Genomic DNA, 288,358 nt, shown 5'->3' on the forward strand with positions numbered 1-288,358 from the left:
TTTTTGCTCAACTATGCTTTCGTCATCGTTTAAGTACAAAATGCTGTCTCTCATTTCTGAATTTCATTTCTTTCAGATGATTTGTCGTGGAGTTATGGCAAAAAGAACACGTGTTGCTTAAGTTTTGCACAGCAGTCTATTATTTGTATTATTATATTCCTTATTTTTTCCATATCTAGATATTATGTGTTATTGCATTGGTCTATTGTTCTATTATATCTCCTGTGTATTGTTGAGTAGTTTACTTGCTTCTGTAAGTCTTGTGGCATATTTTGTAAATATTTTTTTCACGAGGTGTTATTGATCAATAATGACTATGAACAGTTTATAAACAAATGAATTCTAAAATTTAATTTTCTTCAACAGTTATTCGCACGGATGGAAGTAGAAGAACGGAGTAGGTTGACATACGAAGTAAAGCTGATCTTTTCTGCGTGCTTCGTTTTTACACTTACTTTCACGTTTCAGAAATATTTTGAGAAATTTGATATAGTTTCTACGACAAGATGTGAAGAATTTTTTTTTTTTCAAGTTGTTTCAAATTTTATCAATTATGTGATATTGATAACTTCAGCTACAAAATTGTTGTACGTCATATTTTTTCTTTTCTCACAGTATAAGCCTACCCCATTATATAATTTTAAAATTCCTATTAATTTTTTTTTCAATATATGAAACTATTCAAAGCTTTCAGATTACAAATTGTAAGAATGGTTAAGTTATTTGAATATGGCAAAGCACAAGAGGGACATCTGCCTAGGGATATGGATGCCTTCATGGAAGACCTTTGAGGAAAACTGGCTGATACTCACGTTCAACATGCGAAGTTTGTCTGACTTTAATTAAATATCTTCTCATACAAACACATGTATACGTAGATATAGTGTTTTTTGCTCAATAGCGGGCCCTCAGCCGATTTCGGCTTGGCCACTACTAAGGCCAAAAGTGGTGGTCACTTTATTATGGACGCACCTAATAGGTGGGCCACATTTGCCTCCTATGAAAGGACGGACAATTACAGCCATGCCTTCTCTATGATTCGAACCCGGGCCCTTTGGTATCGCAGTCGGCTACCCTAACCACTATATTGTTATATATAGTTCCATCTTAAGAAGATATGATTGGCAAGCAATTTCAGAAAGTTTGTACTAACTAACACATGGATAACTAGGGTTGCGAAAAAGCATTTGGCAGTAGCATGTCATAATAATAAAAAAACGCGAAAGAAAATAAAAAGACTTACAGGCTTTTCAAATTCATATGTTAATTTGATATTCTGCCTAATCACGCGAAAGGCTTTTTAGAACGATTAAACAGTAATACCAATCCTTGAAGTCCTTTCAGAGTGGAGGAGTTATTGATTTTTATAATCTCGATTTATCATAAAGAGAAACAATGTTTCGTATTCCTAGAAAGACAAACGCTGTTCAGAGAATATGGTTGTAAAATATGCTACTTCAGACATAAGTTCTCCCCCAAAACGGTCTGTCATTTCATTATTCACAATAAAAAGAAAGAATCCTGTTTTTTCCAGAGCGATATTAAGCAAGAGATTTGCCATTAAACTGCATCTAGCAACAAAATGACATACGCGGCACAGTAATTATTACTTGTAACTAAACAAAACAAATCTAAAGCTAATCAAAACAAATTGAATGTTTTTTGAAAATTGAAGCACTTGATAACGCTGTTTATCGACGAATTCTATTTTAAACATCTATTCAAAAACAGTAATAGTTGAGTTACGTTCCCGTTTTAATGAAAGAAAAGCATCCAATCTTAGAATTACTAGCACGTGAATCAACCATTGGTCTTCATACTTTGGAATGTTATTTCGTATAGAATTCGACAGGATTGCAAACGATTTCAAAAAGGATTGATAACTCTCTAGAGGTACGTTTTAGAGGCTTGATAAGCAGTGGTATTACTATTCGGTAAACAGTCTTCTGGGTTATAAAGTGACTGTGACTGAAACTACTTCGAAGTGCCGTATAGAATCTTATCCAACTAGAAGTGTTTCTTAATGAGATACGGCTGCATGTTCTCCTCAGCCCCCCACCGACCCCCTTGAAAAAAAAAAGGTTACAAGTACAAGTTGAAGCAACGCCGGGATCATCTAGGCTTTACGTTCCCAATTTTTACATACATTGCATCCCTAAAAATTTTCTTAAATGCTCTCGCACCTCTTAAATCACTTTCTATGGATGAGGTAAGGAAACAAAGCTGTTTAATCAAATCTTAATAATAAACAAAAATTAAACATGGAAATAAAAAAAAAATACAAATGTTAACATTTGCAAAAATATTTAAAAATTAAAGACATTTTTGTTCCTATTTTTATTGGATAAGAGCTTTTCAAATCGTGGCACTTTGTAGCTAACAGCAATTTGCATGTGCATCTAATCGATTTCTGAATTTTGTTTCGATTGACAAAAGGACACTAAAACGAGATTCTCATAATTATGTCCTTACAAATATGATGAGCACAGTTAGTGCCTTTTCACTAAGTTTTGAAAACATACTCATTGCCGAACAAGAATATCAATTCAAATCTTGACAAATCAAAACAAGAATTCAAAATCTTGCTTTCAAATTACATTTCAAGAACATGGTATTTGCGAAGATTTAAAAGAATTTCCATCAATTCTTCATCATCCAATTATTCAAACTGAAATTGAAAGATTATAGGTTGAAAGATCAATTCTTCATCATCCAATTATCCAAATTGAAATTGAAAGATCATGGGTTGAAAGATCATAATCATGGGTTGAAAGATCATAATTGAAAGATCATGGTGTTATCCAAATTGAAAGATCATGGTGTTATCCAAATTGAAAGATCATGGGTTCATGGGTTTCTGAAGTTCTCAGTTCTCCTTTAAAGTACCTAGACCTAGAGAGTCTAAGCATTTTGAAGAAGATTCTAGATCTACCTAGAAACCTCTGGTTGGGAACCCGTGATCTAGACATATTAGGTATCACCGAGCCTTGTTGGGGAAGGGGAGAAGGAACAAAAGAATTCTGCATAGGCATTCATAAGATATTCACTTGCGTAACATAGATCAGTGATGACGAACCTATGAAATGTGTATTATAAGTGGCATGCATCACACTTTATAAGAGCCATCGGCGAAGACAAAAAAATTGCATAATATTAAAAGATTTTGTTTCTTGCCAACGCCCTCGTTATTGTCAATATATGCTGCGCTTACCTCAGGTGCGTTCGAGTGAATGCTTGGCGGAGCCACGACACAGATGATAGACAGAAGATTCTATATGTGACAGATTACCAGAGTTAAGTGAGGGTTTTCCCGAATTTTGACATTCCGAACTCTAAAGGTTCGCCGTCACTGACATAAACAGTCATGCAACCTATCGACTCATGAACAGTTTGACCTGGACCAAAATGGCGTCATTCACTTTGGCCTTCATTTTGCCTCAAATGATATCTATTGTCCTTAAAGTGAAAAGACGAATATTTTCAACTCTTAGGCAACAGACTTTCATCCTCGAAGTAAGAACTAAGAGTGTGTTTTGCCTAACAACGATGGCAACGAAGTTTTGGTTGTGCGGTATATTATAATTACGCAATACTTCCTAAAATGCTTCCTGAAGAACAAACATGTTTAAACATTTAGAATGCTCAAAACGATTAAAATGTATAGCAAAATGACTTGCTACTTTTATCATTTTATTTACCATTACTAGACAATTCATGCATATTAAAATGTACCTTCAACAAAAACTTTAATTTTAAATTAAAGTTTAATTAAAATTTTAAAAACCGACATAAATATTACTTATAGAATAAAAGGTTTCCCTTAAAAATAAGAATGAATGCATATCCGTGTTTCTTAGTTTTTTTTTAATGTTTTTTTGTCTGGCAATTTTTTCATTCAAAACGATTTTATTTTTCTTTTTTGTTCGAGCTGTTTTCGAGGTTTTTATTCTCAGGTAGTCGACGGAAGAAATAATCCCTTCTGCCAGAATGACTATTAACACTGTATTTTCCCAATTGAATAACAGAGTAAGTGTTATTTAATTGAGAAAATAAATAAAATAAGCAAAAAAAAAAAAATGATGTAATAATACAATGATTAAACGCTTGATGAAGCTAGCCAAGATTTAGAAAGGAAGAGAAGAAATACAATTTAGATGAGTTTAAAAAAAAAAAAAAAAAAAAAAACTTTATATCAGCTAACTACAATTCGAAGGTTTAGAAATTTAGTTCTTTGTATGTTTTGATTTAGGCAAGGAATTAGTTTTGACTCTTTGAAGTTAGGTTAATGAAGCAAAACTAGTTTGAAAATTGGCTCAATTTTTCAGATAGGTGAAATATGTATATACTTAGCATAAGTTTTGTTTATAAAAACAGGCTTAGTGTTATTTAGAGCAATCACTAGGCTGATGCATTACGAAAGTCTTCTTGTTTTATAAAAGGAAATTATTCTCACAAAATCTTATTGAATCAGCGTTTACTTTTTTCCCGGACAATGACCAACTCCTCAGGTGGCAATCGTTTGGGTTCAGTGGTCACTCATGGATTTGTCCGCACATAAAGGGCACAACAATCCCTTCGATTTCTAGTAAAAAGTAATCATAAAAACATTAAACTTGTTACGAATCTCAAAGAGGTTTTTGATGGGTTAAAATTTCTACCACTTGAACAGCTGACAGTTCCAACAAAAAATTAGTGGATGGCTATTGGATAGAGTACAATATTTGCATTTAGGAAAAAAAAAAAAAAAATTGCGGTAGCACTGCTTCAGTAGTTTTTTGAGTGCTTCAGTTGGGCCAAACATCAACAGCTTTCCTCTTGGCTTTTCATTCCTTGATTTTATTCTTCATTTTCTTTATTTGTTTACTATGGGTCATTTTTTTTAACCCACCTTCGTCAGCTTTCAATTTTCCAGGAAGGGATGTTAGTACTCAGAAAGCGAATAGCCCGATAGTGAGAAAAAAGATGAAATGAGATTTTTGACGCGTGGAGACTTTTATTTACAAAGAGGCCGACTTCTACTGGACCATGAAGGCGAGATGCAATAATTTTTAAGTCACCTGAAGGTCATTTAAATATGAAACAGATTTCATTATTATTACATAAAAATAACGTTTGAAAAAGAATAGTGATTTTGCAAGTCATAAGTTTAAAACGCAGTTTCTTTCTCCCCCTCCTGAATTTCTCAAATATACCGAATTTATTCACGCATTTATCCTCATAGCTTTTTAGCGCAAAGTTCTGTTCTTTTTTAAGTATGCATGCAATTTTCTCCTTTCTCAAAGCGCCCAAAAAGCGAACTTCCTGAAATTTTAAAATAGAATTGTCCACGTACCATTTGTTTTAATCTTGCTAATTTATTTACTTGTGAATTTTGGATGCGTGAACTCAGAGTGATGGAGCAATAAGTATGAAAAGTTTCAAGATAAGGGGGTTATCTAATGCTCTTGATGGTTCTGAAGGTCATTGAAAGTGGGAAGACAAACTGAATGGTGACAAAGACAATGACAACGGTGACGATACTGACGACTTGCGAGCTGTAGCAAACGATACCGACAGCAGTTCCAACAAGCATTAAGTGATTTAAGGCCTAAGAAGTAGCAGTGGACAGCAATAAGAGCTGGGAAATTCAAGATGCTCGAAATGGAAATGAAGCTATTTTATTATATACTGATAATGCTAATACTGGAATACAAGTTTCTTTTAATTAAATAATATTGTGACATGATTAATTAAATAATATATGAGCGCCGCCTGAGATAACCACTGACCTTGTTGAGAAATTAGATTATTCGGAAGCAGGAGATGTGAAAAATGAGCAATGCCCTCGCCGGGACTCGAACCATGGCTCTCTTGAATTTGCGTCGAGTGTGCTGACCACTACACCACGAAGGTATGCTAAGAAGGCGGGAGATTAACCTGATTTTATTGTAAAAGTCTTACAGTATTAATAGTCATTCTTGCAGAAGGAATTATTTCTTCCGTATAAAAATATAAATATTACATGGGCATACAAGGCCTGTGTATAAGCATAGATATGTTAAGTACAGACATTGTCTTGTACAACTTTATAAGGATTTTAAGTTTTACAAACGTTTATTTTATTTAAAAACTTTGCTATCTTGTACGATTTTTATGTTAATGAGTTTGCAAACTGTATAGGCATTTAAGAAGTGGCTTCTAGCCAAGAGAAAAGAAGAGCCTTCCAACTGCCCTGCCACACGCGTTCTTTTCAGTCAGTTCATGTCTGCCTTTAAGACCAGAACTTAGCTCCTGCTGCTATTATTAAGACGTATTGTAGTATTTGCATTTCGCTCGCTACATACGTAGTGTCAAAAGGCCAATCTTTGCCTTAATAGTCTCTGTAAAGCATTTAGGTTTAGTTCTTATTTAGTTAAGTTAGTTTATTTCTCATTTTCTACGTTTTAGACCAAAAGTGTTGGTCTCTGTATCCAAAAGTGCGGAAGCGCCTATGCGCTGTGTGAAATAAAGAATAAAATTAATCCTTCTCATTTGTGCTGTTTCTTCCACGCACACGCGAACATAGCTTGAGTAAGCTCCCTGTTCCCGTTCAGGATTACTAGGTTTTTCCGAGGCAATTAGAAGGAATAGCAGTCCTGACAAGTTATATGTGATAGTTAGATATTATCATGACAATTATGTGCACATTTAAAACATGTGACAGTTACTGGTAGTTTATTCTATGAATATTTTCATTATGTTCTTACTTCAAAGGATGAGGATCCTTTGGAAATCAAATTACTCGCATAATTTTCCCTTCCCGACTTTAATGCGATAAAATTATATATATATATAAAAAAAAAGAGGTTAAAAATACGCGAATAAATTACGGTATTTGTGATTTCAGTATTTCTTATTACATTATTGATTTTTAAGTTCTATGAGCGTATATATAGCAATTTTAGTTTTTATAATACAGAAACAAAGTTTAGAACTTTGTGGTTTCGCTCATTAATTTTATCGCTTCTTTAATCTGAGAGATTTTTTGGTAATACCATTCCAGGAGATTTCAAAATTAATTTTCATATAAATTATCAAAGTTTTCTGTTTCACAAGGTACAAAATATTAATTCTGTTCCTAGTGTGGTAATGTTATGGATTCTGAAAATAAGACATTTGCATTAAGAATGCTTTCTAACGGGAAAAAAAAAAAAAAAAAAAAAAAAGAAAAAAAAAAGAAAAAAGAAAAGAAAAGAGGCATTTTAAGTTGAATTGGAATGTTTTGTGTAAATGGTAAGTAGATAAAATTGCAGGATGGTTGTGTTTATTTACATTTTGAAGAACTGAGAAGGGTTTTGTAATGCGTAGTAAAATCTGCAGAAAATGCACAGTATTTTCGTTCCGAAACCTAAGATTACAGATAAAAGTAAAGCTTACGAATGATCGTCATCATAAAATTCATAAAGACTGGAATAGCTAAAGTGATTGTTGTACCTTTTATAAAAACACCTATAGAGAACTTGAGCAATATCATTAAATTCAAACGCATGTAAAAAACGTCAATAAAAACTCTTTTCTTTTTTTGTATTATAATGTTTGTATATTCTGGTTTACATACAATTAAATTCCAGGCTATTTTGGATAAAAACATTTCCTAAATATTGTATTTCGAATACTGAATAATCTTGCTTCTTCGAAGGCCCAGCGGAAAAAGAGATTTTCCCAGGTGTTCTTCAACGACTTAAGTGTAGGCATTTTCAACCGGATTATAAAATTACTCAGATTTTGACCGGTCATGGGAATTTACTTACTTCATTTCAATACTGTTACTAGTGGGCTCTGTGCTTGCGGCGATGCTGTGGAAGATGTGGAACATATTTTATTGCATTGTAGGTTGCATACGACTGCCAGAAGTGCTTTTGAAGTGAGTTTAGGGCAGCTCTCTATTTGCTGGCCTCCTGTTTTCTATGATCTTGTTAGGAGTTCCGAGGCCTTTGGAGGCTTGCGCAACTTTATTTGTTGTTTGAACTTTTACTATTATTATTTATATGACTGGATTTTTTTATCTTTTATGTGTCGTTGTATTATTTTGCGTATTTTCTATGTATGATTAAGTTATTTATTGATGCTTTGTACTGTTGAAGTGTAATTTTTCCTTTGTATCAGTATTATTTTACGTATTATTTCATTTTTATTATTATTGTATTATTTTAAGTTGGTTTATTTTCTTTTATAGGAGTATTAATTATTCATGGTATATTTAAGTATTTTTATTGTAATAGTATTTGTATTTTATATTTTTTCCTTTGTTCTCTCCAGGCCTAGATATAATGTTTTTATTGTTGAATTGTATTTCCTATGAGTTATTTACTTACATCTGTAAGCCTCGTGGAATACTTCGTGGAACACGAGGAGTTTTGTATTTGGTTTTCTAAATTAAAAGAAAACAATACCATATTTTCCATCTGGTGCATTTTAACTTCAGATTCTGAAAATTTTAAAAATATTCGCGTAATATCCGTGCTTTCAAAGAACGAGTTAGCTTAAATTTTAAAATGGTTTCTTCCACATACTGATTGTTTTAATCTTACTAACATTATTTACATCACTATTGAAAATCGAATGTAAAGAATGCACCAGAAAATTTATAAATAGAGCTAATCAATTTACAGTGTAATAAATCTTATTCAAAGATTTGAACATGCAGATTTTATTAACATTTATCAGTACGTGTCAAAAAATAAATAAGCTCAGTTATGAAATTTTGCGCTAAGAATCACCTTGTATGAGAGAGCTGTTTGAGACAGCTGTTAACAGCTTTTTCTCGCAGTTGAAAATTAAAGTGAAAAAAAGCCCGATTGCCAGATGAGCATCGACAATCCTTCCAAGTCTCAAGTGTCGAAACGTCATCAGTTGTCAAGCCGTTGTAAGAAATAAAGTAGTTTATAATTGTTTACGTACTATTATACGTATTTTTATTTATGAGAAGGAAAGTTTAATAAATAAGAGAAATAGATTAAGTTTACTGAGTTAGACTGATTTAGCCCCAAATGTTGCTCCACTTAGAAAATGTTCTCTGAAGTTAGAAAACTTTAATAGTTTCTTTATTTTTAGTTTAAATTAAAGTAAGTTATTTAATAATTAGATAATTGTTAGAATTATTTGAAATGAATATCAGTCTGAAAATTTAAAATTTAGCTCTCAGTATATTTAAATTACAAAGTGTAATCAACGAAAATATCTTGCAGGTACCAAACTTAAGATTTTCATAGGGAAAATATTTATAAGTTTGAATTTTTCCTATGCGATATTATTATTATTATTGTTTGTTGTTTACGGCTTTAATCCCAGAAGACGCTGTACAAATCAAGACGTTGTATACTTGTCTTAGGCATGGAGACGACTTTTATGACGTAACATTTGTTACGCCGCTTTCTAGAAACAAATATATATTTATGCTTAGCATCATATTTAAAGAAAATTTAAATCGTATTTTAATTGAGTTGAACAGTTAGGTTTATAATGATACTGCGCGACATATTGTTTTATTATAAATCTACTTTTTTGTGTGTTATGTGCTGTTGTTCACATTTAACATAACGAAATAGCTCTCAAAAATACAGTATTGAGATTTACTAAATGGTTGAAAATACTGAACAAATGATTTAAAATTTAGAATTGTAACTGTTCAAAACAAAGAAAAAAATCCTTTGGCTGAAAGAATTCTTTAAAGAATGTATCTGATGCGCCGTGCTTCGACAATATATTAGGAAAGTTGAATTTTGATTTTTTTGACCAGTTTGAGCGAAAGAGTAAAAAAAAAAAAAAAAAAAAAAAAAAAAAATGTGATTAAGTGAAGAAAATGTTGATTACAAGGTCATATAAATGTTCGATTTGTAAAAATGAATATGACACTGGTAGAGCGAAAGAGCTATATACAGATGGTTTTGAGTAGATGTTTTGAGTTAGGCGAGGCGAGTTAAGAATAATTAAAAAGACTGTAACAGATTTGTTGAAGCCATGTATGTCGAGGCAGTTTTAGAAATAATTAAAGAAAATGTTTTGCCCCGATCATTTAGGATTTTCACCTGATGGAAAGCATTCAGCAGCCTGGAGGCCGAAGGCTACAAGCATTATCATTTGAAAGTGAAAAAGAGTTTGCACTTCGAAGATCCAGACACAGTAATATTCGGGGCTGAAGGTAAGTTTTATTTATTAGTATTGGTTAAAGTAAAATATCGGATGTACACTAAATTTAGTAATTTTTCTATTAGTTAAATACATTATTATGGTAGTTTAGTCATTTTTCTGGAAACGTTAGTATTTTTAGAACTTGAATTAGTGGAGTGGTGTGATATTTCTCTCTCGGTCATTTGTTCTGTGTTTATGACTGCCATCTATTATTTTTAAAACTGCCTATTTTTAAAAAGTTAAAAATAGGAACCCTCTTTTATTTTCATTATATTAAAAGTATATTGAAGTTGCAACTGTTCTAGGGGGATCGTGATCATGGGTAGCGAAGCTGAGTGCAATGCCGAGTTTGTGGTATTCTCTGATTCTTTTTAAGAGAAAATAATTGCTGTGAACATGGTGTGGAATGTATCATTTTGCATATTTAATTTCTGCTATTGTATTAACTATAAATTGTATTTTTAATTGTCATTTTTGTGTTTTAAATTGGATTCTTTTTGCTTTTCTTTTTTGATACTTTGATAAGATTTCACGACTTACGATAAGTATCGATAGTTTGACGATCTTTAAACCAAAAGTCGAATCGCGAAAATCGTAAACGATCAATAGGTAACTTCTGCATTATTAAAATAATAATGCAAAAGTTACTTATCGAGTGCAATTTCTGTAGCAAATACTGTGTATTAGAATAATTTCATAGTGTTTGCTACTGTAATTGCACTTAATTTTATATTTTCTATTTGAAATACTGCGTATTATAATAAATTCGTGGTTTTTATTTTCGTATCTTATTTTCCTTATTGTGAGAAATTAGATACTTGTCAGTTATTGATGTATGGTATACTAAAATACGAAAAGACACAGTATAATATTTAAGTATCATTAATATATTTAAGTATGTAAGAAAATAGTGAAATGAAAGCTATGTACGATTTTTATTTGCTGTAAAAATTTATTATTTTTTTTTATTAATGCATTTATTTCTTAAATCTTTTTATGTGATAATAAATATTCTCGACGTTATAGTATATAAGGAATTTTGTGTAGCAATAAAATCATTTGTGAAAATGAGAGCATTAAAGGGCTCTACAATGTAAATCTAACTTTAAGAAAATGTTCTTATTTGTATTAATTACAACGCTTAAAATCTTTGAAAATATTCAAACTGTCTGAAACACAAGTATGATAAAAGCTTGTTTTATACCGTTTTAATAAATAATAGGACTGAAAACTGAATACTATCATGTTAATTTAAAATAAACAAACAATTTATGATATATATTTTCAGCAAAATAATGCTTAATTATTAGAAATGTAAATTAAAAATAAATAATTCAATATTAATTTACAGTAATAAACAGTTGATTCTTGTTATTTACAGTAGAAAATAGTAAGTACACGTTGTATAAATGCAAGAATACATTTTGACGTCACAAACTTAATCTCACCCATTTGCTGATGTCAATTAGCTCCACCTTTGCAATTTTGTTTATGCAGCGTATTCTGAACTTCTACCTTGCTTACGTATGTTTTGATAAATATTTAGTAAACGAAATTAAAGTTTTTTTAAATACATTTTTGTTAATAAGCAATTTTTATGTATTTAAAAAAATTCTGGCCATTATCTGTTTTCAGGATGTGTATTCAGCCTGCATGTAATTTAAGTTTAAGGTTACTGCTTTATAAAGGGCTTAAAAGTTTTTACTAATCATACGTTGCTTATCTTTTATTCGAAGAGGCATAAGCAATAAATATTATTGCTTGACAACGAAATTTATTTAAAATAAGATATATTTTACTCTGGTCAGGGATATATCAGCTACAAGATAAAAGTAACTTAATTACAATCTTGGATTTGAAATCGTTTTTGGTCATTGGTCAGCTGAATGACACACACAACTGAGAGTGAAAATAATATTCCTTCAGTTTAATTGTAAAAAACATATTATGGTAACATCTATTTTTTCATTTTATGTAATAGAAGGCAAAAAATAAAATAAAATAACAAAACAGAAAATTTTGAAAGGATTTTAAAGTCCATATTCAATTTTAATTCTAGAAATCGTACTAGAAATAAGTTGTGTGTAGTGCTGCCATCTACATGAAACAATACGAAACATACATAAAGTTTACTGCTGCCATCTCTTGGCAGATAACTTAACAAAACACACACACAAGTTCTCGTCAACAAAATACTATTTAGAAGTGAAACCCTAATAGTTAAAAAGAAAATTTACTTTAAACGTAATTTTTAAAAATTTATTCAAATTAATTTATGTATATTTTTTATTCTATTTCTATACGTAAGAAACACATTAAATGATAACACGATCTTTATGTCTATAATCTCTCTTCTTAAAAAGTTAATTAAGCTTAAAAAGTTTAATTTTGAAACATACGTTTACGTCTCAGAGACTGTATTTCTGTAAAATTAAGTATTGCTTCAAGCATTAGTTTGCAACGCAGAGATCTATACTTTTACATTTATGGGCGAAATGCCTGATTGTTTAATTTTTATTATTGATTGCTTGAAAGACAACTAATTTTTGTCAGGTTATTATATTATATTGTATTAATAAAGATTTTCTTAAAAAACAATTGCTGAAGAATGTATTCTTCTCGACCCCTGTTTCACGTTCTATTATATTTTTGATTTCGCTCTTTCGTACACATAACAGTAATAGGGTTATCACAACCGACGACACATAAGTTTCGAGAAAAATCTTTTGAAAAACGACCTTGCCTGTCTCCTACTACTAGAAAGTTTTAAGCGAAACATGTTTCGTTGGAACCTGTCACCCGGCTAACTATGCGAAATTTTTTTAAACTGAACTGAAAATGTTTCACTTGAAGTTTAGTCCCTTTTACGATTTTCTAAAAAGAAAGGTTTCCCCTCCCCCATAAGTCAACTAATCAGATATTATTTTTGGGTGGGGGGGGGAATTGGTAAATGCTTCTTTCCACCTGCTGTTAAGAAACAGCTTGTAGCTGTGATACCATTTTGACAACGACTGAACGTAGAATCGCTCGAGTCTAGAAGCCTAGGAAAAATGTATTTTTCCACGTTTTACATTTCTTTTTTTTTTAATGAAGAAACATAATCATGAGGAATTAAAGGATAATTTAAACGCTTCCTTATTTTGGACCCTAAACTTGGGTTTTGTGGATAGGTGGAAGTTAATCCTAAGGTAAAGTGTTGCTAGACGTGAGAATATGTTATTATTATATTTTGAACTTCGTTTCCTTTAAGAAGAAAAGAGTTTAAAAAGTGTACTTTTTTAAAAAATGACGTTGACTATATTTGGTAACTAAATTATCAGAACTGTTTATTATATTTGATTTACCTTTTGATTACTTCTTTTTGTCAGTGCTATACAAAAAATATACCTGCATAGTACTTGCACACATTAATAAACATTTACGCACTAGTAAAAGTATACCTATCTTATAACTGTGCTCATATACCTGTATTATACACGTAATTATATACTTGTATTATACCTATAATTATATTATAAATATACATGTATATACCTGTATTATACGTGCAATTATATTATAAATATACCTCTGTATATACCTGTATTATACGTGTAATTATATTATAAATATACCTCTATATATACCTGTAACTTTACATACTAATATATACCTATTTAAAATATAAATATATACAAATAATAAAAATATACCTTGTATATGCTTATATTGGAGTTTTCTTGGAGCCACAGCTTTTGGTAACTTTTTGGCGAGCTTACTAAAATTTATCTTCTCATTTCCTTAATTTTGCAGCACAATGCGCAAAACGTTTTGATTAAAATTGGTCTTTTAAGTATTGTTCTTACAACTTTTCTTATAATAAGATTTAGAACTGTAAGTATACCTGCACGCAAAAACTGCACCTGTTAAAACTAGTGTGAATTGTAAAAATGGCAATATTTCCTTTGATTGATAATTAAACTACAGTTTATTTGGTTTAAAGTAAGTCCCCAGAGAACAGAGAGAAAGGGGGAAAAAAATACTCCAGGCAACTGCAGTTGATCTTTTCTTTGATTTTTGAGGATAGAAAGATAGATTTGAGGATATTGATAATTTTGTTATTAGTTATGTTCCATGCCAAAAATTATGTTGCGTTTATTTAGTTACATAGTTTTTTCACCTTCAGGCAAAGGGTTGAATAAAATGAAAGGAATTAAAAATATTAGCTCTTAAATAACTCATAGTATTTGTAAAATAAAAGATGTCTTTCATTGACAATATTTAGCATGTAGTTGTTTTAAAATTTCAAACTCATTATAACATTAAATTTTAATTTTTAATTTAAAAGACTTAATGAGCTTTTTTTAACAACATATAAAATCATATTACGTACAAAGTTTTCGCGGGAACCATGAGGCATTAAAATAAAAATGAGACCTGTAATCTCTCTGCACTGATATGTTCACTTATTTTATAATATCAAACTGAAGGAAAATAAGCAACTTCAAGTTTTCTTTCTTCTGAAAAATAATTAGCTCAAAAGGGCAATATGCCCAGAAAGGCTACTCAAATTTTGTGTTGATGCTCTATAAACGGTGAATCACTTTTTAAATTGTTGCCACCAAATATCAGAGCCCATGTATTATATTTAAGGAAATTAACTAATGAAGAATCTGCATAAATGTATATATATTTCTCGCATTGTGGTAAAACAACGGTAACTAGAGCCATCAAATTTTAAATAATATACGTCTCCACCCGAATATGGGCAAGGAAATTATGACCAGAATATGGGCTGGAAGCCCAAATTTGGAATTTGTTTTATTATCAATTTCCTATTTTGTAAAGCATTTATGAGTTTTTGATTAAGAAACTCAACGATTTAGATTTAAAAGCGGGCAATGGCAACACTGTACGGGAAAAAAAAAAAAAAAAAAAAAAAAAATCTCCAGCGCCCAAGATTATGTATCGGAAATTCTAAAGATATGCTCTTTTGAATATTTTGCGATATTGTTGTTGGATTGAATTATGGTTCAAGTGCGAGTAACATGATATTTAATAAATAAATGTAACCCACAAAACGTTAAAGAAAAAGGTCTCTGTGAGCGTAATATAAAATCGGAAAGTTTTCAGATTTTTTTTTATTTTATATTTTTTATTAATACTCCAATACTTAAATGCATTCAAACAGAAAAAGAATCCATGACTTATTTAAGAAAATTAACACGTCAGTTACATGCGGTGCATAGAAACAAACTTGTAGAAATATCTGTCCTTGTTATATTTTTATCATCTTAGAAGCTAACATTAATTACTTTTCCTATTAAATATCTTATTTGGAGCATATTTTCTTAAGAATTTTTTTTAACGTTTAAACTGAGAATATTTAAACATGACTTACGAAAATAGGAACATTCTTGGACGGAAGTGATCTTTTCAACCTAAATAGTGGCGTCATCTATTGCTTAAATTGTGTGTTCAAACATTTTAGTTCAATAGTTCCCCATCAGATGGCAGCATCGAAACATTTGGTTCTGAAGCTCTAAATATATGATTCTTAATCTTTTTTTTGCCCCATGCCTTTTCACCATTTCTAAATCATCACCCCCTTCCCTTTCCAAAGTTTGAAAAAAGACAAAAAAAGACATTTATATTTATTTAAATTATTTTTTAATGTGTTTTATAAATTGAACAAGAAACTTTAGAATCTACAGAAAACTATAGAAACTGTCGATAAACACTAAAATTTGAATAAAAATAGTTTTTTATATTCATAAACTAAAAGTAAGTACTTAACAAGTAAACAAAACACTGGTCTCATTCCCTCTCTGAAATTATGAAATCTCTGCTCCAGGCGGAAATTGCCTCCTGCTGAGAACTGCTGCTCTAAATAAATTTGCATTATTATCAAATTGCAATTACCGTCTCTTTGATATGCGTAAGCTCAGCTCAAAATGCGGTCAGCTAACAGCATTCATAACAATAATGAGTTTTTAATAAACTTATTGCATTACTTAACTTCCCCCTTCTCGTATTTGTTGAGCAAACAAAAACTTTATTTGTGGAATTCTTTTATACAGTGTGTTAACTAAACAATTTTTAATTTTAAAATTTTATGACTTTTTTATTAATTTAGGCAATATATATCTTGCTTCGTTTTTGATAATATTTTAATACTAAATTCTCCAAATCTGCAAGCTGTGTGGTTTTTTTATTACACTTAATTATCTGTAAATTGATACGACTGTACTGGGTACTTACGTATCAACACTACCGCAGCTGCAGATTTATAGGTTTTTAAGTGCCTCCAATCTACACCTAAAATTTTTGCGACAAATCATAAATTAAAACACTTTATTTAAAATCAAAGTAGTCAATTGGATTTCGGTAGAAAATGGGCTGATATAGAGTTTAACGTAGATTCAAATCAGTCTCTATTTTCTTTGACCTGATGCTGTCGCCATATGAACTCTGCTAAATAAAATTCTAAATGATGTCTTGCTGTCCGTCTACGTCTCTTGTTCCTCCATTTAGCACTGCTCCACATTCTCTCAACTGTTTGTGTAGGAACTACTGTATCAGGATCAATAAAATTGTATTTATGATTAACTTTAGGAATCCTTCTTTTTCTATTCTATTTATTTGATAATATTTCTAACTGTCAGAATAAATTGTGCTACCATCTGCAATCTTTTCAATAATTTTATTAAGAAGGGTAGAGCCAGTTCTATTAGGAACAGTGACAACAAATGAATCTTTTGTTTCTCTACATATACCACCAAATACCCACTGTTCGGATAATACTCGACCACAATTATTTTTACGCTTAGTAAATAAACTTTCATCAATTTATACAATGCAGTCTGGTCCACCTACCTTCTTGTTTGGTTTATTTTCCCTATCCAAGACACATAATTCACGCATGTAATTATTCCAATCTATAACAGTTTTATCCGATAAATCAAGTTGCTTTTCACAAAATTTTATCGACGTCAACTCCTCGCACCAGCAGTATATGAATCTCAAAGTTGAACAAAATAGAATTCTGCTTCCTTTAAACCAGTTGTCTTTTCTAAGTCCCACTTGCTGATCACACTGTCTTAAATTACATTTCCAAAACGTACGTTTACCAAAATAAAGTTTCATATCATGCGAATTGGTATATTTTCCTTTTTTTGGTAAAATACTCGTATTTCGCTCCTGAAAAAATAAAATGGCATCTTCTTCTGTGTTTGGCAAATCCCAAAGACGTATTCGTAGCACTAAAAATGGCGGCAAAAATCAACAAACAACAAGGCAAAAAGAAATCCAAAAAATAACTGGGCGCGAACAACAGGACTGCTCTTTATTGGCGCATCAGCGCAACTTCAGCTGCGGTGGCGTTAATACGCAAGTGGGCTGGCGTTAATAAGTAAATATCCTGTACTGAATAATTCAAGCAAATCCAGTTTAATATTCTTGATTACTGCACAAAAAATCAATAAATGCAAAGTAAAAAACAGTTCGAAACATAATCTAACTGTACGCTGATAGTAGCAACATGTGGTGGTAATAATGCAAAACAAAATGAAAAATACTTTTAAAACTCATCTCATATTCAGGGGGAAAAACAGAAGTATGGTGGCAAACTACAAGAAATAGGGGAGCAAAATATGCCAAAATCAAAAAAGAAATTAGAAATATGAAATTTTCAGCTTTCGCCACATTAACACCAGGGGCTTGGTGCAACAAAAGAAGTAAATATATAAATAAATAAAAATCTGAAAAGTTTCAGATTTTAAATTACGTCCAAAGGGGCGTTTTTTTAAAGTTTTGTGTGTTGCCTGTATTTATTAAATATCATGTTCTTTGCACTTAAACCATAAAATTCACTTCAATAGCAATGTCGTAAAATAATTTTAAAATAAGCATATCTTTAGAATTTCCGATACACAGTTCCGCGCACTGGAGATAAAAAGGTCCTTTTTTCCCTCGCAGAGTGTTGCCATTGCTCGCTTTTAAATCGTCGAGTTTGTTACTCAAAAATTCGTTAAAGTTTTACAAAATATGAAATCGACAATAAAACGAATTCCAAATTTGAAATTTGGGCTTCCACATGTCCGTAATCGCAGTAGGATTACGTCATTCAAAATTCGATGGCTCTATGTATCGATGTTTTATCACAATGCGAGAAATATGCATACATTTATGCAGATTTTTCATTTTTAATTTCTTCAAATATAATGCAGGACTCTAACAGTTTGAAAAGTGAAACGGACATTTATAGTGATTCAACGCAAAATTGCTAAACGAAAACAATAGTCCTTCAGGGACAAAGCCCCTTTGGACTAATAAATACATGATGTACTTAAACGACGGAAAGTTTTCAACTTATGTTTATAGTACGTCTTTTGAAAGAAATTTGGTAACTGATTCTAAATGCTGTAAATTCTGTGGTAACCACTTAAAAAACTAATCATTATTTCTGAGAATAATTACAATATTAACATCCAATAAGACATCTGTTCTCTAAAATGAGAGATAGTATAAAATATTTATTAAGATCACCACTGCACAAATTAAAAACACTGATAAAGAGTTAAACTCTTAACTATTTTCTTAGCAAAATTACTTTTATTAGATATGGTAGTTAAGTATAATTTCTAAATCATTAATTTTATTATTACATAGCAAAATTAATAAGAATAGTGACGTATCCAGAGAATCTAAAAAGGGCTATATGCAAACCCCTTCCTTCCCCTCCCCCCCCGGAAAAAATTATTTTCTTGTCAAAATTTTGACAAAAAAAAAAAAAAAAAAAAAAAAAAAAAAAAAAAAAAGTTGACATTATTTATAATTTCCTGATTGAAGTAAAGGTTCTGACCGAAGATCTTTTTGGACTGTTTTATCACATAGTTCCTTTCGTATTGTAACAGGAGACTACATATGCTTATCTTGTTAATTTTTAAACGATTCATGCCATAAATATATATAAAAAAATAACATAAAGTAACTTAACTTACATAAAGTAATTCTTAACTTAATAATAGAACTAGTTAGAGACAAATTTTAAACCTTGAAATAAATTAAATTATTTAAACTTCTAAATCAGTAACCCACAACGATTACGCTGGTATAATTTATCGATTCAATATTAAATGTAGATTAGCCTGAAGCATAAAATTTTTCGCTGATGCAACCGAATACCGTGTCTCCCCCCTTTTTAAATTAATTTTATTGTTTGAAACTCGAGAGGGAATAATTATGTGAGTAATTTAATTTCGAAAGAAAGTGGTTACAGTACGAATGTAACAAATGAAAATAGTAATGGATAAGCTATTGATAAGTATCACAATGTTATATCTTTAAGAGAAACTTTCATTCGAATAAGAATACTTAGTAATATTAACATTATAATACATGATGGTAACTGAGGCGGGCACGTTGCGCAGATGAAACGTGTTCAGTTACCTTGTAAAGCCCTACGGGAACCTCACATAAACGAGACTTGACCACAGTTTCCAAGAAAGAGAAATGGGCGAACAAAAGACTCGTATTTCGAAAGATCGAATATATCGGCAGTAATCATTGACAGACATATTCTCAAAGGCGACCATCTCCAAAGAAAACAAAAATCATCTGGAACAATAGGTGGCTGAGGAATAGATTTATAGAAAGTTTTAACGATAATCGTGCTTTACATTATTCGTAAAAATATGCTTACATATTAAAGTTGTTATTCTTGCACTTTGTACTAAAAATAATGAATCAACTCTTTTTTAAAAAAATAGCAAACTGATTTAAACGCAAACAAGTCTTTTGCTCAAAGTTTAATGAATTTTACGAATATTCTAAATTAAGCTAAGAGGGGGAGGGGACAAAAGCATATATTCTTCAATTACACAACTGAACACTATTCACATATTGTGGCGTATATATAGCTGACTTCAAACGTTAAAGCAAAATATCATGCTTGTGCTTACATTACAGTATATTCAACAGCTGGATCACAAAAACAATAATTTAAATTTTAAATGTTTTAAATGTTCTACTGTAATATACGAATCGAACGTGAGATGGCGCCACTGATTCCATAAGAAGAACTGTTGGAAATCCCAGGCGAGTAAAATACTGAGGCTATTGGTTATTATGTATAAAAGTTTTACAGAAGAGCGAGAGGAGAAGAATTCGGAGGAAAAGAAAGAACCTTAAAATTTACAAAAGGCAGTTATATAAATATAAAAAATCTGATGTGTACATCACATGACTTCCTTGTACGGAATATTAAATTATACGCATTTTTTCTTGCATTTCATTTAAACTTATTGGATTGAATCAAATCTACTTCGCCGACAGCGCATAAACCACAATAGAATAAATGCATTCTTTAAAATTCACTCTAGTATTTGTTTATCATAGCGACACTCCGGCGCTAGATTCACTTAACAGTATTAATAATTATATAACAGTTAACTTATATAATAATTATATAACGGTAACTAAGTTAACTGTTATATAATCCAATAATTACATAAGAGTTAACTTATATATTTCGTTCATATTATAACTCATAATGCACAAAATTTATATCATTTAAAGATTAGAATTATCTAATCGTTGCCACATGTTCTATTCAAATACTATAATAAAGCTAGAATGATGTATAAAAGAAATTAAGCAAACAAAACAAAAAAGAAACAGTTTTTCACAGACGATTGAGTATTTCTCATTTAATTAATTCAGTTCTCACTTCGCGAGAAGGCAAAAATACATAAAAACTCAAAATATCTATATTAAAAATTACGAAGTAAATCTCAAACACTTATTTCTTCAAAAAAATTCCAGAAAGAATTAAGCATGATTTAATTGACAATAATAAATGAATGCGTTATCTTTGTTGTTGCGAAGCTAAGTTTCTCTAGATTGGCAACAAATCCACTAGTCTCCTGTTTCAAATGTAAACATCAATGGCAGCCATAAAAAAAAGGCTTAGCGGCACTTAGACAACTTTAAAATTGTTGATAATTCTAAAAATATTGCACACAGATTTACTAAAGGCATAAAAACCTTAACCAGAAGATAAAATCAACATAATACAATCATTTTTAAAGCAAAAAATGTACAATTTACAAACATATAAGGGTAAAGAAACTGAGATCACTGAGCCGGGTAACAGAGTGGATATATATATAAATATATTTATATACGTTTGGTGTGGCCGATTGCAACCAAAATACGAGGTGCACATCTACATGTTATAGCAGTTCTATATACAAAATTTCAACGTTCTGAGGCTACTCGTTTTTGAGTTATGCGAGATACGTACGTACGCACGTACGTACATACTTTCGTACAGAAGCCACGAAAAATTCTCTTCAGAATTAATTTTAAAGCAGTTTTATAAATTTTTTGAAGGAAAAGAGTATTTTATTCTGTCCTTACGTACAGATATCACGCAAAAACATCATTAAATTGCATTCGATAGCGGTCAAAATGGATATTTTCGTTGAAATATGCTGCCTGAAACTTTTCGCGATTGCAATACTTCCTTCGTACAAGGAAGTAAAAATTATCTAAGTCAGGAAGGGGGATATATGTGTTTTGCTTTAAGCGCTCGTTTAGGTTTCTAAAGCAAATTTCTTTGAAATAATATTTGGATTGTCCAGAACAATTCTGAATTTATCTACAGTTCCATTTTCAGGAAAACATACCGTAACGTGCGAATTTTGAGAGAAAATTCCATTTATTAAAAAGTTTTTAGGTTAATTTCTAAACGTGAAGAAAAAAAAAAAAAAAAAAAAAACGCAAGTCTATTTAAAAGAAATTAAGCCTATACAACAGTTTTGAATTTCAGAAGACGTGTGTCTTTCCTTCTAATTAATTTAACAGACACACTGACAGGTGCTAAATGAATTTTTGTTTGCTTTATTAAATCATACATATACTAACGTCTTATCAAAGTACATAAATTATGCATTTATAATCATAAGTTATCTTTTTACTCCTATAAGACATGTGGATCTACTTTTCATATAAACTAATATATTGTCTTTCTCATGTGCGTCTGATTACAAAATTGTGCACATGAGTCTGATTACAAGATTCGAACCAACATCATGAAATATAACTCAATTTTTTTTAGCATAGCAATAGCTTATACAATATTTTTCATTATAAAAATACCACTCCTTTATTTAGCCTTTCACTTTTTAGCCCAAAGGGACAATTTGCCGAGAAGGACTATTAATTTCGTCTTGGCATTTTGCGTTGGTTCACTTTTCAAGTTGTTGCCACCAAATATTAGTGCCCTGTGTTATATTTAAAGAAATTAAATAATGAAGAATATTCATAAATGCATATATTTCTCGCATTCTGATAAAACAACGGTACCTAGAGCCATCAAAGTCTAAATAACGTGCGTTTCCACCCGAGTATGGGTATCTGGAAGCCCGGATTTGGACTTTGTTTCATTATCTATTTCATATTTTGTAAAATTTTAACGCATTTTTGAGTAAGAAAGTCAACGACTTCAAAGCGAGCAATGTCAAAACTGTACGGGAAAAAAAAAAAAAAAAAAAAAAAAAAAAAATTAGTTCTACCGCTTGAAGACTGTGTATCGGAAATTCTAAAGATAGGCTCATTTTAAAATTATTTTGCGATATTGCTGTTGAATTGAATTTTATGTTTCAAATGCGAAGAACATGATATTTAATAAATAAATATAACATAAAAAACGTTAAAAACATGAACCTTTGGGTGTAATGTAAAATCTGAAAGCTTTCATATTATATATATATAGATAGATATTTTATTTACTAAAGTAATATTGATTATATTATGTCCTAATATAAAGTTAGTAGAATGTATCTGAATGAAGTAACCCAGAAGCATTGAAATTTAATACCGAAAATAATATTTTTAAAGGAACTTGAATTTAATTGATGACAAATAGAAATGGAAACTTTTAAAATGAAAATGAATAAACCAAGTAATTAACGTCATTGATTGGAATTTGGTTGACTTTTCAAGGGGAACAAACCAACCCCTTCAATTAACAATAATTAATAAATGCGAAGTTGTTTTGTCTTTTACTCAAGTAAGAAGTATGATGCCAAATTGGCAATTACTGTATAGCCAGCCCATGAGAAAATTAGATGCACACAGAAAAGTCTGGAGAAGTTACCGGTCATGAAACGTCTCCTTGTTTAGTAATCACACGACCAGGAACATTTACTAAAGCACAGTAATGAATTCTACCATTGCCGGGGATCTATAGTATGACAACTTACTTCTGGGACAAGGGAGTTCCACGGTATCTGAAAAATGTGCTAAAAAAGAAATTGTTAAAGAAAGAAATGATATTGGCATAAAGAAGAGCATTACAATACTGCCATTCTTCTCTTCCTAACAGTTCACTTTATTAATAATGGCACGGCATAGTCTATTTCTATGTGAAATAAATAAATATTTGAGTTATATTTCATGATGTGCCCTGCATGGTACTGTAATCTGTATAATGGTTTCCGATGCTGGTTGCCGTGTCGTTGAACTGATTCGAATCTATGAGAAGGTTTGGATATTTGTAATAGTCTCTGTTCAGCATGGGGACACTTAAAATGTTCTCGAAAGTCCTCTTCAGAGGTTTGGTGGTAGAGGAAAGGGATGGGGAACTTTTGGATCTGGCTCCGTTCGACTTCTTCTCCATGGAATTTGGGAAAGAGATTCTTCTCTCTCAGGGGTGTAATTCTGTCGCCCCTATAATGCACTTGGTGGCACTCGTTAGTGAGACCGATAGTGAACTTCAAATTCAAATAAATACCTGTGACTATGTAACTTATTTACATGCCATTTATTTAAAGCTTGATACAATCTGAATTTCTAGTTAAATTGTATTTGTTTTAAGATGTACCCTCTGAAGAAGGAACACTTCTATTTAAAGTACAGAATGTCTGGTCTGGGTGTCCTTTGTTAGAAGGTACTACTGTAGATCGACCCAGATTTCCTGACTACTGTTCATTTACGAAAGCGGAGACCAAGAACATGCATTCCGGAAATGTGCATGATACGCTGTTTTATGCACTCATATATCACTGTTTGAGCCACTTGTCTTTCTCATGTCGATTACAAATACTAACGCAAAGGCTCTTTTTCAGAGATAGGAAAAATTTCTCTATTCTTTTCTCAGGAATTAGTTAATTAGTTTAGATGGAATCACTTTTTTTCTTTGTGATGGAAAAAAAACTGAAGTATGAGGAGAAATGTGAGAAAATCTTTGGAAGGGGGGTCATATGCAATTTTGTACTTCCCTTGGGTACGTCATTACTCGATTGATAAAAAATATTATTAGTTATTTACTTTTTGTACTTGTTTCATCTTTAATTGAATGTTTAGAACTATGTGTGGATATCTGACAAGTGAAAAACAATGAAACGCATCTTTAATCAAATATTTTAACGCAATTAAATTGAATAAAATGTACAGGCATTATTTTCCATCATTTCAAATCATTTTATTATGATGTAAATTTCGCTTTCAAACATTTCATTAATGACTGAATTTTATTTAACGTTTCTTTTTTACTAATGGGTTTTTATTCTTGTGAAAGTTTATACCTATCAATATTTTTTTTAACTTGCATTAGACTTTATATGATTAAGTAGATGAAAAATTTTTTTAACGCTGAAAACGATGACTGGCGCAGTTTGAATATTGATTTTTTTTTTAACAAACGAGTTTTTTTCACGCAAAAGTTAAACCTTAAATTTTTTAATATGCATTAGAATTTATGAGATTAAGTAGATTAGAAATATTTTTAGGACTGAAGACATTGACTGATGTAATTTCAGCCTTTTAAGTTTTGAAAAGAAAAAGGACACACGTATTGGTCAAATTAAAATTTTCTCTTCTTGTCCCCATATCAATAACCTACAACTTGTGCACGCCATTGTAAACAAGCAATATGCAGTCATTTAGGTGTCTTTCACAGCTGGAAGATGAGAAGCTCGTGGGAACGAAGGGAAATATAATTCAGCCATGGATGGCCAAGCACTTGACATGAGGGCCCAGATTAAGGCATCTTGAAGCCTCTTAAGCACACAAACAAACGTATAAACTGTCGTATGGATTCCCTCGCTTGAGACCACGCATTATTATTTATTTATTTATCGTGTGTATTTTCACTGAGGGTGACTATCACAAAAGGCTGTATACTCTATTACCTGTCATCTATTTTTAAAAAATTCACTGAATTTTCAAAGCTCCAAGGGAACTAGTGAAACAAATGCTATGGCAATTTAACTATTACCTGTCATATTACACTACTCTTCAAACTGATTCGAATAAGTTGAAGTCATGCCTTACCTTCGTTATTTTTCTATTTGGATGAATTTGCTCAGTTCGTTGTTCCTTCGGACAACTTAGCCGTCTTGACTATCACATGGCAAACGTCATCAAGTAAATACAAATTGATAGAATCATGCTTCCCTTTTTGTTTATTAGAAAAATTAAATTGCTGAGAGTTCGCTGGTCCTTCAGTCGACTTTAATGACTTCAGACTCAATTCCTTTTCTAGGAAACTGACAACATCATGAATATTTGGATGAGCTGTTAAAAAATAGCTAAGTGATGGTGCCTTAGAATACATGCTTGTCAAGCAACAAAACCTTGTGCGATAGACCAGCGCCGAATTTAGCATTTTTCCTAAGGCGGGGCAAAAACTTAAAACTACCGCCCTCACCCATCTTCCTTTAAATTTATCTAACAAATTTTAATTTTTTAAATAAACCTTAGGTAGAGTTTGAGATAAAATGTAAAATCCATTTTAAAGTCGAAAATTCTTTATATGCCATTTTTGTTATAAAAGAAATATGCATGACAAATGGTTTAGTTTCTTTACTTATGGCAAAGCATGAGAGAGCTCCCTGCCTAAGAGGAGAGATGTCTTCGCTGAGAACTTTCTAAGAGTAATTCACTCTATGCAAGCTACGCATGAGTTGAAACGACGGAAACACCCATGTAGCCAGCTAATTCGCTTGATTCTAACCCCCGACGCAACTAACAGTGTTAAGTCTTTACCTCTCAGCAGCTGGTAGCCCGACGTACATATCAAAAGTTACATAATTAAAAACCCGTACGAACACTCCTAATGCAGTTGCTTCTCCGGTGCACTGAAATGATCAAATTTACATTTTCCCTGAAATAGGAATTTTTTTCAGTATTTGCAACAATACCTACTCATAATTGACACTAACAGAAAACGATTCAGTACTAAATACTAAAAATTCATTTCACAATAACGCCTTTATGTAGCCTACTCAAGAACTCTACTATCGTCCTCACAAAGCCCGTTAACATAAATATTTACATATTCACACAAAAGACTATTTTTGCACTGTAACGATCAAATTTACGTTTTCTCTGAAATATTCAGTTTTGCAGTATTTGCAACATTAACTAGCCATACTAATGGAAAGTAATTCAGTACTAAATTCTAAAGCAGTTCAGCATAGTACGAAAAATAGAAATTACTAACATTACTAATAATAGCTTAAATGAATATATACAAGTTACAAATCACTAATGCAATGAATAATTAAATTCCTTTTTTTCAAAAACATACTTAAATAAGTAAGTTCTGAAGTTAAATCAAATATGCAGTCGTAATAAGAATAATCTTTATATACAAACAATAGATTACATAAGTTGGGACAATAGATGAGCTGATTATTTACGTAACTAACTTTCATTAGCTATACATAACAACAACTACTGCTGAAAGGAAAAGATTAGTATTTGTACATTTTTTTATAAATCTTATTTCACTAATAATTTTAAGTTCTTACAGAACGCTCTTAAAATATTACGGGATTAAAATTTTACTCTGTGAGCCTTTTCTTCTGCAAATAAATCAATGGCATCGTCATAAATAACTTGATGTGCTGTTTGATTTTGATTGCTAGAACTGCGAGACTTGATAAACGCTCCTGGCTCATCGATGATCGCAGATAGTTTTTAATATGTTTTAATTTGCTAAAACTTCGCTTACAGCTTGTGAATGTAGTTGAAAGCATAGAGTAAGTCCGTAGGGCAATACAAATACTGTAAAAGTAAGTAAAATTGGCATAGAGTAAGTCCGTAGGGCAATACAAATACTGTAAAAGTAAGTAAAATTGGCATAGAGTAAGTACGTAGGGCAATACAAATACTGTAAAGGTAAGTAAAATTGGCATAGAGTAAGTCCGTAGGGCAATACAAATACTGTAAAAGTAAGTAAAATTGGCATAGAGTAAGTCCGTAGGGCAATACAAATACTGTAAAAGGCATCCTGAAAATCATAGGTGTAGATATGTTGCAAGAGATAAAACGCTCGAGCCTTTTTTATGTCGACGAATAACACTGGGGCCTTTTTCTCTAAAAACGGCAAGTTCCTAGCGGAACTCAAATGTGTTTAGATCTCGCTCATATTTTCGTGCAAGATCTGCTCCATTCTTTTGCAATTCTTCAGTTAACATATTCAATAGTTCACGACCACTGAGAAATTCGAAATTTAAATTTAATGTAGTAGCGCTGTTTGCCTTCGTTTTAATTTTTGATAAGATTCAATCAAATACAATTTTCATTGCACTAGAAAGTAGCTGAACAGGATGAAGTGTTCGTGATTCGTCCTCGCACAATTTATCAAATTGCTTTTTACGTTTTAGAATTCGTTTATTTGTCAGAATAGGTTCAACCTCAATTTTTTTCAGCTGCTGCTTTAGATTCTTCTACCAATATTCTATAGGAATTTTTCTCATTTTTTTTGCAATGTTCTGGTCAGGCCTACCATTAATGTGACGGAACGTGCAAGAATATCTTCCCTTTGAATTTCAATATTTATTCGATTGATTTCTAGAGGAATATTCGCTAATATTGTCAGTTTGATAATAAATTCAAAATTTTTAACAACATGTAGCAGATTTCCTGCCTCGTACTTTGATTACGCACTAAGTTAATTAATTTCTTTCAAGGATTTTACTACTTTTGGTAAATTTGTTAGAAGGGCTTTCACAACCACATATTTTGCCTACCATCTCGTCTGGCTGCTTCCTTTTAAGTTGGTTTTTGTACATCTTTTTTGTACTTAATATCCCATCGAATAGTGGGTTCGAAAAAAAAAAAAAGCTTAATACCTTCTGGTAATTCTAAATAAGTTAACAGCTTCGGGGCAAGATGAGGCAGAATGCACACCGACAGGATTAAAGAGGGAGCCAAACATCGCACATATCCGGCCAGCTTATTCATTTCTGTAATTCTGGCTTGTACTCCTTTATAAGTACCGGCCATATTAGATTCGGTATCGTCATATTGACCCCGACATTGTCCAAAACAAAACATCAAATGTCAGTTTTTCCGCAGTCTGTTGAGAAATACATTCTCCTGTCTTTCCTCCAACTTCTGTGAAATCAATAAAGCTCTCCTTTATTATCTGCTAATGTTCTGTGCCACAATGATTATGTCAAATATCTTCAATCACGTTCAGTGGATATAAGGTTTACGTTTTTTGGATGTTTGTCGGCTAATAATACAGCTTGATTGCTTGAAAGATCGTTGCTAATCGTTCATTTTTTCTGTGATTGGCCAACTACCTGGGTCCGACAAATCAAAAGTTTTTAAGTCTTCTTTTCTGCTGCCCACACGCTCCCAAATGACAAAATACTTTATATCTTAATTTCATGTCCTCTAGATGTTTGTTTGAGGTCGATGCAGAAGGTTGCTTTCAGTTGCTGAAATGTAGTCTGTGTGAGGATGATATATAAAGATTCTTCAGCTTGATCATGTAAATTGCAAGAAATATCAGTAACCTTTAGAATCTCGGCACCATTCGAAGTTGCGGCAGGGTATGACGGTTCGTCTTTTCCGTGAAACAATGTTTTCAGTTTAGCTGTAATTTGTTTTCTCTATTCGGTTCTATCTTTTGCTCTTTTTCTATATTCTGCCCCTGAGAGTTTTTTCTAGACGATCTCATCATTTATTTTACCCTAAATAATATACAGTATAACTTGGCCTAACGATAAAAATTGACGTAATTACACTCAGCAGTCTTAGGGCTAACTAATGGTTGCGTCTTGCTAAATATGGTAAGGAATACTGAAAGCAGGCATATTAAAAGAAAATAATAGAACCAAAAACCCTCCAAACACCAAACTAAAAATATAAAAATATAAATACACTCTTAGACAAGGAAAAAAAAAAAAAAAAAAAAAAAAAAAACGACGTACTAAGAAAAGAAAGTACCCGAATGGGACGAAAATCGGTAGAAGACATGTACAGAAAAACAAATGATTATAGTTTGAGAAAAATTGGATGATTTATTGAAATGATAGAGCTTCACAAAGTGAAAAAGTCAGTAACGCGTTTGTCCACCTCTGGCCCTTATGCAAGCAGTTATTCGGCTTGGCATCGATTGATAGAGGTTGCGGATGTCCTCCTGAGGGATATCGTGCCAAATTCTGTTTAACTGGCGCGTGAGATTGTTAACATCCCTAGGTGGTTGGAGGGCCCTGCCCATAATGCTCCAAACGTCTCAATAGGAGAGAGATCTGGCGACCTTGCTGGCCAAGGTAATGTTCGGCCAGCACTAAGGCAAGCAGTAGAAACATATGCAGTGTGGCGGCAAGCATTATCTTGCTGAAATGTAAGCCCAGCGAAGAGTGAGATGAAGGGCAACAGAACGGGCCTTAGGGCTTCGTCGACGTACTGCTGTGCTGTTACGACGGATGACAGCCAAAGAGGTCCTACTATGAAATGAAATGGCACCCCAGACCATCACTTCTGGTTGTCAGCCTGTTTGACGGAAGACAGTCAGGTTGGTATCACACCGCTGTCTGAGACGTCTCCAGACTCGCCTTCGCTGGTCATCGGGGCTCAGTTCAAAGCGGGACTCATCACTGAAGACTATTCTGCTTTAGTCAGTGACATACCAGTGCGAGTAGCCCAACACCATTGCAAACGGGCTTGACGTTGTACGGAGGTCAATGGTAGTCGGCGCAAGGGGCGCCGTGACCTCAGCCCCCTTTTTGTGAGTCGTCTATGAATGTTCCTTGCGGTCACTGAAGCACTAGCTACACGTACAATCGATGATAATGATGAATCTGGGGCTGTGAATGCCGCTCTGACGATTGCTTGGTCTTCACGTTCTGTCGTTCCTCTAGGCCTTACCGCTTCCTTCTTGACGCTGTGTGCGGCCGTGGTTCACCCATTCCTGCCAACATCGTCTAATAGTGGCATCACTCCTGCTCAAATGTCGAGCTATTCACCGATAAGACCAACCGGCTTCTTTGAGCCCAACTACACGACCTCTCTCAAATTCTGACATCTGCGCATATCGTTCGCGCACCTGTATGCGAGGCATAGCTACTGTCTACCAGAGTACACGGAATGAAATTCGTAAAGAATTTATGATGTGCAATCGTAATTTCTCCTTTTAAATATCCTACCAGTTGCGCAGATCAGATGCGCTGTAGCAACAACCGTAATTCATTGGCAGCCAAAATGTAAAATTTTGCATTTTCCGTCGAACCTGTATGCATAACAATTTGTGTCCAATTTGCTCTATATCTTCTCGGTGCGTCGTTTTTTTAGTCTAAGATTGTATAATAAATCCATTTTTAAAACCTGAGTTGCTGATTGGCTGCAAAACATAAAAATGCCTTACTTCATTTTTGTTGTATATGCTCGATGTACATTAATTTGAATTCTTTCATTGTTCCAAGGCTAATTTGTATGATTGTTAGTAAAGAGTTACAATTTACAATGCTTCTCCATTTATTTTGCAAGAGACGTCGGTATGAAAACAAGGCCCTCTATGCTATCGTTCTGTTTCTCTTGAATATCCCTGCCTAGAGAGAGTATGACAGAGGGACTCTAGGCGTCACTTGCTTGGACCAAAGACTAAGGCGTTTACAGAATACCTTTTAAATAAAATTACATGTTGAGTTGGCAGAGGGACAGGGTCGTCTGACCTTGTTAGTGATGCCTGGAGTCCCACTATTGTCCTCTCTTTGATCTTAACTTTAGAGTCGTATTCAGCTGTACTTAGCTTACTTTTAACTGTTTGTTCCATTAAAATGTTTCCAAGTAATTAATTATAAATATTCTTAAAAGAGGTTTTAAAACTGGCTTTAAAACTACTAATGTTATGTCAAAATTTGACAACATTCCAAATACAATCCAGCGCGACGCTTGAATTTGCCGCCCGCAGAAGTCGCCGCCCGGGGCACAGACCCCGGCTTGCCCCCCCCCCCCTAGATCCGAGATTGTTATAGTCTGAATGCTTTTAGATGTTCGTGCCGTAACTATGTATTTCTCATTTTGCACCTAAATGCTATTAGATACTTACTCTAGCATGAAACTACTCTAAGCAAAAATACATTTAAAAAAAGACGGAAAAGGAGGGACGATAACTTCTGATTGGTTTACTCAATGTTTTATTTATTGATAGCAATTTATTTATCTATAAATCGATTTTACGTCCTGTGCTGTGATATGCCTCTCCAGTCTGGATATATTCTTACAAAACAAATAGGAAAAAATTCCAGATTACCCAGAACTACATTTTGCAGCAAATTAGAAATTCTCCTTGGTATTATTGTAACAAGCGAATTCCCGGCGAATTAAATATTGTCCAGTTGTGGACATACTGCTATCAATTAGCCAAGGGTTTTACGATAACGTTAAAAAATACAAATTAAAAAAAAAAATCTGAAAGGTTTCAGATTTTAAATTACGTTTAAAGGGGCGTTTTTTAACACTTTGTGTGCTACCTATTTTTTATTGAATATCATGTTCTTCGCACCTAAAACACAAAATTCTGTTCAACAACAATATCAAAAAATAATTTTTAAATGAGCATATCTTAAAAATTTCCGATACACAGTCTTGCGCGCTGGAGATAATTCCCCGCCCCCGTACAGTGTTGCCATTGCTAGCTTTTAAATCGTTGAGTTTGTTAATAAAAAATTGTTAAAGTTTTACAAAATATGAAATAGTCATAGAACAAATTCCAAATTCTAAATTTGGGCTTCCAGATGCCCATATTCGGATGGAAACGTTCGTTATTCAAAATTTGATGGCTGTAGGTACCGTCGTTTTATCACAGTGAGAGAAACATACATACCTTTATGCAGATTATTCATTATTTAATTTCTTTAAATATAATACAGCGCTGTAATGTTTAGTGGCAACAGTTTGAAAAGTGAATCAACACAAAATTCCAAAACGAAATTAATAGCCTTTCTTTGCTAAAAAAGGAGAGAATACGCAAGAAAATACTTTTTATAGGTATTTAAACAACAGGGATCGGTGGTATCTGATTTATGAAATAATTTTTAGCCAGCGTATTATTTTTACTTCAATCGAACTATTTCCTTCTTTAATAGGTTCTCGAAACTTTCGGTTGTATCTCGTAAAAGAATTTTGAAAGAAATCTCAGTGCTGTAAGTGTGTTTAAGATAAAATTTCTCTCTTTGTTTTTATCACAATATCTGAATCGATTTACTGGAAAACCATATCGGAGATTTCAACGAAAGCATAATAGCGGAAAATTCGTTCATCCATTTCCGAGAGCGATCTCCAGCAGGTGAAAATCAAGCATGCACGAAATGATATAAAAAACAATCCGTAGACTTCATTAGCCGTCAGAAACAAGCTTTTCTTGTTGTGCAAAGCAATGATGTTAACGTCATGGGCGAAATTTATACTTACATCGTCAGTGAGCGTTAGGACTATGTTTGATGTAGTATCATCATGAAGGTGGGTGGGAAGAAGAAAAATGGAGGGGGTACGCAGATGATCTCTAGGGAAAAGAAACGCTTAGGCAGCTGAGCATAGAAGATGTCTCTGAGAGCTGAGCTTGTCGTTTCATTTTCATAACAGCGAATGCTGTTCAGTCTGCCGTTTTTATATTATTACCATATAGGTACATAAGGCTCTTAGGAGCTCCCTCCCTCCCGATCATAGGCTCGAGGCGGTCCGCTCCCTCTTGGTTCGCTCCTGCCAAAAGGCCTGTTATTTTCGAAACAAAATTTTGTATTGATTCAGTTTAAATACCGTTAATAGAAATGTGATTCATAAATGAATTTCGAACATAAAACGTAAAGAAAATATTTTAGATCAAAATGGATCAATATTCTTAAGCTAGACTGTGCATATACCACGTACATAGAAAAGACACCTACACACAAAACATTTAGTTCTTCGCGGTATTGCGAAAAGTGAAACTGAGAAACACAATGCGAAAGTAAAAAATTTATATTCCTAGAATTCTAACTCTAGATTACTAAACAACTCCAAATTCATTTTGAAAAGGAAAAGAAAATGTTCTAATTATTATCTTAATTACATTTTGAAATAAATACGAAATAAAGTTCTACCTTTGTATTGTGTTCATTTGTTGCTCTCAAATGATTTTTTAGTCCGAAGAGGTTATTGTCTCGAAACCTGATTTTGCGTTGTTTCAACCTTTTTATTTGAATCTGTTGCTATTTGGAAAAATGTAAAATATTATTTTCTCATAGTTAATCTTTTTGTTATGAATCTGTTATTAATTAAGTAACTAAAGTATTCAAAAGCAATAGATACAGTTCTTAACAATATTACTATTTTAACTTTTTATTAGACTGATTTAAATAAAAATGAATTTAATTCATGATATATTTAATTAAAAACATAATATTTTTATAGAATTGCATTGCGTATTTTTTCCTTTTTTAAATGTACAGAATATGTAACGTTCCTATATACTGCGCGTTGTTTCACTTTTCAATCAAGTCTGTTGCTATTAGGAAAAACGTAAGTTATTAACTTTTCTTCTTGAATTTTTCTGTTATTAATTAACAAATTAAGTTATTTAAAAGAGATAGATGCACTTTATAATAGTATGATTTTTTTACTTTTTAATCTGATTAATTTAAATAAAAATTCATTAAATTCTCGATATATTTATTTAATACATTAAATATTTTTATGGAATTATATGATATACTTTTTATTTTTTAAATATACAGAAATAATATAACGTTTTCATGTTAGACTAAATGCATATTCATCTAACATTCTATTTAATGTTCCACTATTTCATCTGGTCTCTACTGATAAACCTTATTAAACTTTAAAACAGGCCTTCAGATTGATCGTTAAAATCTGAACCCTTTCATATTTTGTTCCTTTTTTTTTTATTCGCAAATATTTTTATAGGATAATTACAAAAATGTCATCTTTTTTAGTCCAAAAGGGCTATTAGTCCGGTAACAGGATTTTGCGATGATTCACTTTATATGCCGTATACTGTAAATGCATTGTTTCCGTTTTCATTCGAGTCTGTTGTCATTTGGGAAAATGTAAGATAATCATCTTTTAAATTTAACCTGATTGTTACGTATTAACAAATTGAAACATTTAAAAGCAGTATATGCAGTTCTTAAGAATATTATTTTTTATTATAAGCTTTTACTCATTTCACTCACGGTATTTTCACTATGATCGGTTTACTGTCATCGATTTTTAAACTACTTTCTGATAAGTTACCTAATTCAAATTTTGTAGACATTTTCTTTGTCGATGGCACTACAATTTGGTGAAGCGATTTTTCCAAAATTTGATTAAGATTTTTTTTCTTTCCTATTTAATACTTAAACTATTTTGTTCAAATATCTTAGTTTTACAAACAAACTAAAACTCTTAGGATTTTACGGTTTGCATTACGGGATAGAGCGGGTAAAGACTTTTAAATATTTACACCAAATTTTTAGCGTCTTCTTTTATTTTTATCGACTTTTCGGAAACTTCTCTATTTTATCGATCATTTGACGCAAGAAAGTTGCTGAAAGAAAACAATGATTTTTCATTGTAGAAAAACGATTTATCAACTGAATAATTTAATTTAAAACTCATAAAATAATGAACTAAAAAGAAGAAAAACAATTTATCATGCAATTTCATGGGCACAAGAAATTAAATAATTGTTTTTACAAAATTCATCCTCAGTTTTATACCACGAAAATAAAATCTTAAGCACTCATAACAAAATAAAATAATCGAATTGCATTTTCCACAGTATGATTTATTATCTTTATAAATTTATATTTTTAATTCATTATCTTTAAAATTTTTTTGTGTGATATAAAATTTCAGAATAATTAATTTACATAATATTCAGAATGATAATATAAAATTTTGTAATTTTTTAATTCAGAATAATAATATAAAATTTTGTAAAGAAAATTATCTTTTGTTCCAGTGAAACTGCAGCACAAATTATTTTTATAGTTATTTATTATTTTACGAGTTTAAATAAAATCTTACTTCATAAAACATTTTTTACACTATTTTATTTGTGTTTTAATCTGATTAATTTAATTAAAAATGCATTGAATTCATGATGTATCTAATTAAAAAATTAAATATTTGTACAGAATTACGTTACACATTTTTCACTTTTCAAATATACAGAAGATATAGGATATTTCTCTGTTAGTCTAAATGTAATTCATCTAGTATCCTATGAAATATTTCGTAATTATGCCTGGGCTATCTCTACTGATAATCTCTACTGATAAATCATATTAATTTTAAAACAAGCTTTCTGAGCGATTGTTAAAATTTGAAATCTTTCAGAATTTTTTTAAAATAGCTTTTCTTTTCCTTTTGGCTGAAGGCTATGATTTGAAAAGAGAAATTATTTGCATTCGTTCTCAAGAATTCATCTCTATATAACTTATTTAAATATAACACATTAGCATGTTTTTAATTTCACTTTCATCACTTACAGAAACACGAACTGGTGGTCATTAGTTTCTACCTACACCTGGAAACAGCAGTTATAAAGGTTGTTTACCATACCATTGTAGTTATTTTCAAGTTTTGTATCAAAGGCTTCGGTATCAAAATACGTTCGTGCTTAGGAACACATGTATAAAATGGCCCGTTGGGTTGGCTTTGAAGTTTAGATTTTGAGATGAAAGCATTTACTCTCTCTTCAGAGTTTAGAGAATACTCCGTGCCTCAGCAGTGGTCGAGTGCTTAAAACCGCTGAGTACTGGTAGTTCGATTTAGCTTGAGTTCGCCTAACTTTTTTTTCCCGTTTTCTCTTTTTGTAACGTAAATAGAAACTTTCTTAGAAAAGCTTCCACGAAGGCATCCTTTCTCTTAGGCAGATATCCCTTATGACTTTGACATATTCAAGTAACCTTAGTTACTATTATTTACTAAATATAGAATTATTTTTAGTAATAATGTAGTCGGTAAAGTAGTCCGTAGTAGCATATTCTAGGAGTAGCCTAAGGAAGTCTGTCTTTTTTTTTAACATGTTTCCCGTTACCATTTTTTATCAGAGCTAATAGCTTTAACTCTGACAAACAGGCTTATCAGAGTAACTTTTACTCATCAGTAACTTTTACATTAAATAGGAAATCTCTCGCGCAACTCATATTTCACAACACATACAGGGTGTTCCTAAACTCATGGTACACGCATTAATGGTGATAGAGCACAACTGGACAAGCTCAAATCACCATACAATCCAGGATCGTATCCAGGAATTCTTCAATCCATGAATTCTCGTCTGCGCTTCCATAGCAGCCGTTACTAGATAATCTGCGAACGCAATAAAATGTTGTTGACAGGAGTAACCTTCATTTATGCTGTGAATACCGAAGAGATGGATGAGGACACGAATCAGGAGCAGGTCGAGATACATTATATTACGGGCTGTAGAGAGCAATGCAAGGAAGGACAGCTGCAAGATTGTACCAAGAGCGTTTTCCAACAAGATGAATCCCAAATACCCAAACCTTTTAATACTTGCATCAACAACTACGAAAAAGGGGATCCTTGTCAAGTTGCAGGGAGGATACTGTGAATGAAAGAAGCGCCCTCAACGTAGTCCGCGGGCCTTGTAGTCGCAAGTTGTTAATATGTCCTATCAGCCAAGATAGAGAGCACTTCGAGAGGAACGAATACCATGTACCATGTGCAAAGAGTTCAAGAGCTTTAAAATGAGGATTACGCAACACGGGGTTTTTGGCGAGAGACCGCTCTTGATCCAGATTTTTCCGCACGTTTTATTCACAGACGAATGCTCGTTCCAGCGACTTGGGATGTACAATATCTATAACTATCATGTCTGAGCAACTGATAACCCGTACACCACAAGCTCAAGGTCTTTCCATTGCGGTTTCTGAATTTGAGCCAAAATCTGACCATCTGAATGGTCCATAACCGCGCTCAAGTTGCCTAGAGAGATAGGTATAGCTTGAGTTTTTGCGAGAGATTCTCCACTAATTACTGAACCCTATTCCAGCACATATCAAAAGATGCCTGTTGTTTCAATACAATGGTGCTCCAACCTATTACGATGCGAATATACGGAACGCTTTGTCCACCACGTATTCCGAACGATAGATTAGTCAACTGGGTGGACTGCTCATCCGATCTATCATGTCTGTACTTATTCTTCTAGGGTCACCTGAAGAGTTTCATCTACGATGGATGTCAAATCGTTTTGGATGAAGTACTTGTCTGGATATCTGTAGCTGCTGGAATTATACGATGGATGCCTGATGTGTTCGCCAGTGTACTTCAGTCAGTCCATCGACGGCGTCAAGCTTGCGTTACTATTGATGGGAACCATTTTGAGCAGTTGCTGTGTTTGGGGATTTAGCTTGAGTTCCGAATAAAGACTGTATGATGATTTGGGCTTGCTTAGTTGTGTTCTAGCACACCAGCGTATGTACCGTGAGTTTAGGAAATCCTTGTGTAATGGAATTCACGAGCTCCGTTGCTTAGAAAAATTTCAGTTTTCGAAATTTTTTTCTCTTCCTATTAAAATGTAAAAAAAACTGCTACATTGATACATTGAACATATCTTTTCTTTCCTTTTTTCGTCCCTTTCTTTCTTTCCCCCCTTTTTTTAACTTTTCTCCCTTTTTTAGGATTTTACATTTGGAATTTTTTTATAATATTGCATTATAATTTTGATTATTAAACTTGATGCACGTTTTTAATATCTCTTCAAGAATGTTATTGTTGTGCGCTTATTTAACAAAAAAAGACTGAATTATTCAACATATAGCTCTACATTTATTTCAATGGATTGCTCTCGTGCGAGACTTGTAGGAAATGTATTTCTCTTAAGTAGCAATACTTTCTATTTTGACAGGACACGAAATATGTGAATTAAAAAAGGTAAACACCCATAAGATTGGTATCACAAATCCATTAGTTTCAGACGAATAACTGTTTCATTTTAATACCCGTAATAATAATTTTCCTACCTGTTTTACCACTAAAAGAAAGAAGCATGATTTTTTCCCCTTTCTTTCGCAAAAATCTGTAAGCCGTTCGTTTTCAACAGCCAATCAGTTATCAGCATCGAATCCCCTGCCATCAACCATCATTGTATTGAAAAATCAGTTTTCCCTTTACACGGTAACACCAAAGCGATCCGCGGTGATTGGCTGTTCCATATCATATGACAAAGCAGGAAAATTGTACTAAACAGTTGTTCTTTCGAAATGTTTTGATATGTTTGATACAACCTTAAGAGACGAACTTTTAGATTTTTCAAGAACTTCGAGATGTTTGACCATGAAGTTGATGTTTGACCATGAAGTTGTTGTTTGACAGACGTGTTTGTGAACCTTGATGATTTGGAATTTAAAGCTTGACTTGTAATATGTACATAGACTAAAGTGTTATCGATTTTTTCTAGCTTGCAAATTGCCTCATCTGTTTTTACAATCGATTTAGTTTTGACTTAGTTTCATTTATTGTTGTTATCTCACTTGTCTGAATTAATCAAAACAAGTCCACGAATTCTCTGTGACAAGGAGTGCAGCAAGACTGCGTCTGTCCTTTTAATAAGCCTTGAACACTATATAGGTGGATCGACTTTGTCCAGCTCCGCAAATTTTGAAGGAGAGCACCGCGGGAGGACGGATGCTAGGATTTCCCACTCCTCTTGCTTTGACTTTCGGCACGCTGTGTACTTTTCGTACCCCCATACGCATAACTTATATATATTTACATCCATGCCTTCGCCGAGATTCGAAACCGGAAAAGAAAGATAGAGCAGCCGAAGAGCACTAACCAGTATATGATTGAGGCCGCTGTCTTCAAGAGGATAGAAATTTCACTGTCAATATTGCTACTTTGTAATTAATTATTATTTCGTTTAATATTATTTTTTTCTATATATTCTCATGGATTTGAAATGAAGCTTTTGCTTTTATAAGTTTAAATTGGCTTCTTATTGTAATACCATATGTAAATTTCTTCAATAATAGAAACTAAATTTCATTTTTTCGAATTGGTCAAAAGGGATATTTTATGAACGTTTCGAAGGTTTACTGTTTAAATAAACAGATTTGTGTCCTGACAAAAGGAGAGGTACTGCCATTTGAGGGAAATATTTGCTGCAAGTCTTGTTAGCAAGCATTTGATTTATATAAAAGCACAGTTTTTAATAAATTTACCTATTTTTTGTTGTTGTTGAATAAGTGCATAAATCTTCATGTGGTATTAATTTATGACGAATTAGTACCATTCAATTTCCTCCCACCACCATCTGGCTTTGCTATTTTCAAAGATTTATTTAAAATATGATTTCATAATCCATGCCCTTAATTTCTGGGAGGGGGGGGCTGGTCCTTAAATTAGTAGACAGGTAACTACTTAGATTCGAAATTGTTTATAGCGTAAAACTGAAATCTGCTTAATGAAAGCAGATTGAAATTTCTTTTTATTCTTATGATTTTTATACATACATTTAAATTTTTACAATATTATTTTTTTACACTTGTGTTACAAATAAAATTTTATAATTTCAATAAACTGTTATTTTCCAGTTTAAAAGTGCGTTAAATCGCAGATATTTTCGTTTAAGATACATATTTCTAGTGTTCTATCTTAATTTTTCTGAAAAAGCTCTTACAAGTACTTAGAAGCAAATTATAGAGAAGAACAAAGAGTCCAACCAAGCAGAAATTCAAGATCGCACTTTGTAGTTTTGATTGACGTGTTACGACTACCTTCCACATCGACTGACCACTTGACTCAAGGAAATCAACAAAGAGGGGGTCGGGGAAAACGGCAAAGCGTTCACAAGCACCTTCGTCCAGCCACTGGAGTAATTGCCACCACACAGTCTCGACAACAATGCTTTCGGAGCTAGAGCGACAGCTTCAAATATTTGCTTTGCGCTTTCCTAAGCTAGTGAGTGAACTTTTTCCATTACCGTACGTTAGTTGCTTGGTAGGGGAAAAATTTGGCGAGAATTTGCCCATTTGGTGTTCCGTTTTACCTCCAAATTTTATACGAATTCATTACAAAGTAATATATATGTGTTCTCCCCGCGAGATATAATCAAAACAAATTATGAATGTTGTTTTTAACAATAGTCTGTTTGTATGCACAGTGAAACTTTAAAATCTAAACCAAGAGAAATTTTAACCATCAGTTATTTATAATTCGCATATTTTTTATAATGAAATCTGTGACTGGGTGTGTACTTGTTCTCAGATTAATAATCTAGATAGAAAATTGTTTTAACAATGTTTGAAATTTCTAGGAAGAATCAGTAGGAATATTTTTACTTGTAGAGTGAAAATAATTAACAGTTTAAAATTTTTATTCACGAAAGAAAATATATTTTAAACAGAGAAATATTGTTAATTTGATGTAAGAAACTAATTCGTGGAATGAGTCTCTTAAAGTAACAGTAAAACATTTTAGTTGCATAAAAATCTCGTGGGTTCAAAGTATTTTGTTTGATAATCTTTTAATTACAGCTGCTCTCTTGTCGAAAGATAAGTCCCCTAAAGTTGATTTTGGGAGAACGTAAAAGAAAAGATGATATCTATAATCTATAAATAAGTATAACCTGTAAGGCTCACGTTTGTGCTTTCTATCGCCAGAACCCCCCAAAAGAAAAAAATATTTGAATTTGCGTGGTAACAATAGTTTGTAGTTCACTTGTTGTCAGAAAAAAAAAAAATTTTGCCGATGTATATAGTCTTCGATTGTATTTTAATAAATGAATTCTAATCTACTTCATATCTAAATTGCATTATTATTTTAGAATTTACCGATCCCTAATATGACGCAGCCAGTATCTTTAAAAAATAAACTAAAATAGTTTAAATTCTTTCGCGAAAACTTCCAGTACGTCGAGTCGCCATTTCTTCGTTAACCTTTTCAGATAAACTTTGGTACAAAAACTTCTAATGAGTCTGATTACGAATATTTACGCAATTTTCATCTTTCCTTTACGCCTTACTCAGGTAGTATAGTTTTAGTAATAATTATAATATTTCCTTGTTCTAATATTCTTAAGTAGCGCTTCGTTGATAAATAATACTCTCTCGCTTTTCTTCTCGCTAAGAACGTCGCCAGACATAATTTCCCCTTTCTTTCCAACAGCATCTGTGAATAGACTAACAATACTCATCCCTAAACCTGCAGGACTATCTGCAATGCAACAAGTAAACTGGATGCGTTAATCGGAAAATCTATTGATGTATTTTGTTTCGATGGTGCTGGTAATATTGAATTATGTCCGTATATGAAGCTCAAAACAGAATTACAGTACGAAAAACGTATTAAATATCGACCATATCGATTTTTGGAGGAATCGGTAGCCCTTCCAGCTAGCTTTGTGTCGCTCCTATATTTATCGTATAACAGCTCTTTCATGAAAGCACCCCAAGACGAGTTATAATTTCCCCAACATGAGTCGTATATTTTTCATGCTCTTTTAATTACATCACACAGATTGATCCACATCCAGTCAATCTGATGGAGGATGTCATTAAATGCACCGCAAGCACTACAGTTCAAAAAATGGATGTAAAATCTGCACTAAAGAGATTGGCACTATTTGCCTATCAATTCAGAAAACACATTCGTAATTATGCTGTTATAACTAAACAACTCACAAAAGTTCTGAAAGGCTTGGAAAAGAAGACCAGCAATGCTGCATTTGTTTCAATACACGACCAGTAGCGGATATTCGAGACTTTATGACAGCCCTTATTCTTGCGTATTTTAAACAAGGAATACCAACTTTTGTAAAACTGCCGCATCTAGACTAGGTGTGGTTTTAAAATCTGCTGCATCTTATTCTGAACTAGGTGCAGTTTTATCTCAAGATCAGAATGGAAAACATTGCATCATTGAATACGCATCACGCACTTGAAAAGATGCTAAAACACGCAACCATAGCAATGAGCTGAAGTGTACTGCCGTACACTGAGCCTTCACTGAAAAATTCCTCGTATGACTTTTTAGTCACAAGTTTCAACTTATCACAGATAATTACACAACCGCCTATATTGCCGCAAAATGCACAGATTTGAGCGGTGTTAGGTATATTATTTGGCTAACAGAAATATTTAATATATATATATATATAAAATCCTTCTATACACGCATTTAATATTATATATATATATATAATGTTCCTACCTACTACTATTCTTTCAAATCTTTTTGCAGCATTATGCGCAAAAGTTTTTGAGACCAGATAGGTCTTACGTCTAATTACCAGTTAGCTTTACATTTTCTTTTTCAATTATATATATATATATATATATATAATTTATTTCCTAAACAGTATTGATTAATTGATTATATTATCTCCTAAGTTTAATTTATATAAATATTTAGTATATTGCTAACAGAAACATCATCAACTGACATCAGCCCAAATTACAACGAAATTCCCTGCAGCTAAAGTAACTCGACTATTCAGACATACCAGTAGTGACAGGTTGCATAAAAGAGAGGGGCATGCAATGAAACAGATGATTTGCATTCCAACTAACTCTATCTGCGAAATTTGTCTTGTTGTAGTAGTGCAGAGAATATCTTGACTGGAGTACCTCGGACTAGAAGAGTTTCCTTTACTAATGAATCTCGTTTTCATTTGAAGAGCGATTCCAGAGATGCTGCAATTAGAAAAGAGTAAAATACACGCAATAAGTCTGAAAATCAGTTAAAAAAACGGTGAAACTACGGTATGGGCTAGTATAATATTGAATAGCTGCACTGACCTACACATTTTTACCAGTGCAGGAATGAATGCCGAAGTAAACAGACATGAGGTTTTCGTTTCTTATATCAAGATACTTAGGGGTGCAGTCGCAGACATAACAGCATGGGCAGGCGATATATTTAAAAACTTTCTTGCTCTCAGATGCATAAGAAAATGTGTACACATATCATTTTTATTTTCTATTTCCAACATGCTGGATTAAATTACTTCTTCCAAACAACCAGTAGCAATACCACTCTTGGGTTCTTTTCCGCTCTCTTGGAACTTGTTTTTCTAAATCTATCATTACTATTTAATCATTTACTGTGTAATATCTGTTAAGTTAAACTACTGTAATTTTGTTTTGCACTACTTAATGTAAGCAGTAATTAATATAATTTATCACTGCTTCTCTACCATTCTTTTTTCTTCCTTCCTTTCTTTTTTTCTTTTTTTTGTTAAATTCTACTTAAATTTCTGGATTTCTCTGCTGCGTTTTACTAAAGTGTCTTGTGTTGTGAAATCGAATTACATTGTACATTTGTTTATTATATTTCAGTAAGGGTCCTGTCTAACTCTTCTGTTAGTATCTTTGTAAATATAGTGTCTTCTATGTATTATCTGCCATGTTTGTTATGTAATTACTGCTGTGCTTTATTCTCCGAGTTCCTCTATTTTTTAGTTACTAGCAATACGACAGAACCACACTTCTGAAATTTTGTGAGTACTCTTCTGTTATCGGGATCGGATTCAGGAATGTAATCTGTATACACGTGTGTATGTGTCTATGTGCATATGTGTGTGGGTCTATACACGCACATACATACGTACATAGACGCACGCACGATACATGAACTCCTACATCCATACACAAATACATTGCTGAACCGGATCACCGTAACAGAGGAGTACCTTTTTATGTAACTACATTGTTGTATGTACACTTTCATTCACTTCACGTAACTTATTTTTATCTGCATATTTATTTATTTTATTTATGCATTTATTTCATTTTGTATTTGGTCATCTGTCCCTTCGCCTATTAATTGTTAGAAATTTGTTGCAATCTTGTTCAGTTGCCTGTTCTATCTCCGACAGTTGGAGTATATATGTATCCGGCAAAGACTCTGTTCTTATCATGTGCATTTTAGGTATTATGTTACATATAATTATAACAGTGGAGCTTCTCTGTGCAATATGCTAACGTGGCTAACGTCCTAGTGGATCTGTTCTTTGAGAAAAGAAAAGAGGTGCAATCAGTAATAACTTCCTTAAATTATTTTTTCTTTTTTAAGGATTGAATGATATGACATATTATTCGAATTTATTTCAAATGTGTAGGTGATTTTTATAGATTTTTCTTCAGTGAACATTTTATTGATAAATTTATTCTTTCAGAAGTCGCCAAATAGTCGCCAAATAGTAGCAATCATGCGTATAACAATTCTTCAGGTAACCATATCGATAACTTTAACTTTGAATAAGTTACGTCTCTATTTTCGTATATGCTGTTTTGTTTGTATTGTTGTTGTTGTTGCTTATGCTCATTTGTCTGATGTAGTCAGTCCAAGCCCACGAAATTCCTCGTGTCAAGGAGCACTAAATTATGTCTGCCGTTGGCAACAGCCTTGAGCATCATTCACATGGCAGTGCGATTTAGCTCCGTTTCGCTCCCAATTTTGATGGAGAGTACCTCGAGGGAGACGGGTTCGAGGATCTCCCACCACTCTACCATCCACCAAACCACACGAGAGGACTTTCGGCTGGCCGCATATTTAGAGTGCCGCCATGTCGCACTGACCCTATACATTTACATCCATGTCTTCTCCGGGATTCAAACCCAGGCCCTTCGGCATGGCAGTCATCGACGCTAACCACTATACCGGTTGGGGGGGGGCTTTGTTTGTATTAGAAACTCTAAATGGAATTTTTGGTCTGCAACTGCATTTTAAAACATGCGCTTGTGGTATTTTACCTGAAAACGAAGAAAGTTCTGTGAAATTTTTGCAGAAATATAATATTTTGCCACAAAGGCTTGAATGTACAGATTCGTCTTTGATGATGTTGTATTTCAGAAAGCAACCTGGTTGGAAATGCAACGTGAAAAGGTGTAACAAATACGTCGGCGATAGTTGGTTCGAGAAAAGTCGTCTGCCATCTTTTACAGCAGGCAGGTCTTATATACTGTTGGCGTAAAGAATTAACTAGTATTAAGTTTTGCAAGGAAGACTTTGAAATAGCCGGTAAGGCTGTTAGAAACTGGAATGATTACATGCGTGAGACACCATTTGTAAGTAATTATAAATTGGTTTCACGGATAAATATCGAATTGAAATTAAAATATGTACCGAATAACATGTATGATATGAAATAAATAACTTCCTAAATAACTTCGATTTGAAATTATCATTCATTTTCTTCTTAAAAAAAAATCGCCAAATTGCTTCAAGCTGGTCGCGATAATACCAAAGTACGTAATATCAGTATAAAATGTAAATTTGCATAATTGGTCTATGTCACTATATTCTGGTAATTTGATTACTCTGCTTGTTCAAGAAAACTGAAATTCGCTTTTCAAATCGCACATATTATGCTAAAGCATTTTACCAGTACTTAACTAACGCACTTCATTATTAAGGGCATGCCGTTCTATTCCCATTACATTTACGTCAAACTTTCTGTAAATTGGAAGTGATTCAAAACTTAAGAGCCAATAAAATTTAAAACTTTAATACCTAATGAAGAAACAGTGGTAATTTTAATATCTACTGCATTTAAATTTTCTTGGTATAGAAGAAACAGGAGCATAGAAGGGCAGTCCTTTTGTATTTTTGCAATTTATTCTGAAATAGGATTTCCAGAATAGAGTTTCAAATATTGAAATGTAAATTTTTCTAGTGTAGCGTTTTCTAAATAAAAATCACTTAAGAACTTATAAATATATATATTTTTCATTTAAGAAATTTTTATCTACTATCTGAATAACAGATAAAGCAAACAAATAGACCTCTACAATGTCGCTGATAGTTTGGTGAACGCAACAGTAAGCAAAATAATAGTATAATATTAAAATGTTGGAATTAAAATTTTTCCTTCAAAATTAAACGACGTACAGTTTTATTTCCCTGCACGTCGTTTTGACATTTTTTGTGGTTAATTCTGTTGTATATAAAGAGGGCGGCTAATTTAGCGACTGCCTCAGGCGGCAAACCAGGGACCACTCCGGGCGGCAAGACTTTTAGTTACACCACAGTAGATAGAAAATGGGGGTTCTGCGACAGGTGGATCAGTGGATCAGGGGGCGTGGTCAATGACATCACAGAGGGCGGGGCCAAAGGCAACGTCATCACACTAGGAGGCGTAGTTTCGAGTGGAGTTGAGTTGTTCGTAGACTACTGATTGAGTTGTAGACCTTCTGCTTTTCATTAAAAGTTAGTTTTTTTTTAATTTGGCAACGGAGTCATGGCGTCCTCTAGGGATGAAAAAAGAAAATAATGTATTTAGGAATTGCTTATGGCGTCCTCTAGGGACGAAAAAAGAAAATAATCTATTTTAGAAGTTTCTTTTTTTTAAATGTGCTATGATTCAAAATATAGGATTGAACCCTGAAACAAAATATCTGCTTTTCTGGAAAGGAATAACTGTTAAAAATATTGGAAAGAATAACATAATACTCATTAAAATTTCACACACACACACACACATGGGCTTTTATCGAAAGCCTCAGCTTTCTGACACCTGAGGGTCTCTTTTCACAGTTTCACAGTCATGGGGTTTTTTTGAATACCCAGGTGCCAGCCCCTTCCCATAACTCCACTGTGAAGTCATTGACCACATTAAAAATAATCCATTTTGTTTTCCATTAAACATTATTTATATTGATATGCCCATAGGCTAAGGAGTGTACTCCATCTTTTAAAATATATCTTTTATCATCAAAAGCTGAAAGTGCGATTTTATTTATAGCCATGGTAAAAAGATGATGGTTCTTACTCTGAATATTATATTGTAATTCTCTGGTGAAGATAGATTTCTCTAAACAATCTCTATAATTTTTATGTTTAAGTTTCCTTTTAATAACACTTCGTTTAACTCCTTTCGCGGTTTTCTTCTCACTTTCATCCAACAGTAAAGAGTACATTTTCGCCCTCAGTCCTATAAACTCCAGTATTGGTTCGGAATTCATTTCATCTTTGAAACATCCAATTTTCTTTTTATTATTGATATTGTATAAAGCATGAGTCTTCGGATAGTCTGACATATCGTACAGATGCGTATGAAAACTCATATCTCGATATACATCTTCTGTTAAAATTTCGTACGTGAGAGAGTCTGTGTCAGTAAAAAGTAGCTTGGCTCTTTCTCCATATTGTTTTTTGATATGATTGTAATGAAAATTGTACATATGATATTTACTAAGTTCTAGTATGACAAATCCTACATATATGGGCCTGTTTAAACTAACACAGTTTTTCAACCTTTGTACTCCAACCAAATCATTATCAAAAATTCTGAAATTATGAAAGGTTGGTGCAGCTACCAATTTTTTCGCTTTTTTTTCTGTATTGACTAATTGGACATCAACATGTTTCCTCACGTTTTCCATAGTTTTACCGTACACACTATTGTTCATTAGTTTAAAAAAGTCTTTCTCATATCCTGTCTGTGCATTTTTACGTTAATCTGTATTAAACTGTATATAAGGTTGTAACCAAGCTTTTTGTTTAAATTTTATAATTTTGTGAACATGCATTAATTTCATACCTAAAGAGAGATATAACTGTAAATTTTTATGATAGATGACATAATTAAATTTAGGATTTAAATTAGGAACTAATTTAGTATTCGAGATAAATTTATTATTTTTCAGTACACTGACTGCATAAGGTGAAAGATGTTTAGCTATTATTTTCATTTTTTCTGGAGCTAAGGGATAATCGTTATGAGCATTATGAAGTTCTTTGGGATATTCAAGGTGTCGCGCCACTATCGAACTTCATGAGAGGTAAGTTTCTCTGTTACGGAATGGCAACGAAAGAGATTGTTGTTCAAAAAGATGGATGATCGAACTGCGTTGTAACGATCATTTTTGTGGATGTTGCGTATTGTAAAATGAACCTATTACACTGTGCTGAATAGTATTAAAATGCTATATATTAAATGATCTTTCATCTGATCTAAATTTTAACAAACCGCTCATTATTTTCTCTTAAATTCACAATGATGTTCACGATATTTCTGGCGCCCCCGGGTGGGCGTGTTTGTTGGAAACATGTTGGATGAAAGAATAGATAGGGTAAGTTGATTACCTTATACTTCCGTTTTGAAGTTATTGATTATTGTTTTACTGAAGTTTAAAATACTTTTCTTGCCTAATTTTTATCTGAATATTTTAAACTTTTATGACAAAATGGAAGTGATGAAAAGAAACAAAACTGCGCAACGTTCAGCTTTTACTAAAGCATATAAAAGACTAGATGAACTTTTAAATGATGATAATGTTGATTATGAAGAAGCAGAAATGTGTTTTTATTTGTTCAAGAAAAAGGCAGAAACATTAGAATTGACGCACAGTGCTTATTTAGATACTATAACTGATGATAAAGAATTCGAAACAGAATTTGAAATAACAGAGGACTATCGAGAGAAGGCTGTTAGGATACAGTTAAAATCGGAACGATTTCTCGATAATATTAAGAGTAAATTAAACGAAATCCAAAATACATCGTCAGAGAGTAGTCAGAAATTAGTTACTGATGAAAATACATGTAAAACTTTGTGCCAACGCCTACCGAAAGTAGAACTTTATAAGTTCGCCGGTGATTTAAAAAATTGGCTTACGTTTTGGAATCAGTTTAAAAACATACATGAAAATAATAACTTAACGAATGCAGACAAATTCCATTATTTGATACAGTCAACAAAAATTAAATCAGAAGCTAGAGATATTGTAGAATCTTTTCCGGTGACGAACGAAAATTATCCTTTGGCTATAGAAAGCCTTACTGAGAGATATGGGCGTAAAGAACTTTTAATTGATTTTTATGTTCGAGAGTTAATAAAACTTGTTTTGGATAACGCAGCGAAAAGGAAGCAGGATTCTTTGAGTAGTTTGTATAACAAACTTTCAACACAACTTAGCCCTGAGCAGTCTTGGTGTAACGACTGATCAGTGTGGAACAATTTTATATCCTCTTGTGGAAAGTGCTATTCCTATTCACGTATTGCGATCGTTTGAAAGACAACGAAAAATTACTGAATCTGAACGAAACATTTCGAGTCTTGATGCAATAATTGAATTTCTGAAAAGCGAAGTTCAGTCAGAAGAAAAAATAAAATTAAGCAGAGCGGATATTTTTTCTAAGTCTGATCGTAAGCACTTGGCAACTAGCCAAAATATTCCTTCCGCGTCGGATTTGATGAATCATGAAGCAATACCATCTTGTTCGTTTTGTTTAAAAGATCATGAAACGCGTAATTGTAAAAAGGCGTTTTATATTCCGTTAGATGAAAAAATGTCTGCGGTAAAAAAGAAAGGTTTATGCAGAATATGCTTGGTTAAAGGTCACCTCAGTAACCAGTGTCGATCAAGTGTTAAGTGTCAGATTTGTTCAAAAAGGCATTTGAAATTTTTTTGTCCTAGTCTTGAATGTAATAAGTCTAGTGAAATGCATAACCAGGAAAATGATGAGAAAAAAGAGAAAACAATCGATTCTTTGCATTCGCGTGCTACGAATGAAGTTTTCCTTCAGACCCTAGTTGTGAACATAGAGGGTAAGAATAAAAGGCGTAAAGTTAGATTAATGATTGATACGGGTAGCTCAAAAAGTTATGTTTTAAAGTCTACTGCAGAAGAAATGGGTTTTGACTTGCAATGGGAGGAAGAATTTAGTCACTCTTTATTTGGTGGAAAGAAAACTGAAATTTATAAACATCAATGTTACAAGATTTATTTGAGTAGCCTTGATGGTAAATATTCGTGTAAATTAGATGCTGTAGACCATGATGTTATTTGTAATGATATTTCAAGCATAAGATACGGTTCTTGGATTCGCGAATTAGGAAATAAGGGAATACGCTTAACCGATACCCAAGGGAATCCAGGCCCTATTGAAGTACTGTTAGGGGCAGACGTTGCAGGGAAGTTATTTGCTGGCAGACGAGAAGAACTAAGAACAGGTTTAGTGGCTATAGAAACAAAATTGGGTTGGACTTTGATGGGTAAAGTACCTCAATCCGAACATCAGCACAATGTAAATATGACTATAGTTTCTATGTTATCTCAAGAAGACCTACCTATTTCATCGTTGTGGGACTTAGAATTATTGGGTATCCGAGATCCTGTTGAACAAAAAACTAAAGAAGAGTCAAGAAGAGCTATTATGGTTCATTTCCAGGAAACAGTTCGTCAATTAGAAAATGGTAGATACGAGGTTGATATGCCTTGGAAGGTTGAGCATGCAGTCTTACCTGACAATTATGACCTATCTTTGAAAAGACTCGAATCTACTACGAAGAAGTTGGAAAAAATCGGATATCGTGAAAGGTATCATGAAGTCTTTAATGAATGGCTGCAGGAAGGAGTGATTGAAGAAGTTCCCCAAAAGGAGTTGTCTTTACCCGTTGTTCATTACCTCCCACATCGTCCAGTCATTAAGGAAACGTCCTCACTATCTTCCATGAAAATTAGACCCGTTTTTGATGCTTCGGCAAAGCTTTCTAATCAGCCATCTCTAAATGATTGCTTAGAGACTGGAATTAATTTGATTGAAACTATTCCGTCTATTCTAGCAAGATTTCGCTTACATGAAATTGGTGTGATTTCAGACATCAGAAGAGCTTTTGTACAGATATCTCTAAATGAAAGAGATCGAGACTTTTTACGATTTCTTTGGTATGGTGATGATGGTAGAGTGAAGACATTTCGTCACACCCGTGTGGTATTTGGCATTACTTGTAGTCCATTTTTGCTGATGGCGGTTATTGACCATCATTTATCCAAAGAAACGTGGAAAGAAAAATATTCTGAAGAATTTCTTAAAAAATTACAAAATAGTTTTTATGTCGATAATTGCGTAACTAGTGTACAAAATAATGACGAACTAGAAATATTCATCGAATCTGCAACTAATGTAATGAAAGAAGGAATGTTTGATCTCAGAGGATGGGAAAGTTCTGGCATTCCTGCATTTTCAGAAAGTAAAACATCACCGGTATTAGGACTGGTTTGGGATAAAAATTTAGATACCTTGGAAATAGACACCGAATTTTTGAAATTTGATGAAAGAGAAAAAGTCACTAAAAGGAAAATGCTTTCACTAGTTAGTCGAGTATTTGATCCCATAGGTTTCCTTGCACCTGTTATGATTCAGCCTAAGATTTTGCTGCAGGTCGCTTGGAAGAGCAAAGAATCATGGGATGGTGAAGTGAATGATGAAATAAAGAAGAATTTTTTAAAATGGGCAAAACAACTGAAATACGTCAAAAATATAAAAATTCCAAGATGGTTAGGTGTGATGAAGGAATCCAATTTAAGTATCCATACTTTTGTCGATGCCAGCAAGACAGCTTATGCGGCATGCATTTTCCTAAGAAGTGAATCCAGTATGGGTTCAGTGACTGTTCAATTACTTCAAGCCAAATCACGAATAACTCCAACGAAGACTATTACTATACCACGACTTGAACTAATGGCTGCTACCATAGGAGCTAGGCTGTTTAGTTCTGTGAAGCAAGCTCTAAAACTTCCCAACATCAAGACTTACTTTTGGACAGATTCTTCCACAGTTCTTGTGTGGATAACTCGTCGAGAACAGTGGTCGGTATTCGTTACAAACAGAATAAGTGAAATTAGAAAATTGACAATTTCGGAAGATTGGTTCCATATTTCAACTGACCAGAATCCAGCAGACATTTTGTCAAGAGGTTGTGGACCTAGGCAACTTCAGAAACGCAAGTGGTGGCAAGGGCCAGCCTGGTTGAAGAATCCGAAGGAGCAGTGGCCAAAGTCAGCTGTAAATATTAACGAAAAAGAAGTAGAGATAGAGAAACGAAAGTCAGTCATCTCTGCTAGTAACACAGAGCTAGAGTCAATTCCATTACAGTTAGCCAGAAGATTCTCTAGATTTTCAAAGATGATTAGGGTTATGGCTTGGATACTGCGTTTTCAACCAAAGGCCAAGGACTTAAAATGTAAGGAACTTCAAAATGAAGAATTGTTAAATGCACAAAGGACTATTTTCCGTGTAATACAAAAGGAATGTTACTCCAATGAAGAAACACGAAAAAATTTGAAAGGTCTTCTAATATTTGAAGATGAAGAAGGAATTTTACGATTGAAGTCCAGATTGATAAATGAGGAAGAATCGAAAGATTTTATTTCTCCAATAATTCTACCATCGAAACACCTGGCAGTGAGAAGATTTATAGCCCAAGAACATATTGCTAACAAGCATGCTGGGACATTAACTCTACTGGCTATTTTACGGGAAAGATTTTGGATAGTGAAAGGGAAAAGAACTGTCCGGAGTGTTATCAAAGAATGCTTAACATGTAAAAGGCAAAAGGTAAAACATCTTGAGGTACCTTTTCCGCCTCTTCCAAAAGACCGAACAGAAGTAGCAGCAGTTTTTCAAGTATCAGGTGTAGATATAGCTGGACCTCTGTTGACTAAATCCAAACAAAAGGTGTGGATAGTACTTTTTACTTGCGCCGTATTTAGAGCTGTCCATCTTGAGCTAATACCTTCACTGAGTACCAACGACTTCATCCAAGCTATGCGTAGGTTTATAGCCAGAAGAGGACGAATTTCTGTGATGTATTCAGACAATGGTACTAATTTTACAGGACTAAATAATGCTCTGAAACAATTAGATTGGACTACAATTGAAAGTGAATTTAGAGTCAACGAAATTCGTTGGAAGTTTAACCCACCCTCCTCTCCATGGTGGGGAGGCTTCTGGGAACGCTTGATTGGGATTTTGAAAGATCTTTTGAGAAAAAATCTTGGACGCTCCTGTTTGTCTTACGAGGAGTTGCAGACTCTCGTCTGTGAATGCGAATCTATCATGAACAGCAGACCGTTAACTTACATATCCGAGGAACAAGATCTGAAGACCTTGACCCCCTCAATGTTTCTTCAGGACATTCCATTAAATGATGTTCCTGATTTGGATCAAATTGAAAAGACTAATATTGTTTTGAGATGGAGACATATTCAAAAGGTTCGTGAAAATCTAAAACGAAGGTTTAAAAGGGAGTATCTGGGTTTCCTTCGTTCTTCAGTTAACAAAAGAGAAGATAAAATAAATGTAGGTGACATAGTGTTAATTGGTACAGATGATAAAAAAAGGCTCCATTGGCTGCTAGGGAGGGTACTGGAACTCTTTCCAGGAAAAGATGGAATCATCAGACTTGTGAAACTGCGAACTGAAAAGGGAAACATATTAAGACCAATCCAACGACTGTATCCTTTGGAATTGACCCCAAATTACGAGCAAGTCGTATCGGAACCTCAGAAGGTTCCGGAAGTAGTAGCTGAAAATCCTGAGCTTAATACTGACTCTAATGAAACTGTTCGCGTGTCTCGCTCAGGACGAAAAATAAAACCAGTTAAAAGACTGGATTTATAAACTTCTAAACAAACTTTTGAACTTTCTGTGTTTGAACTCTAAAATATTGATTTCTATTTGCATTCTAATATTTTGAAATATTTCTATTATTATTATGTACGTTATTGTTATTTCAAAATTGTATGTATGTATTATCATTATATTACTGTTTTGAGTTTGTATCCCCAAACTCAAGGTGGGGAGAATGTCGCGCCACTATCGAACTCCATGAGAGGTAAGTTTCTCTGTTACGGAATGGCAACGAGAGAGATTGTTGTTCAAAAAGATGGATGATCGAACTGCGTTGTAACGATCATTTTTGTGGATGTTGCGTATTGTAAAATGAACCTATTACACTGTGCTGAATAGTATTAAAATGCTATATATTAAATGATCTTTCATCTGATCTAAATTTTAACAAACCGCTCATTATTTTCTCTTAAATTCACAATGATGTTCACGATACAAGGTCTACTTCCAAGATGTATCCATCCAAACTGTCTTCTGATAAAGTCAAAATCTTTTCTATGACATTCTTATGAGGTTCAACCCACTCAAAACTTCCATAGGGTAAGGGTTGACTCATAGCCCACCCGTAGAGATTGTTTTCATCAAGATATAAGATATATTTACTTTCTTTAGTTGAATAAAAATTTTTCAGATATTTATTATTTGCTACAGACTTACGCTGGGTAATCATGGACACACCTCCACGAATGCCCTGCTCTATAAATAAATGCATATTAACATCCGTTAATAATTCCAAAGCTTGATCAGTCATTTTTAAGCAGGCTTGCCAAGCTAATCCAGGTGCAGTCATCAAATGCGCACAATCTAAACTATAGTAAGTTTTACAAAGCTGTCTAAAATTTTCAAACACATCTGCTAATTGTAAAACATCACTTTTTACGTATAAATCATGATATTCACCTAAATTTTGAATATGAAAAGCTTGCCAAACAGTTTGAGCATGAATGTAATCATCCGAAGATATACTTTCACCAGTTAAAGTACTTCGAAAGTTCTCTATGGATGGTAACTGAGTATCTTTAAATTTATCAAAAGAGTTGATATATTCATATGGATATATTCCCTTCCGTAATAATAATTTTATGTTTTGATCATTGGGAAAATTTTCTTTTAAAATCTTAAATTTTTCTTCAGGCAAGTTAGATACAAGTTTTTCCAAAGACGCGTTCATAAACTGTAAACTATCAATAAAAATTAAAGATATTCTTAGATTATTCCATTTTCTTTTAATACGGAAAGAAATATATTTTTCCATATTATTAGGTATAACATGAAACTCCCTGTTTTGAATTTTGCCGATGCCTTGCATGATTAAATGTGCATCATAGTGTTTTAAATTATGAAATACGACAGGAATTTTCTTTTGAAGTTTAAATTTCAAATTGCACTTATTGTGCAGAGCTCCTCTATACTTTCCCGTAAGATGATCGTGATCTTTTACACGATCATTATTCAAATGTTTTTTGCATAAGTAGCAATGAGTTGCATTTTTAAAATTTTGTTCATCTTGAGATGTCATGGAAAGAGGTACAATACTATATAATTTTTCAGCTATTTCCTCTTCTTCACGTAAAATATTTTGTATAAAATGGTCTACTGCATTAGGACCTCTGTATACTGTTACAGGTTTAACGCTTTTCCCATTAGGTCCTACAATTATGTAAGCATATCCGCAAGCTTTATGATGATGTATTTTTTCTGTAAAAGACGCAGTAGCTACATCAGGTGTACAAGTGTCTATGTTTTCAATTAAAGCTTCAAAATCAGCATAAATAATGTACGGAATAGACTCTTCATATTGATAATTAGTATATTCTAATATTTTTTCTTCTTCTAAGGGCATTTTAATTCTCTGTATGTTTTGATGTTGACAGTATTTTGCATGTTCTTCTAACAGGTTTTCACGGGTGAATCTATGCAAGCATCTCATGCAATAGAACATATTTCCATCATGTTTTGTGAGATTACCTAATAACCGAGACATATTTCTTATTAAACAATAATGTTGTTTACTGTCATCACTGATTAAAAGTAAATTAATACAATCAGTTTCTTTTCTGTTTGAAATGTAGAGGGGAAAGACTTCTTTTTCTTCATATCCAAATACATTTATTCTAAGATTATTTAGTTTTTCAATAGATGGTATTTTTGTAATAGGAACAGGGCATTCAATATTTCCCAATTTTATTTCATGTTCATAGGGTTTATAATGATTTACTCGGTTTGCATTATTTTCTCTAGAAAGATCATATTTGTGTGCAAGTAAGCACCACACTAAACATTTTTGATCATCATTTTGAATGTTTAAAATAGCTTTTTTCATGGCAAGTTCTTTGGGAAGAGGTATATAACTACTAGCGGCTAAGGGATGATATCGAGCTGTGCAGAGTTCTAATTTTTCAATTTTATCTAATGTCCATCCCGAGCCATTTTGTAAAAATTCTTCAAATGATTTTTTTATCTTGTTATAGGCCTCATTCAATTGTACTTCAATATTCTCTATTGTTAAATTTGTGAGGCAGGTAGATGTAAAATGTGGTTTAATAACCTCTTCGTCCCCATCATGTCCTATTCTAGAGAACTGTGCTGTTACTATAATGTACCATTTTAAAGCCTTTTTCCCATTGATTTCTTCCTCGAGTTTCGACATAATATTTAATTTGATATTATTTAAAAATATTTCTAGATCTTGATTAATTTCTTTGGTGGCGATAATTGTAAAAGAACTGAAGACATTTAAGGCCGACGCTTCATTCGCTTGTTTAATGGATGGGGGTTATTACTTTTCCTTTTAATACTTTGAACAGTACCATGTTGAGTACGGTTATGTTTCATTAAATCATGTTTTCTGCTAAACACGTCGTTGCATTTTTCACATGAAAAGGTATTTTTTTTAACATGAATATTTTGTATGTGTCTTCGTAAATTATCTGCTCTCGTAAACTGAGCCTGACATTCTTCACAGTGAAAGATTTTTCCCTCATGTGTTTTCGAATGACGAACTAAATTACTCTTTTTACTAAAACTTTGACCACATATGTCGCAAACCTGTGAAAGATAGAAAAGCGGCTTTCAATATGCATGCTTTCCTCATTATAAAATTACGCATTTTTAATTATCCCTCACTAAAAAAAAATTTAGTTACATAAATCATTTTAGAAATCGTTTAGTATTAACTCTTTACGTTTAAAGAATTTTAGTTTAGTTTAAAAATCTCTCTCTCACTACTTTTTTTCCTAATAATCACACATTGTACAACAACGACTGAAGGGAAAGAGAACCATTGAATAAATAACTATATATATACAAGTGACTATTAAAAAGAAAAAAAAGTTACCTCTCTTGTACTTGGTTGAGGTTCCATTCTTTCAGAAGTTAGAGAGTTGAACTCTTCCTCCTGAAATCCAAAGTCGATAAACTAAGAAAAAAAAAAAAAAAAAAAAAAAAAAAAAAAAAAAAAAAAAAAAAAAGAGAGAAAAAACTGTGTTAATAAAAAATATTTTTTTTAGAATATTCAAAAATGATGACTGCTGTTTAAAAGTATTTGATACTTCATTCATTATCTTATAATAAATATACTTTTAAAATAAAGATTCAAAATAAAAGCATCTTTTCTCATAAAAAATAGTTCATTCATGCATTAAAAATATCATGCAACGATATACAAACTCGACTGATTTCCTTCAGACTCATACAAATGCTTTAAAAAAATTTTTTTTAAGCTCTAAACTATGTAAAAAGCAGGCTATTTAATTCAAATCATACTTGAAGCAAACATATAAATCATGTATTAAAAAAATAGATTGATTATAATTCATTTTAAAAAGTTCATCTAGTCTGAAAAAAAAATAATAATTAAAATAATATATAACAGTTCTAATACTTACATTGGAAGAAACAGATTGGTGATCTTGTTCAAAAGCCATTGCAAAAAAATATTAAGCTCTGTGAATCAAATCAGGAAGACTTGCTCTTTTCAAGGTTGAGAAGAGAACTGACTTTTTCCATTTCTGAAACACCTTTTATAGGGATTAAAGAATGTTCTCGAAACATTTCAGATTTGTATAATCTGAACCAGGACAACAACAACATTATGATAACCCTTTCTTTCGAATACGATTTCAACTTCCATTAACCCTTATCATAACGTGAAGTCTACAACGCTTATCAAGGATCTTCCTTCACTTCTGTATGTATTGTCAAACTTGGAATAGCAACAACAACCTTAAGATAATACATTCTTTCACATATGATTATCAGAGTTTTAGAAATTTTCCATTACTCTATCATGATAAGTGGATGATGCTTTTAAGATTACCCTTATGCATATATGTATAAGTAATGTCAAACTTAAGAATAACAACTCTTTCAAATAAGTTTTCAGTGATTATCAGAGTTTTCCATTAACCTATCTTACCATGATAACGCAATAATATAATGACGCCTTATAGACTGTCCTTCCCAAACAAGACAAGACAAGAATGTATTACGGTAAGTGTTGATGAATTATACTGGTGAAGATATATTTTTATGTATTAATTTTAAAAATATAAGAGATTCTTTAAGACAGAAAAAAATTGTTCATTTATTTTGTGATAGGTTTTTTGAATCGAAATGTTATGAAGATTATAAAAATGCATTAATATAAGTACAGCTATTCTATTTAAATTTCTGTGTTTGGTTGATGTTATGACTATTTTTTTTCCTTATGTTTTTAATAGAAATATATTGAAATTTTAGTTTTAATTTTAAAGCAAACGTGTATATCAAATGTCAGTAAATGGATATTGATGTTAATTTGATATTAACTAATGAAAGAAAATTCCAAGTATATTTTATGTATAATACAGAAATTTATTCTTTGAAAATAAATGTATTGAAAGGTAAAAGCTTCTTGGTGAAATGAATGTTTTTCATAACATTTAAAAACGATGTAAAACAAATATTGATTGTAGAGAGAAGAAAGAGTCTATATGTAAAAATAATAATTTTATTCATTTAATAAGGTTCCCATTTTCGTGGAGAACGTATATGTTTTACAGATTTAACATGCAATACTTTTTTTTTTCATATTAACATCATGATTCTGTAAATTTTCATTTTTGATATAGTCCATTGGCATGTTGATTTCAGTCAAGGCTTTTAAAAATTCGTTTTTAGCAGGAATATTAATCTTTTTCTTTTTGGTTGTAAAAAGGATGTTGAATAAGTCTATAATATTTGAATGCTTAATTTTTTCCTTATGATAAAGTACTTCGCCTTTATCATTCCACTTAAGAATATCAGGATGTTGCTTTAAAATAGCTAATGCATTTTGTGCTTTTCTTCTCATTCGTAAAGGTACACTGTCTAAGATAACAGTAGAATAATCAGTTACAGTCATCTGTTTGTCGCCGTCTGTCACAGATGAGGGGGCTTCTTCTTCCTCTTTCACTTTCTTCATCTCAGCTGAATCGTCTAAAGAATTTTGTGAGTCGTCTTTAGGAGGTTTAAAGGGTGAATTGTATTCCTTTAAGTTCAATTTCTTTTGTAAAAGTTCATAATAACGCACTAATTTCTCACGATCGTCATCTGAACTGTTTAAAATATGCATCATGGCTTTATCCAATTCACTTAACTGTTTATCAGAAATGGTATGCTTTGTCATCATCTCTTCTGGAACTAACACATATTTCTTAGTGAACTCCATTGATTAGTCCTGTAAGAACACTGAGAGCAGCAGGAATCAAAACGTTTAGAAAACCTCCTTTTTGTAAAATTAATTTTCGTTTCTTCACAAGAGAAATCTTACGATTTCCTAATTTTCGTAAAGTTGTTTTATGCTTACAGAGAGACTTCTTTTGTTGCTCTGACAATGGAACATTTCCTTTGAGTATGTTTAAACTACATTCGCATATAGCTTTTATGCAATTGATATTAATTTTCTTTAATAGCTGTTTCCGTAACTTTAACGGACAAATGTTTAACAGCTGTAACTGTCTTAGCTGTTTCTTGACCAGCGTCATTTTATAAAATGATGATGCATTTTATAAAGCTGTTGTTTTTATTATTTTTTAGTAATGTTTCATTTGATAAACATACTGTACTTGGTTAGGTAAAATTTGGGTGCGTAAACGTAATTCTTCCGGAGTTTCACTGCGCAGATCAATGAATAAATAAGAAAAAGGTTTCTTGGTTGCATCTTCATATACTTCTTGAAAAAACTTTAAATGACGCGGAAAGAGCTGTTTTCCTAAATGTACGATTTGACTGACATCTCTTCTGTTTTTACACAAAATCAAATAGTGTGCATTTAAAGTCACTTCACGCATTTCTTTTCCCTTGTGAAAAAAGTTTTGTGTGATAAAAATAACGCTTAAATTTAAATGATGACTTCCTTTTGTAAATAAGTTAGTCAGACGTTTATCATTCCCACACTCGCTCATCAAATCGTCTATGATGAATAATGTGTTGGAACCTAAATATTCTTGATATTTAATTGGTAAACCTTCGACAAAAGTAACATTCGGTATATCATTATACAGAGGTTGGTAAATTCCATACCATACTACTTTATCGGGAATCGTTGAAAACATTTCCTCTTTATACTTTAACAGTTCTCGTACAAAATAGGTTTTCCCACATCCAGTGGGTCCCGAAATCACCATTGTGAAAGGATGTTGTAGCTTTGGAAATTCCATATTAAATGAGACAAGACACATAATGTATAAAGTTTAAATGTATTTATTGATAGAAAGAAGATCTTACATGAAATTTCTTGATTACAAAATTATATACTTTAATATCATTAGATATATCTTGAGGTATGAAAGATAACAATATATCATTGAGAGATTGTCCACGACATTTACAATGTAAATAGTATATGCAATATTGACCACATACTGCCGTTACATTAGTTTGGAGAGTCATCGAATTAAAGTCCATCTGTGGAAATCGTTCTGCATACTTGGCTATCGGTCCAGGAAAATAGGATGGGTCATGTCCATAGGAATCAAAAAATTCTAAATGCTGTGGGGATGAAATGTAAAAGGCTAACCAGTGACTACCGGATTCAGATGCACGATCTACATTAGCTATAAAGCAACTTGGATATTTCTTGATCTCGATAGGAAGTCGATCACTTGCAAAAACTCCCAGAAATGCTTTTCGTGTCTTTGCATTCTGAGAGAGTGCTCTGTTTATTTCAAGGCTGTCCATTGCTTAATTAGCAAAATCGCATAGTACATGACGAGATTTTGTTATTTCAATCACGTTTTGAAATTCTGCATAGACTAGCACCGAGAGAGTCACAGAGAGAGCTTTAGCAAATTTAATTTCTACTCGCAAATTGCCTTGATGCTGTAAGTTAAAATGAGATCCATCACACATATCTGGAGTTAAATCGAAAGCATATAACACATGTCCTTTCACAAATTCTTCTCGAGATAAATAGATGCCTTTGTCGCGATTAAATCCAGAAAATAAACTGTGGTAAGCACGCACATAATGATTAGATTCGAAATCAAGGTCCATTGGTTTACATGGAACGGGTTGTCCATCTACATAAATCGATATAAAGTTGACATGATGATGGGCAAACAGAAAAGGATTCATTGAATATTGTCCATTCATTGCTGCATTTTCTACACAAGTAATAATGACTCGCTTGGGCATCAATCCTAAAAATACATTATCTTGCATAAAAGACCAACTTCCCTTAGATACTGAATATGTTTTGCATAATACTCGATCTATAGGGTATTTAGCAGAACTTTTTTCCAACGCTTTTACATGTCCGAGAGAGACTCCAGGGTTTACTTTTACTTTTCTGATAAAGAAGCATGATCCAAGATCACTTTATAATCGGCATCTTTCTCAGTAGAAACTAGACAGAAAGCAGATTTACTACGCACCATTTTAATTTTCACATCAACTAAATTTAACATGAGTCGATTTTGTTGAAAAATGTCACAATGTAATTGTCCTATCAAATCCACACTTTGACTGTTTTTTATAAGTTCACCGCGAGCTTTTAGTCCAGCATCCGCATCTTGAGCTAAGACATCTATTTTATTAGGTGAAGTGTCTTGGAAAAATCCTTCGCAGGTGAGTAAACTGTTCTTTGCATCTTCCCCATAATTCAATAATGTTTCGATGAAGGCTCTATAAGGATAGGTATTTGTCGCAGATGAAATGTTTCTTTCATTTAAACTTACATCTACTTGCGAAAAGAGAGAATGTAAAAATAAATTTACAGGGGCAACCGGTTCTTTGTCTGTTAGATTGGATCCGTCTGCCTTAACTACTTTAACTTTCACGTGTATATAAGAAGCAGCTAGATCAATATAGTCTTCACCACTGCCAGAAATATTAAATTCGATAGGTCCTCCATCTCGTATATTTGCGAGAGGGTGATATTCCACAAACTGTCCTTTTTCTATAGCTGTTTGCGTAGGAGGAATGGTAAATAAATCTAATTCAGATTTGACGCAAACGGGAGAGTCTCGATGAATATACGAAGTCATACTTTTTTTTTAAGAGAAAATATCCTGTGCTTTCACCTTCTTTGATCGGTGAGAAATGGTACGCTTTTTCCTACGTTTCTGCTTTTTATTAACTCGTCCAGAACCAATCATGTTCTTCACTTTAGTAGCAGCTTTATCTGTTAATATATTTCCGGCTTCTTTCAGTCGACGCTTAGCAGCCTCTTTTACATCTTGTCCTTGTGATACATCATTTAACAAATTCAGTCCACTATGCCATACTTGTTTTCCAATTGCTTTGGCTCCTGATTTAATAAGAGGTACGGCAGCGCGAAAGAAGGATCTGAATAGACCCCCTAATCCGTATCCTCTCTGATAAAGATTACCTTGATAATAATTCAATCCATGTCCTGTTTGTTGTACATAATAATCTTCAAAAGATTTTTGACAACACTGATAAGGTCCATACATTATGACAAGTATTTTTGACGGAAATGAAGTTTCACGTATGACCTTCCTCGTTCAAATGGCGTAAATGCTCCCATATGCGTTCTTATATCGATTTCCAAAGTGTCTATCATTTTTCGATTCACAGGTAAATAATGAGGTCTATCAAATAGTGCACTCACCACTTCTCCATCGCTACCAGTTACTCTTACAATTCGAAGAAGAGGAGCTAAAACATCTCCTACGATTTGAGGTTCTACAATATCCGTATATATCATTAATACACGATAATGTGCACAGGGGTCGGCTGCAAAAGGACTTTCTACAACAGTTTCGGAACTATCATCTGTAGATGTAATTTCCATAGGTTCAAAACCTAACATTTGTGCTAACCCATCATGTAAAATCACTTTAGCGTTATTTTTCACTTTGATTTTCACTCGTTTTGTTACTGGGTTATAATTAAATATTATTTTGTTTTGATGTTCTTTAATATAAATAGCTTTTAAAATTTCAGGTACTGTTTCATAACATCCTGGAGGTAATCTACGACCTAACATTTCACCATCTTTCTCTAAAACAAATCCAATTAAGTTATTGTCTGCATTCACATTGTGCCATGTGTGCGGATATAGCAATTCAACCAAACAAACTTCCCACATACCTTTTAATTCAATGGGAACAGGTAAACGTGTTATAAAATGTGAAATTTTATAATTTTCGGGGAAATAATTCATAGAGCTATCGCTCGGAAGTGTTACGTAGAAACTCATTTTCATAAATGATTCGGATACAGTATTTTCTCACACTTTATATCGACAGTAAATTAGAAGCTGGAATCCATTGATTGAATTTGTCGGGATAACCGCGATATTTTACAAAGTATTCTGTCTGATTTTTATGTATACGTTTCTTTAAAATTTTTTCAATGCGATATTACTCTTTCAGTCTCACTTTCTGCAACTCTTGTGCATAAAACGTTCCTTTTACTGAGTCTCCAAGTAAATCTTTAATTCTATACACAGCTGGATGTCTTTTAACACACTCTGTCACCACAAATAGTTCTTCCGTCCAATTGGTTTCATAGCCTTTTTCGAAAGTAAGCTTTAGTTTGGAAACACGTACCACATCTCCTACAGCGAATATACATTTAGAAACGTTAGAAGGATGATTTTCATACAAGGTAAACCATACGTCACTCTCATTTTCTGAATTGACTTCTATGGGAGCTCGCATTATACTTGAATGAAAAGTAGCATTATAACTTTCTATTAATTTGTCCAAGATATCTACATATTTATATGTATTTCGAGTCGTAAAGTATTTCCACATTTTTGTTTTCAAAGTGCGATTAAACCTTTCCACCACGGATGCTTTAGTAGTATTGAATGTACTGAAAAGTTTAACTTGATTTCTTTTTAAAAATTTTATAAACACTTTATTTTTAAATTCGGTGCCCTGATCCGTTTGAAGGAATTTTGGTTTACGTTGACTCATTATTTTTTGAAACGCTTTCACAATATTTTCTCCCCTCTTTTGTTTCAGAGGAATAGCCCATGCATATTTGGATAATATGTCAATACAGGTTAATATATATCGATAACCATCATTATGATCACGTAAATGTGAAACATCCACTAAATCAGCTTGCCATTGTTGATCTATAGAATACACGATTACTCTATTCGTTGGAAATTTTCGGCGAATCGGCTTGTGAAGCGTGTACGCATCTATTCCCTCTAACCATGTTTGAATCTCTTTCCTGGAAACTTTACCTCCTGCAGCACGATGTAAAGCTTCAACACCACCAAAACTTGCAACATGAGCCGGATCCTGATACGATAAATTCATATTCATAACCTATTGAATTATTCTTCATATGGATAATGATAAGTTCCCACTGTCGTTAAGACGTAGCGTAAAATCAATAGGAATTTTATGAAATTCTGTAAAAATATAGATGGATGATAAAATAACACATAAAACAGTGTATAAACACACCGCAACGGTGGCTTCTCCTGGAGCAGGCATAATTGCAATTGATGAGCTGATTCAAATTCCATTTTCTTATATAGGCTTTTTTACCTAAATCTGAATGTATCCCGTCAGCTTAGTGGTTAAAATCTTCAAACTACTCAGCTGGTGAGATATTTTGTTTCAGGGTTCAATCCTATATTTTGAATCATAGAACATTTTTTTAATAAAAGAAACTTACAAAATATATTATTTTCTTTTTTCGTCCCTAGAGGACGCCATAAGCAATTCCTAAATACATTATTTTCTTTTTTCGTCCCTAGAGGACGCCATGACTCCGTTGCCAAATTAAAAAAAACTAACTTTTAATGAAAAGCAGGAGGTCTACAACTCAATCAGTAGTCTACGAACAACTCAACTCCACTCGAAACCACGCCTCCTAGTGTGATGACGTTGCCTTTGGCCCCGCCCTCTGTGATGTCATTGACCACGCCCCCTGATCCACTGATCCACCTGTCGCAGAACCCCCATTTTCTATCTACTCACCACTTTACCATCGCTCATTTTATTACAAGACATAATTTTTTATAAAACGTTTAGTTAGATTTTACATCTTAATGTATTTTTGAAGTTTTCTTAGAAGTGTCAAAATGAAAATTTTTTTGAAGTACAGAAAGGGGAAGTAAGTGAGTAAATACTGCATTTTATATTATGAAATCAAAATAAAGCATCATTTCTCGTATGTTGATTATTTCTTGTAAGCTGCTTGCTTAAAGAAACAAATATAATCAAAATTCCAAGTTGCTTAAAAAGGAGAACTGAGTGTATTTATCTAAAAAATGCATTCGTTTTTTTTCCGCTCCGGGGCTTCTTTTGTTGTTGTTGTCTTATCCATGTAATTTCATAAAAGAATGTTTGCCAGAGACTCAAGGAGGTTGGACTTCTACTTTCCACCCCAATTATGAGCGTGAGCCCCTCGGGGGTGGGGTGTGGTCCGGGGGGTCTCTCACCCCTCTTCCCTACCACCAAACCACACCACAGGACTTTCGGCTCGGCATATATTTAGAGTGCCCCCATGCCGCAAAGACACTATACATTTACAGACATCCATGTCTTCTCCGGGACTCGAACCTGGGCTCTTCGGTCGCAGTAGGCTCCCCTAATCACTACACCGTCTGGTTGGCGGGCCTTCGCTTTCGGTAATGAATAAAAGTATTGCGGCAGAAATAACAAGCTCATAAAAAGTCACATCGACAAGTCTGTAGTAACTATTAAGGAACCTTTATTTTTATGATTCTGAATGATTATTAGCTCAAAGGGCGTTACCCCAGAAGGGCTATTAATTTTGTTTTATCATTTTGCATTGGTTCACTATAAAACAGCGTTTCACTTTTCAAATTGTTGCCACCAAATATTAGAGCCCTGCATCACATTTAAAGAAATTAAATAATGAAGAATCTATATGAATGTATGTATGTTTCTCGCACTGTGAAGAAACAACGATACCTTCAAATTTTGAAATTTTGAGACATCAAATTTTGAATAACTTACTCCTGCACTCGAATATGGGCATCTGGAAGCCCAAATTTAGAATTTGTTTTATTATCTATTTCATATTTTGTACAACTTTAACGAATTTTTGATTAACAAACTCAACGATTTCAAAGCGTACCATTAACATTAAACATCGCATGCATCTTCAAGTACGGATATTTTATGCCCGAGGTTTCTTTACATTTCTTATTGGTATTATGTTGATAGCGTAGCAACGCAAAGACGTTACATTTTTTTGACCAAATTAGCGTTTCCAGAGTTTTTAATAAAGATCTAGTAAAAACCTGCAACAATCAAAAACTAGTATCTCGCACAACCCGTTACAATTAGTTCGTAAATAATTTTTTTTTGCCCATATTAGCGTTTTTAATAAGCTTACTATAACCCGCAGTAGTCAATAATTTATACCTCACGCAATCCCAACAACTACACTGGTGAAACAAATTAAGATAATTTTCATATTTGATCTAGATCTCCAGAACTACTGGACAAATTTTAATAAAATTTCGTGTGAACATAGGTTGATATAATACACACACACACACACACAAAAAAAAAAAAAAAAAAAAAAAAACATTCAACAGTTATAATAGATACACATGTGTTCGTGTGTAACACTCATGAGAGTCTGAAGGTCTGAAACAGCGGTTGCAAAAGAAATGGGTTAATAGGGGGTATGGTCCTCTCTTACAGCCATACAAACCTCGCAGCGTGATGTCACATATGATGTCACATAGCGTGATGGAAATAAGGCAGTTTATCAGTGCCTATGGCAATTGGTCCCCCTCATTCAATAACGCTGTTTCAGTTCCTGAATGGTTCTCGGAGGGGGGTTGGGAGTTGCAATTGCCCTCCTCAGGGCGTCCCAGACATGCTGTACAGGGTTGAGGTCTGGAGACCTGGCTGGCCAATCAATCCGGTGAATATCCTCACTCTCGAGAAATTCGTCGACCAGAAGAACAGTATGTGGCTTCGCGTTATCGTCCTATAAGATGAACTCGGGGCCCACTGCATCCCGAAAAAGGCGAACATAGAGCTCCAAGACCTCATCCCTATACCACACACCAGTCACAGAGCCTCTGTCAAAGACGTGGAGAGGTGTGCGGCCATCCAACAAAATACCTGCTCAGACCATTACACTACCACCGCTATAACTGTTGATTTCACGGACACTCAAGGGTAGGTAGTGGGTTCCTGGCTCTTTCCATATGAAAGTACGGCGAGTGTTTAGGCTAAAACGGGACTCGTCGGTGAACATAACGGTCGCCCATTGCTCCGTACTCCAATCACTATGCTGCCTTCATCATGCTAATCGGACTCTCCTGTCCGTAGACGTGAGTGAGATGTAAACAGCCGTCCTTCTGGCAAACAATACTCTCTCATTGTCTTTTAGAAACAGTCACCCTTGTTATACGAGTTCCTGTGGCTGCATACAGGTCCCGAGAGAGCTGAGAAGCTGTAGCTCCTCTGTTACGCCTCGCTAAAATGGACAAATAGCGACCTTCTCTGGCCGTCATGGCTCTTGGACGACCTTCTCCAGGCTTTCTCTCGATAGATCCAGCATCCTGGAACTATTTCCATAGGTTACACACGACGCTGGTCGTTAAATTAAACTCTCTGCATATCTGGACTTGCAGTTGGCATGCCTCTAGTCTCTCCACAATTCGCCACCTCACGTCATCATCTAAACGTTAATGGTTACTCATTTTTACTATTCCGATGTGAATTTAACTGATTACTGCAAGATAACACCAAGAAATTCGCCGAGGTGTGCTAGCGAAAGCAATTCGTCTTACTCTAAACGCGCTTATAAAGCCTGTTTTTCTGCTAGCTCCACCTACACACATCTGTACGCTTACGTATTTGCCGTACAAGACTTGCATTTTTATCTAGAAGTAGTGGTTTTCCCTTCAGTTCAGTTCTTTTCATGCAGTTCGATAAAACATGGAAATTCTCTTAATTTATTTCACCAGTGTAGTTTGTAAATAAATGTTTGGTTGCCAATATAACGTTTTCATAGTTTTTAATTAATACAGTAGACGTTCGTTTTTACGAACCTCTTTTTTACGAACACTCTCGATTTGACGAACTAGCGAATGGTCCCGAATACACTCCCATAGATGTAATGTAATTTTGCGCTCTTATTTACGAACTACAAATCAGGAAAATCTCTTTTTTGCGAACTCAGTTTTCATACTTCTGCGTGTTTCATTAGGACGAAGTGTGAAGGTCAAATAAAATCTCCAACTATTTTGAGGCAGCAAGTGCGAATTATTCGAAGAAGTACAGTAAGGAAGGAGGGAGCGGAGAAGAGGGGGAATTAGTACAAATTTATGGTGTTGTTTGTTGTGGGAGGCTCTCAGAAGAGCATCGGCCTGATGTTGTTGGGTGGGGGTGAGACCATTCGTGTTAATATGGTTTGGGTTGCTTCTAAAAGAGAGTTGTTGCTTTTTGTAATGTCATAGTCATTTGATCTGGACAACTCAATCAGTGAAGTCTCGTTAGTCGAGAGGGAGATTGGGCCAGTTTTTGTTAAGTAAGCTTCTTAGAACTATGTCGCAAATGAAGAAACGAATTTGTTTAGCGGTTGAAATAAAGAAGATTTTAAAAGAAGTTGACGAAAAAATATTAAGCAAGACACAAATTGCTCAGAAATATGGAATTCCTAAAAATAGTTTATCGACGATTTTAAAGGCAAGAGAGAAGATCTTTGGAGCTAAAAACGGAAACGATGAATGTGGACCCTCCTCTCGAAAATCTTTTCGAGAATCAAAACACCCAAATTTGGAAAGGGCTTTGTTTGTTTGGTTTCGAAAGATGAGAAGCTTAAACATTCCAATTGATGGAAATGTACTTAAAGAACAAGCACACTTTTTTGCTTCGAAATTAAACATCAAAGATTTTAAAGCATCGGATGGTTGGTTACAGAAATTTAAATTTCGGAATGGTTTGAGTTTCCGGAAAGTGTGTGGTGAAAGTGCAGCAGTAGACACGTCATCAGCAAATGAATAGAAAGAAGAAAAGTTGAAATTGCTTCTTTCTGAATACGCTGCAGATGACGTTTTTAATGCGGACGAAACGGCTTTGTTTTTTAAGATTTTGCCAGAATGAACATTAGCTTACAAAGGAGATAAATGTGTTGGAGGTAATAAAGCTAAAGAGAGACTTACAGTTTTGATTACAGCCAACATGACTGGGTCACAAAAATTGCCTCTGCTCTTTATTGGAAAATATCTGAAACCAAGGTGTTTCAAAAATGTTCAGAAGATTCCTGCTGCATATTATGCTAATAATAAGGCCTGGATGACTGGCAACATCTACGAAAAAGGGTTGAGAGATTTAGATAACCGTTTTTCAGCAGAGAAGAGCAAAGTTCTCCTAATCGTGGACAACTGTACTGCACACATGGAAGTCACTGAGCTTTAGGCAATCCGTGTGGAATATCTCCCACCAAATGCAACTGCAGTTTTACAGCCAATGGATCAGGGGATAATCAATAGTTTCAAGAGAAAATATAAGACAGTGCTCTTGCAAAGAGTAATCCTTGGCTTGGAAAGGGAACAACCTTATCAAATTGATATTCTTGGTGCAATGCATTTATCAATCAGTGCATGGAATGATGTTTTAGATGAAACAATTTCTAAAGCCTTTCGACATGCAAGTTTTATTAAAGAAACGGACGTAACTGAAGAAATCCATGACAAGAGATCTCACGACGAAGATGAGGCTCTCATGCATGAACTTCGCCGTAGAAATCCACAGTTGCCAGAACTTTCATTCGAGGATTTTTTAAATGTGGATTCTAATGTCATCTGCATGGAGGAAATATCGGATCACGATATTATTAGCAGCATAATCAACGAGATGAGAGACCTTCAGATCCAGAAGAAGAAGAAGAAAATGAAGTAACACCAAGACCGACTTTAAAACAAGCTGCTGAATACTTGTCAGAACTTAGACGATTTTTTGAGGCCAGTGATAATTGTGAAATGCTAACAAATATAGAGAAGATGGAGTCTTGCATTGTACAATCTGTTGTTTTAAAACAGACAAAGATAAGTGATTATTTTGTTGCTCAATAAAGGTACGTTTTACAAATATTTTATATTTCTTGTTTGTTTAATAGAATGGATATCATTTATTAAGTAGTAATACTATTAAAAATAATTCCTAATACATAAATAAAAGCATGGACTAGTATCACTAACCTGTCTCGAAAACATTAAAATGTGAAATACTAACAATTTCCGATGCCTTTCTAAATTACGAACTCTCGATTTAACGAACTGTTTTCGTAGTCCCTACAAGTTCGTAAAAACGAGCGTCTACTGTATCTCGGATTATTAAAATCGTACGAAGACGTGAATATTTGAAATAGCTTCCCACGAATTTTTGGAGTCCGGGAGTACCTCTCTCGAAACTCAACTCCCTGCCGTTCCGGAGGAGGTAATATTACAAACAAGCAAACAGACAAACGTACACAGATTTTAATAGTATAAATAATATTTTAAAGATTAATACAACTCAAATCAAGCACATACGATACGCTTAAGAATTTCTTTTGACTAACTAAATCTGTATAGTAAGGTTTTGTTGTAAGAGGAAGTTAAGATTTTGCTGTCTTAGTAGATTGACAGCAAGTTATCGCTACATCTTAAACAACTCACAAAATATTAAAGAAGATTATTGAACAGGGCAGACACAACTTGCGCTACAGTCGAAATCTCCACTACTTGTGTCTATTTGAATTAATATATTAGACATTTAAAATAAAACGTAGACAACATAGTTTAAGACTACACATGAAATAGGTTACTTAAGAAGGCTCAGAATTTACCTGTGCGTACTTTAAAGCATCGCCTAGCAAGATGCTGAAGCCGGAATATAACCTTAAGCAGGTCTGGCGAGAGTTAATAACAGTAAGACGCGGCTGCCAGAAGCGCTAACATAAACATTCAGAACTTTCGCCTTAAATAAACACAAACCTAATTTACATTTTGAGGAGGAATACAGAAAAGAGAAATTATAGTAAAGACTTAAATCATTATAACTGGTAACTGAAATAAAATGTCCTTTCAAACTGAATAAATAGTGGCTGAATCTTGCACTACTGATATTAAAGAGAGTTCTGGTTGTTATGCTACGCTGCATTTAGCAGCCCTCAAGAATGGTCAGCCAACTGAAATTGAAGTGCGATAAACATGTCACTTGAGATCCAAACATCGAATGGCGTTGACAGCATTCTCAGAATAACTCGTATAAGTCTGTGATCCGTGAAAAGTGTAGAGAACTTCTTAGCACTTTCTACCTGACCGAGATATCAAAACATGGAGATCAATCGAGCTGTCGAAGACAAATGTGGAAGTGTCACATTTTTCTGCTTGGACGACAATCAACAGATTCAGTTTCCATTCCAGCTTTGCTAGATTTCAGTTACAGACAAGTTCTTTTTTGGATAAGGATGAATTGTGTTCTTAGCATTTCATTTTACCTTTTCAGGTTCTGCTATCACTAATAAAGGTGGCAAAGCAAGTAAAATATCTTCATCTTAAGCAGGGAATTGTTTATTTGTTTTTCAAACAGTTCTTTTTCGGACATTGATTTAAAGCTGTTTGTTTTCTAGACAGGAAAAGAATTCTAATAATTGCTCTACACAAAAATAACTAAAAAATAGTTTTGTAATCTACTTAGATTCACTCTACTTTTAAATTAGAGCAGCCCACGACAAAACATAACTTGCGTTTAAAATGCATTTATTTAATTAATCGATTAAATATGTAAATTATCAATGCATTAAATACATTGATTCTTTTTAAAAAAAAAAAAAAAAAAAAAAAAAAAGAAGTAACTAGCATTAGGTGTGTGGTTTATTTGAAGTTTTGAAAGGAAGAGATGGAAGAAAAGAAAGGATAGGTACTTTTCTGCTACGGATGCTTTTATAGTCATAGGTCATACTCCACCGCAAATGTAATGACGTCATTTTCCATCACTTGCTCCCCCGCTAAAGCAATGACGTCATGCTCCACCGCTGAATTTTTTTATGTTCGAATACAATTCAAATTATAATTCCTATTTCTAAATTAAATAATTTATATAAATAATATTAATAATAATTAAAATTTATTTGCTTCAATGACACATATTATTTATTGAAATGTTTAATTATATCGCAAGAGTATTGTTCCAAAGCAAAATTTCATTAAGTCCTATTGTTACTATACACCAGAATTATAATTAACGAAATACATACGATGCCGATGTGATGTCATTTCCGGTATAGAAGCTATCGTAAAACAACTAAACTAGGAAATTAGTATGCTTTATGACGTCATTTCCGCTGAAATAGCCTGCAGAAAACAGCTCAACTCTAAGAAGGGGCATGCTTTCTGACGTCACTCGCGTCAAGAAGGAGGAACAAAGAACTCAACTGTTCCAGAACTCCCAAGCAGCAGGAGTAAAACAACTCAACTGTTCCAGAACCTGTAAAATTGTACTACTCTAATAAATAAAAACAATAACATTTTTTTAATTACAAAGTTACAGTAATGAACATTTATATTTATTTTTTAAAAATAAAAATTGTAACACAATTTCAAAGCGAAATCGATAAGTTTGCCAACTCTGATCCATAACCCATAATTCCCAAAACAGGATTTGCCATTTTGTCCGTATTGCTTTCATTTTATAAATGCAAACAAATATTTTCACACAAAAAATTTATTTTCAGTAAGAGCAGGAGCAGTTTAACTATCGAAAATTCAGATGTTTAAATTTGACTAAAGAAGACTAATTATAAGCTAGACTTGGCTAAACTCACGTCACAAATTCAGCGTCAGAGAAGCAATTGATATCGAAGAAAAGAATAAAGTCCACTCGTTTATATTTGTTTTTAAAATAATTAGAATTAGAATTTTAATTTTGTTTAGAGCGTATTGTAGCTATTTCTCAATAAAATTTATCTTATTATTCTCCAAGAAAAACTGTTCTCAAATGAAAAGCCACTGACCCGAAACGTCTTCTTAATAAACACATTTTGGTTGATTTCGACACGCTGCCAAAAATGGATGCCGACTCCTAACTCATAGTGTCCTAACTCATACTGAACTATGAGATATGGCAAACCGCCATATCTCAAATCTGATTCGCAACTGATTCACAGTTAAACTGCTTAGCTGTCCGACCTCTATTTATATTCTGGAATTTCTAGTGATTCTCAACCTTTTAACCATTAGGAGATCATTTACCCCTCCTCTTTTCCAAATCTTAAAAAAAAGGGGGGGGATAAAAAAGTCTGAAAGGTTTCAGATTTTAAATTGCGTCCAAAGGGGCGGGCTTTTTTTTTTTTTTTTTAACGTTTTGTGTGTTACCTTTATTTATTAAATATTATATTCTACGTACTCAAGCCATGAAATTCAGTTCAACAGCAATATCGCAAGATAATTTTAAAATGAGCGTATCTTTAGAATTTCTGATACAAAGTCTCGCGCGCTGGAGATAAAAAGGGTTTTTTTTTTTTTTCCGTACAGTGTTGCCATCGCTGGTTTTGAAATCGTTTAGATTTTCAATCAAAAATTCGTTGAAGTGTTACAAAATATGAAAAAGATAATGAAACAAATTTCAAATTCAGTTCTTCCACATGCTCATATTCTATGGAAGATTACGTTATTCAAATTTTGATGGTACTAGGTATCGTTGTTTTATGACAAGGCGAGAAACATACACACATTTATGCAGATTCTTCATTATTTATTTTCTTTAAATATAATACAAGGCGATAATATTTGGTGGCAGTAATTTGAAAAGTTATTCGCCGTTTATAGTTTTCAACGCAAAATGCGAAAACTATATTAATAGTCCTTCAGGGCAAATTGCCCCTTTGGACTAAAAAAGAGCATTTATTTAGATTTAGATTACTTTTAATGTGTTTCACAAATTAAACGATAAATATCAAAATTTAAATAAAAGGAATTTTTTATATTCATAAACTAGAACTAAATACTTTAAAGATAAATAAAGGCTGACCGCATTCCCTCTTGAAAATATAAAATCCCATCTAGGGAGAGGATTTCCATCTAGTTGAGAACACCTGTTCTAGAAGAATCAGTAGTATAGTAAAATTTTAATATCTTAATTTTATATATATATATTACTATTTACTTGGACAGATGGCTCTAGACTCATTTTTGCTTTAGGTATAAATACGGTCGTGATTTCACGACTGACGAACCTTTTCTGCAGAACGTTTTCGCTCCTGACGATGAAAGACATATAACTGATTGCCCTCGAAATCGATAAAATCTAAGGTAAACAAACACAAGGTCGTTGTTTTGCCTAATTTTAAGTTTTTTTTTGGCGCAATTCTTTCTCTCTTGAAGCAAATTACTTTTTTTATTATTTTTTTAAACATGAAAGAAATTAGTATTATTTTTCTGCAATTATAATTCATATGTGAAAAGCTTAAAAAGTAAGGTATTCTTATTGAAAACTTATGCGAATCAGATTTGAGCTTCATTGCTTTAAAATAACTTCCTTATTTTATTTAGACCACCAGCGGCCGAGCGGTAAAGTCGCTGAACACTTATAGTTCGGTCCGAGGTTCGAATCCCGCGAACGGGCTGGCTGCATGGGTGTTTTCGTGGTTTTCCCCATGTGTAACGTGTATACGAGCCAGTTTCCCTTAGAAATTCCTCCACGAAAGGCATCCCTTCCCTTAGGCAGATAGCCCTCGAGGCTTTGCCGTAATTGAATAACCTAACCTAACCTTATTTTATTTATGCCCGTATCTGCACCATGATTAAAATTAAGAAATCTTTAACTGCAGTTCAACTTGAATGTGCTCTTCCGAATTAATGTAAGATACTGTAGCACTGACATGCATACACATGTGTATATCTGAGAAAAAGTAGATTTCTGGATGAGGGATCTTAAATTCTTCAGAACCAAATTGGGTAAGGAAAGTTAGAAACCTGATAGAGATTATTTGCAGCTAAAGTTCCTCATTTCTATGAAGATGGGATTTGTTTGCTTAACAAAAACAGAACAACAAACAACAGAGTTTTGAAGAAGCAGTAGTTTTGGACAATAATGAGATTCGCTCTAGTCTTTTATACCCTTATCAGACATATTCAGTCCCATAAGATATTTTCGATATTCCAAACTGAAAGTCAAACAGAAAAAACACTTTCATAGTACAAGTGCCAAGTCAAGGTGAATCGAGAGGACCTAAACACATTTTAATTAGATGATTTACAAGAGGATTTACAAGGCTAAGTTCAGTCTTAGCGTAAGCACTGAACTCTGAGCATAAATGAAAAAAAAAAAAAAAAAAAAAAAAAAAAAAAAAAAAAAAAGGATAACTTTGAAGGGAATGGAAATTAAACTTCCTTTCGGTAAATTCTAAAAATTTGATTTACATCGATTCTTTTTGGTCCTCTAGCTAGCATAATAGATGCTATATTCTCTCCACTTTATAAAAAAAAAAAAAAAAAAAAAAAAAAAAAAAAAAAAAAAAAAACAGTAACATCTAATATATTCAGTATATCTTGTAGGAATATATAGTTATATATGGGAAACATTATACATGGGATATACATTCGAAGTTTGTTGGGAGAAATAACTTTTCTCCATTTGAACAATAGAACTCTTATAAACAAATCATAGGACTCACCTATTATCCTGTCGACCGTGAGAGTTGGCCACCATCGAAAGGTGAAAGTTAGTGGATATCTGACCAAATCTGAGCCAATCGTTTCTACGATATTCCGCTCTTTTTTTTTTTTTTTTTTTTTAAACAATCAGTATCTGCCCCGCTTTGTTTTTGCGCTTCCTGAAAAGATTTCCCTCGATTTCTATCATTTTGCTAGGCCCTCGATTTTTCCGGAAGATCTGTTTAGAAAGCTATACAAATTTCCCGAAAGTAATTTTTGCAATCTGATACTGCTTTGTAGGCTACAATCAGCTAATCGCATCGTGTCCAATAATACACACTCTTTTTTTATAGTAGGTCACATAACTTTGAAAATAATCCACTGTTTGGTATTTTGTAGAACGCACGCCCCAAATTTTAATCTTCCTTTCAAAATGCAAGGGGAAATGTATAGAAATAACAGTTAATTTATATCTTTGTTCATAAAACAAAAGATGGTTTATGGCGAATTGATCGAATTTACATCAAACAAAAGCATCAGATGTTATGAATATGTTGTTATGTTACGCTTATCCATAGCTGGCTCTAAATCGGGATAGATTCACGGTCGTTGGCATAATATGCAAGAACTCAAATTTAAAATTAAAAGACTTACAGACTATTGCAAAAACTATCCAAAAGCTAAATTAAATCAAAATTTAATATTAATGCTTCAAACTTAAACAAATGTTTAACATCAGTAATTTCATAAAAGTGACAGAAAAACAACAAAAATTGTAATGTTATTAATGAAAGTACTTACGCATTAATATAACCACCTTAGTATAAGTCGCGAAACTTTTAGAATTTGCCAAACTTTGACAACCATGCGCCTGTCTGTTTTTCTGGCAACCATGCTCATAACAATCTTTCAGTCAAGCAACGCCGCTATTTTCGTATGCGTTCTTTTTTGCTGTATTCCAAGTTCAACGGTTTTCATAAACAAATCGTGATATTTTTTGCTTTAAACTTAGTTTTAAAATATATGCTTGCGAAATTTGCCAGCAAAGGGAAGTAACTGCGCTAAAATTTCCGCAGAAATACAGAATTTTCCTGAAAATTATCTAAAGAAAACAATGAAGAAATGCGTGTTTCCTAGACAGCAGCTGCTGCCGAAGTCGAATCTCCCAATTCTCTGATATTTTTTAAAGCGAAAATAGATCTCTGTGTACTTCTGTGGGCGAAAAACAGAGCAAAATAATTATAGATTGAACAAAAATGTAAATATTTTGTTTTTTTAATGTATCACGTAATCCTTATTTAGCAATTCAAATTTGTATTTTAAATTGCTAAGTACGTTTTCTTTTCATATCGGAAGTTAGTAATGTTTACCTATTTATGATAAATATCGATGGTTTCGTAATCTTTCTAAAAAACATGCAGGTAAACAACCATTCTGCACCCCATAAGTAACTTTACCTTCTCATCTGTAAAACATTCCAAAATTGCTCCAAAGTGGTTGCGTTAATACGTAAGCAACGTAATGTTCTAAAGTTAAAAAAGACCTACGTTAAATACGATTCGTACTAGTTTGTATTAAATAAACATTTTTAATACAAAGCTTTCGGAGCGAGAGTTTATTATGAACTTTCATTTAATGCACTTGAGCAGAATTTTGTCACGGACTTTTAACCTATTTCCTGATAAGTTGTCTAGTTCAAATGTTGTACACACAATGTTGGTCGATGACAATGCAATGTGATGAAGCCGCTTTTTCAAAATTCGATTTAGTCTTTTTTTTTATAATGCTTAATTGATTTTTCGCACACATCGTCGTTTAATAAACAAACTAACAAGAATTTTACTGTTTGCACTATTGAATACGGCGGAAGAAATGTCATTGAAACTTGTAGGAAAATTGTTACTTTTGTTAATTTCTGAACTTTTGATCGATTTTTGTACTATTTAACGTTTATGATTTTAAAATATCAACATAAGAAAATGTATCGTATTAAAAGTTTTGAAAATTTCACAGATTATAAGCAACTATTTCGCGCTTTTAAACTGGCTTTAAAAAAAAAAAAATATGAACTGAGCGATTTTCTGCATATTTTTATAAAATGTGTTGCAGTTAAAAAAAGGGGGGAAATCGTTTTTCAGGCGCACTTAATGACGAATCACCGATATTCGTTTTTTTATAAGCCTGATTTTTTTTTAATTAAACTAAAAAAAAAAAAAAAAAAGAAAAAGAAAAAGAAAAAAGAGGTTACAGTAAAAAGAAGGGTTGTCTTGTTATTATCGCGAATTTGTTGTTTCATTTATGGTAGCCTGAGTAATTGAATGTTATGGGAACCCTACTATGATGTAATCGGTTGCATGATATTGCGGTAAATTCGTAAGGGCTTGTGTGTATGTTGGTTAGGAAGTATATTGCTTGTTTTGTAGTTTAGACGGTAAAATGGCCGAATGTGGTAAGATTAAGTTGAAGTTTCTATACGATTTGGAAAGAAAGGGCAAAAGACATTACTTGACTGTGCAATTGTCGTGTATAAATGAAAGTTTACTTAGTAGCCATTATCAAGTGTCCTGTTTGTAGGAAGGAAATGCGTATGGTCGAACGGCGCTACGGAGGGTATTTTTGACTCTTATTTTGTGAATTTATGTGGCGAAGCCAGTATACAGATTCATAGTTCAGATAATTTTAGAAGGTTTTTTGATGCTCTTAAGGAATTTTGTTTGACTGAAGACATGTTAATCCGTAAATAAGGTAAATGGATATCTCCTTTGTGTAGTGCAAAGATGAATTTCCTTTTTATGTTATTTCATTGCTTGATTTAAAATGTAGTTTATTGAGATTGTATATATATTTTTTGTTGGCTGCTCTTTTGGCTTTTTAAGTGAATATAGTTCGATGTGTACGTGGACAAAGTCAAGGGAGTGCGCAATTCTCTGATTTTTTTTTTTTTTTTAAGTGAAAATAGGTCGATGTGTACATGGATACCGAGTTTGTGCAATTCTTTGTCTTGTTATTTTGGGTTTGTGTAGCGGCGATTTTTGGCGATAAAACCCCCGCTACACAAGCCAAAATAACAAGTCAAAGAATTGCACAATCTCGGTATCTGTGTACCGCCAATTTTCGCCAAGGAGTACCCGTAAATATATTTTTACCAAAAAGCAGAAAATAAAATGTTCAATTTTTTTTATATATGTACAATAAACTTCCATTTAAAATGGACATGATAATTAATGCACTAAAAGGAGGAAAATAATTTATCATATAGTTTAATAAGACTAATAGCTTAAGTAATTCTATTTACCGAATTCATTTACTACAATTTTTTACCGCGAATAATAAAAGCGTGGAGCGTCTATCATAAATTAAAAAAGATAATACATTAGACTTAAAATTATACATTTAACAATGCAATTGAATTAAAAGATTTTGTTAATTACGAATTGCCCACTTTTATTATTCGCTATATAAAATTGTAGATGAATTCTGCAAATAGAGTTATTCAATCTATTATTTCCATCAAACTTTATATGATAAATTACTTTTCTCCTTTTACTGCATTAATTATAATACCTATTTTAAATAAAAACAATATTGTATAAAACCTTTTTTTGTAATTATATTTTATTTTTAATATTTCAGGCTTTGTTATTATAGTTAGCATTCGATTTCTAATAAATATTTATGCAAATATCATAAGTTATACAGTAACATTTTCCTTTCTAAATTTCTTTATTAATGGATAATTACGAAAACTTGCGAAAAATGGACATTTAAAGAGGGGAATTTCCCATATCTGCATTCAAGTTTCTCCAAATGTTAAAATTATAGCATTTTCCTTAAACATAAAAGATGAGCACTTCTTTGAGGCTTTCATAAAATCTATTTTCATGCTTAAACTTCCTTGGAAACTTCGAAGAAACCACTCCTTGATATCAATGGTAATTTTTTACAATTGCATACGAAATTGCTTTTCCAATATGGCTGTTAAGAAGATGGGAAAAACCTGCTTGAAATAAATATCTATAAACCTCATCCAACAGCTATTGGAGATAAGTAATTTAAACTCTTGTCACTGAGGTATAACGTGAAACAAAGAGACACTATATTACATTATCCTCTGATCTCGGGACATCCAAACCGTGGTATAAGAAATAATTTCGCGGCAACCCTGCGAAGTGAACAGGAAATCGCTATCGTGATTGTTTGCCGAGATATCACCAATTGTTTGTGGAGGTGCTATGCTGATACTATCATCGACTAAAAGACCTTGGGGTACTAGTTGATAGTTTACTGCATTTAAAGATAAGCCCGGGAAATAAAGAGGTACGTGACAACATGATGATTTTTACGCCAAGCCCCTATTTTTTTTATGGGTTTAAAACACTTAGGAGCTTCTGCATTTCAAGTAGTTTGCTCAGGAGTTTGTTTTTAGTTCTTTATCCTTTGCTTTTGTTTTTTCTTTCTGCGCCGTCAGAGAGACACTATTGTATCTTTCGGCTACTTTAGAAAAGATCTTATAATCTTAAGTATGAAATATGAAGCCTATTTTTATCTTGCAAATATTATATAGATATTATTATCTGACAATAAAACAATATAACTAAAAGAACATTCAATAGTCGTTTTGGATGCAAGATTGGTTTTGAAGCAATTTTGACTTTTCTTTCAAGGTAGAAATGTGAAATGCAAATTAAAGCATCAGGTGTTGTGCACTTTCCTTTTCAACATTATTATTGCTAGAAAGCCGGGCGGTTATACGAAATGACGGCTGTTCTAGATATTATAAATTGTAATTAAAATTATTTGTGCAAAGGTGTCTACTAATTCAAACTGAATTAGCCAGGGCAGGCGGCGAGGACGCCCCATTGCCATTCTACTTGCTTAATTGCTTAAAGTAGAATGCAATGAAGGAAACCACTGGCGGTACATTTCTTAAGACCCACCGCTAGCTCAATAAATAAAGGTGATTTAAATAATAAAATGTTAACTCACATGTCAAAGATCTCTTTGTACACAACTTTCTTGTGTAGATCTTTCAATCATTTTTAAGCTCGCCTTGCAGAAGACCATCCATTATTTTTAATTTTACGTCGTTCTTTCACGAACTCTTGAACAGGCAACATAAAGTTGACCGTGTCCAAATGCAGGCTTGGATAAAAAAAATCCCAACACGCTTAAGCGTTTGGCCCTGTGACTTATAGATGATCATAGGAAAGGCAAGTTTTACAGGAAATTGTCTACGTCTCAAATGAAACGGCAACCCTGTGCCGTGGCAACTTCACCCCATTGGCTAGTACAGTTACGCAAGCAACCAATAAACTATAGGTGACAAACACACACTTAAGCCGCATATATATATATATATATGGGGTGAAGTAACATCATCTCTTCCGAAACGGCTGGCTCCTGGGCTTAGCGAAGCATACCGTTGGATTCCGCAGGTCCGTGGCACGCCCTTTTGATCATTTGCGTCTTGGTGGGACTTTAATTAGCCGAGATATTAATTGAAAACTAATTTCCCCCCCTACGTTTTTCCTACATTTTACACTTTGTTTCTTGTGTTTTCCCTATTAGAGGGATTTGGCTAAGTGTGAAATTCTTTTTTCTCGAATATCTACGGAACGGCGTCGAGTTGAAATTCAAGACGCATATCCTCGGATTCCAAAAAAATCTCCGAATCCATTGATACCGTTCTCATCTTCGTACGACTTTAATCGGCCGAGATATTAATTAAAAACTGCGGAAACGTTAATTTCCGCGCTCATTTTTCCGAGTGGCAACAATAAACTATCGGCGACAAACACTTAAGCCGCTTAACTAGAACGCCCGGCGGTCATACGAAATGACCGTTGTTCTAGATATTATAAATTGTAATTAAAATGATTTGTGCAAGGTGTCTGCTAATTTAAACTGAATTACCCAGGCTAGGCGGCGAGGACGCCCCTTTGCTTACTGCCCCAATGGGTTTACCCCTTCTACTTGCTTAATTGCTTAAAGTACAGTGCAATGAAGGAAACCACTGACGGTACATTTCTTAAGAGCCACCGCTAGCTCAATCAATAAAGGTGATTTAAATAATGAAATGTTAATTCACATGTCAAAGATCTCTTTGTACAGAACATTTCTTGTGTAGATCTTTCAATCATTTTTAAGCTCGCCTTGCAGAGGACCATCCGTTATTTTTAATCTTACGTCCATTCTTTCACGAGCAGGCAACATAAAGTTGACCGTGTTCAAATGCAGACTCAGGTAAAAAAATACCAACACGCTTAAGCGTTTGGCCCTGAGACTTATGGATGGTCATAGGAAAGGCAAGTTTTACAGGAAATTGTCTACGTCTCAATTGAAATGGCAACCCTGTGCCGTGGCAACTTCACCTATTGGCTAGTAAAGTTACGCAAGCAACCAATAAACTATCGGCGACAAACAGACACTTAAGCCGCATGTATATATGGGGTGAACTAACGTCATCTCCTCCGAAACGGCGTTCTCCCGGCTTTAGCGAAGCTCAGCGTTGTTTCCGCAGGTCCGTGGCATGCCATTTTGACCATTTGCTTCTTCTTGGGACTTTAATTAGCCGAGGTATTAATTGAAAACTAATTTTCCCCCTACGTTTTTCCTACATTTTCCACTTTGTTTCTTGTGTTTTCTCTATTAGAAGGATTTGGCTATGTGTCAAATTCTTTTTCTCGAATATCTACGGAACGGCGCCGAATTGAAATTCGAGACGCATATCCTCGGATTCCAAAAAATTCTCCGAATCCGTTGATACCGTTCTCATCTTCGTACGACTTTAATCGGCCGAGATATTAATTAAAAACTGCAGAAACGTTAATTTCCGCGCTCATGTTTTCGAATGGCAACAATAAACTATCGGCGACACACACTTTAGCCGCTTATATATTTAAAGATATATAAAGATTATCTAATACGCTGTTCATAGCGTCTTTTTTATTATGCTTTTTTCTTAAATTCATAAATATTAGGATTTTATTTAATAAATTATAAAATCTCCAGTTAAAAATTTTCCAAATTTTACAACTATATCACTGACGTTAATTTTTATCGTTCTCTTTATACAAATAATGCTTTCGATATCAGTGAAAGATTTTGCGTTTTCAGAAATAAAAATTAAAAGTATAAACAGTATAGTTTTTAGAATAGAAAGATTGAGCTCTTCTGAAAAATCCAACTCTAAATCTAAATACAAAATTTGGTTAAACATGTTTAATGCCTAACTTTAAGAAAATGTTTAATTAATTTTCGTATTAATGTATACTGGCTCTTTTATTGTTTAATTGACTGGATTTTGGAAATGATTCAGACTGAAAGTTATAACAGCATCAATTAAATTTTCATGAAAATCCGTGTTTCATCATGAAATTTTCAGTAGGTAGCCGTAATATTCTTAATAAAAATCTTGGAAAAGATACCAGGAAATGCTGCCATATAAAATTGAAATTAAAACTTTTCACAAATCGTCAAAACGTTCCACAAATCGTCTAAATCTTTTCTGCAACATTTTGCCTCATATGTGTAGTTCGGAAAGCCTCTATAGAATTCTACTTACCCAGCAGGTTTCATAGCAAATCGGACTCTGAATTTTCACCTGTTTTGCAACGATTAAGGATATGCCAGTGTAGTTGGCTTGTCGATTATTATTAATTATGACAAAGTCTTTGAAGACTGATTACTCAGATAGGCTGTACTGGTGGATATTTTTATTGGAATAAGTCTCGTGAAACATTAGGATGATTGCGAAACCCCTAGTAGTTAGTCAGTCCTACACCTTCAAAGCTGAGACAAAAAAGCTAAAGAAAATTTAACAAAGAAAAAGTATTGCAATAAGAATAATTTTTGTATAAATCTTTTTTTTTATTTTTATTCATTCATTTATTTATTTTTTATTTATATTTACGTTTATTTATTTGCATATATTTATTCATTTTATTTATATTACTTTTTCTGCATTTATTTTATTTTTTATTTTTATTTTTTCCCTTAATTTTTTTTTATTATATTAAGTATTTGTAAAATTTATTCAGCAACTTTCTTTTTATTATATTAAGTACCAACTTATAACCCTTAATTATATGTAGCATGTGAATGCAAGTTGTCTTTTTGAAATTTGTCACACGTTTTTGAAATACTGCCACTGTTTGTACTGTCTGATTTTGTTAAAAAATATGTACAGCCCTACCCTAATAGTGGCGACTGTTAGATTGTACTTGATCTCCTGTTGAGCAGGTACGAGTCTGCTTGGTATACACCTTAGGTCAGAAGCCTGCTCAGTGGTGATAAATAAATAAATAAATAAATAAATAAATAAGAATAATTATGTTTATACTTAAAAAAAAAAAAAAATCCTCAAGTCTCTTAAATAAGAAAAATTACAAAAATTATACATTTTAAAGAAAATTAACGGTACTGAAAATGTTTAAAAAATTCATTTAAATGCTTCGAAGGATTAGGTTAAGTTATTTAAATACTTCAAAGTCCCGAAAGCTATCTGTATAAAGGGGGGATCCTTTCATGGAGGACTTTCTGAGGGAAACTGACTTCTATTCACTTTACACATGGTTAAAACCAGCCATCCTATTCGGTTCGAACCCTAAACCAGCTCAATTTTACGATCAGATATTATCGTAACAAATATTTTCTTATCATTTGGTTTTGGCATTTTGAAAAGTTCATTTTAAATGAAAGAGAACAGGTTCTATATAGTTTTAATTAATTTAGTTAATTAGTCTCCCTACTAGGAAGATTAATTCTTAATCTAATACGAACATCATAACTGACCAACTTAAAACTGTTGTACTTATTCTGAAAACTGAAATGTGCACGCTAAGAACAGATTTAAATTTCTTTTTACTATGTTTTTTGCATTCTTAACTTTTACTTTTTTTTTTTAAAGGTTCATCGATAAACAGTTCGAGATATTAGGCTGTAATCTGAAGTTTACACATTTCAATTATACATATTTTCAAGATGTATGTATGAGCTCTAACATACGATTTTCGTTTCAATTAAAGAAGGAATATTTATTTATTATGTATTGTGCCATTAGGCACTACACTGAGAGGGACGATTGCCCCTTGGAGGATTTTTTAAGAAAAACTGGCTCGTATCCACATTACACCTGGAGAAAACCACGAAAACGCCCATGAAGCCAGCCCGCTCGTAGGGATATAAAGAGGAAATAAAGAATAAAAGCCCCACAATTTAATTGCTTTTCCTCTCTTTAATTTCATAATGCTCTCGAATACGAAAATCTGTATAAAATCAAAGATCTTTTACAGTCCGCAATTTTTAATGGATGCTTTCTGTCATTATTCATATCATTAGCCTTCAAATATTTACTAATAGTGATTAAAGTTAACATTATGAAATGGAATACGGTCTCTCTCTCTCTCTCTCTCTTTTTTTTTTTTTAACAGAAAAACTTTGTTTTGTACATTTGCAGCAAGCACTTTTTTTTTCATTCTATTTCTGTTTATATCATGATAATTATTACTTTTTCTTTTCATATGAACAGACTCATCAGCGGTAGTGATAAAGTCGCTGAACAGTAGTAGTTTGGTTTGGCTTGTTTCAATTACGAAAAAGCAAGTTACGACAATCTGCCTAAGAGAAAGGTTACCTTCATGGAGAACTTCATGGAGAGGGAAACTGGCTCATACCCACGTTACACATGAAGGAAACCAAAAAAAAGGGGGGCCGTACAGCCAGCCCTTTCGCCAAAATTTACACCTTGGTCCAGCTATCAGTGTTCAGCGACTTGAGGTCGATGATGAGCCCAGCGGTCTAACTCGGATTTAAATCTCAGCGAATGTGCTGGCTGGGTGGAAATTTTCCTGACTTTTCTCTATGTATATATGGGTACGAGCCAGTTTCTCTTAAAAAGACTTTCACGAAGGCATTCCTCTGTACAGCTCTCGAGTTGCTTTGCCTTACTCAATTAATCTAACCTTTCTTATCAAGAACTAATAAACGTAAAAGACGTATCATGTGAAGCCAAGGAATTCCATTTAACACTTATGAGGGGGGCCTTTTGATTGTTAAAGCTTCAGCATTTTAGTGTTCAGAAATTCTTAGCCTTTTTTATTTTTGAAACCTCAATAAATGAAGCTGCAGATAAATGAGCAATGTCATACTGATGCATTATCTTCAAAATTATTGCATACTATGAGGGAAGTTAAGAAATATGTGCTGGATTCTTTAAATTAGAAATAATAAAACAGTACAGAGTGAAAATTAATTTCATGCCAAGATAGAGCACCACCGGATACTTCAAAATTATGCCTCTGAAACGATTTATTAATCCTTTATTGTTTGAAAGCTTGTGTATTGTAAAATCGCAAGTTTTCAGGTATCTTCTCTAATTTTTCAGCTGAAGATGAGTATGGAAGAAGATAAAGCAAAATATATCTTCGTCAGATAAATGTTACTTTTTCTATGGGATATTCACAAATACTTGATACAACTGAATGTATTAAGCGTTATTACTTAATACATTCAATCACTGTTCTCATTTCTTACAGAAGCTGAGCGGATAGCCGCCCTTGCGTGAGCGACACACCTATCATCTATGGAAGATGCATTATCTTGAAAAGAAATGGAGATCAAATAAGAATGAAACGATATAGCCATGTCTGAACGGTATCAAAGATGTCCAGAAACGCGTGTCCGTATGTCCTTCGTACCTTGACGCCCAAGACAATGACACCTGTATCACTTGCGTGCTGAGAGAGGGATCATGGAAAGTTAGCGATATATCCACCTCGTGAGCTGAGAAACTCATCAGTTAGACTTAAAAGCATTGCAATATTTGGCGACCTATCGCCTTTCATACATACAGGAATATAGTTTTTCAACTTTTATTTATTTCTCTGGCTTCTTATGTAGAAATTTTAGTGCCTCGATGTAAATTCATTTTGCGTCCCATGATGTATTATGCCGATCCAGTTTGGGCGTATTCTTGTAAAACAAATAGAAAAAAACTGCAAACTGCCCATAACTGAGCTTTGTGGCAAATAGCAAAGTCTCCTTCGTATGTACGTAGCAAGAGACTATACAAAAAATTAAAAATGGTTCAATGACGGATATACTACTATCACTTAGCCAAGAATTTTCCCCATAACTAAGGCAAAATTACCAGCTCAGAAATTAGAATTTGTGGCAACGACTACAACAATTCTGCAAACAGCAAGAGACCGAAGGCCATTCTTAATCTGCAAACAATTGTTTATACCTCATCATGTTCTACATTCGTATTATTATTTTGTGTTTGTAATCTATTATATTTTAATTACATGCGAGAACCATTTGATCGCACTATACCGATATTCTGTATAATATTTTGTGTTTCTACTTTTCGGCATTTGCTAAGCACTGATCACCAGTTCAACTAGCATCTGCTGAAAAGATTGTTATGAACTTTATGCAACCATCGGAAAACGCAACTCATTGCTTCCAAACTATGTAAATTATTCATAGGTAAAAATTCGCAAGTCCGACTGTGTTTAATTGCGGGTAGCTCTCTTGCCCAAGCACCCAAATATTTTATGTAATTTTTACCATTTACGTAAAGTCACTTAAAAATCTTCTATTCGAAAATACTTTCCGCTTTAAAAGGTTATATTGGGTTCAGACATAAGTAATGGCAGTTTTTAAAATTTTTATTTTAACAAAACAAAAAACAATAAATTAGTCAATAATATCCGCGTTTTTGGACTTTCCTCATAGACCCAAGATATCGAACTACGGTCATTTGGCTACAACCCATTCGTTCGGCTAATTCTCGAATGATTTGACGAGCGTCTTCGTGCATAAAAGTTGATTCAAACGCTCTGCATCAAACTCATTTGGTCGTTCGGAACGAGCAGCGTCTTCGAGATCAAAATTTCCGTTTTTGAATTTGGTAAACCAATTTCTTGCTGTTCGTTCAGGCATCGCACCTTTTCCATATACCTCACAAAGCTCGCGAGCAGCTTCTGCAGCATTGACGTCTGGATTAAATGCAAAAAGAAGAAGGTGTCGAAAATGTTTATTTTTTTCGACTTGACACTCCATTTTAATGATCTGGAAAAAAAACAAAAAAAAAAAAAAAAAAAAAAAAATCTTGAAGACGGAATGATTCTTTTTCGAATAACATTATATATATATATTTTTTTTACCGCTTAATTTTAAACACAACATAAACGGCCATTACTTATGTTTCAACCCAATAGTTTATAGGTATCGTGGCTATATTTACCGACTACTTTTCTTTTTAGCGAATCAAATAAATGCTGGTTTTATCACGTCTTTGTGTTAAAAAAATAAAAAATGTAAGGAATTAATAATGATGAATGATTTTAGGGACATTTTTCATTCATAATGTTAGTTATCAGTAGTCAGTTAATACAGAGACAGTAATCTTTAGAAAGATTCCTTCATCTGAAGAGAGAGAAGTCTTCTGAAATGAGACAGAGCTGAGTTCAGATTCCTTAGCTTATGCATAAACTGGGTTTTACGGGGAAGTTTTAGAGGCCTCACTCAAATTTACGTTATTTTGGGTAAAAATTGCATTTACGCAGCAATTGCAATTACGGTTTAGTTTGGTTTATTTAATTATGGCAAACCACTTGAAGGCTATCTGCCTGAGGGAAGGATGCCTTCTTGGAGTCTTTCTAAGGAAAACTGGTTTGTATACACATCACACATGGGGAAAGGAACGCCCACGCAACGAACCCTTTAGCCGTGATTATAACCCTAGATCGAACTATCAGTGTTCAGCTACTTTACCGCTCAATCGCCATTATGAAAACAAAAAAATTAATGTGTTAATTTTGTATTATCTACGGTAGACATGTAATTGTGGCAAAACTATATAGGAGAAGATATGAGCTGTAATACTGGCAAAACTTAAACAATGAAGTTTTGAGATAAACGTAAAGTTTTCTTTGGCTTTGAGGCCCACCAGCAGCCAAGTAGCTCAATCGCTCAACATTAATGCTCGGTCCGGGGTTCGAATCCCAGCGAATGGGCTGCATGCTGAGCGTTATTGAACCTTGGGATTTTCCCCATGTGTATCGTGTATACAAGCTAGTTCCCAGTTTCCCTAAAGTTCTCCACGAAGACATCTCTCCCCTAAGATAGCCCTAGAGTGCTTTGTCATAATTAAATAAACCAAACAAAACCTTGCTTTTGAAATGTAGGAATCACAGGCTTAATTGGTGATTAAGGAGTAGTATTACTGAAAGACTTCATAGGGGCTCTATAAATAATAACAATCAAAATGCTATGAAATTTACTTTATTTAATAATAAATTTTATAAAATGATGTTATTGTTGTCCCTCTTCTCGCTCTTCCCCCTTATATACTTGAGAAGCCAAAAACTGCAGCAGAGACACTACTGCCATACCTTAATGCGGTACTGAATTAAAATATGAGCTAGGGTTGCTGCACCAAAGAAAACGATTTTACAATATTGGGAACAATCATAACTCAAAATTCATATTTTTCGAGTTTTGTCAGTATCGCAGCCCATGAGCGATATAATTGAACGCGATGTAATTGTCTTTCGCGTCAAGGAGCTTTCAATAACAAACTATTTTAATGCATCTTTTTACGGAAGATACGAAGGCAATTACATGTCTTCTACGAGAAATGTGATGTATAGTTTGTATTCATAGAAAAGTACTTACGGAATGATTAGTTTCTTTGAAATTAAAAATTTGCTGCATGTTTATGTAGTATATTATGAAAATATAATTTTGGCATATCTGAACCGTTCTTTCTTTTTTAAATTATTCCGAAAGTGATTATTTATAAAATACTTTATATCACAAAGACTGAGTTTCTATAGAAAAAAAAAGCATTAGTTTTAGATAAAATTTTTCATCTTTACACGTTGTAGAAAATTTTCATGAATTGATTGAAAGGTACTTGTTTAAAAGAAAATAAATAAATAAATAAAGGTTTTGATATTTTTTCTCGTTTCTATCACTGGTTTGAAGATTATTATATATTTGATTGCTAGTAATAATATTGTAAGAAATTATGTAGAAACTTTAAAGTTCCGAGAGCAACTTTCCAAGTTTTACATGGTCTTGAAATTTGAAGTAACATCAACTGAGTAAACTTTAAATTCTTGGCGATATTTTGGTAACTTAAAGCGACGTTTCTTCCGCCAAGCCATGCATTCAGCGATCTGATAAGGATTAATGTCGTGGTAATCACTGGTCTTCGCTTGGCGATGTGATACAGACGAGCGGAAATTGTATCCGTGAGACGGACCCGGGTCGACATACGTTGCTACCCGTGTATCCGGAGGTCGCCTTACTCACGCACGCCTCTTTTAGTTGTTATTTTTTGTAGTTTTAGTTTATCGGATAGCAAGTACAAGGTGTATAGTTATTGTCTTTTAGATAATTTCAGAGATATCTTCAGGCAGGTGTGGACCAAACGCTTGCGTGCCGGTGCAATACGAGGGTGGTGTGGGAAGAACAACTAAAATTGGGACTTAAAGATTCTGAGATCGCTAGAGCGTTTATTTTCTGAATTAATATGATTATGGTGAAGTATCAATAGTCCTTGAGAATGCTTCTACATTTACGCCGTCTGGAGCTGCAGTTCTTCCCCTTCCCCAAGTTTTACTTTTTTTTTTTTTTTACAAAATATGCGATAGCTAATTTCTTATTTTTTTGTATAAAAAATGTGTGTGTGTGTAATGGTAAAGCACACTAGGGCTATCCGCCTAAGGGGAGGGATGCCTTCGTGGAGGACTTTCTAAGGGAAACTGGCTCGTATACACGTTACACATGGGGAAAACCACGAAAACATCCATGCAGCCAGCCCGTTCGTGGGATTCGAACCTCGGACCGAACTACCAGTGTTCAGCGACTTTACCGCTTGGCCGCTGGTGGGCCGTATAAAAAATGAAAGTTTGTGAAGCACTTATATGTCTATAATGTAATTTATCTGTTTATTATTTTAAGAAAAAAGACTTTAAGTTTTTTTGACGGAATGGTATCTCCCCCCAATAACATTTAAAAATATTATGAAAATTTTTTAGGTATCATAAAGGTGATAAATAAATAAACAAATAAAATAACGGTGCTTACTTATTTTACCTCGTCAACCATGAAACTGGCGCCAAGCAGCCGTATTAGAGCCATCTATAACTAAACGGGACTTAACAGTTCATAATATCTGCTCTTTCGTTTGATGTAACTTAGATTGATTCTTGAAAAGCCACGTTTTATTTTTATGAATAAGGATACAAGTTAACTGTTACTGCTGTGTTTTTATTAAAATTTGTGATCTGTTTTCTATAAAAGAGAGAGCAAAAATAAAAGGATTATTTCCGAATTTATGGGATTCTACCATCAAAACACCCTGCAGTAATGGACATCATATTGAATTGAGAAAGGCTGACAAAATGGTAATAAATTGGGAACAGTTATTTGCGTGAAGTTTGTGCTCGTAGCATTCTAAACAGAGCTTTCAATCAAATAAGAAGCCCTAACAAAATAGCAGAAGTCGAAGAAAGTCTTTTTACGAAACGTGTTGAATACCTATTAATTACAAAATTGCGCTGAAATAACTGGCGCATCTTCGCAAGGACCTCTACTATCTCTTTCATTGTTCAATGGTAGCCAACTTTCACGGTCAACTCAATGATATTTAAGTACCAAAATAATCAAAAGCCTTGTATCCTTACAGAGAAAAATTTGCACTCGGCTGGGATTCGAACCATGAATCTTCCACTAGCTTGCTGAATTTGGTGACCATTTATACCACAAGAGCGCAGTCGAAGGAATGTGATAACTCGTTATAGCTCAAGAAGCCAATAAGTTGCGTATTCCTTATCTCACGGGCCCACCAGCGGCCGAGCGGTAAAGTCGCTGAACACTGGTAGTTCGGTCTGCATCATCGTAAACAATGTAGAACGTTTGAATTGATGATATTTCATATTTAAATAATTTGATTATAGCAGTTTTACAGCTCCTTTTTGGCTAAATTTCTGTCTGAGCTACTTTTTGACGAAAAGTATTAATTGCCTAAAACTGTTTTTTTTTTTTTATTATTTTAAAGCTCTTAATATAATTTATATACTCTCCTAAAACTTTCTAAAGTATTATTCTTATAATATTTTATCAAAACTCAAATATGATTTTGTAAAATTTAATGCTACATAAAATCACTGAGATTAATTAGAAAAAATAAATTCATTGAATATTTCGTCAAAAATCGTTCATATAATAAATAATGTCAAATATTGTTGTTTTCTGATACATTGCAATATTTTTGACGCATTAAAAAGGGATGACTTGCTCATAAGTTTCATTTTACATTCCAAAATGACTACGCTTCATTTTTAGAAAGCAAAGTTGTTCATACAAACGTTAGAAGTGAAAGTTAGAAACTGAAGATAAGGAAAGTCCTGGGAAAAATTCTGTACGCGAATTCAGGAAATCTGAACTTATGCGAGAACAATACGTGTGGTAAATATTGGTCCCAATGTAACATTTAAAATAATTATTTAGCAAATAAAGAAACTAGAAAATCAAAACGTTTTGCAAAATAAAGATCATAAAATTGATGACAGCTGCCGAATAAATTAAGTGATTAATGAATCATGGTTTAAGAGGAGCATTCCATTTTATAGAGATGAGGTCAAATAGACCCCACGTCTGTACTCGAGGGTTTTAAAGATCAGATGTGATCCTTAATAACAGCACCCGTTCTTCGATGAGCTATTATGATATTTATATAAAAGCTGACTTTTCGAAGCTACATGCAAAATAATTTTATGTATGAGTATCAAAAGTCTGTGTCTCTTTGAAATCTATGCCAGAGACGCGCAATTAAAATGATATCTTCAACATGCGACTTGGATCCAAGCCCAATGCTAAATAGTAGTTCTCTTCACAGAAGAACCAGGATTTGCTGTAGAATAAGAGAATAAATATAGCCATAATCTGAAGGGGGGTGGGAAAAACCAGCCATTTCTTTAAAATCTCTCAACACGACGTTTTTGTAATGGTTGTAGCTGACTAGATTTTCATTGCAATATCTTAACGATATTCCCGTTCTCACATGTGGTATTTTGACAAGAAATATCGTGCCTAAATAATTGAACTCTACGCTAAATCGTATGCTACAGCGGTAAATCTACACTAATTTCTCAAAATTGAGGGAAAATCGCAAAAAAAAAAAAAAAAAAAAAAAAAAAAAAAAAAAAAAAAAAAAAAACGACAACTCATTTAAAACTAAGCCAATCCGTATAAAATTAAAATTGTTGCCAAATAAGAGTTGCTGAGTAAAACTGCACTAGGCAAATTAGTGGCACTGTGGTCGAAGCACTTTATCCGAGAGGATAATAAAACTGTATGTTTGAGAGAAAGCCTGCAAATTTCGCTGTGATACTGAGATAAGAAATGTGGGAAAGCCAGTTTGTGATAATGACCTCCAGGCGACTGCCAGAAGAACTGCGAAGGAGAGCTCTTGGGAGACTAGAGCCAGTGCAGATTCAGACAAAAGTGGCCAGATGGCTAAATGTGAGTCCTTCTGTAGTTCATAGACCCAGCTCGGGAAGCCGCCGAAATCACGCTAGGGTCGAAAAGAAACGCAAGACTACCAGCTATTCTCCATCCCAGAAGCTCTTCGATCGAGACCTTCGTCTGCCTTGTGACCGCCTGTTTAGTCGCCCTACGGATGCGCCTTCATCGCCTGAGGAACACATCCAAGATGTCCAGGCCCGGTTTGAGGGGATGCACCGTTCTGCACGAAAGCGAGTCAACTTGGCGACAGAGAAAGTGAAGACCAGATACGACACAAGAGCTACTAGACATAGATCCAACAAAGGAGACAAGGTGTGGTTATGGAACCCGATTCAACGAAAAGGACTGAGTCCTAAATTACAGTCACCTTCGGATGGTCCATATACAGTGCTGAACACGAATGACGTCGTGGTTTGGATCCGTGAGTCTTAGAACTCTTACGACAGGTTAGCTCATTACTATGGCCATAGTACGTAATGTAAATAATTGTAAATAGTGTAAGACCATGGTCCTTTTTGTTTTTAAATGTGTATTTGATTTGATTTGTATTTAGTAATTGATTTGCATTTAGTATTTGATTTGTATTTAATAGCATTTGATTTGTTTTATTTATTGCATTTATTGTTCATGTTGTTTATTATTGTAATGTAATGCTTATTAATGCATTTATGCCACAGTTGTAAGTTTAGCTTCCTGTCCAGGGATTGTAGTGCCCGGGACGTGCAGTCCTTGGGAAGGGGGCAGTGTTACGAATTTGGTATTTAAAAAGCTAATGTTAGTTCAATTATAAATTAAATGGTTTTATTTCTCGCGCAGTGCAGCGCGTGACGAATATTAAAAGAAAGCTAAGCTGGAAAATTGAAAATACAAGAGCGCGTGCATTAAATAAATAAATATCTCTTTTTGATTTCGAGAAAGTACTAAAAAATTCTAGCGCGTGATTTTTAAAATCTTATAAAAAGAGGAAAACATCTCAGTTCGTAGTAGTTGCTTAGTTTGTTGTTGTTTAGAAAACTGCTCTTGTTGATTGTAGCGAATTCGCGGATTAGCTTTCTTTAGCTGTTTTGAATTACGTTCTATTGGACATTTGAGTAGTTAAAAGATAACTACTGTGAGATATTGTAATACTGCATGATAATTTGAGAAAATTTAAGCATTTTTTGTTGTGATAATAATAAATTTTTTGTTCATTTTTCATCGGACTTGTGCATTCATTTCGTAACGAACCCGTACGCACGCAACAATACCATAATTGTCTGATAATTTATTTTCCTGTTATTTCATACCTTACGGTGTGTTGTATATTGTGGTTCAGTTTCATTAAATTCTACACGTAACTTTTTGCGTAATCGTCATTTTTTGTGATTTTTCCTTAATTAATGATAAGCAGAGTATATTATTTTTTGGAAGATTTCAGTTCTTGTTCACCATGAAGCCATGTTCATAAAGGAGCAAACTGAGAGCAAGTATTTGAATAGAACTGAGGTCAATATATTCTTATAATCTTAATAAAGTCAATAAAGGTCTCTAAAATGACCTTCAAAAACTGTATATTCCAATTTCTTTAACTTCTAGGAGCTTTAAATTGCCTTTTACGAGCTTGACAATAAGTAGTGTCTGATATCTTGGATTGTCTTAAGTAAAGGACATCTATGCGAAACTCGCGAACAAATCAGAAAAAGACATATTCCATGTCTGTTTTTACTTTTAAAAGCTTGACAGGCACTGTTGTCTCATTCCTCTGTTACCTTATGTAGTATTTCTCCTGCTTTCTTAGCGTGCCTTCGTGGTGTAGTGGTCTGCATGCTCAGCGTGTAATTGAGAGGTCCGCGGTTCGATTCCCGGCGAAGGCGTTGTTAAATTTTCATCTTGCCTGCTTCCCAAAATACCTAATGTTTCTACAACCTGAAGTAAAGAACGTCGATAGGAATCTGCCGACACAGAATAAGTAGAAGCTGTATTCCATGTAAATTTTTATTTTTACATCCTGGACAGTAACTGATGTGTCATTCTTCAAATTACCTAAATTACAAAATCAAAACAACCACATTCTATATAATTTTGTTTATTCTTAATTACTCTTTTTTGATTTCGAATGTATACTAGAATGTATAATTTTGAATGCATACGAGTGGCGTAAATATTTAAAAATTGCAGGAATTCTGAATATCGGTATTATGTGTTATTTTATTGCAAAACTTATTAGCAATTAATCTGTTAAATTTGAAATGAATCCAAGCATAACTTTGCAAATTACATCTAATACATTGTTCGGCTTTTACTTTTTAGAGAACGGTGTAAATCTGACTGACAATAATTGAGATGCTATCAATTAACATGCTGGGTTTATCAATCACCACTCAAGTCTCAGTTAAAGATAAACACAGCTAAACGTATTCTTAAAGTGAAAGCATTTTGCTCTGTACACACCATTTTACGAAGTCATTCAGGTATTAGGTGAATTAAATTAGTAAGTTGCCTGAGAACATAAATTTCACTTAACTTATCAAATAGTATTGCATAAATAAAATCTTTATAAAAACTGTTGAAATAATAATGACGCACATTTTGCTCTCAACTATGGGTTAAATGGTTAGATAAAATTGTTTGCTCTATATTTTCTATATATCTAAAATAAATCAATTCCAAGAAGACAATTTGAGGGAGAAAAAACTGTTACTTTACTGTAGGAGTACAAATGTTTGTAGAAATGTATTTCGCAACAAAAAATTCCAAAATTCTCTACACCCCTTTCTGTACAAAGGAAAATCAAAACGCAGTTTACATAGTTAGTTATTATTATACATATATTTTGAGGTATAATAATTCTTTAACCATCCTTCCGTAATCAAGCGTTTATGAGTAAATTGATAATTAAAGGGCCCATACAGGAGAATGGAAGTAGGAATCAGATCCGTTATTAGTGTACATTAAGTCGCTAAGTGGCAGAAGCTATCATATGCATGTGCACAAAGAACGTATGCATAGGGCATTGAAATTAGGTTCACACTCTAGGATGTGTCGCATTAATGTGCATTGGTGTATTGTGCCTATATTTTAGTGTATCGTGTATTAGTGTTTAGTATATACGTGTATAGTATATTAGTGCGTCGCATCTATGCGCATTGGTGTATTGTATCTATCTTTTAGTGTATATTATATTAGTGTGAAACATTTATGTATATTGACGCATCGTGTCATTGGTTTATTGTGTCTATAAATATATTCTAGCATCATGTTGTCATGTTCAAGATCTAAGAACATACAGAGTAACACCTGTAGTAGTACTGTGTATTATTAATATTTACACAAAAGTGTATTTTAAAATGTATAGAATTTACGCAGTATCTATGTGTATCAATACTTAACTTTTTTACATATTGTAACTTAGCGTAAGTTTCTACCTATCTCAGTGTATTGTATCCACGTGTATGTTACAGTAGTATAATAGAATAATTGTATTATCTTACCTATGTATATTTTTGTGTATATGGTACTTATGTATTAGTGTCAATGTATACTAGTGTGTCGCATTTATGCGCACTGGTGTATTGTGTCTACCTTTTAGTGTATAGTATATTAGTGAATTATTGTATAGCATACTGGTGTATAGTATATTAGTGTACAGAATACTGGTGTATAGCGTATTAGTGTGTCACAATTATGTGTATTGGTGTATTGTGTCTATCTTTGAGTTTACAGTATCTTAGTGTGTTGCATTATGTACATTGACGCATTGTGCGGTTACACGATCAGGTCTATTTGTAAACTACTATATTTATGTCTATTTAAAGTTTCAGCTACAGATAGTTGCAGGGTCCGGACAGCACCCGAGTAGTCATTGTAAGCCGTCCGGGTGTCCGGCCCTGCTGTCACCTGTCACCTGTCGAAAAAAGACCTCCTCTTAAAATATTTTTTCCCAAACTCTTTAGATATCAGAAATTTGAAATTAAGGTAAAACAAAGGAATTTTCTAGTAAAGCAATGCAGATATTACGCATTCTTTGAAGCAATAATATTTTTTGAGTTATATATTCACATAAAAAGTTCAATAAATTTATTTCTCCATTTTTCTGCTCCTGTTGTTATTTAAAAACGATGTTCAAACTACAAAATTTCGCTCAACGACTTTTATTTTATTAGTCAAAGGGGCAATTTGCCCTGAAGGGCTATTAATTTCGTTTTGGCATTTTGCGTTGATTCACAATAAACGGAGATTCACTTTTCAAATTCTTGCCACCAAATATTATCGCCCTGTATTATATTTAAAGAAATTAAATAATGAAGAATCCGCATGAATGTATGTATGTTTCTCACATTGTGATAAAACAATGGTACCTAGAGCTATCAAAGTTTGAAAAACGTAATCTTCCATAGAATATGGACATGTGGAAGCCCTAATTTGAAACTGAAATTTGTTTTGTTATAGATTTCATATTTTGCAACACTTCAACGAATTTTTAAGTAAAAACAAAACGATTTCAAAGCGAGAAATGGCGACTTTGTACGAAAAAAAAATATTTTTATCTCCAGTACGCGAGACTCTGTATCGGAAATTCTAAAGATCATTTTTTTAAAATTATTTTATGATGCTGCTATTGAAGAGAATTTTATGGTTTTAGTACGTAGAACATGATATTTAATAAATAAAAGTAACACACAACACGTTAAAGAACGCCCCTTTGTACGTAATTTAAAATCTGAAACCTTTCAGAAATGTTGGATTTTTTTTATTAGTTTAATTAATCTCTCCAACCTGATAAATCTTGCATTGCAATCAGATTTTAAGAAAGATACATTTCATTTTGAAGTAATGCTTTATTAGCAGAAAAATTACAAAAATTATTATAATACATTATCTTTGCAAGAAGTTTACGAACTTCTGCTATAAATTCACTGGAAGCAACTTGAAGTAAAAATTGTCTACCACAATTTTTCACACCAAGCATCAAGTAACTAAATGAACATAAAAATAAAGCTGTCATTAGAAATAATTGCCTCATACAAATGAGAATTAAACTGAATAATAATTATGGGAATAAAAATTGCATATTATAATAAGCAATAACGTATCTGCATTCCTAAATATATACATAAATATGGTGTTAATAAAGTCACAGTAGATGTTAAATTTTCTTTTTTTTTTTTTTTTTTTCTGAATAGGATTACCTTATATCCTCGAGCATCCCCTCCTATTTTTATTAATTTTAACTTTCAAAAACCAAGAGAGGAAAATGACGGGAATAATTTCTGAAGAACGCGGTTACAGTTATAACATAACAAATGAAAAGTAGTCGTAGATAAACAGCACTTAACTATTGCAATATTAATTATTTAAAAGAAACATGCATTCCAATAAAAATACATAATCAGTAAAATATTAAATAAGATGTCTTCATTTCTCCTTTCCTGTGACTTGAGTTTCGCCCGTTCTTATTGTTGTCTCTGTTACTCCTTAGAACTGGAATCATCCATAAATAATTAGAGATGATGAATATACAGCTGATTCAGCGAAAATGTAGTTCGTGTTTGCGTCCCTGCGATGCGTCGATCCTTGTATTATACTGGCATAAAGTTTAACTCTTAAAAGTAAAATATTCAACGTGACATTCCCAAGTACTTTCAGAGAGTTTGCCTTTGTCAGTAAGATGAAAGCAATCCCTATGTATAAGAAGTCATTTTAAAATTTAGGTTTATTTTTATTAAAAATTACTCGAATAATTTTCAGAACCTGACACTAAAATGCTAAGGGAAAAATATGCGAGGGGCAGAAATACAGGAAAAAATCCGACATTTTTTTTGCTAAGATAGATATCTGAATCGAAAGCAATTTATCACCTCACTTGGAAATGAGAACAGCCGCACAAGATTATTCTTTCATCTCGAAAGGAATACTTTTATACTCTTAATATATCTGGTAGAGAGCCAACAGTTCTTCAAACACACTCGCATTTTTACTTTAATGTTGTGATGGATATGATATTTATTCAAACTTATCATAACGAACTGCATATTTTTATTTAATTAGTTTTTATACTTTTCAGTTAAAGATTTTTCTTCAGTCAGTTTTTCTTTTGGGCTTCATTGTGTTCTTTTGCTCACTAAAATCTAGAATTCATCTCAAATGAACCTACAGAGAAAACACATAAAAGAGTATTAAAGAGAGTAAATTAGAACGAAACAAGAACGAATCACTGAACTCGACCTAATTGATGACTTCTAGTCTAAAACGTATTAAAAAAGGATTATAAGTTTTAAATCAACATTCTTTACTACAGGAATTAAAGAACTAGGAAAAAAAAAACATGTTGTCATTTCACAACCGTCTGGATTATTTACTAATTCTGTGGAACGAGTATTCATAAATTACAGAAATTGTTGTTTGTTTCAAGATCTGGAAGAAATAGTTTTATTTTCTCAGTTTGATTTATATTGTTTAATTTCATATTTTTGTTTTGCGTTTGGTTTAAGGTATAATACATATCTTTGTTACTCTTTTAAATTTTACTCCGTTTTCGGAGAAGCACTCTTCTCCTCTATTACTTTAGCATCTTCAGTACTGAGGAAAAAATTCCTTATGATCTACTGATCTACACCAGGAGTTCTCAACTGGTGGTACTCAAAGAAAAGGTATTTTTAACTATTAAATTAAAAAAATCTCGTGAAGAAAAAGAAAAATTGATAGAAATTTCCTGTGATTGAACTCGAACTGAAGATTTAAAAAATAATACAGTTGTTAACTTTTGTCTGAGCCGAAAAATAACTATAAAGGCATTTCAAATACAGCTATTAAATTTTTATTACCTTTTTGCACAACCTATTTATTTGAACAAGGATTTTCTTCTAGGAACAAGGATTTAAAAATTAAAGGCAGAACAAAATTAAAAGTGGATCCTGATTTCCTGTTAAAACTAAGTGAAAAAAGACCAGACACAAAGAAATTTGACTCTCTTACAGGTCCAAATTTCGCACTAAATTTTAGAATTGAAGTATTATAACTTAAATTTTGATAATAAAAATGGAAACTCATTTTTATCTAAAATATTTTTTATGTGTGCATGTTTAATACAAATAGCCAATAGGTTGTGCAAATGGCAAAATATATTAATTTTTAATATTTCTATTGAGAAATTGAAAAATAACCATTGTAAAATGTAGCGGTGGTACTTAAGTTTTCAGTTTTTATTTAGATGGTACGCGTTAGTCGAAAGGCTGATCTACACTAAACAAAAAGTGTTATCTTTCAACAACTGGAAGTTAAAATAATTCACTAATTAGATATTCACTAGAATTTAAAATTAGATAAATTTTTAAAATGCTAAAATTTATTTTAGCGTAGTTTTAAAGTTTCATCGATGCTTGTCGTCTGTATAAGTGCTGCCATAGGTTTTTATCAAATTTAGCATTAACGCAAGATGGCCCAAGAGGAAGCGAACCGGACGTGGCACAGGAAGTATCACACAGCGATCTTGGAAACAATGTTCTTACCTTTCGCTCTAGATAGAACTGTCTCGGAGGATCTGTGACCATCATGGTCACTTAGTCAATCTAGTTGTTATATTTGTGGGGTAACTTGAAGAGCAATATTTACTACAATCCACGGACTCTTCTCTAATTGGAAGAGAATATACGCAATTCCGTCAGCAACATACAACAGGATGAGTCACAGCAAATAATAGAGAACGTGATTCTCAAGCCAAACTGTGCCTAGACATATATGAGAAACTGTGCAGTGCTAGGAGAATCATTTCCAATTAACCAAATACATAGACCTCTCTTCCAGCCATATGTCATCATCATGGTCGACAAAGTAAGTCAAGGTAAGACTACACTTTCTTTGGCTCTCATTCGAGTGGTTGTCCTAGCAGAGTACAGCATATTTATATGTTGCCTAGACCATGACAGTCACCATTACCAACAGTACCTGTAAAGACATAAGACATAGGAACCCACCACAACAAGGCGCTTTGTCTTTCATTATCTTTTTATAATATCGTCTTCCAGTTCATGTGTTCTTCACTTGCTTTGAGTTCGGTTTATCTTCGGCTACCCTGAAAAAATTATATATTAACGGAATCCTTTTATTATATAAATTAGCATTAAAAGTATTAAAAATCAAATGAATTCAAAAGTTATTTTAAATTTCTTTAATATTTTGTGAGTTGCTTAAAACGTAGCCCTAGCTCGCTATTAGGCTGGCAGGGTCTTCAAGACTTTCTCTTCTATTTACAGGGTAACCCTACATCATAACAATTTAATTTAGATTTAAAAGGAATGAAACATTGAGCATTACAAAGCAGTAGGAGCAATTGCTTAAGCATGATCCCAAATGAGCATTAAATACTTTAATTCTGTTTCTAAATTTAAATAAGTTTAAAAAAATCCTTGCATGCGGATAAGCGTCTTTAGTTTCTTAGGGTAACGGTATACCAAGGCGGCATGATCAATGGTAATAATGCTTGTTATTTAAACAGAAATACTAAAAAAATCTCCTTTAGGAGAGATCTCCCAATGATGCTTTCGTGAGTAAAATTCTGTTTGGGGAAGCAAGTATTTCACAATATTTCTCAAATGTTCGTGACAAGGAAATGGACGATGCAGGTACAGCTGTATCCCACGCTGGGTTTGGCATGCAAGAAGCCAAGTTAAAAGCATGCTAATAGCTTTGCAAATTGGTTATGCAGCTATTACTTTCCCGTATGAGGCTGAAATAATTCTTCTGCAAAGAATTCAATTCTCACGCCATCACCATGATCTAGCTATCTTCTATAAGGAAATAACCCGGATTCTAGACACTGAAAAATTTGAGACATATGATATTCCAGTTGTTTTTATGCATACCAGGATACGAACTTGTCAGAGACTGTCATTTTTCTATAGCGTGCTCGGTATGATTTCATTTGTTATGATTCTGTTTGTTTGGCTATCATTTATGCACAATCTAAGTACCCTCAATTTATTTACAATTGTTGTTGCGTGTTGGCTGTTAAAACTCTTCCCTGAGAAACAGGTAATGTATATCGCAGTTTGAGTTTATGCTCTGAAGATAAACCGCATAAAAGTAACCTGGACATTCTGAGAATACTGGATATTTTGGATGGACGTAAATTTCATTTTAATGAGTTGGCATTTAGTTTTTCAGACTTTTAAAGAAACAAAACTGACTTTTTCATTCATACAAAGCAATCGCAAAATTATGAAAGTTTAGAAAAACTAAAGTTTCGAATATCACATTTTAATGCATGTATACAATTAGATTACTGTGGAAATTGTTTTTGAATGATTTCTCAGAAGTTTTCAAGTGCACATTGAATTTCAGAATATATTACTAAGAATATGTGATAGTTCAGAATATATGCTTATTGTACATTAATTTTTTACATTACATAAGCAAATTTTAAAGAACTCTGTAGGCTTTTCTTTATTTTACATAACAAATTTATTTCAAGTTGATACCTTTATCTGAACTTCTCAACTTCCCCTCACATTCTCTCGCCAAGATGTAAATTTAAAGTTAAGTGAAGTGCGTATTTAAAAGGGTGAATTTCTGATTTTATTCAGAGTATGTTTACCCTAGCCAGCGCACGTTTCGTTGTTGTTTCGCTGTTGCGCTCGCAAGCCTCTTGGTATTTTCGGAATTCTCATCACGCCTGTTATGATTTTGTGAGACCACCTGTCAGGCGAAACTTACGTGCTATCCAGCACTACTTATTTTAGATTTTGAATTGAATTATATTCTACGTTTTTAGTTTCATCGCAAGTTTGACGGTGCCTTTGTAACGCACGAAGACCATGCCTTTCTGTTAAATTTTTTGAATTAATAAAGGGTTATTTTCACCTTTCTTCTGTGTGGTAGTTATTCATGCCTGTGCGAGAATTCGCCAGGTTCAGTGTAGGATCTAATTTAGTTTATGTAGAGAGAACGACCCTACAACTCTACTATTGATTAATGCTCACTTTAACTCCTTGATATCTTCCAATAATTAACTTGATGACTCATATAAATTATTTTTTTTGAAACTGGTATTTGTCAGTAATGCTGCTCAGATTCAAACTGCTGAGTATGTAGAGTCATTAGATTAATTGGAAGCAGAAAAGATGAAAAATATGAAACCGCCTTCGCCAGGAATCGAACCTCTGACCTCTGAAATACCGGCTCAGTGTGCAGAACCCCTACTCCACGAAGGCACGCTAGGGAAGTGGGAGAAATACCTTATAAGTACACTTTGAGCTCACTTTTTAAAGCATTAGATGAACGTTATAAAAATCATAGGCTACTTTTTAACATTTATGTTACTGAGCTTATAAGTCTAGAAAATATATCATGAATATGCTGTTGAATTTCGATTTCTAGCGAATAAAGTAATAAAAGATGAAAGAGTTTCTAAATATTTAGATTTAGAATTAGATGAGAATTAAGTGCTAATATTATTATGAATATTGCGCTTCAAAAGACTGATAAAGGATTAACAAAGCTTTTCGAAATGTCTTTCGAGACTTCAGAATTATATAAATGGGAACATTTAGTTGATTTTCTTAATGCTGTCAGTTCTTCGAAAATTTGGAAGGACACTTGTCCGGCTGCTTTTGAAAGGAATTGGAATGAATTCGCGTCTCAATTTCCAAGTTTTGAAATCACTGTCTAAGATATTTTCTCCATGATAATAGTGTAAATATTTATAAGTTTACGGATGCATCAAATTTAGTGCATAGTTCTGCAAGCTATAACCAGTAGACTTCATGTAATGATACTATTACTTCCTAACACTTTATTTGTAGTAGGTTTATTTTTATTAGTTCCTAACACTTTATTTTTAGTAAATCACGAATAGCTCGGGGATCCCATTAAGCTCTTACCGAGATTGGAGCTTTGTGTAGTCTTATTGCTCCAACAGTTCACTCAGAAAATCATCAAAGCTTTAGCAGTAAAGGATTGTAACGCCGTCCTATGGATGATACAGTCTTCGACTCGTTCTAGTCAAGGATCTATCGTCCTAATCAGATGCTTCACAGTATTTCTTGACTAGTTTCATCATCCTAGTCAAGAATTGCACCACCATTCAGACTCAGCTATTGTACTTACATGCTTGAAAAAATCTGCACATGAGTTGAAAACTTTTGTGAGTGATAGAATATCAACTATTTAAGAGATTACAAAGAACTTCCATTGAAAACATGTAACCTCGGATAATAATCATGTTGATCATATATCAGGAGTCTTGTTACTAGATCAGATTAAAGGCTAGGACTTATGGCGGACATATTCTTCGTTTCTTTTTGGATCCACGGATTTACAAAAGGACTGTGTTTTGGAACGTGTCATAGATGCTGGTAAATATACTTCATATTTTAAGCAAGAAACAGGCATAAGTTTGATCTCAGTTATGAATCATAATGCAGTGTTTTCACATTTTATATCTGCTACTAATAATTGTGTTAAATTAATTAGAATTCTAAGTTTTATTTGCAGATTTATTCATAATTCTATTATAAGATTTGTCAGGATGGTTAGTGGTACGTGGGGATTTCTTTTCATTCTGCAGGATGACTCTAGTTTTTTATAAATTCTTTTATTACCACACTAAATATTTACATATATTTACAATATAGTTCAGGAATATTCGTCACCTCGCTCACATTCTCTCGACTCCTCGATTCTCGATTACCATCGTGCGCCTGCTATCTACAATGCCATCTATCGATTGATTACAGTCGGCTATTCTGACTTGACAATCGTCCCGATTGATGTGAGTGCAAATTAATTTTCTAATTAATACATTTCTTTCTACTTCAACTCATATACCCATTATTTAACATACATGATTGATACACTAAGAAAAATACACATTATACTAAAATTTGATATAATTATAAACTTACTTAAATCCACATATATATTTTTAAAATACATTAGCATAATAATGGAAATTTTCTATAAATCATTACCAAATACATGATATATCTGAAATAACACTGAATTATTATCAGTCCTAAAACGATAAGTCCAAAAATGCACTAAGTCTTTCAGTTCAGAATCTCTGTCAACAAATATACGTAGATAAACATAAAAAAGAAAAGATCTCACTTTATTTGCAGGGAAGAACGTCAGAGAAAGACAGGAAAGATAAAGAACGCGGATTAGTGAGGGAAGAAAGACGAGGAGAGAAGAAAGATTCCTTCCTTTATATATTGTTCCATAATCGAATGCTCAGTCGAGTTTTACGCATGTTTTAGGACAAGTGAGGTTTGATAATGTAATTTGTTACAGAGTATGAATCGCAGTAAAATCTTGGCTATTGCCAACACCTTCAGAGAAAGAACGCAAGAGAGAGTGAGAAAGAAAAAGAGAGCAAGACAGAACCACTAGTTTGATAAGAGTCGAAATTTAGTTGTGCTTTTTCTGTGCGATCCAGTTAGACTTAAGCTTTGCGTACAAATTCTGGAGTTGTAACCCAGGAGTTGTAATACTTCTCGTCATCGAGATGACATCCGGCCGAAGGTGTCTAACGGATCAATGTCATTCCGACCAAAAAAAAAAAAAAAAAAAAAAAAAAAAGCTACCGGTAGACACACATTTTCTGATTCAAGCATTGCAGGTTACATACTGTTAAGTTACATAAAATATTACATGGAGCACAAGTACATGCTTTGTTAGATTATTACATTCATTATTCGCAGTGATAATTTCTAGCATTACAGATCACACACAATTATGTTATATACAACATTACATGGTGCACAAATTTGCGCTTCTTAGTCTTTTGCATTATTCACAATGGTTTTTTATGCTACGAATATTATAACATTTAATAATTGAAGGGAATATACATATATATATATACAGTGTGATTCTAAATTGTTTTTACAAATTAAGAGCGGTGATAGTACTCATCGAGATGAGCAACAATTACCACAGAACATAGGGTCGCATTCCACTCTCACAGGCAGAAACGAGGAATACTAGAATTTCAACCTGAACTTAAGCAGTGTCGGAAGAGCGAATGAACGAGACCAAAAGCTGCACAATCAATTTAGTGAAAACCTCACAAAAAGTCCACAAAAAGGATAAAACTGAAAACTTGGCGTTCGAGTGGCAATTCGGACTTTGATGTTCTCAGACTCTATGTTCTCAGACTTTGATTGCAAATACTCGAATGCACATCTTTGGTTGGCAAAGTCTCAACCTCGCAAACGATTGCAACAAGTCAATTATCTAATCAAGTGCTGAATATTATCAACTAACTCCAACTTCCGCTGTCTGCCGAGATTAGCATGAAAAGTTCATGCTGTGTTCCGGCTGTCAGAACTTCGTGTCCCATGAAACGGCGCTTCAAGTAGAATGAGCGCAGCATAGTAAGTCCGGGGAAGAAAATAGAAGATAGCAAAAAGGAAAAAACGGCTACCTTGATACTTGATATCAAGGTAGCAGTTCCCCCAGTAGATAATTTTCCCCTAATAATTTAGATAATTAACTTGTTGCAATCGTTTGCGAGGTTGAGACCTTGCCAAGCAAAGATGTGCATCTGACTGAGTGTTTGCCATCAAAGTTTGAGCTCGAATTAACACTCGAACACCAAGTTTTCGGTTTTATCTGTTTTGTGCACTCTCTGTGAGGTTTTCACTAAACTTATTGTGCAACTTTTGGGTCTCGTTCATTCGCTCTCCCGACACTGTTGTAAGTTAAGGTTGGAATTCTAGTATTCCTCGTTTCTGCCTGTGAGAGTAGAATGCGACCCTATGTTCTGTGGTAATTATTGCTTATCTGGATGAGTCTTTCACCGCTCTTAATTTGTAAAAACAATTTAGAATCATCTCGTATATATGCACATTTATATTAAAACAAAAAAGGGGGAAAGAAGAAGACGAAACAATTATGAAAAAGGAAGGGAAAGAGCTTGATTAAGTAATGTATTAAAAGTAAAAAGCAATAAAAATAGTGAGAAAACATATATATATAAAACGTTGAGAGGGAAGTCCTCAAATAAATTCCTTACATTTTAGTAGTCAACTAGTAGTATCTGTAATGAGCCAAGTCATGTGTCTATCATTGTTGCATCACTGAGATTTATTGCAGTTATTGTATGATTTACGGATTAGTATTTATTTGCTCGTTCTAAGTTAGATCTCTGTCTATAACTTGCAAGTAGCGAACATTATGCTGTTGTGACACCGCACGGTAACGCTCACGGCAGTGCATGAGGGTCTTTGCCACCTTGGCTAGTATAATTCTGTTTTCTAGAGTGGCACTAAGCCAGGCTGACCAATTTGCATCAGCTGGCTTATTGAGGTGAAATTCTTTAGTTTCCAAACATTCAAAGGTGCTACAGTGACATAGATCTGTTTCATTAATTTAAAAACGATGAAGATAGGTTAGAAAAGGACGATGTCCAGTGATGAATCGCGTTATCCAACTCGTTTTGCCCAGCAAATTCGTCAATACGTATGGAAGCATTTTGAAGATCAAAGCTTTTTCCCATCTAATTTGCCATTTCTGCATCAAAGATTGCCATGTAGAGGTTTTGATGTGCGATATCGGTAGTGGGACTTGTGTGTCTTGTGCAAATGTGGACATAACTGTTTCTTTCGTCAAATGGTCAGCAATTTCATTTCCCTGAATTCGCACGCTTGCGGGAACCCAGAAAAGTTGAGGACGATCTAAGGAAGGAAAATTTAGCAACTGTTTCTGTACCTTATCCAAACTGTTTCTGTTCTTACAGAGCGCAGTTAAGCCGTTAAATTACAGAGCGCCGTTAAGCCAGAGGCAGAATCTGAAAAAATTGAGACTGAATGTTTATTGACATATAAGGCTGCGGTTAGTCTTGCTGCCTTCTTCAGTGCAATTATTTTGGTTTGGTAAACTGAATTACCTGCTTCTCATCTTCTTCGCCATGAGTGTTTCAGGTGAGTATCTTTTATGAGGCAAAGCCCACTTCCCGTGCCATTTTTCATTTTAAAGCGATCCGTGAATTTAATCTTAAATTGGGAGTTCCAGTTGATTTGCTTTCGATGAACTGTATCCGGAATATTGAAAACTGTTGGATACCATAGGTATCTAGACAATGGTGTGTCATATTCTTCTGTAGAATATAAATGGTCCCACAGAAGTTACGATTTCTGGAGTCTCAAGTCATTGGAGATGACAGCTTCTCTTTCAACAAATAAGTCCAAGAGTGGTATTCAAGAGATTACTTATAAGGCTACAGTTGGGGAGGTACGATAAGCTCTTGTTAGGAGTAGTAGTTGCTGACATTCATTTGTACTGAGCAGTTTTCTTTCTTTTTGGGTAAGTTTTATCCCCCAGATTGAGGCTGCGTACAGGACGATTCTCTCTAAGACTGTTTTTATCCAGGTTTTAAGAAATTCTGCAAGGACTTCCCAGGTTGGTTGTGCAGCCATTATTATTGAGTTTTGCCCAGGAATTACACTGTAAGGTTTTAGCTGTCAGCTATGTCACCAGAGATGATAAATTGTTTCGTCAGATTATTTTAAGTTTAAATCTAACTAGCTGTGTCGAATAAACATTTATGTTAGCTTCTATATATTGTGTTGTGTCTTGTGTCCACAGTAAGAACTAAGGAAAGGTGATAACAAATAGAGGTAAGAACAGTTAATTACAAGTACTTAATTAAGTACTTGGACAACTTTAGTCCTTATAAGGTTTGGTGATCGAGATGACTGCTGATTGCAGAAAACTATTTATTTTCCACTCATCCTGTTCGTTATAAAATATAGCAACATACAATACTTAACATTTATTTCAGTGATTCCTAGTTTTTTCCTGCCCCATGCACCCCTTTCACAACCGACAGAAGATCATTTACCCTCTTGTAAAATACATATTTACAGTTATTTAGATTTAAGGTTTCCTAACGTGTTTTATATATTAAACAAAAATATAGAAAATGTTGGTAAATGCCAAAGGTTGAATAAAAGAATTATTTTTTCATTCATAAATAAAAACTTAGTACTTAACAGTTAAATAAAACGCTGACAGAATCGCCCCCTTAAATTATGAAGTTCCTCCTAAGGATAAGCCCCCAGATTGAAAACCCCCTGATCTATTCTAATCATCCCCTGATCTATGCGATGAAGGTCATGATGCATGAAAACAAAGCTGCCTGCGATTTCACTCCGTTGGAATTTTGATATCATTGATGTTTTTAATGGGAAATCATAAAATGGTGCGGTTAAGAGAATAGTGATACCTCGTTATACATCGGCTTTCAAATATGTCTAACTTGGTATGCTTTCTATCTGCACGCGAAAATATTTGTTTGTTATTTACTTTTAAAACGACTCAATTTCAGGAGAATCACGACTGCGCGCACTACACTTGTTTACATCTTTCGAGAAAATGTTACGAATGCTAATGAGCATCAGAAGGCTTGTTGCTACTGTTGAATAAACAACTCGTGCTATAACTCGGAATTTTCAAGCGATTTCGTATTTTTTCATGTAAATGTTTTGTAAATTCTTTAACAGTGAGTTTAAGGAAAGTAAAGAGAAGGGTCAAGCATCGAACGAGATTATTGGGTTCATAACGGAGATGAAAAATGAGATTTTTTTTAGTATTATGATATTGAATACCTTATGAATATATAATATTTGATACTAAATACCATTTAACGAATATGATTGTAACTAGTGTTGTGAAAGCAACGATGCTATTTAAAAGACTACTCTGAAGGGAGTGAAACCGATTATCAAACAAATATCAGAGATGTTACAGCATTTTTACTCTTCATCTGGATAGCAGAAAAGCATTTATGTAGGGTATCACGTGCAATGTTTCATTTAAGTATTTTTCCTTTATTTTTTTTTTATCAGAAAAGTTCGTTTGGTGTACCTCCAGTTAGGTATACATCCAAAGATCTGGATCGGATTAATGACGTACACCGAGGTACGACTATGTTACTACTATGAACTAACTGTTTGAATAAAATGGCTCAAGAATAGCAGGAGAATAAATTAACACAGAAAGATAATTTTTATGAATACTGAAAGATTTAAAAATGTAGAATATGCAAGACATAGAAATATTCGATTTCTATGTCTTGCATATTCTACATTTTTTTCTTTCATGTTCCATTGAGGTGAAAATAAGCCTTATTTCACTAAAAATCTGCCAAGGCCGAACATCACTCATTTCCATTTTGACAGGGAATTGCAAAATAAATCATTCCAGTGGCAGTAATTAATTTATTTTACAGCTGCTGGACACGGCTAATCCGTTAGAGGTATATAACAATTTTATGGCAACTTTATTGACATCACTAACTGACAAATCTTTTTAGTATGAAGCAGAAAGGCCTTTATAATTGCATTTGTATTTGGTATAGAATAATCACCGCCGACCGTGACTGATTTTTAAATGTTATATTTTTACTTCCTTATATTGCTATATACTTTATTCGCATGTGACATACGAAGTATTGTAATCGGAAAAATTAGGCTATCAGATTTCAACGGAAGTTGACAGCTTCCGGATACATTTGGCTAATTTTTGCGGGACATACGTACGGACAAAATAAAGGCCTCTTTACTCGAAAACGGATTGTAAAATGGATTTCTTCCTGACATCTGTACGTACGTATGTATCTAGCGTAACTCAAAAACGATTAGGCGCAGAACATTGAATTTTGTGTATGGAATTGCTGTAACATCTAGTCGTGCACCTCCCTATTTTGTTGTAATCGGAAATGCCGAAAATATATACACACACACACACACTTTTACCCTGCTTAAAAGTCTTACCGGTTTTTATTTTCGCAGTCATTAGTCGTAGTCATACAATACCATTCACTAATTAGTGCATTAAATGAATCAAATAAGTGTTTTAAATGAAGAACATGTTGATGTTTGGGCAATATCAAATTAAAAAAAAATAATTTTGGACAAATAACGAAATCTAGCTTTTAGTCTAATGTGCTTTTAATGTGTTCCTACCCTTATGTTTTAGAAACTCTTAATACTCGTTATAAAAAAGTAAAAATACAAGAAGTTTGACTCCCGATGACAAAAATTGACAGGGATATTTAATTTCAAAAATTTTTATGTCTTTTTAAACTTGCTTTGAGGGATCAGTTAATTAACTTCGAATAATTCGAAAAAATAAGTTTAAATGAAGTGCAGCAAAAGTGTGTAGGATTTAAGACGCCGTGCAAGGGTGTCATATAGTGTCCACATGAGATTTTTCATCCTAGTTTTGTACGGCCTTTCTTGTAACAGAAGCTTAAATGAATGTCTATCAGGCCCAGTTGATTGACAAGCGAGTTACATTTAGAGTCTGAAATCAAATGATAAAGTTTTTATTTATCTTTTTGTCAGATGAAACTCCGAAACTTGCGGGTATTTAAAATAACATAAAAATGAAATTCAAATTTAAGTAGTGTAGTCCGTGACTGCACAAAAAATAGTCTACTAAAGTTGACTCAAGTAATTAGCGAAGCGTATTTAAAGCCGGCTAGCAAAGTCGCTAAAGCCGGAATAAACTTTGGCAGAGTTGGCAGCAAAATGTGAATTGGAGAAGGAGCTGCCAGAAGCTCTGAATCTAAAACTTCAAACCTTCGTTTTAAATAATCTACAACTAATTTGCGTTTTGGTGAGGCCTACGTGAGGATTATTTTCAGATCACTGAATTTGTTAACCAAAAATTCATTTAACTTTTACAAAATCTGAAATAAATAATGAAAAAATAAATAACATCATTCTATTAAAACATTGAATACTTTTAATTAGATAAAGGATGAACTAAATGTATTTTTATTGTTTAAATCAATCTTATTCAAAAGTAAGAGATGAATGTCTTATTGAACTGCATCTTTTGCTTTCAAAAACTTAGTTTGTTAATCCACAATTGGCAGATCCAGTTTGAAAGATAAACATACTACATTTTGCTGAATGGCAACAAACCTGAATGGAAAGCGATACGACTTATTTCATAGTGATTCGACGCAAAATCTCTTTACGAAACTTGTAGAGTCCAGTATATAAAGTTCTTTATGAAAACTGGAGTAGCAGGAAACTACACAAGAGAAGGGTTAAAGTACCTTTTATTAAATCTTTGAAAATTTACAATGCGTCAACTCGACGCTAACAAACTTCGCCTCTGCTTGGTGGGTAATTGAAAATCAAGTAATGAAACTAAATATTTGAAGATATTAACAAACGATAGAACTAGGCTACAGGGCTCAGCGAGATCCCGTAACTTAAACCCCCTTCGAAGCTAGTGGCCGCAAATAAATGCAATTAAGCCACTTGAACCAGCAATGAGCAAACGTACGTACGGCAGAGGTGGCGGCTAGAGTCTAACTCTCTCCTTTCTCCTACCAAAACTCAGCTTTTAAATATTTTCTTCAAAGTAGAAATTTGCATTCCTTCACACGCGCTACAACATTTAACTATTCTGCCACTGACAATTAGGGGAATGAAGGCCTATAGAAAAGTTTTAACTTTAACTTGTTAGTTAAAACAAATATAAATTCCTACAGACTAATAGCACTTCTGAGCTAAAAAGGAAAAAGCTTAAAATTCGTAAGCTCAATTCCTGTTTAGCTACTGAGCTAAGCACCTACTATTAGCCTACTATTTCAAAAATAATGGGTGTCTTTCAGGAATTTCATAATAGAACATAAAATCATCTATTAAAAAAGAGTAATAATGCCAAATGATCGGAATAGATTTGATACATTATTATTTTTTCATAAATTATCGTAACATGAATATTTATGAGTTACCGTATTTGCCGGCGTATAAGACGCACCCCCTTTTTTATACGCATTTTTGAAGGACAAAACTTCATTACTGATCATTATAATGAATTTACGGTATTTTAAATATAAATATATAAATATATATATATATTTCCAACGGCAGATTGTAAACAGTTACAGTGTAACACAAGGCCAGATGTGGTGGTCTCTTTATTATGGAGTCACTTAATACGTGAGCCACCATCGCCTCCTATGTAGGGACGGACAGTTACAACCATGCCTTCTCCGGGATTCGAATCCAGGCCCTTCCGTATCGCGGTCAAGCTTCCCTAACCACTATACCGTATGGGCGGCGTATTTTAAATATAAAGTAATACAAATATAGAGTAATACTTTCTGCAAATACCCAGTCTATGAGTTGCTTTTTATAAATCCTCTTCCTGATTCCAAAAAGTTCTTGTCATTTTCTCAGTTGAGGGTGGCCCGAAATGCCTCTTCGCAGCCTTGTTTCCATGTTTTTTAGCATACGCAATCACATATACTATGTTATAGCAACGCCGAACCTGTTTTTGAGTCATAACATGCCAACAAATTTAAGAAAATTGAACAGTAGAAATTTCACACATTTAAAAGTCGTTCACAAAAATTGGAAAGTTTAAACGAACTCAGCTGTGATAGTCGATAATAGCTCTTGCGCATTCACTCTACTACGTATAAGAAACACCCAGTTTTTCAGACCTATTTTCAAAGAAAAAAAGTACGTCTTATACGCCGGCAAGTACGATAATTTAGTAAAGAGAGGACTTAATTATTCAAGATATAGCTTTATATGTATTTCACTTTTTTTAACTTGTACAAGAATTTTACCACAAATGTTCTTTTAAGTGATAAGAGTTTCTAGTATTTTGTCAGAACATGAAATCGACAAGTTGAAATCATTAAGGTGAATTTTTTTCCGAAGTGTTAAAAAGTTAAAAAAGGGAAGGAAAAGGAAAAAAAAAAAACTGCATTTCAAAAATTTTAGACCACAATTTACACCTTGAAGAGATGACCTCTAAAGTTTCACAAAGACTGTATTTAAGTAATTGAAAGTTATAAATAAAAAATAAAAATAAAATATGAAAGCTTTCAGATTTTATATTACTTCCAAATGTTTTTTTTTTTTTTTTCTTTCATTTACACACACATACAAGGTTCAAAAGCCGTTTCCACAGCATTTGAGAAAATATTTTTCAGCTATTCTAAAAGCATATCTTTAGAAGAATTTCCGATAGATAGTTTCGCGCGCTAGAGATAATTTTTTTTCCCCGTACAGTGTTGATACTGGCCGCTTTAAAATTGTTGAGATTTTTAATAGAAAATTCGTTAAAGTTTTACAAAATATGAAATAGATAACAAAACAAATTCGAAATTCAATTTCTTTTAATATAATGCAGGGTGATAATATTTGGGGGCAACAATCAGAAAAGTGTTTCAACGCTTTCAGTGATTCCACCCAAAATGTCGTTTCGAGACTTGCAGCCCTTCGGGGCTAAAAATGAAAAAAACTAAAAAGGAATTACAATGCAATCTCGATAAGCAAATTTTCTGTTAACCCCCGAAATAATATTGAACTAAGCCGTTACGATAAGGATTAATGCTCCCAGAATTAAATATCTTATATATAAAATATGAAAGGCGGAAAAAGTCCTAAATATTAAATCATTATAAATTCATATTACAGAAATATTAATTTCTATTATAATTCTATATTTAATTAATATTAATGCATTTATTTTTGTAAAGAAAAGGTTTAGTCATTCAAGAAATTAATGTCCATTTGTTTCTCTTGAACTCTTGCTCGAGAAGCAGGCAGCAAATATTTTCTCAATAGGCAATACTTTTTATTTTCCAGGGCAAGAAATCCGCTTACAGTAAACTTGCCGCTTCGAGGTGTTTCATAAATAGATAAAGAAATAAAGTAATGAAAAAAAACTTAATAATACTTGAATTATATATGTTCTTAAATGTACTTTAATCAATTAAATCTTCATAAAAAAGAATTAGTATTGTTATCTAAAATAAAACTTGTAAAAATTATTCCCCTGGAATAAATAATAATGCTTGTTTTCTATGTACATTCTGCTAAATAATTATGATATCTTTTTTAAAAAACCCGCCTTTTGTGAATTATTAAAATATAGTCTAGATAAGACTTTTCTTTGTATTTTATTTATGAAAATTATTTTTCATATAGCCGTTTACAATTACTTAATAATTTCCTACTAATTTTAGAGCTAATTTACTTCAATCGTCGTTTAAATAGATAAATGCTAAAAATGAGACGGGATTCAATTATAGTAATTTTCACATATTCTTCGGAGAAAAACACAGAGCATAGCATTTAAGGCAGAGAGTGATTTTTATAATTATTACATAACTTTTATTTTCAGTCATTAAGGATGCATATTAATTAGCGTGGTTAAACCAATGACAGTTCCTTGAAATTTAAAAAGTAAATGCATGCGCTGTGTACTTAACCTGAACATAATCCTTGTTAGAAAGATTTCTTTCTCAAAATCTTCCCGAAATTTTGGAAATGGGTAGTTTTATAATGATTTATGAAACGACAACTTGCCGGCCTTTTTGTTGAGAATACTTTAAGTAAACCCGCGAGAGTTATTTTACGAGAATTGCTCTATTATCTAAAAAATTTTGAGCTTTAGAATATCATTTTACAAATGAAAATTCGTTTTTCAAAAACTGTTCAGAGATTTGTTTGGAATTTATGAAATGAAAATATTTGAAAATACTTGAGTTACAATCATTTGCTCTTATTTTCGCTTTCTTTTAACAGTGCATGTATCCCTCCTCAGACTTGTCACCGTGTTTCAGCTACTACTTTGTTAAAATTGATGGCTTAATACTTAGCCTGTTCATGATTCCATGCATTTTAGAGTATGATTTAATGATATGATTCAAATAAGAAGGCATTAAGAATATGCTTTATTATGAACTGATAGATCCTACCGTTAGGTGGCGCTCCGAGTGCCCTGTCTCTGACAATATTATATAACTTAACTTTAGTTTGATGGAAGATCGAAGGAGTTAAGCATAATAATAATGAAGGCGTGTACCTAATAATAATGTTTGTCTTTGTATTATATATGTAAATAAATTTGTGCGTAATAATAACGAGCGGAATCATCACTTACCTCTGGATTTAGTAAAGAATGGTAACGTAATGATCCAAATGAATGATAATGAAAATAGTTACTACATACCTTGAACTAGAAACTGATGTAAGGGACTTACATACATAAAACTTATGTCCGAAAACAAGAAATTCGTGTATTTTACTTACCACGTGCTCTCTCAGTTCAATAATTAAATTTTGTTCCTAAGAGGCTATTCAAAAAGCATCTCCCATCAGTGAAACATATTTCGTAGAGTCTTTCATAATCATGAAACACCTTCAGCTTTATTGTATGATTCAAACTACGATCTTCACTAACTATCTTTCAGGCTATTACTTTTAATATTAACCAGTTTCTCTTTTTAATGGCTCGTCTATAGAGATGGACTATCCACTCCGGAATTAATTCAAAGAACTGATTTCAGAAAACGGAGTTTGAGCTCTTTTGCAGTTCACGCAAAGTTCTTGTTGAAAGCTTGCCAGAAGTCTGCAGTCTGATTGATCTTATCATTGCTTTCTTTACATCGATTAGCAGTAAAACTGCACATATTTTACAGAAATTCCGCTTTCGGGTCGTTTACTTTTCTATTAATAAAATTCACAGATCTAAACTTACAGATTCCATTCCAGGTATAAACTTTTAGGTATATACAGGATTCCTTGCCAATGTGGTTTAATTTGCATTGATCATATTAAGAAAGCCTTAAAACTTACAGATTCCATTCCGGATATAAACTTTTAGGTATATACAGGATTCCTTGCCAATGTGGTTTAATTTGCATTGATCATATTAAGAAAGCCTTAAAATTTCGTTGTAATAGACATGAAACATAGGTTAGGAAAAAGGAAAGACATAAATTCTCTTTTATCCAGCCCTGTTTCTCAGACAGCGACCGGAGAACCTCCCAGATCTGTTGATCAGAAAATTACCAGACAGGACTCCTCCGGAGAATTTATTCCATGATCGGTATTCTGCTAGGCATTCAAATCGACAATATAATTTATTCCTTGATTTCTAACTATTTTTCATTTTAAAATATAATGCAGAACATATAAATATAATTAAGAAAAATGAATTGAATGTGAAATGAAATTTTTCAACTTAAAATTATTTCAATTCTCAAGTTATAGTTTAAAATTTATTCTCACACTAGTTATATAAAGCTCAATAGATCACTTTTTGACGCAACTGCAGAGTGGACGAATTACACCGCTCTACTAATTCAGAAATTATTGCGTAGCATTGCATTAAAATTCAAAGAGATTGAAATTTCCCTGCGAATACTTTAATTCTCTTTAGTAATAATAATAATAAGAGAAAACATGCTTAGATCCTGAGGAAAAGGGGAACTTGTATATAGAGTAGAAACAATAAGCCAGACTGCTTGTTTTTGAAATTACTTCCTTTTTTTATCTTTTACGTTTCTTATGTCTGATAACTAATGCATTTCCTTGCGTATTCCTCCTAGCATTTTAGAGCTTGGTTTTGAAAATTTCGCATAATTGTTCCCTTCGAAAGCTAGTTTATTGGTAAACTGTATTCCTTGATTTTTATTCAATGTATTCAATTGGTATTTGCGTTTTTTGTATTAGTATTTCCTTCATTTTATTTTATCTTGCATTTATTATTTTAAAGTACATTTTGTGCAAATTCCTCGTTAGGCTACAAGTACGTGGCAGGTACTCTCACACTTAAGAAACTTTTCAAACATGCGATTTCACCTTACTTTTGTTATTAACGTTCTAGCTTATTAACAACTTAGCTACTGCTGAGGCGTTCGATATTTCGAAATTCGGATTTTTTTTTTTTTTTTTTTTTTTTTTTTTTTTTTTTGCCCCTTCGTTCCTCCGATGTTCCTCTTGGAAACTGCGATCAAGATTAATTCATATGCGCTGCCCCTAGGTCTTTATAAGGTAACTGAGCCGAGCAATTAGCGCTCTGCTTCAATTATCGTCATATATATTCAATTATCGTCATATATATTCAATTATCGTCATATAGATATCTGGTCAATATGCGTCATCAGATATTCTAATGTTAATGTTACTATGTATTCTGATTTGAATGTAATTTTCTTTTAAAGAAATAATGTTGGGATAATTATCCGTAATTTATCACTGACGACTTTTCATTATTGTGTTCTCACCGTAATCGCTTTCCTCAGAATTTAAATTACTCGCATACTTTTGATTTTCGTACGATATAACTACTTAAAAAAAAGAGGGGTAGGGGATAAGCGAAGGGCTAAGTTTTAATATTCTGTTAATTCTTTTATTAGTATATTTGAATTATCTTTACGTATCGCTGTTTGAGGGGCATCATTTGAGTGTTTATCGTACAAATATTCCTTAATATGATATGATATCCATAAATGTATATAACACACATATTACTTGCACATATTTTTTTAAAAATTAGCTTTCTTCACTCTCAAATTGTCACTTTAGGCATACATTATACTATATGACGTAAACGGACATGTATATAAAAAGTGCGTGTATATACACACACACATATATATATATATATATATGTATAATTATATAATAATAAATAATAATTATATAATAATAAATAATAATAATAATATATACATCCGGTAGAAATCTTTTCAGAATATTGATAAAATTTATATTATTATCAGTTATTAAATAAGAATCTTGTGGTTGGTTGTAACAACTGCAAATAATAATTTTCACAAATGGTAACCAACGTTGATTAAACAATTAAGGCATACCTAGATGTGTATTTTCCACTATACTTCACATATTATCTTGAAGACAGCTTCCGCTGTTTAAAAAGGGAGCAAAATGCTTTGAATATATCTCACGTTGTTTATTCATCCATGACATGGGGTACCAGTCTCAAGTGAAATATGAGCAGCGACTGCTGTTGAGAACAACTTCAGCCGGAGGACGTTTACAAAAGACTGAATTACATCGATCTTAAGACACAATAACACGCCGAATAAATATTAATTCAGAAGTCAAACAACAAAAATCAGCGTTATATTTACAAAATTTTCACAGGATTAGTTTCGATGGTTTTACCGAACCACCATCCTCAGCTGCAAAACCGCAAATGAATTAACTAGTCCTGTGGAAATTTTGTAAACATAACGCTGATTTTTGTTGTTTGACTTCTGAATTAGTACATCGATCTTACTTATACCGAATTCATAATTTTTTGTTGTTGACTTTCGACGTTCTTTTGAGGAATGGGATTTTTTTTTTCATTGCTCCTGTAAAATTTGGCTTTCGCCACATAGCCGTTTTTACATCTTCTGATTCAATCAACATAAATGATTTATAGGATATACAGAAATGTATATCCTATAAATCATTGTATGGAGTGTGCATATACAGAAATCCTACATACCAGGCTTAAGATTTTTTTTAATACCGATATTATATTTTACCATTATATACCAATAACAGTTCTGAAAACAAATGAGATTGAAATATTTATTTCTTAAAGCAAAATATTAAAAAATGAGTTACATTAATCAGTTTCTTGGAATACAATTTCACTTTGCATTTTTCTTCTGCAGATATTTATATTTATTTAAACGATGCAAACTAAGTTTAACTGATCAGTTTTTGAGGTATACATAAGAGTGTTCTCTGCACCTATACCGCTGATGATAAGTAAATTGTAATTTACTTCACTATTATAAATACGAAAATGAAAATGTAAACTTTACTAAGCGTATGAAAGCTTCAGTGAAATTATATTATTACAAAAGGGAAAAATAACACATATAAGAGTTAAAATAAAACGTTCTCGAAAATACATAAGAATAAATTAAATCAGTTTGACTTTAAGTACATGGTAAAACACGTGACATTTATTTGGCATTAAATTGAAATGTTAATTCCATTCGGTAGCGCTATCCCTTCTGTTTACAATTTGCTCAGAACAGTTTTGCCCATAATCTGTTTGATGCTTACAAAAGAAGTTGATACATCTATATATTTAAATTCTGATTTAATATTTACATTGTAAACATTGTGTGTTGTGTAAGTGATTTACCATTCAGTGGATGAAGCTGTCTTTATACAAGAATGAGAGAAAAAACCTTTCCCTCCCCCATATCTTTATACACATTTTATAAACATTTTAGTTACTAATATAGAGAGAACAAGATCACCATTGTGCAACATTATGCAGAATTCATTCATGCATCACGAAAGATTATATAGAAAGAGCCTTACGTAATTCGAAGGAGAATGGTATGAGTCTCTAAAAATGTTTACTTTTTTCTACAAAATAAGTATTTATCAGTATCTAAATAATCATCAATCAATATTTATCAATACTTTAATTTTATACTCTTGTATCCGTCTTATAAGATGACACAGTTTCTTACAATAGGCTTTCGATTGCAAGATAAGAAAATTGTGGAAATCCTTGTATTAGCACGGCAACACGGTCTCATTCTACCACGTTAATGAATATGCGTAAAACCTCATATATAACACTTTATGTATACTATTTATGTTCTGACAACACGAATTTGATTTTTAACATTTGCAAAACTACTATGCTATCCTGTGTAATAACAATAACTACCTATTTGTTTATACACAAAAAATAAAATAAATTCCTGGAATACCCGCATTTTCTCACATCGAAATTCTTTTGAAATTGAATCGCGCGTATCATTTACACTCTATATATCTTGTACTCCAAATGTTCTTTTGGTAGACTGCAGAAATTGCGTAATTGTGATTTGGGAAGAAACTTTAAAAAAAATATTTGGGTAATGTGGTTCTAATTTTCTTTTTTAGGAGTTATTATTGCGAAATCATATTTCAACCCCGAACTATGTCTGTAAGTAAAGCAACTTTTAAAACAAAATTTTACTTCTTTGGGGATGAAAATATAAATTCCGAATAGTTTGTTATAAGGAAAAAAGGGGTCTCACGTTGCAAAAAGTTTGAATTCAAATGAGACTGTAGAGACATTAGGTATTTTTGGAAAAGCCGGAGAGATAAAAAAATTAACAATGCCTTCGCCGGGAATCGAACCACGGACCTCTGGAATACTGGCCCAGCGTGCAGAACCACTACACCACGAAGACACGCTAGGAAAGCGGGAGATATACCTTATAAGACAACAGTGAGAACCATTAAAAATATTTTTTTTTAAATTCAGAATAGCTCGCTTCATTTTGTAATGGTTGTTAGTTTCCTATAACACGGTTTCACAGTGTTTTCTAGGAACCTATCTACTGTGTCATATAAGGGATACCTGTAATATGAATTTTAATCATTTCAAATGTTTTTTCTCTATTCTACCATATTTACATCAGCGAAGATACAAAATTCACAGAGATATATTAGAGATGTTATCCTAATTATAACAGAATTTTTCCGATGAATTATTCCGAAATGTCTTTGTCACGAGATTCTAAGCTAAAAAAACTCGCTTGAAACTTTACCGGCGATAAAAATCACTGAATTATGAAATCCATATTTATTTTCATAACGACACAGTTGAATAAAAATATACTTGCGAAAAGCAGTCTTCTGGAGAAAGTTTAACACTTCGTAAAGCTATAAAATGACTGTATTAAGCCAGTTTAATAGGGCTACACTTGCTTGTATTTCATATTCTGTTGTGTGATTTTAAAATAAAATGTAATAAAATGGTCTGAAATCTCCAGTAGTTTCCACGTTCAAGAAGATTTGAAAATTTTTATTAGCAACATAAAATTATCTTTTTTTTTTTTGTATATTATAACTGAATAAGTTTATTTCTATCTTTAGATAGGAGAAGATTTTATTGATTGATGTGTAAAGAAGCTTAGATCTGGATATGAAAAAAAAAAAAAAAAAAAAAAAAAGGTTTGACAATCGTGCGTGGAGTTGTGTGAGCGAGAAATATCTCCCTGAGAAAAGCTATCTCTGACGTTATTACTTGGATTATAGACTAAGGATCGTTCGCCAAGGGTTATCAACAGAGTGTATCGTGATATCCGATTATATGATTCTCTGTACTGGCCAACCGTGAAAGGAGTGTCGTGAAATTGTAATCCATGAACCATCATTGAGACATAAGGCATCTGTTTTTACTTACCAACGTCAAAGATTGCATCTTCTAAATGAACACATACACAGAATAATTTAATCCGAAAATTGTAATTGATATTAAATGCTAAATACATTTTATACTTATCTGAGCTAAATAGCATGTGGTGTAACGATTATTGGAGAATTTAAAGCAACAATAATGAGCGTAATTTTTATAAATTTGCAGTACTAGTTTGGAAGGGTGGAATATAAAATTTTCTTAGTCAGGTGCTGAAGGGCAAATGACGAAATAGAAAAGAAAGATATAAATCTTCTGTTTCCCAACACTGTTGAAATTTATTTTTCGGTAGCCAAAATCATATTTTTTACTTTACTGCAGCCAAAATTGTTCAAAAAACAAAATCCGTTGGCGAATTAGGTTTTCTAGAGGCGTTTCACTTTCACAATCTTTCAGTTCTAATTAACGATTCCAAATCCAATCTGCCTTTACGGTCTAAACAAATTATTTCATAGTTGCTTCCATTTTTGTCAATAGATGGTGCCAGTTGTTAGACTTCATTCCTCTCATTGCTATCGCCCGAGCACAGGCTTCTCTTTTAGAAGTTGAAGAAGAAATTTCTATATTTAAATACTCAAAACTAGTCCTACAAATTTCTTAATATTGCTTTCATTTTTGTTGCCTTAACTTCTCCAATAAACATTTTATAATTGTTTACCGAAATTTCATATTTAAGACTTCGGGCATCGACAGGAACTTACAAGAAAGTAAACATATTAATTAGAAAATTATAGAGCTTTTCATTCTGAGTTGTCAGATAAAATTAAAAAATTTCTTGAAATTACATATTAAAAATAATAATTTAAGAAAATGACAAGAATTCATACTCAGAGAAACATACGAAAACTCTAAAAGTAAAATATGGTAAAAAGAAAAAAAAAAAAAAAAAAAAAGTAATAAGAAAAAAAACTAGAACGTACCTAGAAGGTTTAAACGAAAAACTGGTTTTCCATTTGCTTAGCTTTTATTTTGAGCTTTCTTTTGATGATGAATGGGATTATGTCTAGCACACAGTTTTGAAATATTAGCGAGATATTCACTACGAGCTGCAAGTTCTTAGAATTTTAATATAGCTTAAAGTTCTACACGGGAAGCGTTAACTGCGAAATATTTTTTGTATCTTCCAGTGACCAACCATACTTTTAAGCTATTGAAAAGTAAAGAAAGCTTAAAATGCCCTTTTTTGGATTCCATTACATTTACAACAGCTATTATTTCTTCTAATCAAAGAAACAAATCTGAAAATAAAAGGAAAAATTAAAATTTTTGCCTTAGATGCCTCAAATATTCCTGGTTTTCAACACAGGAAACTTTTTCCTCATGCGATAAACTCATGATCAACGAGATAAACTCCTAGGTCATATTACAGCTGAACCTGGCTATAACGAAGTTAGACGGATCGGAGGCTCGATTCGTAATAACCGGCGGGACTCTGTATCTGATCCGATAGGAAAACTGGATTATGCAGAGAGACGTCTTAAATTAAATATTAAATCCAAACTAAATGAATAAAAATAAATAAAATCTGAAAGGATTCACATTCTAACGATCATTCAAAAGGGCTCTTTTAACGTTTAATGTGGTTTATCAATAGAGGCTATCGGCAGAGATTACTTAGGTGGTTTACTTGGTTTGGTTTATGTGATTACAGTAAAGCCTCGAAGTCTATCTGCGCAAGGTGAGGGATGCCTTCGTGGAGGACTTTTTAAGGGAAGCTGGCTCGTATACATGTTACACATGGCAAAAACCACAAAAACAGCTTTTTTGCTAGATGCGAACCTCAGGCCGAACTATCAGTGTTCAGCGATGTTCCCGCTCGGTCGCTGATGAGCGACCCAGATGGAATAGCGAAACATTTTACACGATACTAGATGAATATGCACTTAGTTAAACAAGGATACGTTTATATTTTCTGTATATTTAAAAATGAAAAAATATATATATATATATAATGTAATGCTATAAAAATATTTAATGTTTCTAAGTAGATATATCACGAATTAAATGCATTTTTATTTAAATCAATCATATTCAAAAGTAAAAACATAATATTCTTAAGAACGGCACCTATTGCTTTTAAATAGTTTAGTTTCTTATTTAATAACAGACAAATTAATAATTAATTTTGTTAATTAATAATAGAAAGAATAATATCTTACGTTTTTCCAAGTGACAGCAGTATTGAATGAAAAGTGGAGCACCGAGAAATCATGTTTCGAGAATAGTTGCCCTTTTGGGCTAATAAATCTAATTAAAAAAGCCAAATTATTATTTAACTACAATTATTATTACCCGCAGTTATTAAATTTGTAGATTGCTATTTCCTTCAGTTTCTTTGTATGTTAATAATTTTGTCTTAAAAAATACTTAGCATAAATATCATTGTTTTAATGCTTCTCTCGAAATACTTGTTTTTAAATACGAATACGAAACTTCTCGCATATTTTGCCCTTCGCTTAATCCCCCAGCTTTTTCTGCATATAATTTAGGAACTTCTGATTTAATGTAATAATGTAAAATATATGCACAAACAGAAAAGTATTTTCCATAAGTACAAAGAATATTATTGAAATCTATGAATCCTTTGAAATACATAATGTAATATTATTCAGTGAGTCTGTGTGTGTGTTTTTTTAATTAGTTTACTATTTTACTCATTTAAGGCGTCTCTTTAGAAATAGCGTACACCGTATGCTTTTCCCTTTCCGATTTTCAAGCGGTAAAATTACTAGGAAAGGGGGGGATACGAGAGTAAGTATGATAATTATTCTATTCATAATTATATTAAAACACCAAAAATGATTAACAAAAATAAGTGAAATTACCTTGAGCACAAAAATAATCACAAAAGTAGTACCTTGAGCCTTGTTCATGCTTTCTGCTGGCGTGATGCAGATTGCAGGAAAATTTTACTCATGGTTGCAAAGCAAAGACTTAACAACCTATATAAAAAATATCCTGTATCTTGCAAAAGACCTACAGAATGCAACACTCTTATTCGAAGGACTTAACCTGGACAGCATTTATACCCAAACAAAGCTTCAGAGCAAACAGCTGTCTGTCAGTTCAGTCCATTTGAACAGAATCAGTGAATCCATTTATATCCTTTCGTTCAGTGATGACTAACATCATATGATATCTAAAGATATGCTTACTACAGGACTTAGAAGCCATTTATTTATCCCTGTGCTTACTCTATGCCCAAGCTCCTAAAACTGGGCTCATACCTGTCATACACAGCTTTTGTTTAGAAAACAGAGAAAAGTAACATAAAAGAAAAATTAGGTAAAAGTTTTTACCTTTAACAGGTGGAATCTTCTAGACGTGGAGGATTTTAAGAGTTAGTATATTTTTCGTTTAAAACATCTTTGGTAACAAGAGAAAATCCGCCGACGCAGAAATCAGTTGTAAAGTTTTAAATACATCTGTAGCAACAATAAATAAAATAATAAGCCAAGCTTTACAAATTAAAACTGCTAAAAAATATGATGTTCACCAACTTTTGCCGAGGCATATGTCTCAACGCTGAACAATTTGTAGAACTAGAACGCTAGATGAAAACTGTTTAGCAGGAGATAAATGGAAATACATTTTAACGACCCTTGAGGAAGCTTGGGTTTACCTAAATGACTGCAATAAGAAAATATCTATTTATTGTCGAAAACGAAGAAGAAAGGATGTATAATCCTGGTTTCCTCAATGCAAAGAAAATTTAAGTAAGGGGCTCATGATTGTCACAGGATTCTCTTACAGTGAGAAATAAAAAATAAGAGAGGAAAAAAAATGTTAAAATCAACCCAATCTACTGCCATGAGAAAGCTTGACGTCCGATATTTACAGATGAAATTCCATTTCTTTAGCTCAGTGACTTTCAAAGTGTGAAACTTCCTCAAGAAAATACAACAAGTTAAGCTTCGAAAAAGTACCACTACATTACTCGAAAAAAAAAAATGAAGACAGGTATTGCATAAATACCTTTTTATCGTACCTCTAAGAAGTCCACTGACGTTTCACTTATGGACTGTTGGGCTTTTGGTCTCTTGAAAAGAGCTCTTTCTAAGCTCAAACAAACCACGATTGATGAACTCAGTTGATTAGTCGAAGAGGCGTGGACATCAGCATCCTTGTAAATTTTAGGAAACAATGACGCAGATTTATCGCTAAAAAAAGGCTATTAGGCCGAGCATTTAAAAAATGTTTTTAAACTTTAACATTTTATACTTCAATTAAACGCCCCCGAAATCATTATAAAAATGTGTAAACACCCTCTGTTCAAAAAGCACAATAGCTGATGCTTCAGATGTTATTGTTTATTTTATTTATCTTCCTTTTTCTTTAAGAAAAATATGAATTAATTAAGTTTAATTCGAAATGTTGCAAAATTATGATGCTTCAGAACATTTTAACACAAATAACAATTCTCTTGAAAATCTTATAAATGTGAATAAGAAGAAATGCGTAAAAACATCCCTTTTCAATCACGAGACTCAAAAATTTTCGAATGTTAGTCTGAGATTACTCTCTTCCACTGTAAAAATAAACATAACCTTTCTTTGAACTGTTGCCTCAACACATGAGCCTAGCTGGTATTTCAAAGAAACTCCCGGCTTCATTTCTGTCGTGCCCTGAAGAAAAAGAATCACGGAAAGAGCCAGTTTGTTTAAAACTGACAAATCCTTGCACATACTACTTATACACTGCTCTAATAAGCGCAGGAGTTCGCAGAAGCCTTGTTAATCCGAAACAGCCGGTTAGGAACTGAAAGTTGTCACCGATGATGCCAAGAGGTGACTTGATCCAGCTTTTTTAGGGAGTGCTCTTCTTGCACCCCCATGGTCTCAGCATCCGGAAAAATACTTTCTCTTTGTTTAAAGTTTAACTTTGAGGATCCCAACTGTTGAAGTTGAAAAAACAAACATGTCTGGAAGTAACAAGCTTGTTTTATTTTTCTGACCCGATTAGCTAAGAAAGAAATAAAAGCAATAGCTCCTCTCTCTTGGCTTGCTTTGAATAATCATTGGTCCAAGACAGATAAAGTACTTCACTGAAAGACGGCGGAAAAAAAAAAGAGAGAGAAAGAGGAAGAAAATGGAAATAGAATTTTTGAACTTTAAAATATTTCTGATGCAATCTTAAAATAACTACAATTTTTTTGTTTTTGGACTTATTTGAAACGAAGTTTTTGTTTTGGAACTTTTGTGCCAAAATCTGTTTCTTTAGAAACATCATTTCACTTTCATAAAAGACATTAATATAAATATTATAAGATCGCAGACTACCAAAAAAATCCTAACTGCAAAATTAAAGGCATAAAAACTTGTATTTCTGGACTAAAATATGAATGAAAAACTATTTACAGTCAAAATTATAAGAGAACATCTTTAACACACTGTCGTCTCACACAGCTGAATCAAAATTGTGCTACAAAATACACAGTTTACTATATCAGTATTCAAATTTACCACTTAAAAAATAACATAAAATATAGTTCACATAGGCATATAATATAAAAGTTCACAAAATAAAAAAAAAGGTACTATGCATTGAGATTTTAGATAAGAGACTTAACTTCTTATTCAATTAATATTGACATTCAATATCATTAACCATTAATACGAAATAGAATTCAAATTATTCACAAAAATTTGTCTTCTCTTCTCACTTAACTTAAATACAGATTTTTCTCTGCCTTACTAAATTAATATACTTTAGGATTTCATTGAAATTCTACAATCTTAACACACATATGTTATAGTTACTAGAACATTAGTACTCATTTACCAGCGCTTAGGTACACTCGGACACTGGTCAGGGATTCGTAACGACCTCTTATGGACTGTTGAAGACTGTTGGTTGGAGGATCAAATTCGAGAGCCCCAAAAACTAAAGGGGCAAGATCATTAACTAATAGTAACATAGGAAAATGTGGATGGAGTTAGGTGAAAGAAGACACGTTGTCGCTTCCCCGGAAGTCTCATTTCCTTGGTGTGACTTTTACTTAGGTGAAATTTAACGAATTAAATAAATTTCTTTTAAGTGAGTCCTTCGTTTACTGAAAATCAGGTACTATATCATTAATCAACAATGAACCTTTATCACAAATAGTGACTGAGCAAGTTTTACAATTTGATTCATATACAGATTCAATCCCAAGTTTAAACTCACTTCCTTTAAAAGAATTTTATCTTTTACTTTCTTTTAATTAACTCTCAAGATGGTTAAGATTAACGAGAGGTACTCAAGTGAGCCGTCTACCCACTTTGATGCAGGGATCTTCGCAGTCACTCCATCAGACACTTAAAAGCATAATTTAACTGATAATGATCTGGCCATCTTTCTGGTACTATCTTCAGTGTCAAATTCCTTTTTTACTGGTCGTATTCCTAGCGTTAATTTCTAACTGCTTTCTCGAAGCACTGGTACTCCTGTCAAATACAGAATTTTCATGAAGCGGCTTTGTCGAAGAGCTGGCATTGACTCTTCAGATGGTTAGCGAGACCTATCCCACCGTTGATACTACTTACATAAATCTGTAATATCACAAGCTATCACAAATATCAGTAAAAATCCTCAGAATTATAAAAACTATTTACAATAAAAATCATCAAAAGACCATCTTTAACACACTGTCGTCTCGCGCTGCTTGTCAAGAATTTGTTTCCACCAGGAGAACAGTTATCTCCATTGTTTGGTGCTCGCGCCCCATTCATGCTCGCTAGCTGTAAATGTGCACATCTGACTTTATCACATTAAAGCTTGGTTGGGAGAAACAGTCTTGGAGGTTTGTCATGTGGTTTGGCTTTTCGCGTGGGAAATTTAAGCCTAACTGCCCACATGAGTGTAGAACACATTAAAATTCGCTCTCTGTACAGTATGCATAATGTATCAATCTGAATATGAAGTTACAGTATTTTGCACAACTATAAACTATTCGTATTATATACATTTTTAATGTCATTTAATATTCTTGTGTTTCTTTTTCCTCGATCACCACTACCGCAAAAAATATATATTCTGATAAAGAATCTTGTTGAAAGAAGTCGAGTTATGAAATGCAATGTTAAAAATGAATTTTTTTATAATTTTAAATATTTGTTAAAGATGCTTCGAAAGTACGAAGTGTCTTCATAAATGTGTGAACTAGTTTTATTGTTATATTTGAAGCATAATATTCACCTGGACATGTAAGGTATTATTTTTTAATTAATTATTATGATTTAAGCCAGAATCCAAATTTGTTACATGTCTTTAAGCTGAGGGTTTTGAATGTTTAGATTAGAGCTTCTGGTAGTCGCGTCTTGCTGTTATTTACTCTCTCCAAGCTCTTCCTAAAATTACATTTCGGCTTTAGCGTCTTGCCTACCGGTGTTCTAAAATACATCTCGTAAACTTCAGACCCAGTCTATTTTATGTCTATTTTTATATCTATTATTTATTTATTACAGTCTATTTTATGTAAAATCTCCTACTACATTACCTGTATTTGAAATTTAACTTAACTGTTATATTAATTTAATTAACATTCGTATGCAGTGCAAGTTCATTGGAGCACAAGTCATGCCCTTTATGTTAAATTTAAGACTAATAAAAAGGTGATTGTAAACTTCGTCAGTAGTTGTGATTTGCTTAAGACTAAGCGACAACTCGCTAGTAGGGTCTGCATGATTTAAATACAAGTTTTTAGTTACAGTAGACTCCCTACTGCATTATGCTTCAAATATACACTTAGGCAAAAAGCAAGCTTAATTTAGATTAATTTATTTTTAATGGAATTCTAATCAGTTTCAAGGGCGCGATTCCCCTTCTTCAGCAGCAGCGTGATTCTCTTTTGATTTGATACAGTTTTGTTTCCAAGATTTTGTGGAAAATGCTTGTTCATAATTTACATTTGAAATATTAAAAATTATTATTCCGTCAGCTTAGAAATAACTTTCATTAGAACACACGCACTTGCTGTAGCGCTTCTGTCATTCACGGACATTACGTCATTTACTATCGTGGACATTATGCCATGGCCATTACTCTCATGGACTCTCATGGCCTTTTACTGTCCAGTTACAGCTGCTGCTCATTTACGTCAACGGACCTGCAATATGGAATTTTATAAAAAATCATAATTAAAAACCATGCGTCAGTTTAAGAACATATGCAATACAATCAACACTACTTCATCTATGGGGCAAGCTATTTGTCAAACAGAATGAAGACACCAGCGAAGCTCAGAAGTAACAATTACAACAGAACTAGGGCTAAAGAACTAGTCTAAGAACTTAAATCTGATTCTAAAAATTGACATGGACATTTAACTATTAAACAAAATGATTAAAATTTTACCTTTTATTATAATAATTATAGTATGTGCACTTTAAAATATAATTTAAATATTTGGATATAACTTTTTCATAAATATATGTGAAAGACCCTTTTGCACTGAAAACTTTAAAGGGATTTATGTACAGGTACTTAAGTCATTTGTTAATTTAGGTGATCGTAAATTTATAATTTGTATAATAGTTTTAATGTTTAATTTAATTCTGTTTTAAGTGTCCTATTTAGTTATATTGTTTTTTAGCTTATTTAGCTATGTTTTGAGTGTATATACATTTTACATGTATATTTATGTTATGTACTGTATACACAGTACTATGCACATCTTATTATCGTACGTGTAGTAATGGACATTACTCTGTAAACACAAGAAATTATTGTAGTATATGAGAAGAACCTCTGCCACTTCCATAATTATGTAGGAATCTGTTGTTAATATGCTCCCGACAGGGCGTCCTTAGGGACCTCATGGGAGATCCTGGTATCTCCAGATAGTGTAAGACGCAGGATAAATACCTACTTACTGTTAGACATGAGGTAACCCGTCTCTGTCACTTATCATCAATGGTAGAATTGTTCTTTTGATGTCTGCCACTGAAAAATCTTCGCTTTTCTTTTGAGCAGCTCGAAATACTTGAAAATATTCATACCGTAATCTTGATAATAAAACCAAAAGAGCGTTAGAAATCTAATAAGATAGTTATGACATGATAAGGGTATGTTTCTATTAAAAGAAACCGAAGCATCAAACATTACTTGGATTCCTAAATTTTATACTCTCAATGGATCTTGTTTATTTGTTACATTTTGTATTTATAAATAGAATTAAAACAAAAGACAGTAATTCTTTCTAAAATACTGTATCTAATTCCCATTTCAATAATTTATCTTCTTACGTAAGCGTAATAAGTAGCATAGCAAAACCTTCTTCTCTTTGTCAAAGTGATCCAATAGAACATTGGTAACGTAATGCGTGAAAACTTAGATTAAATTTGACATGGTAACACTACAAAGTTACATTAGAAGATCAATGTAATTTTCCAAAGCCATAGCTTTCTTGAAAAAGTTTGGAATCTCTGAACATTTTGCTAAGTTTTAAAGAAAGAGAGATACATTATGCAGCAGCGATTATTTCTTCCGATTTCTTCCGGTAGGTGTTAACGTTGTCCAGCAGACGTATCAGAAAGCACAAATATATATATTTTTAAAATTTTCTTATCTACTTCCTTTCACAGAAATGTAAAAGAAAAATGTTACCATCGTCTGAAACAATTTAAAAAAATCCTGAAAGGATTTAGGTTTTAGTTATCTCCCAAAATATTTGTTTTAAAGTTTAGTAAGGTTTACCAATAGGGATTATCAATTGGCATGGCCTAGGTGAGATAGAAATACTATTTATAGAATATTAGATTGAAGAATATACATTTAGATTAACATGGAAATGTTATTAAAGTAGTATATTTAAAAGCATATTTAAAAAGAAAAGAGTATGTAATGTAATTCTATAGAAATATTTAATGTTTTTACTTAGATATATAATGAATTAAATGCATCTGTATTTCAGTCAGTCAAATTAAAAATTAATAAATAATATTTTTTAAGAATTGCATCTATTGCTTTTAAATAGTTTAGTTTGTTAATTAATAATAGACAGATTAAATATGAAAGAATAATATCTTACGTTTTTTTTTTAAATAGCAACTGACTCGAATGAAAAGTGAAATGAAGCATTAAAGTAAGAAAGTCTATTTGAGAAGCGAAAGAATATAAAACATAATTCTGTAAAAACTTCTAACATTTTTAATTAGATATATCATGAGTTAAATGCACTTTTATTTAACCTCTTTAGGTTAGAAAATAAAAAATACTATTCTTAATAATTGCATCTAGTGCTTTTAAATAGCTTAGCTTGCTCATCAATAACAAATATTAAATTTTAAAGATAAATATCTTACATTTTGTCGAATGACAACAGACTCGAACGAAAAGTGGAGCAATGCAAAATCGCGTTTCGAGACTGATAGCCCTTCTGGTTAAAATGAATTAAGAAATTAAAAAGAATTTCCCCCTTAACTATTTCTAAATTTCCATTTAAAATATTTTTAAATCACAAGTGTGCTGTAAGTAAAGACTTTATAATAGACCTAGTTTCTGTTTCATATAATGCATTATTAAACTGAATGTTTCTAAAATAATAAATATTTTCTAAAATAAAATAAAAGAATATTCTGTTAAATAATCTGAAATGCAGAAAAGACTGAGCGAATTTTCATCACTAATTAAAAATGATAATTTTAAATATATAATTATCTAAATTACTGTTGTCTCTTATCACTTCAACTTGCAGAATTTCGTGACATGCGCTTTTAATTTGAAACAAAACCTTCTGCGGGCCCTACGAAATGAAGAGGCACTCAGAGACTGAGAACTCTCTTTGCTGTCATGATCGCAGCACTCAATCAATCAAGCAGGCAAATAGGATACACCCACTTCTTAAAGAAGCAGGAAGCAGTATTTCTGGCAAGATTGCGGACATAAGCAACAAGCCTAATACCACCAAGGTTCTACGTTTAGTTCGAGCAGCGGAGAGCTATTTCCTTTCCCGATTATTTTTTCTTCTTTCTTCCAACAGGATACATGAGGAGATTATATACCTTTTCCCTTTCGTCTTTCTCGCATCGCAAGCTTGTTCTTGGAATAAGAGAAAAGCGTCATCTGCGAGTTGTTGTTTTGAAGAGCTAAACGGTGGCGCGTCTGAGACGTGAGTGGAATTGAAAAAAAGCCGTAAGAGAGAGTAAAGTGATGCATTTGACTTCTGGAACTTGATGGATGCAAAGGCTGATTGAAAAAGATATCGTAATATGTGATCGGAATTGCTAATGAGCTGAGAGTATTTTAGGCAAATGGGTGGGCAGATAAGACGATCAATGCTATTACGATAATATGCGAGCTTGGAGAGCGATATATGCCTTTAGTTCAATAGCTTGTATATATTCTTTAGCCGAATGAAGCTATTACTGGCAAACCTTGCTTTTTTTTTTTTTTTTTTTTTCTGCTTTTAAATTTTGTATTGACTCTAGTAATATTTTCTTTTAAATCTTGTAATATTATTCCATTTCGATCATTATAGCTTTTAGTCTGATAACTTGTTACTTAAGAGATTTCTACTTTACATAGACAACCGAAAACTTTAACATTTTTTCTAATTGCATATATCATAAATTTTAATTTTTCCCCTTTTTTAATAAATTCCCAAAATCCAAAATTTTAAATAAATTTTCCCCCATTTTTAATAAAATGAAAATTTTTTATCAATAATATAAAAATTATTTTAAGTAAATTTTAAATTTCCTGTACTAAATATTTGTTAAAACATACATAAACAAAAATAATAACACAAAGGCAAACTCTCATATTTATATTCATTTGTTGTCTGAAATAAAAAGTTTTGTACCTGCAAAACATTTTTGTTGATTTTAACTCATCTAGACATTTTTGTTGATTTCAACAATTCAAATATGTTGACTGCTAATTGTGAACTGACAATATTGGTGATAATAAAAACTGATTAAGACACAATAACACGCCGAACAAATACTAATTCAGAAGTCAAACAACAAAAATCAGCGTTATATTTTCAAAATTTTCACTGGGCAAATTTTGAAAATATAACGCTGATTTTTGTTGTTTGACTTCTGAATTAATAAAAACTCATATTTATTTTAAATAATTATAATATATTTAATTAATCATTAAGTCACTTTCTTTAATGAATCTAAAACATAACGAATAATGAAAACTTTTTAAGTTGAACGAGACTTGAGAATAAATTATGACAACCTAGTCTATTTGTCTTGTTTATTAGATATTTCTTCGATACGTAAATTAAGAGATATATATTTATATGTAAATTATTATAAAATTTATATGCAAGTACAAAATCCTGCATCATTCAGTAGTTGGATCTGTGTAAGGACTTACGTTATTCTAACTAATCATTTTTAGTTTTCTTTCTTTCCCCCCCCCCCTGATTTCAGTTTCCTGCCGGAATGTAAATTTGTTATGACGTAGATGCAAATCTAAACGTTTTTCAAAAGCAGTATTTAAGCTGTATTTCATGAGTTCGTAAAGAGTAGTAGCGGACTAGCTCTGAGTTTATGCTGCATGTTTGAAATTAGTTCTCTAGTCGGTGTTAAACACCTTTCTACTGATATTTCTAGGATCGGCTTTGATATGAATAATTTCAAAGCTGCGTGCAGCGGATTTAGCGTTTAGTTAAGCTAAGAAACCAGCCTTAAGATATCTTAATTTATTTGTTATATTATTTTTTTTTCTGTTAAATTTACGTTAGTCATAAGTGATGGTGATTTGTGAGCACCAAGTGCGTGCACCTGTTTTAATTAAGTTTTAAATAAAAAGGTTATTTTAAACCTTCCTCTGCAGTTTTTTTCCTCAAAAGACATAGCGAGTATTCGCTACTTCGTCTTCTACATAGAGTCCAAGTTGTATGCTACCAAAAAGAAAAAGAGACTTTATACCTGATGACTTTTCGAAGATCTTAAGTTTGACACCCAGCAAAAGAACGGTCAATTTTTTGAAGATTTCTTGCCACCCACTCTTCCTTTTTTCATAATTGAAGCTTGAGATTGAATGTTTAAAACAAATGTATGGAATTTACCGTATTTGATTTGGAATTTTCAATAACATATTTCCATATAATGTGTGCATATATTGGTCTCACTTTTAATTTGAAAGACTTTTTTTTCTGCGTAAGTAGGTCTGCATCTTCCAAAACGATATATTTGAAAAAAAAAAAAAAAATCTTATAAAGAACTAAGTAAATATAATCTTTAAAATTTGTATGACTTCTAAAATTTTTTATAATTTCTCAGAATGGAATGTACTAATAATTCCCCGCAGCATCAATTTATTGTATATAATATCTAATAACACATATCAAATTTAGACCCGACCAATGGCCGAGTGGTTATGACCGCTGAATGCTGATAATTCGATCTGCTTTGAATTCGAACCCAGGCGAACGGATTGGCTTTCGCAGTTTACTGCATGTGCAAAGTGAATACCTCTTTACCTCAAATTCCTCCACTTAGGCATCCTTACTGTTAGGCAGACAGCCTCGTGTTTTTGCCATATTCAAATAACCTAACCTAAAAATATCAGATTTAGGATACATTCTAAAACCAATTTAAGAAAAAAAAAATAATTTACTGTTGCTGAAATATTAGTCTATGTTCTACTTATCAGTTATACAAGAATTATAATGAGTCAACTGAAAAATTTACTCATTTACACCTCAAAACATATTTTTAATTGCTAATCATCTAAAATAATAAACAATTTTCAATTACTTATTATTTTACATGCTTACATGAATAATGACAAAAAGCTAGAGAAAAATCGTAAACTATTTAGCAATTTAAAAAGTAATTAAGCTTCGTTTCCTAGAAGATTTACACAAACAATGTCCTTTTCATTTAGAGATGTTTCAAGTTATACGTGAAAGAACTTTACGAAGAAAGTTTGCAGAATCTCTTTTATTTTATCTAGTCATGCTATACTACCTCACATTTTAATAGATTTTATAAAATTTTGTGCCGTAGATAAGATGTTTAAAAAAATAGCATGATTATATAATTCTAAATAATTTGTTCACAGACAGAAATGATGTATTTCATCAAGTCATGAAAAGTCATAGCAGGTTTCTGTTACAGAAATGAGCCAAATAGTTAGAATAAAAGATAAATTTGAGCTCATGATATCATTTAGAATAGATGTAGAAAAATTAAATTTTTCCTGCAGTTAAAAAAAGGAGTAAATGGAAAAAAAGTTAATTAATTCAAGCGGTTTCTAATCATCAGAAAACCTTTGCATCTGAACCCTCTTTTCAGAGGTTACCGCTATTCATGCTGCGACAGTGTGAACCTAATTTCACTTACTTTCTCCGTCCCCCCCCCCAAAAAAAACTTGATTTCCATTTTGAGAGCATGAAGTTTATAGGAAGCTGATGCATTAGAATAATAAGCTACAGAAAACCTTTTGCAAACAAGCAAACATAACATCAAATACTCATAATTATTATAGATGCTAATGGCAATGCATTAGAGCCGGCATTCTATAGAACATCTTTACAGAATGTCAAAAACTGGTCTGCAATGTGTGAAAGGATTAACATTTCATACATTTCCTACGCATTCTATAAAATGCCAAGTAACAAACCGGCAAAGTATGAAATGCATCTCCGATTGATTTCGAATATCACATTGCAAAGGCTCAGAATTTGCGATTTTGCATTTTACACTTCGTGCAGGAGAGTCAAACTGTGCGATAGTAATACGTGAAATTATTCAACAAAAATTAGGTCTAAACTTTACCGCATGCAATTAGAACAACAAAGTGTAGTGTCAGAAAAGGAATCTATCGTCGATAGACATGCGACAGTGACTAAAATGCCCAAAGTTCGAGTTAACACTGAAAAAATGCGTTTTGTCCTTAACCAAAACCATTTACCATTAAGTGAATAAATAATGTAAAGTAGAAAATGCTAAACAGACTACTAAGAAGTAAACCTGGGATTAGTAGCTGCAGAATCGCTATGATGTGATGTTTGAGGAAAGCAAAAGTAGACTCATTTATCCTGTTAAAGAAGGTGTCAGTACTATACAGGACTACATTACGGACTCTGAGCTATTTCACAGTGTATTTAAAATAAAAGTCTTTTTAAAGCCATCTTTCCCTATTTTTTCATAATAACATTTATACTTTTGAGGAATGCAGGTCTTTCAAATAATAGCCTAATCATGACATTTTTCTTCATACTTCCACCATAGCTGTTGAAGATTTTGAATTCACTCAGCACAATACAATATGTATCAGGATAAGCCCCAAATTACTTCATTTCCTGAATTTATACGACAGGTTCATGCCCATAAAACCAAATCAAAGAACAAATTCCAATCAAAGAACGCATTTAGACCAAAATAAGTCTGAAGATTGAATTTGGACTCAGAAATAAGGTGTAATGTAAGAATACTGGAAAAAAAAAAAAAAAAAAAAAAAAAAAAAAAAGACTTCACGTAAGTCTTGTTTTCAATATTCTTACTTCATTTTAAAGAAATTTTACCGCAGTTTACGCTAAAATACTTAATATGTGAAATAGCTCAGAGTCCGTAATGTAGTACTCTATAGTATTGACGCCTTCTTTAACAGGATAAATGAGTTTTTACAGGTAGGACACTAAATGTTGGACATCCAGCATACAGACTAAGCTCCTGATAAATATTAAAACAAAGTTCAGCATTAGATACAGATTTTATAGAAAGGCTTTATGCATTTTGTGATATACACGTCATCTTCTTTTTAAGTAATTTTTTTTTTCACTGTGGACAGTATTTTATCTTAAGGTTGTTATTCCAGAGGCTGCTGGCCCCACCTGTGTCCAAGTGGTTAAGACCACTGAATACTGGTAGTTAGACCTGATATGGTTTCGATCCGAGACGAAATAGCGCATGGTTAGTACCTTGGTTAGTTTTCGTAGTTTTTCTCAATGTATAAGATGAAAATGAGTCAATTTCTCTCAAAAGGTTCTACACGGTGTATCTAAGCAGACGACACGAGACGGAGGATGGGGATACCTAGTGGCTAACAGAGGTAAGCAGGTATATATCCCACATCCTCTTCTGGCTATTGTTTTCTGCTTTTAACTGAATGCATTTGATATTTATTAAACATTTCTGGGTTTAGAAGTTTGTTGTAAATTATTTTCATAACAAACTGAAAACGGTTTTTTTCATTCCTGGCTATCAAAAATTCACTGCATTATGGATAAATAACAATCTTTTTTGTCTGCAGATTATCAGCTAGAGTGTAAATTTGTTATTGTAAATTTTTTTTTCTTGTACTTAAGTGAAAAAGCAGAATTTAATTTAATAAGTGTATTTGCAGATTTTCTTCAGAAGGGCGAAAAATTCTTTTTGCCTGCATTGATATCATTTTATGCATAATTATCATTAAGAAATAATTAGAATATCTGCAATATTATTATGAATCAAAATAGCATCAGAAATGTATTATGGACAGTTAAATTGCTCTTATGCGCCTGTCCAACTCCAGCAACAAATAATTGATTATTATTTACTGTGTTTGAACTCTTTTTAAACAACTTTGGATTTGGATTTGATCTGTGGATCATATTTTTTCACGACAATTCTTATCAGTTCCGAATAATATGTTGTATCCCCATTGTAAAATCATAAGAAATGGCGTTTTTCTTTTCCCATTGGATAAGAAGTTATTAATTTTGGTAAAGATACTTAGTTGCTATTCATCTATAATAGGGGTTTTCAATCAAAGGGAATTCCCCCAGAGAGGAATTTCAGACTTAAGGGAAAGAATGCGGTCAATATTTTATTTACCTGTTAAGTATTTAGTTTCTCTCATGAATATAAAAATCAGTATTTTTGTTCAAGGTTTGGAATTAATCAACATTTTTTATACTTTTTTGATTAATTTACAAAACAAAATAAAAATAATTTAAATAAATGTGTATATATATATATACATATATATTCTAGTTTAGAAAGGAGGAAAGAGAGAATTATTCTCTAGCAATAGTGAAGGTATTTAATAGGGCAAAACAACCTTCAGAGCCACCGATCTATAATTTTCCTTAAGCTAATTTTTGATTAAAGGATTTTCAAATACTTGTTACGTAAAAGACTTTTTCAGTGAATAAAAATTCTGAAGTGTAATATTTTTCTAGTTCCTTACCGCGTGCGTGCGAGATTTAACCGGAAAGCACACCCAATTAGTAATCGGAAGGTCCGGAATTCGAGTCTCGGCGAGGACACTGCTTATTTTTCACGTCTTCTGCTCCAGTGTAAAGTATCTAATGGTGGTATCTAATGGTGTATACAAGTGGCTTCGGAGCTAAATGGTGGGGATGATATTCTTTACTTGATGGCAATGCATTTGTGTTACCTGAAGAATAATACGTCTCCAGGAAGATTCGGCGATCTTCAGTCACCCTTTAATTGGGGAAGAATGTAAATTTTGCAATCTCTTTATCCCTTGCTTTCGTGTTGTAACTTGAAGTCATGCCCGGTTAGCAATTGAAAGCTCCGGAGTTCGAGTCCCAGAAAGGGCAGTGCATATTTTTCAAGTCTTCTTCAAGTCTGCTTCAAATTAAAATGGTTAATAATCTCTGTAAAAGATACCAACAGAGATATGAAATCTGATTAGCCATTAAATATTGTAGGGGAATAATGAAGTTCAGTTTCCTTAAAAATATACTTTGAAATTTCCTTAAAGCCCTTAAAGCAATACTTCAAGCTACGAAGATTTCTTCATATTTAAGAAATGAAAAATAATACAAAAAGCATTAAAGAAACGTAATCAAAATTAACAAATCTTATAGATGCATAGCTTTCGGCAATTATTTATCTGCAAATTGTCTGATTGCTTCAGTTTCCTCAATATAAGGCAAATCTTTGGGAAATATCATTTGCAGCTGTCTTCTTAAAACTTGAAGATATTTCTCTTCTGTGAGTTAAAGCAGACCATGGAATTGATGACATGGAAGTCGTATCTTGTCTGACATTCAATCAAGACAGTAAATGCAATAAAGTTCTATCTTTCATGTACCGGGAAAACAAAGCCTTCTTTTCACAGCTCTCTGATATGTTGGCACTCTAGCAGAACTAAGTGGACTCCCATTAAGAAGACAGCTTGTACGAATTTCTGATTCTCGTAGATGAATGAATCAGTGTATTGCATGTCTGAATCTGATTCCTTTGATAAGTGCAGATAGTATCCGGAGTATGGCATGAACGTTGTCGGTAGAATAACAATGATGAAGACCAGAGAGGAGCGTTTATCGCCCGCGTTGAAATGATGAGACGAACTAACTACTAGGGTGAAACGAGATAAGAAATTACTGTTGAAAATTGGTGTGAAGTGAGGCTTTGTTATGTACTAGAATTTTAAAAGAAATCTCTTCAGCATTATTTGGATTTCGAATGATTCGATAATATTTTTTCTAAATAAAAAGCCTTATGGCTCTAGAATTTAAATCGACGGTATAAGAAATTTAGAAAAGTTAACATAGCACAAGATTACATGCTCTGCATCTAGAACAAATAGGCTGAAATGCGAAGTAATCCCGGTATTCAACAATATGCAGGAATTATTTATTTATTTCGGATACAGATTTTGGACAAAGTTTGAATAATGTGCAGCTGCTTGTTGAATTTGAGTCTATATAAACATAATTTATCTTTATTTAATTCAGTTGTAATTAAAAAAAAGAGAGAGAGAGAGAGAGAAAGACATAAAGAAATCTATAAGGATTCAGATTTTTAGCGGTCGCACAGAAAGGGCTTTTTAACGCTTAATAATAAAGTTAAGAAATAATAATAAAATATATAAAGTTAAGAAATTATAATCAAATCAAAATTAGATCTAGGAAGGTAGGCAACCCTCTAACAGGAAATACACATATCAAAATTTAAACACAAATAAATTTAAATATTTAAGCATTTCAAAATTGAAATGAGAGCAGTTCGTTAAAATCTATAAAACTAATGTAAAATATCAGAAATTGTTAAAAATTCTTTGGTCTTTTTCAGGGAGCAGCCGAAGAATTTTCAGCAGAGTCACGTTTCTGAATTTTACCTACATAATTGCTAAAATGGTTTAAATTTGGTTAAAAATGAAAGGGTTAAGTGCAACAAAGTAAATTTTTAGAATTTTAAAATTTTAATTAATTATCAATTAACCTGCTTTGACGTAAGCTCAAAATAAAAATTATAAACAATTTAAATAGATAAAAAAAAGAAGTTTAAGTAAAAAAACAAAAATAAATCAAAAGTAATATGTTCGGAAATGGTTATTTTAACAAGCTTTAATGGTTCAATGGTCAAGTTTAACAATATTTCAAGTAGCGTGTTTTTTTTGAAATTTAATGACCTTGGTCAACCCGGACCAGCCTGTATCTAACCAAAAGTATAAATGTAAGTGTGAACCATGACATCCGCCATGAACAACAAATTAAAAAAATTACTGGAATTAAATCCAGTCCATTCTTAAATTGTTATACAGCTATCTGCACTTTTTTTATATTGTTGCGTTCTATGGGTTTATGGATTTGGAGTGATTCATGACAACACTTTGTACGGTTTATATTTATTTTAACTAACATTTATTTTAAGTTTAAACTATCTTTCCTGTCAAGCCTTACTTTCCCCTGGAATTGCCAATGCCAGAGTATGTAAATTTTAGTAGAACGCGCAAGGATTCAAATAATTCAGCGGAAGTATTCTGAGTTAAATAGAAAGGAAACGAGTTCGAAGGGTGCTTTTCTTGCTTCACGAGTGTGGAGGTGGCTAGTTAGAAATTGAAGAACCACGCGTTTCGGCTTGTGTGCTTGCCTCGGCAAATTGTTAACCTTTCAACGTAATATTCAGAGTTTGCTGAATTATCAGCGGTGAACGCGTAGACCACGCGGTAGAACGCGGTGAGGTTAGTTACGTTTAGAGAGCCTCGTAGTTAGTCACTTGTTAGTATCTCTTTTTAGTTTCTTATTTTTATTTTACCGCCGGTCGGCGTAGTTTGTGAGCGTCAAGAGCACGCATTTGTAATTTCTAAAGTTGAATAAAAAGGGACTTAAACCCTTCTCAAGACTCTGTCTAATTTCCAGTTTTCAGCAGTCACCACTTTGTTGCGTGCAGGTTGGAAACGCGCAACTTTACATTGGCACCCGAACACTTGTCGAACTGAAATGGCCGAAAATCGGATGGAAGCCGCGGGACAACAACAAGAAATGGCAAGCCAATTGGAAGGATTTGGATACCTGGTCCAGACTTTGAAAGCGTCAATCAAGCCAAACGTGAATTTCGACGGAAAACATTCGGTGGCGATATTTCTAGAAAGCCTCGACAATCACTTTCAGCTCTACCCTGTGCCTGAAAGACAAAAAGTTGCCATCGCCACATCTGCACTAAGAGTACAGGCCGCGCTATGGTGGAAGAATATTGGCCAATTTTTATTAGGGAAATTCGGAGGCCAGACATATACATTTGAAAATTTCAAAAAATCGTTATTAAAGGCCTTCCCTATAGTGAAAGATCGAGCAAGGCTAGAAGCCGAACTATATAGTTTCTATCAACGGAATATAGAAGAGTTGACGGACTTTATTCTGCGAAAAATTAAACTGACGGATATGCTGTATGGGAAGAAACCCGACGCGGAGATTATTGAAATAATTTTACCAAGATTACTACCTGCTGTTCAAGATTACTTTGAAATTAGAAACCCAAGCACATTGCAGGAGCTCTTCGAATTGGCGGTCAAGTTCCAAAATCGCACAATAGAGGAAAAAGCTAGAGGGGCATCGTACTCTCAAAGTATCCGAAGGCAATCTTCAAATGAGCAGACCAGAAATGCAAACCGCTCTTATGGGGGAAAGAGCTATCAAGCTAACTTATCGAACATCGAAGGTCAAGGCCCAAAAAGGAAATTTGAAAACAAACGTGCGGGTACCCAGAAGGCAGAAGCTGAAAGGAAAGCTTTAAACGAGTAGAGGGGCCTGTGAAAGCGAGGGTCCAGACCCCGGAAGTTTTAAAAAAACCCTCAAAAAACACTTAAATACGGTCATCGTAAAGAACTCACATCTACCAATTATACAAGTCCTGGTTGGCGATGTATCAGTAGAAGCCCTCATCGATACAGGGCAGAAGGTAATTTTATGAGTGATACATTTTTCAAGAAGAATTTTTATAGGTTACGATTATTTAAAAACAAACACACAGAAATTATAGCGGCGCAAGGAAAAACCTGCCAATGCATCGGGAAATTATCATTAAACATACAGGTAAAAGATGAAAGCCTCAAAGTAGATCAGATTTTTGTAGTAAAAAATCTGAAAAATCCACTTATTTTAGGTATGGAGTTTTTAAGGGCCGCGAGGGCCAAACTGAATTTTCAAGACAGTTCTATTGTGCTGGAGATGGACCGCAGGGTGGTGGAACCAGTGGAACAACTGCAAGTTGACCTTAGCCATTTGAATGACCATGAAAGTCAAGCCATCCAGCAAGTGACCGGCCTGGTAGCTGTCAAATAGTTACGCATCAGATACAGTTAACTGCCGAAAAACCCTGTAGAACTAAACCTTATCGCCATGATAAAGAGAAAGACCTAATTATAGAAGAACATATTCAGGAAATGTTAAAGAACAAAATAATAACGCCCATAAATAGTGAGTACGCGAGTCCAGTCGTACTGTGTAGGAAAAAGAACGAGTTTCCTCCTTCGGATAAAAGGGCTTGGAGGTTTTCTATCGATTACAGAAAACTGAATAGTATTACTAAATTCCCAGTTTACCCTTTGCCGGTTATAGAGGAAATTATTAGAAAGATTAAATCTACTAGATACATGACTACTTTGGACTTAACGTCTGGCTACTATCAAATAGCTATGAGACCCGAAGACACACATAAAACCGCGTTTATAACAAAATCGGGCACTTATGCATTTTTACGCATACCCTTTGGGTTGTGTGGGGCCCCATCAACATTGCAGAGAGCTATGGACATTGTTCTAAAGCCTGTCCTAGGAAAATCGACTTTAATCTATCTAGATGATATAATTATAACGAGTAGTACGTTGGAACAACATATTAAAGACCTAGAAGAAGTTTTTAAATTATTAAAAGAGGCCGGTCTTACAATTAACGCCTCAAAATGCAAGTTCGCAACTAAAGAACTTAAATATCTGGGTTATAAAATTTCGCAAAAGGGTATAGAAACTCAAGATTCAAAAATAAAAGCAATCAAGAATTTCCCACCTCCCAACACCGTCAAGAAACTTTCTTCTTTCCTTGGGTTATGTTCTTACTATCGGTCATTCATAAAAGATTTCGCTAATATTGTTGAACCCTTGTTAGTAATTAAAAGAAAGAAAAGTAAATTCACGTGGACAGCGGAAGCAAATACCGCTTTCGAAAGGTTAAAAGAAGCGCTTATCAATGCCCCTGTTTTGAAATTCCCGAAGGGGGACGAAAACCTGGAAATTGCAGCAGATGCGTCAGACTATGCGGTGGGTGCGGTTATTATGCAAAATAACCATCCGCTGGCATTTTTTAGTAAAACGTTGAATCAGACACAAAGGAATTATACAGCTACAGAGAGAGAAACATTAGCCGTATTAATGGCTGTACACAAATTTCTAGTTTATTTCGGCAAAGCGCCAGTAACAGTCTTTTCGGATCATGCGGCTGTTGGTAGACTTTACTCGGGGAAAAACCTAACGCCTAGGTTAATAAGATGGGATTAAAAACTCCAAGAATATAATCTAATAATAAAATATAAACCGGGTAAGGAAAACAATGTAGCTGACTCACTTTCTCTTATAAAACTGGACGATAAAGGTAATGAACTTAAATGCGCTGTGTTGACTTCAAAAATTTTAGATTCTAGAGATACAATTATTGCTGAATTGAAAGCTGATCCTGAATTTGGAAGTATCTATGCATATTTGAAAGACCCCGAAAGCTTTGAGCACACAGATATCGATGCGATAAGAAATAGAGCAGAAAACTATGAAATAATAGATAATTTATTATTTTATACGAAAACAACAAACGAAAATCTCGAGTACAAACCAATCATCCCAGCCTCGCTTCGATTAAGCATTTTGAAGGAATTACACGACGCGAAAACAGCAGGTCATTTAGGGGTCAGAAAGACTTTAAAAAGGGTACGCGAGGCAGTATATTTCCCACAATTATACAAAATAGTAACTGCGTATGTCAGGTCTTGCAATCAATGTCAGTTAATAAATGATATTAATTACAGCCCGGCCGGGTACTTAAATAGCATTTGCGCTACATTTCCGAATGAAATTTTAGGTATAGATCTTCTTGGTCCTTTCCCCCAGAGTGAGTTAAATAAAGATCGTTTTCTTTTAGTAATTGTAGATCATTTTTCAAAATGGACAGAAATTGTTCCACTTAAACGCGCGTCAGCCAAAACAGTCACAGATACATTTTAAAATACGGTGCACCGATAAAAGTCATTAGCGATAACGGTAAACAATTCATTAGTCAAATATTTGAAAACATATGCACTGGACTTGGCATACGCCATATCAGAATGGTTCCGTATAGACCACAGGCAAACATAGCAGAAAGAGTTAATAAAAACATTGTAAAAATAATTCGCAGTTACGTTAGCACACATCACAAACGCTGGGATGGCTACATAAATGAGTTAGCTTATGCTTTATGATCGGCAAATCACGATACTACGGGAAAAACCCCAGCAGAATTATTTTTAGGCCGAAAGTTAATTACGCCTTTAGATAAATTATTCTTTGTGCAACAAAGAGAGCAAGAATTTAAACAGAAAGACGTGCAAACGCTTATTGATCAGGCGATTAAAAGCTCGAATACGGCAAGAAATAGACAAAAAGTATTTTATGATAGAAAACGCCGTGAAGCAGATTTTAAAGTTGGGGATAAAGTGTTGAAGCGGAAATTTTCTTTATCAAGTGCCCCAGACAATTTTACTGCAAAGTTAGCTCCAAAATTTGAAGGCCCCTATGTAATTCAGGAAATCAAAGGAGTCGTATTGTACCTTAAGAACGAGAGAGGGGAAATCTGTAAAGCAAGTCCCGACCAGGTGAAAAAATACTATAATCAAAATGATTTTGAAATCCTTAAAAGTTTCTTGCAGGACTCAAGCGTAAAAGAAGTAGAAGGTCCAGAAGTAACGTCACCCGTTCCACCACCCAAGAAGCAGAGAACTGAAGAGAAACCTAGCCCTTCTACAACCCATGCGACGGTACCGAAAAGAAGAAACGAAAACTTTCAGACTCCAGCATTTAAGAAACACAAGAAAGCAAAGCCGCCGCGTAAAGAAACCTTGGTAAAGAGGAAAACACCACTTACAACGTTTCGCAGTAAAAATTATACATCAACGAGAACGCTTCCAGGCCATAGAGTCAGGTGCAAACAAGGCCGCCGTTCCATAAATATAAAAAGACAGCAGGAGGAACGAAAAGATCACCACCAACAGAAGAAATTCAAGCATGACTCCAGACCGGAGGACTCCAAGACCAGCCGTCCAGGGGAAAAACGGAAAAGACAGCAACCCGACGACTACCACTCCAAGGGGCCAGCATGCAGAGGGCGAAAAAGAAAAATTAACGTGGACGACACTCCGAGGTCATTAAGGAGAAGACTGACGTCCATGAAACCTATAACGTGGAAGCAGTTCTGCCAGAAAAGAATGACGGAATTCCAATCATCGAAAACTCAAAGATAAGTTAAAATCTTCTATAAACTTTTTTTCCTTTGTCCCGAAATGTTATGCGTAAATACGAAGTTCTATGTTTGACGGAAGTCAATGTGTCTCGGTTGAGACTTAGTTTTGTTTTACTTTATTTAGCTAAGGCAAAAGTATTATTTTCTTTAAGTATAAAATCTAAGAACAAGCTGTTTCTGTTGGTCGAAAGACTAATTCCGTTATGTTAAAGCCAAAATTTGGCCGAAGATAAAAATAACTTCGTATTCTTGTATTAATAAGAACTTTAGTTTCAGTGCCACCAGCTTGGCGAAGAATGAGTAAAGTAAAAAATTATTTTTCTCTTATTCATTTAATGGTAAATTGTAAAAATCATATGTATTAGAATTTTGTAAATATACGTAAATACTTGAAAGTTATGTAAAAGTCGAATTTAGTCTAGAAGCATAAAATTTTAGATGCTAAAAGTAAATGCTCAAAAGCAATGAATTCAAATTTAAGTATTAAACTGTAGATAAAATCATGCATGTCTAAAGATGAATGAGGGGGAAGTTTGAATGAATGTGTTTTGTAGGGTTCTCCACCTACACTTGAATTTTAAGAATGTTAATGTAGCTCATCGAGTTGTAGAATGTCGAGTAAGGTCTGTCTATTTGGTCGTTGAATTCTAACAAATCATTGTGGTTAGGGGAAGTGTCGCAATACTAAAACACGAATATTCCCGTTTGACACCACACATGGTGGAGAGCCAGGGTAAAGTTAAATTCATGTTTGAATACTTGAATGAATGTGAATTAAGCAGTAACTAAGGAAAACGAATCGTTTAAAAACAAAAACTTATTCAGTGTGAAGAAAGCGTAAATTGTAATGTATTTAGAAAGATACTGATACTTATTCCTTCCAGATGCTGGAAGGAAGAGATATTGATTGCTGAAGTCCAGGAAAAGTTGCTGTAAGAAGAGAGATTTAAATAAGTATACATAGAAATTTATTATACCTTTTGTGAGATAAGATTTTTTTTTATGTAAACGAGGCTCTTAAAATTTAGTTCAGAATTGTAGAAAATTTTCAACAGTTCGTTTGTAGGACCTGCTTCCAAGTTTTCCAAATTCTGGCAGCGGCAAATGTAGCGTTTATATTTATTTTAACTAACATTTATTTTAAGTTTAAACTATCTTTCCTGTCAAGCCTTACTTTCCCCTGGAATTGCCAATGCCAGAGTATGTAAATTTTAGTAGAACGCGCAAGGATTCAAATAATTCAGCGGAAGTATTCTGAGTTAAATAGAAAAGAAACGAGTTCGAAGGGTGCTTTTCTTGCTTCACGAGTGTGGAGGTGGCTAGTTAGAAATTGAAGAACCACGCGTTTCGGCTTGTGTGCTTGCCTCGGCAAATTGTTAACCTTTCAACGTAATATTCAGAGTTTGCTGAATTATCAGCGGTGAACGCGTAGACCACGAGGTAGAACGCGGTGAGGTTAGTTACGTTTAGAGAGCCTCGTAGTTAGTCACTTGTTAGTATCTCTTTTTAGTTTCTTATTTTTATTTTACCGCCGGGTCGGCGTAGTTTGTGAGCGTCAAGAGCACGCATTTGTAATTTCTAAAGTTGAATAAAAAGGGACTTGAACCCTTCTCAAGACTCTGTCTAATTTCCAGTTTTCAGCAGTCACCACTTTGTTGCGTGCAGGTTGGAAGCGCGCAACTTTACCACTTGATGAAGAATCAAAACACAAGTTATTTGCCAGCATTACACAGGAGAGTTCTAAAGACACGTTTCAATCGGTTACAGCCGAAAATATCGCAGACGAAAACGTCGCGGAGAAAACAACGCAAGGCGAAAACGTCGTGCTACAAAACATCGCTGGAGAAAACATCGCAAAGAGAAAACATCGCAATTCTAAAACATCGTGGTACAAAACATCGTCGTCCAAAATAAAGCGGCTCAAAAACTTCGCAGTTTAAAAACATCGTCGTCGAAAATATCGTGGTAAAAAATAAAGTATCTACAAATCATCGCATGACGATAACATCGCAGACATGCTTTAATAACTGTAAATGGATATTCCCATAATGATTTGTGAGCGCAAGATGGAATGAAGGATAATTTTTACTTCAATATTTTTTATTAATTAATAAATTTTTGCTGAGAAAATAAAAAGGAAACTTAAGCATAGAAAATTAATGCAACTTATAGCACTTAATAGAATTTTAAACCGACATTGTTAACTAACAAAGGCCATTAATAAATCATTTTTTATAAAGTTTTACTGGTAATTTTTCATGAAAAGTATAATCTATAAGTTGCATTTAATTTTCTATGCTTAAGTTTCCTTCTTACTTATTCAGCAAAAATTTATTAGTTAATAAAAAAATGTGAAATTAAAAATTATCCTTCTTTACACCTTGCGCTCACAAATCATTATGGGAATATCCATTTACAATTATTAAAACCTGAAAAAAAGTATATTTGCGATGTTATCGTCATGCGATGATTTGTAGATACTTTATTTTTTACCACGATATTTTCAAGGACGATGTTTTTAAACTGCGAAGTTTTTGAACCGCTTTATTTTCGAAGGCGATGTTTTGTACCACGATGTTTTCTCTTTGCGATGTTTTCTCTTACGATGTTTTGTAGCACGACGTTTTCGCCTTGCGTTGTTTTCTCCGCGACGTTTTCGTCCGCGATGTTTTTGCCGCGATGTTATCGGCGGACACCTTTCAATCTTCGATAAATGCGCTAAAACAATTAGCAACACAGTTTTCAGGCCAAAACGTTGAAGACAGCTTCTCGGCACTAAAGTACATCTTCCGACTCAGTTTAGTCGCTCTCAAGCTAATCTCTGAACTCAAAACACTGCTACTGAATTCAGCATACGCTAGATCAGGGTTCTCAACCATATGCCAGCGAGCACCATGGCGCCCGCCGATCGTCTAACGTGTGCCCGCTACTGTGCCATCACAATAAAAATGTTTTAGTTTTCAGTAAAATTCTGTGTAAAAAGTTTCTCAGTTTTAATGAGATATAAATTACGTCCAACACAGATACCAGCACAGAGCAAACGAAATGCGATCGATCTCTTTTTTTTATGTGCATGTATTATTAACTCCATCCAATCATAAATTCACTTTGAAAAGTAAATGGTGCCCGCCATCCAACAGATATTCTAGAATTTGCTCTTAGAGACAAAAGGTTGGGGGCCCTTGCTCTAGATATTCGCTCAAGATACATAAATTGCTACTCCGCGTACAAGGAGGGTATTTATAGCTTTTCACCTGCTTTCGACAACATTCTCGAGAAAACAGATAAGAATTCGTTCTCAATGTTCCGGCTCCGTCTATGGCATATCGCCAAATTTGTAGACAAATATCGCCCTAAATCTGGCAACCATGCCTTTCCTTATCATTTTTGGCAACCCTAAACAGCTTTGCGGGGAAGCTATCTTACCGCAGCTGGGGATTTCGCAACAATACACACTCATTTAAAAATAAAAACAAGCTCGGTGAAATAAAATGCTATTAATTTGTCAGACGAGATCATAAAAGAATCTTTTTGAATAATTTTCTAATATGAATTTTTTTAGTTTTATTGTCATTTACATTCTGAATTAAGTAATTATCATTACGAAAACGTTTTATTATTTTGAAAAGTCCAGAGTATTTTGGCTGTAAAACCTGAAGTTGTTGTAAAGCTGCTTCATCCTGAATATCGAATTTAGGCCTTTCTCAGTCTTTTACTTTTTATTTTATTTTATTTTTTTGAAGATTTTTCTTTTCATTACGTTTGACTAAATTTCTAGTAGCTTTAAGGTGTCCTATCTGACAAATAAAGTACTGTGCAGTTTTTCAATTACTAATGGTTTATTGTTTGTGTCCACAGGTTTATTTAGTTCTCTGCTAAAAAATAATTGGGCTGGAGTGAAAACTGTGACTATATGATTTGACTTATTTCAGTGCAGTTTAAAAAATGCTAAATTATCTGACTGCTCTTTAACCTTATTTGATAAAGGAGCTATACTTTCTTTCATCGTTCGATGAACTCGCTGTATGGCACCATTAAGCTGTGGATGAGAAATGGACTGTTTTTCTGTGCTCAGTATTTAGATCGTTCAGAAAATTTTAAAATCCACCGAACAAAAATTCGATCCATTATCAGATTGCATTATCTTGGATATATCAAATTTTGAAAAATACGAAAGTAGCAAGACAACATGAATTAGAGAGACCTTGTCAATTGAATTTTTTTAGTATTAGCTTTTAAGCATTCTTCTTATAAAATTTTGAAAAATATATCCATAACCCCTTATGGCTGTTCCTGAAGTGTTGTTGGTTACAGATATAGTCTCTAAATATCTGAAGATTTTTTATGATGATTTATCAATGATTTTTAAGAAATCATCATGTGATCGAGGAAATTTATGTGAATTGCCAAAATTTCTCCTAATTCAGATAATTTTTTATTGCTCGTGACTGTTCTTGAACGTTTGGGTTTATTTTCCAAACGGTGTTGACAACTTTCACAAAAGTTTTTGTATCTAAAAACATATCCTTCCAGAAATATTTCTTTTTTCACGAATTCGTACGTTTTGTTGGTTCCAAAATATTGTTACGCTTTTTTCTCTGACACCAGTTGTTACGTTTTTTTTTTTCTTCCTTCACGTTCGTACGGGGTTTGTGTGGATTTGGAGTGAATAACGACGACACTTGATGAAGTATCGAAACACACTTTATTTATCAATATTAATCAGGACAGCTCCAAAACACTTTTACAGTTGTCGAAGATCTACTATTAACACGCTGGAACAATCAGCGACACAGCCTTCACACTGTCAGGCAATAACGGTGAAGAAAGCTTCACGGCAAAGCACTAAAGTACAGCTCCCGACTCTGCTTGGTCGTTCTCGGAACTCCACGTACTCTCGAGGCTCTCCACACTACAACTCGCGATACACTCGAAAACACACAGAACACAGCTCCCGACTCTTCGGTTCAGTCGTTCCCGGAGCTCAGTACGCTCTCTCAACGATGACAGTCTAAGACAAAACTCGACGATGCACTAATTCGCGATACTAATTAAAAGAGTCTTTCGATGCACTCGACGACCAACTCGGCGCTAGACTTCGAGACACTCGTTCAATGACTGAGTATCAGCTCGCGAGACGAGACACACACTAACTGACTGCGGACCAGCAGGGTTTATATAGCTTTCGACTTCAAGAACATTCTGGGCAAATTAGGTATGAATTCGTTCTAGAAGGTTCTCCAACCGTCCATAGTATATCGCCAATTTTGTCGCCAAATAGGCGATTTCTCGCCAAACGTGACAACCATGCCTTGTTATTTTATGGCAACTCTAAATCTGCTTTGCGAGAAAGCTATCCCACCGCGCCTGTACATTTCGTAACAATATAAAGTATGAGTAATTTCTAGACGAAATCTTGGTAAGGGATTTAGAAGTAAAATTTTATTTTGTAAATGCTTTGTTTTTAAATGGTGTGCTGTGGGTGTGAACTTTCATTACAAGATCATTATGCTTATCAATAAAAATTTTTGCTGATTAGCTATACTTTGAATGTTTAATTCATTTTTCTTGGACGATGTTGATATTATTTACATTATGAGATTCTTCAGAAATGCTACAAAGAAAATCTGCGGAACTGGAGAAACCAGGAATATGTATACAGCAGGTGTCAAGCTGTTTATCGAGTTGTATATGAAAAGTAAGTGGTTTGGCATTAGTTAAAATTCTAAATTTTCTGCCGTATAAATGTTTATGAAAGTATTGTACAGAAGAGAAAAATGGCATAATGTTCACGCCCAATAGATATCTCGATTCAGCAGGATTGAGAAGTTTGGAATAAAATTCTACAGGAAAGAATTTGTCATCAATTTTTTTCAAAAGAATACTAAAATGGCGAATTTCGAAGCGTCTGTAATTAAATATATTTCTGGTGCTATTAGTAATTTTTAATCGTTGGTTTATTCAACATTAGTGATTGTATTTACAATTCCGCGCAAAGGGAATATTTCTTTTAGTTCATTTTACAGTGATCTCAGCATAATTGGGAAATAAATGTCTAAAATAATTCATCATTCCAAGGAAAGCCTAAACCTGATTCACATCTTTTGGAATAGAAAATTTAGAAACCTTTACAATATTTTCTTCTGAGGGTGAAAACCTTCTTTGTAGATATTAAAATACAAATAAGCTATTTCAGATTTGCAAAGTTGCAATTTTACTGGATTCAGAGGCAAATTAAAAGATTTTGAACCATCGAAGACTTTGTGAAGAATGATCTTCACAGCTGCAACAGTAGTATCATCAGGAAAGAACTGAACATTCCTACCTTTAGTGCTATTTAAACATTTTGAAATTAAAGTATGGAAATAAGAGGAACTATTAGATAGTCAACAGGGGGAAAAATTTTCAAGCTCAGGACAAAATGCCAATTTTTCCTCATCAGAATATAGTAATTTAATTTGGAAAAAAACCTGACTTCTAAGCCCAGAATACAGTTTCCTACCGGCAGTATTGGGTAAAATCTCCGAAATTTTTCATAAGCAAATCGTGTAAGGTTCTGCTACGCAATGTTAAAAAAAAAAAAAAAAAAAAAAAAAAAAAAAATCGTGTAAGGTTCTGCTCTACAATTGACGATAGTCTACAACCATGCAAAATTTTGGTTTATTTTTTTATCCCCACCAAGTAAATTCTTTTTTTCTGGGAAATATGTCTGGTAAACTGTAACTCGAAGACGGCTCGACTGTACCTGCTTCTAGTAATTTTGCAATGTATTGTTGAGTGTACTGTTTTGAAATTTTAGGAATGAGATACGTTCTAGTCTGTATTGGAAAATTGTGAAGGTGTTGAAGTTCTGGTACAAACTTATCAATTGACAGGTTGTAGGTGTTGTAGGACTTTGAAAATATAGCATAGTTATTCATTCATAATTCTATCATTTCACTTTTTCCTTGTTAGAATCTTCACTGATATGTTCGTAGCTGCTGCAGTTATATCTTCATGTTCCCTAATCGATTGATTACATTTTTCGATATATTAGAAAATTTTTGTTGCACTGCTTGGGAAAATTCAATTCTTAAAAATAATAATTTTTTTGTAAATTTTCTAAATTTTGGGTCATTAATGAAAAAAATCTTATTTCTACAATTTGTTTTTAATATTACTATTATCATCCGGCCATTTTTCTAATCTAGCTACGCTATTTATTTGGTCTATAAAGAATGCACATTTTCATAAATCTTTCCATTAAATGTAGGTAAAGGAGATGCTAAGGAAGGTGCTATAACTGTTGTTGATTTTACTTTTAAATTAGGAATTGACACTATAGTGTTTTAATTACTTTTTTTTAATCTTTTAGCTCATGGCTCATTGTTCTGAACATGCTGTTACACATATATGTAAATTATTAATACTAGAATTTTTAACATGATATTTAGAATTCATTTACCAATTATACATACAATATTCACAACTATTGCATGAAATAATAATTTTTGTCTGTATTTTAAAATAATTAAAACATAATAGTCATTCAATATATTTAAATAATGTCCGCATTGATCTAGCATGCATAATATTAGAATTTAACACATGTATTCTTTTGTGGTATTAATTATTAAGCTTCGCAGTTATTAAAATAATTAAATGTGATTAAATTGCTGAAATAACCACTGATTGTAATTATATCTTAAATCTTCATATATACAATATTTGGAAATAAATGTTTTCTTATTTTTTAAAACAGAATTATCATTTTATGACATTTACGATCAATAATTCATCAACAGTATACGTACAATTATTTGAATCACATATGCAGCAATCATGGCCATTAGACCCGCGTGTTAATTAAGTTCTCAACCTGAATTAATAACAATTTTTTTGGCAACGGCACCAAATGTTTTAAAAGTCTGTTAATAAGCCAAAATGAAGAGATAATTTTAATTTGATTCTGGCCGTGTTTGCATTGCAATAATTTTTATCATAAATAATTAGCAAATATTTTTTGTAAACTTTTCATTATTTCATAAAATAAAAGAACTTTGCTGTATTTTTATTAATTTATTTTGTAAGTTGTGAAGTACTATAGTTAACTAATTATTATGATTTAAGTCTTTACTATTACTTTTCCGTCAACGAACATTAAAATATTGAGCAGTTTAAGTAGATCAATTTGTGTGTAGTCTCCAACAACGATACCTTGAATTTGAAAATTGAACTCATGTTATTTTAAATACTCGAAAATGGTGGAGTATATTGGTATGCATGAGTTGTGCTTTGTTCATTTAAATAATTTTTTAAAAGGGTTATTTAAATTTTCGCTCTATCATAATATTTTAAACGGAGCGATAACTTTCTTGTCAGTCTAATAGGGTCAAAAGGACTTGCATTTAATTTCTACATAACCAGGAACCTAAAATTTTCGTCTACATTCCCTTACATAATTTAGCTAAAAATTTATGGAATAGTTTTATTTATGAATTAAGCAAGGAAGAAAATTTCAAGATGCTAATTGACTTGTATGTTTTATGAAGTAATAGTGCGACGACAACTAAATGTTAAAACTTTTTAAGTAAGAAATTCTTATTGCTTTGGCCTCGACACTTTCGCTTGTATTGCATAAGTTAAAAGCAAAACTAAATATTCCGGTTAGCATACTATTACAACTTCTGATGTTTCTTTCTCTCCTGTGATGAGCCCATGCATCATTTATACCTTGTCACGCAATTCGTCCATTCAACACCAAGCATTTCTGTATTATATATGAATGCAATTGCACCGCCAGCCGTGTACACAAAACGGTTGAAAAATGTCATTATTTGAGACGTGCCGCCCGAACCCCGTTTCAGGTCTTAATGAAACCCAACATTTTCTCGCTTTTGTCTTATTACGAGACACGCCCCTCAAATCTTCTCGAACACACAACCCTGTTGCGAGCAGCACGACGCGCAATCTCGAATTTTTGAAGATTTGGGAATTACGATTTATTTTCGCGAGTTTCGTGAGCATGGATTTTCCGGTGAGGGTTTAAGGACTGAAGCGAACTTCGATGAAAGCATATTTTTCGAATAAACTTCATTCAACGTATGGAAATGTTCACGAAATGAAGTGCTTTCCAAGAGAATAGAGTGAGATTTTGAAAGGGATTTGGGACTGTAAAAGGAGTCCTTTCAACGACTTCTTCATAAAAGCAGATTACACGTGAGAGAAATAGTTTACAATGTTTTCGCTGCAATAAATGCAAAGATTTCGGAAAATAAAATATGAGAACAGACCATCATCATTGGTATTGTAGTACGTTTTGAAAGAAAAACACATAGGATTTAATTTCAAATGCTTTTGATGTCTCTTCATGAGAATTATGCTGGCAAGAAAATTTATATGTAATACAAAGAATCCACCTAATTAAACCAGACTACACAAACTTAGACTGGCAAAATTCTTTTTGCCTTTCCTGATAAATTTTCCCTTCAGTAATCTTTAAATTACTACTTAAAAACATTTAAATTACTTTAAAGCAGGCATCGCACTATAGCATTCTTTTTTAATATTTTAATACACAATGACTTCACTTTCCAGAATTATATAGGGTTAAAAAATTTCCTTATGAATTAACCAATCAATCAAAGAAGCAGAAACGATGAATAAAAGTTTTTGTGAATTAAATGGCATAGCGATCACAATAAAAATAGTAAATTAAAGGGGGAACGTAGCTAGGAATTTGCTGTAATTTCAATCTTAGGACAGATACTCATAGATGTAATTGGCATCAGAAAAAGCAAAACATCTCTCAAGTCTAGTTCGCAGTTAGTGAATTAATTAAGTAATTTAAGATCATTTGTGGATGTAACCTTTATATATTGGTTCTTCTATTATTATGAGGAAGAAACTTATTTTTTTCTGCAGCACCGGAAATAAGATCCCGTTTCCTTAAAAATAACTTTCGGAGCCTGCTTTACTTTTTCTCCATAGTGTGATGGATCCCTTCACACTTACCTTTACAGACATGCAGGCAAAAAAAAGATAAAGGGAAAAAAATTTCTCAAAGCTTTCAGATTTTACATAACGTCTAAAGGGGCGTTTTTTTTTAAAAAAAAGTTTTATGTTTTATTATTATGTTTTACCTTTACTTATTAAATATCATGTTCTTTGCATTTAAACCACATAAAATTCAGTTCAACTGCAATATCACAAAATATTTAAAAACAGCATGTCTTTAGAATTTCCGATAGACAGTCTCCCGCGCTGGAAACAAAAAATGTTTGTTTTTCTGCACAGTGTTTCCAATGCCGGCTTTGAAATCATTGAGTTTGTTAGTCAAAAATTCGTTAAAGTTTTACAAAATATGAAACCTGTAATAAAACAAATTTCAAATCTGGATTTCCAGATGCCCATTTTCGAGTGGAGGACTATTATTCAAAATCTGATGTCTCCAGGTACCGTTGTCTTTTCACAATGCAAAAAACATACATACATTTATGCAGATTCTTATATAATTTCTTTAATATAATACAGGGTGATAATATTTGGTGGCAACAATTTAAAACGTGATAGGGCTTTCATAGTGAACCAATGCAAAATGCTGTTTCCAGACTAATATCCCTTCTGGGCTCACGCTCCTTTGGGCTAAAAGAAAAAGGAATCATTGATTGTAATTTTTCTTATTACTTTGGTTAATGATATGAATGAAACATTATTTTAAAGGTAACTGAGTCTGCTTTAGACTTCGTTTTGTTGTTGTTAAAATCAATCCGCAAACATGCGTTTCCTACAAACTTAAAAGTTATAAGTATTTCATTTATCACACACAATCACACAGCTGTTGTTGTTTCACATGGTCGGACACTTCCGCCGTAAGGCACTCGTCTTGAATGATCAGTAAACATCGGTCATTTAGCCATCTCATTTAGCCACCACAAGAGGCGACCAGTTTAATGGAGAACGATCCGAGACAGATCAGAGGACCTCTCACCCCTCTTTCCTTGCCACCAAACCACTCGAGAGGGCATTCGACTAACCAGTATTTTAAGCGCCCTCATTCCGTATAGATGCCGCATACTTAATTAAACAGCCAGACAGGGGGCTGTAGCAATGATCTCCACATACAGGTTACCGCAGCATACAAAAGTTTGGTATCCTCTAGTCTATATTCTAAATTATAATTGCTATAGAAATTACAGAAGATTTACATATTTCGGTGCAAAAAGTATCTAAGTATTGCAAGAATCTTGAAATATGAGTATCAATAAACATAGATTTTGATTTTTTTATTGATCTTACGAGCGCTTTATTTTCGTTTAAAAAAAACATATAAAGTATCTTAGATACTAAAGCTGGATGTGAATTCCTTCGAATTATATAAAAAGTCGATATTCGAATAAAACGTTTTTAGAACTGAAAATAGAAATAAAATATTTATAGTTTAGACTATTTTATCGCATGGTATTTTGTCGCTATTTTGTTATTTTGACGGGACACGGTTACAAAGAAGTTTAGGTTGTTTAGGAGGTTCGTAGGATATTTCAGGATGTCATGAGGATGTGCGCATATCCAGCGGGCAACATCCTCAGGATATCCCAAGGATGTTTTTTTGCTATGTGGATTTAGACTATTTTATCGCGGGCTATTTTGTCGCAGGGTATTTTGACGGGTCACGGTTACAAACGTAAGATTGTTCTAAAATTATGTGGGGCAGAAGCCCTGAAACCGATCTTGTTCCAGATATTTAAAAGGCTCTGATGGACAAGCACGTTAATTATACGTACTAAATATTTTTGACAGAAGCTGCTTTTATCTAGTATTATTTTAAGTAATATTCATGTAAAAATGCTAAAAACCTTACCGATGGAAAGTGATAAACATTTTGATAGTGCAAATTCTAGTGAGTTAAAATTTGCTTTGGGATACACTTTTCTTTTTAATATCGTGTGTATATTGATGTAGTAGGGGAGTTGAAGATGCTAAATAACAATCCCAACTTTGTTTTCCACACCAGATAACATTTAATAAAGATAATCAGAAAAGGTACAAATTAGATTAAATACAAGTGCCGTTTGATACAAAGAGGATTCTGTATAGCTTTTACCAGTTTTATCACATAACCGACTAGTGCCTACTCGCATTTGCTGATGTATTAAACAATCCAATTTACCACCTTCGCGTGGAAAATTACAGTTCCTTATTCTACACCTTCACGTGCAGACAGACATCTCACCACCTTCACGTGGGATAGCAGAAGAGTCTCTGTCATACTCCTCTTTCACCTCGCTGTTGGCGCATCGGTGAGGCCCTCTGGTGGTTGTGTCACACTTACAGATACTACAATTCGGCCTTCCTGACATTTTTTCGTCCTCGAAAACACTGATCAGCAACACTGGAACATCAAGACAGCACCTGAAAATAAATTAAAAAAAAAAAAAAAAAAAAAAAAGAAAAAAAAAAAAAAAGAAAGAAGTGTGGAAGAACCACACCTATATAGTAGAAGTCCATGGCTTCATGAGATCAGCTGCTGTAGTGGTACATCCAGGACCTTCATGGTGTCCCACTTTTTCCACCTGGTAACGATCTTTGCCTTTCCTCGCTGTTACACGATATGGACCGAAGAACTTTGGCCTTAACTTTAGACCACCTCCATACTGCGTTCTTTGTAAGGCAACTAAGTCGTTCAGATTGTATACTTGTGCCTCTTTCCTCTTTTTGTTGTATGTTTTTCTATTCTCTTCCTGAATTTTTAGAATGTTTTTTCTTGCTTCCTCTCTCATATCTTCTCGATCTTTCATCATAGTATTTCTTTCTTCTTCTTCAAGAATTTCCATAATCTTTAAGTCCTCTCGATTTCTCATTTTAACACCAGTGAGAAGCTCAAATGGAGAACTCTTTGTGCTTCTGCTCTTAGTGCTGTTTAAGATCCTTTGTACATCTCCAACATATTTGTACCACTTGGTTGGATCATCTATGGTTAATTTGGATAGGACTGGAATCAGAGTGAGATGAATCCTTTCCACTTGTCCATTTCCTCTAGGAACGCCTGTAGTTGTAAATATGTGCTGGATATTCTCTTGACTACAGTAATCTTCAAAGTCTTTAGAGGTAAACGCCGTACCTTTATCACTTATAATTCTCAAAGGACTACCGAAAGTTGATTGTTGCAGTTTCAGCTTCTGCAATGCCTCTTGAGCTGATGTAGACTTGACTGGATAGAGCCATACGAACTTTGTGAATGCATCAACCACGGTTAAGATGTGATTGTAGTTCTTATTTGTCGACGGTAATGGTTCTATAAAATCGATATGAAAAGTGCTCAAAGGAATACTATCTTTTGGTATGGGATTCAGCAATCCTTCGCTCTTACCTCGTTTTCTGTCGCACAAAATACATTCTACACAATTTGAAATAACTTGCTCAATTCGTTTTCTAAGATTAGGAATATAAAAGTCGTTTTTTAGCAGATCTTCTGTTTTAGACACTGCGAAATGTCCCTTGTTGTGGATACTACGTATGATTTCTAGCTCTAATACTTCGGGTGCCACAAGTAACTCATGACCTCTGTCAAACTTGTATAATACTCCATTTTTCACTAGAAATCTTTCTTTAGTCCTTGCTCGACTAAGGATTTTAGCAACTGAAAACGCTCATCACTTCTTTGCGCAGCTGCAATTTTGGCTGTAATTTCTCCCTGAGAACAAGTAACCATCATGACCGCGTTTCTACTTAAGGAATCCACATGCTTCATTTGTTGCCCAGATCTGTGAACAATTTCATAGTCAAATTCTTCTAGAAGTAACGCCCATCTCGTCACTTTAGGAGTTAAATCCTTCTTGAACATAGTCTTCTGGAAAGCATCGCAATACGTAACTATCCTGACCTTAGATCCTAAAAGGTAATTCCTGAATTTCTTTAGAGCTTCTACTATAGCTAAAACTTCAAGCTCATAACTAGATAGCTTCTCTTGTTGGAGACTCGTTTTTTTACTCATGAAGTAAATGGGGTGTAACTGTCCATCATCTGACTTTTGTAGCAATACAGCGCCGAAACCATGACTGCTTGCGTCTGTATGCAATTCTAATAATGGTGCTCCTTGTTTAAAAATATAAAGAACCGGACTTGTGGATACAAGTTCTTTCAATTTATTAAATGCATCTTTTTGCTCAGGCCCAAATTTGAATTCTGCTCCGTTACGAAGAAGATCACTTAGTGGTTTCGCTATTTTTGAATAGTTGGCAATAAATTTCCTAAAATACCCTGTAAGGCCCAAGAAACTTTGAATCTGCTTAAGGTTTTTGGGTTCCGGGAAATTTTGAACAGCCCTGGTTTTTTCAGTAGAGGGGCGAATTGATATTTCATCCTCAATAACATAGCTGAGAAATTCTATTTTTCTTTTCAAAAATTGGCATTTCTTAAAATTAATCTCCAAACCATATTCTTTGGCTACTTCTAAAACGCGTTTCAACTTTTCTAAACCTTCGTTCTCATTTCGTGCTGGAATAATAAAATCGTCCATGTAAGTAACAACAGTGTCATCCCGAATTAAATCTCTAAACACATTATAAATAAATCTTTGGAATACACTAGGTAACGTGCACAAACCAAAAGGTGCTTTTAGAAATTCGTACAAGCCTGCATGAGTAATAAATGCCAAATATTTAGTACAGTTTTCCTCCACTGGAACATGAAAAAAACCATTTTTTAAGTCTAATGTCGAAAAAACCTTTGCTTCACCCAAACGATCTAAAACCTCTTCTACTTGTGCCATAGGAAAAGAATCCTTAACTATTTTTTTTATTTAACTGCCTAAAGTCAACACAAATCCGTGTCTTCCCCGATTTTTTTCTACACAAAACAATTGGCGAAGCATATTCTGAACACGACGGCTTTATAATCCCATCCTTTAACCATTCATCTATTTGATTATCAACAATTTTTTGATCAGCAAAAGGAACGCTGAGAAACTGGAATCTTCTCGAACTCTGAGAAACTGGAATATCATCTTTTAATATTACTTTCATTTTTAAGTCTGTACTGCGCGGTTTATACTCATTAATAAACGGTTTATACTCATTAATAAGAGTGGAAACAGTATTGCGTAATCCTTCATCTTTAATATGCCATAAATCTGTTTCGCTGTCTGCCTCAATGGCTGCAGAAATAAAAGACAAAAAATTCCTTTCCGAAGAGACGGAATCATTTTCATATCGCGTATTCATCATTTGGTCACAACAGATCATTTTTAGACAGAAAGGGGGGAAAATACAGTCTGTTATCAATTCATCAACTATCGCTGCTTCAATCTCTTTTTGTTTTTTGCTTTCGCATAAAGAAAAAATAAACTTAGCCGTTTCCGCTTTAACCACGTGACCAAACGAACTTTTGAGCTCGATACATACACTTGATAATTTATTCGGAAAAAGGGATTTCTTTACAACTATCAATTCACTTCCAGAATCTATTAAACATTTTACTTTTTTACCATCAATCAACAGTTCAATAAATTCTAACTTATTTCTAGCTGCATTATCCGAGTCAAAATTCTAACTTATTTCTAGCTGCATTATCCGAGTCAATCTCTAACCCAGATACCTTTTTTGGAGACAAACTTTCCTCCTTTTCTAACCGTTTGGGACAATTTCTAGCAAAATGAAATAATTCCCCTTTACTCCCACAAACATAGCAAATACGTTCTGGTTTACTACTACCCTGATTTACAAACTTCCCTGATTCCTTGAAATTGCTCTGAGCTTTTCTAAGATTGTTTTTGGAAAAATTAAGCTTTTTATTTTCTGGAGTTTCGATTCGTGTGTTATTGGTATCAACTAAAGATTTACCCCTGGATGAATAAAATAAATTACATTCTCTTCCCAATTGATTAGGTGGGAACCAACTTTGACCCTCCCGAACTCTAATATGTTCCTTTGTTTTAGAATCAAGAGTTTCATACAACTTATCAGATACAATAAGATCACACAATTTCTTAAAGTCATCTACCTCTCTTAACTTGCAATAATAATTGAAAGTTGCACTGAGTCGAGACGCGAACTGAACATGCGATTCAGATGAATGTCTCTGCGCATTTTTAAAATTGTTCAAACACTCACGCGGCGTTGGCTGAAATTCTTTCAAGATTAGAGTTTTTAATTTATCCTAATCCGCGATTTCTTGTTCAGAAACATACTTTAGAACATTATTACATTTATCACCTAACAAATTAATCAACACTTCTGATTTTAACTCCACTGGTACACTTTTAGTAGTAAAAGCTTTCTCAAGTGACTGAAAAAACAAATGCATAGCTTCCGGTTTCTGAGGTACAGCTATAGTTAGTGTTTTGACGCTTTTAATGATATCTTCAACACTAGTCTGCACGTTTCTTCCATCACTTGATAATGATTGTGATTTTAAACTTTCTAATTCAATCTGCTTCTCAATTTGAGCTAATTTAAGACGTTCGATCTCTAACAGATAGTGTTCATTACTTGTTTTAGGCGTCCGATCCTCTGCGATCGACTTGACGACGCCACGAACAAATTCAACGTTCGTTTTGAAAACATCAGAATTTTTAATAATTTTTTTAATGTCAGCTTTTTTAGCATTTTCTGGACCAGTCTGTCCAATTTGTTCCGCAATTACTATTAAATCACTTTTCTTTAAATTATTTAGGAAACTCATTTTAAAATCGAAACAAAAGTATCACTATCTTCAAGAAAGAAATAAAGCAAAGTTTTCACAGTACCTTCTCTGAAGTATCCAAATATCCAAATATCCCGGACAGGCCCCCAGATTTTCTGTAGTAGGGGAGTTGAAGATGCTAAATAACAATCCCAACTTTGTTTTCCACACCAGATAACATTTAATAAAGATAATCAGAAAAGGTACAAATTAGATTAAATACAAGTGCCGTTTGATACAAAGAGGATTCTGTATAGCTTTTACCAGTCTTATCACATAACCGATTAGTGCCTACTCGCATTTGCAGATGTATTAAACAGTCAAATTTACCACCTTCGCGTGGAAAACTACAATTCCTTATTCTACACCTTCACGTGCAGACAGACATCTCACCACCTTCACGTGGGATAGCAGAAGAGTCTCTGTCATACTCCTCTTTCACCTCGCTGCTGGCTCATCGGTGAGGCCCTCTGGTGGTTGTGTCACCACACTTACAGATACTACATTGATTTAGTTTTATTTCATTCTTATACATTGAAAATCCTCCTAAGCAGTATGAGTAGGAATTCATGTCCTTCATTAAATGTTTTCAGAGATGAAAGCTTATTCTTTGAAACATCTATGTATATAAGTAAAGAAGATTGTCTATGTATTTGCCTTTCATACAAATTTACAGTTTTCTTCCGATCTTAATGAAATTCGGCACACTTGACCTTCAAAACAAGGGGATAGTACTGTCAAGGTAAGATTTTGTAAAAGCACCCCCACAGAGCTTACTCTTGGGACCTTTATATTAAAACGATGCACTTATGATACCCATCTTGCTACACTTTAAGCTTCAGTCACGCGGTTGTTTTAAAATCATTTATGGTCTAAGCCGAGCTTCGTTGATAGGCACTTGCAACTTGTCAGAAAATCTGGTTTAAGGATTTTGCCTAAATGTTCCAACTTCAAATTTATGCCACTTGGTATAAGTACCAACTAATCACAGCGAAGCAAAATCAGTCGATGGTTTCACTAAAGAATCTGAATTCTCCCGTTCATATTCTTTGATTTCACTCAGCTACATATTTACGCAGGCGCAACTTTTATGGAATTAATGACTTTTATGCCTTAAACAACAAAGCTTTATGATTACAAGCGGAGCACGCCTGAAAGAAACGCTACCCATCTTAGGTTCACATCGTCGTTGTTTCGTTCCCGTTTTCAGTTGAAGTCATACATGCTAAGCAAGGAATTCAATTTTTGTTTACAAAATATAATATAATAGTTTTAATTTTGAAGTCATGTCCCCATCTTAGATTCACTTCGTCATTGTTGCTTTCGCTATATCAGTTCTTACAAAAACCTTCAGATGACGCCATGATCGTTTATTTTTTAGAAGAATATAGAATTTTCTGGAAAAAATATTTAAAGCAAAATTTAAGTGCGCTCTGTTGCAGTTTTTCAGGAATATTTCGTAACGGTGAAAAAATTGACCGTTAGCTGGCGTAAAACCGTTAGCTGGCGCCATCTTAATTGTCTCTTTACAATAATGTAGAACCTTTAGAGCAGAATTTAAATGCACTCTGTATCAGCTTTTTCCGAATACTTCGGAAATGGATTTTGAAAAATGTGCCTCCATTCCTCTAAATGAAGTTTCTTCATTCTGCTTAAAGCCCGGGGAATGGCGAGTGCTTCATACAGTACAAGATAAATAAAAATATTTTATAGGAAAAGTGCTTTGCATTCGCTCTCTCCACGTGCAGATAGCTCTTTCATTTGATGAATTAGTGCAAATGACGTGTGAACAAAATAAACTAAATGACGTGTCATTTTGCGTGAATGACACTCATAATGTTGCTCCCTCATTAAGGAATAAATCAGGTCAGCTATGACAGGTTTTGTGGATGTTTTTCACACCTGTATCGTGCCTCACGCACCCTTCTTTTGTGTAGTATTGCTACAACTGGCAGTTCCTCCCCTGTGGTAATAGCTCCTCTCCCTTTTCCTTTATGACACTCGCATTAGGTTCGAAATATCATAAACAAATTTCGCAGTAATTTTATTTCAAAATTAATTGTTTTATTTTATTATGCAATGTTGATAAATCAGTTTCTTAAATTATACGCATTTAAGAAACCTAGCTAAAGATATAATGTCAAGACTCATTTTCAACAAGAGTTTAGAACGATGATTAAAAAAAAATATTCGCGTATGTCTTAAAACACTTAACCATTTATACACGGTTTTCAAAAGTAAACAGTATTTTATATTATCGTTTTAAAATAAAATTCGGTTTTGCTTAAGATTTTAACCAAATTTTGATGTAAAATTTCCCAGATTAGATATCAAAGGTAATCATTCACTTTAAGTAATATTAATTCTATTCTTTTTATTACAAAAGTTTCAATTAAAATTAGAAATTTGTTTTAATTTTTTTTTCCAAAGGTGGGAATTTATTGCCATAAGACAGCGTTTCTCAGTCTAAAGTCCACGAGCCACAATTGATTAAATGCTTAGCCAGATTTTGTCATCATCAGCAATGTTTGTCATCACCACATTATCATCGACCAACAGTGTGTGTACAAAATTTGATATCTTATCAAGAAGTATATTAAAAATCGATGACAAAATTCATCATGAGTGAACTAAATAAAAGCGTATAAAAGTGTGAAAAACACGAATGAAACTTGAGTACAAATACATTAGGAACGGTAATGATTGTAGCTTTCGGTAGATTTTTTTTTAATGTTTCCATTCCGAAGATTTGTTAACTATATTTATATTATTTTCTTTAAGACAATTTAATCTCTTTCGAAAACAGGTTTGTCTGTCTCCTTTAGCTGGTGATAAAAGTTTTTGGGCTTTGGCGAGGCCAGAGAACAAATATAATCAATTACTTGATAAATGAGAAATATTCGCAATTTTCAGTTTTTTCCCCATTTATTTCATTCAACGTTTTAATTTAAGAAAACTAAATTGACATCTGTTTAAATTGAAAAGTCTATCTTCGTTCGCTTACAACTCAATTGACAGTAACAGAATTGATGGCAGCCCCTCAGTACTTATAATAACAACCCCTTATCTTTTGAAAGGAAAGTAGAACTCAATTAGTCGCTTGTCACTCCCAGAGATAATGCAATGCACTACTATACGTATCCTTCAATTCGCGGCTGTTACAAAGATGTGAGTGCATATGAAATAGCACTGTCTTCATATGACGGATACCAGTTCATTGTGGTTAACTTCATTAGGCCCCATTTAGCAGAAACGAATTACAAAGAGGAAGTTCTAGATTTGCATTCGACAGCTAGATCTTTTGTCCACTTTCGTTTTCAAAAATATCCTTTCCAAAAATATTATGAAGGCATACAATGTATTAAATTGTTATTTCAAATGCATTCCGCAGAAGTCTGCATTTGAGGGAATTTACGTGCAATAAGCATTTAATGTATTGTAGTTTAAGTTGTAAAAAGTTACTTAACCACTTGATAAAAATAAATAATCATGTAAACTGTATGTTCCTAAAAATATTTATATGGTTTAATGTCTTTTATCATTGTAAAATAAAACTTAATTTTTTAATAGACTTTAAGAGACTTATCGCTTAATCTAAGAGAGTAAGTACAGAAACTTACGAAGGGTGTAAAAGGTCCTTTTATTATTATTATTATTATTGTTATTGTTATTATTCGAAGGGTGTAAAAATCCGTTAGACCCACCAGCCGTAAATCCGCCAGCACTTACGGCGAGAAACTCAAAGTAGAAATTCAAATGTGGAACTAAATTTAAATATCTAATAGCCAAAAACTACACAGAGAAATTTAATCGCGAAGCTGGCTTGACTTCACCGGCGTGAATTTAAACTATCGGCAAGAAGTAATGCAACTCTGAAGAAAGGAACACTTATCTGGAATAGCAGAACTAGTAATGTGGCCTTCAACTGGCAGAACACGGATTATGAAGTTGCATATGTGGCCAGAAGGAGCCTTAATAAGCTAGATAAGAAAATTAAGCCAATGAATTCACATGACTTTGATGAGCTTTCAGGTGAAACTCTAAGAATATTCAAGAAAGTGAAGTAAAAGTGGGAGACTATTGTCTCCTGTACTCTATATGTGCTCTAGTGGAAAACGACGAGAGATAGAAGTCACGCAGCGCAAGAAAACAAGTAAATGTTGGCATTCAAAGTTACGAAGCTGTGATCTCTAAGCTTGTGAGTAGCAAATGGTCTTATCAAATTATCTTCTGGAATTATTTGATGACTGAGAACTAAAAAATTTCCAGCATTTCAGCTAAGTCTAGTTTTGGAAAAAAAAAAAAAAAAAAAATTAGTAATGTGCTCTATTATAAGGTCGATTTTCAAGTCATCAGTCTTCAGGGATCAGTTTCCTTTAATCAAATAATGAGTATTTACAATTCTTCTCAGAATCTTATTTTGTACTACCTGAAGTTTGTGGAAGTCTATTTTTAAGGCTGACGCCCAGGCTTCAGATGTGTAGCATAGAATTGGCTTTATAATGCACAGATATATTCTTCTCCTTTTGTTGAGACAATCCAGAGTAATTTCCTAGGAGTACAGAGAGTTGGTTGGCGATAGCTTAAGCTTTTGCTATGAAGAGCTTAATATGACAAGTCTATGTGAGACTTTGGTTAATAATAACCCCTAGATAACTCATATTATTTACACGGTTCACGATTTTTCCAAAAACGTAGAGGCTGTTCAATGCTATGTTCCGAATCTTGCGCCTCCTTACCAATAGAATCTTAGAATTTGAACCATTTATACTGATTCTCCATTTCCTCTATCAGTCCTCAATATCTAAAACAAAGTCCCGAATTTTGGAGATAGCTATATTAGATTGGATAGACTTAACGTCTACCGCCGCATCGTCAGCATAGCAAGCTAACATAGAGTTATGATCCAGATTTCCTTTGGGAAAGTCGATTACGTAAAACAGGTAGAAAATAGGCGCAAGACAGGAAACAGGTAGAAAATAGGCGCAAGACACACACCTGCAGGGGATGTTTTTAAAGGCTGAATAGAAATTTCCTTGATTGACACTAAAAGTTCGGTCGGTAAGGAAGGAATTTAGAAGAGGAATAATTTCCTTGCATTTCTTATGGTGCACAGCTGCCTCAAAAGATTCAACTAGCCTGACTAGTTGCTTTGAAGTAAGCAGTTGCTTCCTGAATCCGTTTTGATGAGGGAAGTAGCTGAAGATATGGATTTGTCCTTTTAAAGATAATGCGTTTGTAAATTTTGCTGAGATTGGAAAGCAAACGTATAAAACGTAAGTGAAAATTCTCCACCTTGGTGCTGTCCTGTCTAGGTTTTGAGAGAACAAAGACATTGGCACTTTTTCAAGAATTGGGAAAATAAATTAGAATCAACAAATTCTTCGACTTATGTAATAAACTCTGGGTCCATTACTGTCACGTTAGGGGTGAATATCTGTTCTGTGTACTCAAGGAAAGCGTTTACTTTGTTAATATTTGAGTATGCACTAGAGTTTGTAGCAGTAATAGGCTGATTACACTTATGCACTTATCCATTATTTAGCTCTATATCTAGAACTTTTTCTCACTTTTCAGTATAGGATTTCTTAATTTATTTTTTAGTCGTCTTATTAATGCGATTCATTTATTAATGCGTTTTGATAGTCGGATCCCACGTAAATTGCCATGTCCTACATAAGCAGTGTCTTACAATAAGAAGTTGCTTAATGTTTTGGGAAAGTTTTCCTAAAAAATTCTTGCTTTTAGGCGGGTTTTTCTTGAGGATATGAAAAAGCAACCACTCTATACAGGCTTTGACCTTGGGCGATTTGATTTTTGAGATACCCACAGCAGCTGTGATCGGGATACGGCTCGAAGTGAGCGCTATCATAGTATTTATTATAATAGAGATGACAGAGTTATCGTCATGGACAACGTCTGGTGTTCTTCCTGGGTGAAATCGTCTGTATCTAGCTTCCTCAGGCGCATATATTGAGATGGTATTGTTGGCTATAAACTCGTGCGAGACGTTGCCGTTTAAATTAGCATCAGTATTAGTCTTAGTAATATTAATTAGCATTAGCATTACTCTTTCAACCAGTGTGCTTTCCATTTAGATATCTGCCGACAAAGATAGGCATGCTGTCGGTGATAATGGAGGAGAGGATACTTTCAGTAAGAGAGATACTTCCTGTTGTCTGGAAAGGTTGTACACTGCAGTGAAGAAAACATCTCCTTAACTTGGAATAGGGACTGAGACAAGCACAATCTTGTAACCTTTGCTGTTGTCCTGGGAGATTAAACAAGAGGAAAATTTACTTTTTACATAAATCAAAAATCCGTCACCTCTGTGCCGGAGTCTGCCACAACGATAGGAAAAATAGTTCATGATTTTTAATTTATCGTCAGCATAGCAAGCGTACCACACAAGGTGTAGTGTACCACGCAAATGTCAATGCCTTTATTCAGAATGAAATCACTTCTTAAAGTACTTGTGCTCCATACTGTCATTAAAATGAGTGAAGCACAATTTGGAGTATTATCCATAACGAAGTGGTAGTTGCTCAGCAGAATCCGTGTCTTTGAAACCAGGCCTTTTCTTGGAAGATTTTTACAAAACGCTAATTCCAGAGTTTTGGATATATTTTACAAGGCTTTTATATCTTCTAAAACTTTACTGGCGTCACTGACCAGGCTACTCGTAGGGGTGGCAAGGTCCTCGACGTAGCTTTTGTTGGATATTAAGCCGTCGGGGTAATTTCTACGACTGGTGTTTACGTTCCTGTGTTAGAATGGCGCCGACATGGATGACGCAGTTTCGTCCTTAAATATACTTAATAAATTCAACGACTCTTAGTCTATTTAAATAAAACTGAATACATTTAATAATATAACATTCACACGTAAACATTTAGTAATAATTCAGGAGTACAGATAAGCTTTAAAATAAGAATTACAACAGTTACAGGCCAGCTACGCTTTTAGCAACCGAATTCTACAAACGACAAATCTCAAAAGCGTGTTGCCAACGCAGGGCAACGAAAAGGTAGAAATTAATTCGATAAGCGTGGAAGTGAACATACTCTCACCCTATCAGGTTTAGTCCTGATACACAGACAAAGGTGAAAGTTTATTAATTGGTCTTTTGAAGACACCAGTTTTAGTTTTGACTGTAGCTACGCGAAATAAGCCGTCCTTGCCCGGATGGACATCGATGATCCGTCTACATGAAGCTAAAGGTGGAGATCCATCTTCGATGACAAGAATCACCGTGTCAACCTTTAGGTTGGGTCTGGTGTGCTGCTACTTGGATCTCTGCTGAAGAGAAGTCAAATATTCCCTTTTCCATCGATTACAGAATCCGCTACATAGCTTCTGTACAAGTTCCCACCTAGAACTTCTTGTGCGAACAGACTGATGGGTCTCTGGAAAGGAAGTCAAAGTATCACCTGTAATAAAATGAGAAGGGGTTAAAACATTAATAGAGTCAATATCAGTATCGTTCACGTAAGTAAGTGGACGTGAATTCAAAATAGCCTCGATCTGGGTAAGTAGCGTTGACAACTCTTCGTAGGTTAAAAGAGTCTCTTTCAATACTCTTCTTAGATGAAATTTCGCTGAGCGAATGCCGGCTTCCCATATTTCTCCGAAATGGGGTGAAGCAGGCGGTATAAAATGTCATTCAATAGATGACTTAGTTAGTTCTCGGGAAACCGATTCTGTGGTAAGAAATATGAAGTTCTTTCACTAGTAATTGGCTAAATTTATGTCGAGAAGGAAGTATGACAGGATGTTTGATGTTAAATGCTAAAGATGAATTTCGAAGACGTCCTCCCACCCGTAAGAGACCATCTTTATCTACGAATGGATATAGAGAACGTAGTTGGCTCTTCTTGGGTAAAGGTTTATCTCCCTTAATACATGCCAAATCATCTTCGAAATAATGATCCTGAATCCAACGAATAATGAAATTTTCTGCTAATCGAATCTCTAGAAATGTTAGCGGCATAAGGCAGCTGGAGTTAATGCCACTACGTGAAATGTTCTGAGTAACAAGATGCTTCTTGCAATTAGTAATAAATCTTTGGCAGTAAGCCAGAATACGAACAATTTTACAACGCGAAGAATAATGCTCGAACAAATTAGCTGATAAATCATTCGATTCACGTATATGAGAAATAAAAATAGGATCAGATCTTTGTTCGGCTTTTACTTCAGTATCGTCATCGGATTTTAATTCATATTTAGGCCATTTTTCCTCTTCCTGACGCAACCATGGTGAACCATTCCACCACAAAGTACAATTTGGTAGGAGTTGAGGTTCAATACCACGAGAAGCAATGTCTGCAGGATTCTGTTTAGAGGGAACATGATTCCAATGTTTAATAGGTATCACTTCTATGATTTGAGATGTTCTGTTTGCCACAAAAGTTTTCCACTTACGTGGATGAGCGGATAGCCAAGACAAGGAATCCGTCCACGCAAAGATTTCGAAATTAAACTTCTTTAAAATGTTCAAAAGAGATCGCATTAATCTGGTCAACAAATACGCAGCACAGAGTTCTAACCGAGGAATGGATACTTGCTTTATAGGCGCGACTTTAGTCTTTGATACCAAAAGATTAACCTTAACCGTACCATTGCATTTTTGGCGACAGTAAATGGCAGCTGCATAGGCCTGCGAAGATGCATCACGAAATTCATGTAGTTGGATAACACTGTCCGTTGTAAGTATGACACATCTCGTAATTTCACAATTATTGATTTGACTGAATGTCTCTTGAAATTTAAACCAATCATCTGAGATATGCTGGGGAACAACTGAATCCCAGTCGCCTTTGACTAACCATAGCTTTTGATAGAATATTTTAATCAATATAGTGCAAGGAGATAGGAGACCTAAAGGATCGAAAATGCGAGCAGATTCTGCTAATGTGCGTCTCTTTGTTATAGGTGCGTTGCTGTGCAGTGTAGCTTTAAAACTAAAGGTATCAGTAATTGAATTCCAAAAAAGTCCTAAGACTTTCGAACTCGAATTAAGAGATATCTCAAAATCAGAATTCAACGAACAATGTTCCTTAAATTCAGCTAAGAATTCTACAGAATTTGAATTCCACTTCCTCAAATCAAAACCAAGTGCATGTAAAATTGAAGATATTTTCTTGCAGACAGATACGGCATCATCAACTGTATTTGCAGCCGACAAAAAGTCGTCCATATACATATCCTCTTGCAATATACGAGATACATCTGATTCCTCTTTAGAATCTAAAGCTACCTGCTTCAGACATCGAGTTGCTAAAAATGAAGCAGAGGAAAGACCATACGTAACTGTTTTCAACTTGTACGTACGCATTTCATCACGGGAATTGTATCGCCAAAGTATCAATTGATAATTCTGATCTTCAGGGGCTACCATCACCTGACGATACATCTTCTCCACATCGGCTGTGAAAACAATTTTATCTCTTTGTAATTTCGGACCTACTCCTAAAAGAGAATTCAATGATATACCGGTTTCAGATTTACAGGATGCATCAAAAACTACTCTTAATTTCGTCGCTGTGCTAGAAGTTTTAATGACCGCATGATGAGGAAGATAAAACTTTTCTATATCCGATCTGTTAGATAAATCATCATTAATCACAGTCATATATCCTAACTGTCCATATTCATGTATGAAATCTTTATACTGTTTTTCAAATTCTAGATTATCTTTGAATTTTCGTTCCATAGAACGTAACCTAGAAATTGCTGCCGGTTTTGAATCACCCAACTTCAAATGCGATTTATAAAATGGAAGTTTTACAACAAATCGCCCATCTGAATTAACAGAATGAGTGTTTTGAAAATGTGATTCACAAAATTGTTCCTCAGGTGTCAGAAATTCCTTCTTCCCAACATCGACAATATCCTCTATTTCCCAGAAACGCTTAAGTTCGTAATCAATATTTATGTTATCTTCTAACTTTATGAAGTGTGAATTTGCTGTTTTTTGGCCTTCCATATTATTTCCGACCTTCCCAGCAATCACCCAACCGAAAATTGTATTTTGAGCTACCGGCTCAATTTTCGAACCATATATTTGGCCGCATCTTAAAACGGAGAAAAAATAATCAGCTCCTAAAATCAAATCAATTTCTTTGGGTTGAGCAAAATTCGGATCCGCTAACGGAATAGATTTAATGTGTTCTATATGCTTTACATTAATGACTTGTTCCGGCAATGGCAAAGTTAACCTATCCAAAATGTATGCGTTAACATCAATTATTCCATTATTTAACCTTGATTTAATTTTAAAATCAACAGAACCACGAGTTTTGGAAGCTGGCACTCCTCCAATTCCACGAAAAAGTAACCTTTGATTTGTTCTTTTTAATCCTAATCTTTGAACAGCTCGTTCAGAAATAAACGAACTTTCACTTCCGGAATCCAGTAATAATTTAATTTCGATAGTTTCGCCACTGGACGAAAATGCGAGTGCGAGAACTGTAGGCAAAATCGCCGAGTTGCAATTTTGAATCGTATTACTGACAACTACCTGACCTTGACCCTCGCATGATTCATTCGAAATTCTCTCTGGAGTGCCTTCGTTTTCATTTGGTGTTGTTAAAAGCTGTACGTTGTTAGCTTTAATATCTTCATGCAACAAACTATTATGTGTTTTTGAATTACACAAATTACACTTTAATTGTGAATTACAGTTTTTGATTAGATGTGAATTTAAACATAAAAACACAATCCTCGTTTTTTCACAAAGTTCTTTCTAGCAGTAACATCCAAATTCTTAAATTTAACGCATTTATATAACGCATGAAGTCCGTTACATTTCGAACATTTAGTATTACTAAATTTAGAATTCTGTAACGTTTTAGAACTAACATTACTATTTTTATGAACGACGTTAGCTTCTGCTTCTTTATTTATGATAATTTTGAGAGAACACCTTAAATTTAAAAAATCAAAAAATGATTCCAATGTAGGAAAATCATCTTCCGCTGTTTTCTGTGCCCATAACTTTCGAGTTTCTGAATCTACCTTTTGAAGCAACATGAATATTAACCATGGATCCCTAGAAGTTGCTTTGTCACCAAGAGCTTTCAAACCTCTGATAACTTCATCTGAAGTATCAGCTAATTGCCGTATGAAATACATTTTGATCCATAAATGTTTAAATTAACGATTGTACAATTTGCTTCTTTTTATCGTACCTAGCGAGCAGTTTTGCCCATGCTTCTTCATAAGAATTATTTGATAACGGAATATGTTTAATTATAGAAGTTGGTTCATCAGCAAGTGAACCGATTAAATACTGAAATTTCTGTATATTCGATAAAGAAGTATTATGCACTGTTGCAACAAACAAATCTTTAAAATTCATCCAGTCATTAAAGTTACCCGAAAAAATAGGAATATTCAACTTAGGTAACTTAAAGTTACTAATATTAGAATTTCCTGAAACATTTGGCACACTAGCCACATTCAATACATCTAATATATTTTGATACTGAAGTTTCAAACTAAAATACTTCGGTTCAAAATCTTCAATTTCTGACTGTTCTTCTGGTAATTGGGCCTCAAATTTATCAAAATCTAAATAAATCCTTTCCAAGCGCTCCAGATGCGAAATTATTTCATTTTTAGATAAATCGGAAGAAATAGTATTCTGAAGCCTTGTGAAGGCCGCTTTTGCCCTACCACGCAATCTAATGACAGTAGCTTGATCCATAATAAGTAATTGAAGTATTCAAGTTCAAAATCAAAATCAATACAAGATAGATATAAAACTTCAAGAATCAAATTCAGATGTAAATCGAAATAAAAAGCACTTATCTGTACTTGAACTGCTGACGAATTCTCTATCTCGCCGCCGTGCCTCCAGAAATTTGTTTACATTCCTGCGTTAGAATGGCGCAGACATGGATGACGCAGTTTCGGCCTTAAATATATTAATAAATTCAACGACTCTTAGTCTATTTAAATCAAACTGAATACATTTAATAATATAACATTCATACGTAAACATTTAGTAATAATTCAGGAGTTCAGATAAGCTTTAAAATAAGAATTACAACAGTTACAGGCCAGCTACGCTTTTAGCGACCGAATTCTACAAACGACAAATCTCAAAAGCGTGTTGCCAACGCAGGGCAACGAAAAGGTAGAAATTAATTCGATAGGCGTGGAAGTGAACAACTGGGTTTGTCAAAGTTAGTGAGTTTAGGAAATTGTCCACAACTGTAACGTAAGCAATCTTCCGAGAGGGAAAGTAATCAGTCCAGTGTCTTTTTAATATTTATTTTAAAACTTAAACAAAGTTTTCTTGGTTAAATAAAAAGTAAAACATAAGCACAATTACAGAAAGGAAAGACACAGCTTTCCCGTTGTGTGATGCGACTTACTACCACGGCATTTTCAGACAAAACCACTTTCTTTACCTTTTCGTTTTCGTTGCAAGGAAACTGAGCAAGGGGGCGGTTCTTAACGAGTGTTTCCCTTGATCACTTTCCGGCCATTTCGGCGGACCCCGTGGTTCTTTCTCAAGAGAACAGGAAGTCCTCTAATATAAACCTGATCTTTTATTAATTATGATTGCTACTACAACCACAATAATTTTCAGTGTGTTCTTGATGGCAGTTGGCATAGAGTGGTTTGTTCTCCTTTTTCTTGGAGCAACGCCTGGAGAAATGAGCTCCAGTACATTTTATACACCTGAGGCGTGTTTGTACGCAGTTTGAGTATGGTAGAAGGATTGGCAATGGTAGCACTGCAGGGAGCCACCGCGATTACGGTATGCCTCATTTTTCACTTCGAGGTATTGCAGGAATCTGAGACTGTAGATAGTTTTCGCTCTGTCACTTTTGAGAAGAGCAACCTGGAATAATGGTAGCTTTACGTTCTCACTTTCTTCTTCGATTCAGCTGCTCAGTCTTCAACGTATGGTACTCTAAGAAAATTATTTCTTGTTGGATATTCTCTGTTTTGGTATCTGTGGTAAGTAAATTACTTTAAGGTTACGTTCTTCAGACAAGATAAAGGAATGATATTTAACGTCCTTAGAGTAAAAACGGGCAGTCACCACTTTGTGACTCTAAGTGTTTCTCATAGACATTTTAAAGTGCGTGTCAGACATTTTATTTCGTTAAAAGTTCGTAATATTGGAGTCTTTGATCATTTTACGAAGTCCTTCCACTTATACGCGGAGTCCCGTACTGCAATAGGAGGTACTCTGGCTGTTCGTTTCGGATGTCGAAATTCTGTATTATCTGCAATACCATTTTCCAGATTTATATCCGTTGGAGAATATGAAACAAAACACTCTCATTAACATTGCATCTTCATTGAAATCATCTGGGGAGAGCATCATTCGTTTGTTCGACAAGAACGGAGGGGGGGCAGCAATCTCTCGAGCCAAGTGCAGTTTTCCACTTTTATGACCACGTAAATACAGTTATCTTTTTTCGGATTTTTTGCTTTAACTTCTTCATCTGGCAGAGTGCTTTCATACGAATTTGATACAGAAACGTTGTACTCAGGCGTCAGGCTTCTTGGTCGTTTACTATTGGAGCGCGTTGCATCATCTTCAGTATGTTATAGATTCGGCGCTTACCTTTTCATCATCGGATTCGGGAAGTGGTGAAAGTAGTGCCGGGAACTCAGCATGGGTTTATTCGTTGTAGGAAGGAACAGTCGTCTACTCAGTAGGTGTTCCAGGAATTATAGTAGATTCAAGATTTAGAAAGATCTAAATTCAAGATTTAGAAATCCTTTCATTTTAATCAGTATACCCCGCTCGGCAGATTCTTTTACACTTAGAGATCCGTTTTCCTCCTTTTGTTGCTGGAGTCATACACATGAGATAATATGCATTCTGCGGGAAAATAGAAAGAGAGAAGAGATAGTAAAGCTTCCAGACATAAAATAACTGTCATGTAAATTAAATAAACCTCACATATTCAAGCCTACTATAAAGACACCGTTTCTTGATTTCTATCTGAACAATTTTACAAAGTTATCCGACTGTATCTTATTTCTATATTTCATTTTGATGAAAAATCTTCTTTAAAGCAGATATTGTTATTACTGTATTAAGTTAAAAGGTACTGCATGTTTTACTAAATTTAATTAATTTTGGGGTATAAACATTGTGCAGGTATGTACGTGTATTATTGAAACAATTCTATTAAAACATTTTAACCACAAGATTACTTTATATCCATAACAATAGGATCTATTTAACATTAGGATTTATCATTAGGATCTAACTATTTAAGAAGTTTAATTACAAGCAATAACTTGAGTAAACGGCTCTGTGCCACATATTTGTTTATAGAATTCAGAACTAATTTCTGATAGTTATTCAGCTATTGCATAACTCTCGAGAACTACGTTCAAAGAGTAGGTATACCTGCGTGGTCGACTTACTGAGAGGTTATTCTTATAACATGCATGAGAGGAAACACACTATTTCCCGCATGATTACGAAAATAAAGCATTTTATTATTGAACAGAATGAGTATGGAACTAAAATTCTGTAGTCCTTTATTTTCTGTCGTGAAAGAAACTTTCAGTGCTTTTTAAGGGATTGGGATTGGGATTATTCAATTATGGCAAAGCACACAAGGGCTATCTGCCTAAAGGGAGGGATACCTTCGTGGAGTACTTTCTAAGGGAAACTGGCTCGTATACACGTTACACATGGGGAAAATCACGAAAACGCTCATGCAGCCAGCCCGTTCGCGGGATTCGAACCTCAGACCGAACTACCAGTGTTCAGCGTCTTTACCGCTCGGCCGCTGGTGGGCTCGCAGTGCTTTTTAAGAGTAAAGAAAAAACCTGAAAATTTTCCTTTTCACTTCAAATAGTATTGAAAGGAATACCTAAATTTTTATCTTAATCTATTGATTACAAAGGAGATTATAAAATATCCTAATTTTCAAGATTTATCTCTTTCCATTTGTCTGAAGCAAATGAATGGGAAAAATTAAAATTCTCGTTTTCACGCAGGTATTATAATAAACAAATGGAGCATCACAAAGTTTCTAAAACAGGAGTTCTGAACCAGAGGAGAATTCCCTCCTGGGATGAATTTCACAGTTTCAGGCGGATGAATGCAGTAAGCCTTTTATTTATCTGTTAAGTATTTAGTTTTAGTTTATGAATATAAAAAACTAGTTTTATTCAGGTTGATATTTATTAACATTTTCTATAACTTTTTTGTTTGTTTGATTTATAAAATACGTTAAAAATTAATCTATTCAAACCAACCTCTGAGCGGTAAAGTCACTAAATATTGGTAATTCAATCTGGGTTTCAAATGCGGCGAACGGACTGGCTGCATGGAAGTTTTCGGGGCTTTCTACATACGTAAATCAATTTTGCTTAGAATATCTTCCAGAAAGGCGTCACTCCCCTTATGCAGATAGCCCTCGAGTATTTTGCCATAAGCAAATAAAACAAATAACCTATGTTTAAATAAATGTATATGTATTTTTCGAGTCTGGGAAAGGAGGGGGGATGATTGTCTAGCAGCTGCGAAAAAGGTGCATGGAGCAAAAGAGATTGAGAACCACTGCCTAATTTATTAATACTTGAATATTGTCAAGTAAATATTTTAACATAGTAAGATAGATCTGAGTAAGATTCTTTACATTCAGTGTGCATTAATCACCAGGTTGCTCATTTTAAATTGCTTTGCACATCTTAAAATTCTCATCTTACGAAGAACTCGAAATGTTTTATAGAATATATTGCCAATTAAGTTTCAGTTTGTAATATGAATTTCAAAATAGTTGCGAACAAAAGTCGCAAGCAAATAAAACGTTGATTTTTTTTTATGAAAACTATTATATATATTATAGTAACTTCTCGTAATGAGTTATTGCTATTTTTTAAAAGAATGTTTTACGTTTCCTTTGTCTATCTATTTGTTTGTTTTTTGGTTAATTTTAGGTGATTACGGCAAAGCCTTGAGGGCTATCTGTCTAAGGGGAGGATTTTCTAAAAGAAAATTAACTCGTATACACGTTACACATAGCGAAAACTACGAAAACTCTCATGCATTCAGCCTGTTTGTGAAATTCGAACCTCGGACCGAACTACAAGTGTTCAGCGATTTGACCGCTCGACCGCTGGTGGACCAGTTTCCTTTTTTGATATTTATATTACAGGTGTCAGCATAAATTGGGCAATTTGTCTAGATGAGTTATTAATTTCGTTTTGGTATTTTGTGTTGGTTTACTATAAACGGCGAATCACTGTTTAAACTTGTTCCAGCAAATATTAGAGTCCTATATTATATTTGAAGAAATTAAATAACGAAGAATCTGCATAAATGTATGTATATTTCTCGCATTGTGATAAAACAACGGTACCTAAAGCCATCAAATTTTGAATAACGTACGTCTCCAACCGAATATGGGCATCTGGAAGCCCAAAACTGGAATTTGTTTTATTATCTATTTCATATTTTGTATAGCATTTATGAGTTTTTGATTAAGAAACTCAACGATTTCAAAGCGAGCAATGGCAACACTGTACGAAAAAAAAATTATCTCTAGCGCGCGAGACTATGTATCGGAAATTCTAAATATATGCTTATTTGAAAATTTTGCGATATTGCTGTTGAAATTTATGGTTTAAGTGCGAAAAACATGATTTAATAAATAAAGATAACACAGACAGAAAACGTTAAAAAAAAAAAAAAAAAACGCTCTTTATGGCGTAATGGGAAATCTGAAAGCTTTCAGATTTTTTTAGTTACATTTTATTTTGAAATAATTAAATAATTATTAAAGTGTAGAGCAGCGATGTGATTTGAATTACTTAATTAATGGATTTTAAAAATCACGTATACAATGATAGTAAAAATAACACATAAAATCTAAGAAACAAAGAAAAATTATATCTTTATGACAAAGTTCAAATAATGACAAAACAGACCTCTCCCCCCCCGAAAAAAAAGGAGAGAGAATCAGATGTAGCAAAAGTAAATACGTATCTTCCTGTTTTGAATAAATTATTAAACTTTTACGTACTATGTAACCAAGTATCATCAGACCGATACACATTTCGTTGTTGCATTAAATTGCTTGCTAGGAAACCGGAATGATAAAATTACATGTTTTTTTAGAAGTTAAACAATTCGATAGTTTAAACTTACAATCCATCCTTCCACTAGAGAAAATACTGATTTTATTTCTATTTGAGTGATTAGAGTAGGCTACAGTTATGACAGCACTTCAGCGTCTGAGTAAAGAGGAATGTACGTAAGGAGATCCTATTAAGAGTATTTTCGTTATTAAAAAATATAATTGCACTACTCCGACGATTATCAGAAGATGGAAATCCTTTTGTATGAATTTTGATTTCTTCAGTCTAGTAATCCCCAAAAGGTGTTCTCGTAAATGAAAATAATTAGAAATTTCACTTCTTAAAAGCTTTTAGAAAATAATAAATTAATACTAATCTAATGGAATATTTTGCATTATGTTACTAGAGGTTTAGGTAATAGCAAAGCTCAGTAACTGTTTTAAAAGGAAAGGATTAAGATGCAAAAAGCCCGATTTTTGTTAAAGAACTTAAAGCTTTGTGTTACCTCCATTTGTTAGCTTAATAAGACTAAGTTAATTCAGCCTGTATAACTAAATTACATTCATTAATCAAAATAATCGTGCATAATATACTCATTGTCAATCACGCTAACACGGCGTGACTATTAAGTCTTTGCAAAATATATTAACAACGGCAGTTCGCACAACCAAGTCCTTTTAAATAGAGCGACTTGAACGCTGTGCCTTGTTCGCATCAATTATGATGATTTCAATTACATTGGCATTAATCCTCTAATGCAGCCGACTTCTAAAAGTCTTGTTTTCGTCCCCTTGTTCTGCCATCCCCCTACCTGAGGGGGGAAGGGAAGCTTGGTCTTTGTAGAAGGGGGAGGGTAATGCTAAAGAATGGTCTCTGGGTACGGCGTGGGACGTGAAATTGGAGAAGATGCGGGAATTTAATCACGATGACAGTAGGCGCTTATTCTTTGGTATCCTCCGAGACTTAGGAGGCTTCCAAAGGGTTGCAATTTTTGGCGAATAAGCACACTTTTAAAAAATTCAGCATTTTTAGTTTAAAAACGGTAGCTTACACGCAGATCTTCAAATAAATAACCCATAATAAATTATTGCAATGATGACTCCAAACAATTATTGCACTGCTGACTGCAAAGCTGAAAGACTTCATTCGCAGTTGCTTTCAGTAATTTGAAATCGTATGACTGGAAAGTTTATTTTTATTATTTTTTAATTTTTAAAATTTTAAATAATGCTTTGTCTCTAATTATATTTTAAAAAGTATTTCAGGATTCCATATCTAAGCGGATTTAAAAAGAGTGGCTCAACTTGAAGTCAACTTTTTTTCCCTAGATTTGGTTTGTAAACATTGGGTTTCAAACATTCGAAATACAAAAAGCAACAAATAAATTTAAATCTAATGAAATATCATCGAAGAAAAGTGCGAGCATCGCATAAACTGAAAATATTGCTTAGAATTTTAATATACCTAGATAAGGATAAGCTAAGTATAAGTTCAACAGCCACCTAATTTTTACCCTCAGTAAATAGGTAAAGGCCCCTTATACTAGCTATCCATATTAACAATGCCCATGGTATCATTCCTGTGCTGCAGTTGCTGTTTGGGGCCACCGACACCACAAGCTCTGCCACTGGTAGAGCTTGTAGTGCTCCATTTTATATCCGGATCTACGCCTTTGTTTAAACATTTATGCTGCAGCATTCATATTTAATGGTTACGTAGCTGCTACATGATTCAAATTACACCATTGGCAGAGTTGACCAGATTAAACATTTGTGTACATGCCATTGGATAATTTAAGATTCTGAATATAGATTATGTAGACAACCATTCATACAACTGGTTCAGATGCACATGATATGAACTTAAAGGTTAGAGTGTGATTACACTTAGTTTATATTATTTCTACACTATGATCACCATATTATACTTAAATACTGACATTTTTGGACAGGTAATTTGTGAATTTGCGTTCAGTTATTGAATGTTCGACAAGTCTTCACAGGCAGTTCATGCATTTTGTCTATATATTCAGTTTATACATGGTTTTAATATACCTAGTAACACTAATACGAATAAAACTATTCTCTCTAACTATACGCAATTATCAATATATTATAAGACTAAATTTCATAGCTTCTGGAAGTCGAGGAGCGCTAAATAAATAGCCCTCATACCGAGTGTTGAATGCTGTCTTATCTCGTTTTAGAAATTCCGTGTTCTATCTCAATCCAGAAATTCCCATCGAAATCATTCATTAGAATCAAGTACGGGGGCTGAATACTTTACTTGGGTATTTACTATCTATTATTCCCTGTAAATCTTGTTGAGTTTTTACCATATTAAGGCACTGCCGACAAAGCTGTAATCAATACTACCCTTTATTGTAGAATATATGCTTTTGTCGCTTTTAGATGTATATGGCTCAGATGATCGCAATAAGCTAATATATGACTAGCATAATCATATGATGATATGATTATGAATAAGTTTGATTCAGAATCGTGACTGTCATATTTAATTTAAAAGCACAGTATACGATGCTTGTGTAATTCTGACTGTAGTATGAAAAATTCAGTTCTTGTTGAAACGCCGGCTGGTGAGTTCTTTACGAAGAACTGAGTTCCTGTGCTAAACCACGATACGCTGATTACGATTCTCAAGGAGAAGTTAAAAGACTTACTTAAGAGAATCTGCAGCTGGCTTACGTATCCCTACTGAGACTGTTTAAAACTGGAGTGGCACTATATTAAATGGGATTTATTAGTCGTAGACATAGGTAGTTTTTAAACTGACGTTTGGCTTATATCCCCTGAGAGAACAGACGCTTCGAAAAATTTTATTGGCTTTATCCTTCACTCAGAGAAGTGGCTTTTAATGAATCAGTTGCTCATCGACTGTAAATCCCAGACATGAGAACTAAAGTATAGTGTTTAATTTATAGGGATATCCGATGGCCGAACTTTTATATTATTACGACGAATTACTATTATGGTTCTTTTAATGCTATTATTAATTTTTAGCATTCTATGGTTAGCTTTAAAACATTTTTGAATAACAAAGTTGCCGTGTTTGCCTTGATTGACTTTTTCGATAGAGCCGTCATTTTACAAAATTTGCAGTCATTACGCTGTGTGAGCTTAAAAAAAAGTCATTATAAAGATTAAAATGTATTTCATTTTGATATATTCTTCAGGGAGCCATTTAGCGTCAAATAATTCAATTTAAATTTTTATCGTGAATTCTCTGTCGTATAAGCAGCTGTATAATATGTGCATTATTGCAAAAGGATATTTTCAAGCAATATTAATGGCCTGGTCTCCGGTAAAGGATAATAAGAATCTCATTCATTGTAGATAAAGGGTAAAGGATAATAAGAATCTCATTCAATTAACGACACCCGATTAAGCGAAGTTCTCCATTTAACACTTGTTTTCGTTGGTCCATCCCAAAATATATCAAACCAAATTATCTTTGATTTACTGCCACTCGATAATTAAAAGTATTGTAAAAATTAATGTGCCGCCCTGGATGGTATAATAAAGTAGCGAAAGTTGTCTACTAGCCCGAAATCAGTGCTTTGGGTTATAATATTCTGCATAAAGCTTGATTGTATAAGTATGTCCTTTCTCGTTTCTAACAGGTGTAATATCGTTCTACCATACAGTGTGCATTAATCAACGTCTTCGATGGTGAGATGGCTAAATGATTGATGGGTTCTGTCTTTTTTTTTAATATATATTCGCATATTTACACATCTTGATGATGAGTTGCTCATATTTTATCTAGGTGAGGGAAGCTCATTATTAAATATTTCTTCTTAACTTACATAAGCAAACATTTCCCCTATGTTTATAACTGAATAACCTAGATAATTAATGATTTCTACTTAATAAGTATGTATCCCTTTTGTTAAACATGGGAATGGGGAGATGAAAGATCAAGTTTTCCCAAAATATTTTTTAAAAGAAATGCTGTGGCATTTTTATGGTTATTCATATTATTTGCAATATTCCCGATTTAAATTTTACATTCATGAAATTTTATTAATTCATCGAATGACAGAAATTTATTCAATACTGCATTGTGATAATTTTTATGAAAATTAAATACTTTTTCTGATTGCTGCTTAAAAATGTTTTCCAAAGGGCGCTGCAATTATTTATATCTGTATCAATGGAGAAAATTATAAAATTTTCTTTTACAGTTTTCTGAGCATTTTGAAATTAATTGTCATGTTACTATTGGTATCTAAAATATACATTGTGTTTTTATAAGGTACCTGAAATTGTGGTTCTATTCCATAAATGTAATCAATCACATGGTAACCAATTTTTGGATGGAAGTGATATGTATTCATTTATGCTAGCTTTACTAATCCAGCTGTGATTTGATCCAAGCTTCATTAACTGTAGTAATTGCTAGGATTAAATTAAATTACCTCTGAGAAGTTTGAATCTGTATATTTACATTGTAAATGGTTTCATTTCCTTTTTAACTTTGATTAAACTGTTTTGTTTTTTAATGAAAACATACTACTTGGAATTATTAGAATCAGGCTTACAGAATTTTATTTTATACAGCTTGAATTCTGCTTTAATAGCATCAATTTAATACTTCTATTAAATTAATTACAAAAATTTATGTCTGAATTGAAATTTCAGAAACAAAATAACGTATGATTAATTAAAATTAGTCTGCTCGCGTTAATAACCATTTTCCAGTGCTTCAATATTTTTTGTCAGTTTTATGCAATTGCACAATATTGTTCTTATTTGACAGTTATTTTGGCTTCTCTTTTTTAAATATTTTACAATAATTTATTTGCTAAATATCACTTGTAAATTAATTTTACTTTGAGTCTTTAAATAAATATTTTTTTCCTTACCTGAGATATGTTTATAATTTTTCTTTCAATTTTTTCGTTCAACTAGTTTATCTCAATTTTAATTTATTTGCTGAATTTGATTATTATAATCATATTAATTCCGAATAAGGGGCTGCCATTAAATTAGATAGTGTCAAACTCTGCTAGTCTCGGCATCATATTTAGTTTATGTATTGCTATATTTTTATCAATAGCAACTTTTTGCTTGGTAAAAAAGACATCAATTAATAAATTTAATTTAATATTTATTTCCTTTTTTCCCTATGCATTGTGCATACCGCGTAGATTTACAAATATCAGTTTTCTTTTCTTTCATTTTTTTCCTTTATTTCTCTTTTAAGTAAGCTAATGACTGAACCATCTGTAAGGTTTAGAAATGTAAAAACGATTTGAAGCTAATAATGAAGTAATTTGGTGTAAAATATAATGAAGTGCTGAATAGTAATATCACTTATCAATAGAATAGGAATTTGTAAAAAAAAATATTAACAAATAATACGCAGTTTCAAGAAAACTATAATTTAATGAATAAAAAAAATTAGTCATTTAAAAAAATAGAAGCCCACCTTAAAAAAATTACTGGCCACGTTTGTTTTATTACAGGACTGGGAGGAAAGCAAGTCAATAGAAATAAAATGAAGCTGCCTTTCTAAAATTATAATGTTTCAGATGTAATTATAGCGTAGTTAGAAACTGCTAATTTTCAATTTTCAGTTATCAGAAGCTGGACAACATTGCCAAATTAAGCCCATTTACAGTAATTTTCTCTCATTTCCCCCCAAATTTTTAACATTTTATTATTATTATTTTTCATTGTTGTTGTAATATGTGATTGGAGCTGCTTCATCGATTTTTCTCTTTTTTAGGAGATAAAGGATTTTGCTTAGAGAGTTCTTGCAATCAAAATTAGCATCCACTTTCTTCTTTTATAAGAATTCTATTAATTCCGTGAGTTTCTCCTTAAACATAGTTTTTCTAGTCTTAAAATTTCAAAATATTCCTCGTTAAAATTTTGTCAAAACTTATTGCAGAACATCTGAATAATTTGTTTATCTCTCCTCTACATAATGTCACAAAACATTTTTGAGTTCATATTAAAACACTGTTTTGATTTCTTAGCTCAGAAAGCATAAATTTTATTTCTACTTTATTTACAAATTGACGTATTCATCCCGTTAACAGTATTCGTATCTATAACAAGTTTTGCAACTTGTAAATATTAGAGTTCGTTGCCCATACAATTTACATCAGTTTTAAAATCCAAATTATTTTATGTTATAATTTTCAACCATAAAAAATCTTTCCACAACAGACATCAGAATATTTATATGAGCCTATTGCCAACGAACAACGAAAGTTGTTAACCAATTTCTTCTTTTACTTTTTTTTTTTTGGAATATATCGTCGCTTTTATTCATAATTTATGAAAACATTTAAGTTTTGTTTTTAAAGAGTAAACTCGGTTATCTATTAACTCAAAACTGTTCTGTAAAGAATTTAATCGAGAACTCGACTAAAATTTTCTGTAATAGTATAAAAATTTCACCACTGTTTTCGAAGTCTTCATCATTTACTTCATCAGCTTTTTCAGAATCAAAATCTAATCTGAATTTAATATAAGACTCTGTATTGAGATATGGGATTCATTGCATCAGAAATAGCTTTGATTACTTATAATAATGCTGTGAATATTAAATTTACCTATCGGGGGTATCAAAAATGAAATGAATTTTGAATTTCACCAATTAAATATATGATTAAAAATTAAAATAAATATTTAAATTATAAAGAAGAGCTTTTATTACTTTTGCACCTCTCAATTCTATAAAACTTGAACGGAAATTAAAGGTCTTATATAGCGTCGAACACGACATACTGGAAAATGGATATTGGCAAAGCTACATGAAGCATAATTACAGGTATACCGTTTCGTGCCATGGCAACCCTTTTCAGACCATATGGATAATGCATGGTGTCGTTAAGTAACATACTCAACGTACCACCCCAAAAAACTTCGAAAAATTTGTGACGTCGAAAAATGAAGATGCATTCTTATATTTTAACTGTTTATTCTGAAATTTATTTTTATTTGCTCTCATACTCATTGTAGTTCAGTAAATAGAATTTCATATCTTCTCACAAGTCATATTTTTGTTAGGTAACTTATTTCAGGCATGTCATCAAACTTTCACTAAAAAAATTACCAATACGTGATTTTTTCATTTGGAAGCTTCTTTAACACGCTTACTGTTTAGCAGAAAATAATACTCTCTGTGACAATATTAATACTCTCAACGACAGAAATAAAAGTTAATTTATGACAGTATATGTTAAGCATCTAATTTCTTCTCTTTACTTTTCATTATTAATATTGAAGTTAAACATATTTCAGCAATAAAAGCCCTTCTTTAAGCAATTTAAAAATGTTCAAATTGGCTTTGAAATTTTAGTTTCTTGAACTTCTAAAGTGACGTAATACTTTCAAGATTACAAATACAGATTATGAACATACAAGACCAAAGATTTTACTTGATTCCATTGGAGCATAAATATATACGGGGTGGGCCAAATAAGACTTACCACTGTTAAACATAAATAACTTTTTTATTTTTTGATATAATACTTTTTTCTTTTTGTAGGTTATAATTAAATTCCTGGAAATTTGCTATGGAACCGTACAGTACAAAACAACGCGTTAAAATGATCGAGTTTTTCTATTCTTGTCAACGATCAATTGTTATGGTGCAGCGTAAATATCGGCAATATTTTAATTCAAGTGTACTGCTTGGTGCGGTGTTATGGCCAATAGAGTTATCGGCTCATACTTCTTCAAGAATAAGCATGGAACGCCGGAAACGATTTCCGAGCTTCTTACAGAAGAATGATTGAAGACTTTTTGCGGGCCAATGGCTGGGATATTTAAAAGACGAAGTGCATGTTAATAAACCACATACTATTATAAAGCTGAAGCAGAATATGCAGCTTAAGTTAGTGCTATGACAACCCATCCAGTGTAACTGTTTATTCTGAAATAAACAACCTCTCATTTGTCTGACCTGTACAAAGGTAAGCAGAAGTGGCGCTATGGATTTAGCCATCCACTGCAATCTGTGCTGCTTCTACATTCTGCTGGCCGGAGCAATCCTAAATTCTAAATATTCCCCTGCCCCCCTAAGTTTTGCTGTCCAGTACTTCCACTCAGCTCTAAAATTTTTCCTGCTTTTAAATTCTATCCCCCGGATAAGCCGCACCGATTGCACCGGCTCTGGCACCGATCCTGCTAGTGAGTGAATTCTGAATCGGTTAGCCCATAGCATATAAGTTGTAAATGTTAGAGTTGAGAATTTGAGTTTACTCTGAAGTGGATGGGACGCCAGAAATTCACCATTGTTCGAACAGGTATAACACAGTCGCACTAAGTGTGAAATTCCACCTCAATTTTGAAAGAGAACACCTCGAGAACGATCCGAGAACATACCACCTCTCTTCCTTTACCACAGACTTCTCGAGAGGACTTTCAGCTCTTCGTGTATTTTGAATGTACCCCTACCACACAGGTATTATAAGGTTACACTAAATCATGCCTTCTCCGGGATTCGAACCGGGCCCCGTTGGTATGGCAGTTAGCTTTACGATCCAGTGTACCAGCTTGATATTCGGATACTTAGTTTTTTCACTGACGTTCAGTTGCAATAACAGTACAGCTCTTTTCAATTATCTGATGAATTTTCCACATAAAGCCTAACAAGTAGAATAGTTCTCAGTTGATAGTTGATCTCCTTGGAAGAAATATGAAAAGAAATTCAATTTTCTACATACCGCTTTGAATATCAGAATTTCTAAAACACGCAATGAATGCTAGCTAGTATTTATTAACTTGTAGCTGTGCTAAAAGAACTGAAAGGTTTGTTAAAACTAATTGTTATAATTAACCTCTTGTGTTTGTATATTGTGAATTTTGACTTCGCAATAACTTCTTTGCGTATTCCTCAACAAAATGCAAATCTGCAGGTGATACTGACATTTTAAATTACTATACGGAATAAAAGTGAGGAAAAGGAATAATAATATTAAAAAAATACTATTGCACCTTCGTGGTGTAATGGCCATGGCCAGCCCTCTCGGCGCATATTCGATGGGTACGAGGTTCGAGTTCCGGAGAGGGCTTTGCTCATTTTTCACGTCTCCAGCTTGAAAAAATTTTGATGTCTCTACAACAATAACTGCAATAATCAAATAGAGCTCTACAGTTGCGTAATAATAGTATAATTTTAAAATGCTGGAATCAAAAGTTTTCTGCAAAAATGAATATAGAGTTTTAATTTATTTCTCTGCATGTCATTTTGAAATTTTTCTAGTTATTTATTTGTATATCAAAAGTGGGGACAAATTCAGGGACCTTTCCGAGCAGCTAAAACTCTAGCTACGCCATAGCAGCCGATGTTCTAAACACACGCCAGTAAAATTCTGAGCTAGCTTAATTAGTCTGTTTTATGTGGTTTCCGACTACTTTATCTACATTTGAAATTTTAACTTCCTGTCAACCTGAAATTTTATATTCTTTTGTTGGTTTAAATATTTGTAAGGTAGCTGAGGCTCACTGCAGCACTAGCTTTGTCCTTTTTGTTCAATTTAAGACTAGATAAAATTTTTATAATCTATTCGGTATTTGTGATTTGCTAAGACTAAGCCATAACTCCAGTAGAGTCCTCACCAGGACTTAAATATAAGTTTCCAGTTATAGTAGTGTCCTACGATGACTAAAGTTCACTTGAACTTGAACAATTGTTTGGAGATTAAGAATAAAGCTAGGCTTCTATAGAATGGATATAATCATAGCTGCAAATTCTAATTTATAGTAGTATGTCTGTGACTCGGCCATTTTTAATTTGTCGGGAATATTCTGTTTATGATCATACAATGGAGATTTTGCAAATTGCGCAAAACGAAATTCTGGGGTGTTTGAAACTATTTTCTATTTCTTTTGCAAGAATATTCTCAGATTGCGCTGCAGAGCAAATGACGCAGAATAAGTAACCTGACATCAATAGAAAACTGACTGAGAAGTCATGCAACAGAAACATTAGTACGTTAACATCTGAAACGAAACATATGTGACAGCTGATTCAGAACTCCTTCTTCTCCAGAGGGCGGCTTTTTTGGATGCTTGCTTGCTGAGAAAATATATAAAAAAAATATCTTACACAATCTATTGTTTTGGCTACATTTCTTTGGCGACAGTCATCTGAAATTCAGCAACCCTCTATCGTAAAAGCTCACATGGTACTATAAGTTGGGGGGAGAAGAGCAGCAGAGTCAGAAGATGCGGTGATAATGTATCAGCAACGGGGAAATGGGGGAATGAAGTGGAGAGGGATTGGTTTTATAGACACTTTCTGATGCCTCTGTGTCTCTTTTATTCTTGGGCCCGTGTAATCCCGGCCGTCTTTCCTCTAACACCTTCCACAATCACTGCTACATCGCTCACGGTGCTCTCATTAGAAGGGTTACTGCGATCAATTGAAAAGGTGAAGAGCGCCAAATGTTGAACCATGAAACAAATTGAAACTTTTGGCGAATATCCTCTTTTTGTTATTCTGAATAAAATGAGCTTTTATTAAGAAAAGCTAATTATGTTAAAATGATACAATATTATCGTACTAATAAAATAATAACTGAACTGCAAATAATTAAAGAACTAATGAAATTTTTTAAATGTTTATATTTTTCTACTTCAGTTGCCTCAACGGTATCCTGCAGGATTTTTTAAAAATATTTAAAACATTAACTTTGAAACAATGTGTATTAAATAATTAAATAGGAAATAATGAATATTAAATAATTAAATAGGAAATAATGAATATTAAATAATTAAATCGGAAATAATGAAAATTAAATAACAACATAATAATTAAATAATAACATAATAAATATTAAATTAGTATATACAGGGAAATTTTAAAACAGTCTATAAGCTTTCGTATGGTAGAAGATGGTCTACAAATTGAATTATAATTGAATATATATTGTAAGTTGTTTTATGTTTCATAACGAATAGCATATAAGGGGCAAGATAACAATTTACTCTATATCGCATTGCTTATATTTTAGATACCCAATACGCATCCGTACTAAGTTTCATTAACATTAAAGAAATGTTCGTATTTCTCATTGATAACGTAATTTGGCTCTTGTAATATGTAAAATACAAAAGGAGTGAAATAATGCTAATTTTGTAACTTTTTATGTACTATATGTCTTCAACAGAATAAATAAGAATCTAGACCTATATAAAATTGATTACTCATTTCCATGTTTTGTATCTGAAGTATCACTAACAGAATTTCATGACTGATGACTTAATAGGAAATGCAGCACATATTCTAACCAAAATTCTATGGAAATCCTTAAAAAAAGGTTGGTATAGAAAATAAAATTGTGTTTTCTACTTTGTGAGTAACCCGAAGGCAGATTTTTGGGGATGAGAATATAAGATAAATATAAACTTAAACCAGAAATGAGCAGAAAATCAATACGAATTGTGTGGTCAGTGCTGCAAAAGTACATTTTTTGACACAAGCAAAAATGAAATTTAATTTCTTTCGCTTTAGCAGTTTTTGAAGCAAAATAAAAGGAGACTTCTGAAAACTCCTTCGATGATTATCAGTCTTGTTTGAACGAAGCGTTCTTCAAATTTCCCAAGAAACTATTAACTTCTAAATTGACTAACTTCTAAATTGATTATGGCAGTCGAGGGGTGTTCGCCTGAGAGGAGAGATGTCTTTGGGGAGGACTTTCAAAGGAAAATTGGCTCGTATACTACGTTACAGACGGAGAAACCCAGGAAAACTCCCACAGAGGAAGATCATCGGTTTAGAATCCAACCTAGATCTAAGTGCTAGTATTCAGCAACTTCACCATTCGATGGAAGTAAAAAGAAGAGAATTATAAAAGTAATGATAAAAAATTGACAAATTTAACTGCATGATCTGAATTTAAAAATAGGTTTTTTCTAAAGAAAATTTGTTTTCTTAAAGAAATAAGAATAAAAATTGTAAAAAAAAAAGTAATATGTATAAATACTTATTTAATGGAAAATATTAAAATTTTTTATCGACAGTTTTTTTTTTTTTCCTTCAGGGTACTTTACAACCCTAATAATATTTGCTCTTAGTAATATATGTGAGTAAAAACGGAAGATTTTTTCCCCTCCAGTTCTTTAACCTAAGTAACAATACTCTTATTAACATAAAAGCAACTCTAGTCTGACGTACATGTTGACCGATCATTTAAATAGATAGAACATTCTATCAGTTTAGAGCGGAATCAAACACAGATCCTCTATTTTATCAGTTTGAGTACTCAGATTATTTTCTCATTGTCAGTCTAACGCGAGTTTTTATGTGCAGTTTTATTTAATACCTAATTTATTTGCTATCTAATAACGTATTTTGATGGAAAATGTGAATCTAAATTATTAATCCATTCCGATGACTAGTTTTTTTTTTTTTTTTTTTTTTTTAAACCAGATATTTGAATCAGCAAATAAATTTGAACAAAATTACAAAATTATACAAATAATTATAAAAACAATCTCATTCTATAATTTCTTTTTATTTGCTCACATTAAAGTAGGGCAATAGTTTGTATTACATATTTATACAAATAACGAAAAGTTACAGTTGCTAACAAAGTTCGCTCTATAGGGTCGCAAAGGATTACAAGTGTACAAACGTATATCTTAATCATAGAAATTCAATTTTAAAACACAGGAAAATCAAAAATTACTTTACTTATTTCTGATCGCATATCACACTATCATAACATATTGTAGATAAAATAAAAAAATAAGGTGAAAATTGAAAGTATTCACATATGAAAGCATATTTTAAAAAATATTAGGTTAGGTAAAAACTAAAGTTATAAAATAAAGGTAAAATTTATATGAAATTTCTAACTTAATGTATGAGTTTGAGAGATATTCGGGTGCACGCAGATAAACGCTTATATATTTGTCCTACGATATGTATGCATATATTCGCCAATGAACCAAAAAGAACATCTTTTCATTATAATGTTTTTCTTCAAGTGCAATAAAAACTGCTTTTGACTGGCAAAGATCCGACCAGACTTTTTAGGATTGCTTTGCTGAAGCAATTTAGCATTTGGATGAGCCTCTACAGGTCTAATTTTCTGTTCTTACTACTTTTCTGTGGCATGTTTGTTGATGTTCGATTGAATTAGTGTCTGAATTATGGTATATAGCATGTCACATAATCTCCCTCAGTCGGGTAACTAAACTGGTCTAGTTGGACAATCCCATACTCAGGCCGTTCCAATGACTGCGACACATTACTCTAATGAACACATTGATATGTTCAAAAGTTGAATTAATACGGACAAATTAATATGTTTATGATGTGTTTATAGTTGTTACAATTTTTTTCGTTGTGTAATAATATCTCATATGGGTGATTCAACCGTATTTTTTGTTTCGTTCAAACAGCATTAAAATCAAGTCAGTTATATAAACCAGCCAATTAAAGTTTGTTATATATTTACAGATTCAAACTGGGAAATCCTTCAGTGGTTGCAATAAAAAGCATTAATAAACATTCGTTTGAGGAAAAACTAATGGCAGATTCACTCGTCATTGATTTGAAAAGTTTTGCTGAAGAGATTTGAGGCTACAAAACGAAAGCCGAGGCTGTCGAACTTTTTCCTTTCATTCGACCTCACCGGAAGAGCGGTGTTTTGAGACACCAGGGTGCCTAAGCCAAGGCCCTACCCCTTGTAGAATATATTAGTGGCTTAGAAAGATGACAAGAGTTAACTAATCAATAAGAATATAAATCTTATTATAATTAATTTTTTTATAATTATTAAACATTAAAAATTAATAGAAGTTAAGCTGCTGTAAGTATAATTATTTCTACTTTGTAACTTAATAAAAGTAGTTAATGATATGTTAATATTTCAGATTAAGAAGCTGGGAAGCGAAAGCTGTGGATAATGTGAGGCACAAAATACAGTAGAGCTGGTAGACTGGGAGAGAATACATGGTAAGTAACAAGTACTAATAGTCTGAATCCGTAATAATGAAAATTCCTTTCATTCGTATGATTTAATCTAATCACATCCATAAAAATCTGTGCGAGAGAACGCAAAGAAAATAAATATATATAGTTTTCGATTTGTTTAACGGCACTTGGTAAGAAAAAGTACAGAAGCTCGACAAGCAAGTGCATCGCGAACACACTGATGAGAACAAAACATAGAGTTTGGAAGTGTACTCTTCTTTCTTAACAAGAAATGAAGAAGAAAGGCCTCTGCAATGAATTTTAACTATGGATGAAGCGCATATTTACGACACTCATATACTTTCGTCGCAATGGTTAGGAGGAAAAGATGCTTTAGAAATGACTCCAAAGGCACACTTGTATCAAAGAAGTTGCTATTTACTGTATGGTGATTTTCTAATGTTGCTCACTACTCATTCCTTTCCCGAGGTGAAGTGACAAATGCAACTCGATATTGTATAACTATGTGGAAATTGTATGAAAATTGTGCCTTAAAAGCAACCAGCACTTGTGAATAGACAAGCAAAGGATAGGTAAGCTTAAAGCTTCAGGGTAATGCCCGATAGCAAACGGAAATTTCAGCCATATTGACTAACTAATTTCAATACGTCTATCTCGATCAGCTAAGAATGCTGCGGAGGCGTTAAAATATATGCATCTCTTGCCGAAAAGTTGCCGAAACAAGCTAACTGATCGCACGCTAGAATCCCACAGCCTTTTACGCCCACTGGCTCACTGGACTGAGCTTGCCGTGTCTAAAGGATATGCTAACCTCGTCAACTGTATCAACTGGTCAACTATAATATACTTCATCATTTATTGAAGCCCAGTAATGCAACACTATTATAGTAGATGAGCTCTTTAAAGGGAAATTGTGTCCTATTCTTTATGCTCTCCTGCATTTCCCTAGAGATTACCATTTTTATGTTTTCAGTACTAAGTCCTTTTTCGTTTAAGAAATGCTTTGCCAAAAATACATAAATTTATTAAACACTGGTGATCTATTGAAATTTCATTGAGGCATTGATTTTTAGAAAAGCGTTATAAATAACCTTATCATATGTTAGCAACAGGTACAGGTAGAAGCTAGGCCAGCACCTCCGTAGTACCACAGGTAATTGAGGTATTGCTGAACCTAGCTAACTGTTAAACTTTCCACCCCAATTTTGAGGAAGAATACCCCGGGGGTGGTCCGAGGTACTCCCGCCCCTCTCTCTCTCTTTTTTTTTTTTTTTTTTAACCATCAACCACTTGAGAGGACATATGTTAGCAACAATGGATTTCTGTTGCTGGAAATTATTTTGAATAAACAAGTATACTTCTTTTTATTATCTTCTTTATTAATCATCCTTTAAATCGGCCAATTAATTTGCAAACATAACAATCAGATTCTTTTATATCTGCGTTTCTTTATCCTGCAATGTTTCTTTCTTTTAGACCATTTGAGCCAAATTATGTTAAAAATTCTGAAGTCTTTTATCCTACCAGATCGTCTTTTCGATTTTTAGTGGGAATATAAAAGAATGCTTTCGGGTAAGACCTTGCTGGAATTTAATTGAATATGGCAAAATACATAACAAATTATATTGTATTTCCTTACACATTGAGGAAACCATGAAATTCCTACTCAGCCAGTCCGTTTGTTGAGAACTCAATTCGAAATATGATTTTCCAAACAAGAACTTCGACTTTTAGTAAATTACATTCATTTGTTATATTGAAATGTGAAACATTTTTTATTTAAAACTGTAATAGCATTTTAAAAGAACGGAACCAATTTTTTTATTTATCTGGTAGAATGTGCGTTTAATTTATTTTAATTAGGGCATTACTTAAACTTTATATTAGGTTTATTTTATTATTATGTAACAATTACAATTACAATTACAATTCTGAGTTGTTACTTCAAGCACAAAATTTGAAATAAATACATGCTTTTAAAATCTCTATTTTTGAAAATTACTTTGAAACCAAGTTGTAGATAAGATTACAGATGAATGCAACAAAGGACTATTCTTAGCAATTATTTGGCGAGGGAAAATTAATTTTTCTCAAAATCATTCACTAATCGACAATCTGGCATCTGAAATTTAGATAAAAATGCTGTGAAACATGTATTTAAAATTTGAAGCGATTACTGTTTCACGAATTAAATGCATATGTAGGCAAGAGTTCATCTCAAAGATTTTGTATATACCTATCATAATTTTAAACTTTCTCCATGTTGAGAATAATCCAGCTTTTAGCTTAAAAACTTTCTGAAACTTTCTGACTTTCTGAAAGGTGTTTGTATGTATCTGTATTGCTTAGTTATTCGTTGAAAATTAAAATGAAATTTCTGATAAAATAATTGGGAAACATTTTCTGCTAGACGCTACTTGTTTCAGTTCTCTGGAGACAGCTATCATTTTTTTAACAAAGCATGTAATAATCCAGTTGCAAAATAATAATATTAAACAACAATTAAAGTTTTCTGGTTTGTAATTATGAATCATTTTTAAAGTTCAAGGAAATTTATTCTGAATTGGGGAAAATGTTTATTTAGATTTACATATGTAATTTATTCTTACTAAGATTTGATGAAAAAAGATAATGATTAGTCACGTTTTCATATTGCAAACAATTTAAAACGAGAATTTCCACCCTTTTTTCACTATTTTCCTTCTTCTCTTTTTTTTCTATTAAGGAATGGAACAGTACAGAATCTGAACTGGAGACCATAAATTACCAAGGCCCAGAGGAAAAATATTTAAAATTATTCCGAAAGTAATTTTAAGATACTATTAGAATAATTTGCAGAAGACCAATTACTTTGTAATATAACCTAAGAATTCTCCTGAATAATCTGAAATAAATGTGTAATGGTGCAACGGCCTCAATAAGAATCATACCATGTACCGTGGGGAAAAAGTGCAGTCCAAATAACATTAATATTGATTGCATAATTTTGCCATAAAGTATAAGAATAAAAAAAACTGAGCTCACACCTAGCCAGATAACAGGTTTGAAATATATATACATACATATATATTATATACGTTTGGTGTGGCCGATTGCAATGAAGGAAAAAAAAAAAAAATCCTTCAAATACATTCTAGAGAGGCCAAAATGGATAATTTCGTTGAAATATGGTACCCCAAATTTTTTGCCATTCGAAATTGAATTTTCGCCTTTACTTCGTACAAAGAAGTAAAAACTGCAGATTTTTTTAAATAATAAATGAGATTTTAGCTCAGCAATTCTCAACATTTTTAACTTCAAGGATTGCTTAAAGTAACTTCGGTTCTTAATGTATTCCTTCCTAACATTCCACATATCTCTTAAAATACTAACGGGGTTCTAACACACATTAATATCCCACAGTTTTCAATAACGTGTACCCCGGAATATTGTTTGGAATTTTTGTTAAGGAAAGGGTGAAGGAGATTTATTAATTCACTTTTCAAGGTCCTTCTTCAAAAATGACAAATTCAGTTTTTCCCACTTGATATTTTTACATTTAACATTTTCAGTGTGCAAAGTTCCTTCATACGAGATTCTAACGATGTTTGGAACATGAAAACGTACATTAATATTTTAAAAAATTTTTAATAGGAGAGAGAAACTCCTTTCTTAGAATCTTAATTTTTTTCGTCATTTAAAAAATTCGTATTATAAACACAGTGTTTTTCTGTTTAATAACTTATAAACCAAATTGGACTTTACGGCAGTTGGCTTGTTATAATTAATTATTTTTTGAATTACTATCTTGAGGATCTCCTAAGGATTTCTTTTAGAACACTCGAATCTATGGACATTGGCTAAAAAATACTGATCTAAAAATAAATTTCTGCTGCTTGATATCCAAGAAGAAGTTTAGAACATAAGATCAGTGAAACGTCAAGTGCTCTCATTTAATTTGTTGATTAAAAATTCGCAGCCAGTCCCTCAATGAGAAAAGAGATACCATTACTAATCACTAGTATCTATTTCCTAGCATTTTAATTCTATAATTTAATTAAATTCTTAAATAATTTTGAATTAAAATAATTAAATAATTCTTAAAACATATTTATTTCCTGAATTTTGTAAGGTCAAAATTTTCGCCAAAGATAGCGTCAAATCTTACTTTTATTGCAACCCTACCATTCATTATTGCTTATTTACTACACTGTTCAAAGAAGAATGATTCTATGCTGAAGATGAGGCCAACCTGAGGAACTGCGGAAGGCGAGGAGGAGGCGCATTGTACTTAGAAAAGGCGTTGATATTAAAGGATTATTACTAGGTTGTCTCGTCTCCGAATTCCCTCTTGGACCATCATCTCTCAGCGACAGAACTGAAATTACTTACCCTTAATTAAACTGAGATTAGAGTGGAGAAATGGAAAAGAGCAGTTTGGCTATTTTACTTCTCCTTCCTTTTCACGGGAATTGCAGTCTTCACACAATGGAATAATACTGAAGAATGCAGGTATTATGAAAGAAATAAAAGCAGCAAAATTTCGCTTACATTGTGCAAATAGGGATTATTTCCTGTTGGATGGATATTTGTTCAACACTTGTATCGTAGATGAACATCCACCTACGCAAACTTGAACTTAATCCTTCTACATTTGCTCATTATTTTACTCAAAGAATTCGTAGACATCACGTTTGTGATATTGAGGAGTCTGATAGGTCTTCAACGTACAAAGTCGAGCAACTGCAAATCTTTCTTACATAATTCTATAGACAGGTTTTCAGTGTCACCGTACCTATAACAAATTTAATCCACATCGGCGTTTAGTTAGTAACTTCTATGGATCTCATTCATCCTGGCACATTTTATTCATAGGCAATAATTCTTTGTTTCATGGTTTCAAGTTTTGATAGTTGAAATGTAGATTGATAAACAATAAAATAAATTAATTTTAAATTTTCAGAGACAAGCAAAATCATGATCTTCGATATATTTAATAAAATAAGATAGACAATAATTCTAAGTTATAAGGTATTTTATATAAATTAACCAATTATGATTTTAACCATTACTGCAAGTTCTTCTTCTCGTAGTTCTCACTAGAATGCAAATTAATTTTTGAGTATTTAAGCCGAGAGTTTTGAATCTTCTGTTGTTAGAACTTTTAGCAGCCTTACCTGCAGGTTACATCCTATCGTCAGCTCTGCCAGAAATTATTTCCGCTTTTGCTATTTTGCTAGCTGACGTTGAAAATGCACCATTAAAGTATTTGAGACTAGCTTAAGTAGACCATTTTACATAATCAACCGACTACGTTACTTCGAATTTGATTTTCAACTTAAATTAATTTACTTGCTTGCAAGTGGCTGTGTTTTATTTGCAGATACAATTAGTGTCTTTCTTTAAATTAAAAGATTTTTAAAAGAGTAATTTTAACCTTCTCAGTACTTTGTCATCTTAATTCAGAATCGAGCGACAACTCTCTTGTTAGTCTATAATATGGTCTGAAAAACACTGAATTTAAACTTTACACAACTAGAATCCTAAAGTACTTAACCGCATTTTGATAAAAATGGGTAAAAACATATATACAGAAATTATGTCCAATCTGGTTTATTCCCAAAAGAATCTGGTTGTAATAAATATATAAAAGTATTTAATCACTCTTCCGTTCTTATGGTGAAGGGAGTATTAAGGTAATGCAGAGGAAAGTCTTGAAATTATCTTAGTATTTTGGTAAGTATTGTATTTAGGAAGGAGGCAGAGAAAAGAATCCAACATAAAATTTTAATAATAATATTATCATTCGACTAATGTATTCCTTATATTATAATGATTCTTCGACTTCGAAAATGTACACCAACTGCTCACACAAAATATTTCATTGAGGAAAATATAAATCGATTAGAAGAAAATTGTTTGCAGTCAAAATATTATTTAGCATATATTTTTAAATGAGTTTTTAACAATTATATATTGAACATATTTTTAGATAATGGTGAAAGTTTGATCATTGAAAGAAGTTAAATAAAATAAACATTATTTTTTTTTTAAACCAAGAAATTGATTTCGGTCATAAAATGTTACGGTTTCTTTTGAGGGTAGCAGTAAAGCAGTTTTTGTTTCATTACTGGTGAAGCGAAATTACATTTGAGAAATATTTTTCTGTTAATTCTTTTTGCATATATTTTTATATTTTACATATATATTACCGAAGCATTCACACTACTGAAGAAGTGAAATTATATTTCAGAAATATTTTTCTAATTATTCTTTTTGTACATCTTTTTATACTTTTTATGTACCTTTTATATTCTTTTTATGTATCTGAAATGCATTGTATGTACCTAATCAACAAGATATTAAAAGAGAAATTAAAATTCACCTTAAATAATATGATTAACACTGTTGAAATATATACAACAGCAAAAATTAGTAATAAATCAAATCATAAGGTTTATTTTAATAAATACATTATTTATATACTATTTTCTGTACTTTCTACTTCTTTCATTGGCAGTCAACAGAATGAATTTCATTTTAGTTTAAACAGGAGCAAAGCTGTAAGTCAAAAAAATTCCTATGGTTATAACCCTGTAATTTGTCTCTGAGAAGAAGGCTCTATCCACGTAACACACCGAATAAACTGATGAGAGATGCTAGATATCTGCTAGGAACCCATTAGCTGGAGCCGAATCGTTAGATGAAAGTTAGACGTTGTGCTTTACTAATTTAAATATTTGAGTTTTTGAAATCTCGAAGGTCGTTGAGTTATGAGGTAGACTCATGTTGTAGAATTGTATAGTACACTAATTACATACATATAGCTGATAAGAAAATTTCCTTGCGCTTACAGTTGAACATTGCACATCAATGTTCAGCCGAAACTACTTTTGAAATAAAATGAATGAAATATGGTAAATGTATTGATCCTATAGTAGTATTAAATGACTTATCATTCTAAAAAATTTGGAAAAAGTGATTAAGATGAATTTCACTATCAATTACTGAAGGAAATATAAATTACAATGTAAATTTTTGAGTTTTTGTTAAAACGATTTTGGCATTCAGAATGAATTTAGAATTGGTAGTTCTCTTAAGTTCCTAAAGCCCTGTAAGTAGTAGGTAAATAGCAGTTTAAATTTAAATTGTACTGCAAATTATAGCTTTAATAAATATTAAGCTAAGTTAAGCTTTTATTTTTTGCTTCTACTACTGAAATTTATTTAAACTTCTGTTTAGCTGTGATGACAATAATTCGTTGAGGGTTAAGCTGGTGAATTTAGGTATTTAATTAGGTTCGGCCTTACTATTTAGAATAAACTATGATGTTTTGACATGCTTTTTCTTCAATTCATTTGCATTTTTTATTTAACTTTTTTATTGCTGGCAGTAAAATTTCTCAAACTTTTTTTGCTCGCTCGCTAAAGCATAAAATTGGCGTACTTAACGTAAATGTATTAAGAATTTTATTTAAGTACTTGATTTATCTATCTATACTTTTAAAGGAAACTGGCTCCCAATCACACTATGCATGTGAAAAACTATGAAAATTTTGAACTATGAACTATGAAAAACTATGAACTATGAACTATGAATTATGAAAACTATTTTGAACTATAAACTATGAAAAACATTAAAATTTTCATGACGCCAGCCCGTTCGCTGGTATAAAAATCCGGGCCAAACAACCATTATAGGCATTCACTGCATTCGAAATATTGCGTACAACAATGGGATTGGGGATTCTATTTAAAACAGTTTATATCAATTTATTTTATACGAGTTGCTATGCGGCCAGCCTTCTTCTGGCTTTTACATGTACCGAAAAAATGCCTGATGGGACCGATGGTTAAGTTCTTCCAACTTTTTTTCCTTTATTGAGATTCCACCTCCCTTGCATACGCACCTGATGTGTAAAGCAAACCAGAAAAACATATATATCTGAATTTTTAGCAAGTTGATTGTATGAGATGTGTATTAAACATTTGTTAAAACATAATTTATATTCCCCTTTTTAACCGCCCCCATAACTGCATAAAAAATTATATAAAAATTCTACAATAAAATAAATATAACTCCATGCCATTTCTGATAAGTCAAATTTTTTCAAACATTTTCTTACTCCACAGTTTAAATAGCTTTTTTTCCTAAAATTTTGAATTTTACAAATTAGAATTAGGAAAAAAATATATAGAAAAATCGTTACGTTTTAATAACGCCTAATATATGAGCATGTGTTCAAATGTTACAATGCTTTAAGTAATCTGAGAAAATGTATCTGTAGGCATACCACAGCCATTTAACTTGTAAAGCAAAGCCTTTGAGCTCCGTTTCAGACATAGGATGAATTTAAGCATGTAGTTTTCATAAACTGTTACAGTAAGTTAATTTATTGCTATTCTTGAAGGGCTTCTGGATACACAATATTAAGTGTTTTCCCATTTGGAACAAATATGTAAAGATTATACTTTTTTCCTACTCTAGAACAACCAACATATAATTGCCCGTGGGAAAAACATGGACTTTGCAGGTCAAGCCCAACAACCTTTAAAGACTACCCTTGTGCCTTGTTGATACTCATTGCAAAATGTAAAGATATTGGGAACTGAAGCCGTTTAAATTGAAATGGTGCTACGTCAGATGGTATAATGGTAATTCTTGGGATAAACATATTTTTTCCTCTTTCATGACCAGTCATAATGGTTGCTTCAATAACATTTTCCATGAGCTTCCTGACAGATAATCTTATGCCATTGCAGAGTGAAGGAGGATTCAAATTTCTCAACAGCATTATAGGAATACCAACTTACAGAATATACGAAGGTACTCCAGGCACCTCCAGAATATACGAAGAATATACCAGAATATACGAAGGTACTCCTCCAGAATATACTAAGGTACTCCAGGCATCTCCAAAGAATTTAAAAATTCATTTGGATAATTTACAGTTTTATCTGTAGAACACACAGTAACAACTGACTTGTAAATTTGAACACTGCCAGGCAACTGTGCTAAAAGTTGTTTATTAGTGGCTCTCACTGTATCATACTTTGGTGCAAAAATGGCTCTTTCACATAGCCAGCTATGATCGGTGAAGTGCTGTCTTAAATTGGGAAATACTGCAAATAACAGGTCTTGGTGGCTTTCCATAATGTTTCCAATACATTCCAGTGATATACATCCATCTTGGTTATCTGGTGTGAGGAATCCATTTCCGAGTTTCAGCAAATTGTCAGCAAATTCTTGAACTGTAGTACCTCCATTAACATAAACTCCATTAATATAGTTCTAAGATGAAGTCTCTGAATTTCATTCCAAATATATGATGATTTTAAGCATGCATGCATTTCATCAGCTCGTGTTCCCCGTGGAACAATGGGGAGTGTCTGTCAAAAATCTCTGGCAAGTCCCAATATAAATGCCTTCCATTCTTCGATTATCATGTCTCAGGTCTTTCAAAGTAACATCAGGGCTTCGAACGCAGCTTTGTGAAACATTGTGCATTCATCCCACACAATTAACTTGCACTCTTGTAGAATTTTTATTTTGCAGAAATTTTGGAAATATTACATATTAGTGTTTCGGTATTTCTGAAATTTAATGGCAATTTAAATGCTGAATGAACTGTTCTTCCTCCCGTTAGCAATGTAGCAGCAATTCCGGATGATGCAACAGCCAGTGCAATGTGTTTCTTAACTCTTAATTTTGCCAGTATAAGATTAATGAGAAATGTTTTTCCAATGCCACCTGGTGCATCAATAAAAACAAATACCACCATCTTGATTCGAAACTGCAGTCATAATTTTTTCAAATGCTTCCTTTCGACCTGGAAACAGTTTCTTTTCATGTTCTAAGTATTTTGTAAGTTCTTGCAAATTGAAACTCATTTCGTGGCCAATTTCACTAGGCATTGCCGGTTCAACATTTCTAATTGGTTCAGGTGACCAGAATGACTGCAAGTTTTGTCTACCTAAGAAGCGAATCTAATCTTGTCCTTAATCATGATAAGAACTCTGTTGAAGATGTCGTCATTATCTGCAAGATTCATATTATTCTACTTAAGTCTTGATTGATGCAGTAAGTCTTAAAGCAGACTATCCTTATGATTTGACCACAGTTGATGAGGATTTCACATGGCACATATCTGTAACATAACAGCAAACAGATTTCGCAGCATTCGTGGGGAGCGAGTCACAGCAACTTCTTCCAATGTTTTTTCTTAATTTTCCAAAAGCCCTCTAACTTGGCAAGCTTCTTTGAAAGTTTTGCACACTCTTCCTTCAACTGTTTGCAATTCTTGAAATCACTTGGGGATTCTTCTATGTGTAGGACTTTGGCACTTGATTATGCATTAATGTACGTGCAAACTCATCTTCAATGCAAAGGCGGAAGAAAGAGGTCAAAATTGTTTCTTGAGGAGCCTGGGCCTGTTCAGTTGAATTAGCAGAAGTGAAATATACTCGTTTTCCATTCTCAAGGTGGACACTTAAATGGATAACAGTAGGATAACGCTCGTGAATCGAATTCAGAATTCTCCACACATCCACATTGCTACTGACATATCTTCCCACTTCATATTGGTGAACTTCATTCCCTTGATTTCCAGAAGTCATTACGTCAAAAACAGCCATGTCAGATCCCTTGTTTACATATTTACAGACATACTTTATGGACTTCACTGAATTACAGTATTCAACGTTTATATGAACATTGAAAATTTTTTAGAGAATAGGACACTAGGAAACTATTCCTCTATTATCCACCAACACTTCACATCTTCGAACATTGATGTTTGATGTAACTCTCGTGTCTTCTGGCTGCCTCCGATAATAAAGTGGATATCCATCTTGCCTGTCTGGGTTTCTATCAGAAAATTACGTGAGTATCTTTTAGTACATTTTCCATCCATCATGCATGGAGAAGGAGGATTGATGATTTCACACGGGCCATGAAATATCTGTGTAGTTATACATTTAAAAAAATGTGGATCTTCATCTGGATTCGGTATTTCTGCACTAATGAATTCATCGACTCTCTGAGCGTGTATTTTTTCCTTGAGCTATACCAGAATGTTGGTATGATGAATCCCTCTTTTCTGCCATTCAATTGTGTACATGCGGCACTTAACGCTGCCAAAAATCTTTGCCTTGACAATGAGATTCATCGTGGTCTTTTGCTTTTCGTGAAAACCCTTGCAAGTAAATCATGGAGCTCTTGTGGCTTTTGTCCTGGAAAGAGTCCATTCTTGATTTCATCCCAAGCTGGATTACATGTGAAGGTAATAAAAAGATCAGGTTGACCATAAATGCGCACATTAAGTCATTGATTGAATCTTGAGTTCTTTCATGCATATATCTTGGACTTCCAGTGAAGATGGATGGCAAGATGATAGTTGACCGATGCCTGCGACGTTTCCATCAGTAACCATAGCAAGTAACATTAAATCGTATGTATCTTAACCTTTCCGACTGTATTTTTGTATACATATCGACTATAAATTGTTAGAAAAGGTGTTTTGCATCGCAATATTATATTGAAATTTGAAGATCACAATCCTAAACGCATAAAATCCACCGCAAACATCCTTTTTTTGTGATAATAATTCAGTAGTGGGTTAATTTTATACAGTTCGAAATGGTATCCATCCGCTCGCTTCCAAAATATTAAAGGGTATTGTAGATCATCTTAAGATTGGTGTGTATCTGCAATTTTCGCAATATTACTGTTTCACAATTCCAAAACTACGTATATCTCTCATTTTGTGCTGTTTCCCTGCCATGATAATTGCAACTTCTGACGTTGCTGGAAGATTGTATCTGCTCTGATGTTCACCAGGTATGGTTCTGTCGGCCAAAATTACCAACTTTTATTCATGTGTAATCTTTTCCAGGGCCATTTTGAAACTCGTGATATAAGTATTTTCCCGACGCAGCATTTCTTGTAGGAGTACTAGTTGCCTTCTTGCTTTGCGGAACATTTTTAAAATGGTCTTCTGCCTGCTTCCCTTCATCGCTTATAAAATAATTTTGCAAGAGTTTAGGCTGCTCGCTTGAAATAAATTTAAAAACTGCACAGAATTATCGCCCTCATTTTTCCGAGTGGTAACAGTGCTGATATCAGCAACAATGGAAACAATGATATATCAGTAACAATGGCTGCGTGCCATTGTTGCTGTTGAATTATAGATTTGATGCGATTTCATCAAAAAAGCATAAAATTAAAAAATTCATCGAATTGTGAAAAAATCGCTTCAAAGTACACTGGCTCTTGTCTACATGCACCTGTGTACCAAATTTCGTAGCCCTGGGTCTATTAGGTTATGCGCAGCACGAAAGAAAGACATACACAAATAGACGGTTTTTTTTTTTTTTTTTTAACTTTTTTTTTCGTGGAAAAAAATGTTTATTTACTTTTGTGTGTGTGTGTGTGAATTCGTTTGATGTCTTCTTTCCATGTAAAAGTAACGACTGACGGTTTTTCCCTTTCCAATTAATAATACTGTCTATTTTGCGATTAGAAATTTTAAAATCATGCATTTCACTTCCATTTCCTACCATTCATTTTAATACCATGTTTTTGAATTATGGAATAAGAATATTTCTCTTTGCAAAGCGTATATAGATACCCTTCCATGCACAGCTTGTTTATATGCAACATGTTGAAAGAAGAAAGAGTTTAAAAGAGCAGACGATATTTCTCATTTCAAATAATAAGTTGTTGCTAGAAATTTTTATTCCCTAACATCTGCTTCTTTTTAATTCTTCGAAATCCTTCTAAAAATATGTAAACACTCTCTGTATTTGCTGACTGCAAAATCTGTTGACAAGCTCCGTCTAACTGAATTTGTCTTGGAAGGTAAAATTTTCTTTTTAATCCTCCCCCTCAAAAAAAAAAAAAAAAAAAAGTATCTTGGGGCAAAATTCATTATAATCTCTAATCAAGCTCAACTATGTAGTTAATATTTGAGCATACCTTTTTCTGCAATTAAAGGAGATCAGAAAGATGGTTTTTCAAGAAAATGGATAAATATAATATCAATTAAATATTAATGATAGTGCATATCTATTGTAAACGAAACCTATAAAAGGCTGTTATTACTTAAGGAATGTAAATGTGTAACTGCAGAACGCTGAGTTACGTAAACTGATATGAATAGAGAGTTAAATAAACTGAGTTTTGTATGAGACAATAAGATAATATATGAATTTAATTTTCCTTCCTTGGATGGCAGGCTTGATTGGTTTCCATAAATATTCTTTCAATGATGATTTTCCGCGTCAATTAAAAATTCTAATTTTCTGCAATGTAAAATAATAATAATAATAAATAAAAATAAAAATATGAAAACTTTCAAATTTTATATCACGCTCCAAAAAGCGTTTTTTAACGCTTTGTGTGTTACCTTTACTTACTAAATATCATGTTCTTCGGGCTTAAACAATAAAATTCAGTTCAACAACAATATCACAAAATATTTAAATCAGCATATCTTTAGCATTTTCGGTACACAGTCTCGCGTCCTGGAGATAATTTTTTAAAAATTTTTTAATTTTATTTATTCATTTATTTATTTTTCCGTACAGTGTTGCTCGCTCTGAAATCGTCGAGTTTGGCAATAAAAAATTCTTTAATGTTCGACAAAATATGAAATCGATAACAAAGCAAATTCCAGATTAGGGCTTCGAGGTGCTCACATTCGAATGGAAGACTACGTTATTCAAAATTTGATGTCTCTAAGTACCGTTGTTTCTTCCCAGTGTGAGAAACAAACATACATTCATACAGATTCTTCATTATTTAGTTTCTTTAAATATAACACAGGGCTTTAATATTTGGTGGCAACAATTTGAAAAGTGAACAGATATTTATTGTGAACCGACGCTAAATGCCAGAATGAAATTAATAGCCCTTCTGGGAAAATTGCCCCTTTGGGTCCTTTGCATTTGATATCTAATATCTAATATCTAATATCTGATCTCTTTGATCCTTTGCATTTTTATTGGAATGTAGGTTTCTTTTAAAGAAATAATGTTTCGATAATTACCTTTGTCCATGACTACTTTTTATTTATTACGCTCTTACTATGCCCACGTCTTCCGAAAATTAAATCATTCAGAAAATTTTCCTTCCTCGATTTTTGGATGATAAAATTAGTAAAACAATAGTCCTTCAGGGACTAAAACAGACACTTTTAGACCTTTGGACTAAAAGAAAATCTGAAAGTTTTCCGATTTTATATTACGCTCAAAGGGGCTTTTTTTTAACGTTTTGTGTGTTAACTTTATTTATTAAATATCATGTTCTTCTCACTTAAACCATAAAATTAAATTAAACAGCAATACCGCAAAAAATTTAAAACAACATATCTTTAGAATTCCCAATACTCGCGCACTGCAGATAATAATGTTTTGTTTTTCGTGCAGTGTTGCCATTGCTCGCTTTGAAACCGCTGAGTTTGTTAATCAAAAGTTCATTAACGTTTTACAAAATAGGAAATTGATAATAAAACAAATTCCATATTCCAAGTTTGAGCTTCCATATGGCTATATTCGGGTGGAGACGTACTTTATTCAGAATTTGATGTCGCTAGGTACTGTTGTTTTATCACATAGCGAGAAACATATACAAATTTATACAGATTCTTCATTATTTAATTTCTTTAAATATAATACAGCGCTCTAAAATTTGGTGGCAACAATTTGAAAAGTGGAACTCCATTTATAGTGAAACGCCACAAAATGCCAAAATGAAATTAATCGCTTTTCTAGACTAACGCCATTTGGGATAAAAGTCAGAAATGCATAGTAATTAGAATTTAGTTTGATAATTAGATACTAAAAAATGCCAACGTTAACTTAAAATAATGAATAGAAGGTAAAGATAGTTATTGTAGATCATCAGTCTTTTTATCCATTCCAGATATAGCAAGCAGACGTAAGTATCCGTTTGAAGAGCAAAAAACTATCATTCCTTAGTAAAGTAGAAATTATACAACATTTGAGGATACAGTTAAATAACTTCGGAGTAGAATGATTTGTGTGCTTGGAGTAGAGGCGTGGATTCAGACTGCGGCCAGAGACCTATTTTTTTACATGACTCATGAAATAACGACCCAAACACCTGCAATTAAAAAAAAAGATTATTATTGTGATTGAAATGTATTATTAAAAGAAAATTATATTTTTTATTTTATTAAATTATCATGCGAATGAAGGTTTGATTGTGTAATTATAATGTATCAAATAGCTACTATTCTCTTACCATGTGAAACGTAAGTCTTTATTAAGATTTTTAAATAAAATCTGGTATGGTTGTTTTATAAATCGTATATAACGGGAAGCAGGAAAAAAATGGCAATCTCCGCCACATAAGATATATTAATATTTACTTTTCTTTTCGTAAATTATACAGATTGCAGCAAATATTAATTTTACTGACTCAGCGCAATTGAACATACAAAATACTGTTGGGAAAATTTCAAAAATTATATGAATTGAATTCAAATCATATAAATAAAATTTGTTTTTACATGCTTTATTAATACAGTTACAAATTAAAAATTTATTAATATTTCTACATGAATTATCTTTTAATTGCTCACGTATTTCCGAAATACTCGCCAGAGTATCAAAGCAGCGGCCAGACATAAACGAATAATTACAGCCACTCATGCATTGCGAATGACTGCAGATTACCAAACCTTTTTAGCCGTTCCAGGTATAGTAGACAAGGGTCAAAGGTCACTAATGTACGCCCTCCATTAAGCTAAGTAAGCGTCAATAGTGGAAAAGGGTCGGGAAACTGACAAGCATAAAAGCGCGAAAAGGCAAACACAACGTCAATAACAGTTTCCAAGAAATTTATTTTTAACATGCAAGTAATATGGTTAAACTAAGTAAATATATATTCATTCTGAATACAATACAGTGTACTGTCGGCTATCCGTGCTGCTGTCGAGGAAGCACGTTACGGATAACTGAAAAACACGGTTAATCCAAATTATCAATTTTCCTGCATATTGTATGGGGTTTTATAACTGAAAAAAAATCAGTCATTTTATTTTTGTTTTGGAGAAGGTGAAAATATTTTTCGAATGTCTTTACGTATTTTTTGAAGTGTCATTTTATTACTATATTAGAATCCCATTTGATAGAAAAAGTTCAATAGATTACATGAGTTGTATTTTCGATTCACCATATTCAAATCTTTCGGTTAATGTTAAACTTTTGTTTTAATGTAAGAACAACTTTCTTGAGCTTAGTTTTCTGCATAGCGTATTTTTTATTCCTTTTCTTAATTCCAAAAATTTAAATTAATTTTTAAAAGAATAAGAAGAATATATAATATGTAAGAAACATACAAACAAAAAACAAAAACAAAACAAAAATAAACATACAAAAAAATAAAATAAAAATAAAAATAGAAAAACGCTCATTGATCAACAAAGGATGAGCCTTCGACTACCACATGGAGAACGAATTGTGCAATGTAATTGTTAAAATTATACCTAAAGATACATACAATTCAGCGGTTTTTAGAGCATGTTTGGACTTCGGCGTTTTTATATTTTACACACTCTCGCACATAGTGTTGAGTGTGCTGTAACGTCTGAACACCCGTATTGGGTGACAGGAAAGAACAGTTGTCTTTTAAATATTTATTTAAAAAACTTAATAAGAATTTCTTGAATACTAATAAGTAAAATAATCAAAACATTACAGCCATAATACAAAACATGGCCGCTGGACGCGGCGACGACGCTGGTTGCGTCTTCTTTCAACTCGTTCACTGCATAAAAAGCTCTCACAAAAGGCCCTCTCTTTCGTTTTGTTAAACGTCTTGTCGGAAATAACTTGGAATGGGGTAATTTACGACGTTCCTTGTGTCCGGAAACCGCACTAGGGGATTTCCGCAACAGCTTTTCTCAAAGTTCTAACTGATAATTAGTCTCTTAGACAAACAGGAAGTTCTTCTCATTAAGCACATGTTTGACAGAAGTGTGCATACGGGGGCACCACCAATCGACATACCGGATAATATGCATCCGAATAATTGAGAGTACACTTTAAAACAATTTTTAGTTAGCGTATAATATGAGATAAATAGAAACACGTATAAACAGTCTGCATCACAAAATCCAAGCAGTGGATAATGACATATATTGCTATTAGTATTGACATATATTAATATTTAGTATTGATGTCGCAAGAAAAAGTAGAGTTTCTAGAAACAAACTAGAGATCTATAGAAATTCTGTGGTGACATCGATGCTGCATAGATTAACTTTTCTAATTATTTCTGTGAATTGATATGTAAATTTTGATCCTCTTAATTCAACACAATCTCCTATTTTAACGGAGAACTATTTTCTCCTCATTTCCTTTGCGTTAATATGTTATATTCTAGGCAATATTTCCTTTTCGTTAGTTTTTTATATTGCAGCACTTATTTATAAGTGCGTTTTTTATCGTAGGCAGTTCATTTGAAAATAAGTAAATAGTACAGAAATAAGTCAATAAAACCTAAATTATTTACAAGAATGTTACTAGCGGTTTGGGATACAGTCTCCCAAACAATCGAACAGCCGCCAATATCATTACTTAACTATTATTTTTTAAATTTTCTCCTAATCTTTAGAGGCAGTATGCCTTGCAATTTTAGGTAAATTAATAAAACTAATAATAATAAATTTAACCAAATAAAAAAGGTCATAATTTATGTAAAAATATAAGGAAAACTTTTATTTCAAATGTGCAAAAGTGTTTTAATAATTAAGTCACTGGTTGTTAGAATCCTAACAAATTACATATTTAGGGAATAGAAAATCAGTCCATGCATGCAATTCATAATATAGTTAACACCAAGACTATAATTTTAAAAATTAGGATTTATCTAAAAAAATGAACTCATGACACTCTTTAAAGATACTCCTAATGATCAACAAAGTTAGAACTAGAAGAGACAAACCTAAGGGAAATGAATTACCACCAATTACAGTTGTACAAAATAAACTGTTTTACAATCAATACTAAATCAACTAGTAAAAAAAGGTACTGGTAAAGAAGCTCAACTCGGCTAAACCGAAAAGGTTCTTGCATATCACTACATCCCTTACTCTGCTTAGAAGCTTTTACATAGTTAGTTAAACGTGAAAGAAAGATCAATCAAATATCTACTTTAAAAAGAATCGGTTTTAAGCCTGCATTTATTATCAACGCACACAGGATGCATTGCAAATATTACACGTAAAGTTTGGCTACAAATATACATACGCATTGCTTATTACTTTGATATGGTCAACAAATTGTTTTTAACAGACATACATACTCGACCACATTGTCTTTATACACTTAAACAACATACTTAAAAATAACAACACTTAGTACAAATCCCTATGCATTCGCATTCTAACAAATATTATTAACCTCGTTTAAAACACTTAAAAGATAATAGCTATCATTTCATAATCATAATTATCATAACCGTAATAAGCATTCCATCATGTGGAATAAGTCAAATTACAACGATGACCTTTATCCAATCGAATAACAATGTTATAAATTTATAAAATTTTCTGTAGGAAATGCATTAGATTTCAACTTTTCAAAGTGCATTTAACTGTTTTTCATGCCTTTCTATTTCTCGCAGTTCAAAACATACCAGTTTGAACACCAAAGCTATTCACGCAAGTTCATAAATTTATTGAAACTTAATTTTCATTAGGAAAAAGAGTAGGAACTTATGTTTAAACGCAAAATGTTTTGCATGAAATTTGCGGCTTCATATCTTTCCCCCAATAGAATCTTTTCATGCACGAGGTGCTTGTTAATTCTTCCTCCCAATATTTTGTCTTTATCGCGAAAGCAGTATTCAGGAAGCAGTTGAGTACAACTGATTCCAATACTCACGTTTTCCCCCATTCCAAATGAGTCCGAATTTCTTGTCGTTTTATTGGATAATACATGTCTGCCTTAACGCCCGTCCGGTCACGTATTATTCACGACTCGAGAAAACTTCCGAGGAGCGAACGGACACAAGTCAATTTCCTTCCGTCCACGGGCAGCAGCAAGTCTGTCCGAGAGGAATGATTGGTCCGCTTCGCGGAGCGGAGATTCAATCACGAGTGCACTGATGGACCAGATCGGAGCAACAATATATTTCTTATTTATCTCCTGCGTCAACATCTGCTGGATTATTTTATTCTATCTCCCAGAGAAATTTTTGGAATCAAGCGGTCGCGAAGTCGAACATAGAGCAGTACTCCCTGCATGCACAAATAAGCAGTCATTTACATACTGATTTGTCTAACTATAAATTGCATTCTTCATTTTAATATTTTTGTATAACAACAAGAAATATTAAAATAATATGCTGCAGTTTTCCTGCGATTGAAATTTTTAAACGTAAAACTGCGTATGTTATGTAAATAAATGTTAACTAAATTGATAAAATATTTCAGATCATACCTGCAAAATAAAACTTGCGGGACATTTCTAAAGATATGAAAGTTTTTGATCTATTAGGAAATCAATAGCAAGCCGTTATGTTTGTGTCATTTTACGAGTAAGTACTACAGAAAAATATCCATTTGGAACGCTATTTACCTCACAGTCAGTTCTATTCATCCTAAAATTAATGAGTTCTAATACTTTCTTCTTAATACACTTGCTTCGTAATAAATCAGTATGGCTGAAAAGAAGAAGTATCAAACTACATCGAGCATTTAAGCTGTTAAAAACATTTAAAACTTTTGTTCTGAATGATGGAACAGGATGGTTCCAAAAATACCTTCCAAGCTTAAATCTAATTTGTTTTATATCCAATGAGTATGTGACCATTTTTTATGCAAGATGGTGCTCTCTAAATCTCAAGGAATCCATTGTTAGTATTTTGAATAACATTTTTTTAAAATGAAAGTTATCGCTATTGGACGTAGAAGGCACTATGGAAATGGAATGACTCGCCAGAGTTTTCCTCAGGTCTCAAATTCGTACGATTTTATATGGGTATATATGGAAACTAGAATATATCGGAGAAATCTATGGAAACTAAAAGCTTGGAGAAGCTGAAATCCTCTGCTGGAAGTGAGGCATTTGCTGTTCCAATATATGTCCTCCAATATGCATCAGATTGTGGCCCGAGACTGCTGAAATATCTTTAAAGTTCGGAGAATACATAATGAGTATATTTTTGCACGCAGCAATAACATGAGATTGTAAATTTCAGTTACAATACCATTTTCAATTATACTGCCCAATATGAATCGCATTCGTGTGTCTTATCCAGTTTATACTTGTTAATTATATTTTAACATTTTGAGCTCTTTTTTTTTTTTTTTTTTTTTTTTTTTTAACCATTTGCACTTTTTATATGTTCACATAATTCGAAGAACAAGAATGCAAAAACATGTAAAATGCATTTAGGCTTCAGGTTATAACTTTCAGAAACATAATCTGAACAGAATGCTCATCACATCAGTACGAATGTATATATCAAATTGTGCCACTTCAGACCTCAAAGACTTCTTTAATACTTACATTCTTAAATATCACACATGCACTGTAATAACCAAAGTTTTGATTTAGGAAAAAAAAAAAAAAAATCTGTTTCAGAATCTGTTCTGTATGTTTCAGATTTTAAATTACGTCCAAAGGGGCGTTTTTTTAACGTTTTGAGTGTTACCTTTATTTATTAAATATCATGTTCTTTGCACTTAAACCATAAAATTCAGTTCAAGAGCAATATCGCAAAATAATGTTAAATTAAGCATATCTTTAGAATTTCCGATATACACAGTCTCGCGAGCTGGAGATAAAAGTATTTTTTTTCTATATAACGTTGCCATTTCTCGCTTTTAAAGCATTGAGTTTGTAAATCAAAAATTCGTTAAAGTTTTACAAAATATAAAATCTATAATAAAACAAATTCCAAATTTGGGATTTCAGATGCCCATATTCGCAGTAGGATTTCGTCATTCAAAATTCGATGGCTCTATGTACCATTGTTTTATCACAATGCGAGAAATAGACAATCATTTATGCAGATTTTTCATTATTTAATTTCTTCAAATATAATGCAGGACTCTAACATTTTGTGGCAACAGTTTGAAAAGTGAACCGACGTTTATGAGTCCGACGCAAAATCGCAAAACGAAAACAATAGTCCTTCAGGGACAAAGCCCCTTTGGACTAAAAAAAAGAGGCAGTCTAATTAGGCCTAGAGGAGTACACAAGTAAAATTTTGTGAAGATAGCACTTATCGTTTTAATTATGTGGGTGTGCCCAAAGTGGGCCCACTGATTAAATAGAGCTTCGAAAAGATTGCTGAAACGAGCATTGTTGTCAATGAACTGACCGATAACATGCAGAGAAACAAAGAATACAGACTCTCAGTTGTCCTAGATTATCGGTGAGCCCGGTCTGGACACACCTAGCGTTCGCCGTTTGATTTTAGGCAAGATTTCAATGTAAAAATTTAAAACTAATATAGAATAAGGAGATTAGCATACAGCCAAAAAATAACATATAAATTTCTTTTTAAACAATTCCTTTTATACCCTAAAAAGAATCTGGAAGATTTCTTTGAAGAATGATGGTCTTAAAAAACTAAACATGGCTAAAATATATGGACTGGTTTGTGTTGAGCTGCCATCTATTATAAATAAAGAAGGTTCAGGGTAACCTATAGTAACCTATAAATCCTTTTTCATTCAATTTTTCTGTGCGTACAGAAGGAAATTTTTAGGTTTGTCCGGACCGGACACACTGTGCCGCTAAGGGTTAAAAGGTCAGACCAGTAAAATGTACCACGAGTGTGATATTTCAAGATTATGTATAGTTATTCCAGTCTCATTGAATTACATTAACATTACGAACAATGTACATAATTTGTCTTTAGTTATATCTTGTATTTTCATAGCTACTTTTACTTTTAGCTATGTTTTCCCAGAAGTTTTATCTATTTTACTTCCATTGCTTTTTAATCGGTTAGTTTTTTTTTTTTTTTTTTTCCTAAATAAAACGCTGGATGATTTTTAATTGAAACTTTTAATGTTAATCTAGCTTACATACTAACCGATCCGTTCACTCATAAAACTTAAAACATTCTCTGATAGCAAAGAAGTATTAAAAAGAAAGCAAATTCACTTAGAAATCTGGATGGCTAAGACGGGAAAGGGGAACTTATGTCAGTTTCATATATAATCTGATAATTATTCTAACGTGCTTCAGGTAATAAATAATTATTTTAATAATAAACGGAATACCAAGCTGAAATTTTAATGACATTTTATAATAATTATTTTTACGACGCAGCTAAGCAATAATATCGTATAAAATAGTTTATTGTACTTTATGAGGTTAACGACCTTTACATTCGGTGCAAATTTTTATACCAGATTTAGCTTAGTTTATTAGTTTCAGTAACAGTTATTAAATTTAGCTTTTATAAACCAGTTATACACCATACAGAGGGTGTTTACACATTTTTCTATAAAGAACGGTTTCTATAAAGAATTTTTTTCTTAAAAAAGCAAATATTTTGGTAAAATTTTAGTAAGGGGTTTATGATTATCGCAGAATTCTCTTTATGGGAAATAAATAAAAAAAAGAAGAGTTGGTAAGTATAAGAAAACTTGATAGTATATGATTTCTCAATATACTATCAAGAAAAAGTTTTACTTCCGATATTTACAGAGGAAATTCTATTTCTTTATCCCAACGACTTTCAAAGAATGAAGCATCATCAAGATAATACAACAAGTCATACTTCGAAAAGTATCCCAGCAGTCCTTGAGAAAAGGTGTGTGGTGTGGTGTATTTAATTATGGCAAAGCACACTAGGGCTATCTGCCTAAGAGGAGGGATGCCTTTCGTGGAGGACTTTCTAAGGGAAACTGGCTCGTATACACGTTACACATGGGGAAAACCACGAAAACGCCCATGCAGCCAGCCCGTTCGCGGGATTCGAACCTCGGACCGAACTACCAGTGTTCAGCGACTTTACCGCTCGGCCGCTGGTGGGCACCCTTGAGAAAAGGAATGACTGCATTGCGTGCATACCTTTTCAATGTGAAGTCTCCTATACTTTTACGTACGGGCTATTTTATTTCTCAGGTCTTTTGAAAAGAGTTCTTTCTAAGCGAAAACCCCATCATGATTGATGGACTCTAGGAAACAGTGGAAGAGGAATGGGAATTAATACCCTGGAAATTTTATGAGAAACCCTTCTTTCACAGAAATGACAATGCAGACTTATAGTCCAGAAAATGAAGTCTATCAGATTCGAGCATTTTAAAAAAAAAAAAAAAAAAAAAAAAAAAACAGATTTTACATTTTTTAATATTAACTAAATGGCCTCAAAATCGTTCTAAAAATATGTAAACACACTCTCTCTCTCTTTCTTCCATTGTCTTGGGGGTGGTTCCTCTAATTTAAATATATTATCTCTAAACAGCGCGTGTAATGTACAACATTTGTTTCAATAATGTTTTCAGGGTGAATTAAATTCATCCTTAAGATAGATTATATGTATATTTTACCCGAAGCTGAGGAAATAACTGGAGATTTCGGAACTAAATTCCTAAATAAATTTCCCGAAATTAAGTAAACTTTTAACATTTGGAGATTTAATATAAAAATCTTTCAGTGCAAAAAAACTGTTCAGCGTGTTTTCTCGTGAAATATTTCTAAGAAGCCCTACTTATACCCTTAACGGGGAAACTGGGTTTCGGTCATGATATCCGTCATGTTAATAAATTATCTATTAAAGTTAGAAGTAGTAGAATCCCTTTGAACTAAACTAAGTTACTTCATTACTTTTCTTGCTTTGTTGCATGCCATCGGGAAAATGTTTAATGGTAACCTAGCAAAGATTTCTAAAATCCTCAATCTGGCTTATATTCAGTTTGCTCCTGATAATACTCAGCAGCAGTGAAACTCTACAAGCTCTTCCTTTAAACTGTGCCATCGCGCTTTGGAGAGTCAGATTTACTCACCAACTTTCAACCTTAATAAGCAGTGTCGCCTTTTTTCTCATTTCATTATCTCTCTTCTGGGGGGGGGGATGCTGCTGAACGGGAATCCTCTTCAGTCTCCAATCCTCAATCGAGGTTCTAGTCAAGCGGAGAACAATGTTCCATCTATCTAGCGTTCTCAATTAGGCAAAACTTTCCAGGCCCACCTAATTACACAAGAACTGTATTCTCTTTGTTCATTGACTGCTACAGAAATTCCCTCGAAAGCCCGAAAGCCGCGAAAAGTTTATCACTCAATTAAAATAACTCATTAGTATATATATGAGAAAAGCGTGCCGCTGGGAGGGCTAAATGCATTATATTTTAGCGATGCGTGCGTATATTAGTAGGTGGTGTGGGGAAGTGGTGTTCGAGAGGTTGAATAACAGGGGCAGCGCGCAGTCTCATTAATGGCGATGAGTGAGGGAGTGACAAATGTGTCGAGTGGAACAGCATTGTCGAAGGGTTGCCGCTCATTCAGAAGAGCGCTTTCTTGCCATTTGGCGAATATTGAGATACTTATAAAGAACTCCTAAATCGCCAAAGACACGATGATGTCTATGTTAAAGGTCGAGGCTAAACCTTTACTATAACAGCACCGTGTTACATCAAACAAATGCTTTGGAAATTTTTGGTGGGTTTGACATTAAGAAAACTCCAGTTTGTGTTTTAAAATCTCTCTTACAGACCAGATTGGATTTGTAAAATGGAAATTTGAGTTTTTATAATACATTTCAATTCGCCAAATTTCAACAAACAAACAAAAAACCACTTTTGTGAGAATGTGGAAAAAATTCAGCTGGGTATTTCACTTTTAAGCATAAATTTGGAAAATATAAGACAGATGGAAAACAGCACTCCCAAGAAACGCTTTCGCAACAATATTTCGTTTAAATACTATCTGACTTAAATGGGAAATATTTTGCTACCATATTAAAGGTACGCCAAGAAAGGAAATAATTTATTGCTTCATTAATGTTCTAAATGTAAAGCTGCTATTTTGAGACGTATTTCTATTCGACAAATGATGGGTATAGTATAGCGGCTCATAATCGCTGTTAGGAAATGTCAACTCACTCATTGCTTTGTGTAATACAGATTCCTCCTCAAACGGCAGGATTTTTTACGATGAAGCATTCGTAAGCAATAGCCGAACTTACCGACCATTGAGTCAACTTTACTATATTACATATATTACATATCCACGGTTACTCTATTACTACAAGATTTACTTTTCTTGACTACGGTCAACCAGTGTGGCAACATCAACGTCCTGCTCCAAAGGGGTTTTTCCTATTTCTGTGAAGCAGGAGCCCACCAGCGGCCGAGCGGTAAAGTCGCTGAACACTGGTAGTTCGGTCCGAGGTTCGAATCCCGCGAACGGGCTGGCTGCATGGGCGTTTTCGTGGTTTTCCCCATGTGTAACGTGTATACGAGCCAGTTTCCCTTAGAAAGTCCTCCATGAAGGCATCCCTCCTCTTAGGCAGATAGCCCTAGTGTGCTTTGCCATAATTAAATATACCATACCTAATATACCTATTTCTGTGAATAAAGTGACGTCTCTGAGTTAGATAAGGTACGCCACTACGTCGAACGTCAGGAAGAGAAAGATTTGACCTAGATAGAACAGAACCTTGTCTGTTTACTGACTTTGGTCTCATCCCCAAGAATGTTACCCCGCGGTCATCACAGGGGGATGACCGATTTTACGGCCACAGAAGGGAGGAATTTATGTGTCAGTTATGGTGAAGAATGCCCAAGCATACAGATCCGAGCGTCACTTCTCTTAAACTGCCACTGAATCTCTCGAACTCATTAGTATTGTAAGTACCCCCTGCTGCCTGACAATATACGCTACCAAACACCCAAGCCTTCTCCAAGAGACCAAAATATTTTCTCTCGGAATAGCAAGGCCTGGAAATATCTAATATACCTAGACAGATGCACTGTTACTGCCCTTGCTTCAAACTGTACCTGTGCTGATTCAATCCCTACCACAAAATCTTGCATACTTGCAAGAAGATGTCTCTTCAAAAGATATTAGCAACGGTATGATCTAATCACCATGACTGTGAATAGGATTAATTGATGAATTCTTTTACTGAAGCTAAGTATGCATCTTTATTAATCTCAATAATATTTAAAAGTTAAAATTTGTTTTACTGGCACCCAAATAATTGATACTTAAGGTGTTGAAATTTGGGCTCTTTCACAATGAAAAGGTTGTGAAGATAAATTTTACATCAAATCTTGTAAATTCAAAACCTGCATTAAGCATCGAACCTTTTTTTTTTTCCTTCTTGAAGCTAATTTTTAAACATTTAATATTTGCAGCGTGACCTTCATGTTTAAGATAATTTTTTCCTTAAAGGAAAAAAACAATATTTCATCCAGAACACTGAGCGTATCATTTCCACGCGATGAAAATTTGCAGCAATTTACTGCCAATATGTCAAATAAATAAATAAATAAGATTCGTGTTACCTACGTAGGTCCAAAATAAATGCGTCATAATGAAATGAGAAGGAAAGCTTTTCATAAACATTTCACTTGCGGACGAAAATAAAAGATACAAACGCTTTGATCACGCTTATGCATTCATTGAAAGGGAAGGCTATCAACGTGGAAAAAATTCTCATTCAGACACAAATCTCAAGTAAAGAAATCTTCGACTAATGTCACGTATTCTTAAGGTAAATACCATTATTTTTGTACGCTATGCTTCTTTCTTCAAATTCAGTTCTGTGAAAAACTATAGGGAAAAGACAGATCACGGAAATATGCCACATGCTGATTTTAAAAAACGGGGGAAAAATATTTGGCTAAAATAAAAAAAAATTGAAAGCTTTCAGATTTTACATTACGCCTAAAGGGGTGTTTCTTTAACGTTTTGTGATTTACCTTTATTTATTAAATATCATGTTCTTCGTACTTTAATCATAAAATTCAGTTCAAGAGCAATACAGCAAACTAATTTTAAAATGAGCATATCTTTAGAATTCCCGATACACAGTCTCACGCACTGGAAATAAGAATGCTTTTTTTTTTTTTTTTTTTCGTGCAGTGTTGCCATTGCTCGCTTTGAAACCGCTGAGTTTTTAATCAAAAATTCATTAACGTTTTACAAAATATGAAATAGATAATAAAACAAATTCCAGATTCCAAATTTGGCCTTCCAGATACCCATCTTCGGATGGTAGGGTACGTTATTCAAAATTGGATGGCTCTAGGTACCGTCGTTTTATCACAATGCGAGAAACATAATAGATTTATGCAGATTCTTCATTATTTAATTTTTTTAAATATAATACAGGGCTGTAATATTTGGTGGCAACAGTTTTAAAAGTGAACCGACATTTAAAGTTTTCAACGCGAAATGCCAAAACGAAATTAATAGCCCTTCTGGGCTGACGCCTTATGGGTTAAAAAAGAAGATGGGTTTGCATTTACCATTCATTTCACTCTGCATTGTATTTTAAGAAATCAAATAGTGAAAAATCTGCATGAATGTAAAAAACAACGGTACCTAAAGCATTCAAATATGGAATAAAGTAATACTCCTCCCTAGCATGGGCATCTGGAAGCGCGAATTTGTTTTATTATTTTTTCGTATTTTATAAAGCATTAATAAATTTTTGATTATGAAACTCAATGATTTCGAAACGAGCTGCGGCAACATTGCACGGAATAACACCTTTTCATCTCCATCGCGCGAGACTATTTATCGGAAATTCTAGAGATATGCTGTTTTAAATATTTTGTGATTTTGCAATTGCATCGAATTATATGTGACGTAAATATTAGTAAGAGTGAGTATAAGAACTGTCTGGCAAAGCGCGAGCTCAAAGTGAACATGAAAAAGGCCTTGATAAATCTTTTTGTGACCGTTAACGGGCCGCCCAGCCGGTGTAGTGGTTAGGGTTGCTGACTGCCATGCCGAAGAGCCCGGGTTAGAATCCCGGAGAAAGGCATGGGGGTTCTCCAAATATGTCGGTGACCGAAAGACCTCTCGAGAGGTTGGTTGTATGGAAGAAAGGGGTGGGAGACCTTCGGACCCGTCCCCCCGGCGTGCTGTCTATCACAATTTGGGGCAGAACTGAGCTAAGTCACACTGTCACCTGTAAGGTGCTCAAGGCTGTTACCAACGACAGGCGCAATCTTGCGCTCCTTGCCTCGAGGAATTTCGTGGGTTTTGGTAACTATAAGTCAGGCAAGTGAACATTAGTCAACAAATACAAACGGCGTATCACTTTTCAAATTGTTTCCACAAAATATTATTGCTCTGAATTATTTTTGAAGAAATTAAATAATGAAAAATCTACATGTGTGTAAAAAAAGGACGGTACCTAGAGCCATCAAATTTTGAATAATATAGTCCTTCAACGGACCATGGGCACCTGGAAGCCCGAATTTCGCATTTGTTTTGTTATTTTTTATTTCATATTCTGTATAATTTTAATGAATTTTTGATTAACATACTCAACGATTTGAAAACGAACAATGGCACCACTGTTAGAAATAAAAAATTTTTATCTCCAGCGCGTGGGCGAGACTGTTGCCATTCGGGAACATGTAAGATATATATTTTTCAATTTTAATTAATAAACTCGGCTCTATGTTAGCAATGTGTTGCCGTGTCCGAAAATAAAATTCTTTTATCGTCCACCGGTAATGAGTTACCGTTCAGTAAAGTCTAAGTTACTTTGAAATTTAATCTGCGAAGTTATTGAGTAATGAACTAAGCAATTTAAAAGTAATAAACACCTTTCTTAAGAATATTTTTTCTGCTTTTTAATGTGATTGTTTTAAATAAACATGCATTAAAATCCCGAGATGCCTAATTAGAAATATTTAATATTTTTATCAAATTACACTAGCTGAACTCATTAAAATTATCATATAGTTTTCTTTTCTACGATAACTGCTTTAAGAGGGTAGTTTTTAAAGAACTAATATAGCGAATATAAAAATATGTATGTCAACCTCTAACACTCTATCGGGAATTCTAAAGATATGATGTTTTTAAAGGTTTTGCTGTTGAATATAATGATATTCAATAAATAAAGTTAACACCTAAAATGTTACCAATGAAAAGCCAAATAATAATAATAATAATAATAATCACCTTACTAAGAAAATTGAATATTTATTTGATGAACTGAGACTAAAAAAAATATAAAAATTTATGCCAACACTTAATTCTACATCAGGAATTCTAAACATATGCTGCTGGAAAGATTTAAAAAACATTTTTGATTTTATTGTAGAATAAACTGTTGGAGCTTAAGTGCGAAGAAAACGATACCTAATAATAAAGCTTAAAAAGACCAAACTCACACACATACAGAAAAAAAGGAAAAAGAAAAAAAAAAAAAAAAAAAAAGGATTAACAACACAGTATACAAGTCTGCTCTTACACTCACTCGAGTGTAAGAGCAGACTTGTATACTGCAAGCTCAGTGAGAGCATAAAAAAACCTTAACAAACTCTTTTGGGCGACCGTGAAAATCTAAAACCTTTCAAGACTTTTTTTCGGGGGGGGGGTTGCAAGATGAATAAATAACAAATAAAATGTTATTTTAAATTTAGATTACCGATAAAATTAAATATTTTGGGGCTTTATTTGAATTTGATTTTATAATTTTTAATGAAAATGGTTTGCTTCAAGGATAAGAAAGAAAGAAGACAATATATTTGTTTTTACTATTTACCTCGTTTCCTGTTCACGAAAAAGTTGAGATATCTCACATTTGGTTACCATCGAAATATATAATGGCATGTAGCTTTTATATGCATGTTTATGCACTATATCAATGGTTAAGAAGAAAACAGTAGAAGTATTGATATATTTTCAATATAGGTACTCATTACGCTTCTGCTTAGTAATTAGCACACCTGTTGCAGATCACCAATATTATTTCACAATGAAATTTCTGACAATAATAATTTCCCGGCCCCTCCTGGACTCCGGGCCGGGATCAACCGAACTAATGAAAGTGCACAAAGCTAGTAAACAATAATATTTACATTTATTAAAACATAATTAGTACAGCGAAAATTCCTTTATATTTCTGTGATATAAAGCAGCCATTTCAGAGATTTCTCAGTGACTATAAATGATTAAAAGACATCTAACTTGGCGCGTACTACGTAATATTCTTTGCATCTGAAGAACCTGAGAAGATTAAATGAAATTGATTTCCTTCTGGATGTGAAAATTCGTTATGATGTTACCATCTTCAATTGATTTCTGTTACTGAAGACTTCTTCATCTTCTTCTTAGCATCTGTTTCAGTCTAACAGTGAGGAATTTCGGATGATGTATAGTAGTAGTTCAATAAATCGCTTGAAGAATTAAGATTCGAGGGAGAAAGAACATTTAACATTTTCAAATAAATGATCGAGTTATTCACAAACGATCAACGTTTGTGAATAACTCGATCATTTACTCTTAAAATGTATTCTTTTAAAATCATATTACTTGAATAAGGACAATTTCATGTAATGAGACTCGTGGTTAGCTTTTGAGAGGCTGATTATAGTAATATAAAACAATTAAGAGAAAAAGTTTTTAAAGCTTTAATTTAAAAATTTATTAAATGCTAAGGTTTCAAAATTTGTTTCAGCGGTGGCTCCATCCTTGGAAGCTACTTTCAACGCAGTTTTCGGCTTTAATATTTCCTGAAAGAAAACGAAATTTAAAAATCAGTCTCTTTTCTTTCATGCTAGACACTTCTATTTGACAAAAGGATTATTCAACATACTTGAAAAACTTAAATTGAGACTAGAAAAAGGAAAAGGTTCTTACAATGCAATACTAAATAATAATCGTATATACGATAATGTATAAAAAAATTATTTTTATTATTACGAGAAATTGTGTATAGTGTGTTAAAACAGTATATGTAATATTACATAAATTGCTTTTACAAGAGTGCTCTTGTAAAATTATGCACAATGACCTAGTTTCCATAAGATCTACCTCAGATTGGATAAAATAGTGCTTTCAGATATAAATAGAAACGAAGAATACAGTGAAAACGTTTAATAACAAATTATTAGACGTGAAACAAAAAACTTGAATAGATTACACGAGGAATATAAAAACATGTACTCTAAAATACTTACTAAACATGGTCTTATGTATCCTGATTACACTCAGGTAATGTAACATGGATTTACATACTATGTAATTATGTACGTATAATATATGATGTAAAAATATTTACGTTATGAAATATGTGACATATGTAATAACTAACGTGACTGTAAATATTATTGGAATTGAGATAAATACCATCTAGTCTATTAAGTCTTCCCTTGGAGGGGTCTAGCTAAGATTAGATGGTATCTGCCGGTATGACTAAACACTGAAAGAAGATTTTACGAGGAAAAATTATGTCAGTGGTCATCCTTGGGGGTGTCAAAGTCTAGAAGACTAATAATTGTACATGTTCATGAATATGTCAGGTTTACATGCTATGAAATGAACAAAATTTTTAAATGCTGTTTCGAAAAAGATTTCGAGGCTTCAAAGGAACCTTTGATAATTTTCCCTAAATTAAGGATCACCCAGAAAATCAAGTACGCAAAGTTTTTGATAAAATTTGATGAAAATATGAATTACACTGAGTTTTAAAATTGCATAAGATATGTTTCATGTGAGATATGTTCACTGCATATAGGTCGTCAAAATTCTTATATTTTATGAATTACATATCTTCTTTTGTATTTTTTGTATTAATTGATAGCTTATGTTCTTAAATTAACAGATTAAATATTTTTGCTTTTTTAAAATATGAGTATGCGATTAAAACACGTATGCACAGTCAAAAGGTTTTAGAGGTTTTATTTAATTAGGGCAAAGCACGCTAGGGATATCTGCCTCCGAGCATAGATAAAGAAAGGAGAAAAATAAACGCGAAAAACAACTCATGTAATAAAATAATTATAATCTACATTTATTTATTTTAAAAGTACAGAGGATGTTTACACACTTTTAAAACGATTTTGAAAAAAAAAAAAAAAAAAAAAAAAAAAAAAAAAAAAAAAAATTGTAATAAAAATTTCTGGCAACAGATTAGTATTTCAAATAGGAGATACCATTTGCTAATTTTCAAATTTATTCTTCTTTCAGAATGTCGCATGTAAGTAAGTTGTGACATGAATGATATGTTTTAACGCTTTCCGAAGAGAAATAGTCCTGTTCCATAATTTAAAAACATTGTAAAATTCATGGTATTATTATTTCTAAATGCAAAATAGGCAATATTATTCCTTGGAAAGGAAAAACTATCAATGATTACTTCTACATGGAAAGAAGACTCCAGGCAAATACACGGAAAATGTATATACTATGTTTCTCAAGTTGAATCGTTAGTAACAAGAGAAAATTCGCTGAAGCAGAAATCAATTTCAAAAATTTTAAATATATCTGCAATAACCATAAGTTAAATAATAAACCAATATTTACAACTTAAAAAAGGTAAAAAAACATAATCTCCACCGGTTTCGCTAAGGCATGTGGCTCAACGCAGAACAATTTGTATAACCATGTATGAAACTATAAATGGAAAGACATTGTAGCCCTTGATAAAGTATGGATATGCGGCAAAAAAAAAAAAAAAAAAAAAAAAAAAAAAAAAAGACGGGGGGGGGGAAGGTGGAATCTCTTTATTACCGAAAATGAAGGGAAAAAATATGTGCAAACCTAATTGTATCAATGCAAAGAAAGTTTCAGTAATGCATTTATGATTGTCGCAGGATTCTCTTACAATGGGAAATTGAAAAAAATGGAATTTTTTTTTTCTCTAATTAACTCTGCGTACAATCAAGAGAAAGTTTTAATTCCGATATTTGCAGAAGAAATTCCATTGCTTCATCGCAATGACTTTCGAAGAATGAAACTTTATGAACACAAAGCATCAAGTCATATTTCGAAAAGAATCACTGCACTATTTGACAAAATTAAGATTTATCAGATCAAACATTTAAAAAAATTAGTCTTTAGATTTTCAGCATTAATTAAAAGATCCTGAAATTTTTCTAAAAATTCAAAAACAACCTCTGTTACACCAACCAGTGATGAAATCAATCTTATATATTGTTATTGGTAACCGATCGCGAATTCTTTAGGAACATTTATTTAGAATTTTGTATCGTCAAAGATTCCAATAATTTGCTTATTTTTAACATTGTATACTTTAAGGCAAGTGGCGTGTAAAAGTTTAAGCAAAGGAAAACCTGGTGAAATGACACGCATCATCACAAACTTTCCACCTTCGCAATAACCGGCACGCTTCACACCGCCCAACTGGTTCGCGTGCGACAGCAGAGCGTGATGGTCGACAAATTGAGTTGCCGAGCCCCCTCACACCGTTCACAATCAACACTCAACATTACCACTCAACAAGGACCTGAAAGGGAAGGGAATGGTAGTGTTCTTCCCCTCACCGTCGCTCACCCATTAATAGCACATTTAGAGGCTTCACGCGGAAGGAGATCGCCTGATGACCATCACCTTGTTTAAAATGATGACGATCAGACTCACGTGATGAATTTTGATGAAGTTTTAAGCCCCAGGTCCAAAGTTTTCTCATTCGAATTAGAATTTCTGTTCCTGGGTTGATAGAGGTCAGTTTGATGATGTTGGTCATGACGACTGCAAGCTTGCGTGATTAAAGGTACTAAATGGACTACTATCTTTCGCTTGCTGTAAACTTGAGTGTTAACTATGCAATAATTTGTTGGAAATTGTGTTCAAAGATTTTTAGCTTGTTATGGTTTTTGCTCAAAACTTACTTCCTCAAGTTCATAAATAAAATTTAGCAGAAGAGACCATAGAATTTCTAATTTTTCACTATCCAAAAAAAAAAAAAAAAAAAAAAAAAAAAGTTAAATCTCTGCGTATTTTATGTAAATTTTAGTTCGATATTTTTTACTAACATTTATATAAAAGATGCTAAAAACGATATAAAATAAATTTTAAATAATTTAAACTCGTTTGTAAATTAATAAAATTCTGTCGAAAGATGCATAAATTAAGTAATGTCTGATCGTGATTAAATTTTGTTGCGAAAAAAGCCTATGATAGAAAATGCTTTGTCCGAACGTATATCCATAAGCAATTATGAATAACTAATTAGAAACAGAACTAAATGCCTCGCATGTATGTTATCATTAAAAAGCTTTTTGTTTTCCCCCTGTTTAAAAACATTGTCGTATCTTACAGATTAAATTTTCTCCATTCAGACTAAATTATTTGGTTTTGGTTTATTGAAATTACGGCAAATCATATTAGGGCTATCCGCCTAAGGGAAGGGATGCCTTCGTGGAGGACTTTGTAAGGGAAACTAGCTTTTATACACGTTACACGTGAAGGAAAACACGAAACGCCCATGCAACCAGCCCGCTCGTCTGGGTCGGACCCAGGTCGGAACTACGTAGTTCCAGTGTTCACTGGTACCTACCAGTGTTCAGTGATTTTACCGGTCGGTCGCTGGTGGGCGTAAATTATTTGGGAAGACGTCTTTTCGGTAAGACGCATTTATTGAATATTCTGCTGGAGCCATGTTGACAATATCTTTACCATCAAGATCGTTGTTGAATTTTCTTTCACTATATGCAGTTTCTCTGTTACTTCTGTAATTAATTTAGGTATTCTGATTGTAGTCTTAGGCATTAAAATAACAAAGTAACCGTATTCATAAGTTTAAAGATTTCTTCATAGTTCTGAAGAAACTGTAAATTATCCGAGCAATTAGTTCGTCTTCATTCGTACCACTGTTAGTTAATAATACTACGTTTCATTAAAAAAGCAAAGAAAGTTTAAAAAAAAATGGGACGTTTATTTAATTTTCTGCGTATAAAATGACATTCGCAAACAGCGTATTGGGATTAGGATTAGGTAATAATAAGATTGTAAAAAGAGAACTGATTTCTTAGTAATAGATAATGGCATACAGGAAGTTCTGTGATCGTTGTCACTTCTCATTCTGGTGTCCTAAAAGACAGGAAGCAGAAATTTAGTTATAGAATGAAAATTATAGAAATTATGAATTTAAGTCTTTGGAAACATGCGTACTAATGTCAAATCTTCAAATATTTACATAAAACTGTAACTTTTAGAACTTCCGTCCAGTAAACTCATTATAACAAAAAGGCCCACCAGCGGCCGAGCGGTAAAGTCGCTGAACACTGGTAGTTCGGTCCGAGGTTCGAATCCCGCGAACGGGCTGGCTGCATGGGTGTTTTCGTGGTTTTCCCCATGTGTAACGTGTATACGAGCCAGTTTCCCTTAGAAAGACCTCCACGAAAGGCATCCCTCCTCTTAGGCAGATAGCCCTAGTGTGCTTTGCCATAATTAAATACACCAACACCAACACCATTATAACAAAAAAGCTTATGATTGAAAAAATTATCCCATAAATTCTCAAAGATGAGTGGCTATTTAATTCTAAATGATGGTCACACCTTTCCAGTAATATAAGAATTTCTGAAAAGGGGTTCAAAAATCGGTTGAACTGAAATATTCAGAATTCATTTGAGATTTTTCTTTAAATACCCAATTATAATTACTTAGAGAACGTATTTTCAAATGTTAATTATATAGACAGCAAAATAAGTAATTTTTTTTTCATGAAATGGGAAATTTGAAATTATGCCAAATAATTATTTAAAAAAGTTATTGTTGTTGGTGTTGTTGTGATTAATCTCTTGTGTGATATCAGAGCAAGCCCACGAAATTCATCGTGGCAAGGAGGCAAGATTGCGCCTGTCGCTGGCAAGAGCCTTGGGCACCATACAGTTGACAGTACGACTTTGCTCAGTTCCGTCCCCCAATTTTGAAGGAGAGCATCTTGAGGGGTGCGGGTCCGAGAGTCTCCCACCTCTCTCCCCTTATCACCAACATCTCGAGAGAACTTCTTCGGCTCGCTGCATATTTAGAATGTAATAATATTTAGAATGTAATTAAAATATTAATGCAAAGAGCAACAACACAATTTCGGTCTCGAAAAGAAATAGACCGAGAAGGTATTACAAGATCTTATATCTTCACTGCGTGAAAAAGAAATCGCAAACTGTTCTCTTTCAAAAAAGCGACTCAGATGGAGGAAGGTATTTCAATTATTTATTTCGCCCGGACCAGAGATGAGATGCGAACAAAATTTCAAAGATTTCTAACAATTCACCCCCAGCAAGCATATCTCACTCCCTCAACTAGACTGCGTTTTATTTTATTCGACATCAGTCCAAAGCTGAAAGGAGCGGAAACTTCGATCCCTCGTCTCTCACAAAGCGCTTTACTCACTAGAGAAGAAAAAGTCTGCCTCGACAGATAAAAAGTACAATAGAATCGATTTGGCAGCATCGTAGTTTCTAGCCAATAGAGCCCCCAATTTGGCATGGGACCCGCATAGGGGGTGGATCGGCTTCTTTCATCCCGTATCTATCACTCCATTGGGTATCCTGCTTCTCCAATAACACTCTCTAGTAATGTCTTTCTTTTATTTATTTTTTTCACACGGGACATACCCATCCTGGCCACATGTCTGTCCGTCTGCTCTTGAAAGGAATGGATGAAATATGACTAGACAAGAATGACATTTGGTGAATAACATGCGACGAATCAAGTGAAATGTTTCGGAAAGAACATGTATACATTCAGACTAAAGTAAAACGCAGATAAAAGGAAATATACACATAATGTAAAGTTATATGCAGTTCTTGCATATCTTAAAATTTGATATTTGTAGAAGTTATATATTCAATTAATACACACTTCAGGAAGGGTATGTATCGTCCACTCGCATCTACAAAAAATGCATGGAGAATGGGCAAAGCGTAAAAGCTGTTGCAGAAATGCTTAATTTTGTGAATGCAGAAATAACAATAAAACACCCCCCCCCAAAAAAAAATATGAAAAGTATGATAATATCTTCTGAACTGCAAACTTGTAGAAGTTTAATCCCCCCCCTTTAGTGCCACAATACTATGAGTGCGTATTACTTAGAAGATCAGTGGTCATTAAGAAGGATTTACTTTTTCTTCAAAATTGTTACTTACACAAGCAGTTTGAATCATGGCAGTATTCAGAAGAAAAAATTCTTTTGTAGCATACGAAACGTTAAAATATGCAAGCCTTACAGTAAATTAAATGAATGTATTAAAATCATAATATCATTTAATAAGTATAATGAGAATAAACTCAGAAGGTAGGTAAAAAAAAGATAATTTAACATTTAAAATTCGTTTAAAGAAGACTATTTTTAATTACGAAAAACCAGAGGAAAAAAGTGATTGCTGTGAAGTAAGATTTAACGGACATAATGTTGATTGCTGCTGAAATGCACCACGAAAGGTGCGAAAGAGAATTGTTAGTGAATAAGTTTAATAAAATTCCTATATCTCAGCGTGGAAATAGAGATTATTATTATTATTATTTTTCAAATTTGTTCGGTCTGAGTTTGCTATCGAACTATCTAGAATTAATACTGTATTTCCTCGCGCAATTTTCCCTAGCTTTTTATCACCAAATTCTGAAAATAAAATTAAAAAAAAAAAAGAAAAGAAAAGAAAAGAAAAGAAAAGAGTATTCGTATAATTTTACACTTCCTCAGTGAGTTCAGAGAACGAGCTTCCCTAAATTTTAAAATGGATTCGTCCACGCAGTGATTGTTTTTATCTTATAGACAGAGAAAATTCTTCAAAATTACCTGCGAGGGTTACGCCGAACCTTTCTCTCCTAACTATTCCGCCAGCCTAATACAAGAAGTGACCCGTCACAAAAAAGTAAATGCTAGCTGACATTCAGTCTATCGATTTTGCCGAGTCACCTTCATATTCCCCTTCTGTAATTTTTTACAGATGATTTGAAGCTTAAGGTACTAGCACAGACAATAATAAGAACTGGCAAGATTCAAGTTACAAGAAAGAGGAAATCAAGGTATCTTATTAGATATCGTAATGTTAATATTACTGTGTATTTTTCTTGGAATGTCAAGGAAATAAAGACTGTACTTTAGCCCGGACTACTTATCCTATGTTAGGTTCTTACTGTAACCACATTCTCCTGCAAATTAAATTACTCGCATGATTTACCCCTCTCTCTATTTTCGGGTGACAAAATTAATAAAAAAAAAAAAAAAAAAAAAAAAAAAAAAAGGAGGGGAATACGCAAGGAAATGTGGTGTTTTATTTCTTTAAATTTACTTAGTCATTGTTGTTGCTGCTCATACGCTAATATCAGGGGTTCCCAAAAAAATAAATTAAAAAATAAGTAATAAGGAAATATATAATTTGTTAATTTACTGAATTTTAACGTAGTAAAATTGTTTAAGTAAAAAATTGTCACTTGTATTTGAAATGCTAAAAAGGTCGTCGAAATAAATGTGTAGCATTCTTAGTTTTTAAGCACTGTTTGATGTATTTTAAATAATTGAATCAAACTGTAAATTGAAAATATTCTTTATTTTGGTCAGGATATAAAATTATCTATTTCCAAACAATTTTCGTGAATTTTAATGCTTCTAATTTTTATAACATTACCTGTACAGAGCATTAAAATGTATCGATAAAATAAAAAGGCAGAAAAGAAAAATTACCCAGCTAGTATGCAGGGATTGTCAGACTCAAACAACATTCGATAAAATTCTAGCTTTGTATATCCTTTCATGTCCACCGTTAACAGCTTTTTTAATTATTGTCGGAAAAAAAATATAGTCTTAAAAAGTTTTAGGCAGCATTTTTCTCTTTTTCTTTTCATTCAAGACTATGCTTACTAACTTAATATTGAAGACAAATATTTTGCATATGGAATACTTAAGGAGATTCATATCACCTTAAAAATATAAACATCCTTACCTTTTCTTAAAAATATCATGAAGGGATAAATAGATAATAAAAGTATAACCACATTATTATAAGATTTTAATTAGCAATTTAAAGCTAATTTTCATGAATATAAATAATAAGCATAAATACGCATTTTCAGCTGAATATATTATTAAGGAATTGAATATAGCTGTGTCAGTTGCGAGGAAATATTTCAGAGTTTTACATTTTTCATTCTGAAAATATTCCTATTCGAATTTAATAATCTGTTTGATTTTTTTAAGTGAAAAAAATTGAATTTAACGGACTATTAACACATTTGACAGATTCTCAATATTTACAGTAAGAATTATAGACAACGATCTGTCATTCAGAGGAATGATAGATCGTCATCTATAATTCTTTTACTGAAGATGGTCCCGCCAGTGGCCGAGTGAGTCCATAGCTTGAATGGTGGGATTTCAATCTGGGTTTGATCCTAGGCAAATGGGTTGGCTACACTAAAGAACGTGGCTGGTTTGCATGGTTTTCCTTCATCTGCGACTCAAAAAGAGCCAATTTCCCTTAGCTTTCACTAAGCCATCCTTCTTCTTAGGCATCAGACCACTTGTGCTTTATTGCATTCAAACAACCTAACTGCTACTGAAGAATATAGAGTTTCTATTACTATACACGAGGTTTACAAGTTCCTGGTTGTCGTTTTGAGTCGGCTCAAAGCTTTCTACTCTTCATATCGTTCATAGCATGAATTGTATTTCTTTGAAACTACTTGTTAGTCGAACTGAGGAAGGTTATAAGATATCTTGCTTTAAAAAAAAAAAAAAAAAAAAAAAAAAAAAAGCCTTTGACATCTAAAGAAGGACCAGATAGAATAAAATACTCATGGAGCTGTAGAACCATTAAGTTTTTTTTTTTTTTTTTTTTTTTTTTTTTTTTTTTAAATAATAGACGTGAAAATGTGCATTGCAATTGCCGGAATTCGAGCCCTGGAACTTTTGAATACGCGTCGAGAATGCTTCCAGAGTTATACCATGAATGCATGCAGAAAAGAGGGAAAAAATACCTTATATGGCAAAAAGTAATAATCGTGTGATTAGATACTTTTATTCATTCCTACAATGCCGAAAGCTTTTGCGTATTATCATTTCATCTCCTCTCTCATATATGATGGAAAATCCCTAGGTTTCTGACTCAAATCAACCCATTGAAATCTATTATTGTAAGAACTGTCAAGATTGATTCTTTTTTCCCTCAGCTGAATTTTTAACCATAGCCGTTATCGTAACTGTTTTTTGCCTAGTTTAAATTATCAGCTTTATATATTTAGTTTTTTTTTTTTTTTTTTTTAGATGGTTTTGTTTCCATTTTTAAAGCCTGAATATAGCATTAAGTTCCAGTTGTCGCATGGGATATATAGATACATGGGCAGGGCAGAAGCAGGTTATTTCGTGGTGAACATTTACTTTTGCTAGGTGGAACAATGTTCTTGTGATTCTTTTTCTTTATCCTTAGCTGATTTTTCTTTCCACAATTAATTTGATAATTTCTTGATAATTTTATAATTAACATATTTTAATCTTATTGTATTTATAGTTATTTTTAGAGTCACTATGCATTTTATCAAAACTGGAAATATAAAAAATATGCAGTTCCCTTAAAGGGATTTAAATTTCGGACCTCTCGATTGCTAACTGGACGTGCTCCCAGTTACATAGCGAAAGCACGCGGTAAGGAGTTTGGAAATACCTTACATTCTCTTCCACTTAAATGGCGGCTGGGGAGGTGGGGACTCAACTGCTAAATCCTGGCTGTGACGAATTACCGTCCACTATATTATAGTTCAGACGGCACTTACAGTGTTTCAGTTAAAATTCCAAGCATTAAGAATTATTTGAAGCCAAGAAACCGATTACAGCAAATGCGTGCGGTAAGGAGAGAGAAAATGCATTATATATTAATTGAATTAATAGTATGTCCATAAAACTCTCTTTATTAACCTGAAATAAGATTTTGCTGATCCCTTTCCTGTAAGGTTTAGGCTGTCCATCGTTAATAAGAAAAGAAAGACTGCACTAATTTTGAGTGTGTGTGCAATGAGATGGTTAAATAAAATATCTCTGTGTGTTGTATAGAGAAAGCATTTAAGCGTGACAGAAGAAGTAAGCTATGAGATCTGTTTATTTTGAAATCATGTCATTCGTAAAAGATGAAATTCAATTTCATACACACACACTATATGAATTAAAAGCTTTAATCAGAAAAGGAACATATATTTTAATAAACAGAAAAAAATTAAGGCTTTAAATAATTATATTATGCACCATAATTGAGCTTTTGTCATGGCAGGAAGACTGAACTGGATTATTTTGATGAAAGCACATGACGATCATATTCCCAAGCCCATCCCCATTCCGACCGAGGATCTCCAGGAGGAATACTCTAAAATCAGCGACCTTCTATCAATGTTAATAATATTCATGAATTTTCTCAATTCGACCCTACAGTACATTATGAAAATAATGTATTTAGAATAGCAACTTTGAAATTCATGCCACGTAAAATGCATTTTTCAAGATCAGCATCAGTTGAAAATTAAGAGGTTGAAAATGAAATACAAGTGTTGTGTATAGAAAATTATTATTATTCCTTAAAAGCAAAATATTCAGGTTACACTGATGGAATTTTAAGTGAGTTTTTTTTGGGGGGGAGGGGTATATTAGTCCATTATGTTAAAGTTCATTATGTTAGATTTAAGTAATGTTTTATTAAAGTAAGTTGATAATGCATTATTAAGGTACGCAAACGAAAAATATGTCAAAACTTAGCAAAGAAAGAGACTATGGAGAAAAAAAGGAAATAAAGAAGAAAAGGAAACATTCTTTGAATTTACATAATTTATTGGCATTAAAATTAGCCCTTACCGAAAGTCAGGACAGTAAATAAGCAATAAAAAAACGTAATGCAAAAAAGGAAAAAAAAAAAAAAAAAATGATGCGCGATCGAACTCAACAAGTCCATAAAAAAATACATTAGCAGTTTTAGAATATTATGTTTGTTGAACCATTGAAACGATGCATATTACTTGCACATAAGAAAATGCATCGGCAATTAAACTTCGTAACTAGCGCAGTGAAACACCACTCCGATAATGGATTTTTAGTGAACGCATCTGCAAACAACGCCGGCTAATGCAATTACGTCAAACCGCAAATGGAACCCTTCACTACCCCAACAGCCCAAACAGGCTTCAGAGGGGGAAAAAAAGTTGGTAAGAAAGAGAGAATTTATGCAGAGTGTCACACACGCTGCTTGTTGGGGACAGAACTGCTATTTACGCATCCCGGGGCTGTCACAGGAGTCACATACAGACTTTCAAGCACACCAAGGCTTGTAAACAAAGGCTGCGGAGAGAAAATATTCTGACAAAGGCATCTCCGAGAGGTTTGTCAGCTGACAGGTAAGGGGGGTTTTACTATATGCATCTTTTGCTATCCCTCCCCTCTCCTTCTCAATGTTGACCACAAGAGTATGCTTCAACAATAAAAGGAGGTTGTCACAACTGGATGGGGAGCTGACAAATGGGGGGATAGGCGGTGGAATGGGAGGGGCCCCTAATGGGGCGACGTGCCAACATGTCATTCAGGCGGCTATTATGTGGCCCGGGCCCCCAACACATCATTATCAACACTAGAGAAGAACGAGCCAGCAGGCTGTCAACGCTTCTCGTTCTTCCCTAGGTACTCTTTCTTGTTGGGGTTGCCGTATTTGGTGAATAATCCCAATTTTTGTTAACTGTTTCTAAGTTTCTAGACAATTTTCGAGCTTTGAAAATACGCACTTGTTCATGTCATAAAATACGCCACTTGCACTTATTCATGTCCCCTGGCAATGTTTTTAATCTCGTGTTAACATTTCGTGGTAGCCAGCTCAAAAATATGCATGCGTTTAATAATCGTGCGTTTTAATAATTCCTTTCTCGACCATTCATACTTTCGGATATACTCGGAAGGTTTTTCTCTTTCATAAGCTAAGATTTTAAGACATTTGAATGTTTTGCCCATCTTAAAAATTTTCAAATTTCCGTGATGCATTCATTATGTTTGCCTAGCCAAGATTTCGAAACAACCAGTCGTCAGATACTTTCTGACTCAATTACTAGAAAAATAGAGGAACTGCATCATTTCTTTAAAAATGAATAAATAAATATGAATAAAAAATGAATAGAATAGAGCTTCTACAGCTTTTTCTAGATCTTATTCAAAAAAATATAATTTGTTATATTCGATTTTTTTTCTTTAAGTACAATTTTTTTGGGGGGGGGGGGTAACTGAGAAAACATATGCTGATTTTAACTATAAAAAATACCAGAATTAAATGCATTACAATCAATCATTAATTTTAAATATAATTCTTCCTTAAATATTTAGAACTTAATTTAAAAAAATTACCTTTTGACTCAAAAGGTATTTAAATACTTGCACGATTTTCCTCGAAATTCGGAATACCGAATAAAGCTGGCCTAAATTCTTCAACAGTTTTCAAAATTACTAAACTTTAGGCATCATAAATCATTTTAGGCATTTTTCCATCATATTATTCATTTGTGGATGCAAATAGAATTAAAAGGAAAAATTAAGATACGTTACTTAAAGCTCAGTACAATTTAATTCAAGTTCTGGATTGTTATATATATTAAGTTTAATTTGAAGGCATATTATAAATATTTATTAGAAAAAGAAAGTTTTATTGAAATTGTTTAATTCATTGGTATCAAGATTTTACTTAGCTGATGTTATTTTTGCTCCAAATTTATAATAAATTATCTTCTGTATATTATTAGAAATCTCCTATTTAAGTTTATCAAAGTTTTGATTTCTCATATAGATTAAAATGGGAAAATATTAATAATTCTAGAAGGAAATGAATGAATTCCTTTAAATCACCTTTGTTAATTTTGTTGCATATCTCTCCTGAACAAACAATTATGTGTTTTGCCCCTATAATCTAAATTTTACCTAGATCCAAATTGCAGTGCTTATTGCATAAACCTAATTGTTTATTTATAAGAAATGGAAGGTGATACTTGCACACATTTGCTTTGCTATTGTATCTTGATTTCTCTGAATGCTTGAAGGCCCACCAGCGGTAAAATCACTGAACTTTGGTAGTGCGTTCCGAGGCTCGAATCCCACGAACGGGCTGGCTGTATGGGCATTTTAGTGTTTTCCCCCATGTGTAACGTGTATAGAAGCCAGTTACCCTTAGAAAATCCTCCACGAAGGCATTCCTTCTCTTAGGTAGATAATCCTCGAGGCTCTGCCGTAATCACATAAAAAACAAACAACTTGAATGCTTGAAGGTTGATATTAAAAGTGTTTTTCTGCATCAAAATACTTAGTTCTGACGTTAGGACAACCAAATTCCGCAAATAATTTCGCAATTTCCTACTTTAAAACCAGCAGTTTTTAAAGATCTAAAAATTAAACTGAAGAAATGAATGAAAGAAAGAGAGAGGGATATAGAAAGAATTAAACATACGGAATATTTTCCGAAAAACATTCTTTAGATGGCAAAAGTTTTGTTTCTGAATTTTGTAAGTTAGTCAACGTTTTACAAATGTAATTTTGTTTTTCCGCTTTCTCTGCATATACGAATGCAAATAAATATACTATAGACAGATGATGAGTGTTCAACTGTTTTACCCCGAACCTGAATATTTTGCTCGTTAAAAGATGCTTATTTGTCAAGTTTCTGATGAAGTAGTGAATTGCATACGAGTGAAGACTTTCTTTTGAGCGTGTAAGCTTATTAATATATTTTCTATGTAATAAAATGTTTCATATTTTGGTATGTTGTAAATAAAATAACTTCATATTTTCATTAATTGTTTAGTTGGTTGAACATAAATTTTGGGTATTATGTAAGGTTCAAAAGCTGATTATGTCTATTCTAATTCTACAATACATATTCAAAAATGAGAAGAACCAGGTGCCTTAGTTCACTTTAGCCCTTAATCCTCCCTCCGCTAAATGTGAAAAAAAAAAAAAAATCTTACCCATACCTGCATCAGATGCATCTCTTGTAATTGGAGAGTTACTCGGAAGCAGTTTCCAATGCGCCTACATATATGCAGAATGGATAAGCTAACAAAATAAAGAAGAAAAGAAAAAAAAAAAAAAAAAAAAAATCCCTCCACCCAGTCATGCCTAAGCTTTTGTTCATTGATTTTCGGTTTCTTTTTCGCCTTCTTCTTCAGCACTTTCTTTCTTATTTATTTTTTCCTCCTGCTATTTTATTCGAGCCCTGCCTTTTTTGCTCTCCTTCTGCCTCCTTGAAGAAGTAAGAGAGACGAGAGAAAATAATAATTTTCGATCCACAGCTTCCGAAGCCGCGAGCATATAGTGTATAAAAATATTTTCGCCGTCTTAGTTTAGCATCCCAATTTTTCTGTAGGTTTTACATAGGATGGGGAATAAAAGGGAATATTTTCTTTGACTTTTCTTCGTTACTTGTGAAACTACATTTGATCACTTCCCACAGGACAAGCAGTTCAAAGAAAACTCAATTTATTTGCTGATAAGAAATAAAATGAGAAGAATGCCATAAATAAATGCCTCATTTGTTTTTGAAACAAACGAGAAAATCTTCCACAATGGAAGCAAAATAAATTAATAGTGTTTCATGATATTAAAAATATTACGAAAATTATTTAATGTTTGCAGAAACAAACATTAAATATCAATCATTTACAAATGGTGTTTAAAAATATTGTTTATTGACATAAATTCTAAAAAATTATTATTTATAAAAATTAACGGAAAATAATCGTAACTTTTGTTAATGGTAATTTTAAATTCTGTTTCTTATGTTCAGAAGGGTAAGGATAACCACGAAAACGAGAATGTTCAGTCTAAGAATTATTAAAACAAGCATTTCGCTTAATATTTCGTATATACCGCATTTACTCGTGTAATAATCGCACTTTTTTGCCAATTTTTCAATGTGAAATGTCCAGGTGTGACTATTACGCGAGGGCGACTATTAGCGAGTAAATACGATTCTTGCGTCGGTGAACTTTCCAAGTTCATTAAAAAAAAAAAAAAAAAAAAAAAAAAAAAAAATTGTCTTTCTAAATGTTAAAAAACTTCCTGCATTCAATACTCGTTTGCTTAAGAGGAATAGTACAATGTTGCTCGTTTAACTTCAACAACATTGCTCTGTTCGTTTATTCGATTTGGATAATATTTTTTGCTAGGTGTCAATATAAAGTATTTATGGTGTCAGTTGGAAATCTCAAAAACTAGAGACTCAAAACCATTTCAGGAGTAGAGGTTGATTGTTTATAAGGTATAGTCTGGAATACAAATCAAAATTTAATGAAAGCTTTTGGATTTTTAAATGATTAACTTATTGCTTTATGCTAGATGACGAACTTTTTCCCATTGCTCCCGCCTCAAATATTGGATGATGCAGAATTCCTTAAAAAATGTTTTGGTTCTCTACAATGAAACTTTGCATCTTAGTTTCAAAATTCTGCAGTATGTTTATGCGTGGTACAATCTGCAACTATTCGATTTAAATATTTCCGGTTATGGATCTAAAAAAGAGACCTTAATGACTGATGTAGTAGTGAAAAAAATACTACACATTACGTTATTAGCATTGTAGAGTTCCTACCTTTACTCTAACAACTAAGTGTGGAGGAACCTAGTGAACAGCTAAGCGAATAATCGCCTCAGTTACAGAAATGCAAAACTCCCGAAGGATTTTAATTACCCTTTATTGCTCAAATAATGATTAACAGGTGGTCCCTTTCTCAGCGCGTACAATAGAGCCTCCAATTGGGCTTAAAGTTATAAGAAATAATAACTTAACTAATAACTAACTAAAGAGATTTAGAAGAAGCTAACACAATTCTAAGTAGTTGGTCCCTAAATATCGAATTAGCTAGCGAAGTTATCAAGGATCCGTAATACGGTCGAGCGTAGTAACAGCTTAGAGAGTTGTGGCCAAAAGGCAAACGCGCGCTAGTCAGGAACTTTGATTCTTTCTCTCTCGAAGTCTGTGGAACTTCGACAGAACCGAAGACAAAAAAGTTACAAAAACTGTTCTCAAAGAGATGGCTTTCAGGAATTCAAACCAACTTTTGTTCAGTTAACAACTCCTCTCTGTAGCTATGGTAGAAAGGATTTTCTTTTTTTTAATTGACTTGTTCGCTTGATTCAAAAGTGTTTTTTTCCCCCTTATATATCGATATAAATGAAATTTAATGAATAATGAATATCTATATACGATACAATGAAATTTAACGAAATGAATCGATATAAATAAAAATGCTGTCGACGTTTTCGTAGTCAACAGGCTGATATATACCATAATGTTTCATCATACTTGAAATGTTATTTTCCTTTTTCTGTTTCATCAAGCAAATGATTTCTCAAACGAGCTACAGTTGTTACCTACTTCCCTGGCTTGTCTTCCATGAACTTAAAACTGTCATTATAAAGAGAATTTCCAAAAAAAGAAAGCACCTATTTCGATTTGTCGTTTGAATAGCATCAAGTCATCATAATACCATTCGTTTGTTATCCATAAGTATTGAAGCATTTGCGAGAAGATCTTGCTCACACGTTTGCTTACTAATAGCACTAGATATACACGAACAGCTGTACAATGATTCCAAATGAATTGCTATTAATGATTCTTTAAATGCAAGTCTCTAAACTAACTTTTTTATGCCAGATGTATGGTGCTTAGCAACTATAAAGTGTATAGAAAAGAATCTTGAAGCAAAAGATGAATACGTAAAGACATGAGTATATAATTCTTTTTATTTGTTTATGTTATAAAAAGATTTTTAAAAAAATTATACACAAATTTATGTAATAGATCCTCTAATAAATCAGTCAAAATGAGAGTGCTTATTTATACCTATTTCAATCCTTTCTTTGCAGTGGAAAAAAAAGGCAAATTCTTTTCGAAATATTCATTACGAAAACTGTTTTTTGCGTTACTTAAAATTTTTAAATAAACGAAATACAGTTATCTTCTATGTTAGTAAAAAAAAAAAAAAAAAAAAAAAAAAAAAAATGAAAATTTAAATATGTATGTAAGACAGGTAAATGCTAGTCATTTTTTAAAGCAACATAGTTATTTCTTTTTTTGTTAGTTTCTCGATTGGTGACTTTTTTGAGCCAATTTTTAAGCTACGAGGGTAAGAACTATAAAAACAACGCAAAAATTTGCAGTTACTTTCAGTAAACTCAAAAGATATATCCAACGGGGTAACAAAAATGAAAATGCGGTGCAAAATCGGTGCTGCACAGGGTCTTCAGCTTCTCTCCCAACGAATGATTGACATGATATCTGAGAAAATCGCTTCGATCCTATGCCAGTGTATTCGACGCCGGCGTCGATCGTATGCAAGTACTCTAAAAAGTAATAATTTAATCAAATTCTATATCTCTTGGTTATTTTTCCCTCTTAATTTAAATTCTTCTATTGTTAATTATTTGAGCTATACCAATAACTACAGCATACTGGTGTCGATTCTACTTGCATTATGTTGACCCTATGCCAGTATCGTATCCTATGCAGCTGTGGATCTTATTCCAATGTTTCTGTGATATCTAAGCAATGTCTGCCCTATGACAGTGTTGACTGTACGTCATGTCAATTGTATGCCGGTATCATCTTTATGTAGTACCGATCTTATCCAGGTGACAAATTTGCGCCTGTGTCAAATGTACATTTATCATTATGCTCAATATTCATAATCAAACTCTCTGTTTTATAATATAGATTTCACGCGTCTGTTATACTCTGATGTTGACCTGACACGATGCCAATCTAGTATTGTTTTGATCCCGCGCCGTGTCAATTTGTGAATGCAAGCCATAAAAGTTATTTTCATAGAAAAAAGTATTTATTTTTTGGAAATAAAAGTTGCAGAAGTTTGTAATGTTTATTTGTTGATATTTTGAAGTCATGATTTGGAGATGGATGTCACTGTATTAAACAAAATTTTTATTTTGAAGAATCTCAGATGACTATTTCTATCTGATCTTTTAGATATTGCGTAGACGAGTGCATTATCACATACGCCGGCCGTAATTTCGCATGACATTTTTGCAACTCCATCAAAGAATTTGCCGAGACAGATCCTCAACCCGTTCTCTCAAACCTTCGTGAATCCGATCCGTCGCTGTACGGGAAGGTGATTTAAATGAAGAGTGAAACGTTAAAAGCACCTTCTGAAGGAGATTTCAGTCTCCGCCATTAAAGGGCAGTCACAACTTATCGCTATTAAACTTTTAAAAGAAGATTTTTTGGCGACTCCTTAAGGGTTGCAGGGTACTTCAGATGAAAGCACTGGAAACAAGAATGCCGCCACTGGCATCGAGGTACCTTTAAGTGACGACTTATATAAAAACATATTCCGGAAAATTCAATTTTGAATCATTTCGCGGAAATCTAAAAGTGAAATGGAAGCATACATTTTAAAATGAGTCTTCAAAGGAAAATGTGCTTTTCAGCAAACATCAATTGAAGTTCGCATATTACCTTATTCTTTAATACTCAAAACTTATTTTAAATTTCGCGTAACTCTTGAGAACTCTTGAATTAAATCTTGTATTTGGTACGAAATCAAAAGCATATGTCAGTGACTTTCCTGTAAATGTTAAGGTTTCACGAATTATATGTCTGAGGAAAATTAAGTAAAATTACGAAAGGAAATTTTTGAAAGAAAAGAAAACTTTTAAAATATAATTTTATCATGGAAGTTAGTAGATATATCCTTAAAGTTTAAGTCTGAAAAAGTAAAACAAAAGTTATTCTCTTAAAGTTAATCATCTTTAAGTCAAACTATAACTGAAAGATGTAATTTTTTGGGAAAAAAATGTGTATTTCGCATAAATTTAAATTACGCTACGTGCAGTATCATTGACTAAAAAGACGGATAACAAAATACAGCTGAAAACAGGTACAGGTTGAAATGCAATAGGGCATCTAAAGCTTCTTATATGTAAATGGGCATATCCCTATTACACTTTCAAATTTATTAATTTTGAATATAATAAACTAATAAATATTTACAGTCGGTGCCTTTTCACTTACAAACTTTGGAATCATTTCCAGAATTTTGGTAGTACAAATTTTGTAATCGGAGGGAAATATAGCTATTTAGTAATAATTTGGTAGTATATACATAAATATATGAAACAATGTCTCATAGATTTTGATTAGTAGTACATAGTAGCATAGTATATAATGAATATATGTGATGATAGTGTAGTAATAATATATGGTATACAAAATATCTTAAAAGTTCTCTATATTTCATAATGTTTCATAATAATATAAGTTGACTAATTCATTTATTACAGTACACGATAGTTCGTAATAGTTCAAAATAAAGTTGTAATGGTTTGTAATAGTAAATGTACGTAACAGTTTTGGGGTGTTTTACGAACATTCATGTATTATTAAACATTCATGATAGATCATACGTAATAGTCCATTTGTCATTTGTAATGGTGTATTCATAAATACATTCACAATAGGTCATACAGCTGAAAGCAAAAAACTTCTTAATATTTAAAAAAAAAAAAAAAAAAAAAAAAAAATTAACTTTATTTAGAGTATGATTTTCCTTTTGCAAGTCAGGAATGAGCTTTTTGGATGCATTAACGTTTTTAGTAAGTTGTTAGGGCTTTCTTCTGCATCCTTCATACTTGAATAAAAAATGTTTTGGCTTAATGCATATGTTAAGATTTATCTCATGTAATCAGTTAACGAGCTTAATTAATTTTTTACTTAATCTCAAGCAAATTAGGAAATTTGTTGTTTTGACATGCTAATATTATATGAACAAGTGTGTAAAAAATGCAAGCAAATGTTTACAAAATACATAATATAAAAATATACAAAATATCATGATATAAAAATCATCAACTTTTTAAAATATCATTGCACATTTTTTTTCTAAAATCTTATTTATTCATTATTTTAAAAGGACTAAAAATTTGTTTGCCTCCTTAAGAAGTTTCTGCTTAGTATTTAATTTTTTTTTTTTTTTTTTTTTTGCTTTAACTTTCATTAAAATACATTACTTTATTTATTTATTTATTTTCATTACTTGATTATACATCGTCATGAGCTATGGATTTTCTGTTCCATTCTGGTAGCTTAAAGAGAAACTGCTTAGTTTTCTTATTGCTAGACTAATTCTGATGTACAAAATAATAGTAATAATAATAATAAAGAGAATCTGAAAGGTTTCAGATTTTAAATTACGTCCAAAGGGGCGTTTTTTTTTAACATTTTGTGTGTTACCTTTATTTATTAAATATCATGTTCTTCGCATTTAAATTGTATAAAACAATTCAACAACAATATCGCAAAATAATTTTAAAATGAGCATATCTTTAGAATTTCACTAGATCACTCATCTTTTAAACTCAAAAGATTGGTTTCAGTGTTGTGAATAATGGCATAAGTCTCAGCATATGAGTTATGAATATGCAGACTTCCAGATTACAAATATTGTGTTTGGGATCGTCGAATCAATACTGAACATGGATGTATTAAAATTAAGATATTTCAAAATCCTGCCATGTCGAAGATGACTGTCAAAACAAAGGTGAGGAATCTTCAGGTAACAATCTCTTGCAGGGCTCTAAGCCGAAACACGGATGCTGTGTTACTTCAGAATTGTTTCCCTTGTATAAAGTGTTAGTTTTTCAAATCGCCTACACTAAATCATTCGGCTATAATTATTATGCATGTAATATAACATTGCTTCTCAGCCGAAGTTTCTGAAACTTTTTATGTTATGTAAAAAGTCACCATAAGAATACGTGCCTATTTAAAGTTGTAGAACTAAATCAGATAACTGCTTCCTAATCAATCGGCACTGATAAATGCTGATAAATTAGGAAGTGATGGTAAAAATTATCTCTGTAATTTATTATATGAAGATATTTAATTTCGTAAGCAAATCCGCTTACATATACAGGCAAAATAATTTCTAGGAAACATGAACGCCTATGATGAATTGTCTGCATTTAAAGAATATAATTTTAAAAATTGCCTTTGCTTTTAAGATATAAAACAAGAGTCATTATAATGAAATTTAAAAAAAATGAGCTGCAGATTATTTTGTGGAATACATAATATATGGAATTTTTTAAAATACTTCCTTGTCATTGAAAACAAAGTTATAGTAGGTATTAAAAATAATAATTTGCTTATTTCAGTTTAGTACTTTGTAAATTAAGAATACTGTTTCATATTACGCTAATTTACATTATTTCTTTTATATTTCTTGTTTTTTTTTTTTTTTTTTTTTTTTTTTTTAATGTAGTCTTTAGGATTTGCATTTACAGAGAATTTAATTTCTTTCAATTTCCCGCAAGATTTCGGGCAGTGAAATTGGATATATATATATATCGGTATGGGGTTCCAATCCCGAGCGAACGGGCTGCATGGGAACTTTTGCGGATTTTCTGCTGTAACGTAGATACGAACCAGTTTCCCTTAAAAAAAAACTCCTCCGCTGAACATTTCTTTCTTTCCGTGCAGTGCCTGATGGTGGACGTAATAAGCAATATATAAGCTCCCATTTTATCTATAGCAGAGAAACTATAGATTATAAGTACTCTTTTTGTTAAATTACTAAATTACTACATATGAATATCTGCATTCCATTTTCCTTATGTGCGTTCATGTTTACCAAAAAATATTAGAAACAGCGATAAAAAAGAACTATGTCATTTAGAGGAAGCTGTAAAATATTCGCTGCAATAAACCATTTTTCAGGGAAACTTTTAATATGGCTACAGTCAAAATAACATCAATTTTGGTTTTCGTACTTATTTTGATAACATGTATGATACTTGAAACAAAGTATACTCGGTCACGTAATTCGACTAGAATTTGTGTTACTCCGATTAATCGCATGGTGTTTGTTATTCAAGTTTCCTTCTCCTCCAGATTTAAATATAAAATGCGATCCTCCGCCAAATGTGACACTTCTCACTTCGCAGAAAAATAAAAACATTATAAGAGAAGGAGAGAGAAAAAAAAAAAAAAAAAAAAAAACCCGATGAAAACTCCTCGCTGTTCTATAGCGCAACAAAAACCCACCAACAAAAATATAAAAATAAACAATTCGATAAAAAAAAAAAAAAAAAAAAAAAAAAAAAGAGAGAGGAGTAACTCCATGGCGGCGGCAGGCAGAATAACGCATAATGCTTTCTCCGTTGCTTTTCAGAAAGCTGCAGTAGCTTTTGTATAGCCCGGACATAACTGCGAACACAAGTTTTGACAGCATCCAAAACACCCCCTTTGGCATATTCTCTATCTCTTTTAACTCTCTCTCCATCCCTCTGGCTCTCATACGCAGCAGCAACCCCTCCTTCCCCCCTCTACTGAGTCTCCCTACTTACTACAAAATCACACACTGCTCGTTGAGAATGTAAATTAAGTTATGGAGGCAAAAGCATCACCATAATAGCGGCGGGAGCCAGACTTCCCTCTCCCCCTCTCTGGCTCGCGCTTTCCTCCCCCTTTCAGTCTTGTTTGCCCCAGACTTTCCTGAGCAACGTGATAACGGGTCTAATTCTATTTGCTCTCGTGCCATTCCCTCCGCCAATCATGATCGAGTAGGCGGGGCCTCCACAATGACTGTTACGTAAGTGAAGTGACCTCGCGGCGCGCTAGCTTTCGGTCCGCGCTCATCCCTTGGCGCCGATTGAGCTGTCGAGATCGGTTACCGTATGCGGCTACTTATCGCCTATTTTAAAAACTTGTAGGGAGCAAAATAACTTGCAGATGGTTGCATCCCTCAGTGCTATCTACGATTTATTCCTACTCGTTATGAGCCTATGAGTTGAATAGTTTCAAATTCATGTCTGTGAAAAAGAGCACAGACTGTTTATAATTCGAATTTTTTAAAATTAACATGATAATCATTTCATTCGAAATCAAATCAAACAGCTACGGGCAGTTAGTTATGTGAAAGTTTATATTTTTATCTCCAATTTCTTAAATAAAAGTACATTTGAAACAAGCAATAAATGAACAGATAACAAAATAAAATAAAATAAAAAAATGCGAAAATCTGAAACCTCAAATTTTAAAGGGCGCCCAAAAGGGTTTGTTAAAGCTTTTTTCGCTCTTGCTGAGCTCTAAGTCTACCAGTCTGCTCTTGCAATAATTCTTGCTAACACATTCCCTTCCCCTTATTTTTCCTTTTTGTTTTGTTTTTCTTTTCTATTAAACATCTTTTTTTTTTTTGTACTTAAGTCACATGCAATATAACAAGAAAACCACAAAATTTTTAAAAGCAGCATATGTCTAGAATTCCGCTTGCAGTGTTAAGGGTTCTCATTCGCTTTTTTATTTTATTTATTTATTTATTTATTTTTTTTTTTCAGTATTTTCTCATTCCTGACATTAATTTTCAGTTTTCTTAGCAAGATGACTTCGAAAAATTTTTTATCTTTTTATTATTACTTTTTTGTGATAGCATTATGTATTTGACATCACTTTCTTCTTGCTTAAAACATAAAATTAAACCACTTAAATTTAAATTCAACAACGCCACATAAAATTAAATTCAAGAGCAAAATCACAAAATGTTTAAAAATAGAATACCTTAAGAATTCTCGATTAGGGACTAGATGTTGCCATACATATTTTTATATTCGCTATATTATTTCTTTAAAAACTAGCAACTTGTGCTGCAAGCTGCCTAAAATAGTTTTCATAAAAAAGAAAAAGTATGTAATGATTTCAATGAGTCCAGCTAGATTTTATAAAAATATTTATGATTCCTAATTTGATGTCTCATGATTTTAATACATCTTTATTTAAATCGATCGCATTAAAAGCAGAAAAAAATATTCTTAAGAATTGCTTATTTCCTTTAAATCGCTTAGTTTATTATTCAGTAATCTTCTAGATTAGATTTAAAAGTATCTTAGGCTTTACTGAATGGCAATACGCTGGTGCGTGGTTTTTATCTCTGACTGCGGCAACACATTGCTTTTAAAAAGCCGAGTTTGTTAATTAAAATTGACAGACAAATATTTCACATTTTTCCGGTAACAGTCTTGCCCGCTGGAGATTAAAAAAAAAATATTTTGAAAATTATTTAACTGTGTTGGCACTGCTCTCTTTGAAATCGTTGAGGTTATTAATCAAAAATTCATTGAAGTATTACTAAACATAAAATAATTATTAAAAGAATTTCGAAGCTCAAAATTCGAGCTTCCAGGCGCACATATTCGGGTGAAGGACTACGTTCTTCAAAATTTTATGGCTGTAGGTAAATATTACTTGCAAATTATTCATGATTTAATTTCTTTAAAAGTAATACAGCGTGATAAAATTTGACTGCAAGAGCTTGAAAAGTTATACATCTTTTATACTGAATCTACCTAAAATTCCGTTTGGAGACTAATAGCCCCTTTTCGGCTAATAAAATAAATACTAAAATTCTACTCTTTCCCAGCAATGTCCTCAAACGTAGTGTCGCGATATACATGCATACAGCAGCGTATTAACCCAACTGCACTCTGGAAAATTATAAATTATGCATTCCAGACACATAAAATTAAATTCAACAACGCCACATAAAATTAAATAAAGTTATAGTAAAGACTGAAATTATAAATAACTGGCTAATTTAAATAATAACCATACAAGTTACTGTAATTTACAAAGTGGAGCAGAATGTGTCAAATTCAAATTTTTACTTCTTTTTCAACTCATTCTTCTTTCTGATTGTTTCTGTATGTTATATTTTATTACTGTGTTATTGCAGCGATGGTGCAAAAAGATGCAAACTCACTACTGAAAATATTGAATGTTGCGTAAGTTCATAAAACAATTGATTCATATTTAAACTTCATAATATTAGTTTCTAAGCAATTTAATGGCATTTATAGAGCATTATTTTATAAGAGATACCTTTATTAATGCTTATACAAACTTTAATAATATTTCTATCTTCCGCTTGTAGAACGCATACAAATGTTTTCTATTAAAATAACAATAAAGAATCTTATATTAACTTGATTATTCTTCTTTCAAGGCGGTGAAAATTTTAAGAGGGTTGAAAATTTTTCATCTGACTTTACAGCTGTCTGAATTAATTGCTGTTTAGTTATATTTATACGCACTACACTCAAGTCCATCTGAAGATGAACTCTTACGGAGGATCGAGTCCTGCGAACGGGTTGTTGCATGGGCGTTTTTGTGGTTTTTCCCATGTGCAACGCGTATACGAGCCAGTTTCCCTTAGTCCTCCACGAAGGCATCCCTCCTCTTAGGCAGATAGCCATGGAGTGCTTTGCCATAATCAGATAACTCTAAACCTATTAAGCTCTTGAATTTTACATCATGTTAGCGTATTATAGTTAGCACACGATTGATTAAATTTTTATATGTAAGATAAAATTTAAGGTGCTTATGTTTAAAAACAGCAATTTTATTTAATAAACAGTTCCATACACAATTCACATGACATATTTCTTGATTTGGGCGTATTCTTCAACTATTAGGCACAATTACCATTATTGTTCACCTTTTGAGTTAAAATGTCTCATTAATACAACTCAACTACTCGAATTATTAATATTAAAATATTTCATAGGCTCTTATTAAGGGATAAGATTATTTTACATAAATAAAGTTTATAATGGCTTCTAATTCGAAAGATTTGAAAGCGATGCTGTATTTACGAACATATTTGTCTCCTTAAAAAGTAGCGTAAATGAAAGCTGAAAGAATGCGCTAATTTTATTTCTGTAAGTCTGAATAAACTATTCATTAAATTTTTAGCCCTTACATTATTATCCTCGCTCCTTTTAAAAAGCATTTTAGAGTTATTTCCTTCAACAAAAGGATTGATAAAACCCTCTAATATTTATGTGCTCATATCATAAAATATTTAATTAAACTATAAAGTAACTTAGAAATAGGATTTCCGCAGCATTTGAACGTTTTAACTGTAGAGTATTTTCTCTATATTTAATGTAAACACGAAATAGTTTCCTTTACAAAATTCTCCATGAATTCGTTTTCTTCTAATGAGGTAGCCTTGATAACTCTTTGCCTAAATTAATCAATCAATAAACACAAAAGCATATAAAAAAATAAAAAAAAAGCACTCATGTCATGGTTAGAACTTTTGTCTTTCAGGGCTGTTTCTGAGTTTGTCATCTGGGCCGGTTTCTAAAATTGCCGGCCCTCTTGAAATGCAAACAAATAACTAACTGCAAAAATTATCAAAACCACATGTAGGGAAATTAATTACAATTGCGTGCTTATTTTTGAATAAAAACTTTGATTCTAATATTTTAAAATTATATATATACAACAATTTATGCATATATATATATAATGCTGCTTGTCGTCTTGTTTATTTTTTTCCTTTTTTGAGTTAAATATAATTTACGGTTTCTTTGCTAAGTAATAATCCTTTAAGCTAGCAGGTCCTGCCCATAAGTTTTTGTATATTTTGACTAATAGCATACCGCTATTTATTTTTTCTTTACATCGGAATTGGTTTTCTATTTTTACACCTTAATGTGTCAATGTATGCGGACGTATCGGGAAATTGGAACAGAGAATTGAGACTAAAGTTTTTTAGACATAGGTTATTTAATCCATTAAAAATTTGTCGCGCAAAGTTTCAATTGTCTGTTTCGGCGAAACGCGTAATGGGGTTAGCTTAGTTCGAGGCTCATTTTAAAGAAATTTCCCTTGAAAAGCCAAAATGAGCTTCGAATTGGGCTAATTAACCATTTTCCGCTTCTTAATTTTAATATTTTTGTTTTTTACCTTGTTCAATTGATTAGTATTTTTCTGTGTTTATAATGAACTTTTTATTTAGCATATAGCCAATTATTTTACCATGTTCAATTGATGTTTACTATGTTAAAATTCCTAATTAGTTTAGCAAATAGTTTTTTATTAATTTAAAAATTTTTTTTCTCCTTTTCACACTTTTCATAGATACTAAATATGTTAACACAAATTGTAAATATTCAAATTTTTTCTCCTCTTTCACACTTTTCATAGTTACTAAATATGCTTATGTTGGAGTTTTCTCGGAGCCACAGATCTTGGTAACTTTTTGGCGAGCTTTCTAAAATTTATCTTCTAATTTCCTTAATTTTGCAGCACAATGCGCAAAATTTTGACCTAAATTGGTCTTTTTTCGTTTGTTCTTACAACCTTACTTATAATATATATATATATATATATATATATATATATTTGTTATATATAATATTGGTTCATAAAAACCATCCATGACATTAAAGAGGAATATTTGATTGCTCTTGTTGTGACGTAGATATTAGAGAAAGATTTCTTAAATTTTTTAAATACTAAATATAAGTTTTATGTGTTTGTAGCTCCTGAATACTTCTTAAATGATTTATTTAGAAAACGCTCCTCGCAACTATAGCTATACTTACAGCAAATGAGAGGATAGCTCGCACTGGTCTTACAATATTTTGGAACTTTGTTCTGGAGGTCGTATTTTAGAATAAACTGCAGAAAGTCAAAAGGATTCACTTTTCTATTTGGATTCCCCTTAAAATAACGAAAGAAAATTCCGAAATATTTCTTGAAGTATTTCAGAGTTTTTTAGAGTATTGATGTCACAGTGATCATAGTTTAGTTGATAATCGTTAATTTTCATTCAGAAGTTTCGACGAGATAAAAATGGTATAACAAGAGTATGTAGTCTTGAGGTAGTTTCTTTGAATACTTTATCTACAGTAAAAAATTCTTTCCTCATCAATTTAGTTCCATAGGGTAATTTACAGCTCCACCTGATTAATCCCTATACATAATGCTTTACGCAGAAATATGCCGCTTTAAATATATGCGACGTACGCCCCCCCCCCCTCTATCTGCATCACTGACCAATGGGAGTTATTTGAATTCACCCAAATAATGAATACTATTTAGCGCTTTTTTTTTTTTTTTTTTCTTTTCTAGTCCAAAGGGGCTTTCTCCCTGAAGGACTATTGTTTTAGTTTCGCGATTTTGCGTTAGTTCACTATAAATGTCCATTTCACTTTTCAGACTGTTACCACCGAATGTTAGAGTCCTCAGTTATATTTGAAGAAATTAAATAAAGAAAAATCTGCATAAATGTATGTGTATTTCTCGCATTGTGATAAAACAACGGTACAGAGAGCCGTCGAATTTTTAATGACATAATCCTACTGCGAATTTGGGCATGTGGAAACCCAAATTTGAAATTTGCAGTTTGTTTTATTGTCAATTTCATATTTTGTAAAACTTTAACAAATTTTTGATTAACAAACTCAAGGATTTCAAAGCGAGCCATGGCAACGTTGTACAGAAAAAACATTTTGATCTCCAGCGCGCGAGACTCTGCATCGGAAATTCTAAAGATAGGCTCAATTTAAAACTATTTTGCGATATTGTTCTTGAACTGAATTTTATGGTGTAAGTGCGAAGAACCTGATATTTAATAAATAAAGGTAACAGACAAAATGTTGAAAAAACGCCCTTTTGAACGTAATTTAAAATCCGCAATCTTTCAGATTTTCTTCTTCTTTTTATATTATAGTCTTTATTTTTTTCATTATTATTTAAAAGGAATCACAAACAGAGAAATCAACCCGATTAGGAGATTTGCAGCAACTTTTCATTTTCCGTTTTAAATTCCGTCAGATGCGCAATGACGTTAGAAATTTTAAGGACAAAACACGGTAGCTAGAAACTCATAAATAGATTTTGTATATAATTTGAATTATATTTACAAAACTCTGTTTTTGTAAAAGTATTTGTTTATGAAAGGATACATAAACATGCTTATAGTGGATCTTTGATATGTGTGGTTTTCTTTTATATTAAAAAGCGCACGCGAATACTGCAGCAACCCTGGACACTTTTTCCTTTTTCTAGATCCTCTCCACACCCAAGACGATGGCGCATTCTTTTTCCATGTTTCTTCGACGCCATATTGGACAACACTCGATCCTTTTGAAACTTACGCACATAAAAAGCAGGAGGGTGTGGGGGGAAAGCAGGAGATATCTCGGCCACTCCGGTTTCAACACTGGCAATAAAATCCTACCCATATCCGTGCAAAAGAAATCTCTCAGGGATAAAAACGCGACCAGGAGAATCTCGAGCATATCCACGTGCATGGAAGCGAAAACATGGGCTCGGTTCAAGGCGTGGTTGTCTTGATGAACCCACTCCTAGAGTAATGAATTATACTTTTCTTATCCTTCGAGAGCCTGATTTGCAGACTTCTCTAGTATTTCATCTGTATTAGCGTATTAAATTTTCTCATCTCTTAAGTTTTATTAAAATAAGACTCGAGCAGCAAGGAAATTTATCGTACAAATACTGAAATTGAGCTGTATGCGTATTATTGTGTTCATGCATGAAATAATATTAAACACCTACAGGCAGGGAATACCGTGGGTGGAAGTGAAGAGGAAAGGCTTCTTGTCTCTGATTAGGGGGAGCCTAAGAAGAAAAAAACCTAAATTTTTATGTACCTCTATGTAGGAATATAAAAACGACGAACGTAAAAAATGGTCTGCATTGAAAATGCTGAAGTTAATTATGGAAATTGCTTTCCAAGAATTAATCCCTAACTTATATCTGGCACTCAAGAACTTTAGACAGTATTTTGTGTTTCAGTCGCTTCTTGCGAGAGAAGCTTTTCAATGTTGAAATTGATTAGAAGCTGTTTTTAACCAACAAATGAGCCAAGAAAGACGTAATGTTGTGCAATCTTTTCTACTGAAAATGAAGTGGCTGAAAATATTCATTTTGATGAAAGTAAAAGAATTTTCAGAAATCAAAGCTCGCAGGAAACAGTTTTAACTTTTTTTTTAATTGACATAAAAGAGAATTTCAGAAATGGCAGATTAATAAGTGTTTTTAAATATATGTTTGTCTGCTAGATTCAACTTGTTTTCTCTTTAGTATTCAGATTTTATAATAGCTTTTATGTTCTAAATCACTTTAACTATTTGATTTAATTGAATAAAAGTTATGTATTTGTATCGCCATTTATATGGTGATCATTCCAATAAAGGGGTCCCTGGGAAATTTTCATCGCGGACCTACATAGCTGTAGATCTGCCCACTACCTACGACCTCCTGCTACAGGATCCACTTGAGTTCTCCACAAAGCCAGGTCTATCGGGAGTTCTTTCAAGCTACTGGGAAGTACTACCACAGTGTAGTAGAAACCAAGATGATGATAAGATGATGATAAAGTATTCTCAAAGATGAGTCCAGTTCTTTGTGTTCTGAAAAACAAGCTTTTAAGACACAAGGAAGTAAATGTAAGGCTTAAATTATGTCTGCGTTTATGAACGGCATATTAGTTGCAATTATTAGAACAATCATGGCCAATAATTTCAAATTCATAATAAATCCAGAGCTGTGATTTATTCGCTGAGAAGTAGTTAAAGTATTATTATCTTTTACAACACGGTTGATTTAATAGTGATAAGTAATGATTAAGTCTAAAAGAAAAAATAGAATAATCAATACATTATTTTTAATAAAACTTTTTTCTAAAGCGTTAATTACTCGTTATATACAAGAGGCTTAAATTATGAACTATTCTTTCTGTCTTGGCTTTTCAGTTATGGAAATATTGATGGTATTGTGAATATAAATGAATAACAATATAAATATGAAATAAATTTCATTATGATTTAGGTGTAAGCAAACGCTTAAGAAAAATAACGAAAAACCGGATTATTTGGATTAACTGTAAGTGCAGGAATGACTCCCATCTTCTGTACAATAGGGTGTGTTTAGGTTTAATAGCATTTAGCTCAAACAACTAGTATATACTCAATAAAACTTGCCATTTCTGACTGTAACAAATTGACTTCTACTTTTCAAAGCGCGGTAGAGAAACACTCCAGGCTTAGTCAAGGGAGCGGGTCCCAGAAGTCCTTCTTAAGCTACATAAATTAGAGCAAATAATAACTTGTATACGCTTTTACAATAACTTTTCTTATATATTTATTGGCTGATATTCAGTAGAATACAGAATGTTTGATGTTCTGATAGTAATAACAATATATTCCAAAATACGCTAAGCGCTTGGTTTTCATTTAATAACATTTCACCAACTTTTTATTTGAAAGGACTAAATTCCGACGTTACCAGAAAATGCTGCATTTCCTAGAGAATTTTCTCTTCTCTTGTATTTTATCTCTTACGTTTTTAAAGCCAGATTCTTAAAATTTTAAAATATTCACATAATCCTCAATAATGCCTTCAGAGAACAAGCTTCTCAGGCATACATTTCGTCTTCCTTACAAAGATTAAACCTCGTAAAGTACCTATGATGGTTTAAATTTTTTTTAATGTTTTTCACCTTGCTGCATTTAATGTGAATGGTATCTTCAGAGTTATATAAAATATAAGATTGGTATGTATAACGAAACAAAAGATTGAAAGACTGAAAACTTTGACGTTTTACACAAACTGAAAGGAATTACTTAAGTGAAATTTTCCATATTCATTCTCATGCAAGTGAGATTCTTTTATCAAATGAAGCAAATACGTTTATGCTTGAAAGCAGTCCCTTTTCTTAAATGTTTCTCACATTGCTGCCTTTAATGTGCAATAGTGTCTTCAGAGAGGCATAAAATATTCGATTTGTAATTCTGGCACTTCATTATTTGTGAAGTTCATTAGAGCGTGCAGAAATTCGCACAACCATGTACGTGAAGGCACGAACTCCGGCATCTTTCATCGCGAAGTATCTGCAGTGAGTTTTTTATTTACCGCACTCATCTCATCTGGCCCATGAAACCCTACAGAGTCGTGCCAGCATGTCACCTCCATTGTCAACTGGCACAAGTGATTTGCTCTAAGTATTTGTTGGCACAACTTCCCGTGCTCTAGACTTTTGAGGACTCACTAAACGCTATTGTTGGGATAGCGAACACTGGAGTATTTCAAGATTTCCCCACATCCCATTGTGTACAAACCACTGCGGGGGGTGTCTCGTTCGAGAGCTCTCGAAGGGTCCCACAACGTCTGGGACCCCGCTCCCTTAACTAGGCCTGGCAAACCGGCAGTGTTTCTCCAATGCACTCTGAAAAACAGAAGTCAAATTGTCACTGTCAAAAACGGCAAGCTTTATTGAACGTGTATTTATTTGTGCTAAATACCTTTAAACCCGAACACACCCTATTGCAGTCATACCGTTCTAATTTCTAAAACACAGTTGGTTAGTATTTGCAAATGGTGGAATTAATTCCTGCAGTTGCAATTAATTAATTTTTAAAAGGGGAATGTTAATAATTCCGCTCTTGTTATTCTTTATTATTCTGGAGAGTTTCCTCACACATGAATCGCAATATAATTGTAGTTCGTTTCTTTAATCCACATTCAAATTTTCGCAGTAAAAAGTGTGACAAAAAAGTGTAACAGAATAATAATTTTACTTATTTTTTAGGAAAAATTTATGCCTTCGGACTATCTGAAGTAGCAGAGAGTTGCAATTTTAAATTGCAGCAATTTTTCATTTTTAATCATATAGCAGCATCATGTGTTTATGTTTTATACAGGCAACTAAAGAAATTAGAATATACGTTTACTAGGTTTTAAATTACCCTCATGTCTCCCATTCCCCTATATCCATCCAGATATACAGATTATATAAAATATTTGAAGCGTCACAGATTTTTTTTTTTTTTTTGCTTTCTAATGCACAATAACTGCATTTTATTTTATGATGGGGGTATACTATAAATGAATATTTTTGGATATCAAAGCACTGTTGTACATAATTTTTACACGTGAAGCATTTTAATTCAACATTTAGTTTTGAAAATCCCAAATTTAAAAATCATCTTCTTTATCAAGAAAGAAGAGAAACAAGCCAAAGCAAAACATAAAAGTTAGGCAAAGCAACAATCTTTTGCTTGGCGCCCCTAGATTTTAATTCGACGCCAAGCACAAGGTTGTCTTCTTTACATTAAGAAAGTAATTCTCATTAGAACAAAGAACTATACCAAATAAATACTACCTTTATTAAAATTTCGAAACTGGAACATAAGAACAAAAGAAAATTTTATATTTTATAAGTTTTTAAGTTCAGTTTTAGGATGTTAGTTTTAGGGTGTTTTTTCATAAATTTCCGAAGCAAAAACGTTCATAAACTTTATTGTTATATTTCTCTTTTTAACAAAATACGGGAGAACTGAATTGAAGTACATTTGAGAGTTTTGGTTACTCTGAATCCGTTTTAGCATTTGTGTCTAACAGTTTTCACACCTTCAAAGTGTCATTGTCCGCCCGAGAAAAGATAAGCATACTCAAATCAAGAGCTGAAATCAGTATGGCAGATCTTTCAAATCTGAAAAGAAGAAGTGCTTAGCGTTCAAAAACTCTTTTCGAAGACGAACTTCCACGACACATGTAAAGGTTTGCTTGCTGTATTGTCACGCAGCGACATTCTAATGCTTTTAGACTAACTTGTTTAGACACTGGGACACTAAACACTTTTGGAGTTGTAAGAGTAGGGTGTCAAAGGTTGTTATTGTTGACACTTCGTATGGTGATAAGCTGGATGACATATGGTAGTACCCCTAGAGTTTTCTTACAACCATTTTAAAGGCGGAGAGCTTATTTTGTAAAAGCTTTATGTTCGTAAACTAAATTCATGGCACTTAAAGTTTTAAACTATATCATATTTATTGAACAGTGACCAAACATATTCTACCTGTGAATTACATATTTTATGCCCATATTTTTGTTATATGTTTTCTTACCCTATTTCAAGTTTTAAGCTTTGAAATATGCATTTGTATGATGTTCCATCAACTATATATTCCTCTTATAATTTATATTTTTATGACCATGTGTTTCATGATTATGATTGAATGATTATGATTCATGATTATGATTGGTGTTATTCTATTTTTATTCTGTTGTTGTTAGCTTGATATTCTATGGACTCTTTAAATTGTAGCACAGTTAAAATTAGACAAATGTAACAAATTCTATGAATCAGTACAAAACTGTAAAACTTTAGTAAAAAAAATTGTGACTATGCATGATACTATAATTTTATCAAATAAATGCTATCTGATCTGCCGGCTCACATGGTGATGGATTAGAAGATACCTGCAAAGATAACTTAAGGCAGTAAGCTTTTCAAAAATTTAAGGATCAGTATTTATCCCTTGCAAAATTGAGAAAAATTATAATCATTCTACAAAATGAATGGAATTTATTTTCTATGTGCATCAACTGCTTTGCTTCCATCCGAAAACGTAACAAATGTAATAAAATTAAACAATAAATATTCTTATCAGTTAAAACTGGCGGAAAAATTATCACGAAAATTTGATAGCTGACTCTGAGAGACAAATATTGCAAACATATTGGTCTAATGTAGGAAGCCCCTTCCACGGTTGCAATGGCAATGCCCTGTTATGAAATTCGCCAACGCTATTGGAGTGGCTCCTCTTACCAGACCAGTGATTTCTAAACCCAAAATGTAATAAAATATTATCTTTTCTTCAGAGGTTTACAGTATATACCGTGGTAAATGAAATATGAGGGAAGAGGTACTAAACTCGAGACCCGCAGAAAGAGGAATGGTCTACATTCTTTGAGGAAAATTCAATTTAAGAACTATCGATGCCCTTTCTAGAATAAATATTAAAATAAACATCAATAATTTGATTCAGTTTATTTCCAAGTACAAAATATTTGAGATCTAAATGAAAATCTATTTATATTTATTTCATCGAAAAAAAAAAAAAAATTCTGTTTTGAAACTTCTACCTTAACAATCACAGAAATTTCTGTAAAAGTATCTTCTGTCTCTTTCTGTACTTTGCAGTTCGACGATCAGATGAGATAAAAAAGAGGCAAGGAGGGAAAAATAAAAAAAAAATCTGAAATCTTTCAGACTTGACATTACGCCCATGTAAAACCTTCCATTCTGTCATGTCATTTAACTAGAACTCTACACAATAATTAAAGTGCTTTCTCATTTCTGTCTGTGTTCTGTGATTTCGGCTCCAAATATTTATATGTATAATAAATTTAAATGAATAACTGAAAATTTTTTGTCAGGAAGTAAAGCAGTAAACAAAAATCGCCTCCTACTGAATTCTCATTTGCAGTAGCTGCTGTTAATAGAAGTAACTATATAAGAATAAATTTATAACAGAGAAAAGAACTACCCCCTTCCTCAACGGAGAGCAAGAAGATGAAAAATATGTCTCAAAGCTTATCGCGAAACAATAGTTTCTGTTAAAACAAATGGGTTATTCATTGCAAAGTTCTGAAAAACACAGTCGTTGGTGCTAATTACTTGCTTTATGTTACTGCACTCTTAATGAAGAGGACATACATCAAGCAGATTCCTTCCTTGATCTAATTTATTTTATGTCCACCAGCGGCCGAGCAGTAAAATCGTTGAACACAGATAGAGAGGGGTTCGATTGCAGGCGAACAGGCTGACTACTTGGGCATTTTCGTGGTATTCCTGATGTGTAACATTGACACGAGCCAGTTTTCCCTTAGAAAGTCCTCCGCGAAAAGCATCTCTTTAGGCAGATAATCCTAGCGTGCTTCACTATAATCAAATATACCAAACCAAACCTTATTCATTCTGTCAAGTATTCCTGTTCACCCCTAAACATATAACAATGGTTCTTATGTTTATTTATTTATTTTTTCATAAATTATGAACTTGGCATCATGATGATTTACTTCTTTTCCTTCACTATTAATGTAATATTTACTGGCATATTTCCCCCCAATTAATTTTGTCATTTGTAAACCGGCAGGGAAAAAATAGGCCGTGCATGCCATTTCTGAAGAGACGGCTAAACAATGCACATTAAAAAGCACACATAAAGACACATTAATATCACTATATTATGCATGGTAAAGAAATTTTCACTTTATCTCATATTCTGTTTGCTTACACATAATACTTTCCTATTTATGCACACGTTTTACATTGCTAACACAAATCAGAAGTTTCTGAATCATATGGTGAAAACACTAGGGGTGAAAACACGAGGGGAAGAAATATGCGAGTAGGTAAATACGGTATTCATTTAAACTAGATTGCACTGGTTATTGCATTTCGAAGGAGATATATTGATCCTATCCTATTAGCAAAACAAAATACGTAGTTATGATCATGCCGAGGAAACGACAGCCAAGGAAAAAGATAAGAAAAGAATCTTGGCAAGTATTGTCACTGCGAGAGTGTAAGATCTATAATTTATATTCTACGTTTCTTCGCGCATATTAGTATCTCAAAGTGTTACCATTCAACGAAACGTAACGTCTTTAATTTATTTTTCAAGTTTAATTAGTGCGTTTTTGATTAACTGAACTAATATAAAAGCAACAAAAGTGGTTCTATTGAAATTTTCACTTTTTATTAGTAGTTCAGCTCAAGTAAATTCAAGCACCTTCAGTTTACAACATGCCTGGTCTAAAAATTTTAGGAATGTACACATATTTATTGTGATTAATTAAAGATGTTTGTAACGCTATATATTAGAAAGTAGATTAGAAACTTTCTAATATATAGAATAGAATATTTCTAATTAAAAATATAAATTATAAAATTTTTATTATAAAATTATATATTATAAAAATTATAAAATTTTATAATTAAAAAATTAAAATTATAAAATTCTTTAAATTATAAAATTTTATAATTTATATTTTTTAATTTTTTGAAATTTTAAATGGTAAATTCTTCTTTGAATAGTAGGGCAAACTATAAATCTGAAGTCTTCAAATAGCAAGTTTCTTGTTTATTTTTACATCAAGATTTTTATGCTCTTTCTGAATTTTGCTTGTTTCGTTATAATAATGAAATAATGCTATTTTTATCCTGTTGTTTCTCTCTAAGGACATGCCATCTAGAGTATTAAAATTTATAAAATCCGTATTTATAATGTGTTTTATAATAACCATTACCAAAAACTTTAGAAAAGTTTTAGACGGAAGTTTTAGGCGGATAACATAAAAAGTCCATTTGACCTGTCCGAAATGAAGCCTGCCTGGATGTTTGACCGGAATGAAAATACATCTGTGTCCTCACCAGGATTTAAGCCACTGATTTTCCATTCCTAGATGGATGTGATAATCCCTCGCATCACAAGAATTATTTTGTACCTAACATTACATTCTGTACTTAACATGGCATTTTCCTTACATTATTTTGTACTTAAATGCGACAGTGAAGGCATAGCACAGAGTCGACCCCATCCAGATGATGGAAAAATATCTTCTACTTCAGAGATCATCAAGCATTTTGGGACAGGAAATATGAGAAAACAAATGCTTTCTCGTACTGATTCGAATCACGGATCTTCCAGTGACTGTTGGACATAGTAACTGCTTATACTATGAGTACGTATAAAGGAAATATGATAATTTTCAACAACTGATTAAATTGATTGTCACGAAGACATCATAAATGAATGAATTATTTGATAATTTTTAATAATGCAAGTGACACGATACATTGTTTAATTTAACAACGGTATTCATTTAAATTTTTTACTTATTTATTTTTGTCAAAATAAATAAAGCAAGGTTCATTTCCTTTTTCCTTTCTCTTTCTACGTTTTCTTAAATCAGTGTCTGCGGAAAGAAACCCGAACCCGAATTTTATAAAATAGCAACAAGCGCATTGAAATAGCAAACCATGAAGAATTCATGGTTTAATAATAATAATAATAATAATAATAATAATAATTCATGGAATAAACCTTTCCTTGAAAGGACTTAATGTATTGAAAAATTTGTAGTTTAATAACTGTGTCGATCGCATTTTGCAGTTGCTCCCTTCTTCCTGTGTATTGCTTTTATATTTCTAGAAAGTATAATTAGAAAATTCTAGAGAAGGCATAGTTTGGCAGTCATCGAGGTGAATTTGTCTTCACTGGATTACATCTTCTTTGACAGATAGCTGTAATAACAGGGGAAGGAGAATGCTAAGGCCTTTTTGGATAATTCTGCAATCCTTGACGGATAATGATTGACAGAAGGGAAGAATAAGATTAGATCGAGATGCCATGAAATACTGACCAATCAGCTTTCTTGCGCCCTCTTCCTTCTTTCTATTTAAGCTCTTACTTTCAATGCTTTGTTCGTATTCCTCGCATTATTAACAAACAGCAAAAAAAAAAAAAAAAAAAAAATAAATAAATAAATAAATAAAAAATAGATTGATTGTGTTTTGAGCAAATTGGTGTATTTTCAACAATCCATTCCATATTTTCTCGGTGTTTAATAATCTATTAAAGAAAAGCAAAATTATCCTTTATTTTATTTGATTTTTCTTCCATTTAATATTTATATGGGTTGCACAGGAAAACCATGAAATTTCATTTGTAATATATGTTGGATTGTTTATCTAGCTTGATTCTTCAGATTGATCATACTCTATTATTCCTCACATTTTAATTTATTGACATGATATAGAAATTTACATATGAAAATCCAGGAATTTTGAATACTAATTTTGCATGTAGAAGTGTAGGAGATGTGTTCGGGGCTTAGTTTTTGCGCCAAAAATTCCACTATCCATCCCACATACAAGATGGATGTAATTTTCAAAAAGCCATTTTAAAGGAGAATGTATCACCTAATACTTGAAACAATAATTATTAATTTGCATTCCATGAGTCTTTTCTTTTTTGAGAAATACTCAATTCATTTCTCCCTATAGCATTCCTCTATAGCTTATATTCTTATATAATTAAACAGAAACAAAAATAAATGACTCGATTTGTGTGAGGGAAACATTTAATGAAGAAAAATATCAAATATCCCAAAATACTAAAACATTATTAAACGAAATTTATAATTGCAGCAAGGGAACAAAATAAACAAATATAAAATTATTTTTATAGTATATTACATATAGTTTCCTTTAGACAGGTTAGAAATGTAACGTAAGTATTCCAAAGCCTTTTAACATTTAGTAATAAAAAATTTCGCGGTTGTAACTAATGGTACATCTAAAACATTTAAATTAAAAGTGCTATGGATAAAAATGAAGTGTGTTTTGGAGTTAATTTCGTAATAAAATTAAGTACGTGTTTATAAGTAGGGGTAAAAAATAAAACACCACGAGAAATTCTTTAATGATACTTATTGCGGTTTTCCACAATTTAAAATTTTATTTTAAAAGAAATTTCTTAATAAGTATGATAAATTTTATGCTTAAACATGTTATATTTATTAACATATGCTACTTTTTAAACGAGTATTTTGCTCCAATGACTCAGATAAATTACACTGCTTCTTTTTACAAAAGTATAAGATGAGTCTTAAACCCTGAGTTCGGAATTCTTCATGGTTTGCTAGATTTACTTATCAATAGTAGCAGAGATCATTGAAAAAAAAAAAAAAAAAAAAAAAAAAAAAAAAAAAAAAAAAAAAAAAAAACTTCCCTAAATAATAAAATTTATTTATTGTACGGTAACATATACGTTTGCACAGCACTAAATAAGATTGATAGCACTATAATAAAGAAAAACAAATAGGTAATGATTGTCGATTTCCTTTCCCAGACCTTTGATCTTGCAGATCAACATCTTGTTTAAGTTACAAGCCATTAAACATCAGTGCAGCTCTGATGAAAGCTTACGGACGTCGCAAGAGGAAAAGAAAACGTCGGGAAAAGAAAGAAAAGAATACATCAGGACTATCAGCTAGAATGTTTGTTTTGCACTCAATACTCACTTCATTGAATGCCAGTGTCAATGCTTATTGCTTTCTATAATCGCAAATATATATTATTTTATTTTTGCCAATTAGTTTGAAGAGCGTATTTACCATAATATATATATATAGAGAGAGAGAGCCAATTATTATGAAGAGGGTCCAAATAGCCAGATCTGTATGCTGAATTTTTAAATTTAAATTATTACCAGATGCAATGTATTTTATTTGCTTTAAACTGAATTTCACTAAAAATCATAGACATACTTTCGAGTCCCAACGAGGGACGAGGCTCATTTTTCATGCACTTCTGCTTCAAAATAATCTAATGACTGCAGTGGCGCCCCAATTAAAAGGTGGTAGACAATAATTCGTCACCATCAGGACTCCGCAACCGGGTTCTCTAATTTCCAGTCGTCCTTTAAAAGGGAAAGTATATAAGGTATTTTCTCCCTCCTTAAAGCAGGCCTTTGTGGTGTAGCACATTCGGTGCGTATTCGAGAGGTACAGGTTCTTTGAGTCCCGGGGAGAGCATTGCTCATTTTCATGTCTTCTGCTTGAAAAAACCTAATGACTCTACACCACGCTTTAGTTAAAATGCATTACCATAATCTATAAGACACAACCCTTCTCTCTGAATGATGCGAATGAGCCTAATAGGAAAAAAAGTGTGGTAGGTATTTATTGTTTAGTTCGATCTTACTATTAAGACGATAATATGCTTTGTGGCTAAAATGCATTGGGGAAGAATTTTGAAATGGACTATTTAAAAGTTTCGTTTTACAATGCGTGAGTTTTACTTAAGGTCGTACACACATTGAAAACATTTCGGAAGAACAACTCTTTAGAACAATTTTTCTGCTTTATCACACGATATGAAACAGCCAATCACCGCGCATCATTTTGCCGTTACTAGTAATGGGAAAACTAGTTCTCCATTACAAATGATGGTTGATGACGTAAGATTCGATGCTGATAGGTGATTGATTGTTGAAAACGATAAAGTTGCAGTTTTTCGCTAAATAAAGTAAAAAGTCGTGCGTCTTTCTTTCAGTGGTAAAGCACGTAGAAAAATTTTTTGAAACAGTTGTTCATCCGAAATAGATGCATGTTTGATACCAGCCTAAAACTGTCTTTGGCTAAAAAAGTAAGATAATCGACAGATCTCTTCCCTTCCAGTGTAGCAAATATTATTGGTTTACTTTTGCGTTTACAGGTTGTCTTCGACTTACGGCGGCCCATCTTACTGCGATTCGTTTTTCCTACTTTGCTTTACAATGGCCTAAAACAAAGACTAGAAATCTCTGTTTAATCCTCTGGCTGATCATCCCGCGATTTCGACGGGCAAATTTTGCGAAAAAAAAAAAAAAAAATTCGCGGGATAGCAAAACTTGCTTATCCCGCGATTTCCGCGGGCGTATGTTTTTCTTCCTTTATAGAGGAGCGCATCCCATTTAACCATTGAAATAAATTATATACAGTATTAGGTGTTTAGTTTACGTTTTGGATAACAGATAACTAAATTGTGGCATTTGAAGGCACGTGGTATTAGCGCTCAAACTCCACTTTTTGCCGCTTTTTTCTTACAGGAATGGCTGCTAGAAAACGTTCAGCGATTATCTTGATTATTAATTAAATTATTGAATTATTAATTAGATTTATTGAATCTGGTGCAAAAACTGTGAAGTTGGACTTTGCCTTGAACCCTGTTTTGAACTCTATCATACTAAACTGCACTTCTAAGGTATTTTACCCTCAGCGCTTTATATTTTCTTAAATTTTATACATTTTACTTTTTTATATTATGCAATAAATAGAAATTAACTGTCATTAGACTGAAATTTATTTTAAAAACAGATTTTTTTGGGTGATAACATCTGAAATTGGTTTTACTGGCAACTTACTTTCTCATGATAAAAATCTATATAAAAAATATTTTCTAGAAAGAAAAGTGCATTTTTCAATTCTCCAATATATTTAGATTTAAAATAAGAAAAAAAAAAAAAAAAAACCCGCAATTTTGGAAGCGATTTTGGTCTACAAATTGAGCAATCAGAGGGTTAAGCTTATTGTCAGCATGAATATACACGCATGGCTTCTATACGAAATGAATGGTGTGATGAGGAATAATTAGTTATCTGTTATTTTTAATCCATGATAATATTTATAGGTTTTTCTGCTTTTGCTACTGTTTACTAGTTTAAAGGGGAAGCTGTCTTAATTTTATAAAATATGTAGGTATGTAGAGCATATGTATATGTATACAGATAAATTGTTCATTAATGTTACTCATATTTATACATTTTAAAACATATTTTATATTAAATGAAAGCGAAATTTATAAAAGTACTGTCAAAGATACCATGAATAAAATAAGTTCCGAATTCACGTCAGAAATGATTTACGAGGGGGTCGGTGGAAAGGGTGCTCATGAGTCAAAACGACCTCTATTATTAGCTGGCATCTTCTTTTATATACAATTTATAATATGAAATCAATCGGTGTTAATAACTATCGATTTCTTTTATATTATAAACCGTCTTGCAAAGTCTGCAGATATTTTTACTTTGTACATGCATTAGGTTGCCTAGCCACAGGCTTTGTTTTTAATAAATTTAAGTTACATTTAACTTTATGTCTAGACTTTTAAGTTCAGTTTAGTTTCAGTTCTATTAAAGGTAACGGTGGAGAAAGGCTAGCAACACAGATATGAAGATAAGGTTGAAATGTGAAAGTTAAAATGAAACATATTTGTCAAGAAAAATAGGTCTTTGAAATTAAGTATAGCTTTTCCCGAGTTTAATTAGAAAAGATCCCTTCTTTATTTTTCAGGAAAGAAAGTTACATTTTTTTATCTGACTTTCTTTTCCCCCATTAAACGGGGAAGCATGAGTTCAGATTAGGAAACAGATTGGGAAAATGTTTCTTTATTTGCTTTACAAAAACAAGCAAAATTATTCCAGAGTTCAAGCTTCTCTAAAGTGCATTACTTGCACGTTTTTTATAATATTTATTATTATTAATCATTTTCATATCTGACTAGATTGCTCAGTTTTTAAAAATATTTCTCCTGCTCCTTTCTCTTGTGGAAAAATTTAGTTTAGCGGGAAAGGTGAAAATTATGATATGTTTCAATTTAAATTAAGGTGTCATATGATACTAGATACAGAACTATCAGGATTTGCCCCGCCTTAGATATCACTGTCTTGAAAATATGAATTTATAGAACTTAAAGAAGAACATATAAACCTTACGATGGACATAGACAGCATATGGTACCTCGCAGTAAATGGCACGTTTACAGCGAGTCACTACACTATACCCAAGGTTAATTTATCTGGAAATTTGAAATATTTTCAATAAAGAAAGTATTACATAATAAATGCTGAAAAAGTAATATAAGCCAAAAACTATGTTGCACAATTAACGCATTTAATGTAAAAGCGTATCAATTTGTTTCTAAAATAATCGAAATTTTGAGTTGAAAGATAAGGTATAAATGTGACGTTTTCTAGAAACTTCGTCTATTCGTTTTCTTAACAGCAAAAGTACTTTCCTGATATATTATTACTTTAAAACCAAAATAGTAATGTGCTCAATTTAGCCACTTGCATGTTATTTAAAGTCTAAGAAATTAATTGGATTGAACACAATACAAACACATTTTTCAATTTTAGTTCTTAAAAGTTTTTTTTAAATTTTTCTTAACTTTTACAGACTCATTTTCCAAATTCCCAAGACAGTAAGTTATCCTTGCTAAAGGAAAGCCTCGAATTTGTTTTAAAAGACAGCTGATACAATATATTTAATCTGGCAAAGAAATGATTAATATTTGAAATGGGGGGGAAGTTTAAAACCAACGGGCGGGCTTTCAGCTTGATCGGCCACTGCATGGGAAAAAAAAAAAAAAAAAAAAAAAAATTAAGGTCTTCTAGAAGGGGGGATATGTTAACGTTTTTGACTCTTTCACAGTCTACCAGTCTACTGCTGCACTCACTCCTGCTCAACCAAATGATTTTATCTTTTTAGCTTTACTGTTGAGCATCGTTTTCTTTGCACTTAGCCATACACAGTTAAATAGCAAGATTACAAAAATTTTAAAAGAAGCATATGTTTAGAATTCCCGACGCAGTGCTAACCGTTGGCATACATTTTTTTCTATTTTTTGAGTCTTTTTTCAATTAATGATATCAATGTTCAGTTTTCTTAGTAAGATGGTTTAACTTTAACAAAACTTTTTTTTATCTTTTTGTTACTAATGTTTTGAATGTTAACTCTATTTATTAAATATTACATTCTTCGTACTTAACCCACATAAAATTCAATTCAACATTAAAACCACAAAATGTTTAAAAACAGAACATTTTCAGAATTACAGCGAGTCTCGCTTGCTGGAGATAACAATGTTTCATTCCGTACACTGTTGTTACTGCTCGCTTTCAAATCGTTGAATCTGTTAGTCAAAAATTCATTTAAGTTTCACAAAATATGAAATAAATAATAAAGAAATATTTACAAATGTCATTCTATTAAAATACTGAACATTTTCAAGTAGATAATGAATTAAATGCATTTTCATTATTTAAGTCAATCCGACTCAAAAGCAAGAATCGAATATTTATAAGAACGGCATCTGTTGCTTTCAAATAGCTTAAGTTTGTTAATCGAAAAGATACAGATTCAGTTTAAAAATTAAATATTTTACAGTTTGACAAATGGTAAGACTCGACTGAAAAGTAAAACTACGTATTTATTAGCGATTCGACGCAATATCCCATTTTGAGACTGATAACCCCTTTGAGCTAAAAACTTTAAATTGTTTTATTACATAATAACGTGCAATTAAATATACATAATATTAAATAAATATATTAATACTCTGTAATATCAGACTCCTATCGAACTTCTTAAAGTCTAGCAAGAATTTTTTGTACACAAACTGTTGGGGAAAAAATCAGTTAAAGAAGGCTTTATTTCTATAACTATTAATTCTAGACCTATACTTCCAGGAGCAAAATTTTTCAAAATAAGGTACAGAATTTGATGAAAATAATTTCAATACTGCGGATTGAAAAATTCCTTAAATACAGAATTTAACTTCTGATACGTTTTCCATAAAGCAAACGTTAAAATAAGGATGATTATTTAAAAAATTAAATAAAAAATGTTCCATATTAGCGTTTAAAATTGGAAAAGTTTTGCTATGTATAGTTTTAATGTGTCAATTACAAGTTTAATAACAAGGGCTGCTTTATTCAATGCGGAGCCATCAATCGCCAAAACTTAGCTTTTGTTTTGAAACTGCTCTTTAAAAGGGTTCTGAAAAGTCAGTCAAATTAATTTTTGAATGCCTCCGTGAATTTTTTACACAAGGGTGCTGAATATTCTGTTTTTGACTCAACAAAGCATGATAAATATTTGACTAGTTTGAATTTTTGTTTTCTCTAAATGAAAAGAATAATTTTAAAAGTTGGATTTTTTAACATCTTATTTTATTCACGGAATCTGTACCTGCAATGTTGAAACCCTTTTCATTAAACTTCATACCTTATTTTTTTTTAAAAATATTATTGGAAATACATATATAAGATCAATATCTGAGTTAATAGAACTAATAATAACCTCCTTTCCAAACACTCTGTTTAAGCATAAATGCGTAAAGAGATTATTTGGAAATGAAAATAAAATGATTCCTTTGTTTACAAAAATAGTAATATCAGAAACTATAAATCTCAAGACCTAACGTTGTCGAAAATATTTAAATTTGCAGCAGTCGTCGTCCATCCTGCACAACTTGCTTCTAGGCCCTAAAAAGTTCTTAAAACAGTTAAGAGTGAAATACCAAACAGTGGCTTCTTTGAATCATTCACCTTTTCATTAAACCGCTGAGAAAAAATGGGGGGGGGGGGTTGAAATTCTGCAAAGCCTCCTTCGATGTTGAGACTTTCAAAAGAATCAATTAAACATTCAATATTCGGTCGCATTACTTAGGGTTCAGCTTTAGAAATAGTTCCAGAGTATTTTTGTTAAAGAAATGGTGTCTTCCGTTTATGCATGAGATGATTTCCGTGAGCTGAAGGATACTTAAAATGCTGATTCACGCCAAGAGCAACTCCCCTTCTACACTCTTAATTCAATATTTTGCTCCTTTCCCATTTAACGGAGGTTGGATGGAGTTCGTTAGCTGAATGTATTTAGCATAAATTAAGAGTACTAAGTGGCCATTTCGATAAATGGGTCGCTAAAGGGACGATAAGAGGAGGAATTCGCAAGCGGCCAATAAAGTTAAGCTCGCTTTATACAGGAAATGGACTTTAGATGGGTTTGTAATTATCATTTTGACGTTCTCGCGGTGAATGTTAAGGCTCCAGGAAGAGAAGCTAAATAGTAGTTCGGCGCTTTTCATACCTTCTTTAAGTAACGGTTTCAAACTGGAGGCAATCGACGCAATTTTATGTAGCTGGCAAATGCATTACAATTATTTTTTGTTGCAAATACGATGTTGAAAGATTTCGACAGTTCAGTTTTAATTATTTTCATTGGAATTAAAAACAAACAAGAATAACGTACCATAATAATCTGTAAATTGAGCTAATTAATTTACAAAGTAATATAAATATTATTCAAAGATATGGAGGTACAGATTTTATTAACTTTCATTCGTATTTACGAAAAAATAAATACAAGTTACGAATGTTTGCGCCCACCAGCGGCCGAGCGGTAAAGACGCTGAACACTGGTAGTTCGGTCTGAGGTTCGAATCCCGCGAACGGGCTGGCTGCATGGGCGTTTTCGTGGTTTTCCCCATGTGTAACGTGTATACGAGCTAGTTTCCCTTAGAAAGTCCTCCACGAAAGGCATCCCTCCCTTTAGGCAGATAGCCCTCGTGTGCTTTGCCATAATTAAATACACCAACACTAAATACACTTACGAATGTTTGCACTAAGAAAATCGCTTTGTTTGGAAATACATATATATATATACAAACAGCATTTTTTTTCAGCATTTGAAAATTGCAGCAGTCCGGTTTGGCGGTTGCAAGATTAAGCAATTCTTTCTTCCCCCAAACGCGCGCTATCTGCCAGTCATCAATTTATGATGCGAGCTGTGTTTGTGTGCGCCCACTGCGATGCGTAAATGGAATGCGAGCTGAGGTCGATGATGACCATCAAGAGCCTAATAGGAAAAAAACCCGATTAAGCGAGGCGTATCAATAATCCGTAATGAAGAATGATGTCTAGTAATTTCTCTCCAAGGCTATAAACTTTATACGAATCGAAAAGCCATAAGTGTCAAGCTGTGGTAAGGAATAAAGAAGTTTATAATTATTTACGCACAAACATACTAATTTTTATTTATGCGACGATGAAAAATTTTGTAAGGATTATGTTAATTTTATTAAGAGTTAAACTTTAAGTTAAAGTTCCTTTCCTGTCAAATTCTTAACTTCAACTTACTACTTCCGGCCAGAACGTAGTTTCGGAATCTTGCTGAATATTTAATGAGGAGGAGCGGTATTTAAACCACGAAGTTACTTACTGAGTCAGAGTTTCTGATTTACGCGCGTCTGCCCTTTTGGCCACTCTCCCTCTCAAAGCTGTTATTACGCTCGGCCGTACTCAGGCCCTTGCGAAGCTTCGTAGTCAAATAAGTTAAGGGGCCAACTCGATTTAAATCTTGATAGCTTCGGCTATATTTCTTTAGTTAATCTTAGTTTTAGTTTAATTCTTAGTCTCTTAAGTTTAAGCCCAAGTGAGGGCTTTGTTTACACACTCCCAGGCGGAGTTTTGTTAAATCTTATTGGAATAATAAAGGGTTAGTTACCCATCTATCTTGTTGTTTCTTGTCGCCCGAACTTAAGCGATTATTCGCTTATCAGTTCTTAAGATTCTTCACTTCCAACATTAACTTAGAATTACCAAGTGAGGAACTCTACAATTTAATAAACAGATTAGGTTGTCATTATTCATTCTCAACTTTTGTCTCACTAGGAGAGTTTTCTCTGCAAACTTAAAAAGTTTTCACAATTTGTTTATTTTTAGCTTAAATTAAAGTAAGTTATTGATTGATTAATTGTTAGAATTATTTGAAATTAATGTTAGTCTGAAAATTTAATGTTTAGCTATCAGTATATTTGAATTGCACAATGCATCCAATGAAAATGTCTTGCAAGCACCAAACTCTAGATTTCAGATAGAAAATAAATATCAATTTAAAATATTTTCCTATGCGAGGTTATTATTATTGTTTATGTATGGTTTGATAAATATTTAGTAAGGGAAATTCAAAATTTGCTTAAAATATTTTTATTTTATTCATAAAAAATGTTTGCTTTGTTTAAAAAAAAAATCTGTCCCGTCAGCTGTTTTCTGATCATGCGTTCGGCTCGCGTGCAATTTGAGTTTGTTCTGCTTTAAGCAACAGTTTGATAACAAATATTTTTTAAATTTTATTTCAGTAGCTATTTTTTATTCCTGCTGAATATCTCATGGTATTCAGAAATGTTTATTTTACACGTATGCTACCAACTGCAAGCTCCCGTCAGTTTACGAAAAGAAAGCTTTTCTACAAAACATTTCGGACATCAAAATAACAAAAAACGAAGAAGCAATCATCCTTAATTTAAAAATTATTCTCTGATTCAGTACTCGCGACTTCACTCATCCGCCATTCATAGCAGGAGAGAAGAAAAAAAATAGGCCTTATATCCCTTCAGTTTCGAAATGGAGGAAAAAAAAATATAACTCAGCCTCAAATAAGCAGCTTAGCTGTGCACAGTACTATCTATTCATGCATGTGCATGTTCATTTCAACCCATGTAACCAAACACGAAAATAAATTAAATAAAATGATCATCGTTGAGTCTAACTGATGGCTAAAATTATATTGATAAAGAATTTCCGATATTAATGGTCACAAAGTATTTGACCTTATTCTTTGTTTCTTTATTCCCAATCCTCCTTTTTTATTTGCTTTCATTCCAGTTCATAGCATTCATCACATTTTCATTAGTAACGTGTTATATCAACTCTTGGCCAAGCTATTTGCTAATTTTTTTCCCTTAAATTTCTTATTTAGCTCAATAATGGTTCCAGAACATGACAGTAGTTATGCTACAAGTGGTTGGCAGTTACTAGCGTGCTATTAGTGGGGGGAGGGACGAAGGAGGAAAAAAAATAAAGAAAAAAATATTCCTACTTCTACCATCCTTTGACGGAATGCGTCATGGTGTTGAGTTCGAGTACTACATTTCTTCGTTTCTCATAAAGAAAATCTTTCAATCTCGAATTCTCAGTTTTCGCCCAAAAATGTATATGATTCTACTCAGGTGGAAATACATAACAATAAAACCATTAGCTGTTCATTGTCTATAGCTAAACAGCTAAAAGTAGTAAAATGTAACGAGATTTGGCGATGCAGCACAGTTTGGCAGCTTTCAAAATGCAGTTTTGAAAATTTAAAAATTCGCCAAATTGCAAGTTTTTTTTTTTTTTTTTTTTTTTTTTTTTTTTTTTTTTTTTTCACTGGGGAGAGTAAAATAATGAATGAAGATATAATAAGCCTAAGTATTTGGGCTGCCACTACGGCTACAATTTAAAACGGAAAGTTAAATAGAAATTTGATCTTTGAAAAATAAGTCAGAATACAAGAAATTGTGGAAATATGTCTCATACTTGCAGTTATTTTAGCACGATACAAGCAGTAAATGCTTTACGTAATAATAAACATGCTGAATATGGACTGAATGTATACTTCACCGACGACAAGTGGTAAAATCGTTGATTTAAAATGGGTTCAAATCCCTGCGAAAGTATTGTTTTCAGGGGAATTTTCATGGTTTTCCCATGGGTAACGTAACTATGAGCCATTTATTTACCTTAGAAAGCAACCGGTTCTTTTATTTCATTGCTGTCAATGCTAGATTCTTGAAGCTCTATCGCCCTATATTAGAAATGCTAATGCAGGCAGCCTATTTGACGAGATTAGAACATTGAATAAAACAACTACCATTACTCAGCGGTTTTAAGCGCTTTGCCACTGGTGGACAGATTCATTATTTCACAAAACATCTGGGAATTCATTATAAGATACTTAACTAATTCATTTTGAGGATTAACGAGGGAAGGATTTTCCTATTACTTCTTTAACAGTATTTTTTCTTGAAATTTTCTACTCTACTACATCTCAGAAAACAGATTTTTCAGTCAAATATCAGCATGCCTGAAATATGTTAATTCCAAATGCTTGTCTGTATGATCTTGAAATACACTGCTGGCCATTAAAATTGCAACACCATGAAGGAAAGCAAATACCAAAAATATATTTATTATACGTAAACAGTATGGCATGAAGACAAAATGATTAACTTTGTAAGTAGTTTGGTGATTTGCAGGGGTGTGAAATTAGTAGAAACAGCTGCCACACCTGGCAGCTAAAACGGCACTTGCCTTGTTAGGCATGGAGTCGAACTGGGCTTGGATGACAGAAACGGGCAACTCATTCCATGCTGCTTTATTAAGTCTATGCCGCACTTCATGAACCTTATTAGCTGGAGAGGGGTGGCGGGCCAGTCTCTCAGCAACCAATGACCAGATGTTTTCAGTGGGTGACAGATCTGGAAACCATACAGACCAAGCCAGCAATCGAATATCTTGTGTATCGAGGAAAATCAGAACAAGACGTGCAACTTGTGGTCTTGAATTATCTTGTGGAAGATGGCGTTTGGCAGGGCTCGAAGATAGGGCACAACCAATGGACCTAAGACGTCAGAAATGTACCGATTTGTGTTCGAATTACCGTCGATCCGAACTAGAGATGTGCGTGTCGTGTACCCAATGGATGGCCAAACCATCATACCAAGTGCAGGGCCCCTATGCCTATATCAAACGCAAGCAGACGACGTGGGGTCTCCTCGGACACTGCAGACACGCATATGGCCATCAGAATACTGCACAAAGAACCGGGACTCGTCTGAAAAGACGACGTTGTGCCACTCCTGTATCCAGCTTTGTCATTTAGAGCAACAGAGTTGCCAGAGTTTCAACAGTTAGTTTAGAGAGTTAGAGCAAGAGAGTTTCTCTCTATGCTGCACTGTCAAGGGGAAGCCGAAGTAATGGCGTTGTACTGATACTCCACGTGGCTGCAAATGTCGATGCACCGTACGAGCGGATACTAGGCGTGCTGCAAACTTGCTCATTTCCTGACTACTGGTCCGTGATGTGGTTGTACGGTTTTGCAGGGCTGATCTCACAATGTGTCTGTCCTCTTGGGCATTAGTCATAGGACGGCGTTGAGATCCTGCATGCCGCTCAATTTCATTCTCAGCAACCCATTGATTCCATTTTTGCAGATTTCCAGATGTCGTTTCTCCCACCTGCATTGTCTAAATGAACTGAAATACCAATCATTTGCATATCCTAACCCTTCATGTGATTTTGGTGTTTGTCAGATCATTCCTTCCTGGTGCTGCAATTTTAATGGCCAGCAGTGTAACTAAGTGAACACGCTGTATGTATTTATACTTCCACATAAGAACATATTTCAGAATGAAGTCTAATTCAGTATCCCTTAATAGCTTTCTTTTTGAAGGTGTAGAATCCACTTTATTCTTTTCCTGAAACTGAGAAAGTGTTTTCAATGAAGTTTGAAATTACTGGAAATAAAGCCAAGCACAAAATAGCTTCAAACGCTTTTTCGGATTTACAAGTTCATAATAATTAAAATAAATAAATAAATACATAAATAAATAAAAATGCATTTTATTCTTGATATACGTAATTTAAAGCATTAAATACTCTTATAGAATTACATTACATATTTTTTTACTTTTTAAGTATTCAGACGATAACGTTCCCATGTTGGCCTGGATGCACATCCATCTAATATCCTATAAAATGTTACTTATTCCACCCTGCCATTTCTATCGATAATCTCTATTGATAAACAATATGGAACTTTAAAAGGACCCTTTTGGGTGATCATTAAAATCTTAACACTTTCAGATTTTCTGCATCTTTTGTATATAAACTAATCAGATTTAGAAAAAAGAAATATTCTTAAGCATTGCATCTATCACTTTTTAATAATTTAGTTTATTATTTAATGGCAGACAGATTAAATACGAAAGAATAATAGCTTACGATTTTTCAACTGGCAACAGACTCGAATGAAAAGTGAAACAATACAAAATCCGGTTTTGAGAGTAATAGATGCTTTTGGGCTTTTTTTTTAGACCAAAACGAGCTATTAATCTCGAAATGGGATTTTGCGTTGGCTTACTATTAACACCGTATCACTTTTCAAATTGTTCACCAAATATTATTGTCCTGTATTAGTTTTAAAGAAATTAAATAATGAAGAATCTGAATATATATATCGTTCTTCCTCGAGTTGTGAGAAGATGACGATACCTTGAAGCACCACATTTTGAATAACGTAGTGCATATGGAAGCCTGAATGTTGAATTTCAAATTTAATTAATTATTTCATATTTTGTAAAACTTTAATAAAAAGCATTTTATCTTCCTTGCGCGAGACTGATATTTGGAAAAATGTAAGGCATTTTTCTTTCAGTTTTAATTAATAAACTCCACTCTATGAAAGCTATGTGTTGCTGCGGCTGGAAATAAAATACTCTTATTTTCCACGTGTCATCCAGTAACTGCCCCCAATCGGATATGTCTAAGATATATTCAAATTTAATCTGGAATGTTATTCAGGTTTAAATTAAAAGCGATTTAAAAGCAAAAACCAGCTTCTTAAGAATACTTTTTTTTTCCTGCTTTTTAAGGTGATTGATTTAAATAAACATGTATTAATATCATGAGATGTCTAAATAGAAATATTTAATATTTTTTTCATGTAGGTTATCTAGCTGGATTCATTGAACTCATTATATTCTTTTTCTTTTGCATGACAACTTTTTTAGGCTCTGGTTTTGTTAGCGGCTAATTCTTAGAGAAATAGTATAGCGAATATAAAAATACGTATGATAACCTCTAACATTCTGTAGGAAAGTCTAAAGATATTAGACTGTTTTTAAAGATTTTGTGATCTTGCTGTTGAATTGAATTATATGTAGTGTAAGTGCGCAGAACTTTATATTTAATAAATAAACTTAACAAATGGAAATTTAATAATAAAAGGAGGAGGAAAAAAGGAAAATTTTTTTAAACCATCGTACTAAGAAAACTTAACATATATGCTAAACTGAGAAAACACTGAAAGAAATTGAAAAATATATGCCAACACTTAAGAGTGAAACGAGAATCGTAAACATATGCTAATCTTAAAAATCCTGTGATTTTGTTCTTAAATTGTATGTGGCGTAAGTGCGAAGAAAACGATGCTTAATAATAAAGCTAAAAAGACGCCCCCCTCAGAAAGGTTATAGACGGAGTGAATGTAATAACAGACTGCCAAACTGCGAGCTCAACGTGAACGTAAAAAAACCTTAACAAATCATTTAGGCCACTGTTAAAATCTAAAAGTTTTTAGATTAAAAAATTGTGTTAAATCACTGTGAATAGGAAATGTAATATACAAACATAACTGTATTTGGCTATCTAGTGCTCTTTTGATATTTAATAAAATTTTAAAATTTCATCCGAAAAGTTCACTACTGGAGATCAAAAACAAATTTTCCTTAGGGATTTTCTACGGAATATTAGCAGCTAATCTTTTATCGTTATATATTTATTGATCAGTAGTTCCATATAGTATATTGTTTCAGAAAACAGTTGATTATTTGGAAAGCTTTCTCAGTCCTCTTTTAGAAATTAAATTGTTATGTTCTCATATGCTCGCCATCCAAAATCCAACACCATGAAGGAAGCATTCTAATAGCAGGAAACTTGCAATATATACCGCAATGTGTATACTCTATACCGCAATGGAATATACAAATGATTACGATTTCAGCGCATGCGCACGTCATGGGAGACGGCAGCGCTTCTTGCAATTGTTATATAAAGGGAGGAAAGTTTACAGCGACGAAATTTAAACGGCAGTGCCTTAGTTCATTCTCAATAATCCTATCTCAATCTGTGCGCCTGAAGAAGCTACGTACAGACCATTTCACCTAGAGAGACAACTGACAATCGCGACTTAATACTTACTAACTCTGGCATCCGTATCGTAATAGATACTACAGTAGCACTTACTTCGGACAGCATTCTGATCACAGATGCTTTGGGTATCTCAAAAATCAAATCGCCTAAGATCAAAGCCTATACACACTGTTTACTTTTTCATAATATTCTCAAGAAACCCGCATAAAAACAAAGGCCTCTCAAATTACTTTGATATCGATAAAACAACTGATGAGTTTGCCATGCCCTTAAACGATGCTGATCATGAAGTCACTAACATCGTGACTGTAAAGAATTTTGTAGGGAAACTTCCGGAGAACATTAGCAACTTATTACAGTAAGAAACCGCTTGGGAAAGGTATGACAACTTACGTGGGATCCAGCAATCAAAACTTTTTAATGGTCTTGCTAATTCATATTAGCAAGATGATTAAAAAAGGAATCAAGAGATTTCGCACTGAAAAGTGGGAAGAAAAAATTCCAGATATAGAGCTAAATGATGGATCCTTCTGGAAATTTCTCAAATCTCTTAAGAACAAGCTTAAGTGTAATCAGCCTGTTACTACTGCATGCTCAAACATCGACAAAGTGAGAGTTTCACTGAACATCTAGAAGAGCAGTTCACCCCTAACATGACACTAGTATATCCAGAGTTTATTGAAGAAGTTAAAGAATTTGTTGATACTTGGATTTGTGCCCACTGAGCAAGCCCTATACCTGATATCACTACTTCTGGCAAAATTTCAAATATAATCGGCCTCGAGGCTTAACGGTACTACCAAAAACATGTTACGCAATTTATCTTCCAGCACTATGTCCAAATTTGCTGGAATTATCAGTGCCTACCTGAATCTTAAGTTATTTATCCTTGGAAGAGTGCCAAAATCTTTTTTCTCGTCAAGCCTGGACAGGACAGCACAAAAGTGGAGAATTTTCGCCCTGTACGTTCGCTTTCCATTCTCAACAAAATTTAAGAGCGTATTACTTTAAAAAAGATGAATTCATATCTTCAGCTACTTCCCTCATATTAATACGAATTCAGGAAGCAACTAGCCAGGCTAGTTGAATTTATCGCGGCAGCTCTGAACATAAGAAATGCACGGCACACCTTGTGATAGACTTGGCGAAAGCATTCCATCGACATATCTGACATTAAGAGTTGATCTACAAACTGATCAAGATAAACTTTTTCCGGGAAATTCTTCTCAATTCCTTCTTTACCGACAGAGCTCTTAGTGTCAGTCAAGGAAATTTCAATTTAGCCTTCAAAAACGTCCTTGCATGTGTGCCCGAGGGTTCCTGTTTTGCACTCATTTCCTACCTGTTTTACGTAATACCAGTTACCCAGAGGTAAACTGGTTTATAACTTTATGTTAGTTTGCTATGCTGGCGATACGGCGGTAGACTTGAGTCTGTATAATCCAATAATGCCATCTTCTAATTCCAAGATTTTGTTTTAGATATTGAGGACAGGTGGAGAAAATTGAGAATCAGTATAAATGGTTCAAATTCTAAGATCCTATTGGTAAGGAAGCGCGAGATTCGAAACATAGCATTCAACAACCTCTGCGTTTTCGAGAAAATTGTGAACCGTGTAAATAATATGAGTAATCTAGGAGTCATCATTAACCAAAGGCTTACATGGACTTTTCATATTAAGCATGTCATAGGAAAACCTGAGGTATTGCCAAGCAATTTTCTGTACACTTCGAAAATTACTCTGGATTGTCTGTCAACAAAAAGTGAAGGATTCACCTATGCATTATAATGCGAATTATTTGCTACGCATCTGCAGACTTAGAAACTTCAAGTAATACAGACTAAGATTCTGGGACTGTAAATGCACATTACCTGATTAGAAAAAAGCGATCCATGACGACTTGAAAATCGGACCTTTTAGTGGACCACATTACTAAACTTAATAAGCGTTTCTTCAAAACTGGACTTAGCTGTGATGCGGAAAATTTTTCAGAAGTTCTTAGTTATCAAATCATTCCAGAAGAAGATTTGATCATACCATTTGCAACTCACATGCTTAGAGATCACAACTTTGTAACCTAGTTTTGATTGACATTTACTTGTTTTCTTGCGCAGCGTGACTTTTCTGTCTCGTTGACTTCCATTAGATTTGCATACATGCAGTAAAGGAAACAATGGTCTCCCCACTTTCACCTTGCCTTTTGAATGGTTCCTGGATCTTCATCTGCTAGCTCATCAAATTCATATGCCCTCAGTAGTTTAACTTTCTAATCTAGTTTATTAAGGACCCTTTTGGTGCCACATAAGCAATTTCATAATCAATATCAGAATCAGTATCACTGTCAAGAATCTTAACGGATCTAAAATTCCCAGTCAAGAAAAGTCAAACAATTCATCAGAAAAATAGAAGACGGAAAAATAAAACTGCCTGTTTATTTTAATGAAATCGACAGCTCCAAAGAAGGTAAGGTAATATTCAATGTCAATAATATTTTTAGCTTTAATGTTACTAGTGAGTCCTTCCAAAGAAAAGTTTAACGCTGGACCCAGTGCTTTAAATGCCAGCGCTACGGAAGCACCCAACATAAACGAGCAAAGATGTTTAAGTGCAGTAAAAATCACCGAATTTCGTTATGTCCACGAAAACAAGACGAAAAAGTCACTTTTATTTCCTGCGCACAAAATCACGCAAGCCCATACTTCGGTTGCCCGGAATATCAAAATTATTTAGCAGAATTTGAGAAGAGAGAAATCAAGAAAAACTCAGTTCCCAAAATAACCTAGGACAACTTCCCAGTACTTACGACAAATAATACTTCAGACAAGTTCAGTTCCAAAAACTGCACTGACATTCTTATGACAGATCTGAACGATAAACAAGAAATGCTGTCTTTTCTCGACATCTTTCAAACCGAGCATTATAAATTTCTTTCACCAAATCATGAATATCGTGACAAAATCAAGGAAGAGAAAACTATAATAGAAAAGATCTTCTAGTTTCTAGGACATCATGCAATCCAGCTATTAATAAGTTGCGCCGAAATAGAAGATTAAATTGTAATTTTACACTAGCATCATCATAGCCGAGGGGATTAGATCGCCACGCTACGATTTTCGACTTTGTGGGTTTGGGTCTGCCCGTGTCACTTTTCCCATCTGCCATGCACCATTTTTGGTGTCACAAAAATTAGACTTTTTATTTTTTTCACTTCACTATGCAGCTAGGGAATACGAGATTGAGAATTGGCAATGGCCCTCATTGGCCGTGTATCTCTTATAAAGTGATTACATCATTTCAACAGGACAATGAGCGACTCACGTTGCACGCAATGTTCAAGCTTTCTTCTTAACCCACCATATTGGCACTGTTACCCTGGCCTGCCGGTTTTCGAGATCTATCGCCCATCGCCCTGTCTGCTTAATGATAGGAGAAGGCCTAGCTCGGCATGCCGCACCTGAGGGTACACCAAATGAACTTTGTTTACTTGTGGAGGCAGCATGGACTGAGATTCCACAACAACACATCCAAAGCCTCCTTCACTCAACGCCACCGAGTGTAGCAGCAGTTACTGATAAACGTAGGGTCAATACTCATTACTGATTTTCTCGTTTTCCTCACCTGAAAGAAAGCTGTATTTCAAATCAATTAACAATGATACAGTGAATAATCTCTAAAATAAATTTGGCTTTGACATCTTCTGTCCCAAATTAGAATACAAAGATTTGCTTGTCCTGATTAGAAATAGGACCACTAGTTTGGGCGATACACCATTAATGAGTAATACCGGACGATTCAATGAATGTTTAGATTCTATTCTATTAATCAGGAGACGGTGTGGTATCTCTCATTTTCTAATCATCAAAATTCTTAATTTATTCTCATTCAGATGTGCATCGGAAAAACGAAAATACACGTTCCACAGACTCTTGGTTTTCGAGATACTTCACATTTGTTTTTATTGTAAAATCATTTCGATACTTCAGATAGGAGGCCTGGTGGCATTAGTTGTGTTTATTTTCTTCCCTGCTGTATTCTGTAACGTGGCAGCTGGATATTATCTTTCGGCTAAATGACACAGGGCATGCTTGGGATACACAGTAGTGTAAACATCTACAGTGACAGGATTTGAAGCATCTAATCAACGCATAAGCATGTTGTCATTGTATCCATTATTTAGTAATCAAATGTTGATTTTGATGGCACATCAAGCTAAATGTTAAACAATGGCAGAAAGATCGATCCAGCTGCCACGTCTCTTCCACATGATTCTCTCTCTTAAGATAGAATCTAGTTGAACACTGAGTACAATAATGTGCAGTTCGTCACCTTAGGTAGTTCCTGACAAGACATCAGTTCACGATGACAATCTGGTGTTATTGCTAATTTTCTCAAATGATGGCTTGAGTACACATCTACCCCAGCCAATGGACCAGCCATCAGTGAAATTACCCAAGTCGATGGTGGAACATCTATATATCTCCGTATGCTCCGTAGAATGAAGAGTTATGGACTGTGAGCCTCTGCTGCATAAATTCGGATAAGACGATTAATGCCTTGTGATCTTGTTTTGGAAGTCCATTCTTAATACTGTATGCCGAATTTCGAAATTTTAACTATCATCTTCAAATCTGATAATTCCACCTTTAAATCAGCAACTATATCTCTTCGACGAAGAACGTATTGGACGGTGTCTGAGAACCATTCTCATCCTTATACTGTTACAGAATACAGCAGGGAAGAAAACGATTTTTGTATTTTTGAGCAAGCCTCAGAAATTAAAATACTAGTGTTTTTATTTTATAAAGCTTTTGTGTCAAATGACTGAATAAACATTGAAAAAACTGCATGGTCTTGGTTTAAATAAGCCCTGAGATCTGCGTAATTCTGCAACGAAATTTTCATGGCATTGCATTTGAACTGAACAGCAGTGTTATTTTCTCTTCACGTTTCTGACGAATGCAGTAATGTTAATAATTTTATTTAATAATTAAATTCATAAACATTTATAATTAAATTATTTTAAATTTTAATTTTTTTAAATTTAATTAAAATTAATTTTTCTATTTAAAAACGCAAATATTCTCAAGATACGCTTAATATATTCATGGATTACAAGGAAGGAAGATGAATGATAATAATTAAAAAAAAGTCCGTATAGTTGCAGGCAAAATATACTACGATTTAAAAAGATTAAAAAAAAAATTTCAGAAGCGTCGGTAATTTTGTAACGCATTTAGGCACCCTGATTCAAAAATACAAAATTCATATTGCATAGCAGAGGGTTTTTTATGATAAAGCTTAATAGTTGACTAGACATATATATTTATAATTTAATAATTTATCTTTTGAAAGTAACTGAAATAGTCCATTAAATATAAAAACATTTCTTTAGCTACTGCTGTAACACATAAATTTGTCCTTAGATTCTCTAAGGTACCTACAGTGTTTGTAATTCTAAAATAATAAAAACACGTGAATTTTATGGCTTTAAAAGCTTACACTCAGAATGCTCAACGAAGCACTGTTTATACGCCCATCACTTACTCTTCAGTTTATTTCTGTTTTGGTTCGTTCTTATTCAAGTTAATTAAAATACTTCATTGGTACGATGCCTGAAGTTATTCGTCATTTTACTCTGACTTATCTATGGACATTTGATTTTGCAGCTCAGAGGATTTCTCCAAATGTCATTTCCTTCTCTCGGTAGTATCTGAATATTATTCAGTGGAGTCTAGCCCTCTGATTGGCAAAGCCATATACATACCGCCTAGAATATATATATATGTATATATATATATATACGAAGTTTATGTACGCGCATCTTGAAATATGTCCGTGAAATAAAGGCATTAAAATAAAATAAAATTAAATTAAATTAAAAAAAAATCTTCTCATTGGAGTTATAGGAAATTTGGGCTTCTTTAAAGAAACCACGTGCTTGTCACAGGGTTAGGAGGACCACAAGGGGAGGCTTCGAAGGGCATAGTGGCATTTGTGTACAAATCGAAAAGCAGGGGCACTTGCACACAAAAGACATTCATTGCCGGATGGGTAATAATAGCTTATATAATTTAGTGGCAGTTCCGCTCAAAAGCTCATTATCTTGATTATCTTTCGGTAACCTGGAACAGCGACTAGGATTAGTAATTTGCCTTATAAAATTTTAAGCTACTGAACTGCACAAATATGGATTTTAGCAAAATGTTTATACTATATATATATTAACACGTAAAGAATGATAAATGTATTAAGGAGGCCAGGTACCTTCAAAATATTAAAATGTCCCCAAAATACAACACATTTAAAACTCAGTATTTTTATAAATGGTTTACGAATTTAACATTTTTTATACTTATTTCGATATCCTTAGTAATATATTTTTTATTTTTACTTTGTGTTTCAAATATTAACAATTTTAAAATAAAATATCTTTTTAGTTATCCGTATAATACTGTAATGCTACGTGCAGCATTATGCAAACGAATCAGTATTTTTAGCTAGTTTTTTCTTTCCAAAACAGAAAAATAATGTACAATTAAAATGACCTACGTTGAAGATAATAGAATTATACTTTAAGAAAAATTATTTATTATTTTTTATTTTCCTAACTCCAAAATCGATAATTCTTTAACATAATGTAAGATAAATTTTAAAAATTTTTTAGGCGAGAGGCTTAATAGTAGTTGTTCCTTATTAACTTACTTAGGGTTTATACAGTTTGTCTTTTCTTTTCTTTTTTTCTTTCTTTTTTTTTTTTTTTTTTTTCTTTCTCTAAATCTGAATAATAGTTTCTAAGAAATAGTGCCTGCAAGCAAAAAAATTATATTTATAAGAAATCTATCATCAGAGCAGGAATGGACATTAGTTAAGAAACATCATGCCAATAAATCCTAAGACTGTTCAAGTCCTTCTGGCAGGTTGTGTGGAAGTTTCACTTGTTGTCCATAACTGCTTACATCTGTTAAAAAAAAAAAAAAAAAAAATCTTGTTCCCGAAAAGATAATATGCGAAAATGCCACTTACGCGGGATTGCCATATGGCAAGTATCACATCACCTTTCGAAGGTCATTTGCCGTACATGTACCACAGATTGGAAAACGCTGGGTTAACTGTTTCCTGGAAGTATTCCTAGAAAACTATCAAATAAGACCAGCACTTTTTTAGAACATAAGGTATTTTATGTTAATTAACCAATTATTTCAATTTAAACTTTTCCTATAACCTCTCCTTTTTATAGTACTCAGGAGGATGCAAATTAGATTAAAAATATTTAATTCTAGAGTTTTGAATATTTTAGATAAATGTATTAAGATAAATGTATTAGATATAGAGCTTTTGGCAGCGATGCCTAAAATTTACGTTCTATCGCTAGCTCTGCAAATAAATATTTTTGCTTTAATCATTTTGCTAGTCGACTTTAATACGTGCTATTTAAAATATTGAGCCAGCTTAAGTAGGTCAATTAGTGTAGTTTCCAGCTATGATACCTTTAATTTGAAGTTTCATCTGCGGGTATTTTAAATACCTCCGAGCGGCGGAGTTTAGCTGTACGCACAGGTTTTACTTTCTCCATTATTTAAAACGTTATAAAAATTATTTAAATCTTCATAGAACTTTGTCATAATATTTCAGATGGAGCGATAATTCGTTTGCCACTCTAACACAGTCTGAAGGACTTACGATAGTAATAGGAACTAGTACTACCCCAATTACGACTTGAGCTCCAGACAAATCTTTTTCCATAAAAACCTTTTAGAGTTTTTAACTGAATGATTTCTTCTTCGCCTTCTTCCGCTTTCTGTCCCCTTTTTTTTAATTGACTTTACTATATTAAAAAAATTATTATTATTTCAGAACATAGTTCAATTCTACTGTCCTTTTCAAGTATTTTGTTAATCATTTTGCTAGTCGACTTTAATATGTGCTATTTAAAATATTGAGCCAGCTTAAGTAGGTCAATTAGTGTAGTTTCCAGCTATGATACTTTTAATTTGAAGTTTCATCTGCGGGTATTTTAAATACCCCCAAGCGGCGGAGTTTAGCTGTACGCACAGGTTGTACTTTCTCCATTATTTAAAACGTTATAAAAATTATTTAAATCTTCATAGGACTTTGTCATAATATTTCAGATGGAGCGATAATTCGTTTGTCACTCTAAAACAATCTGAAGGACTTACGATAGTAATAGGAATTAGTACAAATCTTTTTCCATAAAAACCTTTTAGAGTTTTTAACTGAATGATTTCTTCTTCGCCTTCTTCCTCTTTCTGTCCCTTTTTTTTAATTGACTTTTGTATATTAAAAAAATTATTATTATTTCAGAACATAGTTCAATTCTACTGTCCTTTTCAAGTATTTTGTAAGAACATGATATGCCTCAAGAGAGTTTTGTTAAGAGCTTTGGTATTATTGTTTACGTGTGCTATATATTCTGTTCATACAAATTTGCTTAGAAAACTCATAATACTCTTTTTGATTTAGATATTTCAAGTCTTCATTACCAGATGTTTGTTGTAAAAGGCAAATGGATGAATAATAAAAATAAAAAAAGAAAAAAAGAACTGCTATTGACATTAATATATTGAAATAAATTCAATTAATAAAGAAGGGGTTACGTTAATTTTAAATGAAGTGAAAGAGGAAGTACAAGATCATATTTCTGACTGTGCAGCTGTAAATGTCTTTAGAAATTGATGTATTTCAGTTTCACTTGACAATGATCTAGCCAATCACTTGAAAACGATTGATTTGGCCTTGGAGGAGGCATTTTTAAAATGGCGAACCTACACATCTGTGTGTAATTTGTTAGTGTTATAGTCAGCCTGTAGTATTATGATATATATAAAAAAAGTTTTGCAGTTGTAATATAGAAAAGAGCCAACGGATCCGCAAAACCAAATTAAGCGATGTTATTTACCTGCAAAAATTCTACAGTAGACGCCACTTA

At 33.1% G+C, this 288,358-nt stretch overlaps 1 long non-coding RNA gene across 1 annotated transcript; it reads left to right on the forward strand.

Annotated features, from left to right (window-relative positions):
• The first annotated feature begins 6,263 nt into the window (after positions 1-6,263).
• On the forward strand, positions 6,264-197,632 carry LOC118184959 (uncharacterized). The gene is made up of 4 exons (XR_015040505.1): positions 6,264-7,251; positions 10,038-10,159; positions 194,684-194,765; positions 197,470-197,632. It is a non-coding gene; the product is annotated as an uncharacterized LOC118184959 (long non-coding RNA).
• The last annotated feature ends 90,726 nt before the right edge of the window (positions 197,633-288,358 follow it).

Source organism: Stegodyphus dumicola, chromosome 4 (assembly GCF_044657685.1).
Source record: "Stegodyphus dumicola isolate Sdum_Otavi_A_Nest chromosome 4, ASM4465768v1".
Lineage (NCBI taxonomy): Eukaryota > Metazoa > Arthropoda > Arachnida > Araneae > Eresidae > Stegodyphus > Stegodyphus dumicola.